Below are 237,810 nucleotides of genomic sequence, written 5' to 3' on the forward strand. Positions count from 1 at the left end.
TCATTCAGCTAACAGAACCTTCAAATTCCATGTGGTGACCCCAACTCCTAATTTTATGAGTGTGGGCTGGCTGCAATCTCACAACTTCGTATAGGCGAAAACCCCTCCCAATCCATCATTCGCTTTATAAGGGTGTCTATAACTCCAGCCTGACAAAGACAGAGGCTGCTTTTCTAAGAGCGGACACACGAGCCACTCACCCTGATTCATGTAATCAGATACTCTCTGTTTGAAAGCTGTTGCTGAGGTCACCATTACTACTCCATGGGCTAGGACATGGGCTAGATGTTGGATTCATGAGATGTGTTCCCTCTTGCTCGGAAGTGTTATTTCTCACCCAGACCTTAGATCTTTATAAAATGACTAACACTACTCAACTACCTGGTAAGTTAAGTCCCATGACCATCTGTAATCCTCCCGAATAGTTAGAATGATCCGGTGGGTGATTTTTATTTTAACCCCAGCTTCACAGATGAGAACACTGAGGCTCAATGCTGAGCCGTGACCTCTCAGATCCCCAGAGGCAGAGTTACAGACAATTTATCTCACTCCTAAAGGTAGAAAGTAATCTCTATTTAGATTTGAGCTTTCGCAAATCTTTCAGCATAGCTTAAACATCTTTGCTGTGACCCCCATGAACCCTGACCTAGCCACATCTCACATCTTCTTCCTAAGTTGTCTGAACCTCAAAACTTCCAACAGTACTAAAGAACTTTCTCATAGGACTTCCCCAAACTGCTGGCAAGCTGCTGACCCTCAAGAAGGGGTGTTGTGCAGAGACCCAGAGGAACACATAGAAAGCAAGAGGGTCAGCAGTGTGTTCCAGAAAGGCTGTGCATCTGGCCTAATGGTTCACTAAGGGAGGAGGACGGGGGAAATAGGTGTGCCAGCATGCTGAAGACGCTCACCTCCAGCCCTTGCCCATGGCAAGGGGCCTCGTTCCCTTCATGAGGAATTGCCACCTCATTCTCTATTCCTTAGAGTTGTTTCAATGGGCAAGGTGAGGAGATACAATGTTTCCCCAACAGGGTTTACAGAAACATTACTGCAATCCATGGCGAGGAAACAGCCCATAGGGCCACCAGCAATAGAATGAGTAAGCAAGTCGATGTCATAGAATTTTACAAGACTCCAAGGAAGAATTCTGCGATCTCCTTTCTAGCTCCAATATGGCTTGGAGTGCTGGAGTTAGCACAGCCAGTAAACTCTCTTTCATTAAAGAGGAAGGTTCTACATAGACGACAAGGCATGTCAACATTGCCCTTTGTAGCCAAAGCATATCAATGCTCTTGACTCCAACAGTGGTGACACTGTTAACTCACCACACTTGTCTGTTGAATATCTGCATGCAAACATTGTATTAGAAATGCTACAATATTTGAAGGTGAACCTGGCATGAATTGGCTTCTCTCTGCTCACAGGGTGAGTGATATTTGTCATTGACATCAATAGCTATCAGCCCATTGGGAATTGATGTGCACTGAGAAAGGTGGCAGTGGCATGGCTGAGGTTCCTGAGTGGACGGTAGGAGAAGTTTGTGTGAAAGGTGCCACGTAACCAGAACAACTGGGATGTGTTCAGCAGGCATGGGGAAAGTGACCCTGACCGAAGGACTGTTGCTAAGAGACGAATTCAGCCACACGTTCAAAGTGTATGTTCTACATCATATTATGTGCATGTGACTGTGTGTAACATGAGCTTTCTAGATCATATTACATGTGTGTGACTGGGTGTGTTTGCATGTGTGCTGTGATGGTTGGCATATGCTCGTCCCAGGGGGTGGCACTATTAGAAGGTGTGGCCTTGTTGGAGGAAGTGTGTCACTGTGGGGGTGGGCTTGGAGACCCTCCTCCTAGTTGCCTGAGGATGCTCACTCAGTCTGTTCCTGGCTTCCTTCGGGTGAAGATGTAGAACTCTCAGCTCCTCCTGCACCATGCCTGCCTGGATGCTGTCATGCTCTCACCTTGATGATAATGGACTGAACCTCTGAACCTGTAAGCCAGCCCCAATTAAATGCTGTTCTTGTAAGAGTTGCCTTGGTCATGGTGTCTGTGCACAGCAGCAAAACCTTAACTAAGACATGTGTGTGTGCAAGCACGTATGTGTGCACCTGCATGTACAAGCCAGAAGACAACCTCAGATGTCATTTCTCAGGGATCCACATCTTTTTGGAGACAGGCTGTCATTAGCCTAAAATTTACCATGTAGGCTAGGCTAGATGGCCAGGAAGCACTAGGGACCTTTCTGCCTTTCCTTACACATTGTCAGGATTACAGACATTGTCACCATGCCTAGTTTTCTAAATATGGGTTGTGGGGATTGAACTAAGGTCCTGTGTTTGTAAGGCCAGTGCTTTGCTGACTGAGCCTGCTTTGCATTTGTACACGGGGAACTGGACCCTGGTTTTGAGGGAAAGAATTCTGAACTGTAGTGAGTCGCCTTGTGTAAATCTTACTCCAACCTCATGCTCTGTCTCTACCTGGGTGATTTCAGATTGTTTTAGGCCTGGGTGTGGGAGTTCTTAAGTTCTTAAGTGATCACACCCCATAATTTATGTAGTGTCACCCTGCAGGCCAGTTTATATCTTTTCCCTTCGGTTTCCTTATAATAAACAAATTTAGGGTGCTGGACTGCAGTTTATAATTCTAAATTTCTGTGGACTGCCATCTCATTCTCTGCTTGGCTCCAGAAAAGGATCTGACTGGGACAGCGAAGAAGCTGAGAGAAGAAACATAGACAGACACATGGACACACAGAAAAGCCATGATCCCATGGCCTGGTCTATTGGGCAGAGAAACCTCAGAGTCCAGGAAGCTCAATGTGTTTATTAAATAGATTGAATGTGGAGGAAGGATTAGTGCATAGAGCTAAGCAAGGATGCAGGGTTTATATACAGTTGGGTCAAGGGGACAAGGTTAGCTATCTTGGTGGGACAGTTCTGTAAGGGAACAGTCAGTCATCCGTCCATAACACCCAGGGGCCAGAAAACTATGGTGGACATTCTCTACACATCCTTCCAATATCCACACATGATGGCCTTGCCATCTCCCTTGGAGTCTTACCCCACCAGGAAGGCTTTTCTATTCCTCCATGAGTCTGAGGCTTTTGGGGTTCTTGACCTGGCCACGCCCATGTCAACACACATACACCCATGATTTCACCTGCTCAGGGCTTCCTCTGCTTACTACAGACTGCACGTGGGATTAATACAGGAAATTTTGGTTTGATCAAAACACACAACACAGACTCTCTTACCAGCTGCACGTGAACTGTGTTGTTCTACGAGGTCTTGGAGGTAATATTTAGAAGCCTATCTATCACATAAGAACTTTCACTGAGGGGCTTGGAGGGCTGGCTCAGAAGTTAAGAGCACTTGTTGCTCTTGCACAGGACCCAGATTCTGTTCCCAGTACCCACATGGTGGCTCATGTGTATCTGTAACTCCAATTCTAGGGAATCTGAGGCCCTCTTCTGACCTCTGTAGTCACTGGGCACACATGTGGTGCATATACATGCAGGCAAAACATTCATACACATAAAATAAAAAAAATTCTTTAAAATTTTTTAAAACAAGTTTTCACCAAGTCTGATGCTTATAAATACGTGCATGCACATGCCTGCTTTGGTTGGATCAACTTTAAATTTCACAGCATTTAATCCATCTGAGTTTAGACACTTCCTCTAACTCTGCTATTGAAAATAAACGTGTGTGTGAGTGTGTATGAGTGTGTGCGTGTGTATATATGTGTGTGAGTGTGTGTATGTGTGTGTGAGTGTGTGAGTGTGTGTGTGTGTGTGTGTGTGTGTGTGTGTGTGTGTGTGTGTGTGTGTGTGTCTTTTGCTTTTTGCCTGGAAGGCCTGTGTTTGTTGGAGCAATGTTAGAGCGAGGGGAGTTGCAGGCTTTAAGCCACCATGCTCCTCAGTGGAATGATATCACCAGTAAGTTCATCGGAAGTAATCAACACACATCTCCTGTTTCCCTCTACCGGAAGTCTGGGGCTCAGGATAGCATTTCAGCGGCTGTGATGGGACACATTCCAGAGTAGAGAGTAGGTCAAGGGCTGTGCAAGGTTTCGTGAGTCCAACTCAAACATAAAGCCTACATAGTAGTAAGATCCTTACAAAGTGGGGTGGAGTGGGAGTGCAGCGGCCATGGATTTATATGGACTTAAAAAAAAAAACGAATCTCTGACTTTAAAAAGCGAGACATGACAAAACAGTTTCTTTGTAGAGACAGTTTGGTTACATTGTTAACAGGTTTCCAGGCACCTGTAGCTGTCAATCAAACCTCTTCATTCTCAGACAAATTCTCCAGTGACAAAAGGCCCATCATCGTCTACACAGTTCACACCCAAACTATGCAATCTAGCTACAAATAATAATAATAATAATAATAATAATAATAATAATAATATCAAAAATAAAATAACGAAGTTTAAATAAGTTTATGCCCTTGTATGTATATATGGCTAGATCGTTTTGGCACATGCAGCCCTATGGCTGTGTGCTGGACCTGCCTTCACTAGTCTGAACATGAAGGTAGATCAGAACGGTAGCATAGTCTACCAGTGGCTCTGATTGTACAAGAAGTGGGGCTATAACGCTCACATGACTGAGCCTGGGACCAGGCAACACCAGAGCAACCAGGATCTCTTGCTCGTGGCTTTTGACCAGGCAGCTCCCATTCTGGGGAAACAAACTAAAAATCTATCCTCAAGATTCCATCCAAGCCAACACCAAGCTGTGACTGGTAGAGAAGCCTCTGGCTGGTATGGCCGGGTCCTGTGTTCCCTTTAAAGAAACAAGACCGGGGTATGGGACAGGGGCACATTAGTGTTTCACCCTCAAAGGAGAGCCCCCTCCCTGGGACTTACCCGAGCAGAGGCCCAGCAGCAGGAGGACAGCGGTGAGCTCCATGGGCTGTGGACGCTGGTGTGGCCTCCAGCAGCCTGTCCCACTCCCTGGCACTCTGGCTGGAGCTTGGCTGCCGGCCTGGGGCCAGCTGACTCTCAAGTTATTGCCTTACATCACCTGTGTGCCTGTATGACAGCTGAGCTGCCCGCAGCCTCTAAGCTGGGGCCTTCTGTGGCCACAGACGTGCCTTGCCATCACTCGGCTCATGTTAGGCGTAAACCGTATGAAAGTCTGCATAGATCGTGAGTCAGGGGCTTGTTTTGTTTTGTGTTGAAGATCAAACCCTGACCTCACGAACTTACTAGCTAAATACGGGCTAAATAGAAATGGCTAAAACAATTCTATCAGTGGTACCGTAGTACCCCTAGTCTTATATATGGGGTTTTAAATCACATTTATTTGCTTGTTTTAGGTGAGGGTGGCGGCCATATGCCACGGTGGTAGAATAGAGAACAATTTTCAGAAGTTGGTTCTCCTACCGTGTGTGTCCTGGGGATCAGACTCAGGACATCAGGCTTGACGGCAAGCTCCTTTACCTGCCGAGCCCTCTCGCTGGCCCGTGAGTCAATTATTAGCAAAAGACTTGGTGCACGATTTCAGCAGAGGCTATGGATTTGAGTAGACACCACTGTGTTACTGTCCTTAATCACACGGGTGTACACTCCCTGAACGTGGAATGAAATGCTGTGTCACAGGCCTCAATGTGACATCTGTGCCTGCCTGAGTTTGAAGAGTGGCTAGTGTTGAAGTGGATGCTGGAGAATTCCAGATATGATCATGTGCAGCTTTGAACAAAGATAGCTTTTTTTTTCCTGTGAACTGGTCCACCCCCTCAACCCCCACTCCACCCCCCCGCCGGGGCCCCAGAAGGCTAATTCCCTCCCCTCATCTCTGTCAGGCAAGACCTAGCCCACCCAGAGCTGTTAGCTGGGCCACTGCAGCCTCGTGTGTCCTGACATTACAGCAGCGCAGCACTTCGTGGGAAAAGTCTTCCACCCCAGTGGCCTTTGTTCCAGATTCCTGCTTCCTGCTGCCTCCCCTCAACCTACTCTCCCTCGGGGAGGCAGAGAGCAGAGCCATTCAGCGTTTCAAGCCCTTTGTTTAAAAGATCCCCCAAAATGGAATTTGCTCAGCAGCGAGCAGCTTGCAATTGTTCACTCTGAAGCATTTTTTAACCAAACTTGGCTTCTCTGTAGGTTCGAGTGGGCTCGGGCAGAAAGCTGTCATTGGAAGACAACTTTGCTGCTCCCTGCACGCCCCGGTCCTTCAGGGCTGGATCGTGTGCAAAGTCTCTTCCCTTGAACCCAAGGACAGGGTCCGGTCAAATTATCCCACTCCACGGGGTCCAAACAAATGGTTAAGGAGCTTGCAGAACAGAGGGGAGAGCTGCACAACTACCTTATTTTTTTTCTGCTTACATTATAGCAGCTAACTGGTAAAATAATCATCTTTCTCCCTCCTGCAACCTCGTGACTGCGGAGTTAGGAAAACATCCACCCACGCTTCCCACCCACCACTCACCCATGCTGAGCCCCATGGCTGAGTTCTAGTGAGTCAGACCTGAGCGGAGGCTCTCTGTGTGTCACCACCTTTTTGCTAGAGGCATAAACTTCAGTAGACACTTTGCTCACCAAGAAATCAGGGACAACAGTTTGAATAGACAATTTTCTAGTACCTAACATGGGGTTTTCGCCTCATTTTAGTCTCCAATATCAGTTTTCTTGCCATATATTTTAGAGTTAATTTTTATTTTTAATTGTTTTTCTTTGAGGAGCACCGTTCAGATTTATTTGTTTCATTTTGGGTGTATGAGCATCTTGAGTAGGAGTGTGTCTGTGTGTCACGTGTGTGCCTGGTGCCTGCGGAGGTCAGAAGGACCTCTGATCCCCTAGATGATTGTGGTTCCTCAGATGTGTGAAGGAAACCAAACCTGGGTCCCCTGCAGGAACAAGTGCTCTTTTTTTTTTTTTTTAATTTTTTAAGGATTTATTTATTATATATAAGCACACCGTTGCTGTCTTCAGACACACCAGAAGAGGGCATCAGATCTCATTACAGATGGTTGTGAGCCACCATGTGGTTGCTGGGATTTGAACTCAGGACCTCTGGAAGGGCAGTCAGTTCCCTTAACCACTGAGCCATCTCTTCAGCCCTTTTTTCTTTTTCTTTTTCTTTTTTCTTTTCTTTTTTTTTTTTTTGGAGCTGGGGACTGAACCCAGGGCCTTGTGCTTGGTAGGCAAGCGCTCTACCACTGAGCTAAATCCCCAACCCCTGGAACAAGTGCTCTTGACCGCTGAGTAATCTCTCCAACCTCGAGAGTTTATTTTTAACTATAAGGTCCTAATACAAAAGACCAAATTGGGTGTTAATCATCCCTAGTTACCATACAAATAACCCTCAGAATTTCTATAGCTGCACACAATAAATATTTTGTTTTCATTCATGAATTTCTGAGTCGGGACAGGGTAGTGGGGTCCATTCCTCCATAGTCACTCAAGGATCCAGGATGCCCTGAGCAAAGCCAAGGCTACCATGAGGCAGCACCCATCCTGGCAGAGGCTAGAAGGGTAAGATGTCTCTATGGGACCCCAGAGAATTTCTCTGGGGCTAACTGGCTTTAATTAGCAAGTTAGGACAAGTAAGAGATGCGAGCGGGTAAGAAACAAATCTGGAAATTTGTATCTTCTGCTTCAATTTTCAAAGAGTAAGGGATAAAAAACATGGAAAGGGGGCTTTGAGCTACAACAGACTTCTGATTGAAGAACGTAAGGTCGGAGATGGGGGTGGTGGAAAGAGCTTGCCTAGCAAGCACTGGGTCTCATCTCCAGCACCAAATGAATGAATGAATGAATGAGTGAGTGAGTGAATGAATGAATGAATGAATGGGGTCATTAAAATGGCTCAGTCCAATCCCCAGGACCCACAGGGAAGAAAGAAAAAAAAAAAAAAAAACTGACACCTGCAAGTCGTCTTCAGACCTGCACATATGTGTTAGCACATGACTCAGCCCATATGCATACAGGTACATACATATTCAGGGAAACACATTCACAAATAAGCACAAAAACATTTTAAAGAACAAAGTTTAAAAAAAATTAAAAAGATAAAGCTTTGCTTGCATAGGTCAAAGGCATGAATGCAGGAGGAGAAGCAAATGAACCTTCAAAGTTTAGGAAGAAGGTGGAAGAATGAAGACTGGGAAAGAGGAAGCTAGAGGCAGGAGGAAAATGAGACCCAGGGCAGTTCTGGGGTCTGAGAGGACCTGAGCAGGGAGAGGTGCGACCCTGGGTGGCTGTGTTGACACTGCTGGTGGGGCTAATGTGACATGAGTGTGGGACCCAGCAACATGGAGACCACTGGTGACTCTGACACGCACAGCATCCTGGCCAGGGCGGATTCAGAAGGGGCCGAATTGGAGCTGCCCCTCTGCAAGGGGTGACAAAGGTGCGTGGGAGCCAAGGAACATAGAGGGAAACATTAGCATGGGTGCTTTTTCTTTTCAAGAGGAGAATTCACAATGTATTTGTATGGGGATCTCAATGATCCAGTAACGGTGACTATGTAGCCAGGAGCAGGAAGGAAGGAGATATAAAGATGTTTCCAGAGGTGAGATTCATTGCTACAACCTGCAACATAAGCAGTAGGATTTCTTCCTACTCAGGCCTGCAGCTCTACTCTTCCCTGCCCAACAGCTTTAGATGTTATTTATTTTTTTAGTATACCATAATTTGCTCAAGCAAGTCTTTACCTTTGGATACATGGGCAACTTTCTTTATATCTCTGTATTAAAAACATTGTATATATTTATGTAATATATTAATATTCTTGTATTAAAAACATCATGTGGTGAAAATCTTTATACAGACAGATCAACCCACTAGGATACACTCCCCAAAGCACATGTACTTCAGTGCGTATCAAATAGCCTGAATCTCTGGTCAGAACTGACGGGGCCACTGAGGACCCTGTTACTGGAACCCCTCCTCTGACCCTACCACAGTGCACTGTGATGTCGTCTCTTCAGTGAATCAGCATCTGTCTTTCCCACCAGACTTCACAGTGGAAGAGTAACGACCGGGTCTCTTGGCTGTTGGCTGTTGCCTCCGTGAGTTGTGGTTGCTGAGGGGTGAGTGGAGTAAGTTATAATTCAAGGATAGAGTAGTAGGGTGTGGTACCTCAGCTGGAATCCCACCTGCAGAGATCGAGGCAGGAGGATTACGGGTTCCTGGCCAGCCCAGGCTATTGTCAGACCTGCATCAGGATAATAATGGAAGACCCGGAGAGGTTGTACTGCATGCTTTTGCTTGAGGAAACAAAGAGTTTCCTCATCCTATCCACCTTCATCCTATCAATAACCCCAGGGCCGTGCTGGGTCCCTCCAGAGTGCTTATGACCGACTAGTGAACGGATGAGAGAGAACATATTTATAAAAGCACATCAAACAAAATTATATATAAGCATCGAAAGCACGCCAATTTTCATGGTTTGATGAATGGATTACTGTGGTTCTGTCACTTCTATCCCCACTCACGGTTTACAAAGTTTATTCCTTATTAGATTTTTATATTATATTTTCCCTTAATTTCGTGCATGTATACAATGCATTTAGGTTATACCTGTTACTACCCCCCACCCTCAACTCCTCCTGCATCCACCCTCTTCCCAAATTCACACCCCATTCTCTGAAACAAAATTACAACCCGTTCCAATAGTGCTGCCTATGCCTCACCCGCATTTTAATGTAATTTAATTTTACTGAGAGGGGGTCACTGCCTAGCCTGGAACTAGGTATGAAGACGAGAGTGACTCGAGCTCATCTAGTTCTGGGATTAAAGGCGTGTGCCACCACATTGGTCGCCATGTTTTGATGGTGCTCCAGGAGCCCCCACTGCCTCTCAGCCCAGTGAAACACCCTTGTAGAGGGCTGTGCCGCAGCCCAGCGGCCAGCAGGTGGCAACAAACGGTCATTAAAGTGGTGGTCCAGCCGCTGAGCCCTCTCGGAAAAGGCTGGTTCCTGGGGCTCCGAAGCCATTTGCTGTCCACGGGTCTTCACTCCTAGAAACACCGAACTAGCCAACCCCAAAGTCCTAGGACTCCGGCAGCTCAGGGCTCCAAGGAAGCGGGCTCCCCTCAGAAGGGTCTCAGCAGAAGTCCAACTCAGCTCCATAATGTCCGCAGGAGCTGAACATCAGGGTGGCGGGGGAGCTGGCTGCAATGGACGACGTTTTCTTCAGGCTGACAAAATCTTATCCAGGGACCTGCCTCTGTCATGGCTTCGGTCTGTCGGAAATGTTTGGGCTCTTAAATTCTATTTTGTTATTGTTGCTGCTGTCAGACAGGGTCTTCCTATACACCCTAAGCTAATCTCAAACTTGCAATTCCCCTGTCTTATCTCCCTGAGTGTTTGTATTTACTGGTATGTGCTATCAGATCCCCACCCTCACCCCACCCCCCACCCCCACCCCCCCCCTGCCCAAACACACAGACAAGCTGCGAACCGTGCACTTCAAACTGAGAGTTTTGTGGTGAAATGGATATCACACAGTGCTTCCTATGAGACACGGACCAGATTTTCCGATTCATCAGGGGCCTCGGAATCCTGGAGCTGTGGTTCACAGCAGTAGGCATGGCTGTCCTGCCTTAGTTCCAAGCTCTCCCTTTCTGTGAGTGGAAGAGGACATCATCAGTGAGTCAGGGGGAGTTCTGATGTCTCCCTTTTCGCTCTCACAGTCGCTCATCAGGTGGTGTTACTGTCCCAGACCAAGAGGCTGTGCTGCACATTTACTATACCAAAGCGGACCTGGCCTCCGGGTTCTCCCAGGATCCCTCAGTCCCTACCTGGCCCTCTATTCTTAACTTTCCAGCCCAGGGGTTCGGCTTTCTCTCCCCCAGAGGCTCTTCCCTATATAAACTAGACATTTCCGGTCTCCGCCCTTCTCGCCCTTCTCTCTTTTCTCCCTTTCTCAGTGCGTGCTTTCTCTCTCTTCTCACCCGCCCCTAAGGTGACCTCCCTGGCCTCGTTCCTTGGGACCAGTAAACCAGTATATACACTATTCTGGCTTGAACTGGCTCATTTCGCCGCTGGAGAAATAATTTATCAGTTACCTGTGATGTGTCCAAGATCACTTAGGCTGCAAGCTGCAGACTAGCCAGAATTTGATGTTTCTTTGTGTGTACATATGTTCATGTGTGTTGTTGCTGTGTGCTCATGTATGTGTATGTTGGGCAGTTGGAGGCCAGCTTTCTCAATCACTCTTCACCAAGTCTTTCTTTTTTCTGGCTGTCTTGGATCTCAATATGTAGACCAGTCTGGCCTTGAACTCAAAGATCCACCTGCCTCTGCCTCTGCCTCTGCCTCTGCCTCTGCCTCTGCCTCTGCCTCTGCCTCTGCCTCTGCCTCTGCCTCTGCCTCTGCCTCTGCCTCTGCCTCTGCCTCTGCCTCTGCCTCTGCCTCTGCCTCTGCCTCTGCCTCTGCCTCTGCAGCCCTGGAATTAATGGTTGTGTGTCATTTTGCCCAATCACACCTCTCTTGAGATAGCATCGTTTACTGAACCTGGAGCTCAGAGATTGTTAGATTGCAGGTCAGCAAACTGCATGGGTTCATCTGTCTCCCCAGCTCTGGGATTACAAACACAGGGTACCAAGCCTAGCTGTGGGCATCTGTGTGGGCTCTTATGATCTGAATCTGGGTACTCTTGTGTGGCAAGCATTTTACTCACTGAACCATCTCCCCGGCTCCAGAATCTGATGTTTCTGATGGTAGTTATGATGCCCCTGGGTTAGCACTGAGAAAGCAGGCAGAGCAAGCCACAAGGAGCAAACCAGTGAGTGGCACCCATCCATGGCCTCTGCGTCAGCTCCTGTCAGTATTCCTTTTGAAAATACACTGTTATATGCACAACTCTAAGCTAAAACAAGCCTTTTTGTCCCCAAGTTGCTTTTGGTCACGGCAGTCTATCATAGCAATAGAAACCCTAACTAGGACACACCAGTGACCAGAAATTATAGCTGGGTCTGACCCCTTGGATAGCGCAGGCAGTGCTTTGATGGGAAGGTGCTGTTCTGGCTGGCTTGTCACAGTCCCTGGATCCGGCACAAACCAGGGAAAGGAGGCTCCTGCGACAAGTGGGAGTGCCCTGCAGTCTCAGTAAACTGCTCTCTGCAGAAGCAGGCTGCCTGTGGGGAGACCAGGGTGAAGGGGCGACGGTGGGCGTTGGGGGGGTGCTGAGCTGTGTGTGGAGGATGCTGTACAAGCAAGCAGGAAGGCGGCCAGAGCTGAGTGACGGAGAAAGCTGGGTGGTAATTTTAAGGAACTCTGTAAAGATAGTTAGAATATACCCCTAGCTGGCGTGCTCTCAAGAGAGAAAAGGTTTGTTCTCTACTCCATTTCTCTGGGCTGGATCAATGTAAAGATTCGACCACATAGGATCCTGGGTTTGTGTCAGTTACATAAGCAGACTTTAGTCTCTGCCGTGATTTAGAAGAGTCAAAATCATCAACAGTTCACCCTCCATTTGTCAGCTGCCTGAGTTTCTATTCTAGGAGGTGTGAAATGTTAAGCATTGTTGTTCACTTGTGTTCCTCAAATAACTTTTAATTAGTTTCAATTTGGACTAAGAATATTCTACTGTTGACACTCTGACAGAAACTACCAAAAAATAAAATTAATGAAGAATTCACTTTTTAAAACCCCCTTTATATTAATAGGACAGTATTTTATGTCCACCTCACCAGAAACAGATAATTATTTTTTTAAATTTTGCTCTTTAAAGATTTTTCTTACAGAAAGAATTGCACAGCTAAAGCAGTCACTTAACTGTTATTTTCCAACCCAGGTGCATTTTTTCACATTTTTTTCCCATAATCTTCCAGTGAAATTAATTGCATTAGTACAAGAAACACAATCGAACCATCAATTGCGACTAGCCTTAGCCTTTGAAAATGTGTCTAGCTGGATGATCGCTGTTTTCCTTATGCACTGGAATGATAATCAGACCCTCCTAAAATATGCTTACCGAAGATGAATGCTTGCCGTGCTCCCAGAACATATAAGGCAGACGCCAAAACCCATGCAAAATCAGCGCAGGGGTATTAATGGAGCCCCTCTTTCTCCCCCGCCTGTCTTCTCAGACAACAGACCTGGCATCTACTTGGCATCTAAACAGAATATTAACACCCGCAAATCCCTTTAGCTGAAAGATGGACAGCTATCAAAGAGCTGATCCTCCAGGGGACAGCCCGGGGCTGAAGCCCTTTAAGCAACAGCCTGGAAGAGATCAAAGCCAATTCTCCCAGGGCTTCGGCCCATAGTGGAGCGTGTTTGTGGGGGGCTCTGCACGTGAGCATGACCTAAGCTTGTTCTGAATTGGCAGCATGGGAAATGCATGAGCAGGTTTCTTTAGAGAAGACCAGAGTGCTCCCCGACTGGTTCTTACAGTCTCCCGGTCACCATTTTCTGATGTCTTATGAAGTCTGACAGCCAAGCAGACGTGGTTCTTGGTTTTCACATTGTTTTTCTATCACCGTAAGTATTAATTAACATTGGTGTGATAGGCTACTTCAGAACAAGAACTATTGCAACAGCTCTTTCAAGTGCTATGGTGGGAGGACCCCCTCTCGACTTGGAAGTGGGAGCATGGAGTGTGTATAAACATAAACATAAACATAAACATGGGTTCTTAGGGATCTATGGGGTGGGGGAGGAGGAAGCATGCTTGTTGATGGTGCTGTATCCTTCTTTCTTCTCACGGACACCTTGCACTACGCCAGAATGTAGGAGACTGCTTCACAAGTGCCTACCTAGATTTCTCAAGAAAGTTTCCTGAAAGCAATATTTTCATTTGTCATACTAGTTTCAAGAATGCTGGTCTCCTCTCCCTGCTGTGCGACCCGGAATCAGCTCCCTCCACGGCACCACTCTCTCTGAGTTCCTTCTGTGTGCTGGACTTTGTCACAATCTGGGTCACCCTGGTGATTCCCAACAGTGAAGGGGTGGGGTGTCTGGAGCCTTCGTATAAACACAGTAGTCTGCTGGGAGCATTGATGATTATTGTTGACAACGAGGAGGGGAAAAAAATTAAGTTAACCATTTGTTTAATGTGCTGCCAATTCTTTCTTTAATTTCCCGTGAAGCAAACAAAATTATGTATTAGCTATGTTATGACTAAAACCCAAATGTTGATTAATACTTGCAGTGATAGAATAACAATGTGTAAACCAAGAAATATGCCTGCTTGGCAGTCAGACTTCCTGCCAGGGAACAACTGTGACGGAGAGAAAACCATATGAAGAGGTTTCCTGCAGGGAAGAGAGGACATGGCCCACCTGCCCTCCGGGTAAAGCAGCCTGGACTCGATCTCCCCAACCAAGAGGAGGAGTCAAGAGAAGACAGAGAAAGTAAATGAGGTATCTGATCGACCAGGAGACAGGGCTCCTCGCAGGGCTAGTGTCCTGATAGACATGGGGGAAATTCCATGTTTTTCCAAATATCCAGTCTCCTAGCCAAATTCTATACCATGTCTTATCTCCACCCTGTCTGCAAAACGTCAGTATAAAAGAGGGGTTCATCTGAAACTGTTCTTCTCTTCCCACCCTTGTCCTAGAGAAGTCCTTGTCCTCAGAGAGCCCTGGACAGATTCCAAGGATCCTCTGGGCTTCAGGACATGGTCTCCTGTAGCCCAGGCTCCAACTTGCTGACAATATCCTTGAACTCCTGAACTGCCTTGCCTTTACCTGTCTCCCAAAAAAAAAAAAAAAAAAAAAAAAAAAAAAAAAGTTTTTAAGGGCTGAGGATGTATTAATAGCTCAGGGATAGAATACTTTTGTGCAAGGCCCTAAATTGAAACCTCAGCAGGGGCGGGGTGGGGGTGGAGTGGGGGAGAGTGCGAGCAGACTTTCTCAGTTGCAGAAAAAGCCTCTTCATATGGTTTTCTCTGCGTCGTAGTTCTTCTCTGGCTGGAAGTCTGACAGCCAAGCAGGCGTAGTTCTTGGTTTCCACATTTTATTCCATCACTGTAAGTATTAATCAACATTAGGGTGATCAGCTGCTTCAGAGCAAGCCCCACTGTAACGCTCCCTTCGAATACCGAGAGGACCCACCTCTAGACAAGGAAGCCTCACCCAGCACGTGGGCTTTCACCCACTGCCTGCCTGGACTTTCCTTCACTCTGCTGTCTGCACCCTAAACCCGCTGAGATAGGAGAGGCTTGAGCGGGGGAGTCTCCTCCAGCCCTCGAGATGAAGATTCCAGATAGGGTCTCTGCTACTCCCTCCACCAGGTGGGCAGGGGAGCAGCAGGCAGTGCAGAGACGCTGGTGACAGACGCAGTAATGGTTGAATTTGTGCAGACTGGCCCCTTTCTCGGTTTTTCTCTAAAATTGCTTTCAGAAGTAGTTAATGCTGTTTTAATAAGAAAAAAAATTAACTCCATATTGCTTGCTTTGCATTTTAAGGAAAATAAAGGCAGCTTTGGGCGGTGCTTGGAGCCCTGTTCCCACGGAGCAGCGGACAATTCCCAGAGACCCTCTCAGCTTGATCACAGGGTCTCTTGTAGCCTAGGCTGGCTTCTCGCTGGCTATGCAGCTGAGAATGTCCTTGAATACTGATCTTCCTGCCTTCATCTTCCAACTTCTGCGATCATAAGCCCGGGCTATATACCCAGCTTTGTGGCGACGACTCTGAAGACAGCACACAATGCACAAATGTGACAGATCAGCCAGTAAAGGTACCAAGCTGCCAAGCTGACCCACATGAGTTCCGTCCCCGAGACCCACGCTGTAGAAGGAGAAAACTTTCTCAAGTTGTCCTCCGACTGCCGCATACACACCCTGGTGTGCGCACGCACACTTGTGTGTGCACCCGCAAACAGATGCAATAAGAATTTTTAAAAAGAAAGAGAAAGAAAAGCTAGCACACAGGGCCTCTGCCTCAACCTATCCTCTTCTCAGACTTTCTTAAGATACTGGGAGCCCAGACAGGCATGGAGGACAGCGAAGAGGCTTTTGGGATGGCAATGAAGTTCCAGAGAGGTCACAGATGGGAGACTCGGCGACGATAATCTTTGCTTCCAGTCAGACTGGTTCCAGATCTAACAGGAATTAATTCTGCAAGAAGGATGAAGTGCTTATCCTACTCAGAGCGCCTTAAGCTCTTAAAAAAAAAAAAAAGCAATTGTCTGGAGCCGGCTTCCCAGGGCACAGCCTGGGGGCCTTTGCAGGTTCATGGCCCTGTGGGCTATCAGCCTTAGGAGGGATATTGTTTCTTAGAACAGCCATATAAGAGTGCATTCCCAGGGGGACTGTAACCAGCATCCTGGGTTGCACATTTCTGTGTGTTCTTTTTTACCCTACACTAGCGTGCACTCGGCCCACATATAAGAGAGAACACTGAGGCTCTGCAGGCTCCCTCCTAGAGACCACGCGGGCAGCCGGTCTTCCGCCCTACGGTTTGTGGGCGGAGCTAGTCGAAAGGAGACCTGGGAAGTGGACAGGGAGAAGGAGAGGTCGCTGCCAGGATACAAGGGTGACAGCTTGGTCTGGATCCTTGATGTATGAGATGAGAAGCTGAGGGGGAAAACCTGGACGCAAACAAGAACTGGAGGGTGGGACGAGCAGGGTACAGTGGGGAAGCAGAAAGGGAAGACAAGAATAAGGAGACAATTCAGCACGATAGTCAGAGCCCTGAAATGCTCACACGTTATTAAAGCAATTCTTCTCTCTGTATTAGACTTTGATAAAACCAGACAGACCTAGGTCCCTGCCACCCCCTGGGAGATCACCCAGGACATCCTGTTTGTGGTACTAAATTCTGACATGTTCCATTTGTTATGAGGTCAGTTTCATCACCAGAAAGTTACCTGGTGTGTTCATGGTCTGCGTTTATGCTCTCTCTCTCTCTCTCTCTCTCTCTCTCTCTCTCTCTCTCTCTCTCTCAATCTGCCTTTTCAAAGCTGGGTTCATTTCCAAAACTCCACTCAAGCACCAGACAAGGGTGGGCCTGCTGCTCACCAGCTAATGATAAAATTCCATAGCCAAGTTTTCCCAGAATCCCTAGGGAGGAAGCCAAAATTAGCAATCTGACTGTGACAACTGTAGTGTGTGTCCCCACATAGGGTGAATACCATGAGCCACAGGTCGGTCAGTCCTCAGCCTGAGGAGGATTGGCCTGGGGTGAGCACATGGTCCCTGGCCCATCAGTCCCCTCTCGTCTGCAAAGCCTGCCTGCACAGCTTTCTTAAGAGTCTTCTCTGTACACCAGAGCCACAACCCTGGCCCCAGGGGTGGTGCTCCCGTTTAGTCGTTCGGACATATTCCTCCCCAACACCCAGAAGATAAAAGGCCGGGAATGTGCAGTTCCCATTCTCATATTGGGAGTGGCTGGACCACAGCATGTCACTTCTACAGGGAGGCCAAGGGATCCCAGAGGCAAACATAGGGTAGGGTAGGGCAGGGTGCCCTCAGGCTCCGGGGCTGGCTCAGCACATCAGACAGAGTCCCTCCTCACAGACTGACCACAGGCCACTTCACGTCCACTGCTGCTTGGAACAGACACTTCTTCAGGTCATCATTCCTGTGATAGCTAAACACTGCCCAGAAGGCCCCGTTCCAGAAAGAACCCACTTCCTCCCAGCCCACTGCTAAGCAAAGACTATGAAACTGGATGCAGGAAATCCCTCCAGGGTCTGTGGTGAGAGGGAGGCTTAGAAAATTCTAGTATTAGGAGAAAGTGACAGCTGGCCCACCAAGACCCAAGGCAGGGGCAGGGGCTGGGGGTTGGGAGGAGAAAGAAACTGAGGACTCTTGTATTTTCTGAGTGGCTGAGAACCCTTCCCTGAGTCAGCCATCTGACTTGCCTGCTTTTTCTATAAACAGACGGCCTCTTCCGTAAGACAGAAGTAAGTTTCACTCCCACCCACACTCAGGATGTTAAAACATTTGAAAAATGATTTGTTCTGGACCAGGGGAAAAACACCCATGTGAAAGCATGTGGCTTCTCTTCCTCCAGGTGTGTACCATGTGCCTGGGGTTATGGAAGCAGTGGGGACTGTAACGGGCTCTGTAAGTGGCCATTTCCTGGCTTTGGTGCAGTTAAAGGGAGCCCTGGGTCATTAGGCTGCAGGAGCAGTGTTCCCATATTTCATTGTCTTGGGACTGAGTTTGGAAAGTGGCTCTAAGGGCTGCTGTGCTCCCTGGGGCAGGCTGGCCCAGGGTGCAAGACAGAGCCAGCTCCTGTGCCCAGGTTGAGCTCAGCTTCTTGTTGAACAGAAGGCACTAAAGACAGGTACTCAGGGACAATAATGTCCTTTCGCGCCTCTGCCTGGGGCACCTCATTAAGGTAGAGACCAGTCTGAGCTTTGGCAGGACAACCTCTTCCTGTGTGTTCCCGGAGAGCGTAATTGACTACAAAACCCTTTTTTGATGTCACTGCTGCCAGATACAAACCCAATTAGCCACAGAGCTAACTCGGAAGCACCCTGGGAACATGGAAATACCACGTTCTACAGCTAATCAGACCTATGGAAGGATGACACATCTGGATGTCATCAGGAAGGGGTTTCTGGGGACATCGGAGACTGCGTGCTCTCAGGGCCTCCTTCTACCACTATGGGTGCATTACGAGTCTCCAGAGCATTAATAATCAGAGACCAGCTCCTGCCCGCTCACGTGCCCCTGCCCGCAGGAGCTTCATAATTTACAGGAACCGAGGGGGATCCAAACCTGAGGAGGAATGGGTGAGAAAGAGGAGCGAGACCAAGCAGCGTCCTTGTCAGGGTCTGTTTATTGAGAGGAATGTACAGCATTTAAAGCTCTGAAGCAGGAATTGAAGCAGGAATTGAAGCCTAGGACAGGGGAGAGTACAGGGAAGAGCCCAAGGACATAAGGTGAGTCATTAAACGGCAAGATATTCTCCTCAGACAAAGAGGCAACAGTCTTCTGGGGACAAGTTCTTTGAAAAGGTCAAGCCCTTCTCAGGAATCTGCTCAGGGCGGGGCTCTAGCTTTGCTTAGTTAGGACGTCCGGTCCCCGACATCTCCACCTTTCTTAAACAATCAGTGGAAGATCTGGGGTACGTGCATCCACAACCAGCACCTGGTCGGTGAAGCCCCGTGTCTTAGGCTACACAGGTTGCCCCCACGTCTGGCACTCTCACTTAAGTTCCATTATTTCCGCCAGGGTGGAAGTAGTGGTCTGAGATAGATCAGACGTGCCTCACAGAGTGCCCAGCTCGGCCATGGCGAGCCACTCTTGCAGTTAGGACTGCACCCCAATGGCTAGGAACGATCTTCTGCTTTAACACACCGTTCTGGGCTATACGTGTGTGTTTAGGTTCCATTATTTCCGCCAGGGTGGAAGTAGTGGTCTGAGATAGATCAGACGTGCCTCACAGAGTGCCCAGCTCGGCTATGGTGAGCCACTCTTGCAGTTAGGACTGCACCCCAATGGCTAGGAACGATCTTATGCTTTAACACACCGTTCTGGGCTATACGTGTGTGTTTTGTGAGAGTGGGCGACCCAGATCATGGACCCGTGCTAATCCCGTCGTAGGGTCACTTCACAGCGGTGAGGTGTGCGCCTGGTATGTGGCACCATAATATTCCCGTCATTGACGCTTCCACCAGCGACTGATTTTCCAGCCTGAGTTATGGCTGTATTTAGGGCGGAGAAGTCGAGGAAGGCCGTGGGCGACCCAAGGGGAGTATCACACTCCCCGGTTGTCTCAGCCTCTCACAATGGAGGCAGTGGTAATGGACTGAGACCTGCTTGGTAGCTGAATCCACCTGGGCCTTGATAAAATCAGTTAACTTTCTAAGCACCCATGGGCCAAAGGAGACGAGCAGCAGGAGTCCTATAAAGGGACCCAGGATACTGGGTAGAAGAGCGGTGAGCAGGGGAGAGGCAGGAAACCAGTTTTTATCCCAGGCTTCACTCTTTTCTCTTTCTCTTTGTCTCTTTTGTAGACTTTCTTTTACTTTTTGTAGGCTGTTTTCTACTAATCCTGCATAAAAGCAACACTCCTTGAGGGCCGCACAGAGCCCTCCCTGTTGGAGAAAGAGAAGATCTAATCCCCTGCTATTTTGTAGAACAACCTCAGCCAAGGAAGCGACTGAATCTTTAAGAGAGGTTATTCCTTGTTGAAGCTCACTGATGTCCCTGTCTATGGCGGCACTGAGCCGATGATAACTCTGTTGGGAGATGATCAGAGAGGCAACCCGGTTCCTGTCCCCACAGCTGACAGACCTAGGAGTACTGCCAGAGTCACGGCGGTGATGGGTTCTCTCTTTGAATGCGTGGAGGTGCCTCCTTCCCAGAACTGCAGGAACTTAGAGGAGTCATGAATAGTTAATCGTGGAAAAAGGAGGACAAGGACACAATAATCTTTTTTCTGTTAAAAAGGTAGATGTTACCACAAAAAGTGTTAAGCCTGCTGAGCAGGCAAAATAAGTGCCCTTAGGGGCAGCAGTGTAGTTGGTCTGTGTGGTAACCACCACTGTCTTATTGCAAGTAAGTGTCAGGGGGGAGGGCGGAATCATATGGGGTCCTAATAGACAGAGGCCAATTCCAGAGACCTGTGAGAGCGTTATTGTTGGTTCAGAATTTGCTGACCAGCGTAGGGAATGGGTCTCATTAGTAAAGGTGATGTTCCCAAAGGTTGCTAGTCCCTCGTAAAAGGGAGGGGAGGAGTGATAACAAAGCTAGCAATCGTCTAGGGCTATAGTAGAATTAATATTGGCAAGGGCTGGTAAGGAGCTATTAAGCATTTCTATGAGCATATAACAGTAGAGGGGGGTCCATCAGGGAATGCGGGTTGATAAAGGGTGGAAGGAAATGATGAATTGTTGGGTTGAGGTGTAGCCTGCAGAGAATCTCTCGAATGTGACCGAACCTTGGCTGCAGGGTGTAAGTTAGTATTGGGCCCTATGACCACTGGTGGTGTTTGTGGCCGGGTTTTAAGCAATTTAATTTTTAGGGTGAGGCCAAAGTCTCTATATTGTTTATATAATCGAAGTTCCCACTCGAAACCTCGCTGTTCCCAATGTGCCTTTTCCCCTGTTTCTGTAAAAGAGATCTGGAGGATTACACCACCCGTTCAGGTCCGATCAGCGGAGCATATGCTGTTAAGGGGCTGTCGGCCCGGACTGGTGACCCGGGCACTGGGGAATTTTCTTTTAGCTGTGATATAGTCCCAGGAAGAGCTGGGTTTCCAGTACGTGTGTCCAGTGTCTCACAGCCCCCGGAGGCACAGTAGAAATCAGTTTAATACCCACAGCATCTGGCCTTTGTACGTGGCCAGCAGGGCTTAAATAAATTCCCCCAGTTTGAAGGGCCAATGTGGCTCTTCTGAGTGTATTACTGCAACCCGGGTCTGCCAGCTCAGGGGCTTTTTCTTGGGGGGCAAAGATGTCAGGTGTGCTCCAATCAAGGTGAGCTCCTAGGGCTAATTTGCAAAGATCTACCTCAGGATTGGGCCAGGGAACTCGTGCAGCGGCGGTGGAGTTGGCAGACACCACATCTCTGGCGCCATTAAGAATCACCCAGGTATAGTTGGAGATCTGGTGAGGCGATGTACCAGGGCAGGCGTGATGATGCTTCCAGGGATCCAGATGAAGGGGAACATGGTCAGCATGGTCTGTGATGAAGCATAGTTAGACTTTTCCTCAGGGTTGTCCCCTGGGTGGGTTAAAGGCCTTAACAAAGCGCTCGGGTAGCCAACGGGCGCCCCCAGTCTTTGAATCATAAATGCAGGCTGATCCACGTCCCCAAACGAGGACCGGATCAGGGCCATACCATTGGGATGTTAACAGGTCCTTCCATAGGACTCGTGCATAATCATAAGAATTATGGGGGTACCACAGGCGGTCTGCTGCAGTTTTTCCATCCTAGTCCATGACAAGGTAGTTAAGGACAAAGAGTGCATGATTTATTAAATTTTTGTGATTACCGGGGAGGGGGAATAATATTCCCCCATTTGACTATAATTTATGGATCATATTTTTAAAGGTTTGATGAGCTCTTTCAACTATACCCTGTCCCTGAGGATTATAAGGAATGCCTGTGATATGTTTAATGCCAAATTGGGAGCAAAAGTTTTTAAAACTAGAGATAATATATCCGGGTCCATTATCTGTTTTAATAATTTTAGGTTGTGGGAGGACCACCAAGCAGGCCAGAACATGGCTGATAACTTGCTTTGTGGCCTCTCCTGCCTGCAGGGATGCAAAAAGAAAACCACTAAAGGTATCTCTAGTAACATGAACATATTTTAACTTTCCAAAGGAGGAGATATGGGTAATATCCATCTGCCAAAGCTCTCGGGGACCAATCCACAGGGGTTGACCCCCAGATGAGGGTCAGGTAGCAAGGTTACACAGCCTTTGCAATTACGAACTATCTGGCAGGCCTGTCCACGGATGATCTTATACTTAAGCCTAAGGGTGTGTGCATTGAGATGGTGCAGATCATGTGCCTTGGGCCAGATAGAAGCCTCCTGGGCCAAGGCTGCAAGTCGGGTGATGCGATCTATGGCATCGTTGCCCTCGGCCAGGGGGCCTGGCAGGCCTGAATGTGCTCGGACATGTCCCACATAAAAGGGGTGGGAGCGCTTATGAATAAGCTTTTGTAGAGTGGCAAACAAAGGAGCGGCATTGGTGGTGGGAATATAAGGAACCTTCTCCAGCAAGGGAATGGAAAAGGCAAGGTAAGAGCTATCTGTGTACAAGTTAAAGGGTGATCTGGGTAGGGTCTCAAATACTGCAAGGACAGCTCAGAGCTCTACCAACTGTGCGGAGTCCGAGGGAGCAGATATTTGATGTACCTTGCCATTAATGGAAAAGGCGGCCTGGCCATTAGAGGAAAAACAAGATGGACCCCGGGCAGGGGGCCAGTGCGATAACTTTTGGGAAAATAACAGGAACTGAAAGCTTACCAAAAAACTGAATTAATCTATCTGGAGGATAATGATTATCTATCTTACCCTGAAAGGCAACACAGCTGATTGCCCATTCGTCCATGTGTTGACCAAGCCAGGAGGCCTGAGATGGGCTATAGGGAAGAATCATGACATCTGGATCTTTACCAAACAATTTATGTGACTGTTCTCTCCCAAGATGTATAATCTGTGCCACCAATAAGGGGTAGGTCGGCAGGACCTTGTTACGAGAGGCAGGCAAATGTACCCAATAGAGAGGACATCCTTGCCAGAGAACTGCAGTAGGGGCAAGGGGTGTGGAGAGGACTATAAAAAGTAATGGATGATGGGGGGAAAAATAAGCAATTTTTTTGGTTAGCAATAGCCTCCTCGACTAAGGAGAGGGCCTCAGAGGCCTCAGGCGTAAGGCAACGAGGTGAGGTGGGATCAGAGTCACCTCGGAGGATATCAAAAAGGGGCTTAAGCTGTCCGGTGATGAGCTTTAAGTAAGGGCGAAGAGAAACAGGTAGCGCCGGTCTAACAGCAGGGGGAGAGCCTGGGCAATCCTGTGTCCCTCCTTTAAGGTCATAGGGCCAGAGGTGGCAGTAGCCAGTACCCGCATTTTTCTGGTGTAGTCGTTATCGACCACCCGTGGGGTATATGATGACCTCCTGCAGGGCAGACGAGGCTCGTCCCAAGATCAGGAAAAAGGTATTAGGAGGCAGGGGAGGGAGGGAGCCAAACATTCTGGTAGGAACAATTTGTATGCCATCTTCAGGCCTCAATACTGTATGGGCGGCGGGCACACAAGTCCACTCCTGCGCTTCCTGAGGTAGCTCTGAGGAAGGGAGGGGAGTGTTTGGTCCTGGGGCAGGTATCTGAGAGGCCATGGAGGTGGGCTGGAAGTGAATGGTTCTCGGGCCCCCTGAGGAGGGCCCCTCCACCTGTTTCCCTGAGGGGGCGGGAGGGGATTACCAGAAATGTCCGTTTTGGAGCGACATAGATTAGCCCAATGTTTTCCTCTCTTACAGCGAGGGCATTGTGTGGCCGGCAGGCGACCAGGGAGGTGGAGAGCCGGTATCTTATCCAAAGAGTCTCTCTTTCTCTGGTCCGTCCTCTGAATCAATGGGCATTGTCTAGCAAAATGTCCTGGCTGACCACATTTAAAACAATTTTTATGGGAGGTTGGGCCTTTAGCTACTTGGAGAGCCGCTCTGATAGCCAAATTGATGCTCTGGGTGACCTTATGCGAAAACATGTCAACATCGGCGCAAAGCCTGACCAAATCATGAAGCGTTTTATTTTTTGTTTGTCCCTTAAGGACGGACTTGCAAGCCGAATTAGCATTTTCATAAGCTATTTGTTTAAGGAGATTATTGTCCTCTTCTCCGGGACCCAAAACCCTTTCTGCAACCTCCTGTAATCTAGCAACAAATTCACTAAACGGTTCTTGAGGGCCCTGGATGACTTTAGTAAGGGGAGTTGTAAGGGTCCCTTTCGAGGGGACAGCCTTCCAGGCCCCCAGGGCGGCCTCTTTAACTTGAGCCAAGAGGCCTATAGGTAGCCTGAGCTGATGGCTCTCTGACACATATTTTCCTTGTCCAGTAAGTTTGTCAAAGGTCCAAGCTGCCTCTGGGGCCCGGGGATCTTTCTGATTCCTTCCCGCTAGCGTCTGGCAGCGGTCGAAAAAGTCAGCTTTCCATGACAAAAACTGTCCTCGAGAGAGAACTGCCTGAGTTGCTCTGAACCATTCTCCCGGGGTGAGGTATCTGCCTCCTGAGAGGGCTTCAAGCATGGATTGTGTAAAAGGGGCATTAGGGCCATAGGTCCTAACAGCATTATTAAGTTCCCTAAGGGGCTTAAATTTGAGTCTTTTAAATTCTACCATTTCCTGTGACAGATCTCGTGGTTCCTCACTATCCTTTTCTACTTCTTCTTCTCCCTCACCCCCGGTTTTTTCTCCCTCCTCTCTATCACTTCTCAATTCTTCATCAGATGACTGGGTTTCTCTGGCCTGTACCTTGGAGGTCACTGAATTGTGTCTGGCCTGTTGACCAGAAGTCTTAATAGGCCGGGGTGGGGGATAGGAAAAGACAGTATCGGCAATGGTTTTCTGCAGGGAGGAGAGCTCTGAGTTGAGTTTGGCAAACTCCTTCTGTAGTGATAGAACGTCTCTCAGAGCAACAACCTGTTTAGTCAAATCATCTTTGGTTTTTAGCAAAAGGTCAACAGGGACTGAAGGGACAGGGAGAACCGGGGCACAAAAGGTTGGGGGGTAAGGGGGTAGTGCCGTGGCTGAGACTAGAGTAGGCCAGTCAGGGTTGCGATAGCGAGCGGCCTCTTCTTCAAGATCGCTTTCCTCAGAGGGTGTCAATTTATTGGGAGGAAAGGAAGGCTTTTGTAGCACTGGGAAGGCAAGCCTTGGGGTGTCTTCCCTTTCCGTCGGCAGCAGCTCGGGTGGGTAAAAGGCCACTGACGCCCCGGGAGGACCTGAAGTTGGAATATCTGTGGTGACCGAGGGGCAAGGGGAGCCTTCTTTGTTATTTATCTCTGTCTCTTCTCCTCGGGGATTAACAGAGGAAAGGGAACCCTGCCGAGAAAGGGGTTTGATAAAGTCCTCTGCTAAAGAGATAATCCTTCCCTTCTCTCCCGAGGAGGACTTAAGTATGTCTCTAATGAGTGTCCAATAACTAAGGGTCTGGATAGGAATTGCCTCAGACCCTTTTTCTTTTAACAGATCATTTAAACATCTACCAACCTTTTCCCAGCTATAGGGGCTAATATCTGGTCCTTCAATAATGAACCAAGGACAAACTTCAGATATAAAGATAAAAAATTTAACAAGATCCTTTTTCTTGACTCTAACTCCCCTTTCCCTGAGGGAAGCCTTCAAGTCTTTAACAAAGACCGCTTCATTAGAGAGATTTTGGCCCATTCCTAATGAGACAGAGTCCTTCTTACCTGTTCGAGACTTTCTCTCGTGAGTGACAAGAGAGCGCGATCTACGAGTGGCGACAAGGTGCGTTCACTTCCGATTCGAGTCAGTCCACGGTGTCCGTCCGCTTGGTTCCCCGGCCGGGGTCACACAATCGACTTCTGTCCGGAGAGGATCCGTGCCTCGGATCAGGCGCCACTTGCCCCTGCCCGCAGGGGCTTCGTAATTTACAGGAACTGAGGGGGATCCAAACCCGAGGAGGAATGGGCGAGAAAGAGGAGCGAGTCCAAGCAGTGTCCTTGTCAGGGTCTGTTTATTGAGAGGAATGTACAGCATTTAAAGCTCTGAAGCAGGAATTGAAGCAGGAACTGAAGCTTAGGGCGGGGGAGTACTGGGAAGGGCCCAAGGACATAAGGTGAATCATTAAACTGCAAGATATCCTCCTTAGACAAAGAGGCAACAGTCTTCCGGGGACATGTTCTTTGAAAAGGTCAAGCCCTTCTCAGGAATCTGCTCAGGGCGGGGCTCTAGCTTTGCTTAGTTAGGACGTCTGGTCTCAGAGTATCACTGTTCTATCCAAAGATCATTTAAAAACAAAACAAAACAAAACAAAATAAAAACTTGCTGAGGCCTTAATTCCAGCAGAGTTTCTCAGTCTCTCCATAGCTCCCTCCTGTAGGTCTCCATGATCGATCTGATATCTCGTAGGAGTGCTCTCTCAAAAACTAAGGAATCCTTCTTTGTGATTCTCCTGAGACACAAAGTCCTTTCAAGGCTTAGAGGGATGTTCTGGTCCACCCTGCCTTGGTTTGAACTATTACCATTGACAGAAGTCCCTATCAGGATGGGCACGGGGATAAATGTCACCGAAAAGGGCAAATGCAGAAGGAAACAGTACTTGGGCTCTGACTGGCCAATATAAAGGGATGGGGTGATCATCAGTCACAGTGACCTGCAGTGCTGTCTTGGGAGAGCCACTGGAGTTGCTAGATACCCAGCTTATCAGACATAATAGAAGCCTTGCTTAGAAGCAACTGTGAAAGTCAAACATTTAGGCTTGAGTCAAAATGCCCCCCCCACACACACACACAAAAAACCATGCAGAAAGCTGGTATGGACATTTCTCTCCTCTGACTGGTGGTCTTGCCATAGAGATCTTCAGATACTGGTCAGGTGGGGAAGTGGGTGGCAGGGGCCTGTGCAAGACCTGGAGCCTTATCTTCTCCCTCCTCACCAAACTTGGGCCTTACCATCTTTTTTTTTTTTTTTCTTCTTCTTTTTTGTTCGGAGCTGGGGACCGAACCCAGGGCCTTGCGCTTGCTAGGCAAGCGCTCTACCACTGAGCTAAATCCCCAACCCTGGGCCTTACCATCTTTTAACATGATAGTGGATGCTGTAGGTGGTCTAAGCACGGCGGCTCTGGCTTTAGACAGGCAGACAGCATTTGGAAAGAAGTATGGTTGTCTTGGGAGTGATGAATCCACACTGTGGTCATAGCATTTGGGAGGGTGAGGCAGGAGGGTCCTCAGTTTGAGCCCAGCCTGGACTACATAGTGAGACTCTATCTCAAAAGAAGATGGAGGAAAAGGAGGAGGAGGAGGAGAAGGAGGAGGAGGAGGAGAAAGGGGTAAGTAGGATTACCAGAGCCCAGTATCTTTGAAAGTCACTAGAAGCAGCAGAAACTGCTGGTGTAAGCAGGAAAGGGTTTTGTAAGGCTGGTGGAGGGTTGAGGGCAATGGTGAGTCACAGGGAAGTCTGGTGAGTGGGCCTTAGGCCTTGGCCACAGCCAGGTGCAGTGACTCCAGACTCCCAGGCCAGTGTGAACCACTCCTAAGTACTGTGGTTGCTGTCTGCAATGGTCCCTTCTGGCTCCTGTCAGGACATACCTATGTCTCCTCACTCACAATCAGGTGTCCTGCAGTGGCCTGAATACCAAAGTGGCTTCTGCAAGAAATGAGGCCGAGAAGCAGACAGACAGATCTCAACAGGCTGAGAAGGCTTTATGTTAGAGGCAAGGGATACCCACCAGTTCCCGCCTCTATGGAAGCTCAATATATTTAGAGGGTCTGGGGGATATGTACATATACATAGGTAGCTACCAGAAGTTACAACTGTGTGTGTGTGTGTGTGTGTGTGTGTGTGTGTGTGTGTGTGTGTGTGGTTTTGACTGGGAGCAGGGTAGTTTGTTGTTATTTGTTTTTGTATGTGGAATAGAGTGGTCAGGCTAAACCATTCTTTATGGCTAGAGGCTATTGCCCAGTGCGACCTGAATCAGTTCCTCATGTTTTCAATCCATTCCCCACCTTCCAATGGAGGCTACCCAATCATCCAAGAGTTCCAGCTGTTAGCATTCTGATTCTGTCTAAGATCCACTCCGCAGTTACCCGGCAACAGCCAGGAATGCTCCGCCCCACAGTTACCTGGCAACAGCCAGGTGTGCGCACTCACTATAAAAGAGGCTGCTCGCCCCCTCCTCCCTCTCTTGCTCCTTCCTCTCTGGCACTTGCCTTCCAGCCCCTGCTGTGTCCTCCCATTCCCTTCTCCCCTCTCTCCGTGTGCTCATAGCTCTCTCTCTCTCTCTCTCTCTCTCTCTCTCTCTCTCTCTCTCTCTCTCCTCTCCCTCTACTACTATACTATACCATTGTGTGGCTGGTCCCTCAGGGGCAAGGGATGCCTCAACATGGCCCGCCGAGGCACCTCCTTACCCCATACCTCATCACACCTCCGTAAAATACACCCCCCTTATCTTTTTTATAAAAACATCCATAGTGAAGGATTGAACAAGGTGTTGTCATAACCTTCCAAGATTTTTCTTTCTAGCCCTTGCCAGTCTCTTGGTCCAAGCCCAGTGTGCCAAGTGGGGAACATCTGAGCGTGTTAAGCCTCTTAATCCCTCTGGAGTATCCGTGCATCTCTTGCAAATCTCCACGGGGGAAGGAGAGCACAAGAAATAGCCAGACAAACTGTTGTTGCTCTGGAGAAAGCTTTGGGCTGAGGGTGTAAGAATGCAACATTAGCTCAGGCCTCTTCTCATGCCTGGACAAGCATCCTACCCGGACATTGTAAGTCTCAAGCTAGCAGACTTGTGTCCCCGACATCTCGCCTAGGAAGTGGGTATAGATTAAAGGGGTGCCGCATCATGTTTCCTGCCCCTTTTCCTTGCTCCCTGCTTTGGAATCAGGAAGCCTGGATCCAAGCTCCTGCAGTGAACCTCCTCCACTCCCAAAAGGTCTATGAACCGGTTCCCTCTTCTTTTACTGTGGCTCTGATTCTCTTCAAAACCCCATCACGCTCTCTCTGTCTGGTGCTAAAGCCTGATCTACCCTCCGAGGTTTTGCCATGCTAATGGCCCATCCCTATCTCCTTGTCGATGGCATTAACACCGGGTCCTTAGTCACCGTCTTCTCCTGAACCACTACATCTAAAATCTAACAGAGAGCTAATGCCCCATTAGCGAGGGCCAATTTGAAAACTGTTAAAAAAACAAAACCACGGCAGACAGCTATCAAGGTGGATCTCATCTTAGGAGGTCGAAGGCTGCTTGAAAGCAGGTAGGCAGCCTTGAGTTGTGAGCGCCCCTCAAATGCACTCTGGAGCGGCAGAAGCCAGGCGCGGCTCTTCTCCAAGTAAGGTAGGAAGAAAACGAGGGGGCTGAGTTTCGGAGAGTTCTGAAAAATTCTAACAAGCCTTTTTGTTTATCTTCTCCAGGCTTCCGCAGCCGGTCTGCATGTAGTTGGGATAAATTCAGCCCAGGAGGAAAATCAGCGCTTCCTCCCCCTCTCTCCTCCCATTTTAGGTGAGAGGAGGAGGTGCCGTGGGGGTAGAGAAAGATCTGGCGAGCTTGCCAGCTGGTACTGCTGCTGGGCTCAACCGAGCCAGCTTGCTCCGCCCCCACAGAGCAGGGCCAGAGCGGGAACACGCAGAGGCACCCCTTTCTTTCACCCCACCCCCACCTGGGGGTGGGAGCAGGTAGCTGCAATGAGACTCGAATGGTCAAGACAGCCTCCAGGTTTTGGAGTTCAGAGTCGCTGTGGAGAAGGACGCTGTTGGGAAGGGCGATATAGAAACAGTTGCCTCTCTCCCCACCAGACAGAGAGTTTGGTCGCTGGATTATGGAGGGATTGCTGTGTGGGTCAATTCTAAGGATGGGATACCTGGGAATGGGGATCACATAGGGACTTGGGTAAGGAGGAGAATCCAGGCAAACTGGGGTCAATGGGACCTAAGGGCCTGGGGAATGATAAAACGTCAGCCTTGCCTCTCGGGGCATCAGGAAGAAAATAGGAAGCCCTGGCCACAACTTTGCACAGCTTTGTGAGCTCTGGGTGTAAAGCACGCGCCTCCTGAGTTCCTAGGCTCTAGGTTGGTTCTGGCCGCCTGAGAGCTGCTGGGGCAACAGGAAGTCTTTGAGTGGCCTCAGGGTAGACTTGAGCAGAACGTTTTGTCTCCTGGTACTGTGGCTATAGAAGTGAGGTGCTTGATCTCGACTTTGGTTTTGAGGTACCACACCAGAGGAACCCAGTGTCCCATCTGAACCAGGTGAACGGTACAGCGATTTTGGGGTCGCTGATCTTTTGAACCACAGGCGGAACTCTGGGGGTGATTTTTTGACTGGCAGATAATGGACATCTTTTCAGGATGCAAATCCCACCCCCTGATTGCACCTGGGAGAGCTTTCGCCTTCTTTACCAGAGAGCTTTCCCCAATGTCGTGAAGATGGTCTCTTGGGGAACTCCATGCGTCCTGGTTGCTCTGGTCAGGTTGAATCGTTCTTGAAAGCATGTCTCCTTCAGGCACTGTGCTTACTACATATGTTTAAGGACTCTTGTGTACACTAAGTGTCAAGTCCCTTGGTAGCTGCAGGTGACTGGTTCCAGGACCTCTCCTTCCCTTGGGTACCAAAATGGAGGTTGTGTAAAACCACACGCACTCCAGTGTTGTTTAAATCCTCTCTGACCTTCAAATGATACCCAATACAAGTGTCACGTAAACAGCTGGCTTGCTGTCCTGTTCAGGAGGCAGAGATGGCAGGGGTGGGGGTGGGGCAGGAAAGGCTGTACTTGCTTGGTACAGAGGTAGCACAAAGGCCGATTTCACAGTCCTTGAACAAAAGTCCACATGAATGAGGTTCAACCAATGGGCACTGGCGTGGCTCGGGGCGCATGAAACACTGAGAGGCTCCAACAGTGAGGCCTTTGCTTTGTTTCATTCATAAGGATTCTTCAAAGTCCTTGGTGAATGGACACTTTGAGTTTTGCTTTTTTTTTTGGAAAGGTCTAGAAGTTTCCCTTCTGCATATACTGAATTAATCCAAGGTTGGTAGGACCAGTGCACTTGGAAGCTCCATTGTGTATCTGAGTAAGGACTGCATAGATGCTCCTTCAGGAAGAAGAGGGTAGGGTAGGTCCATAAAGCCAGAGCTGCGGCCTAGATTGACCATGCAGATTGAAGAGTTCTGTAACCAGCCTTGCCCGCCATGACCTGTACGCATCAAGAGGCGGAGACCATCAGAGAGGTCCAGCTCAGCTGACTGCAGATGTCTTTTATTCTCTCATGCTAAAACTCTGGCTATAGAGTTAATTACTATTAAAAACTTGCCCTGGGTCTGTTCTGTAGGCTGCACCATGCAGATTTCTCTTAGCCACTACATCCGATAACCGACAGTTTGGCTACCTTTGAGGTCAGGTGCACGCCTCCGCCCACCACCAAGCTGAAAAGCTACACGCGTGTTCCCTGGCTGTGTAGCAGCTGGCTCCTTCTGGGTAGCTTGAGAAACAGTTCTAACTGTGGTCTGGCTGCGTGAGACAGGAGGCTGTGGAGTGCTGTGTGGTTTTGAGTGGAGACAGCACTCGCCGTGAGTGAGTCGGTACACTGCCCTGCTACGCCGCCATGCCGGGATGCAGGTCGGTAGCTTAAGCTATCCTAACCAAACCATAGGCTGAGGGACTAACACAGTGCAGATCCAAGGTCAGCATGCCTGTGGGGTCAGCTTCCACACCTGGGGCTTCATCTTCCAGGGCTTGCAGAAGCCTTTTTTATTTTATACCATAGTCGTTCCTCTGTGGCGAGCAAGCTTTAGGGCTTCACTCTCTTCTTCTGAGGACACTGGTTCTTTCTAGAGCCCCATGACCTCATTTAACTGTAGTTGCCTCATGAAAGACCCTGTCTCCAAGTATAGACACATTGGATATAAGGGCTTCAGGGTGGTTTTTTTCAGATGTACATGTAGATACACTGGTGGGAATATTCTGGTAGTGGAGGTCATTTAGATTTAGACCTGTGTTTTGTGATCCCCAGGCTCTTGTGTTATGAGGAAGAAAACAACAAATACTAGATTTTAAGGGAATGCATGTTTTTAAATTATAAAATGGCAAATGCAGTAGGATTTTTTTCAGGATTGTTTCAATAACTTGTATCCACTCCTCCTCCTCCTCCTCTTCCTCCTCCTCTTCCTCCTCCTCCTCTTCTTCCTCCTCTTCCTCTCCTCCATATCCATCTATCTGTCTGCAGATTTGGACTGAATGATTTCTGAGTGACACTGGCAAAAAGCTTCTTTCTAGGGTGGAATTTGAAGTGAGTTTGCTTGTGCTTTTCCTTGTATTTATCTCCGTGACTTTAAATAAATAATAAGGCACATGCATAGAAGGTATTGATGAGTCTGTATGTGCTCACGGCACTTCTCCTGTGTGCCCCTGCTTTCTTTCCTGAGGGAGGCCAGCCTAGCAGAAGGCAGTGTTCTCGCTGTAGGCCCAGGAATGGCTTTGGCCCTGGACATGCAGCAGCTACAAACACGGCTGAGAGTGTGGCTCAGCAGGGAGCAGTGGGAAAGTTTCAGGGGACACCTGGGCACCATTTAAACTCCCAGCCAGCGGCATCCTGAGCCTCTGAAGTCCATTTTAGGACTGGCTGGCTGGCTGGTCACGCTTCTAAGTGAACTTGAGGTCACAGTTCCAGGGACGCAGCAATGTCTCGTGGATGCTGCCTGACTGGCTACCCTGTGTGAACAGATATCCAAGGGCTCAGAGCTCACGGGTCAAGGATATTGCATGTTTGTGGCTCCTGTAGAAAGCAGGGCAGATGTGCAGTGTTTTTCAGGTTTTGGAGCACCCGGGAGCACCAGATATTCTTTTACCTGGGGTAGATGTGGGGTCACCATAGCTGCTTGAACAGGCCAGCGTCCATGAATGCTGGGCTCTAAGTCACACAGCAACACGTTCGTGCACACACACATGCACATGACACATACTGTCACCTGGAGACCTGTGAAAGTGATCATGGGAGGTTTTTGTTTTTATTCTGCGAATAGTCCTCAACTGGCGCCAATCCAAGGCCTAGCAAACAATACAGCCATAGCATGTACTCCCTAAGCACATTGTGCCATTTTGCACCACACCACCACATCCGTCTGTGAAGACCAGATAACTACAGCTAGGTGCAGTGTCACGAATGTCACCCACAGGCATACAGGAGAGGAGAAAAAGCAAACACAGAGAGGTTAGCATTACTTCCTTGATGTGAAGTTCAAACCAAGCAAAATAGAAACCATGTCTTCAGAGATGCTCGAAGCTTCAGAGGGAGAACAGAGAGGGAGACGATAAAGCTCAGAGTAAGGCTGCACCATTGGGAAGGGGAGGGACGGCTCAGCACTGGTCCCAGTCTCTCAGGGGGGGATAAAACTGGAGAATGTTCTCTTTAAGCTGGTGGTAGGGGCAAGGATGTTTATAATTATTCATTAAACTGATCAGTTCATGTGTTGTACATTTGTCGTGTTAAAGACAGAACCTGGGATCTTACCCTTGTTAGGCAAGTACTGTCACCTGGAGACCAGTGAAGGCCACATCCCTAGTCCCAATGTGTTTCACTGAATATATTTTATCCTCATGATGAAACTATTAGGTGAGTGTCCTGAAGGCTTCATGTCCGAATGTACCAGATTCTGAGATGTGTGCACGTGTGTTTGTGCACTGCAAGGCGACATTGTTAGGAATGAACGTAAAAATCAACACAAGCAGCAGAGGCCCTTCCTGTGCTACCCCCAGGAGCTAGTGGTGTCCAGTAGGTAGGCACTGATTAGCTCCTACCAGTGATGGGGTGGGGTGGGGTAGGGATGGGTTCACGCTGAAGAAGGTGACAAAGGTTTCCACAAATGAGTAGCTGACATCATTTTTGCTGGACTCACAGTACAGCTCAAGAAGGTTGGAAAATGGGAGGATGAATTGGCACTCCCCCAACCTTTTTGTTAGCCCAAGCTAGGCAATTAATAGAATCTCAATTCAGAACCGCCCTCGGGCACAGCATAGTTAAACAGATAAAAGAAAAAAAAATGAACTAAAAGGACTTTTAGAAACCCTCAGAGAAAAATAGGTAAATATGAGAGAATTAAAAAATAGATACAGTAACGCTCACTGCCAAATCCCATTATAAAACCATCTTCATCAAACTTCCACGGGGGGTTGCTGAGGGAATCGTTTGGCAACTCCTCAAAAAGTTAAACATAGACCCAGCTAGCACATGATCCAGCAATTCTACTTTTGAGTGTAGATCCAAGAAATAGAGTGGCCTTAAACAGATCCTTGTTCATGGTGTTAGCATCCATCGTTCATAAACATCCTGCGGGAGAAACAGTGCGTGTCAATCAAGAGCTGGGCTAGGGGGATGCTCAGTGCTTAAGCATGCTTGGTGTAAAAGTACCGGGGCCTGAATCTAAGTTGCCAGGACACACAAATCCTGGTCCCGGTTGTTTGGGTACCCAACTATGACCCCAGGGCTGCGGGGAGGCTGGAAGGTGGAAGTATTAATGGGGATCACTGGGGCTTGCTGGCCATGAGCTTGATAAATACCCTTTCGCTAAAAGTAGAATGATATTGCCTATAGATATATTAAGGTAAAATATACAAGGGAATATATGAACATATGGTCATATTAAGACCATATCAGACAAACCAGATCCTCAAGCTGACTGGACACACCAGACCTAGGTAAGGTACAGTACTATCCCGCCCCAACCTGAACACTATAAAAAGGATAACATCTGAACTTGATGCCACAAGCCTGTAATCCTAGCACTTGGGAGCTGGATGTAGAAGGATCTGGAGTTAAAGACTGGCATGAGCTATACAGACTGATAGACAGAAAGATGGATGATTGGACAGACAGAGATGGTAGATGAATGGATGTGTAGATAGATAAATGATAGATGATAGAAAGGTAGATAGAAAGATAGCTAGACAGACAGATGGATACATAGAAAGGTGGCTGGATGATAATGATAGTTGATGGATGGATAGATAGATGGATGGACATTGATACATAGATAGAGATAATACTTACCATTGTGATCTGTGATGGTCCTGCTGACCTGTTATCCAATCACCCAGTGCAGAAAGAATCAATAGGAGAGAGTTCCAGAAGATCCTCAGAGCTTCAGCGCTTCGTGGTCCTGGCTGCCTGACAGAACCTGCTTAGTTACTGAATCACTCTTCACACATCCAGCCCTGGTCTTGGGCTTCCTGTTGCAGGACTGCTTGCCTCCAGCAGCTCTCCAGGCGGTCTTTAACACCTCGTCTTCACACCTGCAATGACCCTTATGTGCTTGGTGTCTGTAGCAGTCTTGACCCTGGCCCCACTAAGACCTCTTTGAACTCCACCATCTCAGTAACGCTTCTGTAGCCATTTTGCAAAGTATGACCTGAGAGTTAATATCTGCAATTAAGATTAGGCTAAGAGAACATGTGGTTGACAATGGCCAACTATTGAAGATTGGGATTACTTGGTAAATTGCGACAAATGCTGCGATAAAACCTGATGGTGTGGGAGACACAAATGTGTCTGTGTTTCCAGTGTGGCAGTCATGGCGACTGTGAGTCTAGGTCAGCTTTGCTACCTAGCAAGAGCCTGTTTAAAAACCCAGAGGCACTCAGAATGCTGTTCTGTGCGAGGAGACAATGGAGGCGGGCGGAGGCTGTGAAGGTTCCGCTTGAGTTAGGGAACATGGAGAACAAGGTAGCTCCCCCCTGGAGAAGTTGGAGGGAGCAGAGTTCCTGCTCTGGACCCTCGTTACAGCACTGAGGTGCCTAAGGACCAGGACCTGTGGAGCATCCCCTCTGCCCTCCCTCCCGACTCCTACACAGATGCTGGGGCCACATACCTGCTGGATGGACCCCGTGGGAAGTGAACTTCGATAATCTTCTGATTCCTTCCCTCCTTCCTTCCTTCCTTCCTTCCTTCCTTCCTCTCTCCCTCCTTTCCTTCTTCTCCCTGCCTCTCTCCCTCCCTCCCTCCCTCCCTTTTCTTTTCTGGAGAGTGAGCCTAGGACCTTGCTCACACTAGCAAGTACCACTGAGCTATGCCTATAGCGCCCCTCCCTCCCCTTCAGCTTCATTTTGAGGCGAGGTCCATTGAATTGCCTTGGTTGGCCTCACTCTGTTGTCCAGCAAGGCCAGGACCCCCTTCCCCAATAAACAGTTCAATAGAATTACATACAGGGAAGAAATGGAAACAAAACGAAAATGAGAACCTAAGCTGAGGAGGCAGAGGCAGCTCAGCGCACCGGAAGCCTCTTCACTCCTCAGTAGGAGGGGTGTAGACTGGTCCAGGAGGGGCTCCCCCCGGGGAGTGGCAGACACCCCATTAGGCTCCCTGTCGGGGAGGCAATTAGCACTATGGTCCTCTAATAGAGGCCAAAGCCATCACCCATTCATTTGACCTTGATGTAGTCACAGACTGCAGTGAGGGTGGTAGTGAGTGGGGCAGGGGCGGTGGGTGCTGGGAGGCCTTGACTTTTGATCCTCTTGTCTCAGTTTACTGTGTAGCTGTCCTTATAGCCTCTGCCTGCAGGCCTGGCTAACTGCCGTGTAATGTTAAACTCACCTATGTGGATTCTTGAAAAGAAAAGAGAAAAACCCATATTTTAAAACAGAAAGGCGAGAGAATGGAAATATACTCAATGGAAAAATTTGCTTCTCAAACAGCTTGAGCAAAAACCTCTCATCCCCATGGCAACCAGATTCCACTGCGTCCAACCACACATATCTGCCAGGTCACCCACCCATTGGCAAGCCTGGCACATCAGCTCTTCCCAGCGCATGTGGAGGAGAGCGCCCACACAGTGGGCTGCCTCTGGGGCCCTCTCTATTTCTTAACCTTGTTTGGGGATGGTCACCTAACAGAGCAGAGTGCCGCCTAGAAGTCAGTGAGACTTAGGTGGGCTATTGCCCTTCTTGAAGCCCCTTTGGGCACAGGAGCTGGGTCAGGCCTGTGCTGCCATTCTGTACTGAAGCCCTGACAGGATGACAGAGAGAGACACTTAAGCTTCTTCCCTCCATGATCAGATTATCTTCTTTCCCCCTTTGAAAAACCAGCAAGTTTAAGAAGAACGGATTTATGTCAACAGAAAAAGACAGGAAGAGTTCTTCCTGGTCCTGAATGGGTATGACCGAATCACCAAAGAACTGGAAATTCTTATCTCTTTTCAAAATTAGGTGAAGGCCTCCTCTTCAGCTGGACTTGAATCAACCAAACCAAACCCAAACCTGTCCTTGAAACAGAGAGGGGAACAACATGGGGCCTAAGCCATCTTCCCCCAAGATGGAACCCATTAGCCTGTCCATGAATTTACCTGTGTCCTAGTCTTTTGTTGTGATAAATATTATTTAGGGGTTGCTACCCCACTTTAAATCATTGAGCTCCTAAGTAAAAGACACAGACTTTACATTTATAATAAGCCTTAAAGCACTGGAGCTGGGCAGATATCGACCCTCTGTGCTACTTGTCAACTTCCCGTCAATAGCCCTGAGATATCACTTGCCGTGTTCCTCCTGGGCCATTCCTACTCCAACAGGCTGCCTCTCATGGCCAAGTGTTCACAATCCACCCAGTCCCATTGTGACTCCCCCTCACCCCTCATCCTTTCTTCTTTCCTCCTGGTTCCTGCCTGAGACCCCAAGGTGGGGAACCTTACTCCACCCCTCTCTTCTGCTTAGCCCAGGCTGTAGGCATCTTTGTTAACAAATCAGGGATAACTTGGGGGGGAAAGTTTAAATCAGAAGCTGCTGTACTTGTGAAAGAATAAAAAATGCAGCTAAGAAGTCAGAAGTTTAAAAAAGCCCTAAATACCTCAGATTCCAGACCCTGCCCTCTACCTGTAAGTAAAAGGTCACATTTCTTGAGCCTGCTCCCCCAGGATCCAGATAAAAGGGTTTAAGATAAGGCTCTTAGATAGGTGATCCCAATGTAGTAAAGAAAGCTTCTTCCAGGAACTAGCTGACCATAAAGTTAAATTAGAATCTTTTTTTTTTTTCTTCTTTTTTCTTTTTTTTCGGAGCTGGGGACCGAACCCAGGGCCTTGCGCTTGCTAGGCAAGCGCTCTACCACCGAGCTAAATCCCCAACCCCCGTTAAATTAGAATCTTAAGAGAACAACCTTGAGAAGCAAGAAGCTTCTCCAAGGAACTAAAGGGAACACAAAGTTAAGCAATCTTGAAAGACTGGAAGCTTCTTGTGATTTTCCAACGATACCACCCCTGCCCCCTTGGGTTGTGGTTTCTCCCTTTAAATACCCTTTCTCCCAGCCTCTCGGGGTCGACACCTCTGTCTCCTGCGTGGCGTGGGATACGTGTCGGCCCGGAGATCTCCGTAATAGATCTTCGTAATAAACCTCGCCTTTGCATATTACATCCAAAATGGTCTCTCTGTGTCTGGGGTCCGTGATTTCCCGAGACTTGAGTAAGGGTCTCCCTTCGGGGATCTTTCACTTGGGGATCTTCTGGGCTTGGAACAACCAGATCTTGGGGTATAGAATTTAGCATTTGAATACACAGCAGTGTTCTCATGCTAATTATATTACCTAAAAACCTGTTTGCATTGTCCCACATGTAGGACTAAAGGAACCTTGTCCCCAGTTGGTTTCTGACTGGTCAATAGAGTTACTAGAGGCCAACAGCTGGGCAGGGAGACAGAGGCAGGACTTTCAGGATTCCAGGGAAGGGATGGGGGGAGTAGGGGACAGATCACACCAGAAAGCTGCAGGAGGGAGAGACAGCTGACATGTAGGTGCAGGGGAAAGTGGCCCCAGGAGGGCTGCCCAGAGGGGCCCAGGGCAGCAGAGATGAAATATAGATTTATTAAGTAGTAACTCAGGAATATCAGAGTAGAGTGTGTTAGCCACTTGGAGTTAGGGAGTGGCCCAGCCACTGAGCTGCTTAGGGCATATTAAAAATGAGGCTTTCTTTTGGGAATCCAGAACACTGGGTCAGTGGTGAGGAACATGCGCATGCCCACCAGGAAGCATAGAGCAGATTAATTTACTAGCTATAACCCACTGCAGTCTATGTCACAAAGCTGTAGGCTCACTTCTTCCCACCTGGATCAAACTGTAATCAAATCTATTTTTCCTTTGCCATTTTGTTTCCTATCTCCTTTAGAGAGAGAAGTGAGGTAATGGGATCATGCGCCTGAGTCTGGGGTTACATTAGAGAAGGGGTTAGAGCTGCTAAGTACTGCTTACTGGAACACCAGGCTCCTGTGAGAATCACAAGAGCCTGGAGCCCTTCGTTTGGTCGAGCCCAGTCAAGCCCAGCTTGGTAGTGCAGATAGGGATTACAGTACTCCAGAGAGGCTGAAGCCCGAAGTGGGTCCCAAGTTCAAGGTCAGCAGAAGAAGCTAAGTGCCACCTAGAGAAGCTTATTGAGTCCTTGCCTCAAAAAGGGAAGAAAAAGAGGAGTGGGGAGGAGGAAATGGGAGGAGGGAGGAGGGGCGGGAGGAAGGTAGGTGGAACTGCAGATCAGTGGTTCCGAGCTTGTGCAGGGAGCCTAGGTTCAGGCTTTGATACAGTCAAACAAGCAAACCAAAGCCGAGGCAAAGGTCCAGCTGGATAAAGACATTCCAGAGCCATTCTGGCCCTCGCAGGCTATCAGACAGACAGACCCTAAGGAACTGGAATTTCCCCCAGGAACATCATGCTGGGAAAAGGCCAGACAGAAGCCTGGTACCAATCAGAGAAGAAGCTGGTCTCCTGGAGGATTTCATATTCTCCCAGCTGTCTGACCACCTAGCAGGAGAGCCGGGAGCCCGGATGATGAGCGGACTGCACCTTGAGCTGGACTACTTACTTGTGCATAATGCTTTCTTGTTTAGAACTAAGCCTTAGTTAGGGCTCTGAAGTTGGAGAGTCATGGGGGTTCTTTTTTCCCTTTTCCCAATGTGGCCACACAGATCTTCTTTTTCTGCTTTTCACAATTAACTTGTCTCTTTAACTGATCTGTTGAGGATGGGAGGCTGTATCTAGCTCGTTCGGACTTACAGGACCTGGGTTCTGACCCAGGATCTCCTGTGACACTAATTCCATCCTAACGCTTCACTCCCTTGCACAGACTTTCTGACCCCTTGGGTTTGCACTGACCCTCCCCCCCCCGTTTTTTTGGAACAAGCCCTTCCTCCCTGGTTGCTGTCAGCTCGAGCTTCCTGAGGTTTCTCTTTCCTGTGGGAGTGACTCAAGACCTAGGGATCCTCCCTGCACTCTCCTCCCCTACTGCCCACAGGGAAGCTCTCTCTGGTGGTTATGGGTATAAAGAAGCAGGCCTTCAATTTGGGCAGTGGGGGGTTCAGCCCTGGATGGTCAGCAGTGCTCTCCTCCTCTTCCCACAATGTGGTGTTTACAACAGCAAGCTTGGCTTCCAATTACAAGCTGTGCCCTTGTCCTGTAACAGCGCAGAAAACCATGCTGTGCTATGAGCTGAGCATGTGTGCTTGGGGGTGATCTTTGATTGGGCTGAGGGTTCAGCACAGGGAGAACCGCAGCATTGCTGTTAGGTCCCATGGGTTTCTCTGTCACCTGTATATTACCTTGTGTTTGACCAGTGCTGGAGAGAAAGGGGCTGGTGGTGGGCATATTTCTCTATGTCTCAAGCAAAAGCAAAGTGGGGTCCGTCCTTCTGGGGTCACTGGTAGGCTCCTCAACACCCAACTATGAAATGATTGGTGTGTGTGTGTGTGTGTGTGTGTGTGTGTGTGTGTGTGTGTGTGCGCACACACACAGTGGGTAGGCATTGGGCCACTCTTGCTTGTATAACTCCCTAAAATGACCTTTTACCAATCCTTTGTTTCTCTCCATCCTAAAGTTAAACCAAACCAAACCAAACCAAACAAACCAAACCAAACAAACAAAAAAGTGGCTCATGGGAAACTGGCAAGGAAAAGTTTTTCTTTCTATATCCCATATTCAGACTTGAAACAGTGTAAGTTTGCAATGTGAAAGCCTCTAGTTTCCTTTGAAGATGGCTAACTAAGTGATCTGAGAAGCTCCTGGTAAGCTAGAGGGACAAGAGGAGGGGCAGGGGAGGGAGGGAGAAATCTGTCTGCAGCAACCCAGACCAACCAGCCTGTCTTCATCTTTTCCTTCCCCTTCCTCCCTCCTTCCCTCCGTGTAATTCATCAACATTCAGAGGACCTTGCTCTGAAGGGGCTTCTGAGAATGTGTTAACCCACTACAGCCCTGTGACAAGGGCATGTGTGTATCACTCACTTGTCCAGTAGCAGTCTTTGGGGTACCAGCTGTGAGCTCCACCAGATGGCTCTCAGATCAAGTCATAGTCTCCCCTCCCAAAGACCTTCGCTCTCATCTAGGGAATGAAGAATTCTGGAAGTTATTGATCTCCTCTAACAGAAACAACTGTTGTGGTATCAGGGCCTGGAGTTTAATTCCTATTATATAAGAATGTCCTTCAGTGGTTTCTGGGGATCCTCCGTAGTTTCCTAATGGAGGAATTAATTAATCTAATTAATAAGTAGGTATTTATGTGATTCATCCTGATTTCTACAAAAGTTGATGTAATCTCACTTTTTTTTCTGACTTAGTACCAATTTATATTTAATGAGATGTACAATTTAGAATCAAATGTGAATAAGAATGTAATGAGGACAGAATTAGAAGTGGGCCAGTGAACAGGGAAGTGACTTTGGAGAAAAGCAGACTTCAGACGAATTATTTTCTGTATTCTCCATATATTAGAGCCTGCCCTCCATGTGTAGCTGATTCCTTGAAAGTGCAAAGGACTCCCCTTTGAGATGCCAAAGTGCTCCAGAACCAGCTCCCCTACAATGGCTGCAACCCAGCCAATGTTCTTACACTGAATCACTAGAACCCGGTGGGAACCAGTGAGTGATACCGTGCCTATAACCTAAGATGCTATTCTACTGGCCAATCCTTGACCTCCGACTAGCTGCCCCTTCCCTCTGTGGCCCTGTGTGCCTGGCTATGCCTGGCCTCGTTTCTTTGTGTAGAATCTCAATTGTTTCTTCCATGTCTGGTATTTGATTATACTGAAGCAAATTCCTCGTGCACTGTAGCACACCCAGAGGGAATGAAGCTGCTACAGTTAACACTAGGGGACTGTTAGAGTCACCTGGGATGCTGTCTGTCCAGCCCTTGCCAACACACCCTTGGACTTCATTGGCCTGTGGTGATCTACTAGGTGGCCAGACTCTAGAGCCCTGGGTCAGTATGTGCATCACCTGCGTGTAGACAGAGAGGCAAATTCTTGGGTACCACTCCAGACTTTAACAGGGATTTGAAGTAGGGGCCTAGAAAATTGCTTCCCAAGTGGCTCAGGTGACGAAAATGGTTAAGTTAGATGTGGTTAGAGGCGTGGGTCCAGCAACAGCCAGCCTTGTAGCCAGGGTGAGTGGCATGGCCTTAAGTGTGAGGAAGTTACAGGAAGAAGTTGAACAGGCTTTGGCTGCTGCATGCTATGTGGTGAGGAGATGACTCACCGAAGGACTGTCTCCTGCAGCCTTAGAAGGGACAGTTGGTTCTGGGGCACAGGGGTGAGGGCAGTCAGAAGAGAAGAAACAGGGCCACCTCCATCAGCAGCTTGGAACATGAGGAAGCTATTGTCAGCAACTCAGAGCCCCAGTGTGGACAGCATGTGTCTATCTCCCCAGTGCTATTCACAGGGCCAGGGGATTTCTGAAAGCTGGGCTAGATACAGTGGTACAGGTCTGGGGCTCTGAGACTTCCTATGCAAGTGTCCACCGACTAGCACATCTCTGACACTGTGTACTGATTAACAATTTTGAGTGATTAAAAAGGGCTCATTTGAGTCTCTTTAGAACAAGAACACTGACTATTCTTGCAGAGGACCTGGGTTCAATTTCTAGAACCCACAAGATATAGCTCACAATCATCTTGAACCCCAGTTCCGGAGGATCCAAAGCTGCCTCCTGGCTTCCACATATGGTACACAGACACTCATGCAGGCAAAAACCCATACACACAAAATAAATTAAACAATAATGAACCTAGGAGATCTCTAGTATTCACACCACTTCAATGGAAGTTTTTAGGGTGAAGGCCCAGAAATCTGCAGTTTTACAAGTTTCCTATAGCAACTCCCATGATGCACTTCTGCAGTCCCAGCTGCTCAGGAGGCCAAGGCAGGAAGATTGCCACAAGCTGGGACAAGTTAGGCAACAGAGTCCCTACCTGTAAGGCAGTAGGTAGTTCTCAGCCCAGAGGAACATGTCAAACAACACCTAGGTGTAACTGGCAAATGCAACAACTGGGGAAATTCCAAATGAGTATTGTTTTTTTCCGACAAATGAATTGCGAGGAGCTGTGGAGGACCTGTCTATACATTAAGCCATGACAATCACATGTAATATAGTGTGTGATTTTTAACCACAAAAGCTGGCTCTCATAGCTTAGGAAGATAAAAAGGGTACTGTGAGGCCTGGCCTCACACCTGTAACCCCAAACTTAGAAGAAAGTTTGAGTCTTACCTGCTACACAGGAAGTCCCATGCCAGACTGGGTACAGAGTGAGAGCCTGCCTCAAAACCCAGATAGCCTGTTAGCTCTGTTAGATGCCTTGACAGTGTAACGTTTTCTTTCTTCTGTCCTTTCTCTCCCTCCTCCTTTTAATAGCAGTAGTAACAACAACTGTAATAATAACAGGCCCTGATCTATAAGCTATGTGCTTACATGTGGATAAACTCCATGGCTATAAGTTGGCTTAACGTTTTTTTCCAGTGTCGCTGTTTAAATCCTCTGCACATATGAGGTGAGCACGCTTCTATTGAGCTGACTCCTGCCCTGTAATTTGTTTCTACTTTTGAAGATGATTTATTAAACCAAGTCTCTGTACTTAATCAATCTGTGTGTTGTTTGATATATACTGGTTGCGAAGACAGCTAGATGAAGTATCCTGGAATATCAACACTTTCCTTCAATGTAAACAGTGAGGAAGCAAACGCACACTCGCCAGCTGCCCACCGTGGCCTAGAAAGTGGAGTTAGAAGACCTTGTATTCCCATCAGTTCCCACTGTTTTGAGGCAGACTTGAGAGCTCAGACACATACTTCACCTTTTATTTTGAGTCACTTTTCTCAGCTTGCCTGAGTTGGTCTTGAACCCTTGGATTCAAGTGCACCTCTTTCCTTTAGTAGTTAGGACCACAGTACACCAATGTGCTCAGCCGTTCCACGGAGGATACAGGGTCTCGTGTATCCTGGGCTGGCCCTGAACTCCATCCTCCTGATCTGTCCTCCCAAGTGCTGGGAGTACAGCACTTTTATTACTGGAAACCTAAAACCACACAGGTTCTGTTCACTGTTTAAAGCAGGATGGAGCTTCAGTTTAGGTGGATGCTCCTCTAACGGTCTGAGACGCATAACAAGATGGCTGACCAAACACAGATCTCAGGCTCCCTTCATCCAGTGCAGACCTGCTCTCTGCCCGACAAGCTGCCTTGTCACAGAGCATGTTATGACATCACACACAGGACCCTGGCTGTTCCAGACAGGCCAGGCAGGTGTTCAGAGCCCTTTCCCTTAGCCCTCCTTGGATGGAAAACTGACCCCAAAGTGGAGAAAATGTTACAGATTTCTCCCAGAATAATAGGAGAAAAAATAAACCCAATGAATGAATGTCGATTCTAGGCAGTTTAAGTTATTTTAGGAGATTACCACAGTATTTTAGTGACAGGCAGGGATAGGGAAGTAATCGATGTTAAATGAATGCCAAACATGATTTCCTATTCTTCCCACAGCAAGAAAAAAGCTATAAGTTTTTGATTTCTAAAAGCCAAATTTAATAAATTAATAACTGCATGCCAGGTAAAAATATAAATTTACAGTTGAAAACCAATAATTTAACAGGAAATGCTGTGTGGTGCATTTTTATTGGAAGCTTACTGAAGTAACATCTGAAAACACGTCTCGCTTCTGCTGAAGACAAAGCACTATGTCTGAGAGGAGGAAGCTGGGAAGGAACTGCTGTGGAGCTGGCGTATGGTACAGGGATGAGAGTGCAACAGCCAGGGTGCTGCTTATACGTGTGTGTCTCTGTGTGTGTGTGTGCGCGTGCGTGTGTGTGTGTGTGTGTGTGAGTGCGTGTGGTGTGTATGTGTGTGTGCGTGTGTATGTGTGTGAATGTGTGTGGTGTGTATGTGTATGTGCGTGTGTGTGTGTATGTGCGTATGTGTGCACGTGTGCGCATGTGCAAGCATCAGAAACCAATGGTATGGACCCCAAAAGCAATGTCATGACAGTTTACTCTGGGAAGCATGCTGGGTGACAACCACAGACAACCCAGGACAGAGAGATGGTGCAGGCACAAGTCTGTGATTCTTCAATATGGGGTTTCCTCACCAAAAAGGGGTAATCATGCAGTAGCTTGAGTTTCTCTTAACATGATAAACACCCAGGATTACCAGGACCAGAAAGCGTGTGTTCACGGTTTTACAAGGACGGCTGAGTGGTGCTAGAGAAATGACAGGAAGTTCCTTCATTTTAATCTGGGTATTTGGCCAAACCTCTAATCAAGAAACAATTCAGCTAATGAAGCTAATTAAATTACTAGAAAACATTCCTTCATCTGTAAACCATTTCTTTTCTCCTGAAGTCAAAACTCTAAAATAAAATGTCTTCATTTTTGATAAGCAGCTCCACCACCAGTCTCTGATAGCGTATGTCGTTCAGGGCGGCCATGGGGTCTAGCTCTGGTGATCTCATGAGGGTTGGACCAAACACGATCCCAAGGTTCTCTGCACTCATCAGATTCTCCTTCTCGTGAAGGGTCACTCTGAAAAACACAAGCAAAACACAGGTGACTCAGTGGTCAGGATGCTCTTCACTAAGTCTGAGCACCCAAATGAGCAGAGCCACAGTCAAGGTCTATGCCCACTGGCCAGCTTTCCTAAATTATCAATTTCATGCTTCTTGGGGACTTCAAGGGATTCGACTTCTTCTGAAGTAAGTCATACTGATAAATAATTATCCTGGTCCTGGTGATTGCTGGGGCTCACGTCTGGACTGTGTGGGTTCAGATGTTTGTGGATTCCCCTGGCCAGACACATTTCCGAAAAGGAGGAGGGGGCTCTGTGGCTTCCTTAGTGCAGTGAACTCTGAGTGTCCAGGAACGCATCTGTGCAGGCAGGGAAGAGGGGTCATAGGGGTCAGGGTTTGTCTCTCATCCCTTACCCTACAGCAACAGCACAGACAGAGAGCTACTAGTTTATTATTGAATACCTAACTAACACCAAATGTGAAGCAAACTTTAACTTACAAGCGGCGTTAGTTGTGAACACACTCAAAGGAGTTGGAACATGGAGTCTTTAAGTGGGAAAGAGCTGGGCATGGTGGCTCCGGGTTTTAACCCTACCGGCAGGCAGCCAGGGTTACAGGGCAAGACAGAGGAGAAGGAGTAGGATGTGGAAGGGGAAAAAAGAAGGAGAGAAAGAAAGGAAGAGGAAGGAAAGCGGGAAGGAATAGGTATTTGTGAGTGACTTTGGATGATATGTGCTTTTGGGCATAGAGAATTTTTGTTTCTAATTGATGTTAGTGTGTGATCCACTGACATCACATAAGTGAGATTTTTGGTCATCATCAATACTATCCCACCTTCAGACTGACTGACCACATTCCTCTCCTCCATCACTGTTCATGCACTGACTGACCACATTCCTCTCCTCCATCACTGTTCATGCACTGACTGACCACATTCCTCTCCTCCATCACTGTTCATGCACTGACTGACCACATTCCTCTTCTCCATCACTGTTCATGCACTGACTGACCACATTCCTCTCCTCCATCACTGTTCATGCACTGACTGACCACATTCCTCTCCTCCATCACTGTTCATGCACTGACTGACCACATTCCTCTTCTCCATCACTGTTCATGCACTGACTGACCACATTCCTCTTCTCCATCACTGTTCATGCACTGACTGACCACATTCCTCTTCTCCATCACTGTTCATGCACTGACGGACCACATTCCTCTTCTCCATCACTGTTCACGCACTGACTGACCACATTCCTCTTCTCCATCACTGTTCATGCACTGACGGACCACATTCCTCTTCTCCATCACTGTTCATGCACTTTCCACATTGGCAAAAGTAGTTAAAACTGTAGGTAAAAAATCCAAACTGCACACGCCTAGCGTGAAGTGCTTACTGGAGCAGTAAGCACAGAAAAGTAGGTGGTCTCACAGGCTGACAGTGGCAGTCCTTTCTTTCCCTGTCCTCAGAATGGTCACCAGTGTCTGCAGAAACCAGCATCCTTACACGCAGATCCTAGAACTGCAGTGCACGGGCGTCAGGACGCCTGGCACGTGGAACTGTATGAACACTATTTTTAGCGTCCTTTCCTAACTGGCACAATTTCTCAAAAGACAATGGTGCTATGCACCTACACATTCACTCATAGAACGTGACCTCTCTTTCACCTTTTGCTTAATTTTATTCTTGATATTTGGTTGCAATACAGCAGTAAGATGTAAGCTGCAACTTGCCTCTTTAGGTGTGCCATGAGGTACCGGAGCGTCTCGCAGTGGGCGGGCGGCAGAGATCTCAGTGCTTCATGAAGGGTCTCCAATTGCTCATCAGGGTCCATAATTTCTACAACATCAAGGAGAGATGCTCTAGCAGAAAACTGATCTGAATGGTCACAGATCATCTTCTGTGATGCTTTTACAAAGCTAGTGAAAATGGTTTCTCACAGCCAAAAAAAAAAAAAAAACCAAAAAGCTGCCCAAGGCCATCCTAGTTCAGTGTGGGAACACAGTTCAATTTCCCTTGAAGGTCTTAGAGGAAAGTGGACACACTAGATACCGGGGATGCAGCTCTAACGGATCCAGACACAGGTGGAGACACGAACAGAACCTTACCCACTCCACTCCATGGAGTTCATCTGGGAGCAGCATACATAGTGCCCAGGATATTCAGAAATCCCTTTGTAGTATACAAGGGAGCCTGCTGCTCCTTGCAAAGCCTTACTAATAATTTTTAATGACTGTTTTTCTTCAGAGTGTTATGGGCAGACCCCAGGCCTCATACATGCTAGGCCAGCACTCCACCACTGAGCAGTATGACAGCTCTTTGTTCTTCTAAATCAAGAAATGTATCATCTAACACTTGCTGGTTGTATTATCCTTGGTGTTACATAACAAAATGCAGTCTCTCTTCAAAGCACGAGCACTCTCCATTTCTCAGAATATGCTCTGAAGACCACATTGCACGCAACCCTAAGCAAGCATGCTGTGCCATGGTGGGATTTTGGGATAAGGGGGCTCTTCTGAAGGGAAGATCCCTATATAGACACCTGAGAGCTGCACTGAGGGCCTACACACCAGCCACTTACTGTAAGAGCTCTGCTCGATCTATCAATCATGGCTGTAACACAGGAGTTGATGCTGTTGGAATTCTGTGCTCTTGAAGAGCACCACAGCACACTCACACTCTGGTTGCAGCAGTGCCTTAAATGCTGGTCTCAGGCCAACCACAACAGGACCTCACACTGTTGAGTCCTAATCAACATGGCAGCCTTGAAATACCGGGAAGACTCCATCTGCCCTGTATCCAGTGCTTAAGACAGAAGACTGAAACTCTGGTTTCTAACAAAGAAACAGTGCAGCTCAAAGACAGTGTATACTGTAAAAGCCAGTGCAGAACGGAGGCTGAGGGAAAGCACGGCTGAATAGACCCGATGATTGCCAGAAGATGTGTGGTCAGTGACTGAAACCTGTTAGTTCAAACGCACCTCTGCCTATTCTACAGCTTTGCCTAAGCTTCCTCAATTCCCTGATCATTTCTTTAAAATAAAAAATATGGGTTTTTTGTCTTTTGTCATCCAGATAATGCATGAACTCCAAACCTTGGGGACTTTAAAGGTTATATCTATTCATAACACAGCTACGTTCTCAGACACTGGAATGCAGTAATTTGATTTCTAGAAGGAAGAGAAGGAAATTCTGTTTACTATAGAAAGCTAACTCTTAGCATAGGGCCAATTAATTTGAACTCCATGTCTTTGGAAATTAAAGCAGGTTTTTCCTTTTAAAGTCTACAATTACTCCTGGCCAGGAGAAGCCCGAGACAGTGGGAAGTTGTGGAGAGCACTGTGTGCTAACTCAGGAGAGTTATTTGCTCCTAGAGGGGCTGACTGCAAACACTGAGGCCAGCATCATAGGCTACAGTGCACAAGAATGAGGTAAGTGCTGGGAGACAGCCCAAACGATGCCATGTTGGATTTCAAATGGTGGTCAGGAAAAACCTCAGAGCAAGCGAAAGGCCCTGAGTAAAGCTTCCTCAGACACCTGAAGGAATGAGATGAGGGGAAGATGGTCGGCGCTGAGCTGGGTGCAGGTCCAGAGCAGAGCATGCCTGTGAGACTGAGGGAGAGGGGAGCAGATGTGGCCACAGAGCTCTTCTCATGTCAGCTGTGTCAAGTCTGAAGACTTAGGGTGAGAACAGTGCGGTTATACATGGTATGTAACTGTACGTTCAGTTACACATGCTAATGACTTCTGCACGTGTGAGTACAGTGGCACATCTACGGAGGCCACTGCTGTCTATCCCATGGGTAATGGAGGGTGCCAGCCTTTTGCATTTCACTCCCTGAGTCCTCTCACTGGCCCTAATGCTCTGTTTCTATAGTTGTCTTCCCTTGACCGGCCATGCGGTACACAAAGGTCTACAGAAGGTCAAGATAATAGCAGAAAGACCATTCCAGTGCTGCAAAACCCAGGGATATAGCAGACATTTTGCAGATGGCAGCAGTGTGATTTTATTGTGAGTCTATTTTGAAGATAAAGTTCTTAAGATTTCCTGATGGGGACTGTATGCAAAAGGTCTGGGATAGCTCCGAAATTTTTGGATGTACAAACGAACACGCAGACCTGGGTGAACCTATTGTTGCAGAAAAGGGCACCCCAAATTTCCAAGTGTTTCTACTTGGAAACTTGCTGAAATGCACTGACTATGTGACACCAAACTAACCAGATTCTCCCCTGGACAGCAGCTCCCTTCTCTCCCAAGCACTCAAGTATTAGCCATCAAACTTTCTAGAGACATATCGTTTAAAGATAGATGCAAAAAGACAGAAATAGACAATATTTAAAAAAAAAGATGCTAAGACCCAGAAACTCTTAAGATTTCTCTTCTTTAAGGGTAAGATATGAATTACAGGTATCAGTTTTGAAACAAAATTTTGCAAATGAGCCATTTTCTTCTTAACTAGAATTTAAAAAAACCCAAAAGTCAAACAAACAAAACAAAAAACAAATACTTCTTTGGCTGAGAAGTAATGAGGCCTGAGTTCTGCTTCCCAGTTCTGAAAACAAAGCAGAACAAAGCAGAACAAACTTGTTGATGATGTGAAGCGGTGTCCCCGAAGCGCAACAGCGCTGGTGCTCATCTGTGAACTCCGAGGGCCCTTGCTTGGGCCTTTGACTTATCTTACTAGAGGTTGGTTCAGGCCAAGCAGCACTGGTACGGAGGATCATTTTGGAAAAGCAGTACAGTACAAAAGGTTCTGAAGGTAGAAGGCAGAGACAGTCTGGGGTGTAGCGCATAAGTGCTTGGGGTACAGGGATGGACCATGGAGAGAGCTGCAGGAAGCACTGAGAAGAGGCGGCTTGCTGGGGGTTGGGCTCCCGCATTCGCGTACTTACTGGCAGACTCTATGAACTTGGGGTAGGCATCGTAGGTGATGAGAGGAATTGGCAGATCCCTGAAGTACAGTTTAAGCGCCCCAGTGATAATGTTGATGTCCTCATACATGTTCACAGAAATATCCGCCTTTTCACCATCTTTTAAAAGAAAGAAAACACTGGATTCACAGCCTATATCATTTTAATATGATTTGTACATGATTACATTTTAAAGATAGGCAACACTTCAGTTTTTTTAATTAATTAAAATGTATTTTATTCTAACTGTACAAAAGTTTGTGGAGTTTGGAACTGGACAAGTGTATGCTTGAGTGGACCTGAAACCCTAGCTGTGATGTTTTTGTGAGTTAAGTGATTTTTATTTAAGAAACAAAAATGAAAATCATATTTTCATTATTAACAACCAACTCTTCAGTGTCTAAGACCAAATTCAGCATGAAGCATGACACGCACAAGCGACCCCTGCTGTGAAGCTTTTCAGACTTCTCTCTTGAAGCTACTTGTTCTCCTTGCTCAGCTCTGCGTGCGTATGCGTGTGCACTGGGTGGAAGCAGCTTCACGGTTCATAATTACCTGAGAACCCTGGGGATAAGGAAGTATTGCTTTCCTTTTGTTTTACAGAAGCATGATTTGCAAGAGAGAGCACAGGCCTGGCCTGCCAGCCCAGTGTGATCCCTGAGACCACTTGGTGGAAGGTGGGAGCCCACTCTTTAAAGCTGTCCTCTGACCTCCACATGCACCAACCCCAATTAATAAATGTAAAACAGCGCTAACGATGATGAACGCCCCGTCTCATTCACACTGGGCTTCATAGAGGTAACGTCTGGGTAAGGAGGCAGTGGGAAGTAAGATACAGAGCAGAATGCCCACACACCCGAGAGCCTGCATGTTCAAGTGAGAAGAGAGGCCAGAGCAGAGCAGAGGCCAGGGAGAGCTGTGGGCACTCACATTCGGAAGCAAGGCTGTCTTCACAGGGCCCAGCACTACCTGTTTTAGATTTGTTATAAAACCTGAATCTGATCTACCCAGGACTTAATCAGTATCATTTCCTTGCTAGATATGTGTGTATCTGCACATCCATGTGTGTGCACAGGTGAATGGACTTTAGGAATGAAAAAGGAACGGATTGTTAAGCTGTAAAAGACGACACACACACACACACACACACAGAAACCATCAATGCACAGTGACAGAAGCCAGTCTAAAATGCCTTTGTGACATATGATTCCGATTGGAAAAGGTGAAAAGATTCATGGTTGCTGAGTATTTGGGGGAGGAAGGGACAAACAGGTAGTGTATGAGGATTCTTCTGCTTGTGAGACTATTCTGTATGATACTGTGATGCTGACAGAAGATAGTCCAGTGTAAACTCTGAGTTTTAGTTAATAATGTATCAATATTAGGCTATCAGTGATAACAAAAAATTGATACTAATTAAGATGCTAAAACAGGCAGAATGGGGCATGCTTGGACTGAAGTGTGCCCGAGGTAGGTGCAGGAAGGTCAAGAGTTCTAGACCAATCTGGGCTAACATAATGAAACCATCTCAAAATCAAGCTAACAACAGGGAACTTAGGAACAGACACCGGAGGGGAGGGACTGCACAGGAAATCACAGTTGAGCACTCTCAGCTCAACTGGTCTGATGAAGCTCTAAAACTGCTCCATAAAAGCCCTTTAAAAAATCCAGCCTCTCTGAAAATGCAGAGTACTTCAGCCTTTCTAAGCTCCTGGTAGACTGTAAGTCTGCTTCTAAGTGCCTCTTTCACCCAGGGGAAAGCCATGTGCAGTACAGGACAAGGCAGTATCAAGCGCTTTCTGGAAACAAAAGGCAGTGTCCCTGAGGAGACACTAGAAAGTATATGTAGGTGCCTTGGCCTAAGGACCCTGAGGAGGGGACCAAAGGCAGGTATTGCGCAACTTTAGTCCAAGAAGAAACAGTGAGGGTGCTTTTTGTTTTCCTTCCCCCTTTCTCCAACAGGGTTCCTGTTCCAAAATCTATTAATCATGTTCTATGAAGAATCCAGATTTCAAGTATCCCTCCTGTTCCCAGGATATATAACCCCTCTGTCCCCAGGGTCTATTAACCCCTCTGCCTCCAGGGTTTATAAATAGTCCACTTCCCAGCACACACAGGCCAGCTACTTCACCAGTTTTTAGCCTGGGAAATAAAGTCACCGTTCTTAGAGTTCCACTGTATGTGGGGCAGGTAGGGTCCAGCCTGGGCACATCTTAGCATTCTGACAACTCAGTGGCAGCACCAGCAGCGTCCACTCTCTAGGCTGCAGTGCTCGCTGTTAGGGTTTTGCTACTCACCCTTGTACAGTTCCTCTGTGCTGACCCACTCTCAGGTTAGCACAAGTGTGCACACTTCTCCTTGTGGAACCTCTACTAAAGACAGTGTCTGTCACTTGCTCTACCAGGCTGTATTATTTTTCTTCTTACTAATACTTTCCTTCATGGAACTTTTGAAAATGAAACCAGTAACCACTGTGAGCTTACTATAAGTCCTACACAGATGTAAGGAGCAAGCACACAGGTTAACTACCGAATTACAATAAAGGACTCAGTGCCTGACAATATGGCCGCAGCTTAAATTGTCAGTGACTAAATCAGCACAAAAAAGATTTTAGAAAGCAGAGCCTACTCTTGGGTTTACTATAGACATCATTATTAAGATAGTTTTTAAAACCTGCTTTAAAATTTTATTGATAGAATTTTCATATAACAAAATCATTTAAAGTATACAATTCAATGTTTTTCATGTACTTACAAAGATGTATGAATAATACATAGTTTGATTTTAGAACTTTCTTTTTTTTTTTTTTTCGGAGCTGGGGACTGAACCCAGGGCCTTGCGCTTGCTAGGCAAGAGCTCTACCACTGAGCTAAATCCCCAACCCCGATTTTAGAACTTTCTTATGTTCCCCAAAGTCCCTGAACCTGTTAGCACCACTCCCTGACTCTGACCTTCGCAAAGGATGATAAACATCCCTTCCATCAATCTGCATGGCTTGTCTATGTAACATGTATGGATCATGCAACATGTGCTCCTTCAACTAGCTTAGCTTAATAACATAGGTTGGTATTCCGTTCCTTTTTTGTACTGCTAAATATATCTGTTGTATTAAGGCATGAATTCAAAATTTTCCATTTATTTATGTTTATGTATGTATGTATGTATGTATGTATGTATGTATGTGTGTTTGTATGTGGACACACATGTGTCATGGAGTGTGTGTGGAAGTCAGAGGACAGCATGTTGGAGTTGTTTCCTCCAACTTGTTTCCTCCAAGACAGAGGAGCTCAGGGCAGGAACCTGGCGGCAGGACCTGAAGCAGAGTCTGGAGGAGTGCTGCTTGCTGACTTGCTCCCCACAGCTTGCTCTGCTTACTCTCTAGCACACCCAGATTACTAGACCAGGCATGGCATTCTCCCACCCTGGGTGGGACCTACCTGTTAGTTCATCAAGAAGAAGCACCTCAGACTTGCCTAGAGGCAATCTGATGGAGGCTATTTTTCAGTTGAGGTTCATATTACCAGACCACTCTAGCTTGTTAAAACCAAGTCAGACATAATAGCAAGTACTTTTACCCACTAAGCTACCTCTCTCTCTCTCTTTCTTCTTTCCTTTCTTTCTCTTTGTTTTTAAAGATTTATTTACTTATTTTATGTACATGAGTACACTGTAGCTGTCTTCAGACATCATGTAGTTGCTGGGTATTGAACTTGGGACCTTTGGAAAAGCAGTGTTCTTAACCACTGAGCCATCTCTTCAGCCTCAAGCCATCTCTTTATAACAAACAAATAACTCTGAATTTATATATGCATGTTTACATGTACGTATGTATATTTTTTGAGATAGTGTCTCACTATATAACCCTAGCTGTCCTAGAACTATGTAGACCAGGTTATCTTGGAATTCACAGATCCACCTACCTCTGCCTCCTGATTATTGAGATTAAAGATATGAGCTGTCATGCTTGACTCTAAACCTGAATTTTAATAAGAACACACACACCCACATACACACCCCCTCCACAGACATACAAACACACACACCCACATACACACAGACACACACAGAGACACACATACATACAGACAGACACACACAGACACACACAGACACACACACCCACCCACACACACACATACACACACAGAGAGATACACATACATACATACATACAGACACACACAGACACACACACCCACCACACACACACACACACACACACACATACATACATACAGACACACACAGACACACCCACCACACACACACACACACACACACACACACACACACACACACCTGCCTTTCATTTGTCTCACTTTAAATTGTTTTCTGTTAAAAACAATATAAACAATCTAAAATGTGAGATCCAGGTCCTGGCTTTATATGCAGAGCCATAGCTCAGTAGCAGAGTCTGTAACACCTTCTGACTTTCTCTCCTTTTCAGCCCTGCCTCACTGACCACATGCCCCTGGCTCTTGTGATGAGGATCCACCCACAACCTCTCAGTGTAACCCCCAAATACCATTCGTGGTCACCTGAAGAAGAATGCAGCCATGCTGTAATGGAGCCTGCCGACCTCCTAGAGTAGGCAGTGCTCCTGCTGCTGACTGCCTCCTAGGTGAGCAGAGACTCCCCAAACCTGCCTTTACCTTGACTCTGGGACTACAGGTTCGTGGTAGGATTCTCTGGACCCCATCTGACTCTTTCCTCAGTCTCCTTGTTTGAAAGCTAAGCTTCCAGGAACTGATCACTCCTGGTTACCTCACATTACTTCCTTGGCAGTCTATAGGGTACCCTGCCTTGAACACTCAGAGATTTGAGCAGCATTGTATGCAGGGCTGATTTAAATGATTTGCACCATGGATTCTCGTGTTAAAACTCTATATAATTCCTACAAATGGTTGCAGGATGTGTCTGGAAGGTTCAGCGTGGCCTCCAAAGGCCTACCATGTAGAGCCAAAGAAACCACTGGGAATCTTAAAGTCTGGTAAAATCTGTTAGCAGTGTTACAAAGCAGATGTCTCAATGTTTAATGACAGACAGTGTGCCGCACTCAGCTGCTTTCTGTGGCTGACATGATTTTTCAGTGTCTTTTTCAGTGTTTACTTATTTCTGGGAATCATGATTGCAGCCTGGGAATGGACATGCTCAGTTGCTGCCTTCCAGATAAAGAGAATTCTTCTAACCATTCCTTTGGATTCAGGATGTGTTGTATTTGTATACAACACATAATTGCTTTACCATCTTTGTTTGCATAAAACATTTAGGACGGCCTACATTCTCCTTTGTAGGTTGGTAATATTTAATTTATTTTGTCTTCTGCCTTTGTGGCTTATGAGAAGATTGCTAACAGAGAGTATGACAGAACTAGAAATGCATACATTTTCAGGCTAGTGTTTTGGTAGAACACTAGGTTAGCATGTGAGGCCTGTGTTTAATCTTCTACCCCAACACACACACTCACATACACATTCTCACACTCTCACACACACACACACACACACACACACACACACACACACACTCACACTCACACACACACACTCACACACACTCACACACTCACACACACACACACACACACACACACACACACTCACACACACTCACACACACTCACACACACACACACACACACACACTACACACATACTCACACACACACTCACACACACACTCACTCACACACACACACTCACACATACACATACTCACACACACACTACACTGTAAAGCAAAAGAGGCATTTAAAATGACTGACTGAGCCAGGCAGTAGTGGCACATGCCTTTCATCCCGGCTCTTGTGAGGAAGAAGCAGGAAGATTACGCACGTTGTGGCCAGTCTGGTTTACACAGTGAATTCCAGGACAGCCGGGGCAACACAGAGAAATCCTACCTTAGGGGGGAAATCACCAGCTTTGTGTTTAAGGGAATAGGTTTTCTTTGGTGCTACCTAATTGTGATACAAAGGAAATACAAATGAGGTGGTCATGCAACAAACCAACCTTACTCCTGCCACGCTCCCACAAGTTCCCTAAGTAGCCTAGGCTATCCTAGAACTCACTCTGTAGACCAGACTGGCCTTGAAGTCAGACGTTCATTTGCCTTTACCTTCCCAGTGCTGAGTATAAAGGGGTGGGTGCACCACCACACCCCGCACAAATCAAACCTTAAATGTTATTCTTTTTTTTTTTTTTGGTTCTTTTTTTTCGGAGCTGGGGACCGAACCCAGGGCCTTGCGCTTCCTAGGCAAGCGCTCTACCACTGAGCTAAATCCCCAACCCCTTAAATGTTATTCTTAAAGTGCCATTAAGGCGGGACTGCACATACCTAAAATACTGGGAAGCAGAGGCAGGAGAATGTCAAGTTTGAGGCCACTCAGGGCTACAAACAAGAATGGGTCCTCCTGCAAGTTGTAAATCGAGCTTTCCAGTGGGCAACTCTCTGCAGCTTCAGGGGCTCTGAGCCTTCTGGGTCCCGTACATGAGCTAGAACACGAGTCAGTCTCAGAACCTCAGGGGAGGGCTGAGTGGGCTAACACAGGCTGGGACATGAGAAACGATTACGCTGTCCATTTTTTATGTCGGTTTTGGCAACTTAATTGATCCCTGCTTTTGATGAATCTGGACCAACCTTAGACACTCAGATGCTGTGATACCCATAAGCTTGTGTTTCTTTCTCACCAGGACATCTGAACCTTAAGGCAGCGGGTGCAAAGACAAGACGCTCTAAGTTGAATTTTGTTGTTTTGTGTTGGCTTAGTTTTCAGACAGGCTGGCCTCACATTCACTATGGACCAACCATGGCCCCCGAACACCTGATCTTGTTCCCACTTCTCACGTGTTAGGGTTGTAGGGGTGCACACCATGCTCTCACAGCTTTTAGCAGAAGGTACTCATGAGTCATGGAAGAGTACTGGCACCTACGTAAGCGCTGTGCTGGAAACATACCTCTATCAAAAGCCATCTTGACGTCTTCAATTAGGTCACTAAATCCCGACACTCGGTAGAGTCCTTCAGAATTCAGACCTGAGGAGAAAGGACTGAAGCATGGGACTGATTGTCTGTTAACTCACACCTTCTTTCACATTTCAACTTTTCTCATACTTCAAGCTGGGCAAATATGTGTTAGAAAAAAATAACTCACTCACACACGCTACAAGTCTTCCACATCCTCCAAAAGTGAGTCTGTCCCACTGTTTCTACTTCTGACCTACTGTCACCTGGATATTTATAATTTGGCCATCATGTTGCCTAATTAGACCAAATAACGTTAAATCTTAAGGGAAATCATTTGTCACCCAATTCCATCATAAAGTCTTTTACATAACAGAAAGCTACATCAGCAGGCCTGTGGCTGTTTTCCCAAGTGGGTAAGAATAATTAGGGTGCAGCTCAGATTTCTGCTCTTGACGTTTTAATAGGGCATTTCTGCCTTTGCTTCCTGGTGTGAGAAGAACTTAAAACCCGAAAGATGAATCCATCTCTGCACAGAGATCTCTGCAGACCGCAGACATCATCCATTAATGTCTCCTAAATACTACTTTCCATAACCGGTTAAATGTTCCTTGAAATCAAGCTACTTGCTCATTAATACACTGTGAGAGCACATTTCCTGACACTGTTCCACATCACTGCAGACAACAACACCACTGAAGATGCGCCTAGAGTGGTTCGAGTGAAGGCGTTGGCACCCTGCACAGAAACGCCTCACCTCTGGACTCAATCTCCCTGATGCACATGTCTACCACCATTGGCCGCTTGGTGATGTGAGCTTTCACGAGCGTTGTCAGGTCACAGCTGTACACCTTCTTCACGTGCTTCAGGTCTGGCTTACAGTCATTGGGGACCATCTTGGAACACTGCTTATGAACATTCAACCCACAATCTGTGAAAAGAATGAAGGAAAAAGTCATGATTATTTTTAGCCTGGGCATTCTGGAATGTTTCTTTTAGCAGAAGTGCAGCTCCTCCAAGGAGAGGAGCAGCAGCCTCTCTTCTCTTGGAAAAATCTGATTAGAACTTTTCTTTCCTTTTGAGATAGGGTTTCACTATGTAGCCCTGGCTGACCTGGAAACTCTCTACATAGACCAGGTTAGCCTCTAGGTATCTGCCAGTCTCTGCCTTCTGAATGCCAGGATCAAAGGCACATGCCATCACACCCAAGAAGGCCAGGGTTCTGGCTAATGCTTCATTATTTAAGTTCCTAAATGAACCCAGAAGAAGCAAAATCAAAATCAAATGATGGATCCCCACATGAAAACCATTAGGTGTTAAATAATTACACATAATAGAATGTCACATCACCAATGTTAAGATTTGAATGTTTTCTTTATAATTCTTATACACACTGAGAGGTATGGGGTCCCTTTTCATCAACAGGTCAGTGTTGCTATGACGAGACATGGGAGAGGGTTTTCTCTTCTGCCTTCTCTTGGCATTCCACCAAGAAAGCCCCTTCCAGATACTGGTGCCCTGAACTTTCTGACTCAGAACTATGGTACCTAACTCTTCTCTTTGTTACTTACCTAGTGGAAGGCTCTTTGATATAGTGCACAAAATAGATCAGTAAGATAGCTCAAAATAATTTACATCTATTGTAAGTTGTCATTATATTTCAAGCCACTTGATATAAAGTGGAATTGGACAACCAAAATAAAAGTATCCAAGAGCCTCTTAAATCTGTTCCAGCTAGGTGTCATGGTGCATGCTTTTAATCCCAGCACTTGGGAGACAGAGGTAGTCAGATCTGAGTTGGGGGCCAGCCTGGTCAACAGAGTGAGTTATAGGACAGTCAGGGCTTCACAGAGAAACCCTGACTCAAAACAAACAAACAAACAAAACAACCTAAACCAAACAAAAACAAACAAACAAACCCCAGCCAACTCTGTTCCTATTTGTATCTATTCACAACCCCTTTCATATGTAGGGGTGCGTTTAGTTTCTTGAGTGGTCTAAATAGTCTATGATGGCACGAGCTAACATTTATGGGGGACTTAGGACTATTGCCACACACCATTCCAAGTGCCTTGTGTTTATTATTTCCTCTAAAGTCACAAAGCTCTGTTCAACAGCGACTGTTTCTTCTGTCTTCTGTTGATACCTGAACAAGCCCCGTTAAGGACTTTAGCCAACATGGTAAGCTGGAACTCCAGCCTTTGGGGAGTCTGCGACCCCGAGGTCTCCATGTTGGACTGTCTCCACTGAAGTTACTCCTCTGGTCTTGCAGGGCTATAACATCTCAGGCACTAGAACCCAAGCACTTCCTGGTTAATATCTGAGATACCCTTTCAACCACATGAGTACCACAGAGTTTTATAATGGATGAGAAAGAACAAACATGTTCTGCTAAATTAGACTCAAGTGATAGACTATACTGAAAAATAATTCAACTAAAACGAATGCCATCTTTATGTTTTAAAAATATAACCTTTCTAATTTTTAGGTTAAAACTCTTATCAGAATCTGTTACAAAACCAGTTTAACTGAAGTAGATGTAGCTCAGGTCCGGAATCCCGGACTGCGTCGGCAGCTGCCCTGGCTCTTGGGCAGTTTCATTTTGCTGACGTCACAGCATGGAGAGGGTGCTGTTCTAGAAGCTACTGAGCTGAAGCATCAGGTGCTGGTGATGCTGCTGACACCATCACTAGAACTTTTGATAAAATGTGTCCTGCAAACTAGTAATGAGTGTCACAGCACACGTAAGTGCCAGCACACAAACAGATCTGTTTTGTCTTTCAATGGACAGACACTGGCAACTTCAAAGAGCAGCCAGCTGGGGAGCCTGAGAGGAACTGCATGTGGACGCAGGGCCAGGGTGTGTTGAGGGAGCTGGGTCTTTGTACAGGTGAGCCTAAGTGAACATCCCAGAGAGGGCAAAACCACGGAGTCATGTCTAAACACTGTCGTGACCAAGGACAGAATGCTTCCTGACCAAAGTCCTCAATCTACCACCTGGAGAAAGGAGGCGGCACTGCTCCATATCAAGGCCCAAATGATTGTGTGGCTAAAAGCAAAGCCCCTCTTGGCATCTTAATATGTGAGATTTCGAATTTGACAATAAAGCAAACCAGTAGCCAAATAAACATCAAAAAGACTGCTTTCCTCCACACACTCAAGAGTTGTGAAGGACTCGGTGCTTGCTCTAGAATCAATGGGCTATGTGACCTGGAGTGAGGCATTGCACTTTTTATGTTTAGTGCTTCTTGTAGTGTTGGGCAAGCCTTGGTGTCTGTCACTGCATGTGAAGAGTTCCAGGTAGTATTGGGCGCTTGCCAGTGTTACAGGCCTTGTCATCACTAGCTCAGACAGAGGCTAAGTGGACTCAAGGTCCTAAGACGGGTCTGAGTAACTGGGGTAGGAGACTTTATGTATACACTGTTCTTCACACACTTCATTTACAGAAAAGCACCTTCAAGTAATTAATGTGTAACTGCTCTCTGTCCTCACTGTAGCTGGTGAGTTCTCAATACATTGGGCTTTCAGATATTTTGCCAACGTCTCACTCTACCCTCTGAGACAGCAGATAACTCTCCCAGTCCTGTGGCTGAGGACTGTCCTCTTCTCTTATGGTTAATGCTGTTGGGGTCCCCCAACCTCTTGCACATGTTAGGCAGGGGCTCTCACTACTTACGCTCCAGCTCTTTCAGTTGATTTTAAATGTTTTGTTTTCCTCCTATGTGCTTGAACTGTGCAACTTCTGTGCTCGTCTTCAGCCTCCCTGAGTCCTCTGTCACCTTTGCTCTGGTCAGCCCATCACCAGGTGTCCTCTCAGGTATCAGTTTCCAGTTGCCAAGGCTGCCTTCAGTTCTTTGTACAGCAGTATTTCTTTCTGACATTTCCCATGTTTTCAAGAATCTTTGTTGGAATGTTCTATGACAGATACTCTTCTTGTCTGATATCTACAACATCTCTAGTTTTGAGTTTAGGCTTCCCTGGTTCCTGGTGGGATAAGTGATTCTGAACTGTATCTTGGCTACTGTGAATGTTCTAACTACAGCATCCATTTCAATATTCCATTTCAGCAGGTTCCACTTTAAAATTACAATGCTAAGCCTGGAAGCTTTGTTATTTTAACAATAAACTTAAAATGTTCACCTAATTTGTGTGTGTGTGTGTGTGTGTGTGTGTGTGTGTGTCTGTGTCTGTCTGTCTGTCTGTTTACCACATGCATCCAGGCAGAGGTCAAAAGAAGGTTCTGGATCCCATGGATCTGGAGTTACAAGCTACTATGAGCCATCCCAGGTGGGTGCTGGGATTTGAACTCCTGTCCTCTGAAAGAGCAAAAAGTCACTGAACTGCTGAGCCATCTCTCCAGACCCAGCGTTTTCTAGATCTCTCTTTCTAGTTTTCTCTTGGTTAATGCAAACGTCTCTTCATGACTGATGTGTTAGTGTGTGTGTGTGTGTGTGTGTGTGTGTGTGATGGTGGAGTTATACTTACTGATGAATTAAAGTGAAATAGAAGCCAGCTGGAAAACTCTTTTAAAGTGTATTAAGTCTCTGACATGTGGCACTAGCACTAGTGACTGTGCCTTGCTCTTCATGTGTGTAACACAGGTCACGAGGATTTCTGAAGAGCAGCCTGGAACAAGCCATCGCTGCAGATGAAGAAAATGGGCCCCTAGTGTGCTCAGGCTTCTGATCTTGAAGAGCAGAGCCGTGAGTGGACTGCAGACTGACCAGCACGTGTTCTACTCATCCATCCTCCTTCCTGCCCACAACACACTCTATACGCTGAGTCCTTTCTCAGCACTGAATATGAACTGTATACTTCCAATCTTTTGTTCAATAATGTGTATTGTACCAGTATATATTTTTTTTAGTTTAAAAATTGTTGCTATAGTTCACCTGTACCAGTCTTGCAATTATCTGTGCCTGATCCTGAAAGGCTTTTAAAAGCAGTGATAAAACCTAGCTAGACATTATCTTCTTGTCTCTTCATATTCTTCCCCACATATAACTTCAAAATGAAAACCCAAACATAAAGCCTGATGTATTCACATATCAAAACATATAAATGACACTAACAGTCTTATATTATTATCCTTTCAAAGTTTGGTGCCATCTCCTATTTTAAATAGTCAGCTACTAAATGTACTTGTGATTCAGTCAAAACTGCATCAAGCAATAACTGAACTGTTCATGAAACAAATATCCTCAATCCATTTAACAATATAAAAGTATGGGATTAATTTCAGAGACTACATTTTGAACAGGATTCAAGAGGAACTCCTTTGGAAGACCACAGGACAAAGGCAATAGGATTAAAATACAGCATCAGACTGGAGAGATGGCTCAGTGGTTAAGGGCAGTGGTGGCTTTTCCCGAGGACTGATTCCTGTGGCCCACATGGTGACTTACCACCATTTGAAACTCCAGTCCTGGAGAATCTGACCCTCTTTTGGTCTCCTCAGCACCAGGCATGGAAGCAGTACACAGATGTGCACGGAGGTAAAACACCACACACTAGCATCGCTTTACACTCTTGAGTTTACGGTGCAATGCAGCAGCCCCAAGCATGCTCTGCCAACCACACACTGAGAACACACCAGCATTAAACAGCAAACCAAATTTCAGTCTGTCATTAAGACTACTTAGAATTTATTTATGTATACATTTATTTATGCCATATGCAGTGTTGTTTTTTCATAAGTTGTTGAACTATAAATGTGTGAGAAGTTCATAGATGCCATTTGTTATATCTCTTGGTTTTGTAGGCTAATTTTACGTTATTATTAAACTACATTTCACCCTCCAATGTCTCAAGATAAGAAATATACAAAAAGACAGAAAAAGAGAATTAGAGAACCCATATTACACCTTATTCTGCATTTTCCTAATGAGACAGTTATGTTGCATAGACTAGCGACCTCAGGTATCTGTGTGCACTGAGCTCCCTGTGCATACGCACGCTGCACTGCTGGAAAGCACAGGGACCCATGCTCTGAGGTAAATAACCAACATTCATTTACATTCTGAGGACAGATTAAAGGTAAGAGAACTATGGTAATGTACACTTTGGAAGAACATTATTCATTGTTTTATAAATATTCATCTATGAAGTGTTTCTTCTCTCTGTGGCCCTAAAGACTGGACAGGGCTGCTGACTAGGGTTCTCTGCAAGAGCAGCACGTGCTCCTCAGCGTTGAGCCATCTGCCCCCTCTACCCAGTGAACCTCTTACATTCTAGTAGATACCACAAGCCATTATTTCATAAGGAAATGAAAAGAAATGACTTTTACCTTGGAACATTTATGAAAATATTACTTAGGCTACATAAAACTTTTAAAAGGGATTGTTCGGATTCTCACTGATTTACAAGGAAAATCACCACTGTTAGGTACTAATAAAAATAGACGTTATTCTTTTTCTCTTACAATTAAAAGTTGAATATTAATATACTTAAAATAGCTTATGTTAGGAGACAGCCTTCTATGTCCTTTTAGAGGGCAGCAATGGTAACAGCAACAACAATAATAGGGATGACAGCACAGCCTAGATAGCCCGTTTGTGCTCTCTCCAGTCTTCTGTCTTTGAATTCTGTTTTAGATAAAGTAGGGGCCTAAAAAGCTAGATGAGTCCAGGGGCACATTTAAAAACTCCACTGTCAGTATAAATGTAACTGGGTATCTAGACAGAACTGTGTGAATCTAAGCTGTCTTTTACTTTATTTTGTGAAGACAGGTCACACTATGTAGCCCTGGCTGACCTGGAACTCACTGTGTAGACCAGGTTAGTCTTAAACTCAGTCCGTCTCTACCTCCTGAGCACTGGGAGGCTACAGCTACTAAAGTAGACCCTATTTACTTAAAAAGAAATTGGGAAAAAAAAAGATTTTTTTCTGAAGATCATCATGGTAGGTTTGTGGTTTGCTTGCTTTTGAGACAGGGTCTCCTATAGCCTAGGCCTGACTTGAACTCGCGATATAGCTGAAACGGACCCGAACTTCTAATCCTGCTTCCTCCTCCTAAGCGCTGGAACACCTACGACCCTGCACATGCTATACCTAGCTGTTAAACAAAGTGTGCTGGGGAATGAACCATTTGTAGTTACTGAGGCTACCACGTCCCATGCCAACCCCTCAATGAAAAACAAAAGTTGACATGTGCTTACATTATATAGCGTATTTACAGATAGAATGAAAAACCTCCAGGTTTTTCTTCCAGTTTTTGCCCTTTGCCCCTGGTAAGAGATGGCATCCATAAAGGTGGGTGCTGAGGGGTAGAGTTAGATCGTTTTATTTCTACTTGTTTATTACATTGTCACTAAAACAGCTGTCCCAAGACAATTTTTCCAAACAAGATTTGGGGCTACAGAATATTTCCACATATTCATACGCAGAGGGTCTGTGTTTTTGCTGGTGGCTCTCAGGATTCTCATGTACATGGTCTTCACTCTTTCAAAACATAAATGGTCCACAACACTGTTTCAGAGAAAACCTTTCATTAGTGACTGCCAAATGCTAAGAAACTCTCTTGGTGTCAGCTGGTCAAGGATATCTTTCAAAAGACAAATGAAGCTGACTGAGACTGTCGCTCTTTGAGCAGGTGACCCAGCTGTGGAGGGCTATGCCACCTGCCTCTGAGCAGTGTAGGTCAGTGGTTCTCAATACTTTCAAAGGGGTGGCATATTAAATATCCTGCATATCAGATATTTACATTATGAGTAGTAACAGTAACAAAATTACAGTTATGAAGTAGCAATGAAAATAACTTTATGGTTGGGGGTCACCACAACATGAAGAACTGCATTAAAGGGTTGAAGGATTAGGAGGGTTGAGAGCAACTGGTGAGATGCTCCAGGCAGGATCCCTCTGCACACACGAGTCCCCTGTGCCATTTTATCCTTCTCCCCCAGCAGGGAGCATCCTGACATCCTGTCTAGAAACTGATGTTCAGAGACAGAATAGTTGGAAAGAGAAGACTTGGCCTGTTCACATACTGTGTTCTGCTACTCAAAGAAAATACAAATTAGTAACACAAAAATGTCTGTACATGATGTACAACAAAAATATTCAGTTTGATAATAGGGTAAGAGAACTGAGTGTAATACAGTGTTAAGTCTGATCATTATCATTTTGAAATACTTTACTCTTAGTAGACTTCAGAAAAGAAAGACAAAGAATCTTTCGCATCTCAGGCTGACCCTGCACTCACAAACAGGCTAAGCATAATGTGACCTTCCTAGCCTTCTGCGTCACCTCCGCGTTCTGGGACTGCATGTGTATGGCACCAGGCCTACTTTTGTGAGGTCCTAGGGTTTGACCAGGGCTTTCAGCATGTTAAAGCAAGTACTCTACCACCTGACTCACATCCCAGTCCTGTTAGTATATACTGAGTAAAAGCTTTATGCTAAAAGACATGAAAGATACTTTAGCTTTAAAAATTAAACAACACAACTTTAATGATAAACATATTTACTGTTAGCAAATACTACATATTTAAATTTTAAATAATAATTTTTAAGGCCACGCTAATGGTAGTCTGGGTAGTATTGAGAATAGTGGTTTTACACCAATAAATTTCACATGACATTCATTATTATATCATTTCACAAAATATAACAAATTCCTGCAGTGTGCATGTGGACACAAACGCACTGGTGGGAGAGAGAAAATTACGTTTATTCAGGGGTATTAAGATTCTAATTTGGGGAAACAAATTTAAATTGTCTTTTAAATGTGCTTTCATATGTTAAGAATTTTTTTCCTCTTTTGGTTTTTCAAGCCTGGGTTTCCTGGAACTCACTCCGTAGGCCAGGCTGACCTCAAACTCAGAGATCCACCTGCCTCTCGAGTACTGAGATTAAAGGCACGAGCCAGTATGCTCAGCTCAAGAATTTCTCTATTGCTATATTCTTTTCTTTTCTTTTTTAAAGATTTACTTATTTATTTTATGTACAGCATTCTGCCTGCATATGTGACTGCAGGCCAGAAGAGGGCATCAGATCTCATTACGGATGGCTGTGAGCCACCATGTGGTTTCTGGGAATTGAACTCAGGACCTCTGGAAGAGCAGTCAGTGCTCTTAACCGCTGAGCCATCTCTCCAGCCCTCTATTGCTATTTTCAAAAATAATTTATTTTTAATTAATGTGCACTGATATTTTGCTTGCATGTTTGTGAGGGTGTTAGACCCCCCTGGAACTAGAGGTACAGACAGCAATGAGCTGCCATGTGGGTGCTGGGAGTTGAACCCAGGTCCTCTGGAAGAACAGCCATTGCTCCTAACCACTGAGCAGTTTCTTTTCTTTTTTTAAAATTTAAATGTAGATTTATTTATTTTGTACGTGTGAGTGTTTTGCCTACATGCACCACATATGTGCATGGTACACACAGAATTCAGCAGGTCCCGGGTTCCCTGGAGCTGGAGCTTCACCACACGGGTGCCGGGGACTGAGTGTAGGTCCTCTAGGGTGTTACCCTCTGAGCCATCTCTTCAGTCTACCACATTGAGTATTTCTTAATGGGTAAAAGTTTCTACATGTAAACCTAAGACACCATCATCATTTTCACAGAAAAGATTTGTTACATTCAATATCTTTATGTGCCACAAAGAAAATATCAATGACTAAGTTAATTTGGAATTTGGTTATCATCTTTGAACATAAATTTGCAGACTTTTTTTTTTTTTTTTACAGCTTTGATTTTGATTAAAAAAAAACTTAGTAAGGACAATTTCGCCTAACAAGTCAGCTTTAAATTCCAGTTTCCAAGGCAACGTATGTCCTTGCACACTGCTTAAAAAATTGTATAGATGTAGTTACAGCAACACCAAGGCCAAATGCTGACTATAACCGCCTGCTTTCATCTCCTTTGAGCTTCAGAAGCAAGCTGGCCTCTTCCTTTCTGGGGACCCCTGCTGCTCTGCCCACCTAGTGAGAAGGCCAAAGGAAGTGACCACCCAGTCTTGAGTGTGGCTGTTGACAGAATGGGGAGAGTGGCTCTTACCTGCACATTTCACTCCCTGAGCAATGAGGCCCCACATGAAGTTGGCACAGTATTCACACCAGTGTGGCCCTCGGAACGTATGCACCTGAAGAAGAGGCGGGCAGGGTGGAGAAAGGGGAGAGAGACATCTGTGAGGAGGCTGTCGTGTATCAGTCAAAGCAGCACTGCACAAGCCACACTGAACTGGAGATGCCTGCACTCAGAAAGACTGACTGAGTGGGACTGACAAGTGACAGTTTCTCAGAGCTTCATTGCTTCTTTTAGAAGTTATGACACATCCAGTCGGCAGACAGCAATTTCCTTTTGGAAACAATGTCTACCATGGAATTTTCCAATGAGTCTCTTCAGGCACAAGTAGCCTCTTCTGCACGCTGGGCAAACACTGGCATGTCTGAGTGTGATGGCTTGAAAGGTAAGAAGCAGGGTTGACAATGTCTTGAATGTAAGAATTCAGCTTATGTGGCAATAGTGGGTCATAAATCTTAAAGTGACACTGGTGGCAACTGAATCATAAAAAATGTTCTTCAAAACACTTGATATTTACCACGTTAACAAACAATTGCACATCGTACCCGCAAAAGCTACAGTTAATGAGAAACTGAAGACTGTCATTTCATGTCTGTGACGTTACCATGCTCTCACAGACTTTCATGAATAGGAAAAGTAAAAGATTCTAGTCTAATGCTTGTACCAGAACAGAGAAGCCATGAATTTGAACCCTACACATTAAATAATGGAATTAAAAAAAAATCTTGTCTGGTGTGGTGGCACACTCATAATCCCAGCACTAGGGACGCAGAAGCAGGCAGCTCTCTATGATTTTCAAGTCAGTCAGGGCTACACAGTGAACGAATGTCTTAAAAAATTACATATACATGTGTGCATGTGCATACACATACACACACGTGCACACACACACGTACACACTCATATATTTAAAATAAAAGTGAAAGCCATTTATATAAATATACATTCATATATATATATATAACATATAATATATATTTAATAGTTTGGGGCAAATTCTAGTTGAAAATGCACTAGAGAGAGGATATAGGAAGTCAGTTAATTTACTGCTAATTAGACTTAATTAAGGTCATCGTCTCCTTCAGGAAATGAAAATATGGCAAAAAAAATCAAGTGTGATGATTTCAATGGTTGAATCTACGGAAGCAGTTCTGTAAAGAGTAAAAATGTAGCTAAAAATTTTATTTTTCATAATTGTGATATTAATCTAGTGAATGGGTCTCAGAAATAAGCTAATGACTCTAGAATATGAATATGTATTTGTGTATATTTTACACAGATGTATTATTTCTTCAAGCCCAAAATGTCACAAGTGTAACATTTCATTCAGAAAAACTATGCTGATTGAATCATGAAAACACCACTGATTATAAAATAAGGCTCAAGTTCAAAGATGTTAAAATATCCCTATATATTCAGTGAACTATAGTATGTCAGCATTCCGACTGCTAGCTAGAACTGGTAAAGTACCCCTCTGAGGCTGCGGTGGACAGCCCACAGTTCACTGTAAATAGGCGTGTTTGTGATTATAACAAGCAAGCCTGAAGACCAGGTCTCATGTTAATTTTGAAAAAGAGGTCATAATTCCTCTTACATCTTTTATGAAAAGGGTCAGAAATGCAACACATTTGCCTCTGAACTGCTAATGATGTTCAGAGCCCATAAATTCAAAGTATTTCATGGGCTTGCTAGAACAAGGCCCAAGATCAAAAGATTCCTTCCAATGCTCCTGTGCTTGTTTCTGTTCCTCAGAGTGAATGAAACTGGATGACCCTCACTGCACTCTGATGGGAATGTGGTGAAGGAGACCACGGGCATGGGCTTGCAACGGTGCGTGTGATGGTGAAATCACTACAGCATCTAAAGGGACTTTGGAGAAAGTCTTTGGCCTACAGGTTGCAGGCCTCATGATAAGTATGAATTACTTACTAAATACGTAGGTGAATAAAAATGGAATGAGAGGGGTTGGGGATTTAGCTCAGTGGTAGAGCTTGCCTAGGAAGTGCAAGGCCCTGGGGTTCGGGGTCCCCAGCTCCGAAAAAAAAAGAACAAAAAAAAAAAAAAAAAAAAAAAGGATGGAACAAGTCCCAAGAAGAATTTGTACCTATCATTTACCTCGTGGTGAAGCATCTGAAGTTACACCATGCAACAGAGAGTGCTTGGTTTCTTACTTAAACATAAGAGCACTGACTACCACTGACTACCAATGTTAGTAAGTCCCTTCCTGCCTCAGGAGAGAAGTGACACTTCAGAAGACACAGGGCATCTGTTCACACGACACATGCTGAACAAAGAGTTTTCTCTGTTCAGCCCATGTTCTCTAATCAAGGCTGCATGTGCACGTCTGAAAGCAGCTGTGAGGGACTCATTACTCATGCCCTCAGGCCAGTACAGAATTCTTATAAAGATTTTCTACACAATTGTGGGTATTTTGTTTTTGTTTTTTGTTTTTTTAAAAAAAGTTTAGAAGTCACTTGCACAGCCCCCAGCAAACTGCCTTAGCAGCATCAGGCCTAGCTTAACTTCTGCTTACACAGTGCGGTCAACCAGATTCCCTGTGGACATTTTACACCTAGAATTCCAGGCCTTACATTTCCCTCATTCTGTGATCACAGTCATTCCACGACAATGGACTGTGCCTCCTCTACTGTTGTGTTCCTCCAGAGGTCATCAACATAAACAGCGAGTTCATTCATTCATTGAGTATTGTATATATCAGTGAACATAGTTCACTGTTACTGATGACAGACACAAAGAGAGGAAGGATGTAGGATTAGGGAAGCCACAGTAGATTTAGTCTGGAAAACAGTGTGAAGTGCCCATCGAAGTGTCTAGAGCATGGCTGGAGAGAAAGACACTGCTCAGGCTTCAGATACAGCCCCTGAGTGAAGGGGACAAGTCTAGAGGAACCTGAACTGGGCAGGATATTTTGGTAGCCATCAGGTTGGATGATGTGGGCATGAATTTGGGCAGTACAAAAGAGAGAGGAACTGGAAGTGATGGAGGTGGGAAAGAGCCAGGCTAACTACTCAAGTTTAAGACATGGCATGTGAGATACAAAAGCAGAGAAAGTCAGTTAGGAAGGGAAAGGGTGGCAGGGAGAGAGAGGTCACTGATGGAACACAGTCCCTAGGGGAAATGGAGATAGAATCGGGAGATAGTTACCTTTGAATGAGTTAGCTGGATAGGAGGAACCCTTACTCCTTTAGCACCTTGTGTTTCATGTAGCACAAGCTGATAATGATTGTTGCCAAGACTGACCTTGAACTCCAACCCTTCTACCTCCATTTCCCAAATTTTGGGATTATAGGAAAGTGCTACCTGATTTAAGAACAGCCTTTAGTAGTGGTAGTACAAGCCTTCAGTCCCAGCATTAGGGAGGCAGATCTCTGACTTTGAGGCTAGCTTGGTCTATAAAGTGAGTTCCAGGTCAGCCAGAGCCACACAGAGAAACCCTTTTTTAAAAGTCAAAACAAAACAAACGAACAAACAAACAACAATGATCAGCCTTTAATGTTCTACAGCACAGTAGGTAATTATAGCTAATAACGATTAGCTGTATACTTTAAAAGAGCTAGTAGAATTTTGAATATTATCAACACAAGGAAACAATAAATGTTTGAGTAAGGCTCATGCCATTATCTTGGTCTGGTTACTATACTTGTGTTGAAATGTTACATTGTGTCCCTAAAGAATATGCAATCATGTGTCAATGAAAAGAAGCACTCCTTCATCTGTATAGATTCTAGTACAATGCCGACAGGTAGTACTTGGTGCACAGTATGTACAGACACTGAAGTGTGCTAACAATTTTATAGAAATGGTTGTATTTTAAAATGAAGCTAATCAAAAAGTATCATGTGTTCAACTATAATGAAAAGGTCAAAAGTGTCACTGCTCAGGTAAGAAGGAAACAGAAGGAAAAGGAGGAAAGAAGGCCTGCAGTTGGTCACAAGAAGCTTTGGCAAGAAGCCCAAGACCACAGGAGCTAGGACCTTTAGGCTTTACACTGCTAACATGCTAGGGGAACTCTACCACTGAGCTACATACCCAGCCCTTTTGTCTGTGTGCTTGTTTTGAAAGACAGGGTCTTTTGTGGAGTCCAGGCTGGCCTTGAACCTTAGATTCTCCTGCCTTAACCTTGTCAGTTCTGTGATTAACAGTGTGGGCCCCCATGACTATCTGACATTGAAACTTTTGCCTGGAATGCTCTACCCTACATATAGCAGAGGGTGTCAGATCTGCAACCGGTCGGTACTTAAGGAATAAACACTAATTGAAGTCTTGGTAAGTACACAACCGAGAGGCATGCATTGTACAGCACTGTCATCTAAAGTACCTAAGGCTTTTGCTTTCCTGTTCTGAGGCTGCCAACTCTTTCACTGTCCTCACCCCTGCTTGCTTTCTTAGTTGCTGACCCTTAGTTGTTGTCCTGGTTAGTTGTTGCTGTTGGTTGGTTTGTCAATTCTATACAAACCTAGATATATCAGGGAAGAGGGCACCTTGACTGAAAAAAAGAAGCCTTCATAAGAGCGGCTGGTAGGACATTTTCTTGGTTAGTGATTGATGTCAGGCAGCTCAGTGTAAGCAGTGCCACCCTGGGCAAGCAGTCCTGTGTTATGTAAGAAAGGAGGCTAAGCACATTACGATGAGTAAGCCAGCAGTGTTCCCCAGCAGTGGTCCTCCATGGCCTCTGCTTCAGTTCCAGCCTGACTTTCATTGATGACAAATTGTGAGCTGAAACAAATCCTTTCTTCTCCAAATTTCTTTTTTGGTTATGCTGTGTTTATCACAGCAATCGAAACCCTAACTAAGACTGTTGTGGACTAGGAAATCTAACAATAAGATTTTGTTAGCCCTGGATATAAATGAGGAAAAATGTTCTATCTTCTTGAAGGCCATAATTTTTTTCTCCTTAAAGTTCTATGTTTATGAGTGTTCTGTCTGAATTTATGGCTACACATCAGGTGTGTGTCTGGCGCCTGAGAGGGTCTCAGGTTCCCTGGAACAGGAGTTTCAGATAGTTGTGACCCACCAAGTGAGTACTGGGAATCAAACCCAGTTCCCCAGGAGGTGCTCTTAACAGCTAAGCCATCTCTTCAGCCTGCCCTTAAGGCCCTTCTGAGCATACAAAACTTTTGTTCTGGGTTTTGGACAGTTAAGTGGAATGAAGTGATCTTATGAGTAAGAGACTCCACCTTACCCTCTGCTTGCTGTCTGACCTGAAGTATACACACGTACTGGCTTTGTAAGGTGGGACGGAGAGGGCTGATACTGACAATTCTATCAATTCACCAGAAACAAGCCTTGGGAGATTCTTTTGGTAAGAAAATTCAAAGGAGCATCTCTGGTAGCACTGAACATTAGTTAGAAAAGCCACTTGGTAAGACGACACAGAACTATTTTTCCTAGGCTGCCTCTAATGCTGTTGGTCCACCTTGACTGGTCAAAGTAAAGGAATGCTGCCTACATGGCACGGCCAGCCAGTTTTAAAGCCCTTTCCTCTTGTGCACCTGGAAAAAAAGACAGCCTTATCATGGCTTGCACAATTACTTTTTACCTTTGAACAACTCCTTTCATGCTAATTGCTCTGTTTAAACAGTAAGATGCATCTAATTGGTGAGCTCCACTAGAGTCCTATCATTGAAGGCACGAGCCAAAGCCAGGCTGAAAAGGGCAGAGGGTGTGAGATAGGAGGTGTGTTAAGAGAACTTAAGGCAGTGTCACATATCTGCCAGGCAAGGACCTTGGAAGACAGTGAGGCCATCCTCAGTGGGGTGTGCTGTAATGAACACACCTGCTGCCTGCTTTTACCACTGTCACAGGATGGACAACTCCACTTTAAATACGAGTAACAGACATAGCACAGAAGAAGGCCGCCACACCAGAAGAGAAAGAACACTGCAGCCACATCCTTATTATCCTTCTCAGTTAAACAGTCTTAGAATCAGGGAAGCAGGCAAACGGCCTTGTAAGCCAGTGGGAGCGAGAAGAACATTAGGGCAGTGAGGTTTTCTGGCGAAGGTGGCAATGACATTTCAGCTGCAGCTTTCTCATTTGTGTGGCTCTGATGACTCAGTCCTCCAGCATGGTATGGTACTGGGCAACAAAAGAAGGGAACAGATGATGAGGATCAAACGGAAGGAACACAGACGTGTAGGCAGCCATGCAGGAAACGCCATTTCTTCCACACTCTTCAGCTTTATGGTTTAGCGAACACCTTTTTATTGCTGTTAAAAACATCTCACTATATAGTGTAGGCTGGCTTGGAACTCACAACCTTCCTGTGTCATGCAACTGTGATCCTGCACCATCAGGCTGAGAAAGAAGGCCTTCAACTTTAACTTACTCATGCTAGTCTCACCAAGATAATTTAATTTTTTTTTTTGATTACTTGATATAAAATTTACAGTGTTTGTCTTAATTGGATTACCTGCTACAGTATACACACACACACACACACACACACACACACACACACACACACACACACACACACACCTCAGAGATAGTGAGGTGTGACGAGAACATATCATATTAGCTACAAACAGCAGTAAATACATGAGTTTGTACAGTCTCCTGCAAACGAAGATGAGGTTATAATTAACAGAGGAGAGCTTTTAGCATCATCACCACATCTTCTGGCCTGTCATTTAGTCAAATCTAGTTAAAACTGCCCTGAAACACTGGAGAAAATATAGAGTAAGGTTTGGGTTAGGTTAAGCTACCAACACTACCATTAGCTGGCCATTTTGTTCGAACAGACTGACAATGCCTTATGTTGATATGATAACCTCAGTTGGTACAGAGAAGAAGTGTATGGGCTCTTGCTGAGCAGTTTCACACAATAGTTGGAGACAGTTAGGTGCTGGAGCAGGACAAGTCGCGGTAGCAGAAGACTGAAGCCAGGCAGGCACGGGACAGTTCACGGGGAGGGCCTGAGGTGCGATGATCTCTACAGCTGACTGCTGAACAGACAATCACACAGGGGAGGAGTTTCGGTCTGCGCCAGGTGTGTACTGCACAACTCGTCATTGCAAATAGAGCATCGTTCTGACCAGTTTGACAAAGGAGAGAAGACTGGTGACTTTATATTTTATATTTCAAGAATGGAAAAACTGTTCAAAATTGAGGGAAGTACCATAAAAGTCCCTCCAGACTGACAGTGGCTATAACAGAATAAACACTGTCCTGAACTATAAGCAATAAACCAGGGAGAGAGAGGGAGAGTTGATCCAGTATGGCCAGACCATGGTGTTAGCCTTGCTATACTAGAAGGACAGCTATTGGGCAGCATAGTCTCTCGGCTGTGTTCCCATGTAATGAGAACTATAAAAACAGTTCTATTAAGTGGTGTATGAAGCAGTACTTTGAATATGGAGAATAGTGAATTATTGTTAATCCCATTCATAAGAATCATTCCCTGGGCTAAGTAGATGGCTCAGTTGGTAAAGTGTTTACTGTATTTTTCTGTTCAGTCCCCAGAACAATGTGAAAAATCCAGGTATGGCACCATGCACTTTTAACAGTGCTGTAGAATTTACTGGGGTTCACTGGCTAGCCAGCTGGGCCTCATAGGTGAGTTCCAGGCTAAGAGAGAGACAAACAAAACAAAACAAAAACAAAAAACAAGCAAAAAAAATCTCAAAACCAAAACCAAGGTAGATAGCGCCTGAGGAATGACTCCTGAGGTTGACTTTTAGCCTCCACATACATACATGCAACTACACAAAACATATATGCAACTACACACAAACATACATGCAAATACACACAAATATTCAGGCAACTACATACACACATGCAACTACACACACACACACACACACACAAATACATTTACCCTAACCAATACAGGGTATTATTAATAATTAAATTTCTTTATGATTTCCTTTATGATCTACCCATTTCCCCAATTAATACTATTTCTGTGGGAGAAAATAGCTCTAAAAGTACAGCTGAGCTTTTAAAGCACAAATAAGTGAAGGTACTGGGACTCATATGCAGCTACATTAACACCAGCACAAACACACCTGATGCTGAAGGAATGGCACTTTACACAGTGCCATTGATCTGAAACCTGGCTATCAGTCAGCTAATCATGAGAGACATGTTGTTGCTATATGTAGCTCTGGCTTACCTGAAACTTACTTGGTAGCCCAGGCTGGCCTTGAATGCATAACTTTCCTGCCTCTCTACCCAGTGCTTGCAACAGGTGCTGTTACCCTTAGCTTTTTTTGTCCAATTTTCATCATATTACAAGATATAAATTATGTAGTAAAAACAGAGGGGCATGATGGCCCACACTTTTAATCCCAACATTCTGCAGGCAGAGACAGAAGGATCTCTGAGTTTGAGGCTAACAGGGTCTACAGAGCAACTTGCAGGAGAGCCAAAGCTATGCAGAGAAATCTTGTCTTTAAAAACATAATAACAACAAACATAAAACAACAATGACCAAGCCGCTTTTCAGGTCAAAGTTAGATGTTTGAAGGCGTCCTTTCCATCCTTTTCTCCAGACAGTTTTCCCCTTAAGACTGAAGGATGTCAAATGTAGAATATTGTTTTATAATATTAAATTGGATTCTTTCAAGGCAAGGCAGCTCAGCAGCACAGCCAACTCTGACAGCCTGAATCTGACCCTGTGACCCTCATGTGGAAGGAGAGAACCCTCTGCTCATATGGCACTCAAATGCCTCCTACCCTTAGCGCACTACACACACACAAATACATTTACCACAACCAACACAGGTTCTTAAATGTAACATTTAAGAAATCCAGTGTATGGAGCTGGAGAGACAGATGGCTCAGAGGTTAAGAGCACTGGCTAGCTCTTTCTGAGGTTCAATTCCCAGCACCCACCTAGCAGCTTGGAACTGTCTGTAGTTTCATTTTCAGGGAATCAAACACTTTCACACCAATGCACATAAAATAAAAATAAGTAAGTTGGGGTTGGGGATTTAGCTCAGTGGTAGGGCGCTTGCCTAGCAAGCGCAAGGCCCTGGGTTCGGTCCCCAGCTCTTAAAAAAAAAAAAAAAAAAAAAAAAAGTAAGTCATACAAACATGAAAGAATCCAATGTAATATTATAAAACAATATTCTACTTTGAGAATTGGATTCATCACTTGGATAAATGAGCTTGTATTGGGCTGGAGAGATGGTTCAGCAGTTAAGACCACTGACTGTTCTTCCAGAGGTCCTCGGTTCAATTCCCAGCAACCACATGGTGGCTCACAACCATGTATAATTGGATCAAATGCCCTCTTCAGGCATTCTGGTATACATGCAGATAGAGCATTACTACAATAAATAAATAAATAAATAAATAAATAAATAAATAAATAAATAAATAAGAATATTTTAAAAATGAGCTTGTATTGAAATATCAGTGGTAAATGCAGAGTTGTGGAGCCCAGTTCCAAATGATGGATCTAGGATACTGCTCCTGCACCTAAGGCTCGGGAGTCACTGCAGAAGAGGAGGTGGGTGATAGCAAGAGCAGAGGAGCAGAGTCAGGTGTGAGATCATGTCTCCTAGAGATGTTGGAGAAGCCACTCTCATGGAATCTCGTCAAGGGGCTGGACACCACCAACAGACACACTAGCAGCTATGGCCAGGGGTGAGGGAGCCAGAAGACCTCAACACACATAATTACAGCAACTACAGAATGCCAAGTGGAGAAATAGTTTTCCTGAGGGAAGAGTGCACATACTGCTTGGTGATCTAATACCAAATGGAAGTAAGCCATAAAAACACAAAAGTAACACTATACAGCCTGAGGAGGTTATATTTAGGAATACATGCATGAGTGCACATGTAAGCACGCGGGCGCATGAGTGCACGCACGTACACACACACACACACACACTATATATATATATATATATATATATATATATATATATATATATATATATAGAGAGAGAGAGAGAGAGAGAGAGAGTATACATATACAGACATGAGTATAACAACAATTAAAAAGAGGTCACTGCCATGCATGTGGTGGTACACACCTTTAATTCCCATACCTGGGAGGCAGAGGCAGGTGGACTCTTTGTCTACAAAGCAAGATCCAGGACAGCTAGGGCTATTACACAGGGAAACTCTGTCTCAAAAAACAAAACAAACGAATGAACAACGTCATGAATTGGAAAGAAGGCGGGAGGGGTATGTGGTTGTGTGGTTTACATGGGAGGGTTCGGAGGGAGGAAAGGGAAGCAGGAAATCAGGCAGCTGCATTATAAATTCAAAAATATTTTTAAAAATTGCCTTATTTTTAATTATGTGTGTGCATATGTGTACATTCACATGAATGCTAGTGCCCCTGGGGGCCAGATGTATGCATTTTTCTGGAGTTGGGGTTAACTGGCTGTGGTGGTGCTGGGAACAGAATCTGAGTCCTCTGTAAAAGCAGTATGTATTCTTAACTGCTGAGCCCTCTCTCTAGCCCTCAGTTTTAATTCATTGAGACAGACTCACTATGTAGATCAGCTGGCCTTGAATTCACAGAAATCTACCCACCTCTGTCTCCTGAGTGCTAGAATTAAAAGTGTGTGCCACCATGCTTGGCCAATTTTGTTTTCTAACTGAATATTTACTTTAAGGGTACGTCCTTACTGCTGTTACTGAGTAGGATGTTTATAAACATCAATTAGATCAAACTGGCTGGTTAACGCTCCAATGCCCCTACTTTTGGTCTGTTCTATCACTGACAGTATTACTGAGACTTCTAACTATGATGTGGCCTGTCTATTTCATTTGCAGTTCTGCTGTATATATCTGGATCTGTTAATAGGCATATATACACTTTAAAATATTACATCCTCTGAATGAACTTTATCTTTATTTCCAAAGACAGTCCTTGCCTTATAAATTAGTAAATTAACATGTATGGCTTAGATCTGGGCCAATTAGCATTCTATTCTCTTGACAGGCTCTACTGTGCAGAGATGGATGGACACAGCATCAGGCAAATGCATGCCAGTCCTTGAGTTTGACAAAACCACGTCTCTGGAATAGGCGAGAGAGACTCTGGCACAATAAAGAACTGGAGCCTCTGGCACCCTCCTGTTACCAAATGAGCCTAAAAATAGCTCAAAGTTGGAAGATTGTCCTGGTTGCATGTTATTTCCCCCAGGATAAAGAGGATTTTTAATGCTGGACTTCTAATTATGTGACACATTGCTAGTCTGGGTTAGGATTCCTGATACTTACAAGGAAAAAAATCTCACAAATGTTCTATCAAATGGTAAATGTTATCCAATAGTTCCATGTTATTAAAAATGAAAAACCAAACTACTGAGCACCCACAGTCAGCAGCAAAGCAAACCTGCATGCCTCCAGGGAAGGATGTCTCCATGATCTGGACTGAGCCAGGAGCACGAGTTGAGGCTGGGTCACATGTCAGAGGTGGAGCTCCGGAGGTAGTTTTAAACCAGAGAAGGAGCATGCAGGAAGGAGCAGTAAAGACTGCTGACAGAATGGCAGAAAACACGTACAAACGATCTATCGGATGGGCTAGTATCAGAATATATTAGAAATTCCGGCACTTGATAGCAGAGCCACGCCCAAGCAGCTTTAATTTTATTTATTGTTATTGGTTTGTGTGTGTGTATATACATGGTAGGGGCACGCATGCCAAGGAATGTGTATAGAGGACAAGTTTTATTAGTTGGTTCTTCCTGCCACCTTGGATTCTAAGGACCAAACATAGCCTGACAGCCTTGCAAAGCAAGTACTTTTCCCAGCTGGGTTACTTTGCCTACACACCTTCAAATAACTCCAAAAAATGGGTAGGTCCGAGATGTGTATTTGTGTGTGTGTGTGTGTGTGTGTGTGTGTGTGTGTGTGTGTGTGTGTGTGTGTGTGTCTCTGTCCAGGAGCTCAAGTGCAGCCTGAAAAGGAAGCATGGTAAGACTCATCTTAAAAAGGAAAAGGATGGGAGGCTCAAATAAACATGTATTAACGGAAGATGCAAAAAACGATTAACATGGAAAGATCACGTACTATTATTAATCTCAAGGAAAATGTAAATCAAAATTAAAGTGGGATGCCACCTCATGGTGGTTAGAATGCCTATTCCCCAAATGGAGACAATCACTACTGGTGAGTGTGGAGAAGCTGCGATCCTGACGGTGCCTGTGGGAATGTGAAATGCTTCAGCTGTTAATGAGAACAGCCCGGCTGGTCCTTAGGAGGTGAACACAGGCCATCCCAGAAGTCTGATGTCAGGATCTCAAAGAGATAGCTTCACCTTCTGTCAATAGCAGCATTAACTGTGCATTTAAGGTAGTTCTTAACAGCCAACTTAGGGGAAAAAACACTAAATATCATGGATGGATGAGTAAAGAAAATGGGTAATATTCAATGAAACAGTCTCACTTTAGCTTTCTATTACTATGATCAAAACACTGACCAAAAGCAACTTGGAGGCTGGGGGAGTATGTTCTGGCACATATACATGCTGGATTACAGTCTACTGAAAGCCAAGGAGGAAACTCAAGCACGACAGGAAGTTGGGGCAGGAACTGAAGCAGACATGGAGGAGTGCTGCTTACTGGCTCTCTCAACATTGCTGCTCCACTTGCTTTTTTTTCATACCAACAAGGCCAGCTGTACAGAGATAGCACTGACCAATGTGAATTGGACTCTCCCACATCAATAATTAATCAAATATGTGGCCCACGGACCTGTCTCCAGGCCATCCCTCAAACGAGATTCCTTCTCAGATATGTCAAGGCTTGTGTCAAGTCGACAGAAACCAACCAGCACAGGTGTATTAATTTAGATTTTAGAAATAAATTTTACCACATGTTAAATACAGATGAAAATGAAGGACACTGTGAAATAGGCCAGTCCACTAGGACATACTTCAGATCCACTTCCATGTGGAATCTCAGACAATTCAACTCATAGAAACAGAGAGTGGATTCCAGGGATTGCGAGGCCAGAAAAGTGGTAAAGTTGCAGATGATCTATTGTTTGTGTCTAGTTAACAGTTCTGTTAACTAGTCAACTAGTTTATGACACTGCCAGCTAGTCAACAGTGGCTAGTAATAGTGCACTTAAATATTTGACAAGATCTCATGTTCTCACAACAAACAAACAAAATCCCAACCTGAAAAATCAAAACTCCTCCGCATTTTGAAGGACTCTAATATTTCTAGTTGTGCTTTGAATGTTTGTTTCTGGCTGTCACATTACTGCGAGAGAATGTGATGCCCTACCACCATTCACATCACATTCACACACTGAACGTTCAATTCTGGGAACAGGGCATTAGTAAAGGATTTAACACCCATGTTCATGCATAAAACTGCATGTTCTCCTCAATTACTCTACCCTCTGCATATCTGGCAGGGTGTGCACATGTAAGAGCTGCCCCTGAACACGTGAGGATAAGTGATGAGGAAATGAAGACAAGTCAGGGAAGCTGAAGTACTCTCTCTCCTTTCAGGGCTGAGGAATAATGTGGCCAACATGTTTCAAGCCTATTAATGTGCTTCTCTTGCTTTAACAGTGACTTATCCTGGGCACACAGGAGGAGATCTTTTCTGGGGCACATGGATATGGGAGCAACTTCTACAAACAAGGGACTGTTTCTAAGACATGTCTGTCCCAATAAGATCATTTTAAGAATAGTATTCTAGCAAATATGAGTGGGAAAAATATTGTTATATAGCTTCACAAGAGGTAATTTGTACCAGAAAGGCCATATCAACAAGGAAAGTAGAATGAACCTTGGAGAAAACCAGATTACCAGCTATCTTAGGACTAATGGAGACATGGATCAGAGGTTAAGAGGGCTGGCTGTTCTTGGGGAAGACTCAGGTTCAGTGCCCAGCTCCACACCAGATGGCTCACAGCCGCCTGTAGCTCTAGTTCTGGAGGAATCTGACACCCTCTTTCAGCCCCTGTGGGCTCATGTGGTACATATACATACATGGAGGCATCCATATAACACACGACAGAAAAACACACAAATCTTTAAAAAGTAATGACTTGTGAGAATGTGAGCATGACTGCTTCTGAGTTAGGCCGAACAGCTCTTGCCCCATGAAGTGGCAGAGACGTATAATGCAACTACGCCAGAGCCCTGGTGAAGAGCTCCTTTCTGGGTTATTAGTGACAGCACAAACTTGCTGATCAACATTGCTAATCTATCACTACACTATCAGAACGAGGTCATCAGTCAACATTTAAACCATCAGCAAGGAGTGAGATGAGAGGGTTTCAGTGCCGGGGCAGCAGAGGCCCGGGCAGAGGAGGGCAGCAAGCCTTCCAGAAGGGAGAGGCAGAGAGGCAGGGGGAGTTACGGGGAGAGGCAGGGAGGCAGAGAGGCAGAGGCAGAGGAGGAGGCAGAGGCAGGGAGACAGGGAGACAGGGAGGCAGAGGCAGATGTGTTCATTATTTTTGGCTCTCACAGCATCTGAGAAGCACTAAGCCAGGTAGCAACAGAAGCGATGTTCTTGTTTTTGTTTTTGTTTTAATTGGATATTTTAAGTATTTACATTTCAAATGCTTTCCCATTTCCCAGTTCCCCCTCTCCCATCCTCTTGCTTCTACGAGGGTACTCCCCCTCCCACCCACCCTCTCTCACCTCATGCTCTAGCATTCCCCTAAACCGGGGAATGGATCCTTCACAGGACCAAGGGCTTCTTTTCCTATTGATGCCATCCTCTGCTACATATGGGGCTGGAGCCATGGGTCCTTCCATGTGTACTCTTTGGTACATGTGTTGGTGGGTTACTCCCTGGGAGCTCTGGGGAGTCTGGTTGGTTAATATTGTTGTTCTTCCTATGGGGCTGCAAACCCCTTCAGCTCCTTCACTCCTTTCTTTAACTCCTCCATTGGGGTCCCTGTGCTCAGAGAAGTGAAGTTCTTACAGGGACCTTATAAGTGATTTTTTTTCCAACCTCCCAGTTTCTGCTCATCAGTCCTTTTCTTGTCTGACTGCAGAGGCAGAGAGAACCCCATTATGTACAGATCTTGGCTATTTTTGTCTTCTTTGGCCCACATTCAAAGTGAAGAGAGGGGAATGTGCTTAATATAAAATACACATTGCAGTTCCTTTTAACCTCTTGTTTGCAGAAAAACTATTCCTTTAAAATCTCATGTTGGATACTACATGTTTGTATCCATAAAGGACAGTACATTACTGCAAAAGCTTAATAAGATACTTTAGGTAACCACATTAATGAAGCTAAGGCAGAAGAATCTGGACTTTGAGGCTGACCTGGATTACATAATAAGTTCAAGGCCAGCCTATGCTATATAGTTAGACTCTCTTAAAATTAAAAAAAAAAAGTGCAAAAAAAATGTGATGTTATCAGTTTTCATTTCATTTTTCAGAAGCCTGTAAATCTGATTAATAAAAAGAACACGTCTTAAGTCTGTAAGTCTGATTAATATAAAGAACACGTCTTCAGAATGTACTTCGTATTGAGATTTTCTGTTGTCTGTAGAGTTGGTTTCAAAGTAACACGTTCACTATGTCACACTGTATACTAAGTCAGTCAGTCACTCAGTCAACACCTCTTAAACATGTACCAGTTACCAGCACTTTCCCACATGTGGTAAAAGGGAAAAAGATTAGAGTGGGGAGAAAGTGGTGAGGCGTTTAGTGGGTACAACACAGGGAGCAAGGAGGCACAGTCACTGAACATAAAATTTCAGTGCAGTGAAAGAACAAAACCAAAACTCCTCTCGATATGTATCAAGCGAAAGAGCAGAGGGCCCGGATCTGCGTGTCCCGGGGGGAAAGGAAAGACCCCTTCAGCAGGAGTGTGACCACTGCTGCCTTTCTGGTTGCCAAGCAGCAGGACACTCTGCCTGCTGGCCAGGTGCCTACTACATGTATTTAGGAGGTCTTGATCATTAACCTTATCATGGAAGCCTCCTGTTATGGTGCTATTTGAATTATATCACCAATTTGCATTTTGGAAACCACTGCCTGCATCTTCTCTTGGAAACGGAGGACTTTATTGTACTCTGTAGTACATAAAATATTCAAGTGCTCTTATGTAAACCCCATTCTACCTGGGAGTTGAATGGGAGCCCCTAGGATCATCCAAGACTCTCTACCACACTGTGATCTACGCTAGGAGGAATCACTCTTTTATATAAATGAATCGATCGATATAAATCCAGAAAAAAAAACCCAGTTAGAGATAATATGTCATAATAAAAATAGTGGTCCATGTGCCTACATAGACCAGGAACTTAAGTTTTCTGTTCTAGAAGAGAGGCTTAGAGAGATTAGGCATTCAGGCCAATTAGGCAATGGCCCGTGTCACCAGCAGATGCCTAAGGACAGAGGCTGAGTCCCCAGTCCTTCCCAGAGCCTCAGAAGTCGGATGCAATCAATGACAGTGGAGGTCGGGGGCAGCTGACTGCTTCTGTGTTACTTTTGATATTTTTTTTAAGTTTTGTTTTCTACACGTGGTATTAGGACAGAGTAATGCTCTTTACAATAAAAACCCTCTTCACTGAGTGTGTGTTTCTAGGTGCATAGATACATGCACACAGATGGTTCTCTACTTCCACCATGGAGATCCCAGAGATAAAACCCTCAGCCAGGAGCCAAGGAAGTTCCTTGACCTACAGAGCCATTTCATCAGCTCAGAATAGAGTAACTCTTCAAAGAATTTGATTAGTTAGAAATACATTCAATTTTCATGTTAAATAAAAGTTAAATGAAAGTTTCATGTCAAAAGTTTATATACTGCCAAGCAACCAGAGCTTCCAGGGACTAAGCCACTACCTAAAGACTATACATGGACTGACCCTGGACTCTGACCTCGTAGGTAGCAATGAATATCCTAGTAAGAGCACCAGTGGAAGGGGAAGCCCTGGGTCCTGCTAAGACTGAACCCCCCAGTGAACTATGATTGTTGCGGGAGGGCGGTAATGGGGGAGGATGGGGAGGGGACACCCATAAGGAAGGGGAGGGGGAGGGGATGTTTGCCCGAAACCGGAAAGGAATAACACTCGAAATGTACATAAGAAATACTCAAGTTAATAATAAAAAAAAAAGTTTATATACATTTAGAAATATCACATGGTACCTAATATATGTATAAATTTATATGCAATTATAAATAAAAACTAAAAATTATGAGGTACTGTGTGATGTTATATGGGTATACATCTCTAATATTCAAATCACGATAAACATGTCTCTTGAAACATTTGCTTCATTTTACTTTTTGGTAAAAATATCTAGAATTCCTTCTGCTAGCTCTTTTGGAATTATGCTCAAATTTATACTGACATCTTACCCAGCTTCTACAGAATGTGGTATATTTACTGCTAAAATGATAACTTCCCTAAGATACAGGAGCCTTTCTCTGATGCAAGAACAGCAGAGGGGAGGGAGGGGAGTGAACAAGAGCGGGAGAGGAGGGGTCGGGAGGAGAGGAAAAGGTTACATAAAAGCAGAATCCATTTTTAAATGTTCCTCCTACAAATCCCCAGTCACAGGTCCAGCTGCTCCGAATGGCTTCCTCCTTGGTGAGTGTTTCCACCAAAGGTAACCAGTGCTCTTGCATTCACCCCAAAATGAGATCTGACAGCTGTGCACACCGCCAAGCAGCATTACGTAACGAGCAGCTCAAGAGGCTGAAGAGAAAAGCACACTGAAAGGAGGCTTTGGTGAGGGCCCGAGGTCACTGGAAAACACTCCACTGAGAGAAAGAAAGCTGCAGGCAGATCACATGGCTGGCAACCATGGAAACAGTCCAGTTTTCCCACAGTAGAGCTGACCGCACATGAGGACCACAGGCAGTGCCCTTCTAGGCCAGCATCTGATGGAGGGAGGTCCTGCTAGGGCTGCAATTCTTTCAGGAATATTCTCTGAAATCAAGTAGGACCCCTTCTTTTTTCTTTCTTACTTTTTTTTGAAAACATTTTTGAAAATGTTACTCCACAGGCACATTTTAAAAATAAGTTATTTTTAATAGGAGGAGTCAAATTCTGAGACTTCTGACCTTATTAGTGATTCTAAACACTGTGTAGAATGCTTCACTGTCCCACAGAAAACCCTTCTTGACATGGAGGGTTAAAGAACAGGCCTCAGCTAGGTTTTATCTGTGAACTCCAGAGAAAGAAGTCTCCCATGTTTCATGTGCTTAAAACAGAAGAAAACCCAAATAAACAGACAAGTGTGCTGAGAATGGGGTAGAGCCCCGGTACAGGGTCTGCCTGGCTGTGCAGGGGTCTAGGTTCAGTCTCCAGCTGTGGTGGTGAGGGTCACACAGCTAATACTTCTGGATGCACAGAGTTTACTTCTTATAAAGCTGTGTGAAAAAAACCCTAAAAGAAATAATCTGCAGGAGAAGGGAAAGTATATGCTTGTTCATGCAAATTATTCAACAGACCCGTTTACTTCTAACCAATACAGGTAAGAAGCATTTACAGACCCCGATTTAGCGCTGCCAGGATCATCTCATAGGCCAGCTTTGCCTGTGAGATGCACCTCTTTGAAGATACTTTGGAAGTCCCAGAATTTCTAGAATATGTGGATGATTCTTCCCTTCAAATGCATAGACATTTTATGGGCCATTTTCCTGGTAAAAGTCCTGTAAGACCAGGCTATAAATCACCCAAACTCAGCAGCCTTCAGGTATTTATTTGTTTGTTTATTTTTGGTTTATAAGTGGATGATGTGGCTAAGACTGGATGTACATATTTCCATTTTCTGCCAATTTTTGATTCGTTGAACTGTCTCAATTCCATATTATAGCAAAATATTGATTGAAAAGTAAGGTTCACATCATTAACCCCCAAACAGTATGAAGACTGCGATCTATTCCTCACTACAGAAATCACGGAGTACACAGAGGCATGTTTGTTTGTTTGTTGTTTTGTTTTTAGCATGAATAAAATAAATGCTAGTGTTCAAAGTCAGGATGAATTATAAATCTGGGATTAAGTCCCTTAGTAGAGAGCCTGGTGCATTCTATATGCTGAATAAATGTTAAATAAATTAACAGATAAAAAAACCAAAATTTCCAGATCTAATACCTTTTTTGCAATCAAATATTCCCATTCTAATATCAGCATTAATAATATTCTGTGTAAACTCAAGATTCTTGAGTCTTTAGACAACTTTTATAGGAACTTTTGTACTATCAGGAAGGTGCTATAGAAATGCTGGCTCAGCTGCCTGCTCAGGGTGATTGGGTCTCCTTACACATGGCTTCAAGTTCCACATCCCTGATTTAGCATATAAAGGGCACAACTTCAAGGCCTTACATCACACAGTAAGTACAGGTTAGATCTAGATACATCTCAGGCCAACATACATATACATATATATAATCTCCATAAAGGAAGATTCAGGTACACTGCATAAAACATATTACAGCAAGAATTAAAAACAATATAAGCAAGGTGAAAGCCGCCACAGAGAAACACAGGGAAGCTGCCAGTCAGAGCCTCTATGGTCCCAGGGCAGCAATCTTCCTTTTATTGTGGTCAATTTATTAACGGAAGGAGGAGAGAAGACAGAAACTATGGGAAATGCATACCATCTGCTCACTCCAGATTCAACTGCACATGTCTGCTACAGCAAAGCCTCTGACCAGAATCGGACAGATAAGACCTAATCCCTTCCTGAAATCACCAACAGAAGAAGATACATTGCAAAACAGATACATACATGCAAGACCAAACTCATGTTAGAGACCTTTATAACATCAGCTAAGCTCAGCAGTGTGCACACGGTGATCCCGGAGAACATTATCGCAGCACCTGAGAAAATGGGGCTGGATTTCTAGGAGCTCAATTCAGCTCCTCCTTAAATAAAATAAAACCAGGATTTAAACATGTTCTTTCCTTGAATAGCAAGAACATTTCAATCAAATCACCTTAATTTGTCAAAGGCATCCAAGGATGAGCCTGGAACATTGCACATTCCAAGCACTGAGCATTCCTTATAAGAAAAGACTAGAAACAAATACTCTTACCTTGAAATTGTGAACCTTCTCATATTTTGGAATTTGTTCATTTTCTTTCAGAGTTGCTCTTCTAACAAGTGATGTCAACTGCGAATAAGCAAAGAGTTTCAGAGGTTGCCAGATTGTCACAGACGACTTTTGAGAACCCAGTTTCATTCCCAAGGCTGCTATCAATAAATCTTGCTGACGGCCCTCTTGCTTTGATTTGTGAACTGTAGCTCTATTAGTTTTCCTCCCCGACCAGGACTCTTTGGATGGCATTTTGATACTCAAAGGAATAGAAAAAAAAACAAAAAACAAAAAACAAAAAACCCTGTATCAGCCTGCGACTGCCGGTGAACTCTACTCAGCTAACACATGAGCATGCTGCAGCCAGCTCAGAGCCCTAACCTAGAGAGCCGTGGCCACGCCACACACCAGAGCACAGGGAGGTGCAGAAGGGTGATGAAGCACTTCTTCACAAGGACGATTAACACACAAATTCTCTCTTCCTTTTTTTTAAACAGGGCTCTATATTTAAGCTTCTGCAAACTTAAAGTCTGGAGAGGAAATCAGGCTGTGCTAACACAGAAAACATGCTGCATCTCTCTTTGGGAGTCCTTTTTTAAAAAGCCTGACAATTGTGACAAATGACACATTGCTGAAAGCTTTCTTCTCTGCTCATCATGTCAATGTCCATTCTGAATGAGAGATGCCTACATACAGCCTGCAGTCAGTCGCTAGCAACAGACACCCGGCGAACTCACTTGCAGGAGGGGGTGAAGAGGGAGGGATTTGCAGGGGAAGCACGACTAGACTGGCCACAGTAAGAGAGGAGACAACCAATGAAAATCCAGTAACAGTATTTAAGTCCTGTGTTCCTCAACTCAATCCCCTCCCCACCCCCATGCAAGATTTTTCTTGCTGGCTCAAGGAAAGAAAAAAATGACTTGTAGAAAGGTAATGAGCAATGAATGAGTCCTGAATTAAAGGCAGAGGAAATTAGCACATACCACGAGAGGTTTTATTTAAGTGCAAAGCCAAACAGGCAAAAAACCGGCTGCCAGGTAGACTTTGAAGGGCCAGGCCATGACTCTGTGTGGCATGTACGTCATGAGTCACTCCACTGAGGGTGAACCCAGACTTCTTATTCATGCATTGTGGTGGCGCTGCTTAACTAAACTCCAGTTTTATTAAAGATGAACAAAAATGGCTACATATTTTGATGAAGAAGACAAGGAATTTGTGTGTATTTTCATCCAGAATAGAAAGCATGCATGTGGCATGGTTGATATCCTCTAGTAGGCAGCTTTGTCTACACTGTGAGTATTTGGTTGCAGATCTACACTTAATGTACCAATTTGCTAGAGACTAGTTTCCTAGTCTCAATATTTTTTTGTTCAGAGTTTGAGGCTAGAGGAAGGGAGCTAAGACTAATCCCTCAGATGCACAGGCCCTATATGAAGTGTAGCAGTGCTTACCAGACCCTGGTATGTTTGTCTTCACTGTAGAAAAGGGGCTGCTGGCTCAAAGACTCAAACCCAGTGCTATTCAAGAGCAATGACTACAGATCCCTAAGGGGCTTCCCCACAGCTGAACCATGACCCTGACACAGAGTCTCACATGTAGCCCTGGCTGCCCTGGAGATCACTTTGTAGATGAGGCTAACTCATCTCAGATTTACTGAGAACTGCCTACCTCTGCCTCTGGAATGCTGGGATTCAAGGCAGCTTTTCCCTTTGGGGTTTTCTAACCATCTCCCATCTGTTTCCTTGTCCTTGCTATGTAATTAATCTTATGATTCTAATGCTACATTGTATTTAAGGGATCTAAAATTCTGGATTTAAATAAATTGGGGTTGGGGGCTGTCGGTTATCAGCAGAAGCATGTGTTTGGAGTGTACAAGGACCCAGGATTGAGCTTTAGACCAAAACCAAACCAAAATAGAAATCCAGTCACCTGACCACTATACACATACCTCAGATTTTATAAATTATAGGAGTTATTCCAATGAAAACTCAATTTAATTAAGACATGAGACATCCTTAAATTATATTAAGATGTTGGTAGTAATGAGTGCTCGAGTGTGTGTGTACAGTAAAGGCCAGAAATCAATGACTGCTTCCATTGATAAGGTGCAGCACCTTCTTGTTCTGAGAAGATGAAGCTCACTGAGTTGGCCAGTCTGACTGGCCAGTGACCTTAATGAGCAGCAGAGCTCTGCCTGTCTCTGCTCCCTTGCCCAAACACACTATGCCATACCCAGCTTTCATGTGGGTGCTGAAATCTAAACTCAGGTCCTCATGTGTGCACAGAGAGCGCTTTACCTCCTCAGCCATCTCTCCAGCTCCATAAACTGACTTGAAAACATGTCCAATTATCATTTTCTTTAGTCTATACAGAGTCCTTTTATTCTTTTTTTTCTACTGGAAATTAAATCTAGGTCCTCAGGCATGCTAGTCAAGCACTCTCCCATCAATACTATATTCCCAGATCCTTTGTTTTTTAAATTAGGCAAATAAAAGATAGACAGTAGCATTACTCTATTCACATTTCAGTTTCACAAATTTAGCTTTAGATGATTGACAGAAGATTATAAAATGATACTACTGAGGGGAGACACACTGGACAAAGTTTTCTTGCCTAAGCGGACTCATGTGCTGTCATGTGATGACTGAAAACTGTGTCAGTCAACTCCTTGGACATGTGCAGCTCAAAGTCATGTTAACCCAGTCCTCAGTAGGCATTAGAAAAAAAAAAGCCCAAAGGCAAACATAATGGTATTTGTTTTCAACAATGTATAAAACAAAGCTTCTAACTTAAAACAAACAAACAAACAAACAAACAATTATGTGAGTAACCCAAGTGTCTGGTATGTTTGTTTTCTTCTTTGAAAATCTTAGTCAAATTCCTATTATGTTCTTATCAGCCCTTGTGCTTCAGTTAAAATAATTAAAATTCAACTATGTACAAAAATACCCATAGTAAACTTTCCTAGAAAAATGCATGGCCAGGTAAAGCAAACATTTGCGTAGAGATAAAGTTAATTATACACTCGGCAGATTTTTGCTGTCGTCGCTGTTTTTATTTATCAATACATGCTGGGTCAAATCACAGCTGGGGCAGGGACTAGGCCTGGAAGGAGACGGAAAACAACACTGTAGGATGACAGAGTATTGGTTATACCAAGTAACTATCAAGTGTTGGCCAGCAATTATGCCTGCAATATGAGAACTGTACTTCTGAGTTAGTTTTGGAGACCAACTTTAAGTAACAAAGGTACAAACTCTGAACCACTATAAATGTTGTCATGTTCTAGACAAATGTCTGTAATGTCTGTAAACGTGCTTGCATGTATCTGGCTACGTCTACCTTGTTAAGTAATATTTAATGGACTGTTAATTATGGCTATTCTTTGTCAGTGGTACTTATGTATGACGTGTCCGCACTGCTGAGCAAAGTAAGATGAACTATGGCGTGCGTGTTGGGGCATTGTCTACTCCTCGGCTCCTCTGCCTATTTACCTTCAGTTTCAAATGCGGCACTGTAACCAACTGCTTTCTGGTTGGATTTAAGGCCCACTCCACAACAGAAGACATGTACCTGGTACTATACATCTGACCAAGAACCTATGGCTGGAGAGTTCACAGGCCCCAGGGGTGAGCCTATTATTTTCTGCTAAATGGCCACAGTATCAAGCTGCTCTCTAAATTCATTTCTCTCCCTGTAGATCAGTGCGGCTCTCAGAACTCATCAGAGAGGCATCTGTCTCTGTGCAGTGCAGGGAGGGTGGTTAACGTGGGAACTCACAACTGGTCAAATGCAGAGAACAAGCGTGGAACGCTTAGGCACAAACGTGACATGTGTACCCCGGTGACATATGTTATAAATCTGCGGTGTTTCTGCCCAGCCCCACTATGTTGCACAGCATGATTTTACCACAGGTTTGTGACTTCTACTGTACATGTGACCTTTTCACCATGCAAGCGGCCATACACTGCAATGCCAAAGAGTACTACGTGAAACACCTTGGCTCAGACTTGAGACAACTGCATGCTGAGAATCAGTAATTTTACTGTATGGCAAAGCTTTCTGTTCTTATAGAAACTTAATGGTTTAATTAACCAAATGACTTCCTATAGCCATTCATCAGCATGTATCAAATTAGTGAGTCTGTGGACTGTATTGAGTTAGGAGCACATCCTCCTCATTGGCATGCAAATTTGCCTTCTTGTTAACAATGGTAAAGTCATACATATAACAAAGAATTATTTTAATTTTTTATGATTTATTATCTGTGACATATAATAGTAAGTATATATGCTTACATTAAAATTAAAATTATAAAAGTATTAACAATATAGTAAGTATGTCTGATAATAATAATAAATCAGCATATAAACAAAACATTTATATATTTACTTTATATATCTATATACCCAAGATTTTCTAGAAATTTCTTGGGTGCAAGTGGAAAAAGTTTAGAAAACAGTGGCCCATAGCATACAGCATGTCTGGACACTAGCCTTTCCTTCTGCGTTTTGGCACAGGGATGCCGGCTGAGGAAGCAAGGTGGGAAGGAGGATGAGACAACAGGAGGGGACGGGAGGAATTCAGTGAGGAATAAATACCACTTGCAACACTGCTCCCCATGGTGGCCACAGCCACTGAAAAGTACAAAACAGTGTCAGTAACTTCATCCAACAAAGAAACTAGTGACGTATTCAAGGTTATACAGCAGAAGCAAAGTCTGGATCTGAACCCCTGCCTTTAATCTCCACGGTTCCTTCTGTTATCTTACCGTATGAGCAGGTAGTGAAAGTCTGGGTTGAGGGTGGGGGGCTCTGATATTCTGACTCCATAATATAAACCAGAAAGAAGTGGGTCCTGGGGCAGTCCAAACTGGTAGTGCACATGGCTTATATAAGATTATTCTTGGGTTGGGGATTTAGCTTAGCGGTAGAGTGCTTGCCTAGCAAGCGCAAGGCCCTGGGTTTGGTCCCCAGCTCCAGGAAAAAAAAAAAAGATTATTCTTGGTGGAAGCATCAGCAGTGGTTAGGTTTTACTTAGAGCAAGAGTCTTTGGGCTATCTTTAGAATTGAGTCTGCCCATCCCTGACACCAACTGGTATTTCTGTGGGTTTATCTAAACAATTACAATTACACTGCTAAAAGGAAAGGAAATGGGCAAATTCCCACGCCTGCATTTTTCTCCGTGTCTATGCTCTAGTATAGAGAAGAGGACTATAGCAATGGGAAGGTGCGAGGAGGGACAGGAGCCATGTGAGCGCTGTGTGCTCTTGAAAAGCACACATTCACTGCTGCAAACTGAAAGGGTCCTAGCAATCTCACCACCCTGTTATTTGTCCTACACGGACATGGGACCTGTGCTGAGACGGCCTCTCAGTCTCACCCAGTGGAGTAGAACCAGAAGCTTCCTGCTGAGCCACATAAGGCACTAACTTTAAGTCCATTGTTAATTGGCTGTGGATGTCCGGGTCAAGCTAGTAATTTATTTTAGTCTTTGTTTCCTTACAAGTAAAACTGCTTTAAAGTATACAACAATATAACAAAAGTTAAATAAAATGATAGGTGAGAAGAATTTGGCATATTGTGAGCTTAGTAAGTAACCAATAAGTGGAAATTTTGCCTTCTTATATTCAAGGACCTCTATTGTTGAGATTATGGTTAGTAGTCTATGTGACTATGGCATGGATTAAAAACCCAAGACCCCTGTCTTAGAGTATGTAAACTTTGGGACACACTATAAATCAGTGGTCTTTAACCTATGGACACAGGGTTCACATATTAGATATCCTGCATATTAGACATTTATATTATGATTCATAACTGTCAAAATTAGTTATGAAGTAGCAATGAAGCAATTTTATGGCTAGGGGTCATCACAACATGGGGAACTGTATTAAAGGGTCATAGCACTAGGAAGGCTGTGAACCATTGCTGTAAGCAGTAACATTCTCTAATTTTAACCTAACCCTCATGTCGCAATTTTAAATTATGAAAATTTCTATACTCAAACGGTAATCTCATCAAGGCCTGCTTACAGGAAAAAGAGTCAACAAATTATCCACACTGTCTTAGTTCACTTTCTGATGCTATGACAAAGACCTTGACCAAAAGCAACTTGGGGAGAAAAGGGGTTTTTTTTTTTGTTGTTTACACATCCTTTCCTGATCACAGTCCATCACTCAGGGAAACCAAGACAGGAACTCAAGCAGCAGAAAGTTGGAGGCAGGAATGGATAGAGATCATGGAGGGATGCTGCTTTTGGCCCTAAGACATTTTCAAATTAATAAATATTTATGTTTCATAGGAAAGTTACATTCTTCTGGGTTTCTAAATGTTTAGTCACTACAAGAGTCAGATCACAACTTCTAACTCGGCCTCCATTACACAGCTTCTCTAGCAGTAACTAACATGGAGACACCAATAGTATCTGATCAGAAGAGGAACGTCTTGGCTCATGTTTGGTAATGTTGGCTCAGTAGAGAAGCAGGTTAAGAGTAAATGGCATGCATGGGCTAGTGTGACGCCAGGGCAGGGTGTTTGATGTGACAATGGTAACAGAGGTCTAAAGGCACAAAATTCTACCTCCTTAAACACCGATACACAAGTAGGGTCCTCAGGAACAGAGTCACAGACATGACCGCTGTCCACAATACCATCTGCCATACACCACTATGCTTATATTTTAGATGATGATGTGTAAGAAATAATATTAGCTTCCTTTTGGGAACTTTCTGAAAGCAAGCAAACAAACAAACAAAACCCTTTTTATATCATACCTACAACATTTTATCTTATGACAGTCCTTCCAGTTCACAGGTTCCTAATGAAGCTAGAGAACACTTTAGCAATCCCTAACTTAGATTTTCTCCTTCACCCCAGAGACAGTCATTAGATTCTTTGTATGTGTGCTATCTCATGGAAATCAACGCTCAACAGGGTTAGAGGCATCTGAACGAGGCCTACAAATGATTGGTATATTAAAAAAAAAAAAAAAGCAGGGACTTGAGAGATGACTCAAAGGTTAAGAGTGCTAGCTGTTCTTCTGGAGGACCCAGGATGAATTCCCAATACCCACATGCCATCTCACAACTGTCTGTAACCCCATTCCAGGGGTTCAACACCCTCATGAACACACACTATAGGCAAAACACCAATGCCCACAAAATGGAAAAAAAAACATTAAAAAAAAAAGAAGAAAGAACCCATGTGAGGCAGAAGACAAGTAGCATTTACCTTTGGGTTTATGAATGACGTCAGAATAAGCCTGGGTCCATGCGGGGGTTGTTGGAAAATCTCTTCTGCCCCAAGCCTGACTCTCTAACCATGTTTCAGATCACAAAATAACCTGCAAGGCAGTAATCCCCTTCTAGTCTTACTTCATGATAATTTTAATTACTGTATTCTGCTAATCTACTGACCCACAAAAAATATCCCAGCTCAGCTTTTGTGCTACCCACAGCAGGGTTCTTCCCCAGAACTTGAGACTGTCGGCTACATAGGCTACATAGGCTAGTTCATTCTGTTCTCATGCTCCTGCTTTTCAGAAGGGAAATCTGTTGGTATTAAGGCATTTGTTTAGAAGCGGAAAATCCAAGCAGCCACGATGGAATTCAGGCCTTGTAATTTTATACCCTGTCTCTCTCCTCTCTGCTGAGCTTCACTGAGACCCAGGGACATGACTGAGACTGAACTGTTAGTGAGGCTCACGGTGACAGAGAGAACCATTAGCAAAAATAGTTAGAGCTGAAAAGAAGCATCCCTGGCTGAGCTGGGCCTGACAACTATTTGCAGTTTACAGAGTAATATGGCAGTGTGTTAGTCATCTGTCTGCTACTGTGACAAGACAGCTAAGAATCAACTTCAAAGGGAGAAAGGGTTACTTTGGCTTCCTGTCCTCACCTCATAGTTACTTAGTCCTTTTGGTCTGCGCTTGTGACAGTGGAGAAAGTCAGTCTGCCTCATGGCAGCCATCAAGGGGCATCCTGGCATCTCTGTCAAGGGCCTCTGCTTACAAACCTAGTTTCTGTTAGCCTCTTCTCTTGGAGGCTCCACTGCGGCCCTACACTGTCCGGAAGTGGGGCTCTGGGGGGACATTCAAGTGCAAACTAAAGCAGAGAACCTTGGCAATTAACTCTAGGCACTTGAAAGCCCCTCCCTGCAAAATGGCACAAAACCAAACCATGATTTTGCCTATGGTGGACATAGTGACATGTGGATTGTACTTAGTCACATGCAGTCCTTGGTTAGGCATTAGAGTTTCGGGGGAGAGGTATTACTAAGTAGAATATCTTTTTTTTTTTTGTTTTTTATAGGTTTCTTTTTTGTTTCTTGAATGAAAACAAGACTATTCTCCAAAATGGTAAATTAAAAAGGTAATCAACTAAGCAGCTACATTTAGGAATGTGTAAACTTTTCATTAACCCCCACCAAATAGACACCATAATGTATAGGAGGGTAAATATCTAAGTCTGAACAGAGATTGGCTAATGTAAAATTAGATAAATTAAGATGCATTTTTTATTTTTAAAAAAGAATATAACATTAAATACAGACTTTGGATAGCCTGAGAAATTATATTTTCTGTTCTCCATAAACTTATTCATGAGAATGCAGAAGTGTCCAGCACATACAGCTGAAATACTGGGCACTCGTGAATTAAATTCAATCAACAAGTATTTCCCTGAGTACTGTATGCTATGGTTTCACCACTATAACTGGGGAGTACCAGAAAACAGGGGCACATGCTATCTTCACAAGGGCCAGATATTAAAGTGATAAATACATATTTTATGAATTAATTACAATTGAAGCACATATTAGCAGATAATAGCTATTTTCATCCTATTTTAGTTCCCCAATCCCACTTTCTAAGAGAGGCTGAATTCATCCCACTAATCTGTTTATACTCCATCCTCTCCTGGGACTTCTGGGACAGGTCACTTTTTTCCATGCCTCCACTGTAGACATGTTTCCTTCCATGATGGTGTGTCTTTAAACACTCTCCTCAGGGCAGAAATACTGTAGACAGGAGGCTGCAGCTTATTTATCCTCCTCCTCAGCCTGCCTAGCCACTTTCCATGAAGAGTGAAACTGTGTTTTAAGTAAATAAAGCAGTGCTATCTGGAAGTAAGCACAGGCCTTGAGTCAGATGATGTGGACCATGAGCTAGGATCTTAGGAAGGAAGAATACAACAGCTCTTAGGCGAGCCTCTAAGAGGTAGGTAAGTCTGTTTTTTCCCATAGAGCTGGAATGATGAAGAGGACCTCTCCCAGGACAGATATTAGGAGACTGAGATGAGACATGTGCATGCACAGAATGTAGGCAAAGCATGTGTTTTCAGCGCCCTGCATCCAACAAGCGTTTGGAACTCCTGGACAAGCTGGGAGTAACGCGGAGAGTGTTGCTGTCACTGTAACCCGGCTAAGAACAGGAAGTCAGGGGTGCTGTGGCAGGACACCTGCTCCCTCTATACTGCACACAGCTCCTGTCTGTGTACTGCTGAGTCATGTCTAACACGAAGGAAATACCTGAAATGTACTTTTTGTTTTTCAGCTATTAGTAAAAATCCAGTGCCTGGCCAGAGATACAACAAAGAACGGCTTTTAAACACTGCTTCCACATTTGACAGTCAGTATGGCTGCAAAACAATGAACTGGAAACATGTTGGAGAGAAAAATCTGTGATGACAGAAGTATCTTAGCAACGCTGCTGCCCAAAGGAGACAGTGGACTGGAAATATCTAGCATGGAGGGAGCGTGAGCCACTTTAGTCAAGAAGACCAGCGGCCATCCTGAACGGCAGGTCTCCATTTCTAAAGACTGTTTACAGGACCAAAGCAATTATTTTTGGAATAACATGGAGGAATAACATAAAGTTCTAGGAAAAGTCCTTCATGAATGAAAACTGTGAGGATGAATGTTAAGATGAGATAAGAAGGAAAGAGAATGTGGGCACTTCTTATCCTTAGCAAGCACAGTTCCAAGTTTGATAGTTTTCCTTTCTATAAACTCAAACCAGCAAGGCATTCCAAGATGAAATTATTTATCATTTTCAAAAGCAAGGAAGACACAGAAACAGGAAAGGGCTAGCTAGAGAATTTAAGTGAATGCACCTATTACATTTTTTCATTGTCAAAATACCAAACTGCGATATCAGTTGAATACTACAAATGTTGATATAGTTTACGTCATATCTAAAATTACAATGTCAATATCAGAATTAACCTCACCAGAAAAGCCCATCATATGCTAGAAAGCTTTCAAATTCTCATTTGAGAACCAAAATGTGTAGCAAACAGCAAGCTGAAAACACGCAGGAGAAAAACCTTGTCATACGGGATATCTTAGCAGTGTAGCCGTTCTCGTTTTTAGAAGAGCCAGTTCTTTGAGACCCTGAGTGCAGGGATTAATGCATTGCATTATCCCAAAGACACAGTTGTGAGGAGAAACAGTGGACAATGAACCTGGTGTCTGTCAGCACCCGTCAGCTCTGTGGAGTGAGACGGCACTTAGCCTCGATTCTGAACGCACAACACATGCAGTCTGCACTGTGCATGCAGTCTAGCTACACATAACAAGAATGCTGCTTTGATAACTTTGAGTCAGAGAAAAGACTACTGTACCCTGATATTCCAATGTTTCTACTCTTACAGAACTGTAATGGTTTACCTGTCATACCTCAGTATCTAACAAGCAAGTTAGTATGCCCTTAATATACTATATTAGAGTGCTTAATTTTAAAAGTTGCTTTTGAGTTGCTGAAGAGTTCTATGAAAATAAATCATGAAACGAAGTTTGGTATGAGATTAGGCAGCATTACCAATAATTTCCGAAATGGCCCTAAACACGACTATTTCTACATTATGGACTGTGGATTTGTGGGAGGCAGCATTCTCAACACTAACAATCAAAAGCAAAATATGAATTATCTATGGAAATGCTAAAGCATCTAACTGCTTTTGCATCAAGCATTATATAAAGATTTATATAAAAGCAAAACACATTCATCTTATTATTAAGCAAACTTGCTTTAGTCTGTATGAAGTAGTAAAATTATATATATGTATACCTAAAAATTCTTTTTAAATTAATTTTTCTATGATTTATCAGAATGTTTGACTTATAGGTCATTAATATACTTAAATACCTGGGACAATGTAAAAAAAAAGATTTTGGGTGAAATGTAGTCATGTTAGAAAAGTTTAAGAAGACCTGATCTGGAAAATAAATAAAGCAAGCCTTCCACTTGGTGAAAGAGTCAGTAACAAACTATAAGCTTTCAAGCAACGTAACTCTGGAAAGTTTGTATCTGGTTCCTGAATATCAGAGATTCTTGCTATTAACAAGACTTTTCTGAAGAGATGACGATATCAACAGATGTGCCTTCTGATACTATATAAATGTGTCAACACCTGTAAGAACTCTGTGAGGCAATCGGCATCTTCCAAATGACTAATACATGTTGTAGAATCATGCACAGTGGACAGATCCACTCAGAGCTCAAAGCACGCTGAGAGGTTCCAGGATAACTAAGTAAGACACTAACAGGATTTCAGATTCTATTTGGAAACATATTTATTATGGCATTGCATCAAAGAGAATTATCCATAATTATCTGAAAAAGCTACTAAAAAACCTATTCAACTGCGTATAAGTTGGATTTCTTCTTATATTCCAATCAAAACAATGTGTCACCACAGAATGAGTGCAGAGCTATTTCTGAGAACCCTTTCCCCTTAGTGTCACAGTAGAGTCTAGAGAGATTTACAGGAAGTAAAGCAACAACATTCTCTACGACCGTCTACTATTGCGGCAGAGGCTTACTCTGCAGCCCACGCTGGCCTGAACTCACTATGTGGCATAAGATGGCCTCAAACTCAGTGGAATGCTCCTGCCTCAGCCTCTGGGCAGGTGTGCATTACCATAATTAACTTCATAATGCCATTTTCTAAAGGTTTTTGTTTAATCAAATATTATTATCATAATAATGTTATCATGTTGCCAGATAATTTTATTTCCCAGAATTATTTTTAAAACTAGTTTTAATTTCCAGCATAATATTAACAAAAGCACCCATATAAGCAAAATCCCTTGTTTTCAATAATTTTAAAATATAATACAGATCTGAGCCCAAGAACTTAAAGAACCACAGATTTAGCATTTACTGTGCAACAAAACTACAACATGTGCACACAGAGAGGTAAACACGTTCACACAGACGACGGATCCATGTGTGCCAACTGGGACATTTCTGGAGGCTTCTCTACTTTATCTCTGCCTTACAAAATGCCAATCCTTACTGTTACAGCCTGTCCTACTTCCAACAAATAGGATGGGGAGGGATCAGTATAGAGCTGGGTGAAAGATGGAGAGGGTCTCTTATTCCCGCTCCTTCTGCTGTACACTACAGCGAACTTCTGGAGTAGTTTGCTAGTGTTCAGAAATCTGATTTGAAAAGTATTCTGATTGGCTTGGAAATTCTTGTTTACATAGAAGGTCACGCTAACGGGTCTTCGGGCAGATTCAGAGAGGCAGTGAGCACCAGCCTGAAGATGAACTGCTTGTTAGCACACTGAAGGCCGAGATAGTGGAAACCTGAGAGTGTCTACCTGAATTTAAGACAAATGTCAAAAGTATGAAGGTGTGAGGACTTACAGTAAATGTGTTTTATATTATTAATGTTAATAATACATGTTTAGTTATCAATAGATTTTATAAATATAAATCATTATTACATAGTCCAATTATTAAACATCCATAATAAATTTATCCACTTCATTCTAAGTACAGTACTATTTGAAATTCACATGTTGAATTACTGTAAATTTTGTACATTTATCACTTTTTATATCAATCTTTTATTAGATATTTAGTTTTGTTGTTCCTGGAAAACAAGACGGAATTTGTATATTTCACCCTTCTCCCATAACTTGGATCTTTCTGTGATACTTAAACAAAGAGTACTATTTGCCACAAGTGACAACTAGGGAATAAAACTACATTATAGGAGAGAATATATTTTTAAAATATAAAATGTAATACAAATCTGTATCGGAATAGATACTCTTATTGTATACAATGGAGTCTTTACTCTTTTGACAGTAGAGATTATTGCAAATCTGAGGGAAGAGCTGTGACTCTGAAGTGGCATGCCCAGTAGAGGAAGGCCTGCCCACTCTGGTGGTCTAACTTCTCCTTTTTGAGTAATTCAATAACTTAAGACAGGGACCCACTTAACTATTAGCAGAGTCTAAAGTTCTCGCTCTATAATGGCACCAAGAAGGATTTGGTGGAACGGTCTGGTTATCCTTTTGAGTTCATTCTGCGTTATTTAGGTGCACCTGGAATTCCTTAACAACTGACCACAAACCTGCCATATTGTTAGTATAAAACCCAACCCTGAAAGACTGTCATGAGGACCATAGGAGAAAATCTGAAGGAAATATTTCACAAGGTTTCCTACCTATAGAGGCGCTGCTTTTATTGTCAGTGCATACTAGGGAGCTAGAAGATACCTACAATTTCCTGAGGCCAAAGGAAACCATGTGGCAAGTTAAAAAACAGACCATCATGGGCACAGAAGCAAGTTGATACTAAATTTATACATCTCCATCCTGTTCTATCCTTTAGAATAGAAAGTTTTATAAGGATCCTAAACCTATTTTAAAAAAAAAAAACAAAACCCAAACTAAACCTCTAAAGGGTTAACAGAGAGAATTTCTATATAAAAAAAATCATGTTATCTACTGCTATGAAGCGGGATCCTTCATTTTATGACTGAGACACAGAGAGGCTACTGACATATTTAAAGCAAGATCATGGAAGTTACAGACTAGGATTCAAACTTCTTCTTCTAAAGGATGCTCCATTTAAGTCAACCAACTAATCAACCAACCAACTAACCAACCAACCAGCCAACCTGGTTGTTTTGTACATGGAGTAGGATGCTAGATATATAGACTGTCCAAGCTTTCATTGAAGGGTTCTACATGAGAAGTAAGGCAGAACTTTGTGGAAAACAAATCTCCAAAAGTATGGAATTAAGAGAGTAAAGAAATGTCCATGGTTTGTGTGTGCATGTGTGTGCTTTTGTTTAGTTACAGTTTGGTGGGTTTTGCTTTTTTCTTTTTGCTTTGTTTTCTTTATTTGGGGGGGGGTTGTTGTTCTATTGAGTTTTTGCTTGTTTTTTATGAACTTAAAGTCCTGTGGGTAGGAAGGGGGAGAGGATCTGAAAAGACTTGGAGGAGGAGAAGAATATAATCAAATATATTTAAGTGTAAAATGTGTTTTAAATATTTAAAATATAATTAAAAAGAAAACAATGTCAAAGAAGAAGAAGAAGAAGAAAAAGAAGAAGAAGAAGAAGAAGAAGAAGAAGAAGAAGAAGAAGAAGAAGAAGAAGAAGAAGAAGAAGAAGAAGAAGAAGAAGAAGAAGAAGAAGAAGAAGAAGAAGAAGAAGAAGAAGCAGCAGCAGCAGCAGCAGCAGCAGCAGCAGCAGCAGCAGCAGCAGCAGCAGCAGCAGCAGCCCTGGATCAAATGCTGTCTATGCAAGCTATGACAAGGTGATAATCCAGGGCTACATAATTTCTTCCTTCTCCTCCTTCCCCTCTTCCCAGTAGTGAATGCTAAACAACTGCTCTACTGAGTTAACATCCTAGCCTTTCTTTTGCTTTTTTTTTTTTTTCTTTTCTTTTTTTCGGAGCTGGGGATCAAACCCAGGGCCTTGCACTTGCTAGGCAAGCGCTCTACCGCTGAGCTAAATCCCCAACCCCTTTCTTTTGCTTTTTAACATAGGGTTTCCCTAAGTTGTCCAGGTTGACCTTGAACTTATAAGTCTTTCCAGATTCAGCCTTGTTAGTCGCTAGAATTACAGGGCTGTGCCATGATGCCTATCAGAACTTATTTTATGAATCTTAATCCTAGATTAAATAGTAAAGAGCCAAGGCTATTTAAGCATTCTAAGAAAAACAATATATTCAGCTAAAAGTTTAGAATAAGTGATGAGATGGTGAACATGACGTTGATATATCCATTTAAAATGTCATAATGAAAGTCATACTTATTCATATACTACCTTTCTTGTATGTATTCCGTATGCATGGCATGGCATGCGGGTGGAAGTCAAAGGACAACTTGCAGGAGCTAGTTCTTCCTTATCATACCAGTCTTGGGGACTGACCTAAGGTTTTTAGTCTTGGTAGCAAGTGCCTTTACCTGCTGAGCCATCTTCTTCCCTATATGTAAATAAAGTGACTGAGCTCCTTACCACAACATATATGTTTTAGCATAACACGGTGAGCAAGGGCCGATAAAATCTTGACACATTTCTATTTCTTTGGCTATTGTTCTCTTCTTTTTACCAACAGTTACAGTTTTCCAAACCTTGTGGAACATCATCTCTGGAATGTGACCATAAACTATTTAAAGTCAAAGAAGGGTCACTAGAATCCTTAAATCCTGCTTGCCAGAAGGCAGTTCTAGGTCATAGGAGAACTTATTCTAATTCAGACACACTGAAATCAGTTATAAAACAAATACACAGAAGACGTGCCGTGCCCAGTTCTTAAGAATTATAACAAGCAGCTGGGTGTGTAGCTCAGCTGTGACAGACAGAGCTTGCCTTGCATACACAGGCTGTGGGTTCAAGCTCTCACGGCTTGTTGTGTCTGGGGCAGGGTGGTGACCCGATGACGACTGTCTCTCCTGCACCCAAATGCTGTCAGCCCTAAGTGTGCACAGTTGGCGTCCGTCTCCAAACTTAAATGAAGGTTTCTGTCAGTAATGACTTCCTCATCTAAACCTAAACACTGTGAAATGCCAATAATGGGTGAATTTCCAGTAGCTACTTTTCAATCTTCTAGTCAGTAACCAAAAAGTTATTTTATCTGTTCAATTGGCCCAGATACAGAACTCTTCCTCAAACTGCAGGTGGCTCAGAAACTACAATTGGGTCCTCTTTCGGCCTCATTCCTCTGAGCTAAGGAACGGATGGGTTTCTTTTCCACCTTCCTCTTTGGATCTGGTTTCCTCAGTGATTTTCAGTTATTCTCCATTCTGTGTTGGAAGGACAATGAAAGTCACATAAGTAATTTCCTGAAGTCCAGTGAAGATCTCTTCAATCATTAGGCATAGAATTGTTCAGTATGATCTATTGGACCCATATATGACTGACAGCTGTGCGCTGGGTCATGACCCCACCCATCAGTCACCATTCTTACACCAAAAGGATAATTCTCTGGACTCAGATGTTCTCCTTAATATGGGAATGACCCTCCTACCTTCGGGAACATTCTAGAACAGACACTATGGAGTTTGGCTAAATAACTATGCTTCCTTTCTGTTTCCTGATTGGTTTCCATTAGGACCTTAAATTTGGATAAACTAAAAAGCATACTTACTCTTCAGTCTTTTGATTAGTCAACAACTGCTTACATGAAATTCAAAGTGCTGAATCAGAAAGGAAACAAGACTGAGAGGTTAAACCCTCGAAACTGGGATGAAATAGCATAGTTTTGTACATATTTCTGATCCATGATTTTTTAAAAATTAAGTTGTTTTTTCATTTTCTGTGATTAGCTGGCTATTGTAGCACAGTCTCAAGCTGGAGATAAACTAACTTAAACATGTATTAAAATCACAATATTTTATAGATAATGTAGGTGGCTTGCTTCTTACTTCCCAAATGTTAATGTTAAACAGCTAGAAATACTAAGTTTTGTGAGCCAGAACTCTCTATATTTTTTCTCCCCCAGTCTACTGTTTTTCTGCAAACAGGAGAAAAGAACACATGAATTAAATGAAGTTCATTTCGAAAGATGAGGGTTAGTTCATGGAGGTTTAAAGAGAAACGGGATGACAGCCTTGCCTTCGTCAATTTGTTGAAATTCAAGCTAACATCTGGATAACCAGAATAAGCTGTCTCTACAGATGGTTCGGGAAGACTGTTTAGAGACAGAAAATGAAGATATCAGTGGCCAAGAAAGGAGGGCACTGACCTAGGAGGACTAAAGAAAACAGAGAGGAACCTGTGAGTACATGAATGGATTCCGCAGGAGCAGAGGCTTATCCATCGTCCCAACAGGCCTGGTGGCACAAAGCTTTGTGTCTTACACACAGAAAAGGAGAGCTAGAGTGTGACTCACACCAAACAGCGAATGGTACAAGAGATAACACACTTTAATGTGATAGTTACTAGAAAGTTATTAGGTAAAGACACGGCTTTCTTTTCTGTGGGTAATAAAATGGAAGGACAGATGAGACTCAAACAATTTCCCAGGCACCATTGGAGATAAATAAAAGTGTGGTGGTTTCAATAAAAATGGCCCCCATAAGTCCATAAGGAATGGCACTATAAGGAGGCATGGTCTCGTTGGAGAAGGAGTTGCCTTGTTGGAGAAAGTAAGTTTCAGTCACTTCTTGCTGCCTCCAGATCTAGATCGAAACTCTTATTTCCCTTCCCAGCACCATGTCTAATTGCAGGCCACTGTGCTTCCTTCCATGGACAAAACCAGGATAAACCTCTGAATCATAGGTCAGCCCTGATTAAACATTTTCCTTTATAAGAGTTGCCATGGTCATGATGTCTCTTCATAGCAACAAAATCCAAAGAGAGAAGTTGCTACTAGGGACTGGCATACTGATGGTGCTTTTCTTTGGACCAATGTGATTTGGGATTTCAGATTAGAAAAAACAGTTAACTCTTTAAGTGGGGCTTAAACATGGATGTAGGAACTGTGGTGCTGAGGATGATATGAAATGTGGGGGCCTGGCTTAAAAAGTTTCAGAGGAGAAGAATGCTAGTATGTGGCCTAGAGATTGTTCTTAAGGTATATTGTGAAGAATGTGGCTGTTTTCTGTTCTTGTCCAAAAAAGTCTGCCTAAGGTTATATTGAAGAGTTTTAGATTCGTTGAAATGGCAGAGGGAATTTCAAAACAGCCTAGTACTGACTCTGTCATTTGGTTACTAATGTTCACTTATGAAATCTATAATGAAAAGAAGCAAGGTGAATAGGGAAAAATACAAAATGTATGGTTTGAGGAGAAAGGGGGGGCACCAAGAAGAGGAATGGAGATAAATCAAGTGTTCAAGGAGATAAACAGATGAAAGAAAAGCCTGATGTTAAATGAAATAAAGAGAGTAGTGACCTCAAGGCAAGATCCCAGCCAGGTAAGTTTCCAACTTGTGAGAAGGAACTAAAGAAAATCTACAAAATCAATGCAATCCACATCAAAACAAACTCCAACTCAATTCTTCACAGAGTTAGAAAGAGCAATTTGAAAATTCATTTGGAATAACAAAAAACTGAGGATAGTGAAAACTATTCTCAACAATAAAAGAACTTCTGGGGAAATCACCATCCCTAACCTCAAGCTGTATTACAGAGCAAGAGTGATAAAAACTCTATGGTCTTGGTACAGAGTTAGGCAGGTAGACCAATGGAATAGAACTGAAGACCCAGAAATGAACCCACACACCTATGGTCACTTGATTTTTGACAAAGGAGCTAAAACCATCCAATGGAAAAAAGACAGCATTTTCAACAATTGGTGCTGGTTCAACTGGAGGTCAGCATGTAGAAGAATGCAAATCTATTCATTCTTATCACCCTGTACAAAGCTCAAGTCCAAGTGGATCAAGGACCTCCACATAAAACCAGATACACTCAAACTAATAGTAGAGAAAGTGGCCTCGAACTAATAGCCTCGAACACATGGGCACTGGGGAAAATTTCCTGAAAAGAGCACCAAAGGCTTATGCTTTAAGATCAAGAATCAACAAACGGATTTTCTAAAATTGCAAAACTTCTGTAAGGCAAAGGACACCATCATTAGGACAAAACAGCAACTGACAGATTAGGAAAAGATCTTTACTAATCCTGCATTCGATAGAGGGCTAATATCCAATATATACAAAGAACTCAAGAAGTTAAGACTCCAGAGAATCAAATAACCCTACTAAAGGGGGCAAAGAGCAAAACAAAAAGAGGAACACTCCTCCATTGTTGTTGGGATTGTAAGCTGGTACAACCACTCTGGAAATCAGTCTGGTGGAGGTTGCTCAGAAAGTTGGACATAGTACTACTTGAGGACCCAGCTATATAATCCTGGCATATACCCAAAAGATGTTGCAACGTATAACAAGGACACATGCTCCACTATGTTCATAGCAGCCTTATTTATAATAGCCATAGGCTGGAAAGAACCCAGATGTCCTTCAACAGAGGAATGGATACAGAAAATGTGGTACATTTACATAATAGAGTACTACTTAGCTATCAAAAACGATGACTTCATGAATTTCTTAGGCAAATGGATGGAACTAAAAAAATATCATCCTGAGTGAGGTAACCCAATCACAAAAGAACACACCTGATATGTACTCACTGATAGGTGGATATTAGCCCAAAAGCTCAGATTACCCAAGATACAATCCACAGACCACATGAAGCTCAAGAAGAAAGAAGACCAAAATGTGGATGCTTCAGTCCTTCTTAGAGGGGGAACAAAAATACTCACAGGAAGAAATATGGAGACAAAGTGTGGAGCAGAGAGTGAAGGAAATGTCGTCCATAGACTGCTCCACCTGGTGATCCAGCCTATATACAGCCACCAAACCCAGTCACTGTTGCTGATGCCAAGAAGTGCTTGCTGACAGGAGTCTGATTTAGCTGTCTCCTGAGAGGCTCTCCTAGAGCCTTACTGATACAGATGATGATGCTTGTAGCTAACCATTGGACTGAACAAGGGGACCCCAATGGAAGAGGTAGAGAAAGAACTGAAGGAGCTGAAGGGGTTTGCAACCCCATAGGAACAACAATACCAACCAACCAGAGTTCCTAGGGACTAAACCACTAACCAAAGAATATGTGACCCATGGCTCCAGCTGCATATGTAGCAGAGGATGGCATTGTCCAGCATCAACAGGAGAAAGTCCTTGTTCCTGTGAAGGCTTATTTCCCAAGTATAGGGAAATGCCAGGGTGTTGAGGTAGGAGTGGGTGGGTGGAGTGGGAGCATCTTCATAGAAGCAGGGGGAGGGAGAAGGGTATGGAGAGGGGGGAAAGGGGATAACATGGAAATGTAAATTAAAAATATCCAATTTAAAAATAGAAAAGAAAATCTCAGAGTCAGGTGTGGTGATGCATGCTTTAAACCCCACTACTCCAGAGGCAGAGGCAGGCAGATCTCTGGGTTCAAGGCCAGCCTGGTCTACAGAGACAGTTCAAGAACAGCCAAGCTTAGGCAATGAAGAAACTCATAGAAAACATGAAAATGGAAAAAAAGAAGATTATTCAAGCAAGGGGCCATGTTCCAGCCCTAGAAAGAACAGTGTTTTGTCTTTGGCCATGTGCCTCTGGTTTAGATTCAAGGACGGAAGAACAGGGTTAGGGAAATCCCCTCCTCAACAAAGGAAAGTGCTTGAGTCCGAGCCTGTGTCGGGGTGTCCCTGCACGGAGGCCTAGACAGGCCATTACATGAGGCTGGGAAGACGAAATCTGGATTGCTCTGAGGACCCTGAGATGACAGAGAGGCAGAGCATGGGATACTGCCAAGGAAAGCTGCCAACAGGGAGTGGAACCAGCCCGAGAGAGAGCAGTGCGTTGTGGTTCACAAAGGGGTTGGAGGCCTGAAGAGTGCTGTGACTTCAGACATGGTGATGTGGTTTTCTGAGTTTCCCCAGCTGGTTTTTGGTCTTGCTTTGGTTCATTATTTCCTCACTATGCTCCCTTTTCTCCCATTCCTACCATTACCTGGAATGTATAGCCAGTGCCATTATATGTTACAAGTATGTGATACGCTTTTTGACTTTGATTATATAGGGGATTACATTTAAGAGATTACATGAGTCTCAGAAGAGACTCTGAACTTTGGACCTTTAAACAGTGCTCACACTGTGATCGATTTTGGGAATTTTTGAAGTAGAACTAATGCATTTTTCAATATAATATGGCTATAAGCCTATGGGAGCCAGGGAGTGGAATGTGGTAGTTTAAATGAAAATGGCTCCCATAGATCCATAGGGAGTGGCACTAGTAGGATGTGGCCTTGTTGGAGTTGTGGCCTTTGAAAGAAGTGTGTTTCAGCCACTTTTCAAGGCCTGTGGATACAGATGTAGAACTCTCAGCTTGGTCTCCAGTACCGTGTCTGTCTGAATGCCAGGCTTCCCACTATGGACAATAATGGACTAAACCTCAAAAAGTGTAAGCCATCCACTTTAAATGTTTTTCTTTAGAAGAGTTGCTGCAGTCATGGCATTTCTTCACAGCAGTAAAACCCTAAGACAAGAGTTATTCACCATATTGTTTACTAAGAGAGAAGCTCTACTTTCTGGATGAAGCAATTACAAGACTTTGGATGTTTTTGTGAACATAAAGGACAGTTAGAACATAGAAATATTTCCCAGAGAAACCTGAAGCTGTGTTTGTAGTGTAGGCTGGGGTTTATCTAGTACCTAGGCATCTGACTCTGGCTGATCTGACCTAAGAGAGCCATAATGATCCATGAAGCTAGTGTTTTACATTTTCAAGGAAGACCACATTATAGAAATTCTCATGGAAATATATCTACTTGGGGCCAGAGAGATGGTTCTGTGGTTAAGGGTGCTCATTGTTCTTCCAGAGGACCCAGATTTGATTCCCAGCACCCACACTGCAGCTTATAACTGTCTGTAACTCAGTTCTAGGAGACTGTAAACTCTGCAGGCATCAAGCAGGAATATAATGCTCAGGCATATATGAGAGCACAATACCCATACACATAAAATAAAATCAACAAATCTAAAAAGCAGTTTCATACTAATTAGTGCAATGGCATCTAGTGACATCTATAAGCTATCACTGGGATGAACTGACATCTAGGAAGGTTAAGGCTAAAGGCTTGTTCAGGACCACTTAACTGATACACACTGACCACACAGGCTCCTGGAAAACAAACAACTGTGCTATCTAAGCAAAGTATGTTACAGAGGACAAAACACTATTCGAAGTTCTATGCAGAAGTTGTAGCTTTCTTAGACATCATGAGCTTGGTAGTGAGCAACCCTACCACATTGGAGTTCTGTGAAAGAGTGCTCACCTCTGAAACTGAGCTGATCCTTGAAAAGCTACAATGTAAATTTGTGGAGTCTGAGGTGGCCGAAGGCAGGGCTAAGAAAGAAGAGGAGGAAGATGAAACTCAGGACCCGGTGCCATACACACTCAATCCTGCACTAAGGAGAAGCAGGAGTAAGGCCAGCTCACGACATGAAAACATTGCCTTTGTGTGCTCTTGAGTACTGGCTGGTTTTGACACAAAGTAGAGTCATCAAAGAGGAAGAAGCCTCATTGAGGAAATACTCCCTTGAGACTCAGATGTAAGGCATTTTCTCAGTGGGGGAGGGCCCAGCCCACTGTGAATGGTACCATCCGGGACTGGTGGTCCTGAGTTCTATAAGAAAGCAGGCTGAGCAAGCCATGTAGAGCAAGCCAGTAAACAGCACCCCTCCATGGCCCCTGGAGGAGCTCCTGCCTGTAGGATCCAGCTCTATTTGAATTCCTGTCCTGACTTCTTCAATGATGAACAGCAATATAAAAGTATGAACCCTTTTACCCCAACTTGCTTTTTGGTCATGGTGCTTCATTACAGCAATAGAAACCCTAGCTAAGACACTGTATATTCAGTATTCACAGAAGCTGAAAGAGAGCACTAGATCCTTTGAGATTGGAGTTACAGATGTTTGTAAGCTATCGTGTGGGTGCTAGGAATCAAACCCAGGACCTCTGGAAAAGCAGTCACTGCTTGTAACCATTGAGTCATCTCTCCAGCCCCATGCAAGGTAAAAAAAAAAAAAAAAAAGAGTAGCTTAAACAGATATAAGAAAAAGGAATGACAGGGTTTGGGCCAAAGAATATGGAGGCAGGGGTGAGGGAGGAGGGAGGACAGACAGACAGAATGGCTTCTTTTTTTCTTTTCTTTTTTTTTTTTCCTGGAGCTGGGGACCGAACCCAGGGCCTTGCTCTTGCTAGGCAAGCGCTGACAGAATGGCTTCTAAAGCTTGCTTCATGCTATTCTCCTAGTGTGAATAATTATGTTATTTAAGATTAAGTTTATACACAGCCAGTCTGTTGATTTTTAAATTGAACCTGTGTAGCTATAGATAATATGCTACATTCCTTTTAAGCACAGTGGAAAAAAAAAAAAAGCCAATTAGCAACACCAGATCACCTACACCCCTCAGGCTGTCCCAAGGAAAGAATTGGATGTTTACAGAGGTATCCAAAGGTTCTAGTAGTAAACGATAACTTTTAGCAGTATATCAATTATATTTCAATGTTAAATGTATGTAGTTTGGTAATCCTAAAAGTCTTTTAAAATAAATTTCAATACAAAAGAAATTCCTTAAAATCAAACTCATGGCAACATGTAAGGTGCTACATTTATTCTAAGCTTCTTTAGAGAAAGGAATACATACACACATATATACGCGTATGTATATACAGATGTGTGTGGAGAGAAAGAGACAATGTTTGTGAGAAGGGTACAGTTTAGCTTGCTGACGTTTTCACACCCCTGCCATCAGAGGCATCCTCATGTGAAAAGGCGGATGTTCAGATAACTGATCCAAAACTAAGGACATTCTGTGTAGATTATGTCTTGGCTCACGGTGTTGTTTATGAAATGCAAATTATATGGTTTATTTGTCAGTTTATATTACTAATGTTTATAAGAAATATTTTCAACAGCATGTTTTCCAAAAGACTTAAAATTAATAAATTAGTAATTTAATTAGTATAAAATTATCATAAAAACTACTGAGTGAACCTATTGGTCCATGATCTGTACAGACACACATATATTTATTACTTGGAACAAGAATCTATTCAAATTCAGTTCCAAGAGAAATAGAGGTTACGAATAAACTGGGCCCCTCTCCAGCCTGGATGACTAAATGAAGCCACTGTAGAAGAGAAGAGTCTGGCTCCCTCACATGCTGCCTCTTCCCCATTCTATGTGATACAGTGCTTTAATTTTCTTGTTTACAATTATTTTTCCAAGCTCAGAAAATGTGTTGAGTAGTAAATGAGAAAAATATCATAGTTATCACTTGGAAGGAAAATTGTGGCCATTACAATAGGCTACCAGGTTTCCTAGGAACAAGAGTTGGCTTAGATTCACTTCCTGTGGCAACAATACTCATAGCCATGAAAATACATCACACACCCTGTGCAACAATCCATGCAGTGGCCATTAAAGTGTGCATGGCCATGAAACCACACAGCAAACGCACAGACTGAACTGTTGACAGAAGCTCAGGACAGAACTGACAGCTAAGGACCACGGCAATCACACATGTGGGGTTCTTACCCTTCAAGTCTAAAACAGAGCAACCACCATTCCAATGTTTACCAACAGGCACTACATGAAGCATTATTTTCCAAAACTATTTCTTAACAACAGCCGGAAACTCAAGGAGTCTTCGGAGCACTACCTGGGAGCTGCAATCACCTTAGGTCACCACTGAAAACCAACTAAAAAGAAACTAATTTTAAAAGTGTAAATTTTGTTTAATTTATTTGAGCACTGAATCTTTCTATGTGTTTTTACTGGAATTCTGTGCAATTCCGCTTTTTCTGCGAACCTCTTCTCTCAGGCTGAAGCCTGAGAGTTGGAAGATAGCTACAACTTTCACCTGTCAAGAGGCTCCAGGACACTTCTTAGTTCTGTGTTCTCTCTGCTTCATGACACAGCACTGAAGAGCCGAGCCCAGCACTCGTGTTGAATATGAAAGCGTCCTCACAGAAATGAACAGTGGCCTCATGTGGAAACATTAAGTTCATGTCTGCAGTACCCAGCTTCCAATGTCAGCACCAGCATCCAGCCCATAGCACTACTCCAGTTTCTGCAAAACCAACACCTTTTGCTTTTTATGTAAGAAATCCTGGGCAAGGAAGGGATTTAACTACTAAAGATCCATTACAGTGTTTATAAAACCACTTTTGTGTCACTATTTATCTTGAATTAATTAAGCATGATTACTTTTCCTTACAAATGCTCAGACAGGGGGTCAATGTTTCAAGCTGTTGAATAGGTCATTTTCCCTGTCTTGTTGGATGAAACCTATAAATAAAATTAATCTATTTTTCAGTAAGAGTTCTAAGTCAACTCTATTTAAGATGCATGCGGTTCGAGCAAAGTGTAATTTTTAAATGATCCTCGATGATGTACCACTGCAGAGAGATACTTCCCGGTAACTATCTTCTATAAACACGTTTTACTTGCTGCTTAACCCAAGAGAGTCCTGGGAGGTTGACAAACAGTATGGTCAGAATACAATCAGAGCAGTGAGGGGGCTGGGGATTTAGCTCAGCGGTAGAGCGCTTACCTAGGAAGCGCAAGGCCCTGGGTTCGGTCCCCAGCTCCGGAAAAAAAAAAAAAAAAAGAATTCAGGAAAACAATCAGAGCAGTGAGGATCTTGTAGGTGATGCTCATTTCAGGCTCCTCTCCTGCCACTGGGATTGCCATTTCTACCTTATACAAGGGACATGCCAGGGCCTGTCAGCTAAATAACTAGCCTAAGTTCAAGTACCTAAGTGTCATCACCTCACGTTCCTGAGATGGAAAGTAACATATGCACTAGCAAAGTTTACCATCAGGCTGATGGACTTGGAAAGACTTAAGGATTTCAGGAATGGAAATGGAAATGTCTAGCAGGCTGCTAAGCACCACTGTTAGATGTAGACTGTGCAGACGGTCCTGGGAACGCCACAGGTGAAATAAGAAAAGGTGAAAGCAACAGCGGGAAGGAGATGGAGAGGGCACTATTCAACGGAGCACAAATTTGGGATTTTAAATTTTGGCAACTCAACACAAGATTTTCAGCTCCTGGCAAATATAAATATAGGAAAGACCATATTTAAAGCAAAATTTCAAGAGCCAATGATTTAAAATATTCATTTCTCTGTAGTTATGGAACACCAGTTGAGCTAAGATGGGCCAGAATCCAAAATTTGGGCTGGACAACGAAGACTAAATTTCCATCTCCTGCCAACTCACAGCAAAACAATCTTACGTTGCTGTATGCTCAGGTCACAGACAGAGCCTACATCGCAGGGTTACTGCCAGCCAGGCACTGAGGGAAGGGGTTACACACACTTTCCCACTTGCCCCGCAACAAGACACAGAGTGACCAGTTTACAAATCTGTGGACAGAAGCCAGGCTTTAAACCTTTCTGTACCCACGTAGCCACTAGAGACTCCTGCAGACCCAGATGCAGGAACATGCTTCATCTAAAACAGAAACCGCTCCTTTAACTTGACCCCACATAAAGCATAACAACACGACATTCCCTTTTCCCAAGAAAGGGTGAGGAAGAAGGGCAACAAGGGAAAATGATCTCGACACCAAAGGATTAAAACTTTTCATGTTATTCTGAAATATATCATGACTAAAATATGACAACTGAAAATGTAAACTATTTTACAATTAAAGGAAAGTAAATCCTTCTGATTTAATTCCTTAACACTAAGGGATACATCCTCCCACTCAAGGCTGGCTGATTCTCATAGTAGTGTAATAGCTACTGACAAATTAAATCATGTGTATTAAAATAAATAACATTGTTAAAAACAGAACTACTTATAAACTCCCTTTAAAGAAAACAAAAGATTCTTATGTAATCCCCCAGTTCCTTTATAAGGTGTATCTGTCTTTCTTGGCCATAAGTTATGCTCCTGACAAAGCCTCTTAACTTCTGTTACTGGGCCATTTTCCAACCTGTTTTTAAAGTTGAAGATGATTCCTTAAAGGGACACAAGCAGCAGCAGAACTACACAGCTGGTGCACTTTAATCAGATACACGAGAGACATACAATGCTCATCCCCACAGACCCAGGCATTACAAGGACCTTCTGAAAGCACTGTGGGAAGTTCGGGCACAGGGGCTCTTTCCAAGGACTCCCAACAGACAAAAACAAGTGTTGTTGATGATAGCTTACCCTTTTCTCTGACACCCCATCCTGGCCTGTAGCCTCTTTCTCATCATGTGTCTCTTTCAGGACTGCCATGTGCTGTTTGTATGCTGGCTCTCTGTTTAAGGTTGTGTATCCTATGTGCTCATAAATTGGGTTTATCGTCATCTTGGCAATGTATTCTGCTGCCTTGGTTTCAATATAGAGAGTAATCAAGCCATCAGTCACCAGATCGTGGATGGACTCAAAGCGTTTCTCCCCAACAAAGTGCTTTCCATCGTAGTACAGCCTGAAGTTTCTGGTCTGACTTCCAAATCTGCCTCAATGAAATGGGAAAGATGCTTTTAAGAAAAGTGAACAAGTGAATTCTTTCTGAAGAAGAAACAAGCACAAACACCCCCAAACTGAAATCTATTGATTTTGCTTATAAATGACTGTTTAGATTAGCTGTGTCTAATCCCAATTAATCACCTGGAATAGATAAAATTCAACTCCTAAACACAGTGAACTTGAAATAACCAGGGATACTAGCACAGTGATCCTAGAAAGAGCATTTTCACTTAGGTATATTTTAAAGCCATTTTGTTATACTGGTAATGAAGTAGGGAAAATAAATCCTATAACTAAGATGGCACATTCAATATACAATCGGTCAATTATAATATATAAAATTTCTTCAAGTTTAACAAAAAATATTCAATGTACTTAAAGGCCAGCACTCATGTCTTTCAAAAGGGAAGTCCCATTCACTGCTCACTCGAGTGGGAAGCCAGCAGCCGTTTATACTTGTGCAGTCTCCAGAACTGAGCCAAGCAGCAGCAGACAGCACAGAAACACACTGGGCCATTTCCGCCAGAGGTCAAGGACTCGATCTTTCCTTTAAACTTGTTCTGTGTCTGCTGGCTTGGTACGGACAAGAAATGCTTGCAATATACAGAGCCTGTAAGTCCCACGTCATCAGACCACAGAAATCTGTTGTCAGTTTTAATGACATGCTTTAATAACTGGAGAAGGATGGTTTCTCCTCATAGTGATTTTAGTATTTTGCTTCCTGTAGGGAAACCTCAGAACTGGATCCAAGTTGGCATGGCTGACACCAGCGTCCTTGCCAGGAGATAGAAGCAACTTAATAGAAGCTGACGCCAAAGCAGGCAGAGCTGCCAGTTTCAGAGTGAGCACCAGTAAACCAGCAAGTCAGAGAGAGTCTACTACATCTTGTCCTTAAAACACAGTACAGAAATTGACTTTAAAATCAAAGTAATTTTTGCTTTGAAAAGACACCACATGACGCACAAACTCAATATTCACAGGGTTCTGGCACAATGGTATCCAAATGGGTAAGAACTGAGCATTCTATTCCCACCCCACCCTACCCCTACCCATCCCACCCCACCCCACCCACAATACCCCACCCTACCCTACCCACCCCACCCACCCCACCCCCACCCCACCCTATCCTACCCTACCCCTACCCCACCCTACCCACCCTACCCCACCCTACCCCATCTACAGCTCTCCCTGGCTGGCCTGCATCACTGTGCAGACCAGACTGGCCTTGAACTCAGGAGACCTGCTCGCCTCTGCTTCCTAATCCTGGAATTAAAGGCGTATGCTAGCACATTCTGCTAGGAATTAGATACTTTTCAATCATGGATCCAGAGTAGTCTGTTTACTTTTGTAATTTAGACTTTAATAATACTTAATCCAGAATTCAACATAATATCAATGTTGATCTTTTAACATATAATTTTCCACCTTTTGTTCCTTCTAAGCAATCAGGTTTTTACTTATAATCAAGTAAATGAGTCATATAATTAAACTTCTCCATTTCCTCTATACTTAAACATTTTCCCCAAGTAAACTTCCAATCCTGTAAGTCTCAAAGGCTAGAAGGATAAAACGTCTACACCAACATTATTAGTTTTTCAGTTTACTTCTATAATTTCCTTTTGCCTAATACGCATTGTGTACTGCTTAAAACAAAACCAACAATAATGACAAAAACACTGAAAGACAGTTTGATATTACCTAGCTCCTTTCCATGTAGTTATGGCCTCAAAATAAAGACTGGGCGGTAGTGTCAGGCAGTGTGGTGACAGCCAGAAGTGGAGGGCTAGGGAAGAAGGCAGTAGAACTGGTCCCAAAGGGTTAGGCACAGTGAGGCTGAAAGAGAGGAGCCTAACTTTGGACTTGTGTTTTAACATCAAGAGCCCTCTCTGTGGTGCCCAGCTCCTTGGCCTGCCAGCTTTTGGGGAGGCAGGAGTTAACTGAAGGAATGCATGGTTATAAGGTAGTGATGAGACTTAGCCTCAAAGTACATGGAGCACATGTGCAGGCTAGAATGCTGATTTTTTTTTCCTTTAAAAAAATCATTATTTTTTCTACTAAGGAAACTGCATGTTTTCTCGCTGTTACTTAGGAAGCCACATAAGGAATGGTATGGCCTATCAGGCACTGCTCTGTACTCTGATCTGATTTGTACTCAGTTGTGTCTGTGGGATCAGAAGTAGAGCTCAAGCAGAATGCCCTTGAGAATGGATGGGAATGGATGGGTCTATTATATGTAAAAAAAGTGAAAGAAGACACCAGACTTGAGGACAAGAGGTACCCTGCCTTTTAACAGTGTTCTGCTGGTAGAATGTCATTTATTCAGCAAACACTGAAGAAAATACTCAAGACACTTAGGAAGTTCATGATACCCTGTTCACATAGCAACCACAATGGGAAATAGGTAATCATAAAAGCATATCAAATAAAGATAGGAAATGCTGAATTTCAAAAACCTCACATTAAGACTGCTTCAAGTATTTTTTTTTTTACATCTTTGTGTGTGTGTGATTGTATACACCAGCATGCCCAAGCACACAGAGGTCAAAGAACAATCTCTCTGTTGGTTCTCTTTCCACCGTTCATTTCAGTTAGGAACGTCGAACATCAGGTTGGTAGCAGGCAGCTTTGTCAGCTAAGCATTCTGTGGTCTGCTACTCCTTCTACTTTTCAGGACAGTATCCTTTTCCTGTTTCCTGAAATGAGCACATGCCCCTGCCTGGCTTAGCAGCTCAGTGTACGCTCCTGGAATGGCACACCGCAGTCCTAGCTCTACACAAACAGAGCTGAGCAGGATGAAAACTCACGTTCTCCAAAGTGGTACTGACGTTACTAAGCAGGAAAGACAGAGGGGCACTCTGCTCTGCACGGGGACTGTGGTACGGAATTACCACTTCCTACAAAAAAGCAGCCTTGCCAGTGGCTTTGGAGCTGTTTACAAAGCTGTATGATACTGTGCCCAGCTGAATTCGAACCAATTTCAAAATATATATAATTCTAACATTTAGCTTTAAAAAATGAACATAATATTCTTTTCCAGCTTTTTCCCTATGTGAGTCATATTCCTAAAAAAATTCAGTCTAGATACATAAAATGATGAAAATATGTATAAAAAGTTACTTTCTATAAAACCAAAAATTAATTTTGATTTGAGACCAAAGTTATTTTGAAGTATCTCTTCAAAGGACTAGGAGCTAAAAGATGTCGCCTGTTCACAACAGAAAATAAAATATACATAAGACTCTGTCTACACTAATATTGAGACAACAGAGGAGTTTCTAGTAATAAACACATAAACCAGTTTCATCATAAACACAATCTATTATTTACCAGTGCCAAAGCACCCAACTCAACCACCTTTGAGGTATACACAGGTGTAACAAGCCTTAGGAGACAGGTGGGGACAGAAATAAGTGACAGTCTACGATCTAAGGACACTGAAGAAGCTTAAACTGACCCCCCCTTTAAAATATTAGGCTACGATTTTGCCTATCTTGCTGCATAATTTTGATGATAAAATGGGAGAAATTACTAAAGTGATTACTTCTGATTATATTCTCCTCCCATCTGACTAATTAAATTTCCAAACGTGGCACCAGACAGTTCTGGAAGGTGATTAGGCAAAAACCTACACAAGCCACAGCCAAGCACCCACCTCACTCCTCATCCTCTCCTGGGAGAACTAAGTTCAGCACACTGGAGAGAAAGGAGCAGAGACTGAAGGAACACAGGCATTCTGAAGGTAGAGGTGGCATTCTAGAAACAAGGAGATGGAGATCTCCACTTTACCTTTCCTGATAGGAGACATTAGACTTCTCTGGGGGAAATCCCATTAACTCTACAATAAGCACCCTTCTGTAGCTGTCAGGCCCCCTGAGCTCTGAGCATTACAGCTGAGCCTAAATGCTAAATACACTTTTTTTTTCTGTTAGACTTATTTTTTGAAATTTTATTTTTTTATTAGATATATTTTTTTTATTTACATTTCAAATGTTATTCCCTCTCCCGGTTTCTGGTCCATAAGCCCCCCATTCCCTCCCCATCCCCCATATGGGTGTTCCTCCCATCCATCCCCCTTACTGCTCCCCCCCAACTCCGACATTCCCCTGCACTGGGGGTACAACCTTGGCAGGACCAAGGGCTTCCCCTTCCCCTGGTGCCACAACAAGTCTATTCTCTGCTACCTATGCAGTTGGAGCTCTGGGTCAGTCCATGTATAATCTCTGGGTAGTGGTTTAGTCCCTGGAAGCTCTGGCTGGTTGGCGTTGTTGTTCATATGGGGTTGCAAGCCCCTTCAGCTCTTTCAATCCTTCCTCTAATTCTCCCCAAGGGGGTCCTGTTCTCAGTTCAGTGGTTTGCTGCTAGCATTGACCTCTGTATTGAACATGCTCTGACTGTGCCTCTCAGGAGAGTTCTATATCGGGTCCATTTCAGCATGCACTTTTCGGCTTCATCCATCTTATCTAGTTTTGGTGGCTGTATATATATGGGCCAAGAGTGTGGTAATCATCCAGCAACCACACAGTGTCTCAGAAAAAAACTTCAGGGAAAACAAAGACTATGATGGACAGAATCAAGACAAGAAATCATTCGCAGGGACAAAAATATCTGTTTAAAGTATTAACCTGCTAAACTCTAGGCTATCTCTTCTTTAGATTCTTGAATAGAAGTTAGCCAAGCATAGATATATCATGCTACACAGAAGACACAAGGTAAACAGTCATGGTAGAAATCAAAGAGGAAATCTGAAATCAAAGAGAAGAATCTAGGAAAATCACAAAGGAAGGACAGAAATTTATATACTTTGTAAAAATAGGCTCATATTATATAGATAAATATAACAAGGCACTTAAAATAGAGCAGTAATTATAAATAAAAACCTCAGGTTGGCAAAGTTTAATAAGTCTGACATTACTAAACACCAGCAAATACAGAGAATTGCTACAGAGACCATGGCTGCTGCACTGTTTGTCGGAGAGATTTAGTTACACCATAGAGTTAGGTTGAACACAGGCACACATACCCTATGACACTGTAAGCCCAGTACTAGGGCTGGGCATATGTTTACATTCTTATCCTGAAGGAATATAATACTCAGAAATATTACATCATATTTCACATATAACACAGGGTATTTTATAAATAAGCATAGTTTTATATTTTACAAATAAACAGATAAATAAAAATATAACACATATATGGCTACTGTTGCCATAGGTTATCTATAGGTAGGTATAGATACAAATATAGATTTTTGGGATAAGATCTTTCTACTATATAGCTCTGGCTATCTTGGAACTTGCTATGTAGAACGGGCTGGCCTTGAACTCATAGAGATCCACTTGTCTTCCTGCTGGGATTAAAGGTGTGGGCCACCATACACAGCTACCAAAGGTTATTTTTATATTTAAGTACTTCCCCTGACTTGTCACAAACACATATATCAACAATCTTCAAAAAGTGAAACCACATAAATTCCAGTAAAACAGAAAATCAAATGCTGTGATGGTAAATTCCATTCAATATCCTATTTTCCCCGTCCTCAGAGCTGGTCGCATAGTACTGCTTCTAAGGAAAAAAGAGAAACACTTAAAAAGGCTGCCAGATAGTACTGGCTGTTGGTTTAAAGCACTAGAGGCTAACACAATACCTGGCACTTACAATGGCTAATAAGCAAATGACCACTGAGCAATTTCACTCAAAATGGACCTAATATGGTGGCAAATGGCTCTAATTACAGCACCTAGGAGGCTGAGGCAAGAGAGTTGCCACAAGTTCAAAGGTGGCCTGGGTTATAGACTGAGAGCCTGACTAAAAACAGGGAGTGGGGAACTAAGGGGACTCTTTTGGGAAGAAGGGTTTCAGTGCAAGACAGAGGGATGGAGAGTGCAACAGGGGCTGAAAAATGACCAAACTTAAGGACATACATAGATGCAGGTCATAGTGAAATCTATTCTTGGGAATAAGTAATATATGCTATACAATTATTTCTACAATGATTCCACTAATACTTTCTCCTGAGTTGGATGGCAACATATACAACAAAACTTATTTTGAAAAGGTCACTGGTATTATACAGAACTGTCAGCACAGAGAGTCCTACAGGCTTATTAGTGCCACGCCACACTGCCACTACAGATCCTTAATGCTCAGTGTGCTGAGGCATGCGATACGAAGGTGCTTTCCACACCGACAACTGATTACATGATGCTCTCTCTACTCTAGTGAGTCAGGAGTACCTTGATACTGATTTTCATCTTATCACTTATACAGAAAACTCTTCCTAAACACTTTACTAAGAACTATATACATTCATATATTTTTATTTACAGAAAAATATTATACACATATCTAAATCTTTTAGAAACTACAGTGTATCCAGAAACATTCAATGTGTTTGTAGAATTACCAATAGATTTCACTTACTTAAGAATGATGCTTGGGGGGGGGCGTGGCATACGCCTTTAATCCCAGCATTCAGAAGGCAGAGGGAAACAAATCTCTGTGAGTTCAAGGACAGGCTGGACTACAAATCCAGTCCTAGGACTGGCAAGGCTGTTAAACAGAGAAACCCTGTCTTGAAAAGCAAAACAAAACGAACAAAAGAGAGAAAGAGAGAATTAATGATCAGTTCCACCAAAGGGTTACTGACATCTTGTTTAAAATGAATCTATTTCAGAAGAAAATTTTACTCTGCAGCACAGGTCTAAGAAAACAGAGTTATCCATGCAAATGTCTTTGGAACATTCTATATCATATGTAAGTGTGTGTGTGCAAACCTAAGGATACACGTTCACAGTTTCTCAGATTCTTAAATCCTTTATACGGTGTAGTGCTATTTTTGAATAATTCTGGCATAAAAACACTCTAAGTACAGACAGACTATGATTTAGTATTTTTCTTGGTGATCCGGGTTCGTTACTATATTATTCTAATGGGCAGACACAGAAACATCCTACAGTGTACTGTAAGGCACTGATTTGCTGTGATGCTGAGTGCTGTCACTTGACAGAATCTAGAAATCACCTAGGAGCTGGACCTCTGAGCATGCCTGTGGGGGATTATCTCGACTGTGTTAGGTGAGGTGGGAAGAGTCATCCACTATGGGTGGTGCCATTCCATGTCTAAGAGCCCAGACTGTGTGAGTAGAGAGGGGAGCTGAGCGTCAGTGAGCGCCCCTCTCTTTCCTGACTGTGGCTACACTGTGACTGTCTGCTCTGAGTTCCTGCCGCCTTGACCTCCCTGTCATGAAGGACCGCACCCTTGCACTAGTAAGGGTATTTTAAAAAATGTCTTTAGACTCTAAGCAAACTGTCCTGAGCTTACTAAGTGCTCCTTCGCAGCAGACACAAGTGTTCTTGGTTTCATTAGCCAGCCGCAGCCAGCCTCATTTACTTCTGGCTTTCAGGCCCTGTTTTGGAGGCTGAATTTGGGCTGTTACATGCTTTTATGTTTAGTACCAGCTATCTACAAATGGTCAGCAGATTACTGCATTTACCTCATAAATGCCTATTACTTACACAGCATCCCATATTCATTGCTAGAGTACAACTCAGTAAAGTTTTAATCATGGGTAAGATTGCAAGACATCCCAACAGCTCCCCAAATCTCCCTGTGCTCCTCCGCAGCCTGTCTGACTGCTCTTCATTGCGCTGAGCCACTTCTGCTGGCTGCCATTACACGTTTGTTTTATAGAAATGGAATCAGGAGGCCAGCGAGATGGCTCACAAGGTAAAAGTGCTGCTCACAAAAGCCCGGCAACCTAAGCTCAGCTGTTACCTCAGTATTCCCACGGTGAGGTGGGCGGCAGCCAACAACCCAGAGTATGGCAGAAGAAGCGACAGCACAGCCCCTACTTCAGCAAGACAGTAAAGGCCACCCTACTGAAAGTTGTCCTCTGACTTCCAATGCACACACGCTCAAGGTCACATGTATACACACATATTAATTAAAATAAAGTAAAAATAATAAATTAATGGAACTGTAAAACATATATGCTCACTTATTTTTGGATGCTCCTGTCTTTAGCATAAAGGTTTGCTTTAAACTGTTGACTATTGTGCTCATCTGATTTCAAGTGACCAGACCAGGATTTCCAGGCGTGGTGGCAGGAAGTTGTATTTGCCTATGCAACTCTGATTCTTTGTTTCCAGTGGAGACTCATAGTCAGCATCTCTAATCTGAAATAAGTCATCTTAACCAGGCTAAAATTAGGCTAAAACCCTAATTTCTGAGGACTAGCATGATGTAGAGAAGAAAATCCTACATGTGGCCTCACATGACACAGCATGGAAGAGCACTCAAAGTGCTGTGTAACAATGTCTCAGGTCATATGCACAGTGCATGGGAAGAACCTCGTGTTCAGAACTGGGCATCCTTAAGATTTCAATGTATATAGCAAATATTTGAGAATCCAAGATATTTCTATTATAACTATGAGTGCCAATTATTGATTCTTAATGTCTGATAAATAGTGACTTAACCACTAACAATGTATCTGTTTCTTTCCATACCAACAATAATTTCAGTGCTATGCTACACTAGAAGTGCATGTATATTACGCCATGTAACCTTCCTAATTCTTGAGGTATTGCTATTACATCCTCCTTTCCTTTACAACAAAGGAAACTAAGACAAGATTAAGTAACTTGTCCAGAGTCAACAAAGGAACTTAGAAATCAGTGTCTGAACCCAGGACTGTGTGACCAACATGTTCTCAGTCACTGATCACCTACACTGATTTAAAAGCACAGGGCTAAATTAGTCATCAAAACGTGTCCTTTCAAGCAATGGAGCAAAGGAATTGCAAATCTGTCTACTAGAATGAACTGAGTGAAAATGGCTCTCTGGTTTTGTTTTTTGTTCTGTTTGTGTTTTTGTTTTTTTTCATGCAGAGGACTGTGTCCTAAGGAGGTACTAGAACTCTGATGAGTCACAATCCAATGCTATACTGAACAAACCCATATATGCATTTCTTTAGCTGCCTCTGCAGTCAAGATGACTAAGGCTTCCTCCCTGCCCCTAAGGACCTCATTTCATTTTTAAAGATGGGGGTGGGGAGGACACATAAATAACCTTTCTCTGTAGGTGTACCTTCTGCTTAGCTGCATTTGAAGAACACTTTTAGATCTTTTAGAAAATTCTATTTAATAGCAATATGAAAAATGCACCAGGCATAAACATGAAACAGGGATTCCAATGTAACCTTACACACTGGGCACATTCCTGAAAAGTCACAACACCTGAGTCAGGAGATTTCTCAGTGAACCTAAAAACCTAGCAGGAAACAGCTATTGGAATGCTTGGAAAAATTCTGACATCTTAGCAGAAAGAGCCAACGTGTAGTTTGCAGGATAATCACTGCTGAAAGCAGAAGCAGAGCGATGGCTGACGAGGTACCTAAAACTACAACAAACTGGGCAGGACACTCAGATTGCAAGGGCCACAGGCAGCTCCTTAGCCAGGAAATAGCAGGAGAGACTCACGAGGCTGCTGTTCTACTAGGTTCAAGGAGTGCAGGATACATGCAAGGGCAGTTAAGGCAAAGGAAATGGCACATTTACTAAGATAAGAGTTCTATATCAATTATAAATCAAACACCTATCTGAGCTCTTCAGAAAGCAATTTAAAGGCTTCAGGAGTCCGAGCACAGCTCAGATGAGATGCACGGGAAGGGTTCAGACGGACTTTCAAGTCATCTGCGGTAAGCATTGCTCCAAGTTGGCACGGCTCAGCAGTGCCTGTGGTCTCTGGGTGGGTGGGAGGAGAATGAAACATGCATTCATTTGGGCTTTTCCAGAGCTTCCTGAGAGCTTAGTTTTTCTCTTGCCTGACACAGAATGCTAATGGAATCAGCATTGTTTGGATGGGGGCAGCAATGAAGCCAAAGAGAGCAAGGACAAGCTTGATGCAGCAAAAGAGGGCCTGTGGTGCCACCCACAGAGTCCAGTGTACCTCACTGTGAGTGGGCAAGGTTGCGCAAATCATGGCTTCTCCCTTAGCAAATGAGGAAGGGCAGGGTATATATAGAGGGCTCTGGCTACTTAGATGTACAAAGGATTGTGTCTGCTGCACTCATTTTGGGATCTGGCATACAGCTATATAATGTCCACAGGAGACTAGTTCTAGGACCTCCATGGAGAGCAAATGCTGCAGAAACTCAGGTCCCTTCAATAAAATGGCACAGCAGACATATAAAACATATAGTCTTCCATGTGCTTTCAATATCTCCAGGTACTGAAATATCTAATACAATGTAAGCTTTGTAAACATCATATACTATACTCTTCTGGGGATAATGACAAGAAAAACATCTGTATATGTGCAGTACTGATGCAATATTAAGGGAAGGATACTTTCAGTCTAGAACCCATGGCTATACCAGGTCAGCTCTGTTGGACAAGCTGCTGAGAATGAAGTATGGGGTGGGGCATCTGGCTGCTTTATACCTCAGAACCTGATATGACACATATAAAACATCAGAAAAAGAGAAAGGGAGTAAAAGCTCCTTTGGTAGAAGCTGGCAAATTTCTCCAATTGAAAGATTATATACACAAACCAAAAAGAAAAAAAAAGTCAGTCCAACCCCCAAAATTCCAGAGGCTCTCCAAATGATTGAAAAAGCTGATGGCTAAAAGATTTCTTGTATACAACCAGCATACAGAGAATAAGAGAAACAGCTGGTCCTGAAAATTCATACAAGTTGGGGCAGGACCATGGACTAGCCCCAAACAAACCAAAAACAACAAAAGCCAAGAAATGGAGACACATAAAGGTCTAGGAGTGAAACCATTCAACAAACCTCCTGGGTATTAGCCCAAAGAAATAGAAACCCATGAGTCACCTGATGAAAAAGTCCAACAAATGCTGGAGCAATGGAAGGAAGGATAAGGTGGTGGGTGGCAGGAGCTAGGAGAGAGGAGAAAACATGGGCACACAGTTCGAGCTGCACAGATAAACGTCCCAGAGCTATGGTATGCAGCAATCACTTGCTAATAATCATAACTATATCCAATTATTAAGAGATGTAAAAATGGGTAGGATAAGAGCAGTTCAGAAAACCTGAGTACAGATGAAGAAAAATGAAAGACAATCATAAGAAAAATTTAAAGCCTTCCTTTCCTTGGTATATCTCACCACATCTCTTGATGTATGACAAGAGGAGTTTTTATTTTTAACCCACACACTAAGCATGTGGCTATTGGGAAAATCCCTCCTCTCTACAGCAAAACTTCAGAGGTTTGTGAAATCTGAGCGACTCCATTTTAATTGTGTACACATACACATCATTTACATGCTAAATTCACATTTGCCACAATCATTTTGGGTAAGGAGCATTTAATCTGTACAAATACTTTAAAAGCTACAGCGTCACTAACATAGCCGCATTTTAAAGTTAATCATGCTGGTCTTCATCACTACCAACTGTGACACTGCAGGACTACTAAATTTTGTTGTCATGTGAGCCACTCCTACGCTAATATCCAGAAAAATTCCTGTAAAGCAATTTGTAATCTCAAGTAAAGGAAGCTGAAAATATTCTTGAGAAATAATTCTGCAAAGCATTATTTTCCACTTATTGCAAAAAGCACAGGAAGCTTTGCAGGATCTCAAATGAAACCATAGCAACCAACTGAACCTATCATGAGCGATCAGATCACAAGAACACACAGTACGCAGCATGTCAACGCCTACCAGCAGCACAATCTTCACCAGTTCCCTTGGATCCTTTATAGACAAGAAAAAAAAAAAAAAAGCCTTCAACCAGTGCTCAGTTCTGGTAAGCTGTAAAACCCTCTTTGTCAGCAGCTACTGTGATTCTCTGGGAATTTTGACTCAGTTAATGTTAAAAGTCAAACTAATATCCCTAAATTCAATTATTTTATTTTAAGCTATTTTCTATTTCCTAATACAATAAGAATGGATTCCTCCTATTAAAATTTCAGAAATATAAAGATGAATTAACATCATAGGAATTCCTTGCTTAATAACATTTTATTAGCATTTAAGCCCAAAGCTATAATAAATTACATCATACTGTTTAGTCTCTCAACAGTGATCAGCTAGCTCAAAAAAAGCTAAACTCACAGAATCGGGTTGAACATGTTAGAAAACTACCAAGCATCTGCTGAGATGAGAGAAAAAGGCAATGATGACTTTCTTCAGGTATAAGCTATTTGTTCCAGAACTACATATCCAGGCAGGCAATAGTGCAAGCTTATTCAAAGACTAGAAAATTACTTTTGCTGGTAGGTGAACCAGCCTCTACCAATTCTCAACAAGAATGCAGATTATATGTGTGACACAAAATGGATGTGGATTTTAGGCATGACTAATTTCTGGGAGACCAGAGAGACAGCAGTGAACAGCACTGTTTCCACATGGTGAACTAGGAATATATCATGAAAGTATGAAATTTTTCATAAATGCTTGTATCTCTTGGTTGAAAAAATTTCCCATATCTATCTGCTACTTTCAACAGAATAAAAATATAACAGATGACACTAAGAGAAACATAACTATTGTTTTAATAGAGAATATCCATTGTCTTCCTTTGATTAGTTTAATCAAATTTACTATTTTCTTTCTTTTTTTTTTTTTTTTTTTTTTTTTTTTTTTTTTTTTGAGGCTAGTGATTAAACCCTTGCTCTTGCTCAGGCCAAGCTGTACCACCAACTTACACAAACCCTAGCCCAAATTATTCTTGTACAAATGATCACAAAGTGGAAATTTGGTTTAAATCATTAAGTTTTGAATACATTTAAATTGGCTTTCCTCTTTTGAGCGAAGTGAAAATATAGCCCTTGAGATTTAGTCAGTATAATTATTATCTTTAAAAGCATAAGCAACAGTTTCTTTGCCTTATAAAAATGATAACGTGTCACTAATTTAAAATATTAATCTTTTAAAAGTCCTGATAAAAAAACCAAGAGTTTACTCATGTGCCACACCCCATTACACAATAGATTATGAATTTTATTATTAGTCAAGCTGTTGTTTTAAAAATTCTTAGTTTTTTGTTCTATAACAATTAAGCCTTAGTTTTCTCATCTATTAAATGCAAAATGAAAAACAAACAAAAGAAAACCAAACCAAACTACTTGCATATATTGTATGGCCTTATTTTATGGATAAAACTGAATTTCCTGATTGTCATAAACAGAGGTGACAAGATATTTTTTAAGACATTAAACCCATGCAACCCTCACGAAGGCTAGGATGGACCTGTTGGAGTCCTTGGGCCAGGCACATATGGCCATGTCTGCCCTGTGCATTTATCTCCAGGGTGCCCCCACCAGCATTCTCTCTATGGCTGCCAAAGTACAAAATGGATTGAGAAACAAAAAGCTATATATATTATATCAAATAGTCACTAGAATGCCTGCAACAGTATTTGAAGAATAGTTACATTTATAAAATGATTAAGTCTGTAAATAAAATACCTGGTTTTGTCAAGTTTGTATGTGTTTTGTTTTTGTGTGTGTGTTTTTTTTTTTTTTTATAAAGAAAAGGGATCACGTTATCAACATATTCTGGAACTGTGTGTGGTTGCCTAGGAACAAGTCTTAGAGAGAATTCAGATATTACCTACTTCACTTTCACGCCAATACACACGGCAGCTTGCTAAGTAAGTAACAGCTCAGAGAATCATCACTGAACCAAATTTCTGTCTGTCAGTTCTGAAATGTACCTGGGGGCTAGCAGAGATGGCTCAGCAGATCAGAGCACATTCAGCTCTTGGAGAACTGGAGTTCAGTTCTCAGCACCCACAGCAGACAGCTCACAGCTGCCTATAATTCCAGTGCTGAGAGATCTGATGCTCTCTTACAGACTCTATTGATACCTGAGTTCATACACAGAGATAACTGTACATAAACACACATATGTTCATAATTTTTAAAATATGCCTTTTAAAAATGTACTTGAAACTGAATTCCATTTTTAATGTTCAATGGAATATGCCTTTAAATACATTCTTAAAATAAGAAAGCAAAAATATCTTGAAATCAGCTTTAAAAAAAAAACAAAAACACCGCCCCCTCTGCCTTCCATTTAACTCTCTTGCTTTACAGATGTTTAAGAGAAGTGAAGGTTGAAGCCCTGGACTATGACAATAAAAGTCATGACAATGATAAACATTTGAAAAATAAAGTACCATTTCAAAACTGTAACAGCGTACTACTCCATATAAGTATATCTACATTGAAAGACGCAGTGGAGCTGACAGGGAAAGACTGGAACCTTCCTTCCTTACTGTAGAGCTGCAACAACATAATCACCTAGGAAAATAATTCGGCAGTCCCTCAAAAACCTTTTTTCCCCGCTAGGGAATAACCTAGAGTCTCCTGTCTGCTAAGCATACATTTTATCAGTGAAGCATATACCCAAGACCCCCAAATTGTAAGAATATGTCCAATACAAAACCAGATTTCTTTATAAAAATTGTACATACACATCATTTGTAATTGTTGTATCTATAGCAACGTTAATTACAGAGGCCAAAAAAAGTGGGAACAACACAAAAGTCTTTTAACTAGTAAAGGAATAAATGAATCAAAGTTTTCTCATATATTCTGGAATATTTTCTCTGATATTATTCATTAACAAAAAGAAATAAAATCTGATACATGGTATAACACAGATAAGCCCTGAAAACATCATGCTATGGGAAAGAAATCAGTTATAAAATGCCACCTATTATTTGATTTCATTTATATGAAATGCTAGGAATGCAGCAATCTACAGAGACAGAAGGAGATTAGGAGTTGCCCAGGGCTGAGAACGCAATGAAGACAGGAAAAGTTAAAACGTATTAGAATAGGCAGCACAGCTTTGTGAGTCTAAATGAGTCCATTGTACACTGAATGGGCAGATGCCCCTGGACATACATCTGCCCGAAAAGTTAGAAAGATCGACCAACTCTTAATACATGAGCAGTGCCTGACTGTCAAGGGGAGATGCTTCAGAACACTTGGGATGAGCCAAGGCCTTCTGAGTTGGTTAGAGGGGTTGAATGAGAGAGCAAGAAAAGCTACTGGCACAATTATTGTCTAATCAACTGGACACTTCAGCAAGTCATCTTTTATGCTTGTTGAGAAAAGAAGACCTAGAGAAGTAAAATGGAGGAGTGGTGAAGACCATCTCTGAACTTAGCAAAGAGGAGAGCCCTGGTCTGGTAGTCTCCTCCTCCGTCCTCTGCCTCTACTCTGCACCCTTCATACTAATTTGCTAGCTGGAAATGATAGCGAATGCAAAGGATCCTGTCCTATTTTCTCTCCTCTGGCCCAAGTGCACGGAGAGCAAGGCTGAATCACATGCTGAATGCTGAATGCTGAATGCAGTCTCCCAAAGTAGAGTCCACTAAAACCTCGTGACAGAGCTGCAGGGAAGAGGTCTAACGGATGAAGGCTAACAGCAGGAAGGTTACGTGATATCTCCCACTACCTCCATGCTGCAGGCACCTCTACTAGCACCAGACGAGGCTCCTCGCACACAGACCCTGCAGATTCTCAAATACTGCCCATCACCCATCTCTCTGCTGCCCCACGGCTACCCCAAGCCTCCCTCTGACCAAGCACTCAAGTAACTGTTAAGCTCATATCCTCATAATCCTCATATATTTGGGACACACTGACTTTCAGTTTTTGCCTAAGATTATAATTAATGTCTTTTCTTAAAAAAAGAAAAACAGCTCCATTGATTATTTTTCCTGAATATAAAATGACACACATGTAATTTGTAAAAACAAAATCAATGAATTTAAAAGGTACAAAGTAAAAACCATCTCTAAGTTTAATACTCAGATAAGCCCTGAACATTTATTTTAGTGATCATCCTTTCAGACAACTCTCTACTTACATATGCACCACAGATACATAATTTTACATAAGCAGTATGATGCTATACATACTGTTCTGTATAATTTTATTTCTCAGATTAACATAGTCTATATATATGCTTCAGAATTTATCAAATAAGAAGTATGATATATTTTAAAGAAAATATAATCTGTCCAACATGCTTTTTTGGTTTTAACATTTTTGTTTGTTTTCCATTATTTAAAGTTTTCCCAAATAATTCCTATCTTGGCACATGAGGCGGCTGAAGAGGTAACAAGTACTGAGCGCCTCGTGTCCTCTGGCACACGTCCAAGTCTGTCCCAGGAATGTCTGAATCCAAGTGTTAGCAGTTATCAAGACTCCTGCACATACGACATCGTGTTCTTTTCCCAATTTAGAGAATCTAAAGTGACTCAGATTAACAGAAATATTTCTGGAGTTGCCAAATTTGGAGCTAACACATCTTCTCTAAGCAAATCTATAAGTTATTAAGCATTCCTTTTAAAAATCTCCATAGTCAAAGGAAAATTGCTTACTAAATTAATTTTCCAGACCCTGGAATTCATTTCCAGCAAGGCAATACTCGCTCTCCCTCTCTTTCTCTTTCTCTCTGTCTGTCTGTCTCTGTCTATCTGTCTCTTTCATATACTTGTATTCGCGCGTGTTCTCTCTGCCTCCCTCCCCCCCCCCTCTCTCTCCTATCCTGAAAGGCATGGTAAATGTTACCTGGCATGTATGGAGTACTGGGTTGCATGATCAGCATTTCCCATGCAACCCTAAACTAATTCTGGTAAAACTTAATTACTGCCACTCACTCCACTCAATGTTCTTATTGTTCTGATTACACTTCAAATGTAAAGTTTCTATGAGAAACTTTTAGTAGCTTCCATTTCTTATAGGAAAAATAAATTCTCAGTGAGAGCTCTGAGACATTCTGGTACACTTACTGTTAAGTCTCCTGCATGCCTAACCCCACATCAGCCTCCACATACCAAACATGCCATACTGTTCTACACAGTTGTATTTTCCACCAAATTTCTAGTCCCCTTTTAAGAGCTTTAAGTGGCTTTTCTTTTTAAAAATAATTTTAATTATGTGTCTATTTCTGGGGGTGGTGGTGGTATTCACACATGTGCATGGAAGCCAGAGGCATCAGCTCTCCTCAGAGCTGGAGTCACAGGCCACTATGAGCCACCTGAAAGGTCTTCTTTCTTTCTCACAGAGTGGAGTTTGTCAATTCAGCTATACTGGCTGGCCAGTGTGCCCCCAGATCTTCCTGGCTGCACAGTGCCAGAGTTACAGGTGTGTCTGCTGTGCCCAGACTCTGACATGAGTTCAAATTCTCATAGGAGTTCGGGAATCCAAACTCAGGCCATTTATGTTTGTACAGCAAGTACTTTATACACAAGGTTATCCCCCAGCTCTGAGGGATAAGTTTTGAGAGTTATACTATGGGCCAATCCTTAGTAGCTAACAAGGCGACTTCCTCAATGACTACAGCCTACAAAGCTGTACCTAGTGGAATCCATCTCTTCCCTCCCCACAACCCCCACACCTCTTGTCCAGTTTAAGACTATACATGGAAACAACATATGTGCTCATTCCTTCTCTACAACTGTCCTCTTTCAGAGGAGCCAACTGCATTTCCCAGTACCAGGAGCAGGTACTAGTTAGACAGCAGCCAGTGCGAGCCTGTACTTCCCTGCAGAAGCTCCGGGCTCAGGCTAAGGGCTATGAAGGCTTGTGTGGCACCATTTTACTGTCCTGAAGAGAAGCAAGCACACTGCATGAGACAGGCAAGGCTCCTTGATACACTCTCAATGGTGACAAATGGTAAGCACATAACTCTGCCCTTCTGACACCAAGTGAAACCTGACTTTACAGAGGATCACGGCTCCTTTGTTACGTCACAGTACACTGAGCAGATAAGCCGTCATTACACATCTGTAACATCACTGGTGTTCCCTTAAATAATCCCATGTTTAAGCCAGCCAAGTTTCCTGATTTTGAGAAATCTCAACTTACTATTTTCTCTGGTCTTCCTTTTGTTTTTCAATCATTAAGGTTCAAGTGGCTACTGTTTTAAATGATTCATTTGGCTTTATTCTCTAACTACTAGAAACATATACTTAAGATTTTTCTTCTGAGTAAAAATTTAGAAGCTCAAGCTACTGGAAAACGGACTCATCGTGTCAAGGGGAACTCACACTGACTGAAGCGCAGTGAGTATATAAGCCTTGGACAGCTGTAGACCTGTATCTGATGTGACATGTGACATGCTATAGGTTTCTCTTTTTGGGGGGGAGGATTTTTCAGGACAGGGTTTCTCTGTGTAGGCTGTCCTGAAACTTACTCTGTAGACCAGGGTAGCCTCGAACTCACAGAAACCAGCATTCCTCAGCCTCCTGAGGGGTGGGACTAAAGGGGTGCAGCACCCCTCCCAGGGCTGTGCTTCTTATTTTGCGTATTTATTTCACTATTTCCAAGAAAACTCTTAGGAGTCCAGGCAAGTGCGCCCTGCATTAAATGTTTGGCTGAAGAGAGCAACAGTAAGAATAGAAAGTTCAGCGGTCATCTCACCCGTTTGCATATTTTAGTAATTTGGGGTAAGATAGTAGTTCTAGCATAAAAATGTCAGTAATAGAATTGCTGAATTATAAACACATCACATTTACCTAATTCCAATAAAAGTGCAAACAAAACTTTCCAGATAATTTTTTTAAAGTTCTAAGTGAGTTGCTGTCAGAACATGGTCCAAGAATGGAAATATATGAGGAGAATTCTCAGTGCTTGTGAGAAAACTCCAAGAAACAAATATCTTGTGACCTCAATTCCCTCAACAACATGGAATGGTTCTTGAAATGTGCTTTCCTGGCCCAACCAGGTATAGCAGATAGAAATGAGTTTGCTTTAAATTGTTCATTACAATTGGCTATTGTTATTTGTTTATGTGCCTCTAAGGAAAAACACCACGCTTTGCCACATGTAGCTTGTCCTTGAGACTATACACTTCAGTGACCTTTCTTTTTTTTTAATTTTTTTATTAGATATATTTCTTTACTTACATTTCAAAGGTTATTCCCCTTCCCAGTTTCCTGTCCATAAGCTCCCATCCTCTCCCCTCCCCCTCCCCTTTATGGGTATTCCCCCATCCATCCCCCTTATTGTTCCCTCACCCCCGTATTCCCCTGCACCGGGGGTCCAACCTTGGCAGGACCCAGGGCTTCCCCTTCCACTGGTGCTCTTACTAGGATATTCATTGCTACCTATGAGGTCAGAGTCCAGGGTCAGTCCATGTATAGTCTTTAGGTAGTGGCTTAGTTCCTGGAAGCTCTGGTTGGTTGGCAATGTTGTTCTTATGGGGTTGCAAGCTCCTTCAACTCTTTCAATCCTTCCTCTAATTCCCCCCAAGGGGGTCCTGTTCTCAGTTCGGTGGTTTGCTGCTAGCATCGACCTCTGTATTGGACATGCTCTGGATGTGTCTTTCAGGACAGATCTATATCTGGTTCCTTTCAGCATGCATTTTCTAGCTTCATCAAATTTATCTAGTTTTGGTGGCTGTAAATATATGGGCCACATGTGGGTCAGGCTCTGAATGGCCATTCCTTGAGTCGCTGCTCTAAACTTTGCTTCCATATCCCCTCCTATGGATATTCTTCCCCCTTTTAAGAAGAGTGGGGGGGGCTGGGGATTTAGCTCAGTGGTGGAGCGCTTGCCTAGGAAGCGCAAGGCCCTGGGTTCGGTCCCCAGCTCCGGAAAAAAAAAAGAACCAAAAAAAAAAAAAAAAAAAAAAAAGAAGAGTGGGAGCATCCGCACTTTGGTCATCCTTCTTCTTGAGCTTCCTGTGGTCTGTATATTGCATCTTGGGTAATTCGAGCTTTTTGTCTAATATCCTTCAGTGACCTTTCTTAACTCTCAGGTATAAACTGTCTGATGCTCTGAATAAAGTTAGCTATTGCATGAGACTTAGTCGGTCTCTGGTTTAGGATCCATTCTCCCAGGTTCCACTGCCTCTAGAGTGATAAACAGTACACACCCATAACTCTAGAGTGATAAACAGTACACACACCCATAAGTTAGAAATTCTACCAAGCACAGTGACAGCAAAGAGAGAGCACGTTTTATATCCGAGATTTCCACACCTCTTTACTTCACTAGTCTAAAGATGTGATGAAAATTTCAGAACTAAATAATATAGATAGATAAATATAGACAGACAGACAGACGGTACCTGAAGTGACAAACTCAGTAGGAAAGGATTCAGCAACAGCTCAGAAGTGCAGAGAGGGTTGGGACCGCTCACTGGTAGAAGCCTGGGAAGCAGGACAAGACTGTGGTCTGGCCCTCAGAACTGCACACTTACAGAGCGGAGTGAAAGACTAGAACACTGAAGCAGAGGACACTGAAGAGTGGAGTCCAGACGGACCTAACAGTGTTTCTAGAGAGGTAGAAAGCTTGTGCTGTATCTTCTGTATGTTTGTGTGTGTCAAAGGACAACTATATGTTGTTCCCTAGATGACACCAAGCCTCTTTGAAACAGGATCTCTCACTGGTTTGGATCTCACCAAGGAGTCTACCTGGGGTCTACCTGGACCAGCACAGGAATTGCAAGAGTGTTACCAAGCCTAGCCTTATTCTTTTCCTTTTTTTAAAGATAAGGTCTTAATATGTAGTCCTGGCTAACTTGGACACCACCCTGTTCCAGGTGCTTTTGACCAACTGTGGCGTCTTCTCGGACCAATGAAGTATGCATTTTAAAAATTAAGTCCCGAACTAGTGGGGCATTTCAGTGGTTAGCATGAAGCCCTGAGTTTGATTCCCAGCATGGAGAAAAACATTATCTCTTAGAATTATGAAATCCATAAGAAAAAACACATTTTTAGCTGAATTCTTAAATTACATTAAATTCCTTCATATCTGGCATAGTATTTCCTTAAGCTGTAATTAATGCAAATGTCAAATCAATCCCCAAGAAACCTCCAAATCACTGTGAAACAGGAGGTAGGTAGGTTACAAGTGCCTAGATCGTACGTTCTCTTTATTTAATATCCTGACACACACATCACAGGCACACACTGCTGCTGAAGGAAGAAACGCCAGGGAGAGGAAGCGGAGTCTTCTCAATCCTACGTCTGTTTGCCTCCACAATCGTAATCATCACTGCTCTTCTTTCTTTCCTTTCTTTAAAATTTTCTTTTCCCTTTTGAGACTGGGCCCTACTTTGTTGGCCAGGCTGGTCTTGAACTACTGGACTTGAGTAATCTTTCTGTCTCAGCCTTCACAGTCATGACAACTAAATGAAATTTCAGGATGATCACTTACAGAAACAGAGCTGGCCAATTTACCAATCAAAAAAAAAAAAACCTGCTTATAATTGAAAAGGAAACTTTAGAAATATCAAGAGATAGGAATGACTTGGCTGTATGAAATAGGCAAATGAAAACTCCTTTTAATTATTAGGGAATATGGTACAGTACCTAAGGCTTTGGAAAGCTATAAAACAAACAATAATAGAAAAAAGATGGATCCAGAAAACTAAGGGAAAATTACAAACCCAAAATTTTCAAGTTTATATTAAAAGTAATAAACTTAGTTTTAATGGTAAAGAATATATATTTGCTATAAGACTTAGTGTGAGCTGTAAGGGAGAGCTCTAAATGGATGGTACAAGGGCCAAAAACCTGAGAAAGAAAACCAAAACCGATTTCTTGACTTGTATCAGAACAGACTGAAGAACAGTGCTAACAGGTGGTAAGGAGAATGAAGACATTATAGAATATTTGAAAGGAAACTGATGAGCTTAGTTTTGACATATTGATCTTGATGTATCTACTTAGGACCCCAAGGTTCAAAAATTGATTCCTTTTTAGGAAGCCATTGGCCAACACAACAAATGCACAATGAACACAGATGGCTATGAACTAGGCAAGCTGTTTACCACAAATGGATTGTACATCATGTTCAAAACAAAACAAACGGATGTGAACTGGGAGAATTATCAGCTGAACTGGGAGTATGAGCCCATAATAAAAATACACACTTCAACAACTTCTACTTTGTATTCTTAACAATCTCCTGCCATACATCTATTTAAAATGGAAGAACTGTTCGCTACATTTCAATGCATAAATTATTCACGATACACACATAAATTTCTCTCCTACCCTCACTTGCACCTTCCTTACTCCATATTTCTTTCCAGGTAACAATTCTGTAGTGACTTTTCAATAACAAAAGATAAGACTATAGGTTCTCACAGACCTATAAATGGAAAACACTTCCTTCAAACGAATGTTCACCTATTCTCTAACCTCAGTTTACTGTGCCCGGTGGATGGGAAATGAGCAGCACAACAGGCCCAGAAGGTGAGGAGGAGAGCAAACCTGGGCAGTCTGGGTGACTCCACACTAAGTCCACAGAGCTCGGATCTGAAGGCTGAGGAAGGGAAGCCACAGGATGAGTGCCCCTACGATGAGAAGCAAGCCCAAGCTCAAGCTGCTCATGACTTAGAACGTGCACAAGATCTGGGGGGGTAAGAAAACTGCAGTCAGGGGAGCAGGATTTTGCTCTTCCTCCCTGAGTTACTTGGTCCACTGGCTGTTACTCAAGGCTCACTGACCCTAGACAGTCACAGGACTGCCACACATGGGAAACGCACTGGTGCAGGGCTCTGGCAGACAGCTAAAGGACAGGAAGACACATAAGCAACTCCAAGGCCTGGGAACACAGCTGAACAATGTCTCCATACACACAGGCCTGTGTTTGAGGCCCCCAAAAAGCAGAAACAAAACCAAAAGTGAGGAAAAGTAAACAACCTCAAGAAATTCTGTGATTTTCCCCAAGTCAATCTTCTAGTAAAATTGGTAGTAAAATAAACAAAGATATTTGAGTTACCAAAGTGGATTATTTTTCCCTGTATACCACAATTAAAATTAATGAGCAACACAGCTAAGTAATCGAAGAGGGATTTATACATCATAATTGGTAACAAAAGGCCAAGTTCTACAAATGTTGTGAAAAATTCTCCTTTCCCAGAATACAATGGCCTTAGAACTCACTGTGAAATGACTGAACTGAACTGAATCAGTCGAACTATAAGGAAAGTTACTGGCACTCATGAATGGCCGAGCATGGCCTCCGTGCTCGCAGGGACAGAAGTAGTGGAGGAGTGAGGCTGGCTGTCTTAAGTACTGACAGCGGTCTGTGCTCTCTGCGTTCTGTCATTTCTTCACCATTTCCTTTGGAAATTGCAGCTGCTTTTTAGTCTTTTCAAAGATGAGACCCAGTGTGAATTAACCCATTAGGAGATGGGCAAAGACAACAAATAATTATTCTAAGCCTTTAAGCACAGTGCTTAAACACTCTAAGCCTCACTGGCTTAAAATGCTAGCACAACTAACTTATTATATGTGTAACAAAAGGCCAAGTTCTACAAATGCTGTGAAAAACTCTCTTTGTTGGCCATATTAATCAACCTCCTTCAGGCCCTCTGTTTCTTCAACTGTAAAGTAAAAAACAGTGATGATGATGATGATGATGACGACGACGACATAGAGAGCTGTCCTGAAGATTAAGTGCACTTAGAAGCCTGGCACAGTTTAACGCCAGTGGACAGGTATGCTACTATTCCCGTTCTTACCATTGGTTTGAGTGCAGTGCTAACAGAAATGCTTGTTTCTAGGCACCACACTGTCAGCTAAGAACAGCCAACACATTATGTGAGCTTGAACTGTAAGGAAGAGCCGAGAGCTCTCAAGAAAAGCTACTTCAACCAAAATCCCACTTAAGGAATGACACTGGCTTTAAGGTCATCAGTTACAAAGAATGCTTAGTGTCTTTCCTTATTCAAAAAATAGAAGGAAGCTGACACAGCAAGACAGAGAGCAGGAGACTGATAAACATATCGGAATCCTTAATTACGGAGGGTTACCACTCACGGGGAATTTTAAAAGATTCTTAAAACTATTAAAATGGTAATTGGGCCTCAAGAAAACAAGAACCAATTCAATTACATGCTGAATGTCTTTAAATTTTAAAATCCTCTATTAAGAGGGTTTAAAATACAGTATACTTATAATTGCACATCTATGACCAACCTTAAAGCCAAAGTGTATGTTCCGGGCTGCCGCTGGCTCTCACGGATGAGGTAGCTCCCCTCAGCCACACTCAGGAGCTGGTCAGTCTCTTCTCTAGAGATCATGCCATGAAACCTACAGAACAAAGTCACTTCAGAGATGCAGCTTCCCATGTTTTTCAATGTAATAGAACAAGCGCCCCCTGCCCTCACCTGTTATTCTCAGCTACAGTGCAAGGAAAAGCACCTGGTTTTAACTGTGCTTGTGTCTCTTGACTTGGCTCCTGGCTAGCTTCTCTGTGTTTAAGAACAGCACCAAAATGGCTACTAAGTCTAGTTCCCAACCCAGAAGCAAAGTCTATATCTATCTAAGGCAGATACCTCCACCTCACCCAAGAGGACCATGCCTTCCCAGCTGGTGCTGTGATCCACACTTGTGGTTGTTAGTCATGCTGGCCGCCCTCCAGGGCCCCGGGTTGTCTTTATTAGCACGAGCACCTAGTACTGATGTGCACAGTGTGCACACCACTCAACACTCAGACAAAGCAAACAGCGCAGCACTTGCCTTCACTTCCTGTCCAAATCCTATCTTTCATTAACAAAGGAAAAAGGAAAAATAGACACAAAGAATAAATAGATCCTTTATGCAAAGATTCATCTACAACAACCTGATAGAAAACACTGAGAAAATAAAAATGGCAGTGGTGGCGGATACCTAAAACATGGAATCATTCAGACTGTGTGATGATTTGCAATTTGTAAACTCACATGTCATATCTTTTCAGGAACTCAGAGACTATCAAGGAATAGGGGCCACCCCATCCAAATGTGCTGCTTTAGTGTGTTACCTCACCTGACAGCACACTCGTCTCTGAGCTCTCCCATCTACATAAAGACAAACCATCCAAAAGGAGCTGAGTCCCAGCAAACTCCTTCCCAGGGAGACAGAGCTTCACCTAAAGGGGAGACTTAAGGTGATATCACACCACTCGCAAATCTTATAACTAGTCTATTTCCCATTCATTCTCCTAAGGGACAAATCATATTTCCTAAAAATCACTTATTCTTCCCTAAACGGCCCACAATGTCCCTAAGGGCATTTTAAATTACTAGAAAGTAAATAAATAATAAAATATTATTAATATACAAGCTCAGACAATGCACTGGGTAGTCACCACTTTTCCTGTGGTGCCCTTGTTTGCACTACTTCAACCATGCTGTGATCTGTCTGTCCAATTTTTCTCAAAGGTTCAGGGATCACGGAAAAGCATGGAGACAGTCTGTCTCATCATTGCTGCCTCCCTGCTTAAAAGAAGCATGCAGCTTCCATAGGACAGAAGGACAGTAGTCACTTGACTTTGTAATAGACTTTAAAGGCCCTTTATTGGCACCTTAATAACCCAGAATTTTGCCTAGGGTAATTGGCAACTCTGAAGTCTTTCCTTGTGGGCATGGTTTAGTCTCTGCACAGCCTTAAAATAGTTCACGGCAGCAATGTTTAATCACGTCCATCTGAAATGCTCTAATTGGTCTCCTGAATTTTTCATTTCCATGAATTTCTCAAACGTTTAGAACTAGGTCCACAGGCAATATACTGAATCTGGTGCAAGCAGGATTGTAACCCGCCCCTGATGTGACACCCTCATTAGATTAGTGTATGTGCCATCAGTGAATGAACTTGGCAAAATGTGTTAGCTGTTTAAAATAAAGATCTATCATCTTAAAGCAATCAAACTCAAATTTTGGAAGACACTTTGACAAACAATGAAATTTAAAGACCCTTAAAATGACTCATACCAGTTGATCCAATATTTGCATCCTTTTAAAACTGTATAGTAAGAGGCTTCTTGAAATTACTATTAGCATTAGAGATTAATCGCCTATCTAAAATTGGATAGACTTCTGTGTCAAGCATTCCTGCTGAGAGCGTCAATCAGAAGGACAACTGAGGAACCCTTAAGGTAACTAACTGGTCCTCAGCTCTGCAGTAATCTCACCTCAACCCACAGGCACACTGCCTACAGACATGCGCACGACTGCAATACACACGTGTGTGTGTGCACACATGTGCCTGCCTGCCTGTCTGGCCTCGTCTGTCTGTCTGCCTGCCTGCCTGTCTGTTTGTCTGCCTGCCTGCCTCTCTATCTCTATCCATCCACCCACCCACCCACCCACCCACCCACCTACCTACCTACCTACCTACCTACCTACCTACCTACCTACCTACCTAGGGTTTTTGGCTGTCCTGGAATTTGCTCTGTAGATCAGGATAGCCTTGATATCACAGGGATTCTCCTGCCTCTGCCTCCTGAGTGCTGAAATTAAAGGCATGTGCCACACCTGGAATTTTTAGTAATTTAGAAATATTTGTTATGTACATTGTTAGTTGATATTACCCCAAATGAAAAACAAACTTTTTTTAAATCTGGGGAGTGTTATGGATTATTTTTATTCTTTTCTTCAAAGTGCTATATTTCTATTTCTCAATAATCAGAAAATTTAAGACCTTAAGCACTAAAACAGCATTTGGAATAATTTTTGGTATAATCTGTTGCCCAACTGTAGAACTAAAACCAAAAGGCAATTTAAAAAAAATTATAATGCTCATTATCAACTTTAAGTGGAAAACTCAAGTTACAAGTTTGTATGGTCAAGATGTTTGTAAAACCTGGGAGGGGGCTGGTGTATTGACACATGCCTATAATTTTACACAAAAGGAAGCTGGCCTTCATAGTGACCCATTGCCTTAAATAAATTATGTTAGGAAGGGGGCTGGAGAGATGGCTTAGTGGTAAAGAACACTGAATGCTCTTCCAGAGGGCTGAGTTCAATTCCCAGCACCCATATGGCAGCTCACAACTCCAGTTCCAGGTGACCCAACACCTTCACACAGACATACGTGCAGGCAAAACACCAATGCACATTTAAAAAGTAATAACACTAGGAAAACATCTTCAGAAGGTAATATGTAAAAAATGTTGACATGTCTCTGAATAATATGAATCACATTTTTCTGGTCTGATACTACATAATATAGAAAACTAGAAAGGGGGTGCAATATAAAATAAACTGTCCATCCCTACTGCATGTACAGGTATGTTTTACTGTATAGTACATAAATATACGAACTTCCTTGAGATCCATCTGGGAGTATGTATTTATGCGGCTTGATTCTTTAGCACTTTGCACACTTGTTTAATCACTGTATTTTCCTTTGATACTTGTCTTTATTTTCCTATTTAGACCAGTTAGAACTATACCTGTAATAAAGAAAGAGAATGCAAGTCCACCAAACTAGAATATTTTTCTCATCCTATGTTTTTAGCAAAACCATGCATTTACCTGTATCTTTTACATATGACAACCTATGAGATACTTTCTGATAATCCATACTTACTCTCTTCCATAATACTTTGGTCTGTTTTCTACCTATAGGAAAAGGAAAAACAATGAATATTTGTGAAAGTTAAAATGCACAAAATGTAACTCAACACTGTTTTTATATGATAAACTAAAGCACATACCAAGAAAAAGAATCTGCATAACATTTTAATGAGCAGACGATGGACTCTAAGTTTATTAATTAACTGGATTTACTACTTCTTTTCCCTAGACCCATGCTGCGTGTGGTAACAGCTGAACTATGTTTTGTTTCTAGACAGTAATGAACTAGAAAAGATACTTAATCACATTATTCAAAGAGTAAAATATCTGCAGAACTTAATGCTCAACAGTGTCACAACAAACTGGCTCTTCCCCCTGGTCCCCAGTCCTCTTCCTCCAGGTCCTCTGAGTTCCCCACTTTGTTACAGACATCTTAACATAGCATCACCCTGTGCTTCCTACCAGCTTCCTCCTGCCAGCTTCTCCTCCTATAGCACTTCATAGCATGCAACTCTCCTACAAGCACAGACTCTGAGGGAAAATAGAGGAGATCTGCCCAACTCCTTCAAGAAACACTGAAGAGAAAACTGTTTAAGAAAACTGTTTCTATCATTTGTGTTTGTGGATATGGGAGGCTGCTCATGCCCCAGCACGAGATGTGAAAGTCAAGAGCACAGCCTGCAGGAGGTGGTTCTTTCCTTCCACCGTGTGGGTGTTGGGGAGTGAACTCGGGTGTCAGGCTTGGTTGCAGGTACTTTTATCCTCTGAGCCATTTTGCCAGCCCCTTATCGAATTTTAATGTGCAGGGGACATATCACTGAATTAAAACCAGAATTATCATAACTATTTTGAAAGTACATTGTAAGGATAAGAAACACACAACCATACTGGTTTTGTTGCTGTCTGTTTTTAAGTAATAAGAAAACTGGAAAGTACAGAACTCGTACATAGTGTAAAGGTAGTAACAGGAGACTAATATGTTAGCCCTAAACTGATGGTCAGAAGAGGCCATGCTGAGGTGATGTTTTAGTTCCTGAACCACAACCCAGCTCTGGCTCCAGGGTCACAGAAACAGACAGGCCGTTTCCGATGAGGCATCTGGGCTTAGTTACATTTAAAGATCATTTCTCTCCATAGTAAGGGAAGGTGAGTCTACTCTGCCTTTGTAAGAGTCTTATCATTTCCAATTTTTAACTTGTTTTTCATGGTAAAGTTTTAATTGATGAAAACATATATATTGTATAATTAACATCTGTGTGTATTATGATGTATAATACATGTATAGATACATGTTCATTGGGAATAACTAAAATAATTAATATGCATTATCTCACAGACTTAAAATCTTGAAGTTTTCCTGTTTTAATGGAAATGCTGTATTCATTAACCAACACCTTTCCAGTCACCAACCATCCCAGCATCTACTAACTACTCTTACATTTGAACTGAACGTGTTCCTGACTGAAGTTTTATATTCTATAGAGTGAGATTATAAGTGCTTGACTTTCTGGGCCTGGCTTATTCACTTACTATAATGTCCTCCAGGTTCACCCCAATAGTGCAAATTACAGGACTTGCTTCTTTTAAAGACTGTGTTTGTCCTGAAACACACCCTGTCTGTATACACTTTCTTTACCCACTCATTCACTGACTAGACTACCCTTACCGTTGTGACTAACATGGCAGTAAGCATGAGACTGCAGCTATGTCTTCATTCATTTCCTTTGCTGCCAAGTCTGGATTTCCTATTCTCTGGTCCTCCAGATCCACTACTGTTTCTAACAAATTTGAAATATTTATTGCCAGGATAGCAGGAAATCTGTTTCAGTGACAATGCCATGCATCCCCAAGAGTACACCGTAATCTAGCCCAGTATGCCACCCTGAGGCACCTCCAAACCCTCTCAACTGTAGAATTGTGGTAACAACATACTATATTTCTTCCCCAAATTCATACTTCAAACAAGGGACAATTTTTTTCCCTAATATTCTCTTTGATGCATAGTGACAAACTTTTCTGCTGGTTGTCCCCTTTCTTATTAATTAAATTGCTTTTTAGCATGTTTTTGTTTTCTCATGGAAATCATTTAACCTTTTCCTAAGAATTATCTTAAATAATAAGCTCTGGGAAACTTTATTTCTGCTGCATTTGCAGGCAGGTTATTTATCTTTCAACATAAAATCCATGTGAATTGGTCTTTGTTCCACAATTCTCAGCTCATAAAACTCACTGCACATCTTTTGAGTCTAAGGAAGCAGGGAAGGCTTTCTTTTTTAAAAAAGGAAATGTAGATCTTTTAGGGTTAGCTAAGATATTCAACAGTGTTTTCAAAGTTACAGACATTACTCAGAAAATGAAATTAAAAGATTACTCAGTAATATAAAATGATTAACAATCGGCAATTAGTCAATTTATGAATGTATCAAGTTGGAAATGTAAATGTCATGCAACAGTAGAAATAATTTATGCTTATTTAAGCATTTATATGCTTTTTATTGAGTTTTAAAAAACAGCTAATTGTTCTTGCAGGAAAAGAAAAATCTGTTTCCTGAGACTCAGATGAAGAAGATAAAATCAAGAAATAGCTAGTTCCCTACGTTTGCTTTTCCCTCACTCAGACATCAAACCACATGCATTCTGCTGTGGTAGAGACTTCTCTGTCTGCTCCTTCTTGGCTATTCCCAGAACCAGTGTCCTGCAGGTCCTTTCACTCATCCTTAGAAATACTACAGCAATCTCCTAAACCAGACATTTTGCCTCCAAATGTCCATCATCTTCCTTCCTAATCCAGCTTCTGCACTGCAGTCAAGTAATCAAAACCTAGTATGTTTTTCTGCTGAAAATATTTTTTTCTTCTATAGCTACAAGGACAGGACCTAAACTCTGCACTTAGTATATAAAAATGTTAATTATTTTCATTTATATAGATCTCTGGTATCATCTTTTAGCATTCTACCACAAGTTCCCTATAAGTGGGGGGGGGGAACAAACAAACAACCACCACCCGCCATGAAAACTAGACACATGGAATTGCTACCAATCGTCTGCTCGTTAATCTACTTCATGCCCTGTGGAGACTCTAAGCTCTTCCAGCAGAGAGATATTGACTTAAATTCTGAGGACCTAACAGAAAGCAACTGCTCAGAGAACACTGGCTGATTAATTGAAGGAATAAAAACACGAATGTCTAGTTGCAGGTCACATTAGCAGGGTTGGGCATGGGTGTGAAACTAAATTTAAAAATTTTAAGTGGTTGGTTACTCCCATCATATATGTTGTACCACTGGTGTGCTATGCTATCTTACTGGCAGTCACTGTTGTGGAATAAAGGGTAATATTGATGAACAGTTTCCTCCTCCTGTGGCATCCAAAATACCTTCTACTACCATGAATATTAGTCAGTAAGTATGGAACCTCTAGTTGGGTAGCAGCTCAAGTTCTCCATGTCTGATGGTGTAAATAAGTGGAATCTTTAGCAATAGGGCCTTATCATCAGGTTATAAAGGGTAACCAATTGCTGTGGCAACAGCCTGTGATGTCTGGGAGGTTTACAGGATTCCTTTAGCCAATGACCCAACAAGAGGTAGCCCGTTCTTGGCACTGGAGGTTTTACTTGATAGCATAAAGTTTCTGGTTGGAAAATTGTCTTCTCCCCTATATTGTGATTCCATTTAAATTTCTTTTCTATCTGCATATATTTTAGAAAGCTGTTTCTTTCTTCCTTTTTTAAAAAAAAGATTTATTTATTCTATATAAGTACACACCAGAAGAGGGCATGAGATCCCATTACAGATGGTTGTGAGCCACCATGTGGTTGCTGGGATTTAAACTCAGGACCTCTGGAAGAGCAGTCAGTGCTCTTAACCACTGAGCCATCTCCCCAGCCCAAAAAGCTTTTTCAATAGTAAGCTTTCATATGGCTTTTCAAAAGTCTTCAGTATTAGTTACCCCTCCCCAAATTCCTATTCTAGTTTCCCTTATCTCTCTATAACACTATGTTTTATCTCCCTACCCTTAGGTCCCTTACTAGCTATTCAACCCCTGTAGTTATTTAGATAAACACAAATCTACAGACTGAAAGCTAACATACACATATTATGCTACTTAAGGAAGTTTGCAATAAAATAACATTTAATGGCACATTTCTATAGCTAAAAACCAGTGCTTTGCTTAGCCCTCAACAGAGAAGTTTCTTTGTGCAATAGATGGAAATTAACAGAGACCACAACTGGACAATGTGCAGAGAGTGGGAGACTTTAGAGCACTTAGTCCTAAATAGGATGTTGTCATCAAGTACCTCCCCTCAAGATCCAGAGATCTATTCGGAGGAGGCAGAAAGACTCTTTAAGAGCCAGGGTATGGATGACTCCAGGGAAATAGTGTTTCTCAGACACAACAGGACTGATATACATATGAACTCACAGAGCAGCACAGGTTCAAAGCAGATGAGATCCCAACACTGAGAAGGAAAAGGAGACACAACCAAGAAGCTACTGCAATTGATACCACTGGCAAATGGAAATCAGTTCTCTCCAGTGGAGTGTCCCTTGGTGCATTGTATCAACCATACTCAAAGGCAGGCACCATGCTCAGGAGTTGTTGGCCAACACAAAACAGACTTCATGATTTTTTGTGAGCTTTAATTTGGGTATTTTATGGAGTTTTATTGTATCGTTTTATGTTATACAAAATAACTTTCTTTGATAAATTATCCATGTTATTTGTTCATATCCACCCATGTGTACCATTCACTCGTTTCATGTTCTCTCTCTCTCTCTCTCTCTCTCTCTCTCTCTCTCTCTCTCTCTCTGTCTGTGTGTGTGTGTGTGTGTGTGTGTGTGTCTGTGTGTGTATTAAAACTTCCTGGAACTCAGAGATCTGCCTGCCTCTGCCTCCTATGTGCTGGTCACATACCTTGGCTCAATTTTTGTTCCTTTTTAAAATTATTATTTAAACCTTATTTTAATAGAAGAAATAATTTAATAATTTACAATGATTCTTTCAAATTCATTAATCAGAATAAGTAATACATTTAAAGTATAAAAGCAATGTATAATTAAAGAAAATGACATAATGTAAAGTGATACAAACATAATATCCTAAACAGCATACGTATATCCAATAAAACTAGTAATAAAAATGAATTCATTACAGCATTATGCTATGACCCAGAGAGAGCGGTTAAACCCACAAACAAGCCTCCAAGGACGTCAGCCTTTGGGAGACAGAAGAGTCAAAGGGCTTCTGCTGTAACCACTGCCTCACAACACTCACCTCGCAAGTGCAGGTGACCCTTCGAGGGTGAGGGGCTTCCTGCTGCAGCTGGTACACTACAAGGAGGGAGACATGAAACGTGTCACTTTCCCTTACTCACAGTTCAGAAACACATTACAAGAAACTGGTTACTTTTTATACGCATAAGAAAACTGCTACAGTCCTATTTCCTGCTAAATAAAACTTTGTCATGAACAAAACAAAGACTGTCAACCAAAGTAAAGTTTATCAAATTTTAGGAGAATGAAAGCAGAAAACTCATCATCTACACAAATGTCTTTTGGAATGGTGGTTCTCAATTTGTTGGTCATAACCTATTTGGGGATTAAACACCTTTTCAGAGGGATTGCCTAAGACCATCAGAAAACATATACGTACATTACTACTCATAACAGTGGCAAAATCACAGTTATGAAGTGGCAAGTTATGGTTGGGGTCATCACAACATGAGGTACTGTATTAAAGGGTCACAGCATTAGGAAGGTTGGGAACAAATTGGGGCTGTAATTTTTACACTCTTCTCTATAACCCACTCTTTGTTTTTCCTAATATAAACATCTCTTAAAGTCCATTATTATCAAACATGGGACTAAAATCCGGAGTTATAGGGCAGAGTTAACATATACACTGTTTTTATCTCTCAATTATAATGCAAATCTATTTTCAAATATAATGTCTCTTAAAAACAAAATTTCAGAGATTGAGTTACTAGAATTTACTCAGTTTGGGCAAATTCAGCAAAAGAAAGAATTCAACACACATTACCAAAGGAATGGATAATGTCTATGGTATCTGAAAACAAATCAATGATATCTGAACTGAAAACAGGACCTTTCCAGACTAACATCAGGTTTTAAATTTAAAATGAGAATAAATAAGATTGGTGTTTGTCATAAGCAGCATATAAATACGTTTGTTCTTCAGATTGGTTTTTTTTCTAATTCTAAGTGTGCAATCATATAGGGAAATGAACTTAAATTTATAATGGAGTTAAATACTTACATAGTTTGTCAATATCATCAAATTACCCAGACATCTGACACTTTAGACAATGCATGACTCATTTGAATGAAGTACAATTTTGTAAGATTTATCTCTTGCCACTGTAACTCATATATATCATGGGAACTTATATGAATATAAATAATTGGACAGTATATAAGTGTTTAATTGTACATGTACATAATTAGAACAAATATAGAACTACTCTCTAGATAATATGTATACTACATATAGTATATATCAGTGCTTCTTACTAATGTGAAACATTTACAATAATCCTTGATTGACAGTAAATGTATCATAAAGAATATTATATTTATAATGGTTATTAATATATGCAATTCACTATAATCAGTAATATCATTTTGAGGTCATTACTAGGACGCAGTACTTGGACAATGCTATGATGTAAAAGGAACTGAGTATAAGCAGTTTAGGAGTGCTGAGAGCAGGTAGGGAACAGTCTCCTCAGGGAGGAGCCCACCACTTGGTTATCAATCCCAAATGGTCTGCCCTGCAACATACACAAGTAACGGTATACAAACTTAGCAGGGCACATTTATATATTTAGTAATATTAATGTATAAATGTTATATACATATGTGTATCTAACAACCATTAGTGAAAAAAAGGGGCTATGAACTAAAAGCAAGCAGTGAGGGTACACAGAGGACTGGGGAGTAAAGGGAAGGAGATGATGCAATTGTCAGCTCAAACAATAAAAGAGACAATACAGATACTTTCTAAAGCAATTGAGATTCTATGTTTTACTCTTTAATATTAAAAACCCCCAAACACTTCCTCAGAAATGTCTGAAATTCTGATATAAATATTTCCCTTGGCTTTTTTCTCGTGACTACAAATATCCCAGGGCTGATGTATTAAAATAGTTTTAAATATCTTATTCCACTGAGTTCATCAGAAGTACTTTCTGTGAATCTAGACTAAAGAAATGATGTGACATAATAATCTGAGAACTAACTCCGAGATGCAGAAGAGAGAAGGAGCACTGACATCAAGCCTAGCTTGACAGTGAGGATGTGTGCATCACCCAGAAAGCCTTGCTCCCACCCTCAGGAGCCAAATGTGACAGGAGACCATCCTCTGTCATGCTCCTTTCTGGAAAACATAACGAGAAGGTGAAAATATACTTCACGCCTGCTCTTGTAATTCCTAAAAGATATGCTGACTTCTTTGTCAACAAAATGTTCTAGAAAATACTATCACCTATAAAACTCCAATTATGACAGTTAAGCCATCATCAAGAAGATTTGAAAACAATGTACCATTAGAACCTAAGCAAACGTGATTCCCAGAGTAGGATTTGTGGTTATAATTAGTAGGCGTCTGCCTATCCAGGAAGTAAACAGGAGGGTGAGGCAGTAAGAATCAAGGGCAGCAACACCGCACACCAGAGCCAGTCAAGCTTTTACCCTGTGTTTTTCCTACCATCAAATCACATAGTATTTTCATTTTCTTTTAGTACTTCTAATTGCCCCAAAAGACATGGTTCTATTAGTTAAAGAGAAGTTTTTAGATAAAATACCCCCTAAGTAATATGTATTGTGTGTGTGCGTGCGTGTATTTGGACATTTATAGCAAACACAGCAATTTAGACTCACAGAACATCTGTGAAAAGTTTCATTTAAAAATTGTAAGTGAGAGCCAGATGTGGTGGCACAAGCCTATAAACTCAAAACTTGGAAGACTGAAGCAGGAGCACTACCATGAGGTCAAGTCTAGGCTGAGCCACATAGTGAGTATCAAGTCAGCCACGCCTACACAGCAAGGCCATATGTCAGTTCTCTTCCAGAATAAACAAGTATGCTAAAATCACACACAATAAAAAGGTCTCGCTGATTCCGGCATTTCTCCCTTAGTTTAGAGCTTCTTTGAATTAAAAGTTAGCTGAATTAAAATTGGCAGGCATTAACTATTTGTGGAAAGTTATTAGCTAAATTCAAGATGACAGGAAACACAATTATAGAATATAATATATTTTTAGTCCTGTTAGAAATGTTTGTGCTTATATGTTTATTAATGATATTCCCAGTCCCTAGAAATAATAACAATCAAATTCTGAGATAACAAATGAGTATAATCAGCTTGCATGTGGTTTGTTTGCTTTAAAATTTGAATTTGTTTCAACCATAAAAGTGAAAGAAAATGGGGTTGGGGATTTAGCTCAGTGGTAGAGCGCTTGCCTAGCAAGCACAAGGCCCTGGGTTCGGTTCCCAGCTCCGAAAAAAAGAAAAGAAAAGAAAAAGTGAAAGAAAATTCCTGTTTCTCTCTTAAAAAACAAAACAACAAGTCAGCTGTGACACCATTAGATCCACAGCGGCTATGACAACAACAACAGTTGTTCTGGGCTACCTTCCACTAACCGCACACCCACCCCTCCACTATTTTCCAGTCCGTACACCACACCCATTTGCCAGTTACTACGCATTAAGACTTTTGGTTTATATTTTTTAAGAAGGGTATTAAACATAATCCTGTTTCCCTATTGGTTTATATTTTTAAGATTTTTATGTTCCTGCATTTTTATAAGTTCAACTGAACCAAAACTGGAAAACGTGTAGAGTAAATAAAGTAACTGTCTCAGAGACTCACAGCTAACAGTGGTTGGCCGGGCCCAGCAGCCTGAGAACCTGCAACAGAGGAAAGAACCAACTCCCACAGACCTCTGATGTCCTCTGATGGACCTCTCCATGGATTCCAAGCCACACATATGTGTGCACACAAACACACATGCATATATATATGCACACACCAAGCTAAGTGAACAAAATGTAACTTAAAATATTTCTAAAGAATCACAAAGATTCGTTTCTCACGGAATCACATTGTAAAGGGTGTATCCCACCAGGCTCCACCAAAATCCATCGTACACAGAAACAGTCGATGTTAAACCACCCACTGTATATGTAATGCAGAAAAATAAAGTATAAATCTCGACTAAATTTTAAGAAGTCTTTTGATAACTAGATTTAAGTCATAAAGAAAGATTCTAAATGCACTGTTAATTGAAAACTGTCAACAGAATCGCCACAGACCGCTCCCTTTTATAAACAAAGAAGCAATTTTAAAATCATTTTTTACCTGCTTTTACTGATTTTCGGCTAACACAGACCCCCTCGTCTATCATTTATATATTCTTTTTGTCACATCATCAAGATCAGAATAATTAAACTGCTCAAAGCCTTAGTTTCTGCATGCATAGCTTTATCAGCTGTTCCAACAAATCATCTTGAGTTCCACTGCCTGGAATTCTGTAAAACAGATGAGCTGCACTACAGACATTAAACCACACAGAGCTCTGCAGAAACACATTCTACCATAAGTATTCTTTTTATGTTAATCTCAAACTTTGCTGTGAATAATTACTTACAAAAATATTATAATCCACATAATTAAATTTATGTATATACTTACAGTAAGATTTCCAAACAGGAGGTCTATATTCATCTGTATCTGAAAGAATAAATTATCAAATTAGTATTGCTGAATAGTTATATTTAAATAAGATGCTAAATCACTCAGTACATATACTGTGCTCTATCTGTCCTGGTGCTAGGCACTAAAATGCAGTTTTTAGCCTTGATCCTTATTTTCTTAAAAATACGTTTAAAGATTATTCAAAAAAGTTATGGTATCTACTCAGTTACACAGCATAAAAAAATCATAGTTAATTTTTACTTTTAATAATCATTTTTAATAGCTATCAAATTATAGTCAATAAAGCTCCTATTGATTTAGGCTTAATGCTCATTTCACCAAAAAAATTCCTCAAATCATTGGAATTTTTCCTCTCCAGTCCAATTGACTACATAATGTTAACCTTCACAGATGTTCCTCTGTTTTTCCCTTTGCTTTTGCAGAATTCTTGTATAACTAGTTAACTACTAACATGAAGAGAGGAGAGTACAAGGAACAGATCCTAGTCCTCAAATGTCCCAGACAATCAAAATCAGGAAATGAGAAATGCTCCCATGGAAGAGAATGTCCCCAGGGACCAACAAGGAACAGGATGTGAACATCTGCTCTTCAAGTCCATTTCCTTCACTCCCTTGAGTTTAAGGAGGCAGTGGAAGGAGATGGGAATCCAGGCCCATGAAGGGAATGGGATAAAGTAACAAGAGATAGGCAAACAGCCAAGTGTGCTCTAAATCTCACTGACTGTGGAAGGCTAAGGAGTCATTTGCCAGCCAAAGCTTGTGCAAGTCTATGGAGCCAAATGAACAGAATATTTCTAATGTGGAAAGAGGCGGCTGGTTACATCACCTGGCTCTGCTGGTGTCTAAAATGAACCCATTAGGAAATCTAGTCCTCAAGGAGACAAGAAAAATCCTGAAAAGTTTATTGAGGTTAAACCTGGCGCTGAAGTATAATGATCATAGATTCAAAACAATTCTCAACCTTTAAAATGCAACATCACACTTGGTTTATGATGTGCTACTATAAATCACACAGTGTCAGAGGGACACAGCAAAACTACTAACACTGGACTTAGGGCATAAAATGAAAAGTACTTGAATCATGTAGAAACTGCTTAGCAACCTAGAAAAGTATTCAAATATGCCTGCTAATATGCAAATATAATATTCATATAAATAAATATTTTTAAATGATAATTAAAGCTAGGTGTGCTAGCATACACCTCTAATCCTAGCACTCATGAGTCAGAGGCAGGCAAGTCTCTTTAAGAGTTCTAGGCTGGTCTTGTCAGCACAGCAAGTTCTAGGCTAGCCAGTGATACGTAGTGCTACCCTGTCTCAAAATATAAAAATAAAATTTAAAAATGGTAATAAAAATTTAGGCTGAAACGAAATCCTAATGTGATATATAGAGACATACATAGTGTATAAACTGATGTATGACCACGCTGTGATATGTTTAAGGGAAGTTTCTACTGTGGATATGAGAGGGGATAGCTGGAGACATGCGGGAGAGTCAGAGCAGAGAGAGAAGTAGAAGGAACATAACCAAGGTTTTCTGCAAGAGAGAGACCAGCAGGGAACAGAGAACAGAGAAAACATTGGGAAAAGCAGGAGTGGGGGACATAGCAAGAAGAGTAGGACCAGCTGTGGGGATGGGAGCCAGGGAGCTGAAAGGAGTTTAGGGGAGGAGGTGAGAAGGGCTAGGAGGCTAGCATGGACTTTGAGACTGGCACTTGAGATGCTGAGGAGACTAGAGGTCAGCATGGGCTCTGACATGCTGATAGGAGCCACAGGTAATAATCATATGTCCCTTCAGTCAGAGGTAAGGGAAATCACTCCTTTTGATAATGGGAACCAGTTTCACAAGTTCCTGAGGAATGATGGCTTTCATCTAACCCTAGATATCTTATTATAGTCCAGGTTGAGATCATTTCTGGGTATTTGGACTGACTTTTGGGGTTTGTGGAGTTGGAGTTTCCTTTGAACCTGACAATATGAACATATGCTGTGGATATTAATTATATTAACTTTGCTTGAATGAGTTCATTTGCATTTTTCAATACTAAGAAAATCCTGCTTCTAACTCTTCATTAACAATACATAAACATTGCTATTTTGTCAGTCAGTCTTTAGGAATATGATGTGTAGTCACTCACCTGAGTGCTTCTAACAGCAGAATATAAATTCACTATCTTGATACTCATAGTACAATGTCTTAGGGCTACTATTACTGTGATGAAACACCACAACCAAAAGCAACTTGGGGAAGAAAGGGTTTATGTGGCTTACATATTCTGAGTCACAGTCTGTTTAGGGAAACCAACACAGGAACTGGGAAGGAATCAGAAGAGCGAGCTGACACAGAGGCCATGGAGTAGTGCTACTTGTTAGCCTGCTCCTAATTGCTTGCTCAGCAACTTTCCTATAGAAACCAGGACCACCACACCACCATCCACATCAAACTAATTAAATGCAATTTTTCCACCTGCTCGACTACAGCCTGACCTTATGGAGGCATTTTTTTTTTTTTTTTTTTTTTTTTTTTTTTCTTTTTTTCCAGAGCTGGGGACCCGAACCCAGGGCCTTGTGCTTGCTAGGCAAGCGCTCTACCACTGAGCCAAATCCCCAACCCCAATGGAGGCATTTTCTTGATGACACTAGCCTGTGTCGAGTTGACACAACACTAGCCACCTGAGTCCGCATCTGAGCTCTGAACTCTGAAGCATACAAGTAATCTACCATGTGCAAGATGCCATGTGGGACAGAAAAGAGAGTGGGCACAAAACCAGACGGAGCCCTTCTGTGGCTGACTTAAAAGGGAACTCAGTAGCCTAGCTTTGGAGCTAGCAGAGCATGCGTCATGCAGGTAAAGGATGGCATTTGTGCCATCACAACGTAGTCTCCAGTTCTACCAGTCACAGGACTGGCACAACACCAACCAGAAACTCTGTATTTCACAAATGACATCTTGCCAAATTACTGAGGAGGTGTCCCCCACTTCCCATTCTGGCTGCAAATACGCAGTCCTCTAAAGTTGTTCACAGTGCTTACAAGTGCTTACTTCACCTCTGTCCCAGTGCCCTAGGATCCTTCTAACCTGTTTTTACAGACTCTTCAATTTACAGAACTATTGCCAAGGTCACTGAGAAGTACAGCTTTCCCCTTTAGCTCCCAGGAAATAATCTGGGTTTCCCTGGGATGCCCAGAGAATAGCAATACAATTGAGGCTGCAGCTTTTGGACGGAACCAGTTGACCAGCCACAAGGTGATATGTGTGTGGCAAAGTGCCATAAGTTTCTGAGTAACGATATAGAAAGAGCTTCTCTTCTGGGTGGAAGCACTCCCTGAACTGTCATTCAGAAATGAAGGAAGAGCATGTCCTCACTCAGGACGGGGGGCAGCAGGAGCCCCACTTCAGTATTTGTCCTGCACCTGCTTCAAGTATTTCTTCTCTCTGGGCTGAACTTAATTTGTATCCTTCCCATGGAGCAAATCATAATGGCAAGTGTACAGGTTAATTCAGTGGGTGCTGGGTGCTGGTGGGTCCTTCATGAATTAAGAGACCGTGATAGTCAGTCATCTGAGAGCACTATGCCTACTTGCACTTGGAATTAGAAGAGAGGAAAGTCAGAAGGTGACTGCTCTAGGCTTTATCTGCTAGTGATCCAGCACACTGGCTCAAAGCTACCACTGACAGAGGTGGAAATGGCCTGTAGTGTGGCTCTCAGCTGCTACAGAGGTTTACGTTCTAGCTTGTAGGTCCCCTTCTGTCTTGGTAGCTCCCTGGAACTTTAAGCCACCAGGGAATTCTAAGCTTCTCATCCTTATCTCTTCACAACCCCATCTTCTTCAGTAGCCCTCCTTTTCTCAGCTGCCTCAGCTCCCTACAGTTTCTGCTCTCTGGATTTTTCAGTCAAGTTCCTGTTGCAACAGCTGCTGTTACAGCTGTCAGCACTGCTACAATCATTCCCCTCCCCCTCCTCTTGTTGTCAGCACCTAAGCCTGCCTTACCAACCACCAGGATCACAATCACACAAGAAAAGACCACTCAAGACTTCTCCTTTCGTTGGGCTTCCCCTTTGAGTACCAGTGAGCAGGTCTGAAGGCTTGATTGAAGATGATTCAGAATGCAACCTCAATAGAGACAGGAAGGCCTAGTGGCATGGGAATGAAGGATTGTAATTATGCCAATCACAATAAGCTTCCAGTTCCACTGCTCTTTCATAACAACCAACCAGAAGTCCTATACTACACCAATCACTGCCTGCCTTCTGGCTGAGGAGGAGTCCACCTGTTCCCAGCCTAAGAGTTCCCAATGTTTACCAGTGCCTCAGAGAGAGTGAACCCTTCCAACCTGTTATACAAGCTCTTCATCTACAGAATTATTGCTAAAGTCAGGGAGAGCATTTTTGGGGGAACTCTAAACTCTTATATAGGAAGCAAAAGATAATACCTCCATCAATGGTAGTGGGTGGTCCACACCTTTGACCCCTGCACTTGCAGAAGGATCTCTGAATTCTAGGCCAGCATGGTCTACAGAGCAAGTTCCAGGACAGCCAAGATTACACAAAGACCCTGTCTCAAAAAAAAAAAAAAGATTTCTGAAATTCAAAATTAAAAGGTATGTCACACAAAAGCCCTGTATCAAGTCCCAGGAATAAGAGGTATTGACTCCTAAAGAAAACTGGTCTTTAAGAAGGATTAATTTATGTAATTATATTTTAACTTCAAAAAATAAATTTAATTAATAATAAAATAAAACATCTTAAGTAAAAAAGAAATATTAATTGAAAATGGTAATTGCAAGCTCCAGTGAAGACTGCCATGCTTATTAGGTGGGAAAGCTCTAATACAGGCTGACCTCAGGCTCCTGCCACACTACATTGTTAAGGAAATGAGTGAACCAGATACTTGCACTTCTGAATTCACTGCTGTCACTGCTGTGGTCCTGGTCCTGGTCTGACAGCATCCTAGCCTATCAGAGTCATACAGTAGCTATCAACCAACAGAGCAAAGTTGGGCTTCAATTCTGGCAAATAATAGCAAACAAACAAGGACAATATGGTGTAGCTGTTCAGTGTCACCAGGCCTGATAACCTGATATCCTTTGATTCATGGAGTCCACATGGTATAGAAAGAATTGACTTCTGAAAGTTGTCCTCTGACCATTATGTATACACCATGGACTACGTTCTGTTAAACAGCACCAATCTCTCTGGGATCTGGAAGAGGAACTCTAAGACTAAAGAGGCCTCTTGGGGTTCAGCCCTGGAGGACACACATGCAGGGGGAGGCTGGATTATTTACTAGCTGTAACCCTGAGTACACGCAAAGGAGTCTGCTCGGTTTATGTGGCAGTGTGCCAGTTCTGTCTGCTTCTCTTTGAAGACCATTTCTGTATTTCTCGCTTACTGTTAAAGTCAATAATGTTTAAATAATACTAGTATACATTGTCATTGAAATATTACTCATAATAATCAAAAGCAAAGGGCATCATTCTGTACAGGAGCACTTGCCTAGCATGCATGAAGGCCTGGACTCCATCCCTAGGACTGGAGGTGGAAAGTGGTAGGGCTGTAGACAGACAAAAGCTGGCTGAACGTGACAAACATGCCAACAGCTAGAAGTTAAGCTAAACAACTCCAATTGGGAGACTCCATTTCTCTGTTAGCCTGTTCCCTAAAATAGTTTAAGCCTTATAATGCAGTGCCTGTCAATCTCACTGGCTTCAGAATCTGCATTCTAAAAAGCTATTAGTATCTGTTGATTTCAGTTGATCCATTATCCCAAATGCTGGGGATATCCATAGTACTTCAGATTTCAGATCTTGTCACACATGGGACACAGACACACACAGAGTAAGGTGTATCTTGGGGATGAGAAAAGTCTAAACACAATGTCATGATGTTTCATGTACGTTACACACAAACTAAAGGCAATTTTACATGTTTATAGCATCTGCTTTGACTATGGTCTGTCATATGAGATCAGGTATGCAAATTTTCATGTCTGGCATCAAGTCAGTACTCAAAACTGTTGGATTTGTAAGATTTTGAATTAGGGGTATCCAACTATGAGTAATGGTATTCATCAGATAAAAAATTAAAACAGAAATTCTGATAGTATTTTTTCAGTTCATTTAAAAGTAATAAACTCACACTCAGCAAGTAAAAGTATTTGCCAAGCAAGTCTGACAACATCATGAGTCTGATTCCCAGAACTCACAGTGGAAGGAGAGAACAGAATCCTAAAATGTCTTCTAGGTAGAGGTGGGTGGCACAAGCCTTTAGTCCCAGCACTTGGAGGCAGAGGCAGGTGGATCTCTGAGTTCAAAGCTACCCTGGTCTACAGAGTTAATTCTAGGACAGCCAGGGGTACACAGAGAAACCCTGTCTGGTGGTTTAAAGGGAAGTTGTCCTCTGACTGCCACCATGTGCTGTGTAAGATGTGCCCATCATTATACACGATAATGATAGATAATAAGGTTATTACATATTAATATTTTATGACTGTTATTTTCAAAACAAGAACTGGTCATCCTTGGAGAACAATTTACTGCTATTGGATAGTGGAAGTAAAGAGTTCATTGTCTTAAGTGATGTGGCCACTGGTGAGTCCCCATGGTCCGCCATGGACACAATCACACCCATACTCATGTTGAAGGCCCTGAATTCAGTGAGTCACAACACAAAAACAAAAACTGGTCAAAGTGGGAGGAAGTCTTGCAGAAAGAAGAGGAGGGAGAGTGAAAGGTGGAAAAATAGGATAAGGCTATATGATCAGTGTACTACATATGGGTAAGAAATTGCCAAAGTGTAAATTTAACTTAAAAAAGAAAAAAAATTCTAAAAAGAAAGCAAATCTGTTAAACACTTAGCAAATCATTTAGTATTGATCCTGGCTATAAGAATCTAGACATCCCTACCTATACCAATGGTCAGTCACACTGCAGCATCCATGTAACTGCTCAAACTACTTGAGAAAGGCTAGATGTCTTAGAATTATCATGAAAAATATTATTGATTTTGTGAGAATTTCAGGGTCCCTAGGTTGCACTCTGATAATGATTATTCTAAACCACCATTTCTTCAATGTATTAAGGGAACATGGTAAAGTAAGGTAAGAGACCTTCCACCTGATAAGAACATATACAAAAAAAAACTAATGGGGACAGAAGGTTGGAAACCCTGTATTCTGTTAGCACAGAGCAGTAGGTAATTGAAATAGAATTATCAAGAAGATAATTCAGTAGATTCCGATATCCATGGGTGTCATAAAAGCTCTTGGCATCTCTTTGATTTCATCAGAAAATCTACCCAGACTCCCATCATTAGAGCACAACTGGGAATGAGAACCAGACAACATATGACTCATGAGCAGCTTTTTAACATAGCCCTGGCATGGTGTAGGTGACAAGCATGTGTAGGGGGAGGTGCTGATAGTAAGGTCTGGTTCCCTAATTGGCTCTTGATTTGGTCAAAAAGAAGGTGGGACCTGTTGCTGGGCAAATGGTGGAGGTGGGACTTCCCTGGGTCCCAGGAGGAAAAAGGAGCCATAGGGCAAGAAAGGGGGCTTTTGTGCTGTCGTGCATTGGAGAGCAGAAAGCAGCCATCACGTAAGGCCTTAGGGCGGCGAGGGCCTGCAGGCTCCACTGTGGGCAGCACTGAGGAGCTTAATGGGAGCTGATACAGGCTAACTAGTAAGTTTAGGACAGGAGGCTCTGTGCCCAGCAACTGTGCTATCTGGCATGTTCTAAATTAATAAAGCTGTGTGCGTATTTTTCATCCACAGAGCATAGGTGGCAGAGAGAAAGAAAGGCCGGCTGCACGGCGAAGCTAGCTGGGAGGAACAAAAGAGAAGCCAAGTGGGAGCCAGTGGAACCCAGACTGCAGCTCCTGGTTTTCCTGGATTGGGGGATGGTTATGATCAATCCTGGGCTAAGTCAGATGGAGCAAATGGAACTGGGAGAGGTCTGAGTGCAGGCCGAGCTCCCACAAAAGGCAGTAGCACGTTTTTAAAATTATAGGCAACAAGCATGAGGGAAATAGGAGACAGTCTACAGAACAGAAGAAACATTTATAAACCATATGCCTGGCAAAGAATTAACATGCAGAAGCTAAGCATGGTGGCTCATGTCAATAATTGCAACACTCTGGGAGGCAAGGTAAGAGGATTATGATGTCAAGGCTCGCCTAGACCACATGGCTAGATTCTGTCTCCCAAAACAAGGCAAACTCGACATATTCAGAATATGTAAGGAGCTCCAAAAACTCAATAGCCAAAACCCACATGACCCAATTCTGAAACTAAGTGACAGTCTTAAACAGTATTTCTCAGAAGACATCGAAATGGCCACGGCAAACACTTACATCACTAACAACGAGCGAATCACATACATTATTTTAAGTTTTTAAACCAAACTGTACAGATTTAACTATTTGGAGGATCAGGAAAACATGGAAATTGATCAGGCAAACCGGCCTTTAACAAAGCCCATGTGGGGCTTGGCAAAGCCTCCTGAATGAACACACATCCGCAGGCACTCCCACTGTGAGGTTCAGAAGAGCACGCAGTTCTGTAATGAACTTACACATAGGAAAGCTCTGCCTTTCTTCTGTAATCTTCTACTTCCTAATATAAGACCGCACATGTCAAGCATTTGGTATAGAAAAAAATAGATTCTTAAATTTCTCCCTGATTTTGACTAGCTCCTAGAACTGTGAATTTAAAAAATCCACATGGAATTTTTTAAACCTAAAGGTAAACATTTTTATAGGACTTAGTGTTACATTTTTTTGTTGCATGGAATCTGCCATATTGTCTTTTTTTTTTTTTTACATTCGAATATTTTAGGATACCCATTTTTCCCTTAAAAATATTTTAAGTGAAATATTTCAAGATATTACCTGTGCCTATAGGCAGAGATTTTTTAAATCCACAGTAAAACAGCTAGGGTAATTCTTTTGATATTTTATAATAGTAACTATGGTCTCTTAAGAGACATTTTTCAAAAGTGCTTATTTATTTAGTGGTTGGCAGGACTCTATTTATAAATATCCTAATGTCCTGATTCTTTGAGATTAAAACAGTGTATGATCAAATCTTTATACTTTTTCCAAATAGACCCTGTTTGTACCTAGTATTAATATATCTTTTAACAACATTGACAGATGTTGTTAAAGATGGCTGAATATGAAAGAAAATTCACTTCAACTATCTCATTCTTTTTATCAAATCCAGCTCTGCGTACCGGTGCATTCTGTCTTACTCTTTGGTTTTGGCTTATGAGGATAAACTTGCTAAACTTCCCATTAGAAAGGGTGAGTGGTCCCTGCAGAGCAAACTGGAATGCTGAAGTTACGTTGTTCTTTTCAAAGATCCGAGCCAAACAACTTTTAATCCATACAGAAGATATTCTTTAAAAGATGACACTCAATTTTAAATAGTTTATACTAATGATTCACGAACACTTTAAACATATTTACTCAAGGTGCTTCTGATTTTAAAACAATTAATTTTGACTTCTGTAATAATATTTACAGCTGGGGATGTAGCTCAGATTGTAGACTCAGGGCCTGGTTCTACACCCCCAACAGCACAGAAACCATAAATCCAGCACTCAAAAGGCATATCCAGAAAGGTCAAAAGTTCAAGTCCTATCTCAGATACACAGAGATTTCAAGATTGGCCTGGGATACAGAAGACCCTAACTCAGTTTTTTGGGTTTTTTTTGTTTGTTTGTTTTTAAAAAAAAAACATTTCTTCCCTGCACTGTTTTAATCTAAACTGGCAAGGCACTGATGAGGAGGAGCCCTGCCCACTGTCACTCTGTCTACACAGTATCCAGACATGGCAAAAATAATGACATGAACACAAAACTGTGTTGTAATAAACTAAGCATTTAAAACAAGAGCATTCCAACAATAAATACCAAATGCGTTACTGTTAGTGCTTGAGAGAGTCACAGGAAAATAAGCCTTTACAAGCAGTTTCCTGGAAATCAATTTACAGTAAGTAAAAGAATTTTAATAGTATATACAATTTAAAGCTAGCAAGAAAGCATTCAAAATTGAGCTTTACTAAATTTCTACATATTCAACATCTTAACTGTACATTTTTCCTAGAAGCTGATTATTTCAACTAAAATAATTAAAATTGGGCCTGCAAAGTCACAGTTAAATCCGGTCAGTTAATTCACTGTCAGAAGTAGTCAAACTGATAAAGCTAACAACTGACAAGTAGGATTTCATAAATCCCATTAAAAATCCAAACAAAGTAAGTCATGATGGCACATGTATTTGATTCCAGAACTCAGGAGGCAGAGACAGGTGGATATCTGTGAGTTTGAGGCCAGCCCGGTCTACAGAAAGAGTTAGTTCCAGAATATCCAGGGCTCCACAGAGAAATCCTGTCTCAAAAAAACAAAACAAAACAAAAAACCCAAAAGCTTCTAAACAACAAAAGAAACAATCAACAGAGTAGAGAAGAAGCCCACAAATTGGAGAGAATCTCTGCTAGCTATATATCTAAAGGAAGATGAAAATCCAGAACATAGAAACACATAGAAACAAATTCAAATACCAAGGAAACAAACTAAGTGGATAATCTTTCTACTCATCTGAGACTTTTGAGTTCTCAAAAGAAGTTTAAAATATATATACACACACACACACACACACACACACACACACAAACTAAAAAATACCTCAAAAATGTTCATTATCTCTAGTCATTAAGGAAATACAAATTATATAACTTTAAGAATTCAACGGGGTTGGGGATTTAGCTCAGTGGTAAAGTGCTTGCCTGTAAGCGCAAGGCCCTGGGTTTGGTCCTCAGCTCTGAAAAAAAAAAAAAAAAAAAAAAATTCATCTTACCCAGTCAGAATGACAAAGATATTTTTTGGCGCTTTAAGTTGGGATTCTTCACAATCTACACATAATAGTCAAAATGTCAAATGCACAAAACAAAGAATATTAAAAGCAGTAAGGAAAAAAGGTCAAGTAACATATAAAGGCAGACCTATCAGATTTACACCAGACTTCTCAACAGAGACTATGAAAGCTAGAAGATCCTGGGCAGATATCATACAGACCCTAAGAGAACATAAATGCCAGTCCAGGCTACTATATCCAGCAAAACTCTCAATTAACATAGATGGAGAAACCAAAATATTCCATGACAAAATCAAATTTACACAATATCTTTCCACAAATCCAATCCTACAAAGGATAATAGATGGGAAACTCCAACACAAGGAAGGAAATTACACCCTAAAAAAAAGCAAGAATCTTCTTTCAACTAACCCAAAAAAAGATAGCCACACAACATAATTCCACTTCTAACAACAAAAATAACAGGAAACAACAGTCATTGGTCCTTAATATCTCAATGGACTCCTTAATATCAATGGACTCAATTCTCCAATAAAAAGACATAGACTAACAGACTGAATACGTAATACCCAGCATTTTACTGTATACAGGAAACACACCTCAATGACAAAGACAGACAATACTTCAGAGTAAAAAGTTGGAAAACAATTTTCCAAGCAAATGGTCCCAAGAAACAAGCTGGAGTAGCCATTCTAGTATCAAATAAAATCAACTTTCAACCAAAAGTTATGAAAAAAGATAAGGAAGGACACTTCATATTCATCAAAGGAAAAATCCACCAAAATGAACTCTCAATTCTGAATATCTATGCTCCAAATGCAAAGGCACCTACATTCATAAAAGAAACCTTACTAAACCTCAAAGCATGCATTGCACCTCACAAAATAATAATGGGAGACTTCAACACCTCACTCTCCTCAATGGACGGATCATGGAAAGAGAAACTAAACAGAGACACAGAGAAACTAACAGAAGTTATGAACCAAATGGATTTAACAGATATCTACGGAACATTTCATCCTGAAACAAAAGAATATGCCTTCTTCTCAGCACCTCAGGGTACCTTCTCCAAAACTGACCATATAATCTGTCACAAAACAGGCCTCAACAGATACATGAAGACTGAAATAATTGCATGCATCTTATCACATCACCATGGAATAAGGCTGGTTTTCAATAACAAAAACTACAGAAAGCCCACATACACATGGAAGCTGAACAATACTCAATGATAACCTGGTCAAGGAAGAAATAAAGAAAGAAATTAATGACTTTTTAGAATTTAATGAAAATGAAATCACAGCATACCCAAACTTATGAGACAGAATGAAAGCCGTGCTAAGAGGAAAACTCATAGCCCTGAGTGCCTCCAAAAAGGAACTGGACCATACACTAGCAGCTTGACAGCACACCTAAAAGCTCTAGAACAAAAAGTAGCAAATACACCAAAGAGGAGTAGATGGCAGGAAATAATCAAACTCAGAGCTGAAATCAACCAAGTAAAAACAAAAAGAACTATACAAAGAATCAACAAGACTAGATGCTGGTTCTTTGAGAAAATCAACAAGATAGATAAACTCTTAGCCAGACTAACCAGAAGGCCCAGAGAGTATCCAAATCAACAAAGTGAAAAGTGAAGGGGCTGGAGAGATGGCTCAGTGGTCAAGAGCACTGACTGGTCTTCCAGAGGTCCTGAGTTCAATTCCCAGCACCCACATGGTGGCTCACAACCATCTATAATGGGATCTGATACCTTCTTCCAGTGTGTTTGAAGACAGCAACAGTGAACTCACATATATAAAATAAATAATCTTTAAAAAGAAAAGAAAAATGAAAAGGGAGACATAACAGAATCTGAGGAAATTAAAAAAAATCATCAGATCCTACTACAAAAGCCTATACTGAACAAAACTTGAAATTCTGGAGGAAATGGACAATTTTTAGAAAGATATCAGGTACCAATGTTAAATCAGGATTGGATAAACAATCTAAACAGTCCCATAACTCCTAAAGAAATAGAAGCTGTCATTAAAAGTCTCCCAAACGGGGCTGGAGAGATGGTTCAGTGGTTAAGAGCACTGCCTACTTTTCCTGAGGTCCTGAGTTCAAATCCCAGCAACCACATCGTGGCTCACAACTATCAATACTGAGAACTGATGCCCTTTTCTGGTGTCTGAAGACAGCTACAGTGTACTTATATATAATAAATTAAAAAAAAAAGTCTCCCAACCAAAAAAAGCCCAGGACAAGATGGGTTTAGTGCAGAATTCTATGAGACCTCCATGCAAGACCTAATACCAGTACTCTCCAAACTATTCCAAAAAATAGAAACAGAAGGAACACTACCTAATTCCTTCTATGAAGCCACAATTACGCTTATACTTCAACCACACAAAGACCCAACAAAGAAAGAAAACTTCAGACCAATTTCCCTTATGAATGATCCATTCTTATTCACCCTGTATAAAGCTCAAGTCCAAGGTAGATCAAGGACCTCCACATAAAACCAAATACACTCAAACTAATAGAAGAAAATGTGGGGAAAAGCCTCAAACACATGGGCACTGGGGAAATTTTCCTGAACAAAACACCATTCTCTAAGATCAAGAATGGACAAATGGGATCTCATAAAATTGCAAAGCAGGGGGAGGAGGGAGAGGATAGGGAGTTTATGGGCAGGAAACCAGGAAAGGGGATAACATTTGAAATGTGAATAAAAACATATCCATAAAACAAACAAAAGAACTATCCCTATTGAAGTGTCACTGACAGGACAGCCTAAACATGAGCTGAACAAGGACAACATCCAGAGATATGCTAATTTGGATGGCAGGGAACAGGGACAGTGGGGGGTGGGGACACAGAGGACAGAACACAATAGGAGGTCAGAGACTAGATGTGGACTCAGAAGGCCTCAACTCTACATAATGAAGGACAGGCAACTAAGAAATGCTGAGAGTGGGAGAAATAGTCTTCCCCAGAGAAGAACACAACAATTGGTGAATTGGTTATCCAATAACAAATGGTCAGTCCTGAAAACATACATTCAATTAACATACTACAGACAAGGTCATATAGTTAGAAATATATGTATGTACACATATGCATGTAACAACAATTAAGGAAAAAGGCTGTGAGTTTGAAAGGGGCAAGGAAGGTACATGGGAGGACTTGGAGAAAGGGAAAGAATAATTAATTTCAAAAATAAAAAATAAGTAACTAAATCATTTGAAATTGTTCCAACTTGAAAATTGATGCCATGGTCCAACTGCAACAGAAAAAAAAAAAACCTATAAATTAACCCCCAAAGTGATTATTTTTAATTCTTCAGGAAATCCCACAAGTGTTGATATGTTGGATAGAAGGGGTGAGGGGATCTGAGATGGCACAACTACCATGCTCAGACATAACCTTGTCAAAGATCTCCAGAGACAAGTATTTTAAACACTCTGCTCAGCTCCTCACCAGTAGCCACCACCCAGCCCAACAAAGCCTCCTCCCACATGTGACCAAAGCCAACTTGGAAACTTTGCTTTTTACAATTGCAGCTTGGCCTTAGATTCAAGACCTAAGCAAATCTTCCTCTCCCCAGCTTGGCAGAGCTAGCCAACAGACTTCACAAACAAAATCCTTCTGCTTATGCAAGCTTTCCAATACATTCTTGGAAGCAAGAAGCTCTAACTTACAGCTCGACCAATGAAAAGGGAAGGGTGTCATTTTTTTCTAGATACAACTCATATCTCTGAGACTTTCTCCCTAAAATATTTGTTGATTTCTAATGTTTGCCCTAGCATGCTGACACTTTTACAAGAAGTCCTCAGACTTGCTTGCCCACAGTTTCCAAAGGACACTTCAAGAAGAGACTCAACTGCCAAGGCTCTCTAGTATCTCAATATTCCCAACAGGCTGCCGTACGGACTCTACTGGGTGAGCAAAGCATTCTACTTTTAATAAAACGAAACACTTCCTGAACTTCTCTACCCCAGAAAACACAACATGCAAACTCATCCATCAATGGCAATAGTATAACGTCTACTCTGCATTTCACATGTCTAAAACTAAAGTGCAGAAAATTAATTTTTATTAATTTCTTATAATTCAACTTTTAAAGTATAGCATATTTTATTTATTACCACAATAAAAATACATCTGATGAATACATTTTCCAAGCACTGCTTAGACTTTATGATCTACACAGCACTACAGATTCTAGGTATTAGAAATGTAACCCAGTGAACACTGCTTTCAGTATTCCTATTGCCCTAGCCTGCTTCCCTGTTACTGTGATAAAAACACTACCAAAAGCAACTTGGGAAGAAGATTTTAGTTGGCTTTTAAGTCATAATCCACCACTAAAGGAAGGCAGGACAGGAGTTCAAAGCAGGAGCTGAAGCAGACCATGAAGGATCGTCACTCGCTGGCTCACTTCTCTTGGCTTGCACAGCCCAGTTCCACATTCCCAGAGTGGCGCTCTGCACCATGGGCTGGGCTCTCTTACATCAATTAGTCAAGAAAATGCCGCACAGCCACACTCACAGGCCATTCTGATGGAGGAGGTTCTTCAGCTGAGTGAGATTCCTTCTTTTTGTCTAGGTTCATGTCAAGTGGACAAAAACTATGACTTTTTATAAATACAAAGGTTTTTTTCCTAGAAAATAACCAACTAAAATGAATTATACATTTGCTGATGCTCCTCCTACTCAGCCATCTAAAGATTTTAATCCAGTTGTCTCAACCTTCCTCTTTCAGCAGAGTACGCACATTCTTTCTTTCAGACTGTGGACAAATAATTCCCACCCCTTACTTCTATACTTCAACATAGTACTGCAGCAGCGGTCCTCCTAGAAGAAAATAATCTACCATCACACTAGGGACCCAAGTGTAAAACAGTACACTGTACGTTCTGAGTCAATCGAGCCTCCAAACAACCTTTTCCAAAGTCTTCCTTACAGCACTATTTTCAAGTATCCTGAGAGGCCAGCTGCTCAGAAAGCAGATGTACTAACCCTGACATGAGAGTCCATGGGGAATGAGAGTAAAGGATCCTGATACTAAATAACATCATGGTCACTAAGGTGAGGGAAGGTCACAGCATTCCTTGCCTTGCAATAACTCCTACATGCATTGTATTTCATTAGACTTCTCAGAGAAAGCCACAACGTCACTAGCAGAGTAAAGTAGCCACTGAAAACTACAGAGAAGCTTGCTTTAAATTACAAGTTGCAGAGTCCAATATGGAACAAAGTAAAGAAGAAACCAAAGTCAGATTTGTCAACCACAAATGACCAGAGTTGGATAATTCTAAGTAAATGCTAGCCATACCAAAGTATAATAAAATTCCCAGCACATTTTAATTAACTATACTTTCCTCACATGATAGTATAGTGTATCAAAATGTAAAAAGTCTCTGGAAAGCAGAGTTTATGTTCCAAATTGATAGGTGCTTGTTTTTCTTTCTTTGAAGAGAACCAGGCATCATGGATCTGGAATATGGCGTCCCAAAAAGGCTGACAGATGTGTCCATCTAACAGCACCTATAACAACCATGTAATGAGCCGGCTGTCCTAAAGGAGTTCCTCAAGGGCAAACACACGAGGGACTGGAAATGTAAGCACAACAAAGAATCCATGTGTTCTCAATTATAAAATCCCAGTGTTCTGCAAAGTGAAAGCATTTTTACACAATTCATTTGGCAGTCAACACTTGTCTGATGTGATACTGATTGGTGGTTAAAGACTGTTGAGAATAGTCTTTATTTTCCCCATTAAAAGTGACTGTTAATCAGTTTCACTTATATGTGATTATTAATGTGTGACTAAAGACTAATGCTTCAGATGCTGCTGGGGATACAGTACACACACACACACACACACACACACACACACACACACACACCCTTTCTAAACTCTCGAACACGCTGAATTCTAACACTGGCCTCTAGAGTCTTTGGATTTCAAATTATAAACATGTTGCAATTATTACTATTTGTAGCTGATCATGTTAAACATAATCAATACTTGTCATTTGCTGAATTATCTCCGATGATTTCTGATCACTAAGAATAAAAATAAACTCTCTGTAACTGTCTACAACTGCTATTTTTAAAGGGCTGTGATCTAAGGCATTACCTGGTAACTTGTTAGAAATGTAGAATCCCAAGACTGTCCCTGTTGCTCAGAATTTGCATTTTCATAAGACAAAGTAATATGCATGCACAGAGTTTTCAGAAGCAAAACCTGCAAGACCTGGGAAGATCTGCCCCTCTCACTCACCCCATCAGTCCACTGACTTCTCGCACGCTGATCCACTTTTCTCCAGTCCCTCTGGCTTTATTACTGTGCATCAGACACAGAAGATTCACACTCACTCCACAGGCCCTCGGCCTGCATTTTCCTGTGCTATCTTACACTCATCACCTCCTCAGCTCTGTACTCAGTGAGGCCTTCCTGTTTTCTCATCTGAAAAGTCAAAACACCATGACACTCCTGTTCTCCTTCATACTGCAGAAGCAATGGCAGGTAAAACCGCTGGCATCTCAACCCAGATCAAAGCAGTAATAACGTGTTACGGCTGCATCGTTACTCAACACTACACATTTCAAAATACAGTTCAGCTAAGAATGCCCTGCTGCAGTACTGGTTTTATTAAATCTCAAACCTAAAGACACAGCTTTTGTGTATTCTATGTGACAAAATGGGAAGTACATAAGGTGCATTTGTCTACCTGGATATTGAGTATGATGAATAAAGTAATAAATATAATAATCTTGAATAAAAGCACATATGAGATCATCAGAGTTGAGAGCTGGTGGCTGCAAATTTCATAAACACCATTTCACTTGAAAGAATGACAGACAAACCATGACTAATCAAATGTGGGTATTTGGTAGATATTTTCTTAAAAATGAACAAAGTAAGCTTGTCATTCAACAAAACTGACAGTATTTATTACTAGTCATAAAATTCAAGCTTTCAAGTAAAAATTAGAATTTGAGGAAACTTTACCAACCACCACAAGCTTAACAGATTGATAATATTTAAAGACTTCGGGTTATAATTAAAGAATGTGATTTTTAAATATACTGCAGAATAAAATGTGTTAACATGAGAAGATCTGTATAATTCTATACACTAATCATTTTTGAAATACCAAGTATACAATAATATAGCATCATATATGGTTAAAAGATATAGTTAAATACAAGGTTCACTAATGAATTTTAATGTTAACAGACAAAATGTTCACTGATACTATTTCAGGGTCTACAATCATTTTCATGATTTACTCGCTAGAAGCTGGGGAGATAATCAATTGGTAAAATGCTTGCCACATAAGCGTGAGGACCTAAGTTTGATCAAAGCACCCCCACAGAATGTCTGGCAAGGCTGTGCATGTCTGTGATGCCAGTGTTGAGGAGGCAGACACAGAAGATCAATGGGGCTTGCTGGCCTGAAAATATAGTCAGATCAGTGAGCTGCAGTGTTGGTGAGAAACTCCCGCTCAAAAACTAAAGTGACAGAGACTGAGGAAGCCACCAACATGTATCCTCAGCCATACACTACATGTCCAAACATGTGCACATATATACACATATGAAAATAAAATACTACTCATCAAATTTTAGGGTAGCATCAAAGAAAATCAGCAACTATCTAAAAAGACTATTAAAATACTTCGTTTTCATTTTTTCAACTATGTGCCTATCTGAAGACAGAGTTTCTTCATTACTCAAAATCATAGTCCTAAAGACAGGTGCAGATATTTAATCTCCAATTCTCTACAATCAGACATAACCAACAAACAAAACTCTTTTCTTATTACTTTATAAAATGTTTTCTCATATTATTTATTTATATTATTATTTAGCATGTAATAGCCTTGCTAACATTACCTTTAAATTAACTGCTAATTTTGTTATTTTTCAATTTTAATTTTAAATACAGTGAATATTGTTAACCCAAAACACAGCTTTTATCTCAAAGGGAGTAAGAGATTGTTTATTCTGTAACCAAACTTGGTGACCAAATTTGACCAAATTTGATTTATTTTAGCCCAAGTCTGTTCCAACATGAAAGCAGCTTCATGCAGTTTCTATAGTAAGAGCCAAAGCAGCCGTAAATCAAGACGCTTTTAAAACAACAAGTTGGGATCACTGATCAGCAGCCAGGTGGTTCAGCAATGTGGGGAGACCTCAGCTACAGGCCTCAGATGCTCAACTCTTCTGCCTTCTGACTGGTGGAAGTAGGCTTTGTTAATACACTGTAAAAGGTTTTGTGGGTTTTATCTGCAGGATGTTAGTTAGGTTGGCTTGCCTCTAGTTATAGGATGTTAGTTAGGTCTGACACATAGAGGGATTAGAAAACCCCTAGGAACAGCCCAAGATAAACTGTAGCTGGGCTCTGAGAAGGAAACGTCCCACCCTCTCCTCACCACTCAAGCTCTAACAGTCAGTCAGCTTTTGTATACACAGCTTTTTTCCCCAGAGATCCTCATTCACAATATATAAACATGTAATGCACCCCACAACCAAAACAATCTATGGGGCTCTCAGTAATAGCGACTAGGTGAACGGGCTGAAATTAGTTTGAGTGTCTAAAAACAAGTTAAAGTAATAGCTAGTCCACGGTACTAGATTTGTACACCTTATAATTCACCAGGTTTTGTTAAATGCTTTTAAACTTATTTTGTTAATAACTCAAAACAACCTTGAGAAATAGGTATAATTCATATGCCTTTTAAAAATAAGAAAACCAGTAACAGAGACCAAGGCATAAACACAGTTAAACACGCTCAGCAGAGTCAGTCCTTAACCCAGATCATACTCTTTCATTGCACATGCTCATAGCTGTGACTGGTAACAGGGATGCTTATGGTCAAGGCAAGAGTGAGAGCCAGGAAGCTCATCTACAAGTGTTGACTCAGTCAGAGAGAATCAAATTACTTGAGAATGGAGAGGAGGCACGCTAAGGAAGGTCACATGAATAAAAGGCCTGTAAACTGCTCAAAGACAGGCTCTGCTGGTTGAGGGATCCTTCAAATGCGGGCCCAAGAGTCCAACACTAAGCTAAATAATGTATACAAATAGCCAGTGTGCAAGGGGATGTTTCTTACAGCCAGGTTCATTCACACTGTTGGCACATTCTTGCCATTGCTGGCTTCCTTATAGTACATCCTTCACTGTAAGTCTTGGGATGTTCTCTGGTTGTCATATTCAGAGAGAATGATCATATCTTAAATCCATTAAGGCTGAAGCGCTAACTCTCAGGCCTACATCATGCTTATCTCTTGAAGTGACACTATCCTGACTGGGCTCAGTGACAGGAAGGGCACACGTCTGTATTCATAAAGGAGTCCTATTAAGGTCAAGAACAGCAACCTCTTCCAAATTCAAATTTTCTTAAGCTAAAAATCCTGCTGGAATATGCAGATAAACTCTGCATAATCCTGCATTTCTGCTTCCTATGATATTAACTATGAATCATTTTTGTTAAGGATGGTTTCTTTTGAAAAAGGAACCTAATATATAGGGGTGGGAGGAAGAAGTGGGTGGCAGAGCAGCACTCATGATTTTTGCAATGTGGCATTCACACCAGCTGTGGAGGTTGGTACAGAAGGTAAAGTGAGACCTCAGACTGTTGTCAGTGTGCTGGGAAGGAGGGAGAAAGCCATAAGTCAAGCTATCAGAGTTCATATGCATCCATGCAATGTGTTATCAAGTGAGGGATGGACTACATAACTCTACGAGAAAGAAAGATGGAAAACTGACTCTGCATTCATTTGGGAGACAGGAATGGAAAAATCCAACCTGCCTAAAATCTCCAACACATAAAGAAAGGAGCTCACAAGCGTCTCTGAAGACTAATGACACTCTCTCCCCAGTATCTCATTTCATGACAGCAATTCTGTAGCGAACTAGCCATTCTCACAGCTTCATTCACGTCCAGATCACCCTAACACTATTGTTGCCTTGAATCTCTAAGTTCATCAGATCCCAATCTTCTACCTGCAGTTACTGTAGTAACTGAGGGTGAAAAAGAGAATGCTCAATCCAATGACTGTGCTCTCTGGTATTTTCCAGTCAAGTGGGCTGCCAACAACCTTCCTACCTCCTAGGTCCTGGCTCGTGCTGCCTAAACCCCTCTGCCAGCTGAACTACATCCCCAGTCCTGCCCCCTATCTTTGCGCTCTTTTCAGTGTTCCACGTGTGTCCTGCAAGAGAGCTGTGGTGATCTATGGAACCTGTGGCACTTAATACCTGCATCATACTCCTGTGTGCTGCCTATGACCTTGCAAAGGCTTGAGTCCCTGCTGCTCTGCACACCATATGTGAAAGCATGGGCCTTTGCACGAGCCAGGACCTAGACTTATCAGCTGAACCACAGTGGCTCATACCTATAATCCCAGTACTCAGGAAGGTGGAAGCAGGAGAATCAGAAGTTCAATGTCATTCTCAGCTACAAAGCAAGTTCAAAGCCAGCCTAGGCTAGAGACTCTGTCTTAAATTTTTTTAAGATTTTTTTTTTTAAGTAAAGAGTACTTGAGAGCTTCCCATTTGGAGTTTAAATGGAAGAGTTTTCCTGAAAGCTAATATGAATTTCTGATAGGCGGACCATAATGACCTGTCTCACTTTGAGGGGCTGGTTTTGACAGTATGGTAGTGATCAACAACATGGGATGTAGGCTTATGGAAATCTGCCTGTAAAAATCAGAATTTTACTTTGGTTAAGGACGAAGAATGTTTGCTGCTGTATTACTATTTTCCCTGAGATAGCTAATATTAAAGAAAATTTCAGGAAAATACACAGAGATGTCAGTAGAGAGGTTTCCATACAGTCTTCAGAACATCGGTGATGCAAGATCAAAGGTGTGACAAAAGAAAGCTCCTTCCTGTCACTCTGCAACAAAAAGTTCCTAAGCATTTCCTGCATGACAAACATCAAGAGCCTGACCCAAGTGAATGTAACAAATGCATGTGCATGTGCAAAACATACATACTGCACATACAAAAACATGCATATAAGTCAATTACAAAGCACAATGTGGATATAGGTATTGGCTAAAACCATGTAAAGCAATCATGACTCAAACAGGACAAGAGATCTCTTACATGAACACGGTTAAAAGTTAATGAATTCCTACCAACTAACAGAAAGAAGAGACATGTCAACAGAATACCCACAAGACATCATACATGAAAGAACTTTCTGAGAGATCTTTATTTAAGCAATCATTGTTTTTACATTTCTACCACAGGCCTCATGTTTGAAATGTGTTCCAGAAAAATGGACAGGCAAATCATTACCAATTCTTAAATATCTAAATATCCTTTGTTTAATTTGAAATTCAAATTAAAACATCTTAATAAACAATATTGCTATACTAGAAGCAGATTGAGTGATTTATGTCAGGCAGCTATGAAGAAGCATTTGGTCTAAAATACTGTCTGCAAGCTTTACTGCATTAACATCGTTAGGATGCCCTCCAAAGTGTAGAATTCTAGGATCCGGAACAAAAGAGCATTGCCACTGCAAAGGGAAAAAGGAGTATGTGATTGAAGAGGTAAAGGCAGCCAGATCTCTGAGGAGAACCTGAGTTCAACACCAGTCTGGTCTACAGAGTGAGTTCCAGGACAGCCAGAGTTACAGATAGAAACTCTGTCTTTGAAAAAAAAATGTGATTCAAACCAACATCAGGCACAGAAAAATAACTGCAATGGAAAAATATTTTCATTGCTTTTATATTCTGCAAGAGATGAATATATCATTAATGACTTTAAATTCCTGTGATACAACAAAATAAATTATTCTTTAATAGTTCATAACTGACCATCAAATCAAAGCAGGGGCCACGGAACTTTCTCAGGGAACAACCTAGGGTATGCTCACTCAGAAACAAGCCAGAACTTACAATTCTAGTCTTAACCTACTTTTACACTTTATGTGCAGTTTGCTCAAAAGTAATTATCCACTATGTATTTCTCTGAGTGTTTGTTGCATTTATTTTTTAATGTTGAGAAGTAAACACGACTCCTTACAGCTGATGGCACTGGACCAAGCAAAAAGAGGTATAAAGAGGGCAGCCAGGGTTTTGCCACAGGCCACAGAATTTAGGGAAAGCCCATATAAAATTTTTAAGATAATGATAATCAGAAATTAGAGGACATGAACAAAATGTATCTGAGTAGGAAGCAAAAGATTGTAGCACATACCCAAAAGCCCAGTTAGAGAAGCAGTTGTTTTATAGTCACAAATGTCAAAAAGATGCACAAAAAAATCCATCTAAGTTATTTAAAATCCACTTGTTCTCAAATGCAGACTACAAACCTAAACACAAAAATAAAGTCAAGAAATTTTATAGTTAAAAAGTTTGCAACCCACACCTAGAAGTTTCTTTGACTCTGAAAAATACTTAAAAAAAAAAAACTGGAAATGGATACAGTTAAAATCATACCTTTTTATTTTATCAATGAAAAATTAGCCAAGTCACTTTATAAATAAAAAATCACCATCTTAGTACTCAACTATGGCAGTGAGTAAACAAGCCCTGGATGCTGGCAAACAGCCCCACATTTGTTCCCATACTGCATTCTTCTGACCATAATTTCTCTAGCTCCTACTTCAGAAATGAAATGCTGAAATGCAATGTTAACATGAAGTCAACAAAAATTAAAATTTAAAAAGATGTTTTACACAGGCAGAGGGTGTGAACAGAACACCAATGGTTTATGCTCTAAGATCAAGAATTGACAAATGGGACCTCATAAAATTGCAAAGCTTCTGTAAGGCAAAGGACACTATCATTAGGACAAAACGGCAACCAACAGTTTGGGAAAAGTTCTTTACCAATCCTACATCCCAGAGAGGGCTAATATCCAATACATACAAAGAACTCAAAAAGTTAAGACTCCAGAGAACAAAATAATCTTATTAAAAAATGGTACAGAGCTAAACAAAAAATTCTCAACTGAGAAGTATCAAATGGCTGAGAAGTACCTAAAGAAATATTCAACATCCTTAGTCATCAGGGAAATGCAAATCAAAACAACCCTGAGAATCCACCTCATACCAGTCAGAATGGCTAAGTTCAAAAACTCAGGTGACAACAGATGCTGGGGAGGATGTGAAGAAAGAGGAACACTCCTCCATTGTTGGTGGGATTGCAAGGTGGTACAACCACTCTAGAAAGCAGTCTGGAGGTTCCTCAGAAAATAGTGCTACCTGAGGACCCAGCTATACCTCTCCTGGGCATATACCCAAAAGATGCTTCAACATAACAAGGACACATGCTCCACTATGTTCATAGCAGCCTTATTCATAATAGCCAGAAGCTGGAAAGAACCCAGATGCCCTTCAACAGAGGAATGGATACAGAAAATGTGGTACATCTACACAATGGAATACTACTCAGCTATCAAAAACAATGACTTTATGAAATTCATAGGCAAATGGATGGAACTGGAAAATATCATCCTGAGTGAGGTAACCCAGTCACAAAAGAACACACATGGTATGCACTCACTGATTAAGTGGTTATTAGCCCAAAAGCTCAAGATACAATTCACAGAACACATGAAGTTCAAATGTGGATGCTTTAGTCCTTCTTAGAAGGGAGAACAAAATACTCACAGGAGGAAATACAGGGACAAAGAGTGGAGCAAAGACCAAAGAAAAGGCCATCCAGAGACTGCCCCACCTGGTGTCCATCCCATATGCAGCCACCAAACCCAGTCACTATTGCTGATGCCAAGAAGTGTTTGCTGACAGGAGCCTGATATGGGTGTCTCCTGAGAGGATCTGCCAGAGCCCTACTGATACAGATGAGGATACTTGCAGCTAACCATCGGACTGAGCATGGGGACCCCATTGGAGGGGTTAAAGAAAGGACTGAAGTAGGAGAAGGAGTTTGCAACCCTATAGGGAGAATAACAATAGCAACCAACCAGACACACCCCCCCCCCAGAGCTCTCAGGGACTAAACCACCAACCAAAGAGTAGCCATAGAGGGATCCATGGCTCCAGCCACATATGTAGCAGAGGATGGCATTGTCCTGCATCAATAAGAGGAGAAGCACTTGGTCCTGTGAAAGCTCATTTCCCAGTGAATGCCAGGGTGTTGAGGTGGAGGGGGAGCATCCTCACAGAAGAAGGGAGAGGGGGTGTGGGGGGGGACCGAGAAAGGGGATAACATTTGAAATGTAAATACATAAAATATCCAATTTTAAAAAAGATGTTTTACAAGCTTTTAAAAGGAGATCTAGTGCAAAATGACAGGATGTCAGTAACTAATCTGAAAGGACACTGAGCCCTTGACACAAAAAAGGCCAAGCTAACAAAGGAATGCTTTCCATGTGCAGCCTGCCCACAGAGCACAGTCAGTGCACCAGCTTAGCAAGGACATGTAACAATTGTTCTAAGGAGAAAGCTGTATGATTCTTTCTTCCAGTATAATAGACTCTTTCTTCACAAACCTTCCCAAGAAGGGTGGGAAATGAGCACTTGCCAACCTCCAAAGTATTTGGTTAAGGGCTTAAACTTAGACCTTCAAAAATCTGACTCAATCTGCAACCACAACAAAATTTCTTTTACTGCTCTTATTCTATGGCCTTGCATTTGCAGCTTGACTCCCTTATGAAGAGGCCAAGAAAAATTCAGAATGTCCCCATGAAGCAATGATCCAGCAATATAATATACTAAATGTACTTCCCATTTTAGCCTCTTTGAGCACAATGCTACTCCCAATGAAACTGTTGGTAGAATTTTACAGAGCAGCCAACAGTATAAATTCCTCTACTGATCTCAACGTGAGTCAGCATCATTCCCTCCACACAGAATATTAATGTAAATAGTAGAGATAAAACAGCATCAACTAAGGGTTGGGGATTTAGCTCAGTGGTAGAGTGCTTGCTTAGCAAGCTCAAGGCCCTGGGTTCGGTCCTCAGCTCCGAAAAAAAAAAAAAACAAACAAACAAACAAACAAACAAACAAACAAAAAACAGCATCAACTAAATGTTACACAGACAGGGTAAGAAGAAGCCTGAAGTAATTCACATTACAATCCGTACATTCCTGCTGACGTCACTATTGCTCCACTCAGCAATAGTGGAGCATTCAGAATTAGAATTAGGAATTAATAAGTACTAAAACTAGAATAGTTCCATATTATATTCCAAATTCTTTCTTGCCTTTAAATATAAAAATGACACAATTATCTGAAACAATTGCTAGTGGCCAGTGGTTTGTTTTGTTTTGTTTTGTTTGTTTTTTGGTTTTTGGTTTTTATGTATACATCATACAGCTTTCTGCCTGCATGTATGCCTGCAGGCCAGAAGAGGGCACCAGACCTGATTATAGATGGTTGTGAGTCACCATGTGGTTGATGGGAACTGAACTCAGGACCTCTTGGAAGAGCAGACAGTGCTCTTAACCTCTGAGCCATCTCTCCAGCCCAGTGGCCAGTGTTCTTGTAAATGCCATTATTTGAAGATTGCTAAAAACTAGACTATCCTCATCTCCCATGCTTTCTTACAAAAGGGCACTTTTACCTGTGGTGCCAACAGGATTCTATCAGAAGTATCAATAAATTAAAATTTCTTTATAATAGATAGTGGCTAGAGTACTTCATGCTCCCCATTTCATAAAGAAAAATTAAAATAAAACAGTATGGAAGAGAGAAAAATGGTTTATATGAAATATATGTAGATTATCAATGGCCACTCAAGTCTGTCCATCCAGACCCATTTTTGGCCAGTCCTGTTTACTCTGTGGTCCAAAAGGTTCTATCTATAGACTTGTGCCCTAGCTCCTCACTGGACTGGGTTAACTGAAGACACTGTCATGAAAAGGAAGACAGTGCCTTTTCATAAGGAAATGAGGTGGCAGTGTGGCTCCTATGGAGACAACATTATAGTAAGGACTATTATTGATATATTAAACTTTGAGTGGCTCTAGAATATAATATATTCCATTGATAATGTGCATGTGATGTGTGTGTATGTTTGTAAATAGCTTCCATTTCATAATAGGTTATATACAGTACATAGGTAAAAAATAAGCCTCTATTTTCTTTTTAAGGTACTTTAAAGGGCAAATACAATGAATGGAGGCAGCCCTTTCTAGTTTACAGCTTTCAAAATAACCTTAACATCTTCAACAGAAGAACCAGCTCCTCTCTAAAAATGAACACATTTCCAAGTACTAAATTTAAGACTCAAACTGTACATTTTGTTGACTCTCCTTAAACTGAAGGGAAAGAGGACACAGGGTGGCAAGTGCCATCTTGTGGGCATCCTAGAAACTGTTCTGAGTCTCAGAGCCAATCTTTACAAATGTTTACAAGATTCCAAATAAACAAACTGTTATTGTAATTTAAATAAAAAGAGTAACTCTGTCAGGACCTCAGGTCAGTGCCTACAATAAACTGTGTTTGTGTGAGTAGAGAGCTGAGGCAGGCTTGCACTTCATCCCAGGCTTTCCTGGAACTTCTTACGTAGCCCAGGCTGGCCTCAGCCTCAGCGACCCAACTGGGATTACAGCTATGCACTAGCATACCCAGCACATTTGTGGACCTGACTAAGATCCTTCCTTCTAAAGAACCTGGGATGCTTCTAGTCACATCACAACATCTGTCTCTTACCTGCAGGAGCTAGTCTGGAAAATGGAGGTTGAGACTGCCATATATCGAATGGAGTTTCAAAAGCGTCTAGTTGGAGAAGTTAGAATAATTCTCCCAGTTTCATGATATAACAAACAAAGTTACAGAACACCATGCCTCAATAAACAAACAAACAGTAAAATGGGAGAAGGTGCTTTCCACAAAACCCAAACCAAAAGAAGTTATCAAAAATCTAAAATACAGTGCAATTAATGAACAGATACACCCATAAGTCCATAAGCTTTGTGCACATGTCTGATAAGCAGAAGTTCATGACAATTCAGGTGATCTGGAGGTCTCAGCTCAGTTGCAATGTAAGGTGCTTGGAGTCATGAGGCTCCATAAAAAAAGATATTATACAACATATCAACGCCACACACACACACACACACACACACACACACACACACACACACACACAGAGAGAGAGAGAGAGAGAGAGAGAGAGAGAGAGAGAGAGAGAGAGAGAGAGAGCTCCCTTTTCTCACAACGATGAATGAAGTCCACTCACTGCACATGGTCTTCAGCTTGAAGACCATGCAGCTCAGCAGTATCGCCACAGCCTGCTTCAGTCTTTAAAACTTATGCCTTGTCTAACAGGCCCTAGGTCTGATCACTGGCACCACCCAAAATAACTGTTTCTTGTCATGTAAAAGACGTCAGCTAAAAAGAGCTGGACAGGGAGATGGGAACTGGTAAAGTGCCTGTCACCCAACCATGAGTACCTAAGTTCAGATAACTAACAACCACATAAAAATCAGGCACAGTCCCACATGTCTGTAACCCCAGAACTGGTAAGGGCAGGATCCCTGGAGTTCACTGTATATGAGAAAACGAAGATGAAATTTTTAGGGCATATTTCTTTTTGTTATCTAATATCACTTCACTGAAAATGCATTAATTTTCCTTCCTAATCTGATAATGAAACATTTTACTATAAAATTAGAAAATGCTAGGTGTTATCTGCTGAAATCTTATAATTTTTAATTTAAAATTATTTCCAAAAAATGTAGAAGAATTTCAAATGCCTGTCTTGATTAGAAGATGAGGTCACATAGCATTGTGTGTGTGGCCACACCTCAAAGAAACAAGGTCTGGAGACTGAGTACAGACACTGCTTTCTTACTCCCTCTGGAAGCTGGAGCATGTGCGTGTGCATGTGTGGAGATGGGAAGGAGGGGTGGAAACAGGGAGACTAGCGAGAGCAAGAGCTCGGAGCTCCCCTGTCTGGACAGACCGAGGAAAGCAGCAGGGGAAGCAAGGCAGGGCCCTCAAGATCACCACCTCCATCTCTGGAAAAATCAGATGAGGCCTCAGCAATGAGTGCCCTACACCAGCAGCGCCTGCATCCTCCTTTCTATTATCCTATTTTTGGTCCATCTTGCTCTTTTTTCTTGTCTGTTTGAGGCAATGTATCCACATGACTTCAATTGAAAGAATAAAGTGACAAGACTAGAGGACCTGGTTTTTATCAAGGAATATAACTCCAAAGTCCAGGAGTAACTTTTAAACACACAATGAAGAAAAATTGCTAAATTTTGTTTTTTTAAAGGTTCTCTTTTCTTTTCCTTCCTCTGATTGTGTGGCCCTGGTGTCCTGAAACTCACTTGTAGATCAGGCTGGCCTCTTAACTCAGAGACCTGCCTTCCTCTGCCTCCCAAGTGCTGGGATAAAGACTCTCTTCTTTAACTATGTAGACTGTTACCATGAGCATCTCTGGGACCCTGAGGAGTTAACAAACGACATCCAACTACCAAACAGTAACAGCACAAAACAATATGGAGAGCAACCAAGGCAACTGCATCGGCAGTTTCACCATGAATTGAAATGTTGTAAGTAGTACATGAAATGTCCCGTAAGGCACCGAGCTCCTTCCCCCTCCCTTTTCCCCTCTGCTTTTTCACATGGTCTCCTGTGAGATTTGCTGGCCTTGAACTCACTGTGCAGCTGAGCGAGACTCTGAAGTCCAGGCCACACTGCTTCACATCCAAGCTCCAGAACTACAGATGTGGACCATCATCCCTAGTTCCTGGGTTGACTTCCTTTGGGGACCACAGCTTAGTTATTCTAGCATATCCTGGAAAGCAGCTATGTGAGCTTTGTGCTCCACTGTCTGTTTTCTTCTGAAAACACTTAGGGAGCTGGGCACAGTGGTACAGTTGTAAACGCAGAACTCAGGAGATAGAAGCAGAGGGTTATAAATTCTAATTCACCCTGGACGACATGTGTTTAAGGCTTAACATGGGACTCTATCAAAGTAAAAACAAAATAAAAAACGACAAAAGGAAACATCCTGACAGCCCATTTCTAAGTAAGGACTAGTCTGTGAATGCCCTCTGAACATGGCCACCCACCAGGTCTGAAAGGGAGACTTAATGAGGATGCCCCACCCCAACGCCACCACTCTGAACAGCCTGCAAAGTGCTGAAGGAACTGAGAGCCATCACACAGGAAGCTCCCCCAGTTTCTCTCCCATGTAGGAAAGTCTCTCCTGAAGGTTTTGTTCCCAGTGCAACACTGGACACACAGCAACAGCTCATCAGCCTGGATGACCAAGTGAGCAGACACTGCCCTCTGCCCTCTGCTTCCAGTCCGAGGAGGGTGTTATGGGATACAAAGCAGTGTGCATCCAATCGTCATCTCACCACAACCTTGGACAGCTGTGCTGACAAAAGCAACTGTGTTGACAATCTCACAGTAAGACATATTTCCCCTTTACAGGCCACAAAATTGCAAGAATATATGTGTGTATCTATCTTCCCTTTAAATACTGAAAATAAGATAAGTGGTCAACAACAAAAAGTATATATATAAGAAGCATTCTGAGCTATGAACTACTGCTAACTCAGTTAAAAATCACAAAATGATGGTCATCTCCTATAACTAGGCCAGACTTCCAATGGAGGGATGGGAATACCAACCCAGCCACAAAACCTTAGACCTATAGGATGTGCTGGGGCAAAGATGGAGCAGAAATTGAGGGAACAGCCAATCTTCAGCCTTCTAACCCAGCATATCTGACGGACTTTATTTGGAACAGGAATTATGAAGTGCTATCCTACCTTGCCTTACAAAACTTGACAGTTGACTTCCTTGTGTCCATGTTTGTCCATTTTGGACACAATTCTGTCTGCAGTTGAAGCAAGGGCAGATTTTACCCAGTGATAGGTTGCCATGTTTGAAGCAAACTCCATAAGGAGGTTATCTGATGTTAATCATCTTCTTCGAAGGGGGAATGGAGGTGCTGCCAGGAGCAGACCTGTCTCACTGTCTAAAAAAGGTTTCAATTGTTAAAACATCTTTAAATGCCATACTCTGTGTATCTCCAAGGTTTTGGAGACCATCTATTTATCTACAATATACGTGAATTGATGGTTTTTAGCTATTGACTACCTGATTAACCTAGGAAGCATATTTTGTGATAAACTAGTCTAGTATCTACCATGGCCATGAGTTTGATTGACTATTAGCTCAGATTACTTAATCATCCTAAACAGCTTGTAATAGCAGCTTTAAAAGAGACTAGAACTTCATATTATACTACTAAGAATCATCTAGGGTTGGGGATTTAGCTCAGTGGTAGAGCGCTTGCCTAGCAAGCGCAAGGCCCTGGGTTCGGTCCCCAGTTCCCAGAAAAAAAGAAGAAAAAAAAAAAAAAAGAATCATCTAGGTACAGGACCTAAAATAAGAGTGGAAAACATGTATAGCGAGCTTGAGAGATGGCTCACCAGTTAAGAGCACTCTCTGTTCTTCCAGAGGTCCTAAGTTCAAGTCCCAGCAACCACATGGTGGCTCACAACCATCTGTAATGGGATTCAATGCCCTCTTCTGGCATGTAGGTGTACATGCAGATATAACACTCACAAACACTTAAAAAACGTAAAAAAAAAAAAAAGACAATGTATACATAGTATGTTTATACAAATATCTATACCAATGTAACAAAATATGACCTTAATATGTAACAATATACAAAGATTTATACCAATGTAAGATTATTGGCTATAAAATATTCTTTGGTTTAAGAGTAGATTCAATAATCTACTCTTGTTCCTATTCTTCCTGTATTATTTCTGTATCTCCCTTTTCCTTCTCAACCCCTTTGCCTTTACCCGAGGAAGAAAGGATAGAGAAAAGAAAAACAGAAATCCTTGAGTCTAGCCTCCTATACTTTGGTTTTTGTTTTTTAAATCAAGACCATTTAGTAACTTGTAAGCAATCCCTTTAGAATGACAACATCCATCACCTAATAGAACAACCAAAACCTACCCTCCCTGCCTTAAGCGAATGGGACATTGTTTGCTTAAAATTGCTTCCTGCTGATTTTAGAGTGTAGTTTTCTTTTGTGGGGGTCCAAGAAGATTAGAAAAATGGTCTTAAGAAAGCTAGCTGTGGGGTTGGGGATTTAGCTCAGTGGTAGAGCGCTTGCCTAGCAAGTGCAAGGCCCTGGGTTCAGTCCCCAGCTCCGAAAAAAAAAGGAAGAAAAAAAAAAGAAAGAAAGAAAGAAAGCTATCTGTAACAATTGTTGTCAAGTCTCTATATGCTGTGAAAATATAGGTTTAAATGAAGTCCAGACTGGAACAGTCTATGATGCTGAATGAACTGAATTAGTTGTTTTAAGTTGAAGTCCCCCAAATAATCAAGACACAGTCCTACTGATCTTTTTAATAGGACTTGGCTATAGCCACTTTTATTTAATCAGTCGGAGAAGATTGGTGAGCAAAGTTGATACGACATCACTGGTATACATGAGAATCTGCTAGTCAGGACTGCAACCAGATCTTGGGGCCAGTATTTAGCATTTGAATATATAGCAGTTCCAGAAAAACACTCAACAAGAACTCTGTAGGATACCCCCCTAGCCTGGATGTATCCTCCCTGGTCACTACCCTCCTACTTCCACTGCACATGTTTCTTGGTTATGTGTTGTTAGAATATAGGATATAAAACCTTTCTCCACTACTGTAATAGTACTGACATTGGCGAGATCTCAAGTATCTTTCTTACGTCCTCGTAAGCCTTAGAATGCTTGCTTTAACCTCCCTGTACACTAGGAGTGAACCGCACTTACAAACAACCCATCCTTAACTGCTCCACATGCTGTGCTGGGAAGAGACAAAGGATGAGGAAAGGGTAAGTAGGCTGCAAAAGCTATGGCGGGTGCTCTTTGCAAACTGTACCCACAGCTGAGGAGCCAGCCCCTTGCTCTTCAAGAACCTCCACTTAGGTAAAGCCAGATCCTGGAGTTCACCACAGAAAATAGTATCAGGACCAGACAGCACGAAGCAAAGGTGGGAGTTTATTAAAATGAGAGTTTAAAAAATGATTTATTTATTTTATGTGTATGGGTCCTCTAATTGCATGTACACCTAATGGTTGTGGGTCATATAATGGGTTGCTTGGAATTGAACTCTGGACTTCTGGAAGAGCAGTCAGTTCTCTTAACTGCTGAACCATCTCTCCAGACCTAAAATGAGATATTTTTTAACACAGAGTTAAGAATGAAGGTTAGCAGAAAGTCACTCACGAGAAGGAAAAAAAAAAGCACACCCAAGAGTGAGGATGTGGACTTCTCTCAGGAGAGCCATGAGTAAGTGTCTTAGGAATGTCTGTACACACAATTTTTGTGGCTCTAAAGTTATATCTCAAAGGGTTATTAGGATTTTTCTCCCTTTTCTCTCTTTTATGATTAATGAGATTATAGGGTGACTCGAGATTACAAACAGATAAATGATAGGTCACAATGATTGCACAAGAAGGCTGCCACATGCCTTTAATGTTAATGGGGTTTCTGAAGGTCAATAGCTGGAAAGGAGAATGTTAATATTCCTACTAAAAAATATGTCTCTAGAAAAGGGAGTGTCTTTATGCCAGCAGCCTTTGCAAATGCTGTGAATTGTGCTAAGTTCTCAGTCTTTAGTGAGTGATGTCAACCAAACCCAAAATAAGGGGCTCCTATCCCTTTTCATGTCCCCAAAATTCCCACTCCCTGCTTCACTCTTTTCAATTTTTTTGTACCCCCAGAACTGTAATGGGGGAACGTTGATCATTTATGATCACTGCAAGAGTACCAAAATTAAGGGGAGCCTGTATTACATGGAAAGCAGACCATGATCATAAGTAGTAGGAAACCAATTCAGGGAAGAAAAAGGAACTACTGACTCAAAGCATAGGAATCGAGCTCCCCACAAACTGCTCCTATCTTCCTACGCTACGTCTTGTGAGTCACCTCAAGTTCTTCCTGGACAAACAAGAGGTATTAAAAAACAACAAAAATGAAAGCCTGAAGCATGAAATGTAAATGTTTAAACACATATAGTAAAAGTGATATGAAAACTAACAGGCACGGAACCCAAATACTTACTATGACAAGAAATTGTACTCTTTTTACTTTCAGAGCTCTGAAAACTTGAGTCAGCCATTTTGATAAGCAATTTCTATTCAGTTTGATTCTGTTCCCTACTGTGAAGGTAAAACATGAACAAACAAGTTAATTTATGTGCAATTCCTTTGTACTGCTAAAATGAAAATGAACAACAGTTTAATGAAATAGGCATTATTCTCTAAATATGCCAACTTATTCAGAAACACCTCCTGGTTGTGGACACTATCTGGTTTGCTGCCTGTCTGCCATCTGCTGCTGCAGCCTTCTCTGACTGCCCAGGCAGAGCAGCTGACCCACTCACTCCGCTGCACTCTCTGACAGCCCCAACACTTGGCGTATTATATACATTTTTTTGTTATCTATTTCCCCTACTGTAAACATGAACAAGAAATAAAGCAGAAACTGAGACTTGCCTGGCACATATTAGGCCCCTATAAATATTCATCAAATGGATAAGCAAACAAACTGGAGAACAGAAGTACGCACCTTCTAGCCCTGGAGCTACTCAAAATCAGAATCCTGTGCTGACTTCCTTATCTCAATATACAGCCTATCCCTCCCCAACCTCATATGCTGTCATCTTCAGTATGGTTTCATTTCTTACACCACATTCCATAAACCCTTCTTAGTAATGCCTTACCCTCTTAATAAAACTGCTTTCTTTTCTCTTACAATGCAGTTCCTTCATACTTGCCCTGTCTTCTGTCTTACCCTGACAAGATCCTCGGACTATAAATGAAAATATGTCAAGCTACATGCGGAATTAACATGTGTTCTTCACAGGTAGAATACAAACATCGCACCTCAGCTTTACTGTCATGCCACAGTTTTTTTGTCATACAGAAGAAACTCTCAACCAAGCACAGCCCTTAGACAGACATTTACAGCACTCACCTGTTGTCCTTCCCACCTAACTAAGTCACTACAATCCTAAAGTCACCTCTACAAAACTAATTTCACAGCTGTTATGCAGCCGGGCACAAGGTATGCATCAAAGGCAGGAACAGAAGGAACGTGTGGTCCAGGCTGAAGGCTGAGTACTGACGTGAGAAACAGGACAGCAGGAAGGCGTGTAGCTGCTTACAGAGCCTAAGGGACCCATTCAGTTTTCCAAATGTCAAGTCTGTGGTCAGAAAAATCTATTCTAGTAATGATAGTTCACGGACTGCATCCTCTGTAGTCCTGCCTCACATCAAGAGATATTTGCAATCTAAAAGTGAAAGGTGATGTCGGGAGAGAGAGAGGAGACCTCTGAGATCAGCTGCAGAACAATGAGGTGTCTGTGGCCACACCAGGCCCTTGCTGACTCACTGTCTCTGCTCCACAAATCACAGCGGACACCTAACTCTCAGGAAGCCACCCTCTTCTCAACTTAAAACAACCACTCAAAACACACAGGGTATTTCTGTTCTTTGGGGAAAGGAAAAAATGATCCACAAATGAGAAATTTTCTTTGAGGTCCTTGGATATAAAGCCACCCTAATGCTACTGCAGTGTGTTTTACAGGGAAGAGACATCCACACACCTGTAATCCCACCGCCTGAGACAGAAGTCAGACACCTGGGAACTGACTGCATGGTTTGAGATGGGCCTGAGCTACACAGACTGTCTGACGGGGGGGGGGGTGTAAATTTTCCACAGTTTATGTTTTTAAACTCAGTCTTTTGCTAATCAGAACTTTACTGAAATCTACTTCACATCCTATTTAACATTCAACCCTTGCAAGTGTTGCTACAGTGTGTTTTTAGTGTGTAAAGAAATAACTGCTTTTATAACAAAAAGTCAAAGGATGAATGTAAATTATAACTTTGTCAGACATAGTTTTATAAACATGGTTTTTCAATGTTTAATATGGTCGCCCTGTCCTGCTATTTCCTTCCTATCTTTCTTTCATTTAAAAGTAACAATTAGCCCAGCAAGATGGCTTGGCAGGTGAGATCATCTGCCACCAAGACTGAGGACCAGAGTTTGAGCCCCGAAAACACATGGTAGAAGGTGAGAACTGATTCTGACCTGCACATGTGTGCTACAGTGTGCACATGAAGCTTAGGAACACACACTTAATGACACAAATAAAATAAAGAGTAAGATTTACATCAACCAACCAAAAAAAGGAAGGAAGGAAGGAAGGAAGGAAGGAAGGAAGGAAGGAAGGAAGGAAGACGGACAGATGGACAGAAAAAAAGTGGTGCATTCCTTTAAACCCAAAACTCAGGAGGCAGAGACAAGTGGATCTCTGTCAGTTTAATGCCAGCCTGGTCTACAGAAGGAGTTCCAGGATAACCAGGACTAAACACAGAAAAACTCTGTCTTGAAAAACAAACAAACAAAAAGAAAGAAAAAAAAGATTTTTGTCAACTAATAAAAATTAACCATCTGGATGTCTGTAATCCCAGCACTTAGACTGAAGAAAAAGGTTAGCTCAAAAACAAGCATTTTAAGAAAGAAAGAAAGAAAGAAAGAAAGAAAGAAAGAAAGGAAGGAAGGAAGGAAGGAAGGAAGGAAGGAAGGAAGGAAGGAAGAAAGGCAAGTTACAGATACGCTTTCTAAGAATGAGTGACTTGTGGTTTTACACAGACAGTTCGGTGGTTTTGTTACATGCTGTGGTGGATAAAGTTGCTAAGGGTGCTGACCCCCGCATGTGAGATTCAAACAGCACCCTCAGCCCCATGCAGGAGACCGGTTTAGAGAGACTGAGAAAAGCTGCAGCAGCTCAGCCCAGCCAGGTCCTCTTTCACTCAGACGTCTCAAGAGGAGGGCAACAGCAGAGCGCAATCCCACATTGCACCAACCTGGTTAAAGAGATCAACAATTATTTTGCTTATGACATCTCTTCTGGACGATAACCTTACACCACACACACACACACACACACACACACACACACACACACACGTGTATGTATGTACATATGTATATATGTATAGATCAAAACTATTTTTCTACCATATTTCTTTTAACTGCTTTAAATCAGTCTAAAATATAGAAGTAACTTTTGGAGCTCAAAATTAAAAGACAAATAATTTGGGCCTTCCTTTGTGAAACAGGGTTCACCAAGTAATCTAGACTAGCCTAGAGCTCCTGGTAATCTTCCTGCCTCAGACTCTCATGTCCTGGGATTACAAGAGTGCACCATGACTCCTAGCTGATTCCTCTCTTTTATGTATGAATCAGATCTGCAGACCCTAAGAAAATGCACAGTCTGATGTATGCCTCTGATGCCACTAAATTTTCACACAGAGAACAACAGAGAAAATAAATGTCTATGTGGAAAGAGTAATGTTAAGACAGAAACTATAAAAATGGATGTAAAAAAGTTAAACATTTTTTCCTTAACAAGAAATCTTAACTTTTTGTTAACTGGGACACATCTCCAAAGGCTGAGCTAGTTATAAAAGGGTAACCTGAAGGAGCAGATGTGTGTCATCAATATTCCTTTACATATTGCACAGATGGCCAACATCAATTGTAACTACTATGAACTATCATTTTTTTTCCAGTTTTCCAAGACAGGATTTCTCTGTATAGCCCTGACTGTCCTAGAACGAGCTCTGTAGACCAGAGTAGCCTCAAATTAAGAGCACTCTGCCTCCAGGTTACTGGGATTAAAGGCGTGAGCCACCACTGCCCAGTTAGCAATATGATTTTTTTCACTCTTTTACATGATACCAGGTTAAAAAACAAATTTGAAAACCAAATAAGAGAGAGCTCAGCAGTTACGTGTGCTCAGTGTTCTTACCGAGAACCCAGAGAGAGCTCAGAGTTAAGTGTGCTCAGTGTTCTTACCGAGAACCCAGAGAGAGCTCAGAGTTAAGTCTGCTCAGTGTTCTTACCGAGAACCCAGAGAGAGCTCAGAGTTAAGTCTGCTCAGTGTTCTTACCAAGAACCCAGAGAGAGCTCAGAGTTAAGTTTGCTCAGTGTTCTTACCGAGAACCCAGAGAGAGCTCAGCAGTTAAGTGTGCTCAGTGTTCTTACCGAGAACCCAGACTCAGTTCCCCTCATCTACCAGGCAGCTCACAACCATCTACAATCTCAGATCAAATGGTTCAGCTGCCTTCTCCTGACATCCACAGGCACCAGGCATGCACACATATACACGCAGACAGAACACTCACGCATAAAACATGTACATCTAAGAAGTGTCAGCAGACAGTAAAGTAAGTGAAAGTTTCCTCAAAATTAGCTTTTGGTCACAGAGATCATACTGAAAGCACTCAGCTAGCCTGTCCTTTAACTTCAGGACAGTCAAAATTTGCTAAGTACATCATGCACCACCACCCCCACACACACCCCATTCCTATTCAACTTCTTGGAAGGACTTCTACAGAGCAGTGTCAGGACAGTGACAAATGCTACACAAACTAAGACAATGAAAGTTTTCTGTGGTAAAGGACTGAGAAATAGTAACTTAGTAACTTTTCTATTACTATGACAAAACACCATGTCATTTTCATTTGTTTAATTTGGGACCCCAGTGACCCACTTCCTCAAAAAAAGCCACACCTCCGAATCCTTCCCAAAACAGCTCCATCAACTGGAAACCAAGCCTGCAAATATCTGAGCCTATGGGAGCCATTCTCATTCAAACCACCACATCCCACAGCCTATCCCCGACAGGTTTGTAGTCAGACTACGTAAAATTCATTCTGTCCAACTCTGAAGATCCCTACCATCTCTTTCAGTCTCAACAATTTTTAAAAGTGTTCTCAGACTAAAAGCAAGCTCTTAACTGTAGGCCCTGTAAAATTAAACAGCAAATTATGGAATTCCGACATACAGTGGAACAGAATACATTTTACCACCTCAAAACAGAGGAATCAGGGCATAGGAAGAAAATACTGAACCAAAGCAAGATCAAAAACTAGCAAGGCAAACTCCAAATCCTATAGTTCAGTGGTTCTCAATCTCCCCAATGCTGTCACCCTTTAATACAGTTCCTCATATTGTGGTGACTCCCAACCATCAAATTATTTTTGTTGCTACTTCATAACTGCAATTTTACTACTGTTATGAATATATGTGTATGATACATGTGATACATGACCCCTGTGAAAGGGCCATTTGACCTCCTCCACAACCCAACAGTTTTACCACTGTTATAGCTCCATGTCTGATACCAAAGAGCTCAAACGGCCCTGCCCTTCTACCTTTACTAAAACACTTCTTTCTCATGGACTGGTTCCACACTCTGTTTGAAGCTCTCCTCAGAAGAGATTCCAGGGCTCTGACGTCTTCAACATCTTGGTGTCTCCAACACTATCTGGGCTTTGTTTCAAGACTTCACAAACAGGACCTCTCCGGACCTCCATGCTGGGACTCCCTGCCACATCCCTGGGCCCAGCAGTTCTCCTGAATCACATTTGCAAAAGCTTTTCTCCATTGTTTTTTAGGAGCAGGAAATTCCTCTAGAAGCTTAACTCCACAGGGTCTTGCCCTGAGGTCATCACTCCCTCTGTTCCATTTCAGATCAGGCCTTTCTTTAATCTTCTCATCTCTTCTAGCTTTGGATTCCATAAATTTCATGGTGTGATTTTCTCCTCAAACTACAGTTTGTATTTCTTTTTGCCCAGCCTGCTTATTATTACTGTAAACCTGCATAATAGTGATTACTAACAACCATGTGATGCTGTCCATAGTTGGCTGTCTTGAAATCTCCCCCAGCAAGGAAATTAATCAAACACTTTTCGATTTAGCCTCAGGCAGACACAGGACAAGGGCAGAAAGCAGCCACATTCATTGCCAAAATATAGCAAGAATGTTTTCTAGCCCAGTCACTAATATTGTTCTCCCCTGAAACCTCAAGCTGGGCTTCTGTGGTCCACCTCTGCACTACTGTCTTTCCAGACCACTAAGATCCACTTAGAGTGTTCATTCAATTTCCTAGCCAAAGTCTTCCACATCCCACTAATAAACAGCAGGGCCAGGCCTGACTTGGTAATAGCCCATTCCCTGGTACCAGTTTCTATCTAAGGACTTTTCTACTGAGTTGTAAGACACCATGACCAAGGTATAGAAACCCTCTCTTGAAAAACAAAGCATATACACACAGAGAGAGGAAGAGAGAGAGAGAGAGAGAGAGAGAGAGAGAGAGAGAGAGAGAGAAAAAGTAATTTAAAATTACACTTTCGGAGGGTTAGGGTTTGTGATGATAGAGCAAAGGTATGGTGGTAGGAACAGCTGAGACCTTACATCTTAATTCACAACTATAAGAGAACACGTTGAGAATGGTACAAGTCTTAAATTTTCAAATCCTGCCCCCAGTGATACCACACCTCCAACAAGGCCACTCCTTCAAAGCCTTCCCAAAGAGTTTCACCAACTAAGCAGGTATTCATTCATTCATGTGCATGCGTGCATGTATATGAGCTTCTGGGGGCCAGTCTCCTTCAAACCTTCACAGATGGTAAGAAAGTACTTTACAGGTGACTTAGGATTATAATGTTGGTGAAGAATGGAGGTGAAGCAGTCCTATCACCAACTATCCAGTTCCTAGAGACAAGCACTGTTCAAGGTTCAGTTGGGTAGGGAACTGTATTGAGCTCCCAGACTCATCACTGGCCTGGTAAAAACCACAGTCCCTTAAGCTATAAATGATGATTTTCCTGCCAAAGGATGACCTGACAGCATGGTAATTCACCCAGTTCTGCCAACTATGGCTTTACAGATATGGCCTGACACAACATGCAGTCATGCACAGCAGCAAAAAGGTCTAAATCAGATGATCTCAGACTTTCCTATTACCTGAGTGATTACTAGGAAACAAGCACTCCCCTATCTGGTAGATTCTAGCAAATTGTCCAAGGTGCACATTACTGACTATAGAGCAGGGTGAGTGAACTTCAGGTATGCACTAGAGTCCTAAGAAAGACAGTAACAAAGAAGGCACCACATCCTGCACACTGTAGCAATAGGTTTGTAGATCAAACGAGCAAAGCCAGTAGGGTGAGTCTGCAGAAACATATTTGACTTTCAGATTTTAAAAACTGTGTCTCGCTGGAGATGTGACTCAGTTGAAGAATGTTTGCCTAGCGCGAGAGAGAGGTCTTAGGTTCAACCCCAAATATAAAAGAAAACAAAACCTAACTTTGTACCAGTAAAACAGCTACTCAGCTGTATTAACTGCCAAGCCTCTTGACAGGAGTTCAAACCCCAGGACTCATGGTTGAAAAGGGAGAACCAAGTTCCAAAAGGGATCCTCTGACCTCCACACAGGCACCCTAACACGACCCTCTTGCCTTCCTCTCCTATACGTAAGCAAATTTAATTTCAAAGTAAAAGAAAACGTATCTAGATTGATACTGAGACATGGATTCATTTGAAAGGTAAAGAGAAAGTTTCGAATCTCTGAATTTTCAAAATAAACATTTTCAATGTATATATGAGTTTTAAAAATGAAAGTGATGGGCATGGTGACACACTCTTTTAATCCTAGCACTTGGGGGACAGAAGTAGAAAGTTCTTTGAGTTTGAGGCCAGTCTGGTCTACAGAGCTAGTTCCAGGATAGCCAGGGCTACACAAAGAAACCCTGTCTCAAAAAGAAAAGCCAAAACAAACAAAAACAAAAAAATAAAAAATGGAAGTGAAACTTTAGGGTTGGAGACAGTAGGTAAAGTGCCTGTTCCAAAAGAATAAGAACCTGATTTCAATCCCCTGCACCCACATCAAAAAGTCAAGAATGGAGGCTAGTGACACTGGCTTCTGGCTAGCCAGTTCAGCCTACATAGCAAACCCAGAATCCCAGTGAGAGACTCTGTCTCAAAATTAAAGATAGGGAGCTGGGGAAAGTGGTAACGTGAGAAAAAAATGGATAAAGTGCTTGTAGGACAAGTATAAGGATCTGAGTTTGGATCCCCAGCACCCATGAAAAGGCTGTGTAACAACATACACCTGTAGTCCCAGCACTGGGAAGAACTGGGATACGGTGGAGGTCGTGTGTCACTCTAACTGAAACAGTGAGCTCCAGGTTCAGTGAGAGACTGTCTTAGAATATACATTGGAAAGAGATTAAGGAAGACACCCTCTGACTGCCACATGTGAATGAACAGGAGGTTACATGCAAACACAAATACCACACACACACACACACACACACACACACACACACACACACACAAACACACACACTGAAAGGTAGAGCTGAGAGATGGTTCATTAGGTAAAGCTCTTGTCTCTCAGGAGTCAGGTCTTCATGTTTATCCTGAATTCAGACCCTCACATCCCATGGGGGAAGCAGAAATAGACAGATGGCTCGAGCTGCTGGCCAACTCGGGCAAAGTTCCAGCTCATGAAAGACCCTGCTTGAACAAAAAGTAAAAGGAACCTGAGGAACTACACTGAGGTTTTAAATGCACAGTGGCCCAAATACATAATCACAGAGGATGTTTCCCAAGGAATGACACCTGAGGTCGACCTCTGACCTTCACATAAACACATACACACGAATATGTGCATACACACATACAAACACACATGAACTGCATACTCAAAAGTAAGTGTACATGGGGCTGGAGAGATGGCTCAGTGGTTAAGAACGCTGACTGCTCTTCCAGAGGTCCTGAGTCCAATTCCCAGCAACTACATGGTGGCTCACAACCATCTGTAATGGGATCCGATGCCCTCATCTGGTGTGTCTGAGGACAGCTACAGTGTATTCATATACATAAAATAAATGATAAATCTTTTAAAAAATAGGTATAAATATACACACAAAAAAACTAAATAAGAGCTTCTAAATTAAGTTCTAGTAATTACCAATACAAATATTACATACATCAACAAAAGTGTGAATGAAAATTTACAACACTAGTTGAAAACTGGACTACACTCTTGGAGTACAGTCCAAGATCCTTAAGACAGGCAGCAGTGGTTGTTCTGGGAGGTCGAAGGTCCCAGCTGACGAGCTCTGCCCTGAGACTGACAGAGCACACTCATCTAACTTGGTTCCTCATCCCCACATCTTCATCACCATCTCACAGACCCTTACCACGCTCCTCTCAGTTGGTCACCAAGATGAACTCAACTGGAGTCTCAGCATTCAAGAGGCAAAAGGCAGGAGGATGGCTGAGTTCAAGGCCTTGTCTCAAAAACAAAACAAAAACAGGAAAAAAAGAAAAAAAAAATGGGCTAGGGCGTAGCATGAGAGAAGGCATGGCACTTCCCCTCCCTCCTCCAAGAAGACTGAACTAAAGACAAGAAGTCCTTCTCTAACTCTTGGGTACTTCTCTTCACATATGCAAAAAATGTTTTTGTGAACCGAACCAATTAGATCCAACCCCTAGCATTTACCTGTAATTCAATATCTCTCAAACTCCAGTATGCACCCAAGAGAATCACTGAGTGTCCCTTTAAATTCCCTTTCACCCTGGACATGGACAAAAGCATCTACATTTAGCAAACAGACAGCCCACACAGGACTGGCGTGGTCTGCAACAGGCACTGTTAAAAACAGCTGCTGCTCCATCACTACAAAAAAAAAAAGTGGGTGTGGTGGCTCAGCCCTACAATCCTAGCACCTGGGCTACTGAGTAAATTCTAGGCAAACCTAGGCTACAGAGTAAGAGTCTCTCAGTTTCTCTCAGTCCCCACCCCACCCCCTCTCTCTAACCCACCCCTACTTCTGTTCAGAGGTATGCTACATTCACAGTGTAGCAGAGTGCATTCAGGCAAACTGAACTCTTTCCCACAGCACATATCAGAACACAGAAACCAAGTCATTCCTGCTGAGGGCTGGGAGCAGTTTTCCACACTCTTTCTTTTACTATTTCCACCTAGGTAAAGGCTTAACAAGCTAGGAATCCTTTTAAAAGAGTATTGCTTCCCCAGTTTAACTGCCTTAGTTATCAGGAATGTCAATGTTCTAGAAAATACTAGATGAGTACAATTTACTTTTGAAACCCTTAAAAAAAATGCAGAATATCTCATTAGAAACTAGGACAGATCAACTGTTGGGATAAAGTCTGAGGATTTCCTCTGGAAATCTTACTGCTGTGCATTAGCTGCAACAGTTGCTAACCAGCTACAGCCATTGCTTCTGAAGAAAACATCAGCTAAGCCTTCTATCATTTGTAACCTTTATACAAAAAGTCCCCATTTCCACTAAATAGTGCAGATTAAATACAAGGTAAGGTAAAGATATTATTTTTCAGGAAAAGAAGAAACAGAAGTAACTGATGCCAGCAGCTGAATTCATTTGAGGTATTTACAACAAAAAGCATTTATGGTATGTGACAACATAACTGTGCCTGGTCAGATGACATAATTAAAACGTAACTGGAAATTGGATATGCTGAATAACTTGTGAGAAATGTGCTCCTGGTTGTCGCTAATACATCATCGTACCTCGCTACTTTGAAAAACTGAATTCTTTACAAATCTAAGTTTTGACATACTGAGTTCTCTTGAAATGATGTACCAAGGTCTGTTTTTGTAAAAGAAAACAATGTACCTTTTCAGTGCTTTTTCCCAACCCACTGTCATTGCAAACTGTCTTAGCCATTGAAACAATAGTGTTAAATAACTACATCCACAAAATAACATTTCCCAGCCAAACTCAAAATTATGCTGCTGGATCAGTTACCTTCCAGTAGCCAACTTTCTTCTGTCCTTTTTCCTCGGAGTATACATTTTCAATTTTAACCAATATCAAATTAAGTTCACATATTATTCTCATTTCCAATAAAATGTACACAGTCCCCCCCCCCCCCAAAATGCCCAACAATCTAACAGGAAGCAACACACGGACCGGGCAATTCTAGAGAGGCTGGGGATGCTCTCGCATTTTGTTCAAAATAATAATAATAATAAACTTTTTTCTTTATTTACCGACTTGGGGAAAATTGGTTTGCAAACAACTAGCCAACTTCCCTCTCAACTTGGCATGTGAGAGAGGCACCGAGGGTTCACCTCGACCCTAGGACTGGCCCGGGAGCTCACGCCCATTGGCCCTGCCTGAGAGGAGACAATGGGGCGCGCGGGGCCGCGCCCAGGAGCCCTGACAAGGCGGCTGGCCCGCCCTGCGCCCCCCAGCCCCGCACGCGGCTCCCGGGGCGCGCCCACCCCGCGGCAGGGGAGCCGGGGACCGCACTCACCGAACAGGGTCAGGGCCATGAGGGAGCTGCGCCTCCCGGCGCTCCTAGCTCCGCGGCGGCGGCCGGCAGACGGCACCTCGGCGGGGCGGCGGCCCGGGGGGCGTGGCGCAGAGGCCGCGGGGCCGCGGCGAGGAAAAAGTTACGCGCGCGCTGGCGGGGCGCGCCCCGCCCGCGGCAGCCCGGCAAGCCGCCGCGCGCCCGCACTGTCGCCGCCATGGGCCCGCGGGGCGCGCGCGGGCGGGCGGACCTGAAGCGCGACCGGCCGGGCGGAGCGACAGCGGCCGGCGCTCACCGCGCACCCCGCGACCTCGCGGACGCCATCTTGCCAGAGCGCGCCGCATTCCCGCCGGCCCCTCGGGCGGCCGGGCGAGCATTACCATGGCAACAGGCGCGCGCGACCCGCGGGGACGCGCCCCATCCGCGGCGTCTAGAGTGAGGCTGCGCCCCCCCAACCCCAACACGCACACCCCCCAGGCGGCGGCGGCAACGGCGGCGTCCGGGAGGCAAAGCGGGTGCAGCTCCTGAAATCCCAGGATTTTTCTTGAATGGGATGGGAGAGCAGGGAGGAGGATGCTCGGGCTCGCGGGCAGGCGGGGTCTCCTGAGGACCAGGGTTCGTCTGAGGATAGGGGCTCCTGCCGGCGCCCTCAGGGTTAACCGCAAGCGGTCCCTGCCTGTGGATGCTGCTAACCTTCCCTTGGGATGGAGGAGCCCCTCTTGTTTCCGATCAGTATACCCGGAAACGAGTAATTAAGAAGCATCAAAAATTATCTAAAATAACTGTTAGAAGGCAGGTGCTTAAACCCACTCTTGTCCTTTTTACGTTAAACCTTGTGGATTTTGTCTGAGGAAAGATCAGCATTCCACGCTGCCTGGCGAGTCTCTGCCACAAAAGATCGTTCCCCCGAGCTTTTGGGTTTTATCTGATAATCACAGGCACCGTCTCTAGCCCTGGTGTTTTCTCGTCGCCTTGTCTTCACCTTAATTAGTAAGAGGCCATCCAACGCCTTGAGTTTTTCGGGTTTTTTTTTTTTTTTTGCTTGTTTTTTGTTTTTTTGGAAAGGCTCAACTGTGATGTTTTCATCATTTTCACTTTATTTCTCGTTGCTACCTTTGTTCTATTTAAAACAGTCCTTTTCCCTCCTACTTTCTCTGTTTAGGGTTTGTTAGTAGTTGGGTGTTTAATCTTAGGTCCTCATTTTCTCCTGTGTGCACCTCTTGTTTTACAAGCTCCTGGGGTTTCCTGGTGTCATTTTTCCTCTTTTCTCTGAATTTCAACTAGTTATTGTGTTAGATAAATAGCTTCTATTAATATATCTCAGGAATCAAATCTTTATAAAATGATAATTACTACCTCAAATATAAATGCAGCTAATCCATCATCATTTCACAGCATACTCAAGCATCAGAAAAGAAAAAGGAAAAAAAAAAAAGCCGGTTGAAGGAGGAGCCAAGCCTTTTGTTTCAAGCCAGTTAAATCAAAAAAGAAAGAAATATTAAAGATAATCAGCGTGAATGGACAAATGCCTCAGCACCTGATCTTACCTAAAATAGATTTTCATTAGCTACTGGTATAAAAAGTATTTCTTGAAATCACCAATATTTTACATCCTTATTGTGAATAAACTCCGTTCGATTTTATTCGCCCCTCCCTTTTTTCATCAAGATAAATCAAGAAGGCTTTGAGGGACAGATTTTAGCCATAGTAAGATCTCTGCTGATCCCGTCTGCAACCAAAAAAAGAAAAAAGAAAAAAAAAGTGCACATAAGCACACCAAAAAATTTTTTTGCACAATTTAAGAAGATTATTCTGGGATCCCGGGTCTTCTGCTAACTATCCTTTTTCATCTCATAAAGGGTTTGCCTTTCATAATTTTAAAAAGAATCTTTCATTGACTTTTAAACAGATTTAAAGGAAAAAGAAAATAAGGATTTCCCCCCAAGTGTGTGTGCCTATTTAGTGACAACTAACAGGAGAAGCTTAGGTCTCTGCTGTACTCCCAGACAACCTCCTTCGTCCCCCACCCCCCAACCCTTTAGAGCATGTTTGGTTTGAATTTAAGAAGAAAGATCTGCTTACTATTAGAAGCAAGGTGGATTCTTTGTCCACAACAGTTTTACATTTGCAGATCAACTTCAAGTTCAGGAGGTTACATCCTGCCCAGAGTCTTTATTCACAAGCACCTCTCTTCAGGACTGTGTATGTTCATGGAGGTTATGAACGGAAAGGTGTCTATTGTTCTAGTTCAATTTAATGAGAGGTACCAGAGCATCAAGCCTTTGGGTGTTAGAGTTCAAGTTTGCTGGAGTTTTCTCTGCCTGCTGAGGAGTTACCCTGAGGATCAGTAAGCGGGAACCTAGTACCCTCTGCTCTGACTCACCCATTGTATAGCCAGGCTCTGGTTACCAGACCAACATTCCACTTTTTACTAACAGCCACCAGACAGAGCCGAGTCCAGTAATGGACCCAGCTTAGACTTTAGTGGAGACCTTCCCATGGTCTTCCTCTTGTCTATACCATACCTTGGTAAAAACACACTCAACACAGACAGCTGTTTTTAAGAGACTATTTGAAAAACATGATGTAATGTGAGTGTTGGCATCTTCTCAGAGCATCTAGCTCTTGCAAATGATGTTTTTCCCACGTACTTCTCTAACAAAATGCTTTCCACACTAATCTAAGTGTTCTGTCTTATAAGTAGTACTGGTGCTTCCAATGTCACCCTAGCCATTAAGAAATAGTGTGCCTCTTTGACGATTAACTGGAAATAAAGCAGTAGCCTCCTACTTCAGATTCAATGTGAGGAAGGGCGTTAACTACCCAGAAGTGATTATTACGGGTGGTGACTTTGGTCCTTTAGAATGAATTTACTTTTCAAAGCACACACACTTCATTCAAAAATTTGACTTTGGCTTAGCAGGAAAGCAGAAGCCAGATGTGTTTACAGTGCTACTAAATAACTGTTCCGTTTCAAACAGACCTTGACTCTCTGTCCCTCTTTCCCTCATTCATAAAACGGGAGGAAGAAACAGTGTAACATCCTTCTCAGTTGTGTCTGCCACAGTGATCTTTAAAGTCTTTAAGTGGATTGTGGATAACCTGGGAGATGTTTGAATCCTTAACATATTCAGAGGAGTGTTCCTAATGTAATGCTCAATGTAACCAAGAAGTCATGCTTCTTAGAGCACCAACTCTCTCATTCATAGCAGGTTACACAACAGTGTTGCTTTAGTGCGTAAAGGAATCTTTTTCAGTTTCAGCAGCATTAAAATTGAATGGATGCTGAGAAACCTATTTTAAATTTGCTAAAACAGTTTCTCACTTCTATCTAAATCTTGTTGAGTAAACAGAACTTAGACAATCCTTTAAAATCCTTTTCACACCACGAACTAATGGCTTAGTTAGAGTATTTTAGGTCTTCTTCTTTCTTTTTCCTGCTCATTTAGCTTCATCTCCATTGGTAAACATTGATTTGTTCTTCAGTTTTGAATGAAACAGAAATCAATGAGGCAGCTTCTGTCTCACAATAACAAGTTAAAATTATAGCACTTGGTGGTGTCAACACAGCTTTAAACACTGGAATACCAGCCATATTAACACAGTTCCCAAAATAGCGCAGAAGTTTGCTGTTAAAGGAGGAAAATTGTGCATTTTATTTCTGTGCGTTCGATAGAAGCATTTTCTCTCCCTCAGCACAGCAATTACAAAGGTTAGCATTATTTACACAAGTGTTAACACTGTCACCATATGTGGCAGTTCTGTTCCCCGTTCACAGCTTTGTTTCCATTGTGTGAATGAGAGGTGAGTTTGTTTCGCTGTTCTTAATGTGTTCCTTAAACTCTTAATCAGGATGGGGTTGTTCCTTCTCAGGGTTTCTCAGTGAACACTACCTGATGTCGGTGGCATTTTGTGACTTTAAAGAAGCATTTTGAAAGGACAAAGCTTTATTCATGCAAAAGTAACTAAGACAGCACATAGCTTGAACATAAGAATTCAAATCGTAAAACTAGACGGAGAAAAACACATCACAAACTATAAAATTGGCCATTACACTTAAATAATTTAAATTAGTGTTCAGGAGAATTGATTTTGTTCTATTGACCCCAAGAGGGTGCCTAAATTGTCTCCTCTGGGGTAATATTGTGCCTTAGAAATGGTCTGAAACTCCATCCAAGAAAAGTATATAAGAAATCGTAAGACTTGAAGCCAAGATTTTGCTACACAATGCTTACTCTCATCAAAATTATGCTAAAAGGTCATCTGGCTTCTGGTGGTGTGTCACTGAGGAGGCACTAAGGCCTTCCAAGTTGAGCAAACCAATCAGCACTTGGGCAGCTCTGTGTTTGGGAAGGAGGGGCAGCAACAAGAAGGGAAATTCAAAATGAGAATAACCCAGGATAATGAGTTTCTTCTTATTCAGTAAGAAGAGTAAATCGCAGTCCAGTGGGTGATAGAACCCTGGGGATTACTATACAACCAAGGTTAGAATGTTCTAAGAGGCACAGGTCTTTAAAAAGTGTAACAGTTTGTATCAAAATGACCAGTGGATGGAGGAAGGTCCACTTTTAATTTGGTTTTAAATAAATGTTTTTAAAATAATACTTATTTTCTGGTAGGTAGTATAACAGATCTCCAGGGATTTTTTTTTTATAGACTCACAATCAAGTATATTTTCAAGTACATGTTGGACAAAAGCACAATGATTTGGCTGCCAGTAAGTTTCTGTTCTATCCTACAATCATATTATAGTATGTGAAGCCAACATTGCTATTCAAGTGTATTTTTCTGAGGTTACCAGGCATATCTAATGCACAGTGTGGCTAAATGTCTATTTAACTGGAGCAGTTGGATTTCTGCCAGGTTTGCTCGAGAGTATATAATCGGATTTGGCTACAAATCAAATCTCCCTAACATGGCCATGGTTTTTCTGGCTAATGTGGGTGTCCACAGTGAGAGTGAGTTATTTAAGGTGATTACATTGGGAATTATAAATCAGCACAATGCCTATGATCCCTGGGTAAAAGTTAAATTTCTAGTTAGTAGAAGCTGAAAGGGATATTGTGAGTTTCCATGATTAAAATCACAGTCTGGTTCAAGACAGATCTGTTCCTAACAGAGTTTTCACAAAGCTCCTTGGTGTCCCGTTGTCTAGGACTTTCCCAGACATTTGTGAACAGATTTTTCTGAGGTCCCAATGAACAGACTTAAATTCACACATCCGTCTCTCATCCGTTCAACAAATGCACCATTGATGTACAAAATTCTGGCAAAAGAACCCAAGATTATTCAGATCTGAGAAGGCATCTGGAGGGATCAGGCTTGTCTTGAGAGATGATGAATTAAGCAAACAGTCAGACTGGAGACACAGAGATTAGGGTGGAGGAATATGAGGAAATCCTGAGCAAAGCAGCCAGGACATGGCTGTGCCAAGGAACTCTTGGAGGAATGGGGACATGGGGAAGTTGGGGGGGATGTAGGCAAGGCTGCTGAGCTGATGAATCTAAACATCGCTTTATGAACTCTGCCTACTTTCTACAAACACAGAAGACAACTAGAAATTTGGGTCCATTATATACAATTCTACCTTGAAACTGTTCTTACTGCCCCATTCGTGTTTGTTTGTTGCTGGAATCTCCCTGCCATCGAGCTGAGTTGGGTGACGTGCCAATCCATGATGAATCCCCACAGAGGCAGAAGGTGAACACGTGCCAGCCGCTGGTTATGCTCAGACAACATGGTCCAAGTGAGCCAGGACTCCACTGAGAAAAGAGCAGAGGTGGGCAGACCATGACCACACCTTCCGGGTTACTCTTGGGATTAAACAAAGCCAGAACGGACATTAAACAAACAATTTCATCTTGTCTCTTATGCCAAGTCCCTTCTTTTCAAAGCATTGTCATCTCACTGAATGAGGCCTTTTCTTTCTCACAGGTATTTGCTTCCCTGCTCAACATAAAGATGACACCATGAACAAGCCTACTAGAAGTAACAGTTGCGCTTAGTTACTGGACAAGTGTGTTTGTGTACTGCAGTGCCAACCAGACTGTTAGACCCTTTCCATTAGACGGGCAAGTGCTTGTCGTCATGCCAATAGTTGGCTTGTAACTACAGCATTCACCATAAAGCCAATGCTGGCTCCTCCAATAGCCCGTCTCTGCAGAAAGTTGCACCTGGCAAAAGAATTTTGAAAAAAATCATAGATTTCTCTTCCAGGTGCAATGGAGCATACCTTTAAACCTTAGTCACTTGGGAGGCAGAGGCAAAACCAGCCTGGTCTATTCAACGAGACCCTGTCTCAAAAATAAACAATCACAGGTTCTGTTGATATTTTATGTTCTAGAGATTCCAATTTATACCACACATGAACACTATAAAACTCCTTGTTTCTCTCTGTGTCTCTGTCTGTCTGCCTGCCTGTCTGCCTGTCTGTCTCCCATAACCTACAGTCGAGCAAAGCACACAACCCCATGAGACCCCTGCACCCACACCCCAGTCCTTCAGCCTTTCCCGCTGCACTCCCCACCCCTGGTTCCCTGGCTGCTTTGCTCTCTGTTTTCTATTTGCTGTCCTTACCTTCAGCTGTTGCTCTTTACTACCGGAGGGACCTAGGAAATGGCCCAACCAGCAAGAGTCTTCCTCTGTGTCCTCTGCCTCTGTGCTCACTAATCTGTTGTGTACCACTCAAACACCTGTGAGATCTTTTTTTTTTTTTAATTAGAAAGTAAAATGGTAAGAACGATCGATCTTCCAGATGAAAAGAATCCAGAACTCTATAAAGAGAAAAAATGTAAGGGTGGAAACTAGTGTTTACCTGGGTTTGAGCTCCAACCCCACAAAATAAATCATTTCTAGGGGATGGTCAACCTGAAATACTTGTCTTCAGAACTCTCTGGAAAATAGTGACTGATGGGAAACAGCTGAGTCAGCCAAACGGAGAGGGAAAGGAAGAATAGAAGGGGTCTACCCGAGCCTGCCTGTCATTAATCTACCAGTGCCACCAAGACAATCAGAAATTAACAAAAGGGATGGAGAGATGACTCAGTGGTTAAGAGCACTGACTGGGGTTGGGGATTTAGCTCAGTGGTAGAGCGCTTGCCTAGCAAGTGCAAGGCCCTGTTCGGTCCCCAGCTCCGGAAAAAAAAAAAAAAAAAAAAAAGCACTGACTGCTCTTCCAAAGGTCCTGAGTTCAAATCCCAGCAACCACATGGTGGCTTACAACCATCTGTAATAAGATCTGATGCCCTCTTCTGGTGTGTCTGAAGATAGCTACAATGTATATAATAAGTAAATAAACCTTTTTTAAAAAAAAAAGAAATTAACTAAAGTCCTTTAGCAGATCAATGCCTAGGTAGAATTCACGTTACTGAGAAGCAAGAGTAGCCCAGGGTAAAGCAATTTCCTATCCATTGTTCCTAGAGAGAGCGTGCTGATGTCCCTTCCTTTCTGATCTTGGCTCAGCCGGGCTTTATTTAAGGGCTTGATGAGGCTTGAGCTGTGAAGGGAAGTCGAATGTCACAGGGAAAGTCTTCCTGTGTTTCTTCTGAGGAACAATGCAAGTTGGAGAAAGGTGACCTCCAATGACAGGATGACATAATGTGTGTCCCAACCAAAAGAGGAAACCAGGCAGAGTGAGAAGCTTTCCATGTGGGGTCCTCACCAACGGGCTTTCTTCCAGCTACCACCCTTTTCTGTCCTCAGGGCATTATGTGACATTTCCCCTTGCACATTCAAGCCAGGGGTTTCTTTTGTGTAAAAAGCCTTTTTAAAAACAGCCCAACTATGATGGGAAATGTTTTTATTCCCTTGATTCCGTTGCCTGACGGAATGACTAATTCATTCCTTCAGCTTATCTTTTTGTACAGTCCAATCCCTGTAGGGAAGTCACTTGTCACGCAGTGAGCAGGCATCCTTTGGTCTCACTCACTGAGACGCACCAGGGCGTTAACCCAGCACCTCCTTCCTCTCTTGACCTGGGAGTTAGAGTTTGTGCGATTGAAAACACTTCCCATTGGTTCTTTGAGCTCTCTATCGCTTTTGCGCCTGATGACGGAAGGTAGAGAATCAGACGCTTGTTTAAAATAAGGTAAGCAAACAAGATAGATGACAGACAGACAGACACTGTCCAGCTGAGACCTCAAAGCATCCATGTACATTCAGATTCACCAAGAAGCCTCCCCACCTAGAAATACTTCATCTTCATCTGGGCTCACAGAGAACTCTTTAAATATGGGTCTTAATGCCGTCTACATTGTATGTGTCGTCATTATTTAAATATTTACGGAAATGTGCTTTTCTTTCTTTCTTTCTCTTCCTCCTTTTGCCTGCCTTATCCTGGACCCTTAAGACAAAGCTCTTCTCACTATTGAGGTTTGCTTTATATCCCTCAACTTACACTCAGCAAGTGGCAATTGAATGAACAGGTAAACATAGTAACTAACATGTATATGGACATTGACACCGATTTGACACTGGCTGTGAGTGGACTCAATCTTGTCACAGGGATGCTAGGATATGGCTAACTTCTGCTCAATGGTTTGCTCCAGCCTTCGTTTTTGGTAAATACTGCATGGTCGCACACTAAAAAGCTAAGGTGCGTCAGGATACAGAAGGTTAACCATGGGTTTTTGCTTTTTCCTGTTTGTTTTTTTTTAAGAATTATTTATTTATTGTATATAAGTACACTGTAGCTGTCTTCAGACACACCAGAAGAGGGCATTGGATCCCATTACAGATGGTTGTGAGCCACCATGTGGTTGCTGGGAATTGAACTCAGGACCTCTGGAAGATCAGTCAGTGCTCTTAGCCACTGAGCCATCTCTCTAGCCTGCTTTTTCCTGTTTAGTTCATTTGCAGGTCAGTGGACCAAGCTTTCAATCAGATTTCTTTTTAAGTGAAGGCTAGAAATAATACCTACATTTTCCTTTTTAAAAACTACTTACAAGACCTGGTGGCACATACCTTTAATCCTAGCACTTAGGAGATAGGACTAGCAGATCTCTGTGATTTCAAGAACAGTCTGGTCTATGTGGTGAGGCAGTCTCACAGAAGCCAAAACAACCACAATAAAACTCAGTTATAATTAACTTTTCAGGCTAAGAATATGTGTGGCTTAGAGGTAGAATGAGTACTTAGCATGCCCAAGCCCCCAGGTTTGATCCCTAGAGCCATAATAAATAAACGAATAAAAATTTTAAAATACTTAACATTGTTGAATTGTTCTTCATACAATTACAGAAAGAGAGAATAAAAAAAATGTTGAAACTATGGTTAATTTTCCTGCCCCCAAAGAACTACTGTTAACATTTATTTATTTTAAGAGTATTTATTTGTTTTTGTTTATTTGTTGTCATTTGTTTTGTTTTTCAAGACAGGGTTTTCTATGGAACTGTCTGAAGGCTTATATTACTTACTTTAATAAGTGTTTTAAATGCTTCACCTCTCCTTTAGCCCATCACCCACCAGAGGTACTGGAAAGGAAAGGTTAATAGGGCAAAGCAGGTGTGGACCTGTTTAGAAAATAGTTTTTGGGGTGAATCAATCTGCATTGTCAGGATATCAGAATTCAGTTCACAAAATTGGCAGCAATAGCTGGATCTACTTGCAACACCTCTTTTTTTTTTTTTTTTTTTTTTTTTTTTGGTTCTTTTTTTTGAGCTGGGATCGAACCTTGGGGCCTTAAACTTCCTAAGTAAGCGCTACCACTGAAGCTAAATCCCCAGCCCCTGCAAACACCTCTTATGAATCAGCAGTGGCAGTTCAATCCAGAAGAAACCTCTAGGCTCTGCCAATCAGCTGAGTCTGTAGAGCGGCAAGAAGCCACCTGAACACCATCAGAAGTTCTTTGGTGCATTTCTCTCTAGGAAGTCACAACAAACATTGACCAGTAAAGAAGGCAAGCAAACCAATATCACACAGCATTGTCAACAAAGACCAGCATCAGGCAAAGCCCAGTGAAGACCATCAAAGAGTGGCAAGATGAACCAACGTCACAGCGTTGTCCACTGTCTGTAGGGTTATACTCAAACTATTTGTAGACATCACATGTCTGCTCTAGCAAAACATCACAAGTCCTTTTCCAAGGCAGCTTCCAGAAAAATACCACGTCTGTTCTCAGCAAAACATTCTTCCACGTGTCTCTTTCAGCAAAAACAGTCTCTCATAAGACAGTTCACAGAAAAATGTCACATGACATAATTGAGTCTCCAAAGAAACCAGAAATTTTCACTTCCACTGTCTGTCCTGGAACTATCCTGGATCTCTAACCTGTCTTTGCCTCTCAACTGCTGAGATTAAGTGTCTATGCCACTGCACCTACTACTATTTGTAATTATGTGTACATCTGTATGTGGACATCTGTATGTGAAAGCACAGGGGCCTGCTGGGGCCAAAAGAGTAGAAGCTATAGTTATAGGCAGTTGTTAGCCACCCAGTGTGGGTGCTTGGAATTGTACTCTGGTCCTCTATAAGAGCAGTAGACATTCCTAACTGCTTAGCTATTCCCTCCAGCCCTGTTCACATTTTCATTTATGATTTTTGTCTTTCTCTGACTCTGAACTGAGACACATGCAGACACATTCTCTGCCTCTGTGAATCCAAATGATTACAACAGATAACATACAACTTAACCCCTACCATGGTTGTCAAAGCTGGATATTATTCTTGAGATGATGTTATTCTTGCAGTGTTTAATCAGGGCTGCTTCAAACAATCTTCAACCATGTGGAGTAAGAAACTGGAATGTCAACCGACAGTAAAACAAGCACAAGAAAATACGAATGAGAATTTTTGACGGCAATGTTTCTAATCAAACTAAATAATGTTTGACTGCAGTTATTCTAAGGCCTAGAGAAAACCTGAAGCTCCTCTAGGTTTTATAACTAAAGCATGCACTGCAGTGGGATGCCCCTAACTTCAGATAACTAATGACTTGCACGGTAACATCTTCTTAATGCAGCAGCTAAAACAGGGCCTCAGATCTTCTGGAACTGGTGTGGCAGATGGTGGTGAGCTGCCATGTGAGTGCTGGGAATTGAACCAGGGTCTTCTGGAAGAGCAGCCAGTGTTCTTGATAGCTGAGCCACCTCTCTGGCACCAGGAAAAGCATTTTTGGCAGAGGAAATTAGCATACTGAAGGCTGAACTGTATTTTTGTACGGGACTACAAAGGGTGATTGGGAGGAGAGAGCAAGTAGGAGGGATAGAGGCCAGAGAGGTAGTGTCAGCTGTCACCAGGGCCTGAGGATTGTGGCTTGCTCCGGGTGACACGGAGAGCCACAGGAAGGACTTGGGGAGAGTGATGTGGTCCCGTGTATGATTTCAAGGTAACACCTGCCGGATGTGTTAAGAAGATATTATCATGAAAGTAAAATTAGAAATGATAGATTAGTGCAGTCTACCTATCTGCTTGACCAGAGAGTGTTCTTTGTTGTTTATTTTCCACTTGAACATTTTATATTCTCTCTATATATATAAACATAGACATAGATATATAGTATATCTATATAGGTATAGAAATATACATAGATCATATATATAAATATAGAGAGAGAGATAAAAATATAGAGATATAAAAGATGACTCAAGTACTTTTTCTAACAACCATAAGACCTAGGTTCAATCCCCAGAACCATAATAAGTAAGTAAGTAAATAAATAAATAAATAAATATGTATTTATTAATATGAACCATATATTAATATTTTTCATGTTAACCATATATATGTATATGCATATTTGCACATATGTACATATATATACCATGCATATATATGCCATAAAAATATACACATATATATTATATGTATGTGTGTGTATATCATACATATACATATATATATATGGTTTGGTGTGTGTGTGTGTGTGTACATCATACATATACATGGTTTAGGGTGTGTGTGTATATGTATCATACATATACATATATATGGTTTGGTGTGTATGTGTGTATGTGTGTGTATCATACATATACATATATATGGTTTAGGGTATGTGTGTGTGTATCATACATATACAGATATATGGTTTAGGGGGTGTGTGTGTGTGTGTGTGTGTGTGTGTGTGTTGGTTCTTCTACTAGAAGTAGCCTGTTTAAGGTCTTTGCTGATTTTTCTATTAGAATATTATTTTTTTACCTTTTCTTATTGGTTTCTTGCTTGGGTGTCAAACTCAGTTCAGCTTGTAGGTTAAGGAATTTACCCACAGAGCCATCTTTGTGGCCCAACTAGTATTTATTTTAAGAGGTTTTGTCTTTGTCCACTAAAGTAATTTGTAAGTAATTGGTTATATTATAATTTTTAAAGGATGATCCAAGTACTTAGTCTAACAATCCCAAGGCCCTAGATTCAATCCCCAGAAACAAAAATAGATTAAATAATAAAAATAAGTTAAATTGAGTCAAATAACCAAATTATACTAAATGTCACCCTTGAGCCAGTTAATTTCTAATGCTTCTGTAAGCATAGAAATTCTAAATTTCTTGTCTCCCACGAAAGGATTTAGGATAAGGGCTGAATGAAATTGTTATCAAATATTAAGCTCCTTAGGGCATCTAAAATCCATGAAGTGGACCGAGGAGATGTGCCTGTCAGTAAAGTGCCTGTACACAGTGTGAGACTCTGAGGTTAGACTCCAACCATGAGTGACATCTATAACCCCAGGGCTGGGCAGTGGGCTCTGGGGCAGCACAGTCTGGGACAGCACACTCTGGGGCAGTGGGGCGGAGAAGCAGGCAGACCATTGGTGCTCTGCTAGCCAGTCTGGACAGTTGGTGAGTGCCAGTAAGCTCTGTTCAGTAAGATCTGCTTCAGAGATGGCCATTATGAGCACACTCTGCTCTTCCTGCAGCCAATGGTGACTCACAACCATATTAACTCCATTTCTAGACAGTCCAATAAATGCCTTCTTCTTGTCTCCAAAGGCACCAGGTATGGAAGTGGTGTACAGACACCCACACCCACACCCACACAAAATGAAAGCAAAATAAAATAAAAAGCTAAATTAGACAGTAATAGAAGAGGAGACTTGATGTCAACCTGTATCTTTAATTTTTTTCAAAACCTATTTTTTTCATTTGCAAATACGATTTATTAAAAATATGGGATGCTTTACAAATTTGCGTGCCAGCCATCCTTGCTTGGGGGCCAGGCTAACCTTCTCTGTGTGATCCCAATTTTAGTACATGTGCTGCCGAAGCAAGCAACGAAACCTGCTTTTAATGATGGCTCTTAAATGCATTAACGTCCCTTTTAAAGGATACAGGGGGGAATGGACCTGTTTAGAAAGGTTCTTTGGAGCAACTCCCATCTGTGTTGTCTGGAAATTGACAGTTAAGTTCACAGGTTAGCAGGCAGTGGCAGTTTGCAAACACTTCATATACACCAGCAATCTAGTTCAGTAGAGTCAGATAGCAAACGCAAACCAGCAGCGGTGCACTACTTAGCAGAGACAGCCAGGCCTCAGCAGGAGGCACCCAGAAGGACACCAGGAGAGTTCTCAGCTGTGCTTCTCTCAGGGAAACAAAGATCAGTGAAACATGAGACCCACAAGCATGCGAGATCTATAAGCAAGCCTAGCTCAGCCGCCATCACTATTCATCGAGTCCTAGTTACACCCTCCAAACATCACATGTCCTCCACATGTCTCGCCTCAGCACTTGTCTTGCCTCACCTCAGCGTGTGCATCTGTCTCAGTTGACATCACTCTGCCAATCAGCCAGAGTCCACAGAATCAGCAAGAAACTGCAGCACACCACCAGAAGTTTTTGGGTGCATTTCTCTCTCTATAGAGTCTCGACAAATGCAGCTCAATTCTGCAGTCAATACAAGGCAGACCGATACGTGCGTGCTGTTAGCAAAGAACCTTTCATCACGTGTTCTTTCATGTGCTTGCTTTGACAGAACATCTTTTCCCCTGTGTCTGCTACATGTTCCTTCAGGGGTCTGCCTTAGCCTTTCACCTGTGTCCACTTCAGCTAAATGTTCCTTCATGTGTTTGCCCCAGCAAAACACCATCCAAAACTTTCCAAAGAGCCCTTAAGTTTCCATATTCACACAAGCACTCCGGCATGATAAAACCAACAAAAGCAAATACTGCCGAAAACTAACTCAGCTAAAACAACAACAATTACGACAACGGCAATATCAAACACTAAGAAATGTGGCTGGGGTGCAGCACAATGGTAGGTCACGTGATTAGCATGTGTGAAGCCCGAAGCTCATTAGTAATTCCTCAACAGTTAAGGAGACTACATGAGGAAGGAAATATATACAAAGTTGGTGGAGCACTGTAGTAACATTCCCTAGGAGGTTGCAACTTAAAACAAGGTGACAACTCAAAATACAGAGGCTGGGAGAGAACCCAAAACTTCGCACACATTGTACAGGTAGTCTGCCCTGGGACACACCCTGTCCCTTAATTTTCTGAAAAGCAGACTTTCCCTCACCTTTTACTGGCAAATCACATGCCACCTCCTTGCTACAACATCGTTTTCTATAAATTCTCTGAAGCATCATCTACTTCTCCTATACGTTCGGCATACAAATCAATAAACCCTTTGTGGCTTAATCATATGTGGCACTGGGAACTTAACTCACCCCGTGCCTAGCCTTTTCCCCTCCTCAGTCTTAGATGTTGTTTACCCAGTGCCAAGTGTAAGGTTTGGGAGCCAGAACGTGCTGGACAAAGGCCAGTCTCTATTTTCTGTACTGGGGATTGAATCCAGGGCTTCATGCATTCTAGGCAAGTACTTTATTACTCAGCTATACACCAGGCTGAAGGCCAACCTCTTAAAAAAAAAAAAAAAAAAAAAGACATCTTCATCAAATCTCTAGATGACAGAAACCTGGAAAGGCTGCATGCAGAGGCAGAAGCTAAGCGAACTTCAGGAGGCTGACTGGGAGGAGCCTGGGTTTGAGTCCTAGTTTATCAGTTTATCAGCCATGTGACTGACCGTCTGCCATTAACGTCTTCAAACACAGCTTTTCCATTTCTTCGACCAGACAGAGGCATCAAGAGCCAGTCACCTTGGAAATCTTTTTATATGATTCGGAAAGCAGTGTGTAATTGTAAGAAAGCTATTGAACATTTTAGGGTCATCGAAATAAATATGATTAGAAGGCCAATTTTAAAGGTTCACTGGCTAAGTCTATGTTAAATTCATTTTAATTGAAATTGTGCTGCTAATGGGCTTTCCTCCTTTGTATGACTATATTTTTTTCTTTCTAAATTAAGTCTTACTGTAGTGCCAAGTCTGGTCTCAAGCTCCTGGGCTCAGGCAATCTTCTTGTCTCAAGTAGCCGGCACCACAACACTTGCCTGGCTATTTGTACCGTATACGTGTGAGCAACTTAACTCCTGGTTACCCTGATCTTGATTGTGAGTATGGTCCCTGAGCCAGCATCCTGACATCCTCTGGTGATAGCGCTCATTTAACAAGCCCTCCAGGTGACTGTGATGCTTGCTGCCTTGGCTACCACCATTCCACCCTTCACACACCCAAGTTGGAACTGGCTCTAGCTGCTTCACGACCTGCATTTACATGTAGCATACATACATACAGGTCTCCACGTGTGTTAAGACTCCTCAGAGCTTTGCACTTCAAGTGTGTGTGTGCATTTCCTGGATTTAATTAAGCCAATATTTAAGAACAATAACAAGCTAGGCTGAATTTCTGAAGTTGTTTTGGGCTCGCTTTGTCCCTCTGAATAGAGGTGACTAAGCCCAGCCAGCATTCTTAGCCACAGCAGTCCTGGTTTTCGTCTCCCCAAGGATCTCCCCAGGATCCCTGACATCGTGGGCCAGTCCATATATTGTCAGCTGAGGTGATCTGACCTTGAGCCATGGGGACCCCTGAGAGTTGCTGCGTGCAGCTTAGCAACAAGTGTGACATCATCCCCAGTATATCTCTCTCCAGGATTTGACTGTGGCCGGAGGAAGCTCAAATGCGCCATCTAAATTGGCAGATGGGGGAAGTGCCGGTCCTCGGAGCTGGAGAAAGCATGAGACATTAGGAATTAGAGATTAAATTGAGCTGACTGGACAGTACATGTAAGCCTTAGGCACAGAGGCTGCGACGGTGCAAGCAACGTCAGCAGGCCTGCCTTGGCAGCTGTGTGCGGCAATGTGACCCTGAAGAGCGATGTAAGTCAGTAGTAGACTGTTACACGTATGCACGCACGCACGCACGCACGTACGGGGCTTGGGGGATGTAAGGGAGGCGTGGTAGGACGTGGATCTAACACAGGTCTTGCTGGACTGCAGTTCTAGCAGTCACCTCTAAAGCTGCCTAGACCTGACGTAGTGGTGACGCGACAACCATGATATCAGTTGTGCAGCCAGCCTCAGAACTATAGAAATTCTTTACCCCGGCTCCCGGGCGGGGCTGGAGGCATCTTCTGTGTCCTCGGAAACGAAAACACATTTACTGAGCTCCCTCGATCTCACCTGGCCCCACAGAGACTTGCCCTCTTCACCAACCACTCCCTCTTCGGTTCTTTCAGAGAACCCACTTTGGCTTTACATCCTGAGCTGTGTGGCACTGGCCCCACTGCAGGACAGCAGCGTCATGTACAGTGTGATCAGCAGTGAAAGAAAAGCGCACCAGCAGGTGGACCCAGAGGCCAAACTATCACAGGCTACGTTCATATTCACAGCCACACGGAGGCTCCTCCGAGCTAGCTTTGGGGTCCTTACAGTTATTTTCTACTTCTTCTCACCTTCTGAGTTAGGTGTGACTTTTAAGAGCTCTCTACAAGGTGTCTTCCAGCTTCACCCTGCCCAGCAAGGTAAACAAACATTGTAAGATCCCATTGGGATCATGAAGTTTCGTTCATTTTCAGGCCACGTCTGGCTGGGAAGCAGCCCCGGACCTTTGGGACCCAGCTAATACTGTAACAGTTTAATTTCACTGGCTTCTCCAGGACCGGATGCTTCTTGGTTTCTTTGGCTACTCAGCACCCAAGCCTTCTTTCTGTTTGGTGAGATCTGGTGGAGAAAGGCCTCTTTTCCTCTCTAGAATTTCAAAGGGACAGAGAACAGCTTTCTCTGTCTCTGGGGAGACTGGACACACCCAGCCCTGGTGCCTCGGCGCCTGCTATGATCAGTTGATAACTAGCAGAAATGCCAAGAGGAGGCACTGCCCAGAAATGACAGGAGGGGACATCAGTGTGGCTTGGTTGTGGGAGGGTGGTGTCAGGACTCTGGTAGCTTCCTGTCTACAGGCCTTTTGTATTATGGAACTTCCTAGAACACCTCAACCTGAAGGTATTTCTCAAATGTCTTTGTTTCAAATTCTAGGTGTGCCCTTCAACTGTATATGAGATCTGATTCTGAGGGTTGAGGATTTAGCTCAGTGGTAGAGCGCTTGCCTAGCAAGCGCAAGGCCCTGGGTTCAGTCCTCAGCTCCGAGAGAGAGAGAGAGAGAGAGAGAGAGAGAGAGAGATCTGATTCTGAGTCTGTGTCCTCTAAGACACAAGCCAGGACTATAAGTCCTATAACTACTACATCAAATGGCAGCAGGCAGGAAGCTTGCTTTCTGTTATGGAATGCTCCTAGTGTTTGCTTCGAGGATTGTTTAAAATAGTTTGCCATCTAGGAAGTAAAGAAGCCAAGTGCTCTGAAAAGAATCCTTCCTGCAATACTCGGAGTTAAAAAGAGCTGCTGTTAACCAAATACACAAAACATCTGAAAATATAGAAGCCAGCAAAACTTCTAAAATCTTAAAAAGTTGATTAATTTGGAAAACAGTTAACACTTTAGCCTCCTTACAGTAACCTCTTACCATATGATGATGGTTGTTCAATTAATGTAATTGTTATCTCCTACTGTGTGCTAGGAATTTTAATTGGCAGAAACAATCCCCCAATGACACGAAGTTTCTAAGTGATCCAAATCTTGTATTGGCCACTCATGACTGTTCTATGGTAACCTGCTTAACAATATAGTCTAGCTATATTCTTTCTGATGTTACTACCTTCTTGACCCATGTAGCAAGGAGGTATTCTAAAATTAGTTCTTACGTTCTCAAAACAGAAATAAAAGAATTTTGATTCAGGGACGAAGCAATGGCCCAGGTGTGAAGAGGGTATACTGCTCCTTCAGAGGCCCTGGCTTCAGTTCCCAGCATCCATGTCAGCCAACTCACAATTGTCTGGGACTCCACTCTGACTCCCTCTGGTCTCCATGGGCAACCTCATGCACTTGGTTTGTATAAACTCATGAGGACACATACGAATAAATCTTGGACAGCGTTGACTCGTGTCAGGGACCCCACTTCCTGAAATGTGAATGCATTAGTTGTGAATGACATAAGGGAGAAAACATTTCGACTCATAGCTTAGAGGGTTTCAGTCGGCCATGGTTGGGAAGGAAGGTGGAGCAGCTCAGCTAATGGTGTGTGGTGGGGGCTGCTCTCATGATAGTGAAGGGGGGGCAGGAAAAGGGCAAAACCAGCACTTAGTTAGCTTTCCACACCCCTAGCATACACATGGTGCCATTCACACACATGGTAGGTCTTGCCTCTCACTTAACCCTCTCTGAAAACGCCCTTATACACACATACAGAGAGGTTCCTCACCATCTTCTGGTTAATTCTAAAGCTAGTCAAGTTGACAGTGAAGACTAACAGACACAGTGAACCTATGGCTTATGAGGCAATAATAATATTAGAGCTTCTCAGTTTCAACACAATTCTTTTGACTTGTTATTACCCATTAACATTTGTACAACAATTACAGAGCAAAACCGTACTTATTCCTTTGCCCTTTCTCTTTCCCCACTGGGTGTTTATTCAGTTGTACCAAGAAGTATTTTTTCCAGAATGGATCCTCTTTACTTAGCATGAACTTCAAGGAAGAGTCTACCGTTGGCCCATCCCCACTCTGAATCTTCATTGGCATCAGCATGCCCTAGATGTAATCAACATCTGATGGAAACACATGCAGCTTATTCTACTAACAGGGCAAGGGGAGGTCCTGGGAAGTGGGCCAGCTAGTAAGAGAAGCCTCGTGGAGGAAGTTTTGGCACTATATTCAATCCTAGTCAAAAAATGTAAGAGAGGGTTGGAGATGTAGCCTGAGGGTGAAGCATTTGCCTAGAACATACAAAACCCTGGGTTCAACAGTGAACACTGCAGAGAAAGGGGCGGGGTGGGGAACAAGGCAAGAGGTTGCTTTAATTCTAATGACAGTAACTTTTCTATTGCTTAAGCAATTTTACTCTTCTTGCACTATTAAAAGTCTCCAAAGAATAAATTAAGGTGCTTTCTTTGCAAGCTGACTTTAAAGTGTGGCTTTGATCCAACTCCTTACTACTTACTGTTCCCAGCAACCCCTGTTCATACTGAATGGAGTTAAAACAAAGAAAGAACCAGGGAAACCACCCATTCCTCAAGCTCAGCACCGAGGGCCTGCACACTCAGGAGTGGGAAGCTGTCCAGAGCATTACATTCTAATTTCGTTTAGTGGCATCCTTGACCCCAGTCTACTATATGACAGTAAACAAACAGTCGGGTGTGACAGCCAAAAAGTGTCTCCAGATACTGCACAATAAATATCCTCTAAATGGGAAAAACCATTCCTTGTTGGAACAACTGCTTTGTGCTCAGTGACCTAAGCTATGAGAGTTTCCCTCTCTCCCTCCTTCCCTTCCTTCCTTCCCTTCTTTTCTCCTTTTGTTTGTTTGTTTTTTTGTTTTTATGAGACATTTTTTCCTCTACATAATTCTGGATGTCCTAGAATTCACTCTGTAGACCAGGCTAGCCTTGAACTCAGAGAAATCAGCCTCTGCCTCTTGGATGCTGGGCTTTAAGGTACGTGCTACCATGCCTACAAGGATGTGAAGTTTAGTTTAATTTAGTTCAGTCAAGTTTAGTTTGGTCTAGTTTTTCACTTGGGGAATGACTCAGTAATGAACTCGATGATGAAAATTACTCTTACTGTGAGAGAGCGGTGCTTGAGTGGACGGGGCATCTGCCTTTGAACCTTAGCTCCTAGGAAGGAAGTCTTCTCCCTGGGGCAGAGAGAACATAGCACGGGATGTTAAAAACTCCTGAGGAGAAAGCTCTGTGTCTCCTGATTCCTGGTCTGTGGCAGAGAGGTGAGAGCAGAGGGCGACCATGAACCCACTGCTCTGATTCTGGATTTCAGAGGGCCAGCCTGTCAGGCAACAAACATTCCCAACAGAAAAAGCCACCCAGGGGTTGGGGATTTAGCTCAGTGGTAGAGCGCTTGCCTAGGAAGCGCAAGGCCCTGGGTTCGATCCCCAGCTCTGAAAAAAAAAAAAAAAGAAAAAGAAAAAGAAAAAGCCACCCAGGGAAGCTATGATCTACCTCCATCGGCTTTGGAAACCAGTGAATTTCAATTCCTAAAAATAGGGCTTTCACAGTCACTCTATAGAATTAAATAGACTCACCCATCACTGAACTAAAAGGCAACTCATTTCAAAAGCAGTGTATGCGTTCACATCCTGACTGAATTCGTTTATCCCATTCAATAAGTATTCACTGAGCACATACTGCATATCATACCTCCCGAATACAGAGACCAATCACACACAGTTGCCAGACACAATCCATACCTTCATAGCGTTTACAGTCTAATGGGAAGAAGATTAAAATAATGCGATGAATGCATGTGTTGCAAGGTATATGGGAACGTGTAGAGAGGATTCCAGGTTCGTCTCAAAAGGCCATCATCTATAACAAATGATTCTACAAGTCTACATCAGTCTTTGTATTAAAAAACAAAAGCTTACTCCTGGAGAAGTACAATGCAAAATCTGTGCCAACACACATGGAACTTAGTTGAGGAAACCCGTCGGGAGAGAGTGACTGCTAAGTAGAGAGCCTCAGTAGCAGCCAGCAATGTACACAGTGATTGGTTGTCTTCATGAGGCGTGAACAGCTCTGGCTAAACCTCAGAGTGCACCAGTGAAAACAGAGTGGTGGGTCAGTACGGACGGGTAAAGGTAAAGTGTTTTGTAGCAGGCGTCGGAGTTAGTGGGGAGCAGAGCAGGGCCTCAAGGGTCCTCGCTAGGGCCATGGCAGTTGGATCCACACACCCTGCCCCAGCTGGCGGTCCGAAGAGTGCAGGAAGGGGGCTGGGGGCGGGTCTCCCCGGCCTGTTGAAGTCATGAACTCCAATGTAGAGAATCTGCCTCCCACATCATTCGCCTACAAGGAGGTGACAACACTGACGGTAGACCCACCTGATGGCATTAAAGTCTTCCCCAGTGAGGAGGATCTCACAGGCCTGCAGGTTACCGTCGTGGGCCCTGAAGGGGGACCCCCTATGCTGGAGGTCTATTCCATATGAAGCTCCTACTAGGGAAAGACTTCCCTGCCTTCCCACCCAAAGGCTACTTCCTGACTAAAATTTTCCACCCAAATGTGGGACCATCCAAACGTGGGACCCAATGGCGAGATCTGTGTCAACGTGCTCAAGAGGGACTGGATTGCTGAGTTGGGCATACGACATGTGCTGCTGACCACCAAGTGCCTGTTGATCCACCCTGACCCAGAGTCTGCACTCAATGAGGAGGCAGGGCGCCTGCTTTTGGAGAACTACGAAGAGTATGCGTCCCAGGCCCGCTTAGGCCTGTTCACAGAGATCCATGGGGTGCATGTAGCACCAACAGCGGGAGGGCTGAAGCTACCTAGGATCTGTCCAGTGGGGCTTCAGCCTCCTCCACTGACCCTATGACCCCAGGGGTCCTAGGAGGAGCTGAGAATCCCATGGCAGGTGAGCGAGATAAGAAGCTGGCAGCCGACAGAGACAGCACCAGGGCAAGCGGGAACCTGACCGGCACTGGGCGACTCTGTGCCTCGTGGAGGAAAATCAACTAAACAAGGGCAAAGGCGATCCTAAGAAGCCGAGAGGCAAAATGTCCTCATATGCATTCTTTGTGAATATTCCTGCTGGGAGGGGAGGAGCACAAGAAGAAGCACCCGGATGCTTCTGTTAACTTCTTAGATTTCTCCAAGAAATGTTCAGAGAGGTGGAAGACCATGTCTGCTAAAGAAAAGGGGGAATTAGGTTGGGGATTTAGCTCAGTGGTAGAGCGCTTGCCTATGGCGCAAGGCCCTAGGTTCGGTCCCCAGCTCGAAAAAAAAAAAAAAAAAAAAAAAAAAAAAAAAAAGGGAATTTGAAAACATGGCAAAGGCTTAAAAGCTCGTCACGAAAGGGAAATGAAAACCTACATTTCCCCTAAAGGGGAGACAAAAGAGAAGTTCAAGGACCCCAATGCCCCCAAGAGGCCTCCTTTGGCCTTCTTCTTGCTCTGTTCTGAGTACCGCCCAAAAATCAAAGGCGAGCATCCTGGCTTATCCATTGGTGATGTCGCAAAGAAACTAGGAGAGATGTGGAACAACACTGCCGCGGATGACACACAGCCCTACGAGAAGAAGGCCGCCAAGCTGAAGGAGAAGTACGAGAAGGATATCGCTGCCTACAGAGTTAAAGGAAAACCCGATGCAGCAAAAAAGGGGGTGGTCAAGGCTGAGAAGAGCAAGAAAAAGAAGAAAGAGGAAGACAGCGAGGAGGATGAAGAGGATGAGGAAGACGAAGAGGAAGACGATGATGAAGAAGATGATGAATAAGTTTCTTTTTGTCTAGCACAGCTTTTTCTTGTCTATAAAGCATTTAACCCCCACGCCCCTGCTGCCTGTACACAATTCACTCCTTTTAAAGAAAAAAAATTGAAATGTAAGACTGTGTAAGATTTATTTTTAAACTGTACGGTGTCTTTTTTTGTATAGTTAACACACTACCGAATGTGTCTTAGATAGCCCTGTCCTGGCGGTATTTTCCATAGCCACTAACCTTGCCTGGGACAATCTGGGGGTTGTCAATTGGCATGGAAATTTAAAGCAGGTTCTTGTTGGTGCACAGCACAAACTAGTTATATATGGGGACAGTAGTTTGGTTTGTTTTTTTCTTTTTTTTTCTTTTCTTTTGACTTTATTTTTGGGTTTTTTTTTTTTTTTTTTCCATCTTCAGTTTTCTCTGCTCCCCCTTCTACTAAGGTAACTGTCGTTCTGTTAACGGAACACCACTCTGCGATTGCAAAAACACTGCTGCTGTTTTGCTGACATTCTGAACGCTTCTAAGGAAATATAGGTTTTTTTTGTTTTTTGGTTTTTTTTAATTAAAAAAAAAAAAAGCTGGCAACCAAGAAAAAGTCGGACAAAAGCGAGCCCTGAGTCGACTGTGGTGAGGTTGTTCTCTCTCCTTCCCTCCCTTCTGTCCTGTCCCCTCCCACTCTGTCTCTCAGTTATTTAAATTATGGCCGGAGTAGAGGAGGAAAACTGGGGTGGGGGGCACCAGAACCTGGATTTGGTTTTCTAAATAAAAAGTTGGAAAACAAAAACAAAAACAGGTGGGCTGGAAAGTTCGCTCAGCAGTTGAGAGCACTAGGGGTTAGGCTACAGGTCTGCTCTTCCAGAGGTCATGAGTTCAATTCCCAGCACCCACATGGTGGCTCACAACCATCTGTAATGGGATCTGATTCCCTCTTTAGGTTTGTGTGTAGACAGAATGTGTGTGTGTGTGTGTGTGTGTGTGTGTGTGTGTGTGAGAGAGAGAGAGAGAGAGAGAGAGAGAGAGAGAGAGAGAGATTTCTGAGAGGGAAGGTACAATGCCTGAATCTTCTTTGAGAAGTAGGGGGTTGCTTCGAAGGCAGGGAGATAATACATTAAGATATAGACAGATTGAGGCTGGAGAGATGGCTCAGTGGTTAAGAGCACTGACTGCTCTTCCAGAGGTCATAAGTTCAATTCCCAGCACCCACATGGTGGCTCACAACCATCTGTAATGGGATCTGATGCCCTCTTCTGGCATGCAGGTGTACATAGAACAGTCACATATATAAAATAAATATTTTTAAAAAAATAAATAAAAGATATAGATTAAAAATTACTGTGTTAGTCAGGTGAGCTGGAAATTTATACCCCAGCCCTTGGGAAGTGAAAGCAGAATAATCAGGAGTTTAGAGCCATCCTTGGTTATGTAGCCATTTTGAGGCCAGCCTGGGCTGCATGATGCTTTTTCTCAGAAGAAGACAAGCTTTCTGCTGGGGCAGAGAGATGTGCGTGTGGAGTGCAAGAATCTTTTTAGGAAGCCATTACGTTCATGCAGCTGAGTGCTAGCTATGGCCTGAATGAAGGCTCTAACTGCAGCCAAATGTTCAGTCTCGTGACTGATAATCACTCCCTTCGACTGTTCATGAAGATTCAAGAGGCATTTTGGGGGAGGGGGGATAGAAACATGATTTGGGTTTATGATTTGTTAGATAAGGAAATCAAGGTTAGGTCCCAGTTATATCAATAGTAAAATTCAGTGAGACGGAACATAGGCTAGAGCTGTGTTTACTGAGGACTCTCCCATCAAAATAAAATAAAATAAAAGTATCTTTGAGTCAATCTGCATCTAATTACAGATAAACAGAAAGCCTTGGACCCCCTGCTGGCTGTCTAGTTCTCCCCCAACAAACTCCAACAAACAAAAGGTTGGAGTAGAAAATAACAGAAGGGTAGCTTGCCTCATTCAAATATTGTAAGGTAAAAAGCCTAATTATTAGATGCTGCTTTATTGATTTATTTAGCGGTTCACTTAGAGCACTGTCTGTACTGCCCATGGCCAAGCCTGACTTCACTGCTACCTGGAACAGAATGACCTGGAGGAATAGCTGAGACAATGGGCCGTTGCCCTTAACAACCTGACCAGTAAAGCTGACTTCGTGTACAAAAAAGGTCATGTTCCTGGTGAGCTTTAAAACAAGCAGGATGTAGACATAAACAGAGACAATCGGAAGAGGCAGAGGCAAAGGGGAGGGTGCTCAGTGAGCCTTCACGTGGTGCTGTGCATTGAACCTGTATCCTCCCGAAGATCAACCAATGCTCTCAGCGGCTGAGCCGTCTCTCCAGCCCCTGGGCCCTTTGTTATCAAGACTGTTTTCCATGCTTGGAAAGAGCATCCCCGTTCCCAGTGACCCTGGCTTTAAAGCTGTCAAATAAACTGCTTCGCTTAACTCCAGTTTCTCCAGTGCCTTAATACCCAGTGGGAGTTTTTCACAGTCTTCCTCCACAGAATGTGTCCTGTGAGCTGAGAGGCATGTGGAGAAAACAACTCTAAGTGGCCTGGGTGACACGCAGGTGGGGATATTCGTCAGGCAGTTGCATATCTGGGTCTGGATTTACGGAAGGGGAGCCAGAGAAGAGATCCAGATGCTGGGTCACCCCTGGGTAGGTGGAGTGGGAGCTAAAGGCAGTGGGGATCGTTGTCTAAGGGGATATCTACAGAAGAAAGAACGAAGGGTTAGGCTACAGGTCTGCCTGGGAGATGGAGAGAGACAGAAGACTGCAAGGAGTGGTAGTGACCTGAACGTCAGAAAAGAGATTGTCTTAAGAAGGGAAGGCCTGAAACAAAACAAAGAAGGATGAACAGACGAACAAATGAAACAAATGCAAAAAGGCTGGGGGCAGCACGCTCCTGCAACACTCGCTCTCAACACTCGGGAGGCAGAGGTAGAGGCAGGCAGGTCTCTGAGCTCGAGGCCAGCAAGATCTACAGAGAGATTTCCAGGGCAGGGCTGTAAAGAGAAACTCTGTCTTGACAAGGAAAATAGGAAGGGAGGAGGAGGAGGAGGAGGAGGAGGAGGAGGAGGAGGAGGAGGAGGAGGAGGAGGAGGAGGAAGAGGAGGAGGAGGAGGAGGAGGAGGAAGGAGGAGGAGGAGGAGGAAAAAAAAAGGGAGAGGGAAGAGGAAAAGGTGGAAGAGGAGGAAGGGAGGGCCTCATTTTTTGACTTACAGAGACAGGAGAGACCTAAGTCTTGCTTGAGGACCTCTTAGGCGTATAGGGAGTAGCTGGCATGCACTGATTGAACCAAAGCCTGTGAGAGATACTGCTAGAAGCTGAGGCATGTTCCCTTAAATCGCATCTTGAATTTCTAGTCCCTAGATGTGCTCCTACTTGGGAATAGTCTGGCGAAAGCAGCTGACTTAAACAGATCAATACGGTGGGCCTGAGTCCATGGAAGTGTGTTCTATAAGGAAGAATCTGGACACAGGAGTAACAGGGTGTGAACACAAGGCTGACCGGGTCCAGGCCCAGCCCTCAGTAGGAGCTACCTCAGTCAGATTTCACTTCTTTTTAAAGGTTTATTTTTATTTTGTGTGTATGGGTGTTTGTCTGTTCGTGTCTGTGCATCACGCATGCAGTGCCCTCAGAAGCCAGAAGAGGGTGTGGGATCTTCTGGAACCAGAGCAATAGGCAGTTGGAAGTTAGAACCCAGGTCTTCTGGAAATAGCAGCAAGTGCTCTTAACTCCCGAGCCATCTCTCCAGTCCCAATCTTTCACTTTTAGCCTCTATAAATCTGAAACAGTATCTGTTGCTTCAGACACCCAGTTGTGGTGCTTTCCTTATGACGGCCCCAGAAAACAAATACAGATGTCATTCCAGAATTCTCCCAGCAGCCACTGCCTCACATACGTGGGGACAGAATTTAGCCTGTGGCTGTGTGTGTATCTTGCAGAGGGCTTGGAATGGCGATGACAGGTTGCCGAAGCACATGCTTGAGGCTAGACCCAGTAGACTGCTTCGCTGGGTTATAGTTTAAAAATGCGGCAAAGACAGACTGTCAGACTCAACACTTCAGCTTCATTCACGTTTAATCTTCAATAAAACTAACTTGATTTACCCTACTACCATTTTTCTTAGAAATAATCTATTTTTTTAAACTTAGCAATAAAAACTAAGCCAGGTATATGTTGCGGTAAAAATTAAAAGTGCACATCACTGCTTCACGTTGGCCCCTTGACTCTCTGACTCAGGTGGTCTCTCCCTGGTGTTAGTTCTGGTACTGTAGGGCCACATGGAACTAACATTAATTTGTCTCAGTGGCAGCTGCTTTTGGTGTGCCACGTTAGCCTAACTATCTCTAGCCCCAGAGGTCTCTCCGCTCCCATTGCCAGTCACCCTGGTCAGCCCTGGCCAGCAGGGAATTCTGTTTCCAGCCATCCACCTTGTAAAATCAAGACTCAACAAATTGTAACCCAACAATCAGATTTACAAGTTAAATTCTCAATCCACAATCCATCCATAGAATAAATTCACTGTCAATTAATAAAGATAGAAACTGCCCACCTAGGCAAGATAAAATTGACCCAAATCACCTGGGTCGGAATCCTCTTCCTCCGTCATCTCCATCTTGATTTTTTTCTCACTCGTCCTCCTTTCCTTCCGAGACTTTTTCCTGCCTACTTTTCCTTTCCAGCCAATGATGGACTGGACCTGCCTTGCTGCATAATGACATCATCCTATAGGTATAGAGGTGGACACGTTTATTCCCAACAATAATGAGGCAAGGAGTGAGGGAGTTCAAGGCCAGTGTGGTCTACATAGTAAATTCCAGAGCAACCAGTCTATGTAGAGAGAATCTGTCTCAAAAAACCAAAAAACCAGTTAATAAATACCTAAGTACATACATACATAAATATAAAAATTAAAAAGAAATTAAGAGCTATGTGATGGTCTACCTTTCACTGTTGGTTTGACTGGGTTTAAAATCGACATGGAAGCAGTCTGGGTGTATCTTGAGGGCATTTCTAGAAAGGTTTAGCTGACAAGGGTAAACATCCTGAGTGTGGATAGCACCATCCCATGGCTGAAGGAGGTGAGCTGAGCTACAGCGCGTCTGCCTGTCTGTCTGCTTCCCAACTACAGACACAGTGTGGCTGACTGCCTTAAATGCTGCCAGACAGCCTGTACCACCTCAAATCATAAGCCAAAATGCTCTCTCCCTTCAGTTGCTTCTTTTCAGTATTTTTTTTTTCAGAAAGAAGGGGAAGAAGATGGGTGGGAGGAGGGGAGGAGGAAGAGGAGGAAAGGTGGGGAGGAGGGAGGAGGAGGAGGAGGAGGAGGAGGAGGAGGATGGAGGAAGAGGAGGAGGAGGAAGATGAGGAGGAGGAAGAGGAGGAGGAGGAGGAGGAGGAGGAGGAGGAGGAGGAGGAGGAGGAGGTGGAGGAGGAGGAGGAGGAGAAGCAGCAGCGACAGCAGCAGTTTTATTTCCCCAAACAGGTCTAGGATAGTTGTCTGCTAGGCTTACTGTGTCTGGCCACTTCAAGACAGAAAAACAGAGCACTCTAGAAGACACGCCCATGGCCTCTTCTTAAAACCTATCTGTTCTATCCCCGAGTCTTACTTCACTCTCTCCTGGCTCCTGTCTCTTAAACCCAGTCTTAACATGTCTCCTAAGCTAAACTTATAGAGAGAATATCATGTATATTGTATGAATACATCACCTGTCAATTAAAAAACCTATGGCCTAAGGAAAGGATAGACTAGAAGGTGGGACATCGAGAAGGCAGAAAAAATTCTGGGTAGAGCAAGACCAGGGATTTGCCTGGGAAATGTGACAAGAGGGACTCATTGTACCTGAGCGCACAGGTAATCAGCCGCATGGCAGAACGTAGATTAAAGTAAATGGGGTGATTTAAGTTATAATCTAGTCAGAGAAGAGACTAGCTATATGGCTAAGGTATCTGTAAATATATTTTGAGTCTACGTCTTATTTCTGGGAGCATGGGACTGGGAAGAAGAATGAGACCTAACTTCTACATATGCTTACCATGTTCTGTGGCACTTATTTTATTTATATGTGCGTACACTGTAGCTGTCCTCAGACACTTCAGAAGAGACCATCCCATTGCAGATGGTTGTGAGCCACCATGTGGTTGCTGGGAATTGAACTCAGGACCTCTGGAAGAGCAGTCAGCGCTCTTAACCACTGAGCCCTCTCTCCAACCCATGCTCCATCTTTTAAGGGGTTTGCTTCAGCTTCATTTAGCTCCTCTTTGCAGGAAACATTTCAGCTCAAATAACACAACTACAGCAGGGAAGGACAACCTAGTCTCCCTGTTGTGACCCTGCCCTGTGTGCCCTTGCTAGAATTCCCTGTGGTCTTTCTCTCTCTGGCCTCTGATTAATATACACAGCCTCCTGGGCTGCTCTTGGCAGCTCCTACCCGAGTGCCTGATTGTAAGCTCAAGGTTGAGTTCTCACTGTCCTGACCTACAGTTCTTGCAGGCTCCTAAGTCTTCCATCACTCCTGTGCCTGTGTAGAGGAGTACAGGACATTTTAGCTGTATTCCATCTCACTGGATGCTTTCTCATTGCCACTTTAAATTTATTATTGTTGTTATTATTATTACTTTTTACATGTGTGGGAATGTTTTGTAACATATATGTCTGTGTACCAAATGTGTGTCTAGTGCTGCAGAGTCCAAAAGAGAGCACTGGATCTCCTGGAATTGGAGTTGTGGGCAGTTGTGTGCTGTTCTGTGGGCGCTTGGGATCAAACTCTGTCCTCTGGAAGAGCAGCCAGTGTTCTTAATCTGACATCTCTCGAGCTCCTTGTTGCTACTTTTCTTGACATGGGTTTTAAACTATCTCTTTTTATTGATCTTTTGAGAGATAGCGCCTTTGTTCTAGCCTATTTCCAGTGTTCTTTTGTAAGTCATGCCCTAGAACATGTTAACGTTTGGTGGCCACAAGCTGCACAATTTACCATTACAGAACCCCCATGCTATTACTTTCTAACACCGTGACCTCTAGAGGGTTTCTTTTTCCTCAGATTCCAAATAGGAAAAAGAAGTAAAATGAGATTCCCACATCTGCTGTAAAGATTACTAAATAATCCTCATAGAGGATTAAAGGCAATATGTAGCACTGAGTTCTTGGTTTGGAAGACTTACCCTGAATCCATTTTGCAACAAAGTTGACTATGAATAGCTGTGAGAAGAATGCATTAAATATTTGAAGCAACAGTGAAGTGAGTGTTTATGTAGCCAGCACTAACAGCTTGTAGGCTCTCAGACCACCCAGTCACTTATAGACTATGCTCAAAGGTGGTACCAGAGCAAAGCTTCCCAATGCTCACAAGCCACCGGAGAAGAGGGCGCTTCAAAGACTGTGAGTGGTAGGAAACCAAGGGAATTCCACTATAGGAAGGAATAAATGGCCAAAGGCAAACTCTACAGAGAGCCTTTCACAGTGCAAGTGTGGACTAAGGAATAAAGATGAAGATTTGGGTCTGGCAAGAGTAGACAACCTTTTCAAGGCTGGCAGTGAAGGCGACAGGGTATCACCAGAGGGTCATTGGAGTTTATCTGTTTCTAAGACAGGAGCAATGCCTTGGATTGAACAAGTTTCAAATGAGTCAGTAGGAGAGAAGGAGAGACTTAGCAGGGCCTGGAGCTCAGAGGAAGAAGGCCCCAAGCGGATGGAAACATAGGACTCCAACTTAGACAGAAAAAAGGTCTCCTCCCTCCTTGGTAGTAGGAAAAAGATGGGTCCAGACAGAAGTTAACGCATGGGCAGGAGAGGGGAGGTGCTGGGAAGTGGATCTGATAGTTTCTCTACTCCCAGTGAGTAAGAAAGGCCAGCACCTTCTGGAAGCTGGGAGTCTACACAGAGCAGAATGGTGACTAGAGCTGTTCAGAGAGAGGTTCTGTGGGACACACTGATATTCCTAAGAGAGCAAATGATAATCATATTTTAATTCTTTAATTCTAAAAACCCCTAAAGTCTTGGAACCCTAGATTTTGGGTTTCAAAATAGAGCCTACACAAATCTCATTAAGTACTGTGATGGTTGGCTTTAACTATCCACCTGACAGATGCTAGAATGACCTGACCGGGATCTCAGTGAGGGATCGTTTAGACTCATCTACGGTAGATTATTTTGATTGTTTTTATCGATGCAAGAAGACCTAGTCCACGGGGGTTGTATCTTTCCCCAGCTTTGGGTCTTGCACTGTGTAAGCGCAGAGAAAGGAAGTTGAGTCATAAAGCCTGTCTGTTTCTCTCTGCTCTTTCCTGCGGATGGAATTTTATTGAAGTTCCTGCTATCTTGACTTCCCTGCTGTGGTGGACTGTACCCCGGAATTACCAGCTAAACGTTTTAAATGATTTCCCCCCTAAACTGCTTTTTGTTGGGGTGTTTTGACACAGGAACAGCCAAGAAACTAACACAACTCCATTCACTGACCTGGAACAGACGCAAAGAGGTGCACTGCTAGCATGTGTACCTCAGGATTACATCTCTCTAGCTAGTTACAATCATAGCCACCTCATAAACAACCAACCAGGGAACTGAGCCCTTTAGTATGTTGACACTAAACTATAGCCCAATGAAATAAATTGATATTGAACTGATTCCCATGTTTCTACCAAGATCCAGCGTTCTCTTCTCTTTGAAAGATGTTTCAACTACCACCATGTGATGTTTTGCTCAATTAATTCAAAAGGAAATTTTTCTTTTGACTCCAATTTCAGAGAGATATGCTGAAAGGTAAGTGCTTCGCCAGCCGCATACTGCTTCTAATATTTATTTTCTGGCTAATATCAAATTTCCAGGACAGCTACAGGATAAATGAAAACTTTGCTTTGCTTAAGTGTTACATCTTGTTCAATTTGTTCCTAAACAAAATGGGATGGCGATACGGTTCTTTTTTTTTTTAAGAACAGGGGAATACAACGATGGGAGAGACCAGGCATAGGACAAAATTTGTGACTCCTTGCCTGCCCGAGAAATCATTTTGAATCTATAATTTCTTTGAAACAAAAGTTTTATGCTTAAAGTTTCTTAAAAGTAAGCCAGGCAGTGGTGGTACACACCTTTAATCTCAATTTTGGGAGGCAGAGGCAGGCAAGATCTCTGTGGGTTCAAGGCCACCCTGGTCTACAAAATGAGTTCTGGTAAAGCCAGGGCTGTTACACGGAGAAATCCTATCTTGAAAACAAAAGCCTTTACAAGTATCACAATTACCACCATTGGTGGAGTAGCAGCAGCAGCAGCAGCATTCATTAGTGTTTGTGCTACAAGCGAGACCGTGCAGAGGCCAGAGGATAGCTGCATGGAGTTCATTCCCTCCTGGTATAGGCTCTGGAATATCCAAGCTGAAGAAGTTCTCTAGCCTTTTACGACTCTTCGTTTCTACCATTCCCACATGTTCTTTGAGCTCATTACTAAAAACCCTTCATTAAAAGCCAAGCCACCTAATTAAGAATCACTTAACAAAGTGTTTTCAGTTAATCAGGCAACTATTTAGGGAAAATAAATGTTTTGTGTCATTACTGGTACAAAATAAGACATTATGTTCCAACACAGAGCTTCCTTTTCCCCTATGTACAACCTGGGTTTGAACCTGACCCCGGCTTATGCCCTAGTTCATTTTCTGTGGGACAGCAGGATACACAAAGCTGAGCGATTTATAAAGGACCTAGATTTATTTGTGTTCGTGAATCTGGAGGTTGGGAGCTCTTAGATGAGGAACCTCTGTTGCTTCCACTCTCGGTAGACAGTGAGGTAGACTGAGGTAGACAGTGAAGTAGACAGTGAGGTAGACTGAGGTAGACAGTGAAAGGCAAGTGGGCCTCGCAGGGGAGGTAAATCACAAAGGGAGGGTTGGCTCATTTAAATGGATCTTTTCCCTGACAATTCCCAGAAATCCAGTAATGAGCTGATTTTCCAACCACCACAGACAATATATATATATATATATATATATATATATATATATATATATATGTGTGTGTGTGTGTGTGTGTGTGTGTGTGTGTGTGTGTGTGTGTGTGTGTGTGTGTGTATATTTTTTTAATTTATTATTTTTTTTTTTCCGGAGCTGAGGACCAAGCCCAGGGCAAGCGCTCTACCACTGAGCTATTTTTAAGGCCTTCAATCCTCAGAGCCTCTGTACTCGAATATCTTGGTAAAATTTGAAACACAAATTTTAGAATCTGAAAGAGGCCAAAACCTGTCCGGGCTGGTGAGATGGCTCACAGGGTAGAGACATTAATTACCAAACCTAAAGACCTGGCTTGTATGCCTAGAACCCACATGTGGAAGGAGAGGACTGATACCCAAAAGTTGTCCACACAGTAAACAAATGCATAGGTAAAAGTTGTAGTGGATGTTTTGATTCCTTAAAAAAACACACACACAGAGAAACATTATAAGAATGTTTTTGTTTTAATACCAGGTATGGGGCTGCTTCAGACTGTCCACAGCAGCTGACTATGATTCGTCTCCTGCTCTAGCAGACGCGTGATTTATAGTTTCTGAGACTGTGTGACCTTTGGAATTCTGGAGACTTCAGATGGAATATAAATGCTAGAGGCAAGGATGCGGTTGTCGGGTTATTGGTCGGTTGCTGTTGGTCTCTGTTTGCTAAGTAGTTGTACGCAAAGAAGAAGTAAGAAGATATTAGATATTCCTTCCGATGGCATAGATCAAACTTGCCCCCAAGGAACTAGAGGTCCCAATCAGCAGGAAGTAGTGAGCAACAACAATGTCACCCCCTTTCCCCTCTATCCTTTTTTCTCTCCTATCTAGTGTTGGGGGTTGAAAGGGTGGAACAAGGGTGGAGGAGGGTGGAAGAAAGAAGAACCCACAACATAGTAAAGTCTGGCTACAAACGTAATTTTAATTTTTACAATTTTTAAATGATTATGTGTATGGGTGTTTTGCCTGCATGAATATCTGTGCATCACTTTCAGGCAGGACTCTCAGAGGCCAGAAGAGGAGATTGGATTCCCTGGGACTGGAGTTACAGATGGTTGTAAGGTTGGGGGCAGGTAAAAGGAACTTGTCTTAAGTACTGCCATTTTGATTTCAGACTCCATTTTACCTAAGGTGACCAACTCTCTCTCTAAGCAACAACAGTTACCCAAAACATAATGCCTGTTCCTAACACCAGAACAAATGAACTTCGTGGGTTGGAAAAAACACTTCCATTCATCTCAGTTGATAGTGATAGGACACCTGGGAAAGTCTCTAGTCCCTGAGTTCTGATTGGTAAAAATTACAACTGTAACTTGGTTCAGATACTTGCTGGTTTTATGCTTATAAACCTGCTTCAGCCCCTGCTTGGGGCTGCCAGAAGAAACAAGGCTCCCAAGTCCTCCTCTGGTGGCCCTGATGGTCAGCAACTTTGCTTATGTGGTAGGGATAATAAAAGATTTTGCTGTTTCAGGAGCCCACTCATGTTTTCTCTCCCCCTCCTCATGGTAGACAAAAGACACAGTGTAACGGTAAGCTTTCAGGTGAGTGCTGGGAATTGAACCTAGGTCCTCTGAGGAGCGAGAGCTCTTAGCTGCTGAGTCATCATTCCAGCTCCTAATTTTTTTTTTTTTTTTTTTTTCTTTTTTTGTTTTTTTTTTTTTTTTTTTTTTTTTTTTTTTTTTTTTTTTTTTTTTTTTTTTTTTTTTTTTTTTTTTTTTTTTTGTTTTTTTTTTTTTTTAAATCTTCCCACCCTTTCTGCTGCTCTTGAGTCTGGACCTTCTCGGTTAGACCTCAGACCACCTCAGGCTCCATGCCTTCTCCTTTGTCCCGTGACTTCTGAGCACACTCAGCAGTTTGTGAGGTGGAGGCGGAACTGGAACGTAGGTGGCACAGAGCTGGGTCCCTGCAGCATGACCCCCTGACTGCAGCCATCTTTATTGCCTCCTGGCTTGCTCACCTACCAAATGAGGCTCCCTTTCTGCCATCTTACGTTGTTCAAACCCCTAGCTCCAGGGGTTGGGGATTTAGTTCAACAAACAAGCGCATGGCCCTGGGTTCAGTCCCCAGCTCCGAAAAAGGAAAAAAAAAAAAAAAAAATCCCTAGCTCCCCCGGTTCCCACTCTCACTGAGTGGAACCGTGTGACAATCCAACCTGTACCCCTTCTGGAATCCCACGAGATTAAACTATTTCATTCTGTGATGCTTAGGGGAAAAAAAAAAGAGTCAAAAATATCATAAAATCACCCGATGTCCTTTATGCGCACATGTGATTCAGCATACACCTGGCCATCTTTATTGTAAAAATAACCAATTTCAACTGTTACTTTTCATTATCTTCTCTTCTACTTTACTTTGGATGTTTCTTGGTTGTCTTCACGATTTCTTGAATTATATTATTATGAAGAAAGGCTGATAAAAACGAAGAAACTTTCAGAGTATTTTAGACTAGAAAATTTATTATACTAGTTTATCTATGGAACTTCTTTTTGTAACAGGCCCCAGACCTTAATCCTAGCTGCCTGGAAGTGAGTATTCTGCTAGCAGCCTTCAGATGTAGAACTCTCAGCTCCTCCTGCCCCATGCCTGCCTGGATGCTGCCATGCTCCCACCTTGATGATAATGGACTGAACCTCTGAACCTGTAAGCCAGCCCCAATTAAATGTTGTCCTTATAAGAGTTGCCTTGGTCATGGTGTCTGTTCATAGCGGTAAAACCCTAACAAGACTCATGACTACATGGTTTGGGCAAGTTTCTCGTGTCGCCCTTTGGGCCTGGAAATAAAGATTTTCTATTGGCTTTAAGAGTCCTTGTGTTCTCTGAAGGAGTTACCTTGCTATAGTTTCTCACCCTCCATGTGCTCCTTCCTATCTCCCCATTGTGGCATGAGCACAGCACATTTGTTTGTTGAAACTTTTACTCATGTTAATTTCCTTTGTCCTGATTCCATCCATAATTTCAAGTGAGGCCCAAATCGAATGTGGTTTATCCCTTATTTTTTAATCTCATAAAACCCATTTTCTGGCTGGGGCTGTAGTTCATGTTAGCAGAGTGCTCACTTAGCACGCACAGGGATGCATTTGACCCCCAGTGATGAATATGCAGCGGTCTGGTGGTACATACCTGTCTACACTAGCACTTTCCAGGGGGAGGTAGGAGGATCAGGCATTCAAAGTCATCCTCAGCTACATAGTGACTTCAAGACCAGTCTAGGTCATGGGGTCATCTCAAAAACCAAATTGTTTGTTAGTTGTTAGAATGTAAATATTTTCTTGATAGCTATATAACAAACATGTTGCCTTTCAAATGGCCCCTGCCTGCTTGTGAGTCTTTATTTATGTGGTAGTCCTGACAACAGTCAACACTTAAGCACAAAGCAGCGCTTCATGGGTCCTCACTAGCCAAGGTCGTCTTTCCCACGCCTGTAGTGAACTCACGAGCACTCTCATTTGTAAAACACATCAGTTTTTATTTTTTTTAACGTGTTAAGAGAGCTAGTGTGTGTGAGGGGGAGGGGAATTTCAAGCAAGATGCTGAAAAGTTTAAATTATGACTTGAATTTTACAGCCACAGCAGACATACACATCTATTTTATTCAAGTTGTTGAATTATTGATCAATGCCATTTCAAAGACTGCTCATTGCTCTTAAGGCACATAGAACGCCTCAAAAGATAAAGAAGACATTTAGCAATAAAAACAATGGGAATGCACCCGATTTTCCAAATGTCATCTTGTCACAAATATGTTTTACGTCGTGAAGAACTGCAGCCGGTTTTATCTGAATTGAACTTCCGTGCCATGAGATGATCTGAGGCTCTTTGCTTAGGTTTGTCTATTTTACATGGTTGTCTGCCTAGCAGACTGTCCCATGATGCTAGAAGTCATCTTTAAAAGCACTGGTGGAATAAACTGATGTGTAACAGAATTTAGACAATGGGGTAAGAGAGTAAGTGTGTGTCCAGTAAACTTTCAGGTGTCCAACTTAACTACGTTGTGACACATAATTGCAATTGATGCTAGTTAGACCCTATAATAAATTTTAACAAATGCAGCTCCCCCAAACAGACTACCTACCTGTATATTTAAATTGCAGATTAAAAACATAATAAAGAATGAAAACCAAACCAAAGATCACACAATATTGATGGATAACAATCAGAATTTATTTCTGAAGACAATAACAATGTTTATTTTTTCATGAACATCACAGAGTGCATTTATTATGAAAACTCCTAAAGGAGAGTGCTATCCTTTTAAACTCTGCTCAGTCATCCATACCAAGTAAGGACACACTGGCTAGTTCTACATCAACTTGAAAGAAGCTAGAGTTATTTAGGAAGAGGGAACCTCACCAGATTGGCCTGTGGGTGAGACTGTGGTGCATTTTCTTGATTAATGACATGGGAGGGATCAATGTGGGTGGTTCCACTCATGGACTGGCCATCCTGGGTGCTATAAGAAAGGCTAAGCAATTCATGGGTGGCAAGCCAGTGAGCACCACTCCTTTATGGCTTCGGCATCAGTTCCTGCCCCAGCGTCCCTGTATGCTGGATTACAAGCTGTGAGGTGAAATCAATCTTATCTTCCCCAACTAGATTTTGGTCAGTGTTTCATCACAGCACTAGAAGGCAGAGGAATTGCTTAATGTTTGTTTCAGACTTTGGAAAGGAGCGCTTCTTCGTAATTAACATGCCTTTTTAAAAAGTAACTTGCTAACAGGAGCTCATTTGAGGAAACTTTCTCATTTGTTTATTTTCATAGGAAGCAAAATCCACACACACACACACACACACAAAAGTGCTAAGTGAACACAACAGGCCAACTCTTGACATCATGATGACTTTAGAGTTAGAACCCTTTCAAAAGAATCAGTGAGGAACAATCCTTCAATGCATTTAAAACCACAAAGACAAATTTTAAAAGTTCTATCTTAGGGATTGGTACCTTAAATGTAAAATGTAATGCAAAACGGAGCTATGGTATGGTCTTGTCTAGCAAGGATGTGTGATGGAGATGAGAATACACTCAGAAAGCCATGTCCATCAACTATAGGCAAAACAACGCAAGGGTGTGGACCATTACATGACAGAACCCTTGCAGCTTGTTTGTTGATAATGCGTCATTAAAAAAAAAAATTAACCTTTGAGATCGTGCTCTAGACGGCTGTAACAGGATAGGGCAATGCGTCTTTTCCCTTTAACTGTAGGTTCCAGTGCCACACGGTGTTTGTTGTATTCAAGTAGCTCGTTTCCGAAGCATTTCTGAAGCAGGCAGGCAGTTTAGTTTGCAACCTCAAATTGTTTTGGGGTTATGCACATCACCTCCTGTGGTAATGCGCTTTGCAGCCTAGCTCCTTTCTGTTTTATGCACACAACCTCTCCAAACAAAGCACCTGGCAACTCTGGAATGCCTCTGTATTAGAACCTTTCTATTGCTGTGATAAAGCACTGTGAACTAAGTAATTTATAGAAGGGTGGGCTTGGGGGGCTTATGGTTCCATCCAGCATTATCACAACCGGGAAGAATGGCAGCAGAAACAGCGGAGAACTCACACTTCAGCCCTCAAATAGCAACCAGAGAGTGAACTTGAAGTGGCACAAGCCTGCAATCCTGGCACTTAGGAAGTAAAGGCAGGAAGATCTCTGAATTCGAGGCCATCATAGTGTGCATATCGAGATCCTGTCTCAAAAATCAAAAAATTGCCCCCAGTGACATGTTTCTTTCACCAAGGCCAGCCACACCTTATAAGCCTCCCCAAACAGGGCCACTTACTGAGGAGAAAGCATTTAAATGCCAGAGACTATGGGGACATCCTATGCTTCATTGAGCTACATGTACTACCATCTCGAATAATGGTGTACATTTCCCTACTTCTGGTAACAAATTGACCATTTAAAGTATATTAGCACTGTATCTAAATATGAAGGGTCCTTTTGAGCTGGTTTTGGGTGTGTGCACAGTAAGGCAAAAGTATGTCCTCTAATAACCTTTCAGTATATCATGCCTATGCATAATCAGTCGCACAGATAAAGCTAGATGCATTATGGGAAGAGCCATGTGCAGTAAATTATATAACCTCACCCACCAATCAAAATAGAAAACCATCCAAACCAAAGTTCTTAGAAACCAGCCTCTCCTTCCCTGAAACTACAAAGAGAGTACCGTAACTTCTGCGGTCTGCTATTAATCTTGACAGTGTATCCTTTTAATATGAACTACCACTTTATTCCAAATAAAATCACCCTGCTTCTTTTGCAGTTAAGTACAAGCCCTTATTTTTTATTTTTTGATAAAAGGCCAAGAGCCTGGAAGCACCTGGACCAGGCTCCAACAACTGGTGACATTTCCACTGGGTGCATTTTGTGGCAGTAGGTGTAATTTGCATACTGTATGTACCCCGAGTTGAAACGTTTCTTTAGAAATGAGTCTATTCTCCGATTCCTTTCCCACACAGGAGGCTACCTCTCTCTGGACACCCACATCTCAGCTTACAGCACTGGTAACTGGAAAGTCCCGCTGCACTTTAAAAGCACACACACAAGCATATGGAGTAGTTATGGAGAAAGTTCATTTGTATTTAAAGACATGCTTTTTCACAACCACGAGTCAGAAAATGGTCTGTGTCAGTAATCTAGAAATGTCAGATTTAAAATTTATTTCTTCAAAGTATCTTTAACGTACTGTTTTAGTTATCTATGTTCTCTAGGTACTGTGTGTTTGCACCCACATTTACCAAAGTTGAAATCCTAGGACTATAAGGGATTTTCCTCTATTTTCCACAAAGTATCAGGCATCAAATTAGGCTTTACAGATGTAGGACTCAAAAAGCTACTTTTAATAGTAACTAGCAATTATCTTTCTTTAGGAGTAAGTCAAGAAAAGGAGAATTTGAAAATTTCAAAACATCCCTCATTTGCTCAAAATTAGAGAAAATCTTCTCATTAGAGGACACATCTTGGAGATTTGACAGGTTTGTTTCCAGATCACTGCAGTAACATCAAGTTCTCTCATTCACATGGAAACGTTGTTTCTGCTAGACAATAGCCTGTAACATGCAAAGGCATTGTGTCTAATAAAACAACACACACATACACATTAAAGTATTTCATTCTTTAAAATTCTAATAACTTCTAGCATATTATACAAATATTACTTGAAAAACAGTATGACTTAATGGCACAGCCCATGCTCAGCGATGGAGGCCAACACAAAACCAACTCAAGGGTGTTTTGGGAAGACTTTTCCCAGAATGCACCATCTGGGCTTTTTAAAAACAAAAAAACCCTTACTGGTCTTTTGCTTATATATTATGGTTTCCATTTGTTTTTATGGGATTTCTCTGTGTTAATGTGTCTTGAGTCTGTTTCTTGTGCTTTTTCTTTGGCTCTTTTTTTTTCCTATTTGTTTTGTCACATTTGTTTGTTTTTATCATTAATATTTTTTAGGTGTCTGTTTTCTAATGAGAAAGGGTGTGAATTTGAGTGGGTAAGGAGGTAAGGAGGAGGGTCTTGGAGGGGCTAAGGGAGGCAATTAGACTATATTTTAGGAGAAGTATTTTAATAAGAATTTAAAAAGAAAAACTGTGACTATATCTGCTTAAGTGAGTTTGGAACAACCTTCAATTGGACAAGCAGTCCAACTTAAGTACCTTTACACTGCGATAAATCATGTATGGATGTACATCAGCTTGTCACCATGAGGCATGTCGTATTATCACACCAACAGAGTGGGGACATTTGAACGAGCTCAACAATTCACTGCATTTCCTGTCTGGTTCAGTTGTATTGCTATTATTAAGATGCTACTCCAAATGCAGTTTAGAAAACTGGTCCAAGCTATCACTCAGTACTTACCTCATAATTTACTGTTTCCCAGTAATTTCCAGCACCCTTTAAAATGCAAGTTCCAGAAAAGCAGAGATTTGGTTTGGGTTATTGGACAATTTTAAGAATGCACACAACAATGACACCAGGAGCACTAGGTATTCATTTCCTGAGAACCTTGTAGGAAAGAAAGAGGTCAGCTGAGGTAACAGGACATAACTGGGGAACAGTCTAGGGCCTGAAGGCAGCTCTGAGTGAAAAGGGGATCCAATCTAGGATATAGGATGTCTGTGACAAATTTTGAGAGTGCCACTTTGGCTGCTCTATTAGAGATGTTATGGCACGCAGGGATAGAAGGCAAGAGACATGAGGCAACAGCAATCTGAGAAGCCATGAGAGCATGGGTCAGGGCTCAAACTGTAAATGTCTTGAAGTGGCTGCATTTTGGGTTATTTAGGAAGAGCAAACAC

General features: G+C 42.7%; 2 protein-coding genes, 1 non-coding gene and 2 pseudogenes across 4 annotated transcripts in view; 2 read left to right on the top strand and 3 right to left on the bottom strand.

The window, feature by feature from the left end:
• The window catches only part of Chrna1 (cholinergic receptor nicotinic alpha 1 subunit), a 14,770-nt gene extending 9,800 nt beyond the window's left edge, over nucleotides 1-4,970 (bottom strand). The window contains exon 1 of the mRNA XM_032901959.1: nucleotides 4,875-4,970. Coding sequence (XP_032757850.1) covers nucleotides 4,875-4,917 — 43 coding nt within the window. The 5' untranslated portion in view covers nucleotides 4,918-4,970. The remainder of the gene's footprint in view (nucleotides 1-4,874) is intronic.
• A 39,134-nt stretch (nucleotides 4,971-44,104) lies between these two features.
• On the bottom strand, nucleotides 44,105-197,072 carry Chn1 (chimerin 1). 2 transcript variants are annotated; one of them, XM_032903501.1, is made up of 13 exons: nucleotides 196,970-197,072; nucleotides 151,947-151,985; nucleotides 147,510-147,565; nucleotides 142,249-142,280; nucleotides 138,874-138,987; nucleotides 114,639-114,927; nucleotides 87,668-87,745; nucleotides 67,675-67,759; nucleotides 58,440-58,613; nucleotides 57,677-57,754; nucleotides 50,706-50,843; nucleotides 47,547-47,652; nucleotides 44,105-45,828 (listed from the first exon to the last, which is right to left on the bottom strand). In XM_032903501.1, exons 1-13 carry the CDS (start codon nucleotides 196,986-196,988, stop codon nucleotides 45,657-45,659), a joined length of 1,380 nt encoding a protein of 459 aa, XP_032759392.1. In that variant the 5' UTR covers nucleotides 196,989-197,072; the 3' UTR covers nucleotides 44,105-45,656. The 2 variants fall into 2 exon arrangements, with proteins under 2 accessions (XP_032759392.1, XP_032759391.1); XM_032903500.1 differs by lacking the exon at nucleotides 196,970-197,072 and adding an exon at nucleotides 188,516-188,567.
• Nucleotides 197,073-210,054: 12,982 nt separating this feature from the next.
• LOC116902491 lies at nucleotides 210,055-210,165 on the bottom strand. The gene has a single exon (XR_004388106.1). It is a non-coding gene; the product is annotated as a U6 spliceosomal RNA (small nuclear RNA).
• Nucleotides 210,166-218,092: 7,927 nt separating this feature from the next.
• On the top strand, nucleotides 218,093-226,931 carry LOC116900200 (annotated as a pseudogene).
• Nucleotides 218,760-219,558, top strand: LOC116899960 (annotated as a pseudogene).
• Nucleotides 226,932-237,810: the final 10,879 nt, after the last annotated feature.

The sequence above is a fragment of the Rattus rattus genome, chromosome 5, assembly GCF_011064425.1.
Source record: "Rattus rattus isolate New Zealand chromosome 5, Rrattus_CSIRO_v1, whole genome shotgun sequence".
Lineage (NCBI taxonomy): Eukaryota > Metazoa > Chordata > Mammalia > Rodentia > Muridae > Rattus > Rattus rattus.

Bases quoted from the DNA above. Each gene is read 5' to 3' on its own strand.
- Chn1 (XM_032903500.1), bottom strand. From the start codon at position 188,552: ATGGGGCTGAGGGTGCTGTTTGAATCTCACATGCGGG. The intron at 151,986-188,515 runs GGTCAGCACCCT...TTATTCTTTCAG, and splicing joins GTTTGAATCTCACATGCGGG to ATACAGATGAATATAGACCT. The intron at 45,829-47,546 runs GCAAGTTGCAGC...TGTGTTTTTCAG, and splicing joins CTCATGGCACACCTAAAGAG to AGTGACCCTTCACGAGAAGG.